The 267,103-nt window shown below is 40.5% G+C and overlaps 13 protein-coding genes across 27 annotated transcripts; 6 read left to right on the forward strand and 7 right to left on the reverse strand.

Moving 5' to 3' along the window:
* The first annotated feature begins 378 nt into the window (after positions 1-378).
* LOC120807227 (immunoglobulin-like and fibronectin type III domain-containing protein 1) lies at positions 379-15,746 on the forward strand. The gene is made up of 24 exons (XM_040158992.1): positions 379-396; positions 2,305-2,449; positions 2,560-2,699; positions 2,932-3,031; positions 3,156-3,182; positions 3,623-3,662; positions 3,739-3,931; positions 4,470-4,583; positions 4,666-4,828; positions 4,966-5,238; positions 5,436-5,669; positions 5,820-5,987; positions 7,168-7,292; positions 7,470-7,611; positions 7,717-8,010; positions 8,131-8,430; positions 9,792-9,968; positions 11,135-11,263; positions 11,409-11,717; positions 12,648-12,733; positions 12,861-13,053; positions 14,117-14,413; positions 15,159-15,485; positions 15,742-15,746. The coding sequence occupies exons 1-24, from the start codon at positions 379-381 to the stop codon at positions 15,744-15,746; spliced, it is 3,999 nt and encodes a 1,332-aa protein (XP_040014926.1).
* Positions 15,747-18,074: 2,328 nt separating this feature from the next.
* LOC120807418 lies at positions 18,075-21,318 on the forward strand. 2 transcript variants are annotated; one of them, XM_040159430.1, is made up of 5 exons: positions 18,075-18,379; positions 18,422-18,608; positions 19,638-20,116; positions 20,211-20,358; positions 20,509-21,318. In XM_040159430.1, exons 1-5 carry the CDS (start codon positions 18,303-18,305, stop codon positions 20,644-20,646), a joined length of 1,029 nt encoding a protein of 342 aa, XP_040015364.1. In that variant the 5' UTR covers positions 18,075-18,302; the 3' UTR covers positions 20,647-21,318. The 2 variants fall into 2 exon arrangements, with proteins under 2 accessions (XP_040015364.1, XP_040015362.1); XM_040159428.1 differs by having other exon boundaries at positions 18,075-18,608.
* A 2,269-nt stretch (positions 21,319-23,587) lies between these two features.
* On the forward strand, positions 23,588-32,746 carry LOC120806948 (protein phosphatase 1 regulatory subunit 12B-like). Its single transcript, XM_040158514.1, has 7 exons — positions 23,588-23,930; positions 27,556-27,572; positions 27,688-27,826; positions 28,961-29,062; positions 29,490-29,540; positions 29,673-29,723; positions 31,422-32,746. Exons 1-7 carry the CDS (start codon positions 23,829-23,831, stop codon positions 31,506-31,508), a joined length of 549 nt encoding a protein of 182 aa, XP_040014448.1. The 5' UTR covers positions 23,588-23,828; the 3' UTR covers positions 31,509-32,746.
* Positions 32,747-37,445: 4,699 nt separating this feature from the next.
* LOC120783036 (synaptotagmin-2-like) lies at positions 37,446-65,781 on the reverse strand. Of its 2 annotated transcripts, XM_040115707.1 has the most exons (9): positions 65,706-65,781; positions 45,172-45,400; positions 44,895-45,055; positions 42,642-42,773; positions 41,276-41,443; positions 39,766-39,933; positions 38,582-38,699; positions 37,921-38,054; positions 37,446-37,743 (listed from the first exon to the last, which is right to left on the reverse strand). In XM_040115707.1, the coding sequence occupies exons 2-9, from the start codon at positions 45,374-45,376 to the stop codon at positions 37,528-37,530; spliced, it is 1,302 nt and encodes a 433-aa protein (XP_039971641.1). In that variant the 5' UTR covers positions 45,377-45,400; positions 65,706-65,781; the 3' UTR covers positions 37,446-37,527. The 2 variants fall into 2 exon arrangements, with proteins under 2 accessions (XP_039971641.1, XP_039971642.1); XM_040115708.1 differs by lacking the exon at positions 65,706-65,781 and having other exon boundaries at positions 42,642-42,764; positions 45,172-45,304.
* A 5,771-nt stretch (positions 65,782-71,552) lies between these two features.
* Positions 71,553-81,799, reverse strand: mybphb (myosin binding protein Hb). The gene is made up of 14 exons (XM_040115759.1): positions 81,592-81,799; positions 80,395-80,457; positions 80,052-80,120; positions 79,770-79,904; positions 78,903-79,070; positions 75,613-75,701; positions 75,311-75,506; positions 75,088-75,227; positions 74,791-74,950; positions 74,110-74,246; positions 72,906-73,092; positions 72,719-72,772; positions 71,952-71,983; positions 71,553-71,856 (listed from the first exon to the last, which is right to left on the reverse strand). The coding sequence occupies exons 1-12, from the start codon at positions 81,797-81,799 to the stop codon at positions 72,741-72,743; spliced, it is 1,584 nt and encodes a 527-aa protein (XP_039971693.1). The 3' UTR covers positions 71,553-71,856; positions 71,952-71,983; positions 72,719-72,740.
* Positions 81,800-82,626: 827 nt separating this feature from the next.
* Positions 82,627-172,027, reverse strand: nav1b (neuron navigator 1b). 4 transcript variants are annotated; one of them, XM_040115695.1, is made up of 32 exons: positions 171,674-172,027; positions 137,054-137,864; positions 136,734-136,822; positions 129,942-130,679; positions 123,195-123,297; positions 120,517-120,876; positions 104,761-104,911; positions 103,551-103,845; positions 101,451-102,210; positions 100,443-100,859; positions 99,248-99,289; positions 98,991-99,151; positions 98,226-98,399; positions 97,533-97,585; positions 96,562-96,639; positions 95,803-95,811; positions 94,569-94,652; positions 94,024-94,135; positions 93,776-93,897; positions 92,198-92,376; positions 91,739-91,895; positions 91,112-91,310; positions 90,496-90,593; positions 90,297-90,392; positions 89,544-89,712; positions 87,979-88,214; positions 87,719-87,873; positions 87,562-87,633; positions 86,549-86,745; positions 86,285-86,403; positions 85,961-86,158; positions 82,627-85,837 (listed from the first exon to the last, which is right to left on the reverse strand). In XM_040115695.1, the coding sequence occupies exons 2-32, from the start codon at positions 137,836-137,838 to the stop codon at positions 85,754-85,756; spliced, it is 6,492 nt and encodes a 2,163-aa protein (XP_039971629.1). In that variant the 5' UTR covers positions 137,839-137,864; positions 171,674-172,027; the 3' UTR covers positions 82,627-85,753. The 4 variants fall into 4 exon arrangements, with proteins under 4 accessions (XP_039971629.1, XP_039971627.1, XP_039971631.1 ...); XM_040115693.1 differs by having other exon boundaries at positions 95,803-95,814; XM_040115697.1 differs by lacking the exon at positions 129,942-130,679.
* LOC120783033 (cysteine and glycine-rich protein 1-like) lies at positions 158,451-162,825 on the forward strand. Of its 2 annotated transcripts, XM_040115701.1 has the most exons (6): positions 158,451-158,581; positions 159,673-159,782; positions 160,260-160,428; positions 160,695-160,824; positions 160,934-161,027; positions 161,922-162,819. In XM_040115701.1, exons 2-6 carry the CDS (start codon positions 159,674-159,676, stop codon positions 161,996-161,998), a joined length of 579 nt encoding a protein of 192 aa, XP_039971635.1. In that variant the 5' UTR covers positions 158,451-158,581; position 159,673; the 3' UTR covers positions 161,999-162,819. The 2 variants fall into 2 exon arrangements, with proteins under 2 accessions (XP_039971635.1, XP_039971636.1); XM_040115702.1 differs by lacking the exon at positions 158,451-158,581 and having other exon boundaries at positions 159,657-159,782; positions 161,922-162,825.
* On the forward strand, positions 169,244-171,229 carry LOC120783034 (troponin I, slow skeletal muscle-like). Its single transcript, XM_040115703.1, has 7 exons — positions 169,244-169,273; positions 169,469-169,475; positions 169,596-169,637; positions 169,784-169,915; positions 170,068-170,157; positions 170,328-170,504; positions 170,977-171,229. The coding sequence occupies exons 1-7, from the start codon at positions 169,260-169,262 to the stop codon at positions 171,079-171,081; spliced, it is 567 nt and encodes a 188-aa protein (XP_039971637.1). The 5' UTR covers positions 169,244-169,259; the 3' UTR covers positions 171,082-171,229.
* A 3,583-nt stretch (positions 172,028-175,610) lies between the features above and the next one.
* On the forward strand, positions 175,611-183,031 carry tnnt2b (troponin T type 2b (cardiac)). 2 transcript variants are annotated; one of them, XM_040115698.1, is made up of 12 exons: positions 175,611-175,639; positions 176,542-176,549; positions 178,445-178,471; positions 178,604-178,625; positions 178,715-178,778; positions 178,885-179,001; positions 179,151-179,228; positions 179,432-179,533; positions 179,639-179,748; positions 179,917-180,007; positions 181,049-181,089; positions 182,963-183,031. In XM_040115698.1, the coding sequence occupies exons 1-12, from the start codon at positions 175,611-175,613 to the stop codon at positions 183,000-183,002; spliced, it is 729 nt and encodes a 242-aa protein (XP_039971632.1). In that variant the 3' UTR covers positions 183,003-183,031. The 2 variants fall into 2 exon arrangements, with proteins under 2 accessions (XP_039971632.1, XP_039971633.1); XM_040115699.1 differs by lacking the exon at positions 176,542-176,549 and adding an exon at positions 176,637-176,638 and having other exon boundaries at positions 178,448-178,474; positions 178,601-178,625.
* Positions 183,032-184,117: 1,086 nt separating this feature from the next.
* On the reverse strand, positions 184,118-195,601 carry pkp1b (plakophilin 1b). Its single transcript, XM_040158448.1, has 13 exons — positions 195,080-195,601; positions 193,742-193,836; positions 192,051-192,454; positions 191,785-191,926; positions 191,042-191,249; positions 190,448-190,613; positions 188,598-188,715; positions 187,544-187,720; positions 186,497-186,667; positions 186,143-186,296; positions 185,623-185,809; positions 185,380-185,464; positions 184,118-184,945 (listed from the first exon to the last, which is right to left on the reverse strand). Exons 1-13 carry the CDS (start codon positions 195,267-195,269, stop codon positions 184,871-184,873), a joined length of 2,172 nt encoding a protein of 723 aa, XP_040014382.1. The 5' UTR covers positions 195,270-195,601; the 3' UTR covers positions 184,118-184,870.
* A 1,368-nt stretch (positions 195,602-196,969) lies between these two features.
* smpd2b (sphingomyelin phosphodiesterase 2b) lies at positions 196,970-206,063 on the reverse strand. 3 transcript variants are annotated; one of them, XM_040116426.1, is made up of 12 exons: positions 205,648-206,063; positions 203,783-203,841; positions 203,546-203,665; positions 203,340-203,436; positions 203,057-203,133; positions 202,458-202,551; positions 201,208-201,297; positions 201,027-201,109; positions 200,677-200,809; positions 200,057-200,161; positions 199,750-199,927; positions 196,970-198,949 (listed from the first exon to the last, which is right to left on the reverse strand). In XM_040116426.1, exons 3-12 carry the CDS (start codon positions 203,593-203,595, stop codon positions 198,525-198,527), a joined length of 1,332 nt encoding a protein of 443 aa, XP_039972360.1. In that variant the 5' UTR covers positions 203,596-203,665; positions 203,783-203,841; positions 205,648-206,063; the 3' UTR covers positions 196,970-198,524. The 3 variants fall into 3 exon arrangements, with proteins under 3 accessions (XP_039972360.1, XP_039972361.1, XP_039972358.1); XM_040116427.1 differs by lacking the exon at positions 203,783-203,841 and having other exon boundaries at positions 205,652-206,063; XM_040116424.1 differs by lacking the exon at positions 203,783-203,841.
* A 3,797-nt stretch (positions 206,064-209,860) lies between these two features.
* tead3b (TEA domain family member 3 b) lies at positions 209,861-239,369 on the reverse strand. Of its 6 annotated transcripts, none has more exons than XM_040159769.1 (15): positions 239,210-239,369; positions 238,690-238,841; positions 225,189-225,443; positions 218,078-218,142; positions 217,051-217,113; positions 214,860-214,871; positions 213,657-213,782; positions 213,468-213,511; positions 213,217-213,273; positions 212,746-212,810; positions 212,450-212,586; positions 211,996-212,169; positions 211,313-211,456; positions 211,073-211,225; positions 209,861-210,584 (listed from the first exon to the last, which is right to left on the reverse strand). In XM_040159769.1, the coding sequence occupies exons 3-15, from the start codon at positions 225,310-225,312 to the stop codon at positions 210,471-210,473; spliced, it is 1,278 nt and encodes a 425-aa protein (XP_040015703.1). In that variant the 5' UTR covers positions 225,313-225,443; positions 238,690-238,841; positions 239,210-239,369; the 3' UTR covers positions 209,861-210,470. The 6 variants fall into 6 exon arrangements, with proteins under 6 accessions (XP_040015703.1, XP_040015704.1, XP_040015705.1 ...); XM_040159770.1 differs by lacking the exon at positions 217,051-217,113 and adding an exon at positions 217,256-217,318; XM_040159771.1 differs by lacking the exon at positions 214,860-214,871.
* Positions 239,370-241,683: 2,314 nt separating this feature from the next.
* Positions 241,684-249,675, reverse strand: LOC120783106 (tubby-related protein 1-like). The gene is made up of 10 exons (XM_040115841.1): positions 249,558-249,675; positions 246,243-246,362; positions 245,871-246,005; positions 245,714-245,796; positions 245,387-245,551; positions 245,008-245,120; positions 244,769-244,877; positions 244,540-244,638; positions 243,672-243,843; positions 241,684-242,738 (listed from the first exon to the last, which is right to left on the reverse strand). The coding sequence occupies exons 2-10, from the start codon at positions 246,286-246,288 to the stop codon at positions 242,605-242,607; spliced, it is 1,056 nt and encodes a 351-aa protein (XP_039971775.1). The 5' UTR covers positions 246,289-246,362; positions 249,558-249,675; the 3' UTR covers positions 241,684-242,604.
* Between the last annotated feature and the right edge of the window lie 17,428 nt (positions 249,676-267,103).

Consider the following 267,103-nt stretch of genomic DNA (forward strand, 5'->3'; position numbering starts at 1 on the left):
ATGATATAAGAGTGCAAACCAACCCCTTGAGAAATGACACATACAGTTTGATGAATATTCCATTCTGCTGCAAAGAAGTGATGAAGAAAGGGTAATCTAAAGTTACTCATATGTGAAATAATAAGCCAACACTTGAATTAACTGTACTGTATGTCTGTTTAAATGCTTTACTTCAGAGAGGGGGATCTGATTTCACTTTGAAGTTTGCTTTGTAGCTGCATTATAAATTCATTTCATGCTGTTGACTGGAAAAGAAAATTGTATTTCTCCTGTTTTTTCTATTGAATCTATGTTGTTTTTTTCCTGTAAACTGTCTGTATGTTTTGTGAACATTATCACTGGCCTTCTTACGTGTTTCCATGTGATTTTATTGCAACTATGGTAGATGATTTTGAGGTAAAGGAAAGACATGAGGGAGTAGAGGTTTGCTGGAAGAATATACACTTAGCTGCCTCTTTATTAGGTACACCTGTAAAATATAATGCAAACCAATGCAACTGCTCAGCCATAAATTCTACCCTTACAAAAATAATAATGTTAAGTTTTGATATACACTATCAGAAAGGAATCAATTTAACTGTATGTTTATTATTAAGGTTGTAGTTTGCAGTGGTCTTGTACTGGACTGCATCATGTTTAGGTGTACTACTCTTTTACTCAACTCATTTAAAAACAGGACGGGGGAAGAATATTAGAAACACATTCCAATATCACCCACTACAACAACAAAAACAAACACAGTTGAATTAACTCTTCTTGGAACATTTTAACAAAAACTCAACACAACAAATGTCATAAGTTGTGGATATAACATATAAAATATTACATGTGAAACACAAAATGATTGATGTGAAGACATAATTGATTTTAATGTCTAAAAAATTAAATCACTGTTAAAAAATTTAATGTTTTCATATTTAAAATTTAAACTTAGAATGCAAAATTAGCTGCATATGAATTATTGATTTAAGACCACCAATCAAATTTCGTACGTGCACAACTGTCAGGATGGACGCGCTTGAGGAGCAGTTGTATAAGGTTATTGAAGTTGTCATTGCCATGAAAAATGGCTCATTTGTGGCCACTGATTCAACAGATTCTGAGACATGCCTTTGGAAACCCATTTGTAGCCAGTGCTACTACCTAGGAGGTCAGTTGCAAGTGTTGTCCTATTAAATATTTTTGAATGTGATTTAAGTTTTGTTATCTACAAACTTAACTCACACGGTTTAGAAACATCCTAATAAATTCCATGACTGTAATACTACATATAGTTTAAATCTAAATTTACTATCATGATTGTGGTAATGGGGTATGATGCTTGTGCAGAAAAAGTAACAGAGTAACAGATGGTGATTTGGAGCTTGTGATTTCAACAGCTGTTTGACAAACTTAGTGTTGTGTAGTGAGTCATCCTACAGTTCAAATGTTAGATGGGACAAAGGCTGAAGAAAAGTGTCACCCATGTCTCTTTTCCTGTCTCCACAACCCCAGGAAAGAACTGTTAATGGCTCCAAAGTCTGGGCTAAGACTTAATGTACTAATATATGCATATACAGTGGGGTCCAAAGTCTGACAACACTTTCCCAGAATGGTAAACCTTTTGTAAACTTCCTTGTAACTATAAATGGGAAAGGTGTGAATAAAATTTACTTAATTTATAATCGAAAAAACTGTGTTTCCCAAATCCATCGGACTTTATAATAAAATAAATGACAAAATAAAATAACACCACATTAACTGGTTTTGACTGGTGTTTGCATGTATAAGACATGTCTTTAGACAAAAATACATATATAATTTAATCCAAAATACAGCCTTATCAGTACAGTTCACAAAATTAAAGGTCTTGTCATGATGTAGTGGCCGTGATGGTTGACAAAGAGAAAGGAGATATTGACCTCTTGTGAAATACTGTTGTAACTGCAACCAAAAGCAAAAGCACTGGGAGGATGTTTGTAATGCCGATCTTAAGTAACCGCAAATGCTTATAATGGTGTTTATTTCACAAATCTTGGATATAATGGATACTGATGATAATATTGGTGTTTTGATCAATTAAATAAATTGAGACTTGATTACTGGGATGATTTTTGAGACATCTGGCAAGAAAAACTCTGCAGTTCAACTTTTTCAGAAATTGTTAACCATATCCAATCCCACGGTTTTAACAGTGTGAATAATGTATATAACCTCCTGAAACACACACAACATTTATACCATTTGTGTTTTCTGTTTCTTGTAGGATTCTTGCCTATGTTTATTTTCACCACCTCACACAGCTGAGTTTTACCTCTATTACAGTATTCATTTCTGGTCTTAACAGTGGCTATCAACAAACTGTCCAGAGTTCCTGGGGTTGTGATCACGCAATGTGTTGAGCAACTGCCTGCAGGAAAGTCAACACCTGACTTCACCCGGAAGCCGATGCCTATGACTGTTCAAGAGGGTAAAAAAAAAAAAAAAAAAAAAAAGTCAAACTGTGATTAAAACAACATTATCAAACACTATTTACAACTCTATCACTGTTGTGTTGCTCTCTGTCTTTTTTTTTTTTAGGCAAAAAAGTGCTTTTCAAAGCTATGGTTAGTGGAAAGCCGGCACCAACTGTCACCTGGGTGCGTAACAGGGGCAAAGTTAATGACCCAGAAAAGTACAAGACTAGATATGATGAAAGATCTCGAGAGCACATTTTAGAGGTGAGAAAACAATATTTTAAAAAAGTGTTCAAAAAACACAAACTAATATATATAATACTAATATATGAAAATTGCTGCTCTGAATTTTAAAAGTATGAGGTATACTAAAAATAAGTACTTTGATTTGTTCACAATCAAAGTACTCAGTTATTTAGACAAGCTCATTATTCATGTCAGTGGGACACAGAAGCTTATATTCAGCACACTTCAAATGATAATATTGCTTTATCAGATACTCAATGTAAAACCAGACCAAGCTGACACCTACAAGTGCTTTGCCACCAATGAGTATGGAAAGGCTATCTGCAGTGCAACGCTCAATGTTACTGAAGGTAGGAGATAGATTTAATGTGCAAAATACTAATGGAAAATTAAATTAAACTAGACTATAATATACTGTAGTTTTGTCAGTCAACTTACATTTTGTTCTGTTGTTTTTTTCATGTTTTCTTCCAGTTGGCTACAAGAAGAAAGGCCAGGCAGGTATGACGTATACTACAGAACTATGAAGGATCTTATGTTTGCTCTTTTTTATCATCCAACAACCCATGAGTTTCTTTTCAGGATACCAGAGATTTCCAGATTGTTTATTTTTTTTAAATTGAATTTTGATCCCAGCAGCATCAAAAACATTGTGTTTTCAACAGACCAGCAGACTTATGCTGTGAAGAAGGAATCTCTGCATTTACTGAGAAGATCCTTGTGGTTTCAAAGAATTAGTAAAAATATACAAATCAGTTTCATCCAGTGCTTATTTTGTTTGTTTGTTTGTTTCTTACATTTTAGGGTTTAGACGGAACTGTACAGACACAGAGTTTAAACAAATATGATGGTGGAATTATTTATTATTTACTTATTCCCTTAAAGAAACCTGCATCCCATGAAATCTTTTCCAATTTATATTTTTTTTTCATTCACCACAGGACACAAGCCACAGGATTTCAGATCAATGCTTAGGAAAACGTAAGTTCAAGTCGAAGTTCTGCTGTGTTAAACGTGTACTGCTGCGAACTCCCTAAAACATATTATTCTGTTTCAGTATTGTTGTCAGAAAGAAACAAATGCCACCAAAGAAAGAGGGAGAAATTGATCCTAAGCTCTGGGAACTGCTTCTCAGTGCACCAAAGAAACACTATGAAAAAATCTGTTTGGAGTTTGGTGTTACTGACTTTCGCTGGATGCTGAAGAGACTCAACCAGATGAGAAAGGAAAGGGAAGATGAGCAGGCAAAGGTACAGTATCAGTTTATAACAAATGCACATGAATTCTCGACCATGTATTTCAGCATGCAAAATTTTGGTGAGGTTTAAACAATGATGAAAAACTGACCTACATTTTGACGAGTGACATTTTATAACATTTGTTGTGTTTTAAACCTGGAATAAAAACCTGGTGGCCTAAATATTAGTTGGAGTTCGTTTGTCTTTGGAAGACTTTAAAGACCATTCCATAAAGTAGTGTTTCACTGCCCTCACACCAATTAGCCAATGTCACAGGGTCCTGAAGAAAGTACAGTGTAGCAGGGTGAGAAATGAAACCACTGGAGGTCAGAAAAAACATTTTTAAGGGGATGTTAATTAAATCTTTAAAAGCAAAAAGTTTTTTCAAGTTTTGATTTTCTCCTTCCTGTGCATGGATGCTAGTTTTTCCTGTGGCTCAACTAGCCTAGTGTATTTAAAACAATTAAATATCCAATGCTCTAGTCAAGCCTACTTGCGTTCAGCAGTGAAGCTCATCTAGGGATACAGACTTTTTATTTTTATTTTGCAGGTTATAGAGAAGCTGGACAATGTGAAACAAATAGAAGTGAAACCAAATGGGAGAGCTGAATTTAGCCTCAACATGACACTACGAGATCCCAACAGTACAATTCACGTATACAAGGTGGGTTATAAATGTATCCCAAAGATAATTGATTTACAACAGCTCAAAAACAAAACAAACGTGACTACTTTTCTCTCAAAAGGATGGGATAATGGTGCCATATGGTGATGATGAAAATTCAAAGATTAGCCTTAAGAAAATTGGGTCAAAGTATGTTTTCAGCATTAAAGACCCTAAGCCAGATGATGCTGGACTTTACCAGGTTGATGTTGATGAGGCAAATGTTCTTACAACTGACTTTCAAGGTAAAGCATAACGATTGTACCTGTAATAAAACAGAATGATTGTATTAGCAAGTGGTAAGACAAAACAAAGTCCATTTAGGAATCAGAAGTCAGAAAAATTAATTGTAGGTTAACATCCACTTTCTCTCCTCTCTTAGTGCCTGCTGTGGAGTTCAAAGCCAAGATCAAGGATGTGAAGGCTGTTGAAAGTGAAGACCCCATCTTTCAGTGTGTCTTGTCAACACCACTCAACAGAATTACTTGGTCAAAACAAGACTCGTCACTTGAACATGGGGACAAATATGAGATCACTGTCTCAGAGGACAAACTTATCCACACATTAAGAGTTAAGGACTGTAAAATGGCAGATAATGGAGCATATTATGCCATTGCTGGGATAACTTCCAGCAGTGCCTCTCTTACAGTGGAAGGTGGGACATCTTTTCTTTTTTCATATTGGTATACTGTATACATTAGTAAATAAAACATTAATCTTCTTGATAGTCTGAGACCTGGATAAGCAATTCTTAAATACTTCCCAAAAAAGAACTTAAAAACTTAATTAAAAACTGTTTAAACAAGAGTAAATTATTTATTCTCCCTATTCTTTGTGTTTGTTGTAATTCAGCTGATCCAGATGGCCATAAAGGCCGTAAGGGCACCAAAACTGGGGATCAGGATGATTTGTCTAAACTAGCATTGGAACAGCAGGCCAAGCTACAAAAAGAGAAAGAGGACCTGGAGACAGCCAGACGAGAACAGGCTGAAAAGGACGCAGCAGATGCAGCAGCTAGAGCTTCTCTGGGGGATGGAAGAGATGGTTTTGGTGACAGGTCTGGTGCTAGATCTGGTGACGGGTCTGGTGCTAGATCTGGTGACGGGTCTAGTACTAGATCTGGTGACGGGTCTGGTGCTACATTTGGTGACGGTTCTGGTGATAGATCTGTTGACGGTTCTGGTGATAGATCTGGTGATGGATCTGGTGATGGATTTGGTGATGGATCTCGTGAAGGGTCTGGTGATGGATCTGGCGGAAAGACAGATGGGGATGAAGGCGATGGAGACGGCAAGAATAAGAATGTCCTGGGAGATGGAAATGATGAAAATAAAAAGGGTGATGCGGATGATGAAAAAAAGAGGCGATTACAAACTGGCCCTTTGGTTCCTGACACTGTTGTAGGTAAAGACCAAATAATCTCTACTTACGTTAGAGTGATGAATATAATGTGATAGTTTTAATTCCAGTGCTCCTTAAGGTGTCTTTGCTATGGCATATATTGTCAGCTTTGCTATTTGGGCCTGTTGTTATCAAGTGTCAAAGTGACAAATCTTCCGAGACGTATGACTAGAACCCAAAGTAAAATATGAGAGATAGTTGCAGTAGGAAGCTATAAATTGAAAATATAAATTGAATTTTTGTTTGCGGAGTGGGCACATGTGACAAAAATCACCTGCTGGAAAATTTTAAGACCCCTTTCAAAATGTCCCATATCCTGGCAAAACCTGCATTACTTTCCCAAATTGAGAAAGTAAAAAATGAAGCTGCATTCTGCTGCGCTGGCTTTATATCTACAGATATAACAGGATGACTCACTAGGTGGAATTTTAGTTCTGTAATATAATCCAAACAATTTAAGAGTAAATGGCTTTTGGAATTTCTAACAATTCACAACTTGCTATGACCTGAAGGTCAACTGCAGTAAATGCAGCTTTGGTGAAAAACATAGGTCATCAAAAACTCAAGTCATTTAAACCATTAACTATAGAAAAACAAATCAGTTCCCCTTATAGTAGATTTTGGTAGAAATTGAGATCCAATTTTGATGGTCTTTGTAAAATGAAAATTAATATTTGGAGCCAAAAGTTCAATTTAAATGTTGATGAGCCGTGATATATATATCTCCTGCAGTCCCGTATGTTGACCACTAGAGAGACACATACTGTAAACAAGTAAGAAAGCAGTGGTAAGGCAGGATATTGCTGTCCTTTACTTGCTTATGCTATATAACAGAAACTGCATGGCTGATGAGCTTTCTGCATTGTCTCTACCTTTGTTTGCTCTTGATGCATTAAAGCTGAAATGTGTAATACTTTTTAAACTAACACAGCACTATTTGATTTTATGGAAGTGAACAATAAAAATGGTACACTGACTGTGGATGAAGACAGGGCTTACTGACAATTCCCCAACCACCTATATTCACTTGAATAATAAAATATTTGGGTTTTTTTATGTTACCTGGTCATTCTACGAATGTAAATTTTAATATCTTATATTTATCCGAGGTTGCATATTACCATATAATGCACACAGTCATTTTTATTATTTCCAAATTTTAACTTTGATCTTACAATTGCAGATCGAGGTGTTCAGTTTGTAGTTGGGCTATCAGACACTAATGCTAATATTGGTGAGCGGGCAGAGCTGTCTTGCAAACTAAGCAGTGACACCTCAGAGGGACGCTGGTATAAAAACAGGAAGCTGGTAAGTCAACTATTCCAGGAGAATTTAACTATATAGAACTAGTGCCATGCATATCACTGTTTCTTATCTTGTAAATCCACAACGGTCCATTTTAGTCAATTATTTTGTATAGTACATTGCATACCTTAATTTAATAAAATGTCATCGTATGAATACTGAATCTTTTTACCTGACAAGCTAACCAAGGAGGATGGGGTAACAAGTATCAAAGATGGAGCCTGTCACAGGTTGATAATTGATTGCTGTAAAAAAGATGATGCAGCTGTGTACCGCTTTGAAGCTGAAGGACGTAAATCAGAAGCAACACTTAATATTGAAGGTCAGAACCAAAATTAGTGTCTTGGTTTGGTATCATTTGATTAATTTGCAATGGTTTACAGAGGTTTAGTTTTTTGACAAAAAATTTTTTTCCCTCCCTAACAAGACCCACCAAAAATTGACAGTGTTGCTCTAGGAAAATTCACAAAGCCAGTCATTATAAAGGCAGGGGAGAATGTCAAATGGAAGGTGCCATTCTCAGGTGGGGCTCCAATGAATATACAGTGGTACAAGGATGATGACGAGCTTTTACCTGCCCTCAATGTGAAGATTGAAACATCAGCTACTGAGAGCCAACTGTACCTTACTAAGTGCCAAAGGAAAGATAGTGGAGAGGTCCAAATCAAAATAAAAAATGAATTCGGTACAACAGAGGCAATTTCCAAACTTATTGTACTAGGTGAGTTGATAAAGAGAGACATAAAGTTTGCAATAACACAATGCGCTGTATACACAAAGATAAATACTTTTTGCCTTTAGCACAATATGACTACTACTTCTCATTTTTTCATTTACTTAGACAAACCCACAACACCACAGGGACCTGTGGACATTATGGAAAGCACCGTGACATCTATTGTGTTCAAATGGAAACTGCCAAAAGACAGTGGTGGGTGCCCAGTCACAAACTATATCATACAACGCCAACAAGTGGGTCGCAATAAATGGTCAGATCTCGGTGAGATCTCTGGAAGCAACCCAAGTTACAAAGATTCAGATGTTGACCCTGGAAGGAGATACTGCTACCGGATCAGAGCCAAGAATGCAGAAGGCATCAGTGATTACCTGCAGACAGAGAACATACCTGCTGGTGTACTACGTAAGTCTTTAGTTGGAGCCTAATTTAAGCCACTTTACAAGGGCTATTTTAGCTGCTCTCTGATGAAAACCTAGCAACTTGTTGGGAAGGGAAAAGGAAAGGAAACTTTTTATTTTTACACGCAACTTTTTATTTTTACACATTTACAACTTATGAGACCTATTATGCTTTCCTCATTTTCTGTAATATATATATATATATATATATATATATATATATACACACACACACACACACACACACACACACACACACACACACACACACACACACACACACACACATACATATATATACATACATAAAATTAAAATTTACGCATGTAAACGTAATTCCTGTGAGACAAGTGTCAGACTGCTCTGTACGCAAGGTTCCAACAGGTTTATTTTTACTTCCGCGATAAGCTAACGTCAACTCGTCACAGATTTCTTTATATGGCCATCTGCTCCAAGCACAGCTTGTTCTCCCAAAACAGTCTACTTGAGTAGTGTTATAGACATTTAATGTACTGAAGTATACAAATAATGATGGAACAGGTTTACTGTACAGTTGTTTTGCAACAGCAGAATAATGTTTTACAAGCTGCGTTAGCTTTTGTATTTCTTTACAGCAGACGTTTTCCACTTGAATCAACATGTTAGCCCATTTCCCACACATACAACTATTAATGGGCATAAAAATCCACCATTATGTGAATATCCTGCTGTAATCTTTGTTGCTGTGGATATTTGTGCTGTCCACTCTCATATTATGGATCCGAATCTGTCTTCGAACATGTACCGATGAATTTCAGAAGTTGCCATTTCCAATCAGTTATGTTCTGTTACTTATTTTTAGTTACTAGTTACTTAGTTTTACAGTTTGCTTTCAGAACCTCCAAACTGGTGGAGGATGAGGTGCTGCCTAAAAGCGAGCTGTTTGACCTAATATTGACTGTTTCAGTCTAAGGCTCAACTGAAGGGCTGCATAACAGGCAGTCTGACATAAATAAAGACTTTTTCTGAACTGTGGATCATGCAAAGCTACTCTAGTGGAGTGCCAGAATAAAAATATAGAGCTGGAAATGAGCGTAATAGGTCCCCTTTATGTTACTTCTATCTGGCCTGGTGACCACAATTTCTATATGTATCAAAGAACTATTTTTGTCTATAAATAACTTTTAAGATATATTGTTTATAGATAAAAAGAGATCAGACTAGGAAAAAACACATATCATCATTCACCTCCCTTGTTGGAAGTAACAAAAACTTTTTCTAACTTTGAGAACACACACACAGGGAGGCGCAGGAAGGTAATAAAAGTAATAGAGCAACATAACCCAACATCATAAACAGTGACAGAATTTCATCTTTCCCCCACAGGTTATCCAGGAACCCCAACAGCACCTAAACTGGTCAGTGCCTTTAAAGACTGCATCAACCTGTCATGGAGTCCTCCATGTGACACTGGAGGAACCAAAATAGTGGGATACAATTTGGAAAAGAACAAGAAAGGCACTAAGTACTGGAGTCTTGTAAACCAAGGAGGGCCAATTACAGGTATGTCCCTCATAGCAAGCTGCAGTGATGTGCGATCGCGAGAATGCATTTTCAGTAGGAGGGACTGCCCTGGATATGTGCATGTGTGGAAAAGCTTACATGCACGCATGCAACTAGTATTAATGTTCAGAATAAAAAAAACAGCAGATGTAAAAATCTGATTTTCTGTAATTAAATCTGAAACACGTGTGGAAATAATATTACAGCAGGATAAACAGTATGACCTTTATGATTAGGATATTTGAATAAGCAACAAGCTCAGCTACTCAAAACTGCAAAACTGAAAAGAAAAAAAATCTTTAGAATACAGGCTAAAAAAAACGTGCAGGCTTAATGATTCTTTGCTGTCTTTCATTCAACATGTTATTAATGATGTGTCAACATGTTTCAGATAAAATAGATGTCCATACTGTCTGTCCTCAGAATGAATCAGCAGCTGTCAGTACTTTTTCTGCACAGCAGTTTTGTTCTTATGTCCTGGCATCCACAGGTTGATAGTGGGGTAGTTGCTGCTCTGTGCACACAAGAGGACACCAAGATTCAACAGATCAGACAACTCTGGATTTACAGGAAAAAAGCCACCAGGCAGCACAAAAATTTAGTGGAAATTCTGCATAAATGCACCTGTGGATATACAGATAACAGGCAGCCTCGCTATCACTACGGGACACTGTGTCCTTTTATTTCCATAAAGCCTATTGTTTAGTTGGTTTTGGAGTATTTAAAGAAAAGAAATATGCTATGTTATGTTATTTTCTGCACCATTAATTTGCTATGGCCAGTTATACATAGCAGCTCCAGCTAAACTTAGGTTTTAGCTGACGTAAGGCGTCACACAGTCATGTCAGGTCACTGAGGAGGAAAACCAGGTATATGTTTATCCCTCAGATTTGACATATTTTTCATATCACAATCCACAACAGAATAACGCATCAACAAGCACTTGTACAGAAACTGTTCAAATTATTTTTTATAAGATAAGGTATAACAATATTTACACTGTGCTTCACTCTGTCCTGCAGCCCCCACAGCACCCTCCTTCCCGTGCTAGAGTGCAGGAATATACCGCAATTGGCTACAGTGCGAGAATGAATGCTTGCACTGAATCAGCATAAATCAATGAATATTTCTAGTGACATGATAACCACTTGTTCCTTTTTCCACAGATACAAAGTATGCAGTGAAAGATGTCTTTGAAGGGGCAGCATATGAATTTAGAGTCTCTGCTATCAACCTGTCTGGTGCTGGAGATCCTAGTATTCCATGTGACACAGTAATTGCAAGAGATCCAATGAGTAAGCCAATGACATTGTGTTCTTATATTTCGCTGCAGATGTCTTCAATGAAAACATCACGATCTAAAGTGAACCAGTGTGCTGTTCAATATGATACTGTCTGTAGCTCTTTGTGTCATATAAGCTAACATTACTGTTATTTCAGAACCCCCAGGCAAGGTCACAGACCTGAAATTAACATCCTCCAACTACACCACATTTTCGCTGGTTTGGACTAAACCTAAAGAAGTGAAAGGGTTAGAGGATGAAGCCCAGGGTTACTACGTGGAAATCAAATCAATAGAGAGCCTTGAATGGACCCGCTGTAATGCCAACCCAATTACTCTAACTTCCTACACCGTTCTTGGCTTGAAGGCAATGGCCACATACTGGGTGAGAGTAATTGCCACCAATTATGGAGGTGATGGAGAACCTCAGGGCTTTGATAAATACATCATTGCCATTCCGCCTCCTGGTAAGAGGATTTGAAATTTAAATTTATGAAATTTATTAATTTTAATTTTATTAAACTTTAACTAAATTAAAGTTTTCTCTATTATTTCTAGAAGCAGCCTGATCAAATTATATTCACTCTCTATGTAAAGTCACCGCAAACCTTTTTTTTCAAAATACATCTGCACAGTGCACCCTTTAAAATAGTCCTACAACTATCGAAAATACTTTTTAGCTCTGCACCAATAAAATATAGTCTGCATAACAGCTTTCCTTAAATTTTGTAGCACCATGTAAAATGTCCTAAGATTTTTGTTTAATATCCGTGGATGTTGGAGTTAAAGGGTGGAACTGTGACAAGATATGAAAAACTTTGGACAACCCAGCATGAACAAAATGCTGAAGTTTAAATTCAGCCTTTAACAACCGTAGAAAATTAAATGCATGGTACAACATAAAAACGCCACTGTAAAGGAGGCAAAACGACTTCTTTTTATTGTTGTTTTTAACCAAAGAATCTTCATGCACATCTCTGATACAGGCTGTTTGTGTGGATATGTACGTATTGAAACAAGTGGCTTCTGTTGATCTGGGCTTTGCCACCACGGGGTGGCATAGGTCACTCACTAGAAACGCTGTGGAATAGAAACTGGTTGCTGTAACAGAGACCAATGTGATATGTTTGACTGCTGGTGAACCTAGAGCACATTAGATTACAGTGAACAAAGGATCAGAAATTGATCTAGATTCATACAGCAAGAGAATATCCTGTGTACTAGATTTGTAAGGGTTTTGATTTCCTAATAATGTATACAGGTCAATAGAAAGTATTTAAAAATGATGAGAAAGAACATATCATTTTAATAACAGTGAAAAAGTACCAGACAATCTCCAAAATTGTATAAATACAAGAAGAATCTAAACATTTAATTCTAAATTTTTACCCCCATAGTAAGGCCAAAATTCAAAGACAGAAACATGAAGACCTTTGTGGTGGTGAGATCTGGAAACATGGTTCGTCTGAACATCAACTTTGAGGTACTATGCCAGAGCTTTCCCTCCTAACGAGTTCAGTGGAGAATATATTTTATTGTGTGTGTGTTTACACAACATTGTGTTAATTTTTATTAATATATTTATCTGATATCTACCTTAACAACTACAGGCCTCCCCACTGCCAGAAATCTCTTGGTTAAAAGATGGTATTCCAGTGCCTAAACATGTAACAATTACCAACTTTGATAAAGGCTCTCTAATGTTAATCCCCACATCTGAGCGGTCTGACACCGGCATCTACACCATTACTATCAAGAACCTGGTCGGCCAGGAGAGCTTCAATGTTGAAATCAGAGTTACAGGTGAATCTCGGGAAGCATTTTTACAATTCTGACTTCATTTCATTTATATATTTTTTCATTGCTAGTCATTTACAACCTCTGCTTGGAGAGGTAAGAGAGTCTTTATGCTTATTGGCAACATTACATGTCCCTATCCAGCAAGGTAAGCCCAATAAATTGTAGTCTGATTTACTGTATCCAAGTGTAAAACTGTGAAATGTATTCATACTGTTAAGAAAAACTGAGCTAGGGTTACATGGTAAGTATATTGTATAGTACTGAAAGATAGATTTGATTTTATAACTTTGATTCCACTATTTTTTTCCACAGTAGAAATGTATATTTATTTCAAGTAAGCAGATAGTGTAGGTATGGAATTACAGTGGGAAAGGAAACGGTAGGTTTAGCATACAGTAGGAATAAACTTAGCATTAACCATTATTTAGTATAGCAATACAATAAATACAGAGAATTGCCACAGTTCAATATGGACTGTAGTTCAGATGAGCCAGTTTCATTTGCTGAGGAAGACCAAGAGATGTGATGAAAGCTCGGAAAAAGCAAGATGTTGAACCTTGAGTTGAGATTTATTTTGTTATACATACTGATTTCACAAGTCAAAGTAAACTTCCATGCTCCAATAAAAATACTGCTTTCTGGGTTCGATATATTTCAGTTTTATACATATACTCAGCACTCAATTGTTGTCTAAACGGTATGAAACTGGCTATTTCAAATCCCCAGCTGAAAGTCTCCAGGTCTTTTTTTTCCCCACTCTGCACTCACTGCTCTAATTGACTGCACTCTGCTATCATTGTTACTGGGTTAAAGATAATCTGTAATAACCAAACCAATGCCAACATAAAGTAAAGACAGCAGTGTTCTGCCAAGTGAGTACTTCTCTTACCTAACAATATTTTTATCATCAACAATGCCATAAAATGTATTTTTCCATTATTATAATATAGTTAAAAGTAATTGCTGTATAATTGTTGGCAGCTGGTTGGGATTCAGATTTTAAATCGGCAAACTAAACCTGTAATGTTAGTAATCTGTATCTCTGTGTCTCTAAATCTGATTGTAGATGATCCCAAGCCTCCAGGACCAGTGGAGCTGGATCAGAACACCCCAGGAACAGTGACTCTGTCCTGGTCTGCCTCTCCAGATGAGAAGAGGGATGACAGGCTACACTACATGGTATCCAAACGGGACTCCTCCAAACACATTTGGAGGACAGTGGCTGACAACCTCTTCAACAACAAGTTCACAGTTATCAACATTTTGCCTGGACGGGAGTATTTCTTCAGGGTTTTTGCTAAAAATGATATCGGCCTTTCACCACCTTCTGAATCCCCTGTGTTTGGAATCAAAAAGGAAAAAGGTTTGTGCCTCCACTTCAGTCATTAAGACAATCAGAAACTCAGAATCAATTCTCACTTTCCTGTACACATCACAAAATCATGTTTTCTATGCTGATTACTTGTGAGTAGTACTGCTTTATTTACAAATTCACATACCTGAGTGAATTTAACCACCTAGCTAGGATAGTTTTCCTGTAATAATGTTTATAGAGAACCCAAGAAAAAGTGGAACTTGTTAGCTACTGCATGAACCAGAAGTAAGAAAACCTCAGTCATGATCACACTGACATTTTAAATAATACAAAAATTAAACCCTACAACATAATCTTGCTCAATAGTGTTATACATATCACGCTGTTTGTCTAGACAAGGCTGTTCAATTTTTAAGGCATACTCCAGCACTTCAGCATTAAACTTTCACGAAGATGGGGGACTCACCCTCTCAAAAGAGTGTTACAAAAAGGAATAAAAAAAGGAAGGGTCCATACTGAAGCAGCACAGGCCGAAATATCCCGACTTTTAGTCTCTAAGAAGAGGGTTAACGCTTTTTCAGAAAGACAAAAGAAGGAAACACTCAAGGATAGACTGCAGTGAATTCTAGAAGTTTGAGTAACTTCGACACAACCGGACGATATCAGGATCTGACTCTCAACAGAATCGTTATCTATCTAGTTTGGGAAAATTGTCTTACAAGGCCTCTGGTGCAAACTTTTTACTTAACTATCAGAATTTTGTAAACCCTTTATGCATTTCTTTGTGTTTCAGAAAAGTTCAAAGTGAACATGCCAAAGAGAAAATGCTTGGACTTCCAGTCAACTCCATCATTTATCGTTCCCCTGAGGAGGCGAACGGCTCCAAGGGGTTACGAGTGCTGCATGAGTTGTGCAGTTAAGGGTGATCCATCTCCGCATGTGACATGGTACCGCAACAACACCAGCCTGAACACAAACCCCAACTACCACATCATCAATGTATGTGGGGTCTGCTCGTTGCTCATACTAAGGGTGGGAGCCAAAGACAGCGGGGAATACAAAGTCGTTATTGACAACAAACTGGGGACTGCCGAGTGCTCAATGATGCTGAATGTCAGAGGTATTAACACCTGTACAAGGTTTAAGAATCATACGTTAATAAAAATTTAATTAAAATTAATTTTAATGAAACAATTGAATGTACAGTATGTGGATGAAACAACCTCAGAGTATATATACGTTTCTTTACAGAGTGAAGAAGACCTGCACCTGCTGGACAGAAGCCGAACCAAAAGATTGCTTACTGTGTTTTAAATCGCTTAGAATACATCTAAAAACAACATAGCTTAATTTTAGGTTACTCCATTTCCCACCAGTGTGATGCACCACTATTTAAACACTTTACAAGTTTAGAAAGCTCCAGTAAAATATGAATTGTATCTATGTTATATACTATACTATTACATTTTGCAGGTATTTCGTCATTCTGCCTGTTTACTAAAGATGTGGTCATAAAAAATCCAGTTTAAAACATTAGTATTCTTTTGCATAGCCATTAATTAAAGTAACAGTTATTTAATACTTAAAAGGTACCCTGGGAGTTAATGACCACTGGTGGCGCTATTGAGTAAAGGGTCAGTTCATGAGTTGGTCCCTGTTTTCGTTTATATTTCATGCATGCCAATGAGTAAGAACATGAACACAAACAAGCAGTTGTAATACTGTGATGTTTATGAGCTAGATTACAACTTTTACCAGACTTTTATTATGAAGGGTGCAGATTAACACTTAACACACACCTGTGTCATTTTGCTAAGGTTTTAATATGCTTCTATGAGAGTAAATGGGAGATAATGTTCCCATAAATGGACATGTTCTGTGGTTAAAATTGAGGTTTACTGATTTAGTGGTACGCATTGATTCTGGACTTTTCCTGGAGCGTTATGCAAGTGAGATTCTGTGAATGCTTTGTTTCTATACAAATAGAGAGCAGCTGCCATTGATGGTGCTTCGCAATAAATTGCTAAAAGACGGTTCTGGAGTAAGTGTCTGAGTGAATTACGAGCCAGGTATGAGAAGTGGCACCAGAAGTGGGAAGTAAATATGTCAATTTTTAGTGCTCGATATAAGTACAGTTTTCAGGTGCTTTGATTAGGCTTGAGTGTTTGCATTTTGTGAGAGCTTTTTTACTCGTACTCCACTGCAGTTCAGAGGGAAATATCATAGTGTTTAGTCCACAACATTTATCTCGCAGCTCTTCCACAGTGCCAGTTAGAGCTGCAATATTCAGTTGATTAGGCAATTTACAGAAAATGAATCAGCAACTATTTTCTTAACGGATTGTTTCAGGAATTTTTCAAGCAAAAATCCCAAATTTTCTGGTTCCAGCTTCTTAAAATGTGACAATTTGCCGTTTTCGACTGTAAATTAATTATATTAGGGTTTTGACTGTTAGCCAGACAAAATAAACAAATTGAAGAGATCACTGTGGCCTCTGAGAAACTGTGAATGCCATTCTCTCAATATTTATATTGAGAGAATGGCTTTCACATATATATATATTAACGATTAATCTAGAAAATAATCTGCAAATTAATTGTTAATCAAAATAACCATTGAAAGCAATCTTAATGCAGATAGAATATATACAGTACTGTGCAAAACTTTCAGGCACTTTAACTGTTTAGATTCTTATCATCTCGCAAGCATCTGTTTGGTCCTGCGGCGTGACACAGCCCCAAATATACAGCCAGAGTCATAAAGAACTATCATCAGTGACAAAAAGAACGAGGAATCCTGCAACGGATGGTCTGGCCCCCACAGAGCCCTGATCTCAACATCCTAATGGAGTCGGTCTAGGATTACATGAAAAGACAACAGACACTGAGACAGCCTAAATCCACAGACGAACTGTGGCTAGGTCTCCAAGATGCCTGGAACAACCTACCTTGACAAACTGTACTCAAGTGTACCGAGTAGAACTGGAACCATTTTAAAGGCAAAAGGGGATCACACCATATATTGATTTGATTTACGTTTTTTTTTCTGCTTACTGCACTTTGTCTGAAGTTAACTAATAAACAAAAACTATTCTTGGCATTAGTTTTTAAAGCATCCTCCCTTTACTTGTAGTGCCTAAAAACACCAACAACACACTAGCACATATAATGGTTAAACTTGGCCACACCAGGGCCACCTTCAACATGAAAAGACTGTTACCACACTCTGAAAGGAATTATTCACTGAGTACTTTTAGCACATTTGATACCTACGTATATTTTGCTGCTAATACCTAATGCACTTTAACTTAAAGTTATGAATGCAGGACTTTTAGTTTTAATGGAGAATTTTTTTTTAGACGTCGGTCAATCAATTGATAAATTGACTGACAGAAAATTAATCGGCAACTGTTTGGATAATCAATCATTTAAGTCAGTTTTCGAGCAAAACCCCCCCTCAAATGTGATGGTTCTAGCTTACCCAGTATGAAGAGTTGAGGCTTTTATTAACATTACATCATGGTGAGCTGAATATCTTTGAGTTTTTTGGGTTTTTTTTTTTAATGTTGGTCGACCAAAAAGAGCTATCTGAAGGCTTTGGGCTCTTTCACTGTTTTACAGACTTAACAACCAATCGGTTAATTGATAACGAAAACAATCGTCAGTTGCAGCCCTAATTATTTGACACAGTGGTTATTCCTCTTCAGTAGTGGATCTGAAGACTTAGTCCACCGCCGCAGTTACATAATGTGCTGTCACGCCCCCCATCCAACCCAGCAGTTGCTTTGACTATTACGGGGGTCCAATGAATGACCAGGACAGAGGGTCCAGCAATATGGACAACGTGATACCTTAGCTAATCCAAAGACACACTTTTAATGGCTCCATTTCACTGAAGACGCAGCTCTTCAGGTCCGTCCTGCCCCTCTGTTGCTGCCATGGCCAGGCGCAGGTCAAAGAAACCGCGACGAGAAGACGCTTCCATTCTGCTGGAGTCATCGGTGCCCCAGTCCAGGAGCCGGATGCCCCAGTCCAGGAGCCGGATGCCCCAGTCCAGGAGCCGGATGAGCGCCTACGTTTCTCCAGCTCTGTTGGTCGTTATCCTCTTGACACTCGGGGCCTCTATGATGTGGTGGTTTTGTGTGCAACAGCAGCACGGCCTCGACCAACTATCGGAGTCTTTGGCAACAATGCAGAAGAAAGTCACAAACCTCCAGCAGGTGATGGAGACGACGGACGCGCAGGTAAGCTGGCTAATTTTGTCAACCGTGTTTCCTGCTGAGCTGGTCACTGATAATTGTCAGATACTCGAAGTGTCTTCCTTTGTGTTGTGTCACCTTGCAACAACTTGAAATTAAACGAAAAACTACTTTCCTTGAACACGAGTTCGTCGTTGTTTACAAATCATGTGTGGAGGGAAGAAAAAAAAAAAACTCCCGCGAGTACGGACGTTATGTGATTTGCTTTCAAAATAAGAGTACTACCTTTGTAATTTCTTATGAATAAATACGGACGACCCGAATTTTTTTTTTTTTTTTTTAAAGCGAGAGGTGCCTGAGAAAATACTCCTTTCCGTCACCTGCAGTTTGTGCCCTTTATCACAAAAAATGAGTGCAAATGTGGGTCAGTATTTATTTTGAAAATTTAAGGCTGTATGACATTTTAAAGTAGCTAGCTTCATACTGCTAGCAACACCTGTTGTTATTTTTAGCATGTTCTTGCTGTGAGCAACTACATGGTCACGTTTCAGTGACATTCACAGCCCGAGCGGGTTATTGTGAAATTTTAATAATGCCAGATATCTTGGTATAATATCATGTTATAGTAATTTTTTTAGAAAATCAATTTAGAAACTGTTCATGGAAAAACTTACCAGACTTGGAAGTCTGCAATCGGCTAATGCAGCAATTTAAATACCTAACAAGTCAAGGTACTTAATAACATATAGCCAAAAAAATCATATAAAAGTCCAACATCGCCCAGGAGGAGTCCCGCTCAGTGATTTTTAACGTTTCCAACAATGGCCTAATACACCCGGATATAATAAAAGACCACTATCATATAGACAACTTACAATATAAATTGTACAAAAAAAAAAAATCTCTGACAGTTGATAAGTTTATATCATCTCATGGTATATATTTTCATGTGACCCACCCTAATCGCCACAGCAATATGAGAGCTCAGACTGACATGAATCGATGAAAAGGCCAGATTCCAAATGTTTAAGTTGAGTCAAGCCCCATAGCTAAATTATGTAAATCACTTTCTAGATTGATACAGGTTTGGGTGTGGAGGAGAGGATCTTCACCCTGGAGGAGGCTCAGAAACAGGCTCAGCAGAAAGCCGAGTTTGTCCTGGCCACATCAGAGAAGTTGAAGAACACTGACCTCTACTCATATCTTTGGGCTCTCCGCGAAGAGATGGAAATTCGGTGGGCCGAGATCAAGCAGGTCTCCCTGTCCATCGAAACTCTCCAGGCCATGTTCAAGAACCAGAGTGAGGAGTTTGAGGCCATGAAGGAGAGGGTAGTCACCACTTTGAGTTCCAGCTCAGCGCTGGCTGAAAATGTGGCTGGGTTGACCAGTGCTGTGGCCAGTGCATGCTCCAGAGTTGGTGAGCAGGTTGCATCAGTGGAGGCTCTTAATGCACCGTTAATGGGACAATCCTCTGAGCTGAATGAGCTGAAAGAGTTTCTCTATCTTCATAATGTTGCACTTTATACAAACAACCAGGAGATGACTGCAATAAAGTGAGCCCAGTTTGATTTTACAGAGTTTATCTGCATGCCTGAACAATGTTTTAATTTGCTGACTTGCCAAATTCCTGTCTTGTGTGTGTTTCAGGGAGCTTGTGGAGACTAAGCAGGCCATGCGTGCCCGGACATTAGAAGAGATGCTCAGTTCAGTGCAGACGACTCTGGATGAGCAGTTTTTCACTTCACAGAACCTCCACAGCAGCATCATGGCTCAGCTGCAGAGTTTTCACTCCCAGGTATACCTCCACAAGTTTAACTTTGACTGATCTTTCAAAAAAAAAACAACAAATATTATTACTTAGTTACAGTGTTTCACATGTATTTCAAATTTGCAAGTGCCAGACATTATTGAGATAGATAATCAATTACATATCTGTCTATCTCAGTTGGTGAATGGTCCTTCTTGGTCAATGAAACTTAAGTCAAATCAGGAGGACCGAGCTGTAGGAGAGTTAATCTCCAACACAGCACAGAATGCCACTGAGGTGCAGGAGAAGCTAGAAGATGTTGAGAAAGAGGCTTAGCAACAGGGTGCCCGAGATGGAGCGGAAGAGGAAGTAAAGGAGGAGGAGGAGGAGGAAGCCTTGCAGGAAGCACAGCCACGGGAACAGGAAGTGGAGGGGGATGTTACAGAGGAGCAAGAAATGACACCAGAAGATCAAGAGGAAGAGGATGCTGGCGAGACAGCAGAAGAGGAGGTTGCAGAAGAGACTACTGAGGGTCCTATTTTGGACAAGTCTTTGGAAGAGGAGTTATACGAAGACGTTGTTGAAAGTTGGGATTCTTCAGAAGGAGAGTCAGCTGAAGTAAATAGAGATCCTCATGGACAAAAAAGAGATGGATATGGACAATATGCTCCAGTAGATTGATCGGCTGTAAATTGCTGCAGTCCACCAGTATTGTCTATAATTCACATGACTGTGATTTTAAAGTCTTATATTGATGAAGAGGAACTGTTTTTACACACAAAAAATGATTTGTAACATTTGCTTTATTTTACATGGGTGGGGTTGACTGATTTATGTTTCAGAGCAGTTATACATCACTAAAAACATTTGATGATTTTATTAGTACTTGTATTGTTTTATGCCCTTAGTTTAATGTGAATTTCTATAGTCTGATTCGAACTATATGCAACCTTCTATACATGCTTTTTAACATGCACTATATTCTCATTAAAAACGAGTGAAATTCTATACATTTAAGTTATGACAACAAGTATCATGGTTGCTGTTGTTAGTGCAATATAAATAAAAAAATATGGGAAGTATTGAAACAATAAAACGTAAATATAAAGGGTTCCTTGGGTGTGACTTGAAAATTGCTCATCAGAGATGTATGTGTCTTTTAGAGCAACAGGTTACTGAAAGGAAAGTAGTGATGTAAATGACAATTTATGTATTTTCAACATTACATTTCAAAAAACTGGCTGTAAGAGTCTGTGGTAGAATTGGCCATGGCATTTAGATCATGTAAAAAAAAAACAGATTTTAATCAATGAAATTATGTATGAATTGAGATTAAACTGATTACTTTGAGCTATTTACAAATGACAAGAAGAACAGACTATAGTATGAAATGGCAGTTGTGAGAGGAAATGAGACTGCGCTTAAAGCTTGCAGTAACTGAGCAGAAGTACATGTGTAGTGCCTCTCACTCTATAGTTATTTATGGTAAAACTGTACAACCTGCACATGTGATTACATATGATTCCACTGCTACATACTCTTCCCCTGTCCTGAAGTTCTTTTGTGAAAAGGTTAGAGTACTATTTTCTGCCAGCAGGTGGTACCAGTTTACTACCATAATGATGAAGAATAAGCAACATACCTGATAAAGAGAGAAAGAGATCTGTGTCTGTTTCATGATTTTTGTCATCATAGTAAAATAACAAAAAAGGGGGACACTAGTCACAAGTAGGTACAACTAGACGTATAGCCTAGCGTTGTCATGTTGAGTGGACGACAGTCACCCCTCTGTGACATCCCGTCAAAACTGACACTGTTTTAAAAGGAATTATGAGTACATGTCTTTTACTTTTCATGAAATGACTGACTCTTGGGTGGCCAGCTTGCATTTAAAAGACAGTGTGGTGCATGAATAAAGTTAAAACAATTTAGTCTGGTAACTAACTTAATTTGAGGGTTGGGGTAATTACGGTACATTAAATGCTCAGGACAAAAACCAAAGCATGATGTGCCCACTGGAAACTGGCGGTCATGCCAGATAGAAATTACGGTTGAAACTCAGGGAAAATTGGGGGAGTTGACAGGTGTGGTTAGTTTATAAAAACTACAGTATTCAAGGGTCTTTCGGCATAGTAGCAACATGTTTATGTCAAAACATGACCAAAAAAAAAACCTAGGACATATATCTGTCAAACAGGAACTGTAAAAAATCTCTCTATGCAAAGATAAACATCACTGAAAAATTACGTACACAGCATGTATCACTGTAGGGATAGAAAGTGATGCAATTATTGATCCTATTTAAAAGGATAAATTAGGCTACAGCTGATCAGATGCAATACATGTGAGACTTGGTCTGACGGCAGCACTGATTCAGCCTGGAAATCAGTACAGACAAACTGAAAAGAGAGAAATAAAATGATGCACCTGAGACCACTGACACTTGTGAAGCTTCCCACATTCAGATTCTCCAGGATCTGTTTTACCCTTATCAGATATTTAGCGTCAAAACTTTCCAGTCTCAGCATTTATTACGAAATATATTTGTAACTTTCCATAAGCAACATGAGTAAAGCACAGAAAATGCACTCTTCTCATTAGATTCCCTTTTTATGTGAATAAATTGCAAACAAATGGCCTGTTCCAACTCGCAGTTGTGTCATGGAACATACTCAGAAAGGTATGTAAGCTCAGCGTAACTATCAACACACGCAGCCCCCCGCTTGATTAAGCTCAACAGATCTAAAACCAAAGATCTTATCCGAAGAGTTAGCTACAGTACATTTGTGCGCCTGACCAACCTGTTGTTTTTTATACACTCTTATCTCACCCTAACATAAACCCATGTGTGCCTGTTCATCTACTGTAGGTATTTTTAATTTTACCTCTACTTTCAGTTGCACTTGCTGCCACTTGTTTTAATTGAGGAGTTTGCCATTTCTTACAGCCTCGGCTCCCCTTTGTTAAAAAAAAAAAAAGACTACACAATACAAACAACACTCCTTTGTGCATTAGAATAATGCAGTGTACTTCCCTGTGCATTACATACAGAAAATTAAATATGCAGATAGGAGCTACCCTGAAAACTACATTAGTATGATTAATGATGCTTTACATTTTCCATTTTCGCCAATATAACCAAATCCCTCGAGAGCCCTTGTGAACAATACTGTTGTCAAATCCTTGTGTCAACACGCACACACACACACACGCACACACACACACACACGCCGTACAGCCCGCCTACTCCCCAGTCTCACCACTTCCTCCACAGCTCTCACACTTATGCTGTTCTTTCACTCTCATCAGATATGAAATGTCTCACCATCACATGAAGATCACACTTGAGCTTCTCATGTTAACTAAGGAAACAGCCAAATCTTAATTTTATATCAGTGGATGGTAATCAACATCTTATTAAGAGGGTTTTTTTTTTTTTAATTTAAAAAGTATTTAACTTTTCAGAAGTTCAGTAGTTCGGACCCCATTCATACAGTGGCTGTAGCAGCTGAGGAGCGATGTCATCTCTACTTTCTCACAACAAAGATCAGCCACGCATTAGAAAGTCGCTCTCTGACTCTTCTCCAACTTCATCCACCGCCACCACCAAGAGCCTGAGGGTAAGACCCGATTATCTTTAATCTTTTCAGTGCCTGTTTAGTGAGAGGAAATGCCATAGCTGATATAATACAAACACCAGCATCAGAGTTCCGTTACTCTCAAACAAATGTTTCTGTAACAAGCCACAGAGGAATTTCTGTGTGTTTGTACCGTGTACCTTGCTAGAGAATTTTAGGACATGCCATACTTAATTTTACTTTAATTTTTTTCTTACTTTGCACTTATGAGTTGCTTACATGATCAATGGAAAATTACTGTATGCTGAAGAAGTTATTAATGACCTCTTGCTGCCTCGTCTGAAATTGACTCTAATGTCCTCTTATAATCCACTTTACAATATTTTATGGTACAGAGTATGGAGATACTTTGGTTTTTAATTGACAATCGTATACAAAAATTTACATATGGTTTTGTTTTAACAGTGTATTATTTATCAAATCATGCACTATACATGCTGTTTTGAATGGCAGGTTTTTCTACAACTTTAAACTTTACAAACATGTTTATGGGTTAGATTACGAAGTCTTTTTTAAAAGATGTGGTACGTGGTTTAGACCCCTAGGTCACGGAGACATCAGCGGAATATGACGTTTTTTTTTTCTCTCTCCTAACATTTTCACACGCTTCTTAAAGCCTATGGTTACTCACATAAGATGAGCAACAAAACTGTATGTTGATGTGCATGAACAAGAAGGAACAAAACTTCAAAATGACACCAAGTCAAAGCTGTAATGAGCAGTTAGTCTTATCTTTTTATGTAAACTAAGAATCCACTTGGGAAAGATAGGGGAGACATGGAGGACATCAGTGTGTGAGAGAGAGGGAGACAGGAAGAGAGGAAGAAGAGCGAGTGAGAGAGAGAAAGCAGGGGGTGAAAGACAGGATGACATAGAACAGAGAGAAGGAGAGATAGAGTGCTTAGGACTGGCTTGTGGGAACTCAGAGGCAGTATTTATGGATGTTTATCTCTCTGCTAGTCCTGGGGGAAGCTCACATTTTCCACTTGGGAATAGCTGGTCAGCAGACAAGAAGTTCAACATGAGATCTAGAAAAAGCTGGAGGACAGCTTAGTGACAGAGACACTCACATACACTGGACAAAGTCACAAAAGCCCACTTCTCCATCAGCATCTGTTTATACGTGATGTCCCTTAATCTAAACCAGAGCTTTTTCCAAGTCTGCATACTGTATATCATTAATGATCATTTACCAAGCATATCCAAGTGTCCAGAGAGATCCTTAAAGGAACTGACACCAGAGTCTGGTGAAGATCCAGAGATCTTGTAAATGTCTGAGCCGAGGCATATCGCTGTGTTTACACATAGTGTCTGTAACTTAAAGCCCTGATTCTTTTTTACAGGAATAGACTTGCCGGCTCCATGATTTTGGTAGACTGCTTTTTGCTTCAGTTTATGTGACTGTCTCTGAAAAAAGTTTTGTCCATGTTTAAATACAATGCGAAATGAAATAGCATGAACTGAGTTAGAAGTTATATAGGCAGGAATAAGAAATTCGGTGCAACTAATTGCATTACTTGCTGCAGGCAAGATAATCACCTCTTTTAGGTTAATACATATTGATTGTAAGCAGTGGTGGATGTAATAAAACTGAAAGAGTTGGTCAGATTAGCTTTTCTTATGATTAATATAATGAAAACACATTCAAGGATATGGAGAGGATGGGCTCAGCAGGTTCAGATATGGCAATGCTGTGATTTCTGTCTAATGCGTGTATTGTTCTAATCTTGTGCTTAATGCCTTTCTTGTCTCTCTTATTTAAAGCACTTTGAATTGCCTTGTTGTTGAAAGGTCTACAGCCATGCTAGCAGCTCTGTTAGGCTGTTCTGAGACACAGCGGTGCTTTGATATAAATGCTAACACCACTTTGCTAGCATGCTCATAATGACAATAATAACATGTCGATGTTTAGCAGGTAAAAATGAGCATGTTCACCATCTTCGCTTGGCATGTTGCATTTGCTGATTAGCCCTAAACAACAAAGTACAGTCGACCGACAGACTGACATTTGCATCCTAAAGCCACTCTGCCAGCATGGCTAGAAACCTAAGCACTTGTGTTGTAGTACAGAATTTGCCTCTAGTTGTTTGTTTGAGAGGGATGCATTCACATCGCGACCAGACAGCCCGTCAAACAAATGACGAAGTCAAGCTCTATGATGTCAACATTTGTTCAGTAATGACCATCCACTGAAATAGATGAGAGTGTAATGACGGGGCTGAATGACGGGTTTGTCTCGTAATGTTTAAGTTAGTGTTCATTACAATCATTTTAACCTGAAATAAAGTGGTGGAGCAACTGGCTGACAGGCTGACATTTTCATCCTAGAACCACGACGCTATGTCTAAGAACCGAAGCACTTGTATTGTAGCTCTCAATATACTTACAGTTGTCTGTTTGAAGGGGGCACACTTCTAATTTTGATAACATCTGTTCTTCTAATCTACTCCAACAAGTATTCCAAATTAAACAATAAAATACGTTGTTTGCCAACACCCTCTACCAAGACACATAGAAACTTTTATTTGAGCTGATGCTCCAATCAGCAGGACATCATTTGTGTGGACCTTCCAAAACCGTTTCAAATCGCAATTGAAAAATAAATCAGTTTTATGATGTGACAATGCTATGGTTAAGTTTTGGTCAGGTTCAGGCACAAAAGATAGAGGAGTTTCGCTGTCATGGTGATTATAATAAACACGTAGTTAAGGTTTGGGAACGAACATCATGATCGTGCTTTAAATAGAGCTTGTCCTTTTGGAGCACTTGCTGAAACAACTGATGCTGTCGTTCTTCTTGGGAGGACAGTCCCTCTAATCAAATTTAAATGTGCTTTAAAGTCCTTTGGACAAAAGCACTAACCATTAGAGCTCAGAGACTTGAAATGATGCTTGAAAATCTGTCAGCATGCATTGTGTATAACTCCTCCAACTTTAATAGGCAATAATGAACATATTGTGAATGCCACTGCCGGAGCTATTACCTTTTTTGGATGTGTTTAGTTATCTGTGCTTGTCAGTTTATGTAAGGAATCATTTCCTCTCTCCTTTAAGGAGAGAGTGTTTCAGACGGCCATAAACCTTTTCTTGGAAAACTGAAAAACATCTTTTATGCGGAATTCCTGGTAGTTCTATTGCACAAGAGATTTTTTTCTCATAATACCGACTTTCAAGTTGATGATGAATGTACTTGCTGACATTGTACTTGTAATAAAATATGTCCCGTGTGCATAATGATTGTATGTTTATGCTATTATGCAGGGGAAATGTTCAACATGATACAAAATACAACCTCATGTGTAGATTTGATTCCACATTGTACTTAATAAGTCTCACATCACGACCAAACAGCCTGTCAAACAAATGATGAAGTCAAGCTGTGTGATGTCAACATTTATGCAGTAATGAGCATCTACTGAAACAGAGGATGGGGTCATGATGGAGCTGAATGACTTGTTTATTCCATGTAAGGTTTCAGTTGGGGTTAAATATAACTGAAACTTTGATTAAGATAACTGAGATTAAGATGTCCTTGCAAGACCTTACATTATCACTGTTTATTTGGATCAGATGATAGCCAGTTCTAAAACATGTCTCCTCTATTTCAGCATGAGAGACTGTCTAGGTAAGCTTCCTCTAATTTAATTCACACAATGAATACATACAAAACAGACATTATCGCAAACAGAGCTAAAACTGTGTGTTGAATGAATTATACTTCACCTCTTTTATGTTTTCAGATTGGGCTCATCTGGATCATCTGATGTTTCCAACGACAAAGCGACAAACCACGCTGAATCCTACTTCTTACGGAGGGAGAACAGACTATCTGCAAGGAAAAAGGCAGAAGAAGAGTCAGCAAAAAATGACTATGAAAAGGCAGGTGATGCGGCTTGAATGTTGATGTATAATATTCCTAGCGAGTATTGTTGATTTGCAGAAAGGGTGCGCTGTTGCTACTTTTCCGTCCAAGTAGCTGCTCATGTAACAAAATAACCAAACCAAAATAACTCAACAACTTACTGGAAGAGCTTTTACGATTTTCAGCACAGGGCCTTAACCACGGTGCCTTACAGAGGTGATACATTTTCTCAGTTTTATATAATTGTAAATTTAGTATCTTAGTTTTCTGACTGTTTGTTGGACAAGAAAAATCAGTTTGAAGGTTACAGCAAGAACGCTAGCAAATTAGGATGGTAATTTTCTCCTGTTTTCAGATATTTTGCTGTAAATCAAAACAAGACTAAGAGTCTATAGCCATGCCACTGTCTGTGATGCTACAGACTACTTAGCCACAGTGGTGCTTCGAGCTAAATGCTAACGCATGGTAATAAGCTCAAAATGGTAATGCTAACATAAGGATATTTAGCAGGTATCATGTTTAACCTGTCCATCGTGTAAGTTTAGCAGTTAGCATGCTAATATTTGCTAATTAGCACCAAACACAGATTACAACTGAGGCTGATGGGAATGTCAGTAGTTTTGCAGGTATGTGGTCATAAACCAAAGTACCGGACTAATACAAATGTTGAACTGACGACAGTGCAACAGAAAAAGTAAGGGGATCAACAAAGTTATTACAATTCAACCTGAGGAGGAAATTAATGTCTGTTCAAAATTTCATGGCGATCCATCCAAGAGTTGTCGGGACATTTCACTCAGAACCACAACTATGAACCCCGTAGTGGTGCTGGATGAAAAGGATCACCAAAGCCATTAGGATTCATCATCTGGGCACTGTGGATATAAAGCAGGCTATGTACCAAATTTAATGGCAATCCGTTGAATCCATTGATTATTGTTTAGATGGATTTCACTAGCAACCAGAAATGTCAACCTCATGATGAATAATGGAAATAATCATCACTTGCATCCCTAATGAACAGTTAAAAAACTAACACACAAACAGTCACAGTGGCCGTTGATGTCCACGTTTGTTAGTTTGTGTGTGGTAAAAAACAAAAACAAAACAATCAAACACTCCTAATCCTAACCAGTGCATTTTTTTTGTAGATGTATGAAAAGGCACTGGCCACCAATCACAGGCTCAAGTCCAGGCTGGAAACAAGTAAACAAGAACTCGCCATGATTCAGGACCAGCTACAGAGAGCTCAGGTACTGTACTACACATACTGTAGTCAACAGTTAATATGGCCAATCCAGATACATGGGTGTGGAGGAACTGAAGGGAATGTTCGCTGAAAAGGCAACTGAAAAAGTGACTAAAAGTTTCTCCAAGTCATTATTTAATCTTTATGATTATTCTTGTCATTACGCACAGAAATGTCTTCCATGTATTCTTATGAGATACCAGGTAATAATGTAATCTGAAAGAAATGTGACGCGAAAGATAGCAGGTATACAAGGAAGCTGGAGTGTTATTACTGTCAGGTGTGAATTTGGGAATAATGTCCCAAATAATAAGTGTCTGCGAGTTTGACTGTGGGTATATTGTATCAGACACATGTGAGACCCAAAATGACACAGCTTCAACACCTTATGCTATAATCCTTTTAAATAATAACCTTTCCTCTTGCTGCAGAAGGGAAGACCGGGAGGTTGTGGCTCCAACATGCTCGAGACAGAAAAAAAGGTATGAACTCAGCATTATTATAATACTAAAACTATACTAGTGTGGTCATGGCAAAATGTTTTCAGTTGAATTGCCTTCATTTGTCTTTATTTATTTGTCTTAATTATATTTATTAAATGTTCTTCCTCATAGGAAAGTTGGAGTCTTAAAAAGAGGATAACAGATATGGAAGAACAGTTGAAGGCAAGTGAGACATTTTAAAAAATGAATACTTTTTACCCTTTCACTTTAATTTAAAAATGGTAGTGGTTAAGAATATAGCAGGATCTCTTACCCAGGAGAAAATAAAGCTTATTTAACATGAGGAAAAACAACAATCAGATCCAAACAGTGCAAAGTGTCTGTGGGACTTGGTGCCACGGTGTTAGCCGCCCTGTCTACGGTGGTTTTAGGTGACATCATTTGTCACCATTATGCTCTGCTGGCTGTGGAATGTGTGAGCTCTTTGACACTGCAGCGAGTGAGCCATCGGTATTCAACCGCCGTCTAACGTTGACAAATGTCCGCTGTGTTATTCCCAAGAGGACGCAAACAAAAACCTCTTGTTATCCGTGAATGAGAGGTCTAAACAAACATGGTCTGAAAATAGATGTTCATAACAGAGAAGCACTGTTATGTGTATTCAAATGAGCAAGTCTGGTCCAATTGTGTCTGTGTTCCAGTGAAAGCGAGTGTACAAGATTTTGTACGTATACATCATTGTATTTGTTTTATTATAATAGATTAATCTGGAGCAGATGACCTTTTTTTTGTGAAGACAAAACAATTTCTGTTCTGGTCAGCGGCAGGAACAGATCTTGGAAAAGTAAATTAGTAAAAAAGGATGTAATGAGGTGCCTCTTTAATGTAAGACAGGGATTTAAATTTGACACCACATTGTCAAGTTGAAGCTTAAGAGCAGACTTGTTATTAAAAATGTGAAAATGTGTCTGGTATGTCTTTCTCTCAGCCCCTCTAACATAGACATATTGTAGCTGCACTATACTCTACAACAAAGCCACTCTCCTTTCTGGACAACTAAGCAGCAGGAACAGAAGTCAGAAAAGTAAAATAGCTGCAGTCTTTACTGCTGTACCTGTATTCAGGTTCACTTTGGACCACTTTGGACTGTGAGATTATGTGAATGAGGCCTCATAACCACTTTAATGAAAATGTAAGGAATTAATTTTTGAATGAGTAAACATTTTTATCATTTGTGTATGAACTACTTCTGGGACATAATACATATATCCGATTTAAAGAATCCTTCTAATACTAAGTGAAATGAAAATCGGGAATAAACAATGCAACCTTATTTTTTCGGAGTATAACGGGAAAGTCGGACTAAGCAGCTTCACATCTTGCTAGCTCCAAACAGAAGCAACTAAATTCATTAGTTCTTAAAAAGTCTTTCTCGGAGTATCTTAATATTACGAACAGGTCAGTTCGTGCAACCGCATACTGAATGCAAAAACAAGTGTTGTTTTGAAGCAGCAGCATAACACATTTGTCACGAGTGGTCTGTTGGGCCCCCACATCGTGTACTTGATGTTGACATGATGCGGGCTGAAAAGGTTGCTGGTATTGCCAGGAATCACAACCAGGACTTCGTGCATGGACTGAACCTTCTTTACCTGAACAACCCCAAAATATGAAGCCGTTCAAAATACGAGCAAGGGACATACCCACAACATTACTAGGATGGTTATCGTATGGCAAAAATGAACATGTTTCATATAAGCTAGGCCTGTGGCAAACGTCTAGTCGGTGTTTGAGTAATGTCTTACAATTATCTAGCATCATAAAAACATGTTCCACCCCGGACAATCAGCCCCCGAGGTTATGACCAAAATGTAATTTGACCTCTCTGCCCACTTTAGTTGTCGTGTGCTCTCTCTTCAGGTTAAAGCAGAGCTAAAGATGGAGAACCAGAGACTGAAGGATGAAAATGGTGCTTTAATCCGTGTCATCACTAAACTGTCCAAGTGAGACGGGGCACAGGAAGGAGAGAAGACAAGGGGAGGATAGCAGAGTCCATATTTATATCTACACTGTGTATGCATCTTGGTACATTCATCCTATCCTCAGGAAGAATGTATGTACATAGTTTTCAGTCATTTTGGAAACTTGAGTCCATTCTTGTGTTTTTGTTGATGACTGAGATGTGTTTAAAAGGCAGGCTGCTTTTCCATTGTCTGAAGACTGACTGACATCTGCCCGGCTAAGGACACATTTCACACCCTGTTTCAAAGTTGTATTTAAACAAGTCACACATTTACCAACAGAATTTATATTAAATTAAATTTTTTTTCTGTATATTCCTTAAATATTCCTACATAAATAGAAATGCCAAAATGACCAGTTCTTGTTTTTTAGTCCCCTGTGTTTACATGAACAACCAGCCAGGTGGAAACCAATTATAAAACTGCGCAATCTTATCAAGAATATCCCTGCATACATAAATGGAAAAATATTTCAGGTATGCCCGCAGAGGTATTGCCATGGTAACTGCAACATGTGGTCCGCTCCATATGCAGACCCTGAATCCCGGCTCTGAGCTATCGGGGACAGTGAATGATGGACGAGCTGCATTTCACAGAAATGTGGGAGCGTCATCAGTGATTTAAGAGCTTTACCTTGATGCACGATGTCACCAATGACGGGCTTTTCCTCTTAACCTGCAATTTAAAAACAATCAGCTGTGTAAAATGTGGTCTTAGAAAGAGAAAAGGCCTCTTGTTATGCCTCATATCTGACATCACTAGAGCAAAATAAGACTTCAATGTAAAATATCAATCAATCAGTTATCATTGTCATTGGCTTTTAGATTTTTGTCTCTTTTTTTTAAACAAGTAATGATAATTGACAAGACAATCTCACCTCAAGGTCAGTTTAGTAGCTGTTCTGGAGGTTTTGATCACATCACATGATCCTGATCACTAGATGATGGCGAGATGGTGAAAGCGAAATTGTTCTGTCAGCTGCTTTTTCCAAGTTCAAGAATGTGAGGCCCAACTCTGAAAGGTTAAACCAAGATGGATGAGAAGTACTTAAAGTTGTCAAAAAAGTAGAAGTTTGAACTTCTTCATTTCAACTGGGCAAACATCTGCTGATGAAGATCCAAGAATAAAGGTCAAGAATAAAGACTCAACCTAAAGCACTAGTAAGTGTTTATGTTCCATATTGAATTACAAAACATCCCAATTGAATAAAGGGAATTCACAGTATAAACACAGTATAATAATGACCGAGTGTTGTGTTGATTTATTTATGCATGCTTTAGATGTGCCACTCTGGAAATAATTTATCTTCTGTTTCACATTCAGAGGATTTAATGAGTCCAATTTATAATCTTCTGTTCATGGGATCCCTGCCAGGCAGATATTTCATTTTCAATTATGCTTACATTTGATTTGGATTAAGATTAATGAATTATTTGAAGAAAAAGGCCCTGAAATTAGTCTCAACTATGTGTTTGGACATTATCAAGATGCACAACACGGATGCATATTATTCGCCTGAACACAGAATAACACAAACTTCTTTGGAACATCTTAAGCTCATCACTCTGCAGATGTGCTGCATTCTAGTTCGGTTTGTCATCAACGTTTTGTCGTCACATTTATATTGCATCAGGGAAGTGGGTATAACGTGCTACTCAGCTCTGTTAGCTGGCATTTCTCTCGTGCTGCATATGATGCCACCTACTGGCCGAAGGTGGGAAAGCATCCTCTGATTCCATTTACACACCACACAGGACGCGGCTACTTAAAATGCCTTTATTTCCTATGATTACATTTTGACAACACAGAAATATGTCCTGACCACATCCCATATTTTGGTTCCCTTGAGTAACTCACTTCTACATAGAGTGATACATGAGTACAAGTTTTTTTGGTCTCTTTGTTTCCTCTTTTGCTGGAAAAACAAGGATTTTTGTAAAGAAATAAGTCATGCAGTTCACAAAAAGAAACAACTATTGACACGCCTCTGCAACAAGACAAGAACGAAAGTCAAGTTCAAGCAGTTCCCTTGTCGATGATGCCCCGTAAGTGAGTGGATGAAATGTGGGATGTCATCTCTTTGGATGTTCTGTATCATGGCTGTGTTCACATAGGAGGATTGTGACTAAAGAAGAAACCACCACTGGAGTATTGCATTGCGAATGTTTTTCTGCACTGAATGGGTCGGCCCTGTGCTCAGGGCGGCTTGCGTGACCCAGGAAGACAGGGATTTTGTTGCCTGCATTGCAGAAAATGACAAACTCATACAGTTCATGAGCTGAATACCAACAAACAAACACAGGCTCCATTGGTCCTATTTCAAATACACAAAATAGCAAATGGAGATTATTGATTAGACGTAGATAGAGGCAATATGTGTATCGAATGACCCCAAGAAATGGATGACCTGACACACACTGTAACAAAAGGATGTAATGAGGTCTAGCTTTACAGTAGGATCTGAACTTATATTTGACACCACACTGTGGAAATTAATCTTCTAGATATTAAAAATGTAAATATGTCTGGCATGTCTTCCTCTAACCCGCATGAAGATGGAGGCGTAGCTACCTTACACTCTAAAAGATGGACTGTCATGAAGAGTGGGATTGTCCGTCTTCATACACTGTATGTTGCAGACAAAGGTTTATCTAGTAGTAAATGACACCGACTCAAAATACCACATGGAGAAAACAAATCCCCACATTAGAGATGTCATGGTAGATACAGCATCAATATCTCAGAGCACGCACAGGTGACACAGCACCAGCTCACCCCATTGCAATTCATTTGTAAAACTGTGTGTTCACTCATAAAGGGACATTTGTAATGAAAAGATTATTGATTGCTTAATTATCAGACTGGAGCTACTGAAGAGGATTGCATCAATAATATGTAGTGATAATAATATTTCACACAACTAACTAAAAAAAAAAACTACTACTGTATAATAGAATTTAAAAAAAACTATGTTTGATTTATTTTATATGTAAATAACTGACTTCACTCATTTTTATGCATGACCAGACACGTGAGAGCAGATTTATTTGAAGGGCAGTATGATGAGGGGGTACAATTTAATGAAGTACGGAAGAAAAAAGGGGCTACAAGTCAATTTAAGTCGTCCACTGTATCTACATTTGATTGGCTAAGACTTGACACTCATCTGGCAGGAATAAATGATGGAAACACTTACGGTACACTGAGATAGAAAATCAAGGAGCTGGCAAATATTCTCCTCTTTTTTTAAAAATATATACAGTTTACTGGTCAGCGACCGAGACACACTGTATAACAAGTCCAAGCAGAAATGAACCATAATCACATGACTTGTAGCCCAAGCATACTGTTACACTGGATTTAGCACAGACGACACAAACAATGACAAAGTGGATTTTCAAATATGAACCATAAAGCAACCCTGCTTTAATTCCAGGGCCTCAAAGGAGCCTGTGAACCCTAACATGGATTATTCGGACATACATTCGGTCCCATTCAGCAAAAATACATACACTTTGCAGTCGGTGCACACTGTTTTTTTACTCTGTTTTATTATCAAAAATGACACAGAACACAAACACACATACACAATATAATTATGGTTCCTCTTTAAAACATGCTACTATTTACATCATCTTGTAAACACATGCTGTTGCCTATTCACAAATCTGCGTGATGCATAATGAAGAAGTACTGTGAATGGACCAATCAGTGTGCTCCTCTTTACTTTCCTTTAGAGTCATTTTTATATTTGATAATAAGGAGGCAAAGAAAGGCTGTGATAATTTCAATTTTGTAAGCAACTGAACACGCAATTCTGATATTTAACAACCACTAGATACTTAATGTTACCACTGAAATTGCAGAAATTAAATATTTTACTTTGAAAACAATCTCTCCGGATATTGTTGTTTGAATTCCTCGCTTCTTGACATTTCCAGGCAGTTTCAAGTTGTGCACTTTCAAAGGGTTTTCTTATTTTCGTTTCGAAAAAAAGTCAAAGAGAAAACTGAAGCATGCTTAGCCTCTCATCTCTCATCTGAACTTCTCTTTCATGGTTCACATGACAGACAAAACATAATATGTAGGACAGAGGACCTACTACTTCATCGACACCACCCATCATGGTCCAAACATGTTCCCTAAAATGAATCTTATTTAACACTATTAGTTATATAAAAGTAGATAGAGCTGTAATTCCTTTTTTTTCATACAATACACGCTGATTCTGGTCTCTTTTATTTCAGTAGGTATGGTCAAATTTGCAGTTGTAGTACGAACAGTTGGAATATCAAAAGCTGGACATTTCAACCCTTTCCGATGAAAACTGGTTTGCACAAGCTCTCAATTGCAGCTGATTTAAGTAAATAAAATAAATTACATTGATGCTATAAAGGCAGTGTTAAAATTTTTTTTTTTTTTTACATCACAACTAGGTGTTCAGTTGCTCATACGACTTCTGGCCTTTTTTGCCTCCATACCTCTGCACATCACACTAATATATTAAGTCTGTGATGAAGTTTTGACACCACCATGTTGCAGGACTTTGGCTCCAGGTTTACAAAGCTTGTGACTAATGAGTGAGCGATCCAAACAACATGAAATACTGCGAGGTATGATACATGCTCCATTCTGCAGCTCTATTTGGTTGAAGCAAATGGTCCTGGAGATGTACATTGTATTATGTGTTTGATGTAGCACTTGCCGTGTTGAGATTTTACAAACATGTATTTTGTACTTGAATTCACGTCCTCTTAAAAAGTGCAGTTACAGCTTACATTTCAAATTCAGTTCTCTATAAAAACATCTTGTCTTTAACAGAAATCCGAATGGTGTTTCATCAGAAACTACTGAAGTATTAAGGTGGGCAACAGAATGTGGGGTAAACTACAACATTCGTAAAAGAAATCTATAATCATTTTAATGGATATCGAAATAAAATGCGACATATGGCGATGTTTTTCAGAAGCAACAGCAGAATTCAAAAGCATACCCATAATTGTTTTGAACATCATTGGTAAGCCTTCTAGTATCCTTACTTTTTCCATGGGTAAGTAAGGTTTTACATCCAAGTGGTCAACACAGCTCAAGACAGATTTCAGATGGAACATTCATAGTGTCCCTGACTACTTTTGAATGATATTCACTCTGTAAAAAGTTGCCCTTCTAAAATAAAAAATGAAGCCTACTGTATTTCTAAAGTGTCATATCAGGAAAGGCACCCTTGTAATCCTGTCCTACATTAGATCTGTCTGAGGACACAGAAATGTGTGTTGAACCTAAATGCATAGATGGTGCCTTCATGGCAACACAAAACAAGCAACAAAGATCAGATAACCGTGTCATCCCTGTCATTCAGTATACTAATGTACTGTTCGTTTCTCCTTCTCAAATGTGAGCTGACAAAATGAAGACAGATTTTCTCTTGAAAACACGGTGCAACATGGATTGCCGCATTCAGTGACCTCGACCTCATTCATTCTCAGCTGAACCTTTTTGCATTAATGGACTCAAACAGACTCTGCGCAGGAAATAACCCAACACTACGATACTTTCTATTGCAAGTTATAACACACTTATTAGCAAGATACAATACTGGGCATGATTTATACAGAGCAGTGGGGAGGTAAGTAAAGCATGCTCTATTAACTAAACTAAAGCCTTATTTCCAGTATTGTCTTCACCAAGACTTTCATTCAGTGTCACGCCCCTAAGAATCCGTTTCTAAGTTTCCTCAAATGAAAGAAAGACCAAAAGTCGATCATTCATGAACCAGTCACTCAATAACTCAACCGCACTCCTCTCAGCATACACTAATGTGTGAAATGTGATGTTTAAAAAGAGTTTTTTCGACTTAACCATGAATGAGCAGATATTCTACGATGTCTCTTTTTGGCTGAGCAGGTTTCATGACGAGTTGTCATGTGTTAAGTCATGGGTTTCATGCAGAGTAGGTATGGGGGCTGGATTTCTGAGTTAGTGCATTAGCTGGTTGGTGGAGCATGTTACTTCTTTGCGGCCAAAGCTGCCAGCTGACCATCAATATCCTCCTCAGGTTGCAATGGATGCCACTGGGCAATGGGGCGGCGTGGATTAGCCAGCATGTCAGACCAGTGCTTCAGACCTAAACCAGTGGCCTTGCTGCCCACGAAGATCTTTCCGATGGCGTCGTTCTTACCGATCTTGTCATAATCAAACACTGTGACCGCCACCAAGATTTTCTAAGGAGGAAATGAGAGAGAATCTGTGATTTCTCTGTTATTAGGTCGGCACATTAATAAAATATGAGTGCAGAATGATTTAAAAGACATCTTTAAGGGAGAGAGGCACAGATCTTCTGTACTGTATCATTAACATATCCATCAAGTCCTAAAGATCAGGTTTGACTTGTACTGTACCTGCATCTGTTCTAGGGGGATTTCAAAGCTGAAGGATTCATTATAATATGGGTTTAGGGTGTTCTTCTTCACTGTAGTCTTCTTTTTCTTCAGACGCTTACCCCCCTGCAGCAGCTGGATCTTTACATAGGGATCTGCAAAGGGCAACAATATGATCAGCAATAGATACCATCAAGGCAAGATCTTATTATGTTGTTTATGGCTTTCCTCATGTTTCTGCAATATCTACTTCCTTTTTATTACTTCTGATGTGTATTTACATCCTCTTGATTTCCTGATTGCTTTCTGTATTCATTTTTCCTTATCTTCTGTGCATTTGGACCAGGAAAGTTACAATTGTGAACCGCATTTTCCAGGTGCATAAAGCACAGCTGTGTTTTATATGATGTTTGATCAAAAAATTCCCCTGACAAATGCCCGCAGTGCCCAAAAGCTTGTCTTGATCATTAAATACGTGCATTGAACCTAAGTGTGCAGTGCCTTGTTTTCTCAGTTTTTAGTATGACATTATGCATTTTGAAACATTGCTCAAAACCACAGCCATAGACAAACAAAAACTGAAAGCTAAACTGTTCTCAACAGCATCAAACCCAATAAAAATATAATAATGTGAATTCTGTTCACAGCATTCTAACTCGATTTGATTATGACATTTCTCTACCGGACAATCCACAGGCGTCCATCTTCTTCAGGTTCTTTGCCTCCAGGATACAGACGGTGAGTTTCCCGGCCGTGGGGACATAACGGAGGGAGATGCAGATGTCTCCCAGTTTCTCAGGCTGAGCAGTCAGCACAGAGAGAAGAGAGAGAAATGACAAGCACACGTGCTCATCAGACAACGCCAACACACTGCTTGTGTTATGACGGGCTGACGCAAAACGCTCTCAGCTACTGTCTGCTGTATATCTTGAAATATACTCTTATGTGCTGAAAATTTGGCCTTTTGCCTTGTGACAACATTGTCAATACACTTACTCAGAAGTGCACAGCCCTATAAGGGCTCAGAGTAGTTCTGAAATTTTCAGCATCCACTGAGTAGACTGGGATGAAGTTAACGAAAAATACCATAGACACCAGCAGAAAAACGTAACTAATCTGTTATATTCTGTATTACAAATACCTCAGCGTCATACTTTGTAGACACACAATGTCATCAAGGCAAATTTCTGAACTTTTATTTTACTACTGTAAGAAATACGTATATTGATTCAGATGATTGCCTCAATGTCTGTGCACTTTCATAAAATACTTATTTAAACAACTGTATATTGATCAGTTGACCGAATTATCCTAAAAGGTTAAGGCTGGTATTGCTCCATATATATATTTTTTATTATCACCAACAAATCCCATGAAAAGCACACATCCATCAACATGTAAGTCTGTTGCTTAATGAATACTTTCTGACTTTCCCAAGCCAATGGGTTCCTTCTGAAGATGTCCCGAAAATATATATTTTCATTTTGAGTAATTTCCTAAAACAGCCAGGCACTGTAGTTTTTAGCAAACATTGCTCAAACATACATAAACAGTGCATTCTATGGGGACTATCTGCAGAGGCTGATTAACACACATTTGGTGCTCCGGTGTGTATTTACATCAGCAGGACTTTGTGGCTCACTGATGAACTCTTTTTAATAGTTTCTGGACAACAGTGGAGATCTATGGCACAGGGGAATAAGCTAAATCAGGCTTTGGATGCATAGATAGTGTTTGTTGGGACTCTAGCATGTAGGCAAGCCAGTATTGTTCGTTTTCATCTTTTCATGGGGTTTGTCGACGGTGAAAAAGAGAATATCGCCAGACTTATTCCTTCATTTTAATCAGTGTGACTCTTAACAGCACCTCCTCTTGATCGGCGCTCTCCAGGTCCCGCCACTCCTCGATCGGCCGTCCAAGGTCGATGGTGTTCATGGGAAGCTTCACCTCTCCAATGACGTCGTGTTTGGAGAATCGGTCGTAATCATAAACAGACATCACCAGCGTCTTCCCACCGAGCTCCTCGTAGGGCACCTGATCAACCAACACACGGTTACGTTGTTTTAGAGCTTGATGCCTTATATTTTTTCCATTAGTGATTATACAGTATGACTAAAGACTGAAAGTCACCACGGTAAAAACCGACCTAGTTTTAATAAGGATAGCACTAACGCAATACTGGGTTAACTTTCCAGTACCAACAGGTTTTTTTTTAACCTACGGTGGGCGTTACTTTTTTTATATGACTGTTCGGTTACTTACCCGAACTGAAATATGGTCATTTTTGACTCAGTGTTAGACACAACAAGCTCAAGTTTTACCTTCAAACCGCTACAAATTTATTGTAAGTTGAACAAAAGGATGTGCATATTGTATGACATTCAGAACTGCAACGGAGATACATATTATTAACAAACAGTAACATGTAGGCTTAAAAAGACCTATAGTAAAGTAGATTATAACAGTCTGCAACAATATTATATATCAGGGGGTTAAATAACCCAAAGGTAACACAAAAAATAAACGCTTTGTCTGAGGTGGGTTTCTACCCATGAGTATTGGGTAAAGTTAACCCATTGTTGCACTAGTGTCATATTGAGCCACTGAAATTTATTGTGTGTTAAAGGGAATTAAATCCTCAAATATTATGTACGTGAAAAAGGCACAGTTAAAGAAAAACAAATTTGAAATTAAATACAGATTATCTGAAAAAAAAAAGTGTATTTAAGCACAAATGTAGTTTAAATAACTACCTTAATTTACATGATATTAGCTCTGATTTAATCATCTAAGAAAGATGTTAGAAAAGATAACTCCAGCTGACCCAAACTTTTTTAAGTAAAGATGAGGACAATTTTATATGCCCTGTCTGGACATGACATTAATAAAAACCTTTCAAGATCAAAAAATAACAACAATAACTGTGGCTATGAACATCTCCGTGGCTATGTCTGGGAGAGAACAGTCAGAGTTGTTTATGTAAAATAAGATTTGTTTCTTTTGCTGCTGCGAATTTGCAGACAGGCAGCGCTTCCAGCATGACCCAGAGCCACTCGTAAAGTCTCTGCGGGCCTTATTAGCCAGGACAGAGAAGAGCAGCATGTAGGTTGCACAGGGCAGTGCGGTACAAACAAATCAAGACAAACCTGACAAGATACAGTCAGTGCCCTTAGACTTACACAGCACGACAGACATGTAGGCAGGGGGTTAGGATGATTGCTCACCATCAAAAATGTTTGATCTATGTCTTTCTTTGTGTTTGCAGCTGCATGGGTTCATATAGAAGCAGGATTAACACCATTGCTGCACCAAATTCTGCAACTGTAGACAGACTGTCTTCTATCGCCGCGCACACACAAGGATGTGAGAAACTTACTTTGAATACAAATGTCTCATTGAAGACGGGGTTCAGCGTCTTCTTGTGCACTTTCGTGTCAAACTTCTTCTTCTTGTCAGGGAAGAGCAGGACTCTCACGTAGGGATCAGAGGTTCCACCTGAGTCCATGGACATGAGGTCAGCAGCTTGAAGGATGCCAACTGTGAGCTGTGTGCAGAGGAGATGTGGATGTATGGGAGACAGAGTTTTATCTGGCAAAAGATCCAAAGATTTTTCATTTGTGTCAGGGCCACTGCCCCAAACTGGTTATATAGTGCAACATCATCTGACAACTTAAGCCTCGCGATCCATCAATAACTTCTTGCCTGACTGGAGACATATTGAATGTCAGAATTTTTTACAATGTCACACAATTGTCACAGCGTGGTGACTTTTAAAAAAGGTTTTTCCGATTCTACGTTATAAAAACAAACTTCAAGTATGACTTTAATTCTAGTCTCTGCTCTGTTATGTTGACTTAATTTAAGGCATTTCCTCTTATTTTTAGTACCTTAAGCCTCATTAATCCATGTCATATACTACCACTGCGCCCATATGCTGCTGAGAGCATTATAGGTAGGATGATGAAGTTACTTAACATTTGACAGATGTCTTTCCCTTTTCTCTAAGCCAGAATTGCTGCAAAACGATTTATTTCATGGTTTAGCCTCTTGATTTCTTTCAGTCTTTCTGCAAAAAGGATCATTCTCTTGCTCTGCTTAGGTTTTACAAAGTGGCTGTGTACACATTTGCAAGGACCAGGACATAAAAGAATAGTTGGACATTGTGGGAAATATGCTCATGTGCATTCTTGCTGAGAGTTATCTCAAAGGATCAATACCACTCTCATGTGTGTGGCTACAGCCAGCAGCCGGTTAGCTTAGCTTAGCATGAAGACAGTAAACCGGGGAAAACAGCTAGCCTGACTCTGTCCAAAGGTAACACAATCTGCCAACCAGCTCTTCTAAAGCTCACTAGTTAACATTTTATATCATGTTTGCAGATTGTGTTACCTTTGGACACAGCCAGGCTAAGTGTTTCCTTCTCTTGCCAGTCTTTATGCTAAATTAAGCTTAGTGGCTGCTGGCAGGCTTTATATTCATCCTACAGACATGACAGTGAAAGCAATTCTTACTAACTCTTGGCAAGAAAGCGAAGAAGTGTTTCTCCCAGAATGTCAAACTATTTCTTAAAACAGTGGAGGATTTCATTCTGAAAAACATTGTTTTTTCGTAACGCTATACGAAGAACATATTTATATCTAATTTTACAGACCCCAAACTGTTCACTATGCTTCTAAAAATAACTGTGTTTCTTTTAAAGCTTGAAAACAGATGTAAAGCATTTACAAGTGACAACCACAAACCTTTGTATTCTCAAAGTCATAATCTATTGAGTATTGCAGCTTCCCCAGTTTCTCTTGCTCTTTCTCCTCTTCCTCTTTCTCTTCCTCCGTCAATCCGGTCTCTCCCTCGTCATCATCATCGTCCTGGTGTTTCTGTGGATCGAAAGTAACAAAACAAGACACAGTGTTCAAGGTCAGGGAATCAGGAATCATAATAGAGGGCTCCCTACAACGGCCAGCATGCCACAGACACTGGAGTTCCAGGAGTTTTTATGTCGGGGGTACATTTTTTGGTTACTGCTTACCTGCACAGACCTGATGGTAATAACCAGGGATTTACCATTTACAAAGGGAGAAATCTCTATTGGTAACACATAAATACATGTTTATACTTTTAAAGATCCTGCAGACCTTGTCTTCTGTGTGTTTTGATCACTGGACAATTCCTTCGACATGCTTGTGCAGTACAGTGACAGCCAGAGTCAGTGGAGGCATTGCATGCTAGTTCCACTAAGAGGGGTAGTAATTGCAACAATTTTTCAAGGAAATCAGATATGAGCATAGTTCCCTTGTTTGTCAAAGAGCTCATTTTCGAGGGCTTTGATTTTTCTCCAAATGAACAAGGAGATAAATGTTTATATAAAAACCCCTAAGGAACTAGCTCACAACAGCAAATGCCAGTGCATATTAAATGATAAAAGGCAAATAAGACATAATATTCAGGGCAAGGAGATGGCTTTCTAATAACCTTTTACTTTTAAGACTTTTAGCTGGATTGCAATTTGTTGTTTTATTAAACCCTACCCTCACAAGTTTCATATTTCAAGAGTAAAATCCAAAACTTTTTTCAACCTGCATGCCTTGTTTCACCTCGAAATTTATGTGGCACCAAATCTTTTTTCAGCTCACCGTTATTACAATAAATGGTTCAGGATTAAAGGGCACAGCCAGCTATTTGAATAATGTAAAGTCTTATTATGTCAATGTTATTACTGCGGTTAAATTCCAGCCTCATTGTCAAGGTGACCTTGACTTTGAAATGTTTTTAATCGTTTTTTTTCAGGCCATCCAGTGTCTCCACATTCTACCTCCTCCTTGAGTATTACAATCAAAAGGACAGATCTGCAAGTATTTGGCTCTTCATGCAGTTTTATCATCACCATTTCCATGTCTCCCAAACAACCAACCATGCCCTTTATCACATGCATATATTAATAGTGTTAAAAGTGCCTTGCATATCATCTCTTAGTCCAATACTTTCCATATTGGTGTGAGTTACAGTTACATTGTCCCAGGAACAATGCGTTAGATGGTTAGACTCTCCTCTTTGGGGTTTATGGAGCACATCATAGCTTTCCACTGTTACATTCTCAAGCTGTCATAACAAAAATTAAAAAAAGATTTTTTGGGGGGGGGTACTAAAAAAAGGAAAAGGAAGCTACGACTTTCATTCCATGAAACCCCCCTCCGCCCCGGGGGCCAGAGAGCGTCAACGTGAGCTATCCACCTACCGTAGAGCAGGAGTCCACCACAGTCAAGAAACACGAGGCACACACAAGACAGACACAAAGCGGAAAAAAAAGGAGGAGAGCAGAGAGAGGAAGAGATTCAACTCACAAGACACCAAACACACTACAAAAAGAGAGGCAGTCAACACCACCACCAACACAGTTATGATGAGAAATGACACGCTTGTTTTCACATCGTGGACACAAGCAATTGATTGCTTTAATTAACTACCACTGGAGCACAGGGCAATCTATGGTGATATCAGCTGGTTACCCCTCAGATGAATCACCGGCTTTTCTAATATTTATCCTCTGACTTCCTGTACTTTGCTTCTAAAATTTCCCAATATTTCTTGAGGCGTCACGCCTTCATCCATTGTCTTTTGGTGTAAAATGCAGCTTTTTGTGCTCGTGACTCGTCAAAAAAAACCTTTCCACTAATGGTGCCATTTTTCACCAGAGGTCACAATGGAATACGTCACACATTTGAACGACCACAAAAACAACATCAAGTAAATGGAGGGGAAGAGAGCTCTCCTTGTGTCCTCTACAGCCTGTCCTAAAAGAGCTGCTGGTAAAAGATCAAATTTGGTTAGCCAGAGACATATTTAAAAGCATTAAAAACTCAGCAATAAATTTCATAAATGTTAATAAAAACTTGAATAAATAATTGAAGGTAGCACAGTTGGAGAGAAGAGGCAAAACGTCACCCAAAACATCCTGGTAGCCTGACTTTTCAGCATGTAGGAAGCACGAGGCGTCATACCTCGCCACCCTGCATATTCTTCATGTTGAAGCCATCCTTGCCCTTCTTCCCTTTCTTGTTCTTCTTCTTCTTGCAGCAGCATTTTTTGATTATGCAGAAGCAGCAGGTGAGGAAGAGCAACGCGGCCACCACAGCGATGGCAATCAGAGCCCACTGAGGCACTGTCAGTGTGAAAACAACAGAAGGAAAATTGAGACTGAATGGTAACTATGGTATTTTGCACAAAAAAAATTGTAACTTTCAGCATGAATTGGGAATGCGCTGCGAGTTTGCTTACATGGGATTTTATCAATTTCATTCAACAAATTACTCTTGATTTCCTCAAACATGTCCTTCTTGTTGATCTCTGTGTTGTTGGAGCCGGAAGTTTCCGGTGCTGAAGTGGAGATGACGGCCGGGCTGGGAGCCATGGTCATGGTGGTGGCACCGGTGGGCTCAGCGGCCGCAACGGCCTGTGGCCTTCTGAACAAGTTAAACTTCATTGTCAAAGGCTAGGTGCAGCGTCCCTGAGACACGTAGAGATCAGACAGAAAAAGAGAATAAACATGACCAAACAACTGTAATGTCACAACCTCAATGATAGGTTAGTTTATGGAAGCACAAAGGTGAATGTAGCACGTTAATGACTTCCAGAATAAAGTTTTACAGAAATGTACTGAATTTGGCTGAAATTTAAACACGGTTTTTTAATGTATCCAACCAATATAAAACGAAAAGACTTTACTGATGTGTAAAAATTCTAAACCAGGACAATGGTGAAAGAATTAGTCACTTATTAGATTAGTATTGGACAGACACACAACAGGAACACAATTTTGATAACCGGTTAATTGTTTAAGTAATTTACTAAGCAAAGAAGTCAAACAGTTGCTGGTTCCAGCTTTTTAAACATGAGGATTTGTTTATGTCATGTTTTGTATTATTATACTGTAACTTGAATATCTTTGGGTTTTGGACTGAGCAAGACTGACACTTTAGACTAAATGATAAATCAATTAACTGAAGGAAGGAAAGAGATTGAGCATGAAGAAAATAATCACTGTTCCAGACCAACTTAAATCCTTAAATTGCTCAGAAAAATGGAAATCTGAGCATCTACAAGTCCATGAATGTGAAAACTCCAACTAACGACAAAGATCATATCAAGCTCCAGAACAGCTACTAAATGGCCCTTGTGGTGAGATTGTTTTCTCAGTTTTTCATGTTCATTCCTAATACATTGCAGCTCCTTCAGCAAGCGACAAATGGGTAAAGATGATCCCATTTTGTTGAGCGATGATGAGATCAAGAGGTGCAATGAAGCTAGTCAACCCCGTGAAACATGGAGGGATTATAAAACTGATGGGAGTCATCACAACCAGCTAGGGGCATTGTTAGCGAAGGATTAAACAGACATCAGTTACATGAATGAGCACAAATCCTCAGATGAGAAATCTTATAGGACATTAAAAGCCAGAAAAGTTGAGACTAAACACATCCATTATGCTGATGATGTGAGAATTTACTGTCTGTGTGAAGAATGAGCAGAAACTGAGGTGATTATCCCTCCCCCCTATGAACACAGTGATCCAGAGAGAGACTTGCATCTAAATAGAATCAAAGGAAAAAAAGGAAAAAAGGTATATTGTAGCTCAAACGTTAAGGGACTAGTTTGTCATTTTGGGAAACTGCTGTCTCTTGTTTGCGTGTCTCTGTCTGACGGATAACAAAATCCACCTACCAGCATTGATTCTCCGTTGGTTTCCTAACAACCTCATAGTGAAAGAAGGTTGTGAGTAAAATCACAGCTTGTTACCAGCCGGGGCTCCGTGGCTGGTGTTGTTTTCACCTTGTGTTTGTGGTTATGTCATCATGGCAAAACGTGTTCCTGGAGACACCTACTTTAGGGTGAACTACCCCACAGGCGGTTTTGGGGTACTTTGGCAGGTGTTCATATGTCTATCCACTATCTAAGTCTTGTCACCACGATAGTGTCAAAACCGTGCAGGATACATTCAAGAAACTTTACAGGTATGTAGTTGAGATCAAAATTAAGGCCGAGTTCGAAGATGAGCATGATCCCACCGATGAGTACTGAGTACTGAGTACTCTTGTAATAATGTAGTATTGACTACTGAGCACTCATGGGTCAGAATGTCAATATGTTGACGGGCGCTGCGGCTGGTGTGACCCCATCACAATTTGGTCTCTAACTGTTTTAACGCTCTTGTTTTTGTATGAATTAAACAAACAAGAATTAACTTCTTAACTAATTGCTGGTAGGCAGGAGCCAGGCTAGCTCTTATCAGTCTTTATGCTAAGGTAAGCTAAATGGCTCCTAGCCGTAGCTTCAGATTTAAGATGCAGACATGAGAGTGGTACGATCTTGTCATCTAACCCTCAGCGAGAAGAGAATGAGTTTCACAAAATGTCTTACTATTCCTTTAACGCTCTCACCACACAGCATGAATGCCCTCGGTTTGATCCTGTCTCCTGGCCCTGTCCTGTCTCCTGTCCACATTCTCCCTTGTGGGTTACCTGGATTTGAAGCTTCTTTTTTTTTCTTTTTTTTTTTTGTCTGTTTATGTGTTTGAGTTTTAGTCCCGTTCCCTGCCTTCAGTGAAATGTATGCGGGGATAGACAGTCTTCACCTCTTTGTGACAACAAGCTGGTATGGAGTCTGTGAATGAAACACGGATACTTAATATAATTCAATAAGAGAAACAGAGCTGAAATAATGAGCTGATTAATCGATTAGCTGACTGACAGAAAACGAATCAGAAATGATTTTTATAATCAGTTTATCTTTTAAGTAATTATTTCCAGTTTGTCAGTTTCAAGGATTTGCTGCTTTTCTTTGTTTTATGTGAATGAAAACTGAATTTTTGGGGGTTTTGGACAAAACAAGTATTTTAAAGATGTTACCTCGGGCTTTAGGAAACTGTGACGCTCATGATCATTCACAATTTTCTGTCATTTTAGAGACCAAACGATTAATTCATCAGTGGAGAAAACAAATGGCAGGTCAGTGAATAATAAAAATGCTCATTAGTTGAAGCTGCTGCCTAAATTAGTCTCACCACAAATCAGACACTAATAAAACGAGTGTTTCCTCACAATGGACCATCTTTTTCATCCGCTGGAAATTCAATCCACTGTGGACAGCCAACAAAATCAATTTACCTCCCAGCCTCAAGTGAGCATTATATTACTTATTTTCGATGGGCTCTTTGCATGACTATGAGTGACAGCAGCACTATTAGCATTTACTGCTGGGCGCAAAGGTGTCGGTGCTGTGGTGTAAATGAGGATTACTGTTTTGTTTTTTTCACAGAACAAAAAAAGCATATGCTGCGGATAATTAGAAGCACTTGACAACTGCAGGATCGATCCACCTAGAATTAAATTACAAATCAGTCCATTATTTTTTGTCGCAGAGAGAGAGAATTCTTCTGACTTTTAGTGCTCATTTATTCGATGACTTAAAACAGGCAGCAATGGGGATGTTGGGAGCACAGGTCAGTGGTTTAAGTTCTGTCAGCAGGAATGTTTTTACTGCACATTTCTGGGAACCGCTAGTCTGATTGGTATTATCTTCAGCGCTGAACATTGTGATTTGGACGCTGCCTTGATGCTTTCATGCCCCCACCACCTCAACATAATGCGAGTGAGTGGCAACTTGACAACCGTTCATTTTTTCCTGCAGCTATAATGTCTCCATTTTTGTTTGTTTTTGGAGAACGGTGTTTTGGCAGAAAAGGTCATGATATTAATACATTTTCAAGCAAGCAGGGAGAACATTATGGGGTTCACTCTTAATAGCTTAATATCGTTGCTATGACGGTTTAGCAAGTACTATGTGGAGGTAGATAGGCTTATAACATAAAAAAAGAAAATGAAACATAAAGTAAAAAAACTCAGCAAGAATTAAAGATAAAACACACTGTTTCTGAATGTGTGTGTGTGTATGTGTGTGTGTGTATATCATCGCATCTCTGAAATGTTCAGGCCTATCCACAGGATTTTCATTTTATCCTCCTCTGAAAGAACTAAAAGAAAATGATCTGTCTCAGTTTAAAAGTCAGACAATTTATGTCCACTGTTTAAATGAGCAATGACAACAACTGAGCGCTGGGTTTCACGGATGCAAGCCCAAAAATGTATGCGTAAAATTACACTGATATACAGTGAATCTTTTGCTGTAGAGTCATCTTTATCTGAACGCGCTCACAGTGCATGTGAGAATTTCTGTATCATAATATCAAAGTGAACCAGCAGACTTCAGACTTCACCATCAGCGACTGGCAAACACCGTCTGGCAAATGAAGATGTAACCTCATCTTCTTTGACTCACAGGCCCCAGATCAATAACTTTTTCCTTCAAACGTGTATTTTGGTGTTTCTCTCATTTTCAAGATGTGGGATTTGTGGTCCAACGCCTGCTGTTCACATACAGTGTAGTTGAGGCCCGTGTGCCATGGGCCAGCAGATCACTGTTGCTAAGCAATTCTGTTAGTGTCTATGAGAAATCCAGAATTGCCCAAAACCTGCCTATAGCCGAGGGTTACCAACCAATCAAATAATCAATGGCTCAAGGCCAGTGTCAAGTCATTGCCTGAGAATTGGGTATGGGCGCGATTTGAATGCCAACTGCTACCACTCTGCTGTGATGTATGATGATTATGATTAAAGTTTTAGCTGCAACAGGGGACCCTCCCAAAAAACGTAACAGTCACTTGATGTCTGTACAAGAAATCATCCCTCAAGACATCGTCACCTCTAATCACCATCGGCGACACATGTAAGCAGCTGTAATAAACATAAAATCCAAGGCAATTCCTGCTTTCCTCATCGCATGGATAACTCAACTCTCCAACTTCCATAGCTTAGCATATTCTCTCCGTGACGAGCAGTGATGAGGACAGCTGCTGAATGGAAATACACCAAAACACGTCCATGCCTCCCCCCTTATTGTTTTAGCTTAGTGTTTACCTCTATGCCATTAGCACTCAGTCCTTATCTGCCTTTGATTTTGGCAGCTCATCACTGGCCAGCATCACTCATCCACAAAAAAAAAAAAAAAAAAAAAAGAAAAAGGCTGAGACACATCCTGATTCACAAGGATATTCAGCTACGGAGAATACAATCACAGTGCAATAGTTTATTATCACTCACTATCACTCAAAGATCATCTCAGATATAGCCATGTTCTAGCTGTATGTTTTGATTACATTCAGGTCACAGAGCTGCACCTTGATTTAAGAGATCTCCAAAACAAAACTCACCAGTCAGATGTAGTATTCCCCTTCACGAGGTGGCCCATCCAATATCAATGGCTGTTTGGGTTTTACAGTTCCTCAGAGCTGTGGTAACATAGTCTGATCTCTCCCATAAGCAGAGACTGCAGTCTCCTCTCACTTCTCTCCACTGCAGCACTACACCCCTCCTCCTCCTCCTCCTCCTCCTCCTCCTCCTCCTCCAATGCACACCATCTCCCCCATTTTCCACCCTCCCGTCACACACCTCCCTACTCCCCCTCTGTCTCTCCCTCAATGTACTCATGCACGCAGCCTCTCTACCTCTTTCTCTCCATCTCTCCCCCCAACCTCATTTGTGATGCTGCTCACACAACTGATTGCAGCATGCCACTCTTTGGTCTAGCATCGGAGGGCAGTTGTAAAAGATCAATATGCAGAAGCTTTATGTTGGGAGGGCGTTTTAATAAAGACACAGTTTGCACAGATCAGAGATGCATTACAGCAGGTAGCTGAGGTTGTAGGACGGCTGACAAACTCTTAAGCGTTTGCTGACTTTACCATATCAGCTTCACAAATGGTATTACGCAGAGCTCCCACAGTTGATGGGATCCCAACAATTGATCTCCGGACTGTGATCTAACCCTCCGGAGGGATCCTTGCTTGTTAAACCCATTCGGAATGAAGAATTGAAACCACAAATGATTAGGTCAACTTGTCTGCCTTTCACTGATCCCTCAGGAGACGCGTCAGTGATGATTGGAAGTGAGCAGATTGCAAAGCATCTTCTCCACTTACAACACAAACAAAACCAAAAAAAATTGCAGCCCACGGTGTTTAGCTAAAACCATTACATCATGAAACAACTGATGTGTGACCAAGAAATCAATGCAAACGTGGAGATGTGTGTTCTAGGCCTGAATATAAAACTCTAAAATGTAAGTCCTCATGGCTTGGCCATACATTGATTCTTGATGATAAACTGGTCTCAAATCAACAAATGCACAAAAACGCCATGTAGTTACTTCTGCACATATCTGAGCCCTTTTCATCTCCAGCATTTAATCTTTTCCCCTGGCTTTCTCCTGAAACCCTCTGTTCCTTCCTACGCTCTTTGGGGAAATACCTTCCTGTGTGCTCATGCTCAGCTAGCACCTGTCAGGAGCTGGTGTGAGGTGGCTCCTTTCACTTCAGTTTAGTGCAATGAGCTGCTTCTGCCAGAGGGAGGCAGGGATCTCACACAAAATTGCTGCATCACAGAGCATCCTTTTTTTCCCCCTCTACCAGTGTACTGCAAAGTTATGCCCAGAGAAATTTGTCTCCCATATTTTCCCCAAATGTGTTTTCATCTACTGAAATGCATTTTGCAATAGTGAAAGTGACACACAGCACTTCTTTTAAATCGAACGTTTAGCTGCAACTTTGTACAAAACTGTTCAAAGTCACCAAGGTCTTCTGCTTTAATAGGACTGGATCTTTTCACTTCTTTCTCTTTATTTTTCTCGCAGTGTTAAATTATTTTCCCTTTCATCAAATTCGCTTAACAATTTCATTCTAAGACTGAATTAAGTGACCTCGCCATCAACTTGAAAACTAAATAACTCAAATTAAAAGTGAGTGGACTGGTAGACATAGGTGGGTGTGAGGGGACATCATAGGAGTGAAAAGGATGTGGCCTGGAAGAACTGTAGTAGCAAGGTGAGGTGATGTTGCTAATTCATGGTTTCAGAAGAAAGATACTTAAAGCTAAAGAGTCCTGAGAGATTAGTTAGGCTTTGTTATACCTGTAAAAGTAAACTTTAAAGTCATTTAAATCTCGCTGTGCTTTAAACCTAACCCTTGACCTTTTCTGAAATATGCTTTCTGGCGGAGAGTTAGACGAGAAAAATCATGCCACTCCCGTGTATGTTTGTTCAAAATTAGGCTGGAGCCAGGAAACGGTTATCATAGCTCAACATAAAGACTAGAAACAGGGGGAAACGGCTGGCCTGGTTCTCTACAAAGGTTATAAAATCTGTCAACAAAATATCGGTGACGACAAGATGGCCAAGAAATAGCCCAGCACATAACGCTCTGTAAAACTGTAGCCTGACACTTGGGTTTTTGTATGAACCAAACAAGATCTAAAATGTTAATTACTGTTCTTTTAGAGGAGCTGGAAGGCAGATCTTGCTACCTTTGGGCACAGATCAGATTAGCTGTTTACAGTCTTTATGCTAAACTAAGATAGCCATCTCTTTGCTGTAGTTTCATATCTACTGTACAGACATGAGAGTGGTATCAGTGTTTTTATCTAACTCAAGAAGAAAGCAAATATGTGTACTTCCCAAAATGTCAAACTATTCCTTAAAGATATACATTTGTAATTTCAACGCCAGTTTGTCTACTTATCTCTGTTCCAAGTTGTACGGTTCAGTTTCCTTGATGAATTTGCAGATTGGTATTATTGGAGATTTTCCAATGGAAATTTTTGCAGTGAGTGACTGTGAGACTGGAAAGCAAACTAAGGGACGACGTGGTAGGACAGATTCCAACTCAGGCAATTACACAAATCTTTACTGACCTCATTTACAGCTTAGGGTCAGCAGGGTGAGCTTTTTTTGGAGGCTTGGAGGACACACTCCCAGCTCACTGATCCATTCTACTGTCTCAATGGAAAGTCTATACAGTCAGCAATTATATAGTGGCATTTATTGCTAAGTATATGGTAACAATCACTGTAAATCTGCAATGTCAGACGAGCAAACTTGGCAATAACAATAATTTAATTCACTCAAAGGCAGATTGTAAAATAAATTGCAAACCGGAATAATGGAGAAAATGTAAACGTTAGTGAGCCAAACCAAGCAGCCCATTCTTCTATGGCTAGAGAAAATCAATACATATTGTCTAAGTTAATTTAAATTTACTTTGCTTTGTAGAAAACCATGTAAGGCTGCATTATGAAAAATCTGAATAACTTCTTTTTTGGCAAAATAAATTCAGAGATTTCAGACCGTTGAGCTCCAGTATTGTTAATGCATTTTAGACAAACCCTCTAGTGAGTCTCAACACTGAATTTGCAGGAGCCTTTGTGTTACTCTTAACTAACAATATAAAATATATCACTAAATAAAAAGCAACAGCATTTATTCAGGAAAAGAATTTTGCCATCACCTGATGTAATTGTCAGTTGTTTTTCTTCATATAACCCTTCATTTCAGTGTATTACATTTTATATTCTACCTACCTGTATTATATACAGTTACTATACTCTGTTGCAATCACCGAATTTTCTACAGGTTTACTTTGTCATACCTTAAAATTTGAGAGATGGCCTACATATATTTGGCATTTGTATCTTTAAAGTGTATCATTTGTGTCTTAGTGGAGGCAGCTTGGGGCGACTGTGGCTCAGGTAGAGCGGGTCCTCCACTAAATGTCGCTTGTCGAAGTGTCCCTTGGCAAGATACTGAGCCCCAAATTGCCCTTGATGTATCATCGGTGTGTGTGTGTGTTTGTGTGTGTGTGTGTGTGTGTGTGTGTGTGTGTGTGTGTGTGTGTGTGTGTGTGTGTGTGTGTGTGTGTGTGTAGAAAGCACTATATGTATAGAAAAGAAGGGTGCTGTATGAATGAATGTGTGTGTAAATGGGTGAATGTGGCAGTAGCGCAAAGCCCTTTGAGTGGTCGATAGGACTAAAAAAATGCTATATAAGAGCAGTCCATTTACTTCTGAAAGTAAAAAAAACACAGTCACAGTCAGAGACTAGCAAGTGAACACAGTGTAGCATTTAGCAGCTAAAGAGCCAGAAAATTCCCTCAGGAGGGGGTAGAGACCAAAAACAGAGCTAAAAGGGAGTGAATATTGGACTTAAATTCACCAGATGACCAGAAAACCAGAGTCTAAGTGAATGATATAGCTCCGTAACTGCTGGATGTGTAAATAAGCAACTGCCAACACTTTCACCATTATCGTAAAGGGTGATGACATGTCAATGTTGTACTAACAACTTGTTTCTGCTGCCTCCAAGTCGTCAAAAAAATCAGTTATTGCAAGGTTAATTCTTAATTTTGTGGTACATTGTGCACATACAAATGGCAAATAAAGTTGATTTGATTAAATAATTTCATTTTAATATGAGCATTCCTGAACTATACACTCATGAACAAGAAGATTGACACAAGAGGATAAAAAAAAGTAACATTAACAATGAAAAGAATAATCAATAGCAGCCAGATAACAAGTTTTTTAAAGTAATGTTACAGATTTCTGAACATGATACTTTTGCATTCTGTATGAGCTCACCAGACGTAATCCGTTTATGCACCTGACCTGGTTTGATAAATCCACACTCTGCTTCTTGACTCAGCAGCTTCGGTGTCTAAGAGTTTAGTGCAAGGTCACAATGCACCTGCAGCATCAACCTAAGCAGTAACTGTACAGTAGGCTTGGTTCACTTGGACTCCCGGTGCATTGTGGGATACTCCAGCTCATCCCCCGCTCTCTCATTCCCTCAGAATTTCTGTGAATGAATAAACCTTTCCCTCCCTCTCTACTAGTCACCCTCTCCACAAAGGATGAGTCGGGCCAGAGGACTGCGCTGCACTGGGACATCAATAAGAGCAACACAACCGCCATTGCAGCCCCAGATCACGAACACACGCAGAGTACAGCCGGTCCCAACGCGTGCCAGTGCCCAGATGTTCTGGGGACGTTTTGGTCAGGATGATTTGTCTCCTCCGAGGCAGCAGAGAGGATGTGGAAAAGACTGCACCCTCTGAGCTCCTGCAGGGACTGCTGCAATGCAGGGGTGTAACAGAGAAATACGAAGCTGGAAGGCAGTCTTTCCAACAGTCAGCTGCTCACACTCTTCCTCCATTTTCTGCCATGCCTCGCTTCTCCCTCTCCTCATTGCTTTCATCTTTTCTTTCTCTTCTATTATTTTACTCTCTCCATAATCCCATCCTTCTGCGTTCCTCTACCTCTCTCTCACGCACATGCACACAAACACTTACACACAATGACAACCACACACACACACACACACACACACATAAGGCACTGATTGTACCCTGACCCGTCATTACTGCAGTGTAGAGGGACAGAGAGAACCATATGGTCAGAGTTGGCTCTGTTCATCAGTTGTAGTGATCGCACTTCTTTGAAGTAGTAGTTGGTCAACAAGATGACATTGTGAGTGTGCACCTGTGCGTGTGTGTGCATGTGTGTCTGTAAACACTCTGTGGATTATCTTATGGTGTATGATGAGTGTGTGGATTGCTTTCAAAGAACTCTTGTGCTTTGACAGCAGCTTTTCCCTCTAACTGAGTTACTGTCATGATGTGTCTCAGTGTCAGTCTCCTAAGTGAAGGACAGGAGAGCTTTGACGACTCAATGTCAACATGATCACGTGAGCACACCCAGAACTGCTCAGAACTGCCTTCAATTGAAAGGATGTGTCCCAAAAGAATTGTGTATTAAGAAAGCAAACATAGCCAGTTATTAAGGCTGCTGAACCAAAATAACCCAAGAGATCTTAAAGTTGAATAGGAAGAGGATTTGGAGGATATAACTAGACCTCTTTTGTCTAAGAGCTAAACCATTAACCAGACTGAAAAAGTATACCACTACCTTTTACGTTAACAGGGAATGAGAGGAGAGAGTTGGATGTGAACTGGGGGTGTTGGGGTTCAGGGTAAGCAGCTTAAGCCCCCGAGCCACCAAGGCAGGCCTAAAAAGTTGCATGTTGATTTTTTTTCTGTTTTTCCTCATTTTATTCATTCATATTTCTAAACTCGAATAGAGCTTTTTCACAGCAGACATTTTGACGTTGACAGGAGAGCAGGAGAAGTACAAGTGGAACTAATAACCATTTTAAGGCCCCGTACAGCCGCACAGGTATTTAATCTCACTGATAAGACATATCCTCGGGTTGTAGCTGTGCTGGGAATTATGCGGGGTCACAACAAACTCCATGTTCTAATAACAATGATGAAGGTTTAATTTGTCCCACACCAGCAGGTGCAACAAACCTGACAGTAAAGTGATAGAGATGTAAATCAAGCCCTGTTTATACACGCTACCAGAGTTTAATCAGGCAAAACAGGTGACACGTGTGTGGGAATACCTTGGTTGGTAGAGAAAACCATACGAGTGAGCCATCATGCATTAGACCAGGTCCATGAAATTCACAAACCTAATGAAATGCGGCTATCATTAACCCTACTGACTGCACCCTGCTTCTCCTGCTATACCATGTCAAAGTGTCTGCCATGAATAAGGTCTATTATGGCCAGTGTGTTTTATTTATTCAAACTAAACTTGAAGGATAAAAGCTAATTCCTCTGTACCATAGAGCTGCATTGTTGTCCGAAAAATGATTAACAAGACTCGGTCAAAGCCTAGTATATGCTGGAACGTGTATGGTCAATGTGCGAAACAGAGGACGTAGTTGAAAACTGTTGTGGAACCGTTGTAAAGTAGCTAAAGCCTGCTCGAAAAGTTGCTAAATGTTACTAGACGACGTAATATGCGAAAGAGCATATTCAGAATTTGATTGCATCGTATTTGCGGTCTCAGCCATTTATCTGTTTGCTTCTCTCCTACTCTCTTTTCTCACATATACAGTAATTTAATACAGTCAAATTCCCAATAAAGCCGCTCTCATTTACACGTATTTCTGTTTCTGTTGTCAGATGAAGGAACATGTATGAAATTGGGACTGAAACGCGACCCATTAAGACTACATGTTAACCAGCAATAACTTCACAGCCACTTCCTAGCTGCTGCTCTGCTTTGCTAAAATCCTGACAAAATCACCATTCCAATCACCTTCTGCTATATTTACTTGTAAAATGATCTCTCAAAGAGAACGTAAGACGCTGATTCGTGTCTTTGTCAGCTGCCATGTGGTCAATTGAATGAGACGCATAAAGAGGTGTGCCTCCATAGGGAAAGCCCGACCTCGCACCAGCGGGGCAATACTGGTGACTCTCTTCTACAGAATGTAGCTAAAGTTTGTCCAAAAAGTCGCTAGATTTGTTGCTAGGTGCTTTTTTTTTTTTTTAAAGGGCACTAGGTTGGCAGCATTGCCTGTAAAAGACCCCCTGATGACACAATAGAAACTGTTTGCGCCAATTGATTTTGAAAGACCAATGGCCAATGGGAAAACTCCAACACTCGGCCGGCCGACCAATGGTTCAACTTCAGCACTCAGTCACGTGGCATTCGGCTGTCCAATTGTGTAACTTCATCACTCAGTCAGTCAGTCAGCCGCAGAAATTGGCATTTATAGGGCCCCACTGTTACGGTCCAGTCAAAAACACATAAATGATCCAGACCATTGAACTGAGTGATACGTTCCTTGACTAAAATGAACATGGGCACTGTAGGTTATGTTGAGTTTATCCCACACATACCGTCCCGGTGCCATAAATACTCACTAGAGCACCAAATGTGTGTCAATCCATGACTAAAAAAGTCCCTTAGAAAGCACTATTTTTAACATAAAAAAAAAAAGAAACTATACATTTGTGGACATTTGTGAAAAAAAACTATTTTGATTTTTTGTAAATACAAATTGGTTTTTGGGCCGACAGCCATAGAGAGAATGAGTAATGCGGGTTTGTGGGTACCGACAGACAGATTTGTCCTACTAAACAATATGGTATGGGAATTAGTAATGAAAATATTTATGTGCGAGAAAATACAGTGTGAGCTAATGGTCCACCCTCAGAACCAAGGCTGACCAGGTGAGCTACATCAGCTGACGAGCCAAAAGAGTCTGCCATTTGTCCCCATTTTCCATTTGCATAGCAGGAGGGATGTCACTGTAATCTCAATCTTTAATATTGACTGTGAGAATGTGAATATAAACACAGGCAACTAAATTGTCGCTCTTGTAGATGCAAGTTTAAAAAATCTGATCAATCTGTGACCTAAACCAGATGGCCTCCAGTGGCCATCAGGCATTAGCAGTAAACGTTTTCATGCTACAGTATGTTACCATCAACTTACATCATGAAAGAAGTGGAAAACAATTCTGATCACAGTGGTAAAACTGACAACAGTAATTAACTGCATAATGTGAGGTCGTCCGCATACATTCGCTTGAAGGCAAACTATTGCAGCTGTGACGCCCACAGCTATTTCCCTTTGGTGACGAAACTTTAACTGAGACAGCCACATCAAAAAGTGTTTGATCGGCCAGAGAGCTTGACATACTGAATAAAGGAAGAGGCAACAACGCATGACAACCTCACAAGCTTTCTTTGTGCTCGCCATGTTACAAAAACTTAAACAAAACACATACTACAGACCACAAATTTTTTCTTGTAGCTTAACTGATATATTTTACAACATAGATATTAATTGTAACCATTAGAGTCATACCAATTTAAGTCAAAACAAAAATGCAAAAATGCTAATTTGGCTCTGTGGAGTTGCCCTGCAAGTTTTTTTTTCTCTTCGAATGGACTCATTTTGACTGATGATTAACTCATTTGTGATAAGAAAAATTATTTTTACATTTTTTGGGTCTCATTGTTCCTGACCTTGAGCCAGTCTTAACAACTGGTTCGCAGTCATGGAAACTCCTAATTTTCTGCCTTTCCTTAAACAGCATAAAAACAAATAAAGCAAATTAAGACCATGAGGACTAAGACCATCGTGATAACCAACAAAGATACAGATATGTACATCTACATACATGCTTTTTTCTTCCTGCTAGGGCTGAAAATTGCCTGACTGACTAGCGCTGGATCTTGGTGCATTAAGGGTGTGAGCCGAAAGGAGGGAGAAAGCAACAGAAAAGGAGGAAAAGAAGGACTAGTGAAGGGTGCGTTGCCCAACTGCACATATCTGGGCCAACATGACGGAGTAGTACTTAGTAAAGAGAAGCCAGAGGGGACACAAGCTCAGTAAGTAATTATCTGATCCTTCTGTACTGACTTCCTACATTTTCTGTTCTTTTCCTCTGGCCTCACACTCATTTTACATCAGACTTCATCCTAGACTTTTGCAAATTAAGCAGCAAACAGTAATTTTCCTACTACTCTGTTTGCTTCGTTAAAACATACGAACAGTGACATGGTTACATTGGGAAGCAAGAACTTTGGATGAATTACTTAAGTCTATAGTCCAAAGACCCGCACTGAACACAAGAACCAGATGTGTCAATGCTGGCACCATCCATTTTCTGCTCCAGTAAATTTCGAGATTTGTCAAGGGTTTTTCGTGCTGGGAGAGTAGAAGACAAATTGGTATCATTAAGAAAGTCCTTCATCAGCAAATCCTCACAAACAGGTCTATATTCAACATCCACACACAGAAAAACAGAAAAAAAAGATCTTCTTTTTTTTGTTGTTATAAGTGATCAGGTACATTTTGTAAGATTGTCCATGAACTTCGTATATAAATAGAGATGCATAAATATTGCTTTAATGTTTTTATCATACCTGGTTATCAAGCCTCTGCATTCAGTCAGCTGAGAGCGCAGGACCAGTAGAGAGCCCTGTACAAACACTCTTTAATTTACAGAGGTTACTAATATCAGTAAAATGCTTCTCCATACCGCTGATAAAGAGTCAAGGAGACTTAATGTGCATTTCAGCGTGTATATGTGCTTAAGTACAGTTTAAAAGTACTTTACAAGTACTTTATTCAAGTATTTCCATTTTCTGATACTTTATACCTTCATCACTACATTTCAGATGGAAATTTCAAACTTTTTAGACTGCTATAGTTACAAGTCAACTTTCAGATTATGATTTTAGATAAAAGACACAATATAAACTTATAAAATACAGTACATTGTTATAGATTCAATCAGTTCTCCCCAACCTCCTGTTTTCTGTTGACCCTTCCCTCTAAACTCCTCAGATAATTTTATTTAAATAACAGTTCAAGGTTGAAAGAGGTAAATTTATCCGATAATTCCCAAAAAAGTAAATATTAGGGAAAAGTTGCAAAACTGAATACAAGTTTGTGTGGCAGAACTGTGTTTTTTTTCTTCTTTCCCCTCCCATTAATCATCTCACAACCCCTCAGATTTATCTTGTGATCCTTTGAAGGGGCCCGATCCGTGGGCTGAGAACCACTGAACTAAACTGCCTATCTATAAACTCCACTTCAACCACCTACAACACTGCTGATGTATCACTATCAACAATCTAATAATGTCATATATAATAATATATTGCTCACAGCGGCCATTATTCAGTGTAATGAGTACTTTTACTTTTGATATTTTTACTTAGGTAATATTTTGAACGTAGAACTTTACCTACTAATGTACTTTCACGTTATTGTATTGCTGTTACTTAAGCCTCAGCCTTTATAATATAAATGAAATAGACTGTCACTCAACCTTACGTTGATGTTATGCAGGCACACAGGCAAACACACACACACGCACGCACGCACGCACGCACGCACGCACGCACACACACACGCACACACACACACACACACACACACACACACACACACTAACAGCAGACAAACTAACCTACTGATTGTTGCTGCTCAGTCTGGTACTTAAAAAATATTAATTTGCGCCTGAGGCACTCAAAATTGATCTGCTGCTAAAAGTATTGATCTTCCTCCTCACGAGGCTGCAGAGGTTCGGCTGAAACAGTTACTAGAGTCATGTGCATAATCTTCACTGAGGCAACGAGAAACCTCTTAAGTAAATGAAGCAAGAGACGAACCTATGTACAAAGGTAATATGTCATATAATGTTGGATTTTTATCATGGTGGAAATATAATTAATCTATTTAACTAAAAATGTATCTATTGTGTGATATGATCAAAGGATTTGGCTTGTTACATCTTTTCTACCTTTTTCTCAGTGTGGGCCTCCAAAGATTTAGCTTAGACATCTGTTTTGTTCATTGTGTGCTTCAGAGTCTGAATGCAATTTAGACAAAAAGGGATAGAGGCTCAATACCTGGACTGTGTAACGATAGACTTCTCTTTTCTGGGAAGGTCGATTCTTAAAACGAATCAGTTTTGCTGTATCCTCAGGCAGAGAAGTGTTGCTCTGTTGGCATTCAGCTGATAGAAACTGCAATGCAGCACCAGCAAAGGCATCGGTTCGGCAACTTTCACAGGGAAGCTCACAAAGTCTACAGCACATCTCCGTCGACACCGCTGTCTGCGATAGCTGTCAAAAATTTCCCTCTACACAGAGACATCATCAAATGCCATTTTGTGAACTGATATAACAACTACTGTAGTTTTTCATTCACTACAGTAGTGAATGAAAAACATCATCACTGTGCTTCATGTAGACTGATGCACCAGACAGCCTGTGAAAGAGGATCTCAGTTTAGTTAGGACAGGATTATAGGCTGCAGTACAGAATCGCATTTCGTGAACCATCAAGCATCAGAAGTGCTCCGGGCACGCACACGTCTCCTCAGGAGGAGCTGCAATGTGAAAACCCAAAGGGGCTGAAGTGAGGCCTCCTGACTACTGCCACGACTGTCTACAACAAGAAAAAAACATTACTAATATTCAGATTTAGTCAACCGATTTTACTATTACCAAGGATGAATAGGCATTATCACTGCATACAGTGACATACTGTTCATATGGACCAGTAGGGGCCTACTAAACCTACTTGTAGGTTCAGGGGGCTGTTACAAAACATGATATGCAGCATAGGCTAAGAAGTTGGCGTGCTAACAACAAGAAACCTAAAGAAGAAAATGCATTTGACCGCATGCCAAACACAATAAAATAACATGACTAAGAGTCTACACTCATGCTAATGGTTCTATGAGGCTGTGTGTTCAGTGGCTTCAGAAAGTATTCAGACCCCTTCACTTTTTACACTCTTTATCATGTTGTAGATTTAATTTTAAATGGATAAAATTGCCATTTTAAAAATCAAAAACTGAAATCTCTCCTTATAAGTATTCAGACCCTTAATTCAGTACTTTGTAGAAGCCCCTTTGGCAGCAATTACAGCCTTGAATCTTCTTGGGAAAGTCTCAACATGCTTTGCACACCAGGATTTGGGGAGCTTATCCCATTATTCCTGGCAGATCCTCTCAACCTCCGTCAGATTGGATGGGAAGCCTCTGTGAACTGCCGTTTTTCAGGTCTCTCCACAGATGTTCTGTGGGGTTTAAGTCTGGGCTTTCGCTGAGCCACTCAAGGACAGTCAGAGACTTGTCCTGAAACCACTCCAGCATTGTCTTGGCTGTATGCTTCAGGTCATTGTTGTGCTGAAAGTTGAACCATAACTCTGTCACCCTGGAGCAGGATTTCTTCAAGGACCTCTCTGTATTTGGCTGCATTCATCCTTCCCTCAATTCTGACCCGTCTCCCTGTCCCTGCTGCTGAGAAGCACCCCCATGGCATGATACTGCCACCACCATGCTCAAACTGGCTTCGGTCTAGCTACAATACCATAATGGCCTGATTGATGGAGTACTGCTGAGATGACCGTCCTTCCAGCAGGTTCTCCCATCTCTGCAGAGAACTTCTGACGCTCTGTTAAAGAGACTGTTGGGTTCTTGGTCACCTCCCTGACCAATGCCATTCTGGCCTGGTTACTCAGTTTGGTCAGACGGCCAACTCTAGGAAGAGTCCCGGTGGTTCCAGACTTCTTCCATTTCCCAACTGAGGCCACTGTGCTCCTGGGAACACTCAAAGCTTTAAAAATGATTTTATACTCTTGCCCCGATCTATGCATCGCCACAATTTTATGATGGAGGTCTACAGAGAGTTCCTTGTTACTTCATGGCTTGATTTATGTCCTGATGTGCAGTGTGAATTGCGGGACTTTATACACATAGGTGTGTGCCTTTCTGAACTATGTCCAGTCAATTCAATTTGCCAAACGTGGTTCTAGACACATCTCAAGGAAAATTAAAGCAAACAGGATGCATCAGACCACAATTTAGAGTTCCAGAGCAAAGAGTCTGAATATTTTTGTAAATTATAGATTTCAGTTTTAAATTTTTAATAAATTTGCATTGAGTTAAATGCTATTGTCAACATGCTGATGCTAGCAGGTAATATTCACCAGGTTCAACGATAAAAACAATGGAGAGAAAACGCACACCATTCTAGTAGGGTGCTGGCTGGAACGCAGGCATCAAGAAAGAAAGGGAAAGCCACATACTCGTAACTTTAATGCATTTGTTTCAACTACTGAAGATCAGCAGTTTGCGGAATCACTGATTTTACCTGGTTAGCATGCTAACGTTTGATAATTAGCCTTAAACACAAAGTGAGACTGAGGCTGATGGGAATATCATTAGTTTAGAGAGTACTTGGTAATAAACCACGGAACTGGACAAACTGAAACTTTGACCTGATGATGATGCTAGATGAAAAGTCAGGGGATCTGCAAGTTATTACAACTAATACTAAGGGGGGTGCTATATGTGTATCAAATTTCATGGCAAGCCATCCAATAGTTGCTGAGACATTTCACTCAAAACCACTCATGTGAATTGCATTTGGCACTAGAGGAAGAGTCAGAGGATTACAAGCTTCGTTATGATACATCGTATGGGCACATTGAATGCCTCTACCAAAAGTCATGTCAATCCATCTAATATTTGGTAGGATATTTTAGTTTGGAGCAAAGTTTGGCCCGACAGACTGGCCTACGGACACCCCGACATCCCTGCAGGCACACCGCTAGCATGGTTAAAAAAAGATGTCCTCTTGCATATGTTTGTCAAGGAAGCTACATTAGTCTCTCGTAAGGGTACGCCCAATGATATAATCTTATCCTAGGGATGTAATACTGACTTCATCACCAGACTCCAAGCACAGGCTGCAAAACTGTATGACTAATCCTCTCTCAGTAAAATGCAAAATGCAAATTTGGCCGGAAAAAAACAACTTTAGATGCACAAAGATATTTTCTCTTTTTGTCATAGTCTAGCAAACTAACAGACAGCTTAAAATACTTCACCTGACTTTATTGTTTTTTCAAGGAAATGCTTCCTTTTCTTGTCAGTTTTTAAATGTACCGCTATACTGCTTTGTACTCTTGTGACTTATCTCATGCTTTGTCTAACCCTTTTTGATTAGTCACATCAGCAACTTAATTATGACTTATTAACAGTTAATAAAAGAGGTGATAACAACATAACAACATTTTAAGTGTATATTGATAAATACTTAGCCTAAGCCTGCTATCTTACTGCATTGTTAGGTCACACATTCACTTTAGGCAATGAGGCAAGTCAACGCACTATAGGACAGAAGCTGTGTCTGTCAGTATGAGTATATATGCGTGAGTACAGACACATTGCAGCTACACAGTCACCTCTGCTGATGCCAAAAGGAAGTCCTCATTTGGCACACACACTACTCTGGAGTATCCCAGTCATGTACTCATAACACCCCCAGGGAATGAAGACACCACCGCATCACCTGATCTGTTCAGCCCACTGCATCATAATCAGCCTGGGAACATAGAGCAGTCATCCAAATCTGTGGCTAAAAATAAAACATTTCTTAATCAATAGGAAAATCGGGGGAATATCCGCATGGGATTCGCCTGTGAGGGCAAACGAGGAGAATGTTCTACTTAAATGACAAGAAAAGGTAAAGAAGTTCGATCATGATGGTCTGTTTTGCAAGGTAATCAGTATCCATCAGAGGCCGTAATGCGCAAAATTTCAGTGTACATTAATGAGAGCTTTTCTTCAACCACCTTTCATCACACTGAATGAAGGAAATTTCTGCCAACGAAGCATTTAGAGAAAAGGTACCAACAGTATATGTATAAACCTGCTGATTAACTGCTGATAAGACGACAGGGATTCATCTGAACACAGTGAGCTCTGCAGACTCTTGCGTGGGCACTTCACTCTTGCTGGCTCAGCAGATTTGACCTTGCAAGCACTCCCTCACAGTTTTTACAATGTAACAGTGAGCTGACTTTCACCATCCATCTAAAGACTGACACACTGTAAAAAAAAAAAAACACAACAAAACAAAACAGTACAGAAAGGCAGATAAAAAGTAGTTACATGCCAACATAAAAACTCCTTTTCCATATATATATATATATATATGTGTGTGTGTGTTTGTGTATATACATACACATTTTTTTTTTTGTTCAGGAAAATCTTCCCCTCTGTATAATAGAAATAAAAAAAAACTCTTTCTTAATTGTTTACACATCTAGGTCATAATCAAGCACTGGAAAGTGTTTTCGGATTCTATCTCCAGTGCAAGAAATTCCCATCTCAAGTTCTACCCTCACACACACGTTTGTTTTATTATGTAACATTATACTGCAGCACTACACGCCGCTACGCACCAGGCATGAGGATTTACCGGCATGCTGCAAAAGTTCCACTCTGGCAGATTTGCAGTTATTCTAAGACTCCACGTTACAATGAGAGGCGACTGGCAAAACGCTAACACTGTCCGCTCTAATTACCCCTGAGCCATTTATTCTCTCTTTCTCTCACTGCAGAGCTTTTTTTTTTTTTTCCACACTCAGGCAGGATGTGTGTAATGAGGCTAGGTGCCTCTGTGACAACCTGGCACGTAGCAAAGCCTCAGTAACTGATGATCCTGCTCTGGAAAGAAAGGGAAGAAAAAATGCTGCTTACCTTGAAGAGAGATGTGCTGCGTCCTTAACAAGGAGTGGAAGCAGAGAGCAGGGTCAGATTTCCTGTCAGATATTCTTGACAGGAAGAAAAAAAAAAATCTTAACAGTCTGCACTTTGGTTCATCCCACTCTCAAAAGACATTGCAAAAATCCCCAGTGCTGGCAGGTCCCAGTTTCACCTGGGGGTGTTTCTGTTCGAGACGCCCCTGACACTCAGAAACAAGACCTATTGGAGCTCAGGGTGCTGCTGAGGTGAACTCAGATCAGGTAGACTTGAGAAAATAAGTTATACTGGCACAGATAAACATTGTACTGACACACTGAAATCAGCACAAGAATCAGGGCCGGTGCAGTTCCACTGCTGTATTTCCCGGCACTGTTCGCTCATTGGCTGAGGAGCACCTCAATAAAAACCCTCCTTGTCATCAATTGGGTAGGGGAGGGGTGGTTAGATTTTCTGTGGCGCACTAACAACTGTGCTCCTCCTCTTTTCTTTCTTGCTCTATCACCCCCCCCACCGCCCCCAACCCCCCCCAGGACAGGCAGACGGAATGCTGAGCTTTGAGAAATAGATGCAGGAGGAAAGGGAGGAAGAGAGAGAGGAGCTGGAGGGAAGTGCAAAAGCAGGGGAATCGATGAGCGTTGAAAGGAGAGGTGAAGATGGTAACCAGCAGCCTGCAGTGGCTCACAGAGCTTTATTTTAGGTCCTGTGTCTCCCTGCTGCAGGAACTCTGCAGGAACCCGAGTGCAGTGAGGTGTAAGGACCAGAGAGGATAAACGAGAGAGGAGAGGAGAGGGGTGGATGGGTGGGGGGCTGTTACCGGTCTGTTTGGGCTGGTTTTGCTGCAGTATAGAGGTAGGCAGAACACAGATGGGAAGTTGTTGGGGTTTTTTTTTTCTTTTTTTAGTCGAGCAGCAGTAGATGTGAAGCTCCGGCAGACTCAGCAGCAGCGGACGTTAAAAGGCAACTAGTTCCCCCCTTACTTGTTTGCAGGCATTTAAAAAAGTAACTGGTGAATAATTTAAAAGAGCAGAAGGTGGGACGAGCTGCAGGAGTGACACAGGTCACTGCAGCTCCTGATCAGGGAAACATGGATTATAGAGTCACCTAATTAAACAAAAAGTGTAAAAGTCAAGCAGGAGTCACTCTGTATGTTGTACTAGGGCATGCAAAGCATTTAATGTAGCTTGATGCTACCTGCAGACAAACCAATAAGTTCAACAACTTGACTTTTGAGATGTTTCAAGGCTATTTCTTTTTGGATTATTTATGTCAGATCATTTATATGAAGAAAAAAGATGTAATCAGTTCAGAAGTTGAACATAAACGTCGGAGCATTAGGTGGTTTCTGCTTATGTTTTTAATTTCCTTCCAACTCAGTAATTCAGAGCCTCAATTTTAATTAAATTGACTGAACGAAGTCTCATCCTGCCATCTGAAATCAATAGACTACCAGACGTCCTACGCTGGACGGCTGGGGAGAGCTGCATCACACTGACACTGCAGGTTTCTCCGGGGAAATCCATGCAATACATGCTGTTTGGTGAGAATCACGGAGTACTTCAGCCACTGTGAAGCGGCATGAAGTAAACAGAATTAAAGCTTGATTGAATTTTAAATATTTTCACAGTGCAGATGTGGGGCTAAGGAGATCTCAAGGACATTATATGGTCCACGCGCTCTTAAAGCAGCACCAAATGGTTAAAAAACATGAGAAAGGATGCCTTAGACTGTACAGTATCACCTCTTCATACCAACTTAACAGCCCAAGTCTTACGCAAATGAAAAGTGTGTTCAGACAGTCTATCCAACTGATTTAGCAGTGCAACATTTGTTAATGAATAGCAATGACAGGACAGCGGTGCGAGTGCCAGTTTCACCATTACACTTATTAAACCCTCTGGGAACGCTGCCAAAACCTCTGCAGCAAATAACAGCCAGGCTCCCTTCAAGAAGGACACATCGTTTCATTGCCTTTGGCGTTACCCTTCATATAGCAGCGACCAGGCGGTGCTCAGTGCATTACCAACGATTAGAGCAACACCACCGGATGAGTCAGAGAGGCTGCATCACTAAAGCGTCCTGCCTGTTTGTGAACTTTCCATCCTGCTGTTCCTCCTCCAGAGGGGAGTCATAGAGAGAAAACTTTTGCTAGGATCCATTTATTCAGCCAGAGGATATTTTGTGATTGCCTTGTGTTGGACTTCATGGCCATAAATCATAATAGATGAAACGGAGACCCAGAGGTAATTCAGCATGGGGATTAGAAGCGGAATATGTGCCTGAAGCAGCAAACCAGTGTAGGTCCGGTTTCATAAAGATGAACCCGTGACTCTATTGAGGCTCAAACATAAAATGAAGATGGAATAGTGAAATAAGACAAACTATCAGAATACAGCTATAGGCTGCCAGCTCTGTGAGGCACGGCCGTGCTTTGAGCACAATGTGAACGCTGCACGTCAACATGCTCACGATGGCAATTGTAACATTCAGATGTTTAGCAGGTAATGTTCACCAGGTCCACCATCTTAGTTTAGCATGTCGTCATGCTAACATCTACAAATTAGCAGTAAACACAAAGTACAGCTGAGGCCGATGGGACTGTAATTAGCTTTCAGGTATTTGGTCATAAAACAGAGTGTGAGACAAATTCTAATTTTGCTCTGGCAGTGGTACTTGTCAAAAAGTCAAGGGATAACCCAAGTGATTACAATTCCTCCCGAGGGGAGCGTAAACATATGCACCACATTTAATGGCAATCCATTCAGTAGCCGTGAGACATTTCACTCAAAACCACAAATGTCAACCTGGTGGTGGCACTAGAGGAAAAGTCAGGGGATCACCAAAGTCACTAGGCTTCATCCTCTGGGAAAACATGAATGTCTGTGCAAAATTTAGTGCCAGTAGTGCCAACAGACATTTCACTGAACAGGTGAAAACTCTGATCTGCTGGTGGCACAATAGGAAATGTAGGGGTATACTAATATGGTCCCCCGAGTGGGTATCTCTGCCAAATATCATGACAATCGATCCCAATAGTTGCCGAGACATTTCACGAAACAACCAAAGATCGCATTCTCGTTGTGCTGCTACAGGACAAGTCAGCGAGTTGCCATCCACAGAGCCAGAAAGCTAATTTTTGTTAAACCTGCAATAACTGATTTTTTTTGTCCACTTGGGGTCAGCAGAAATAAGTTGTGAATACAATATTGACATAGTATCACCTTTTAAGTTGATATGATAAACTTGTTAGCAGACAATTGCTGATTTACACATCCAGCAGTTAAGAAGCAACATTATTAATTTGGAGTTGTGTTTCTGGTCACCTGGCAAAATGTACGTTAATGACCAATGGTAAATGGACTGCACTTATATAGCGCTTTTCAAGTCTCAAAGCGCGTTACACTACTGCCACATTCACCCATTCACACACACATGCATACAGCGCTTTTCTGTACAAACAGCACTTTCTATACACACACACATCCACAGGCAATTTGGGGTTCAGTATCTTGCCCGAGGACACTTTGACATGCGGACTGGAGGAGCAGGGGATCAAACAACCGACCTTCCGGTTAGTGGATGACCTGCTCTACCTCCTGAGCCACAGCCGCCAATGTCCAACATTCACTCTGTTTTAGCTCTGTTTTTGGTCTCTACCAACTCCTGAGGGAAAAATCTTGCTCTTTAGCTGCTAAATACTCCACTATGTTGCTCCACTGGTCTCTAACTTTGACTGTGTGCTGTGTGACGCTGAGCACGTGGTGTACAGTGGGTTTTTGAGCTGCTTAAAGCCGAGTGGTGCTGCAGATTTGGTGATAATTCTCCAGATCTTGGCCCAAATGCAGCTCTGATGTTGGATATTTAGAACCATCTACTCACAAGAAGCAATTAATCAAAATATACAAAAAGAGAAAACACAAACTCCTACCTAAACAGTTTCACCCAGTTGACTAGTTAGTTACTTTTAATCAAGGTTACTCTAAGAATTGAATAGAATTATAGGACTCAAACATATGAGGTGCATTACTTTAACATATTAATATACATACTTACATTGTACATCAGGGATTTTATAATGGTTTTCATTGGGGGTTTGAAACCTTTTCATTGCAGGATCTAAATTAGACAGGAAGTCTCTTGCTCCATGACCCTATTGCAGCATGTTAGCATCCTGGGACCACCCAAAAGTAGGCCTGAGACCCATTATGGCTCCTAGCCCACGGGTTAAAGCTGCACTATGCAAAATGTGCAAGTAGCTCAAAATGGCAGAGAGACGTACAGTATATCTATTTAAAGGACTGTAAATGTAAGGGGCAGTTAACTGTGTTGACCTTTCATGCTGCAGCTTTTTCAATCTCTGAAGCGTAAAATCTTCATTTTTTGGGTTTAAAGGCAGCAATTTATGAATGTAGTTTACATGCTACATGGCTCTTTCTACCCTCCCATTTTTAGGGAGCCTGCAGAAGTCATTGCTTAATTGTAACACTAGAGGACGCCACACTCAAAGAGACAGATAATGTTTTATGTTTTTTTTTAGCTCAAACTGCAGAGATGAGTTACTCAATACACATTAAACTTTTAACACACTTTCTTTTTCTACAAAGTAATACTAAGGGTGTTTATTATTCTTGTACAAAATCTGTCACCAGAATCTCAGGTTAATGCACTCCGGGCATGGTCATGTGAGGGAGGGGAACTCTGCTGTTTTTAATTCTTTTGAATTTAAGTAATGACATTATCCCCCTTTCTATTTGCACCCCCCCCCCCCATTTTTTAGTTTTGATTTCCATTTCCCTCTTTCAGTTTTTCAAAGCAACACAAAAAAAGCACATTTTGCCAGTTGAACCACTTCCTAAAATAACCCTAGTAAGATGGAGCACCATAGCTAATTTTGTCAGCCGCTGTGTGAACCCTTGTGTCTCTGTAACCTGGATATCTCTGGCATCCTGCCCCATATCACTATGCCAGTAACTCCAAGACCAAATAGCTACAAGATCAGTATTATACACTGGTATTATTATTATGGGAGTCCTGGCATACTGTGATGTACTCTTGGGTCCGTATGAGCCAAATGAATAGTGCTGCTGTCTCCAGATTCTCACTGGTCTGCTGCCAAATGGGCTTCATGCATTCAGCGGCTGAGTGAAACTGTAGCAGAATGTAATCAAATTAATCTGCAGCTTTCAGGCCTGTCACTCCAATCAAAACTGAGTTTCGAAGACAGGGTTTTAGAAGTGTTTCTTTTTTTTTTATTCATGGTAACTTTTTGCTTTGAAAAGATCTCTGTAACATGGTACTAATTATAAGGAAAATGTATTTCCTTTAAATCAAGGCTAAATTTAAACCCAAGTAAATATTAATTTGCCACTCAGTTATTACTAGTAACTCTGTTCTTTATATATGTTTTAATGTGTAATTGTCTGTAGACACACATTTACACATTTTTGCATGTTCAGCTGACCTGCTCTACATTGACCAAAGACTCAATTACATAGATCTTTCTAGAAAAACCTATTAGAAATCATCAGGAAATAAATGAGAAATTCCAAACCTGTAAACTAAAGCATTACCAGATTCTTTAACTTTCAGGTTTTCAGTAGCTCCTTAAATATGTAAAGTCAGTATAAACCAAAACTATGAAATACAAAATCTATATAAACTCAAGGAGATTACATTCATAGTTGTCCTTGCCATACTGATCAAGTTGTTGAGAATAATGGTTAACCCTTTACAATACTTCTGCTAGCGATTTCAACTTATAGAAGATACTGTATTGAAAAAACAAAACCAGAAATTAGATTATTTATTGATACAAACACGTAGATGTTACATGTAGATCTCCTATGAGGAACAGTAAATTCATTCTGCGATACTCTTGGCATACACCCAGTCAGACTAACAAGATGATAAACATGGGTGGTACAGTATTTGAACATGTGATAATTTAGTCACCGTAGACAGTATCGTTGGGGAAAAAGCCGATTGTGGACATGGATGTGGACTTATTAATGTAGTGGAAAGGCATAAAGCGACAACAATTGTTCATCGTAACATAGGGTAACACTTGGCAAGAGGTCACAGGCAACGATCCTTGTGTAGTGCGGTCACCAGCCATATATACATGTTCTACCAGGAATCCAGCACCTTCCTGTAGAAAAATAAAGAAATAATTTAAACTTAAACTTTTACTCCTTATTCATGACTGTGGAGGACAGTTTTAGAAACGCTAAAAGTGGCACGCACCTTATGCTGCAAAGGCCTCATTCCTTCTGCTCCTAATTTGGGATCGCAACAGACGAACATACAACAGCAACAGGTGTTAAGAAACAGTCGGAACAACAGTTGCAGTAATGGCAGCAATTCAGAATCTCATAAGAGAAAAAAATGAAAACTACGCAAACATAAAACAATTTTTATTTAAATTATAGAAAATAATTAATTAACTTTATCCAGTAATTCAATTTTGTAGAAAACCGCAACATTGCACAGATTAAACCTCCAAAATGTTCAAATCGTTTTAGTGTTCGGAAAGTAACCAGCAAATAAAATGCTGTATCTCAGTGTCCTTCGGGAGGCTGCCGCTGCTGCTGCTGAGTCAAGGAAATGTGATTAAGTCTCCCAACCAAGTACATGAGTAGCCATTACAGATTTAATTTATGGGTGCTACCTCTTGAACTCTTTCAGTGGCAAAGGCCACCTTTTCCAAGTTTAGTGCCGTCCATGTATGGAAAGGAAGTCATGGAGAGAGCAGATGTCACCTCAGGACTCATATAGACCAACCATACATCCTGTTCAATTGTTGAACTCTTGTGACTTTAATTTCACAAATAATTTCACAGTTGCAAAGTGCACTGCAAGGAACATTCAACAATACAAGTAGAGCACAACTCAGCTATGCTTTATAAGGTTGATCAAGGATAACAAGGTCGATTTTTATTGTTTTTGACTTATAATCACATACAGCATAGTGATAAGGACAATGTTCATATAAGATCCTAATCATTTCTGACCTTTAATTATTAGAATGTTGACCTATTTCTTGTCCGCATCTGCAACTGCCGGCTCTGTTTAACAGACAGAAAAGTTATCAGAGGGTGAAAACTCAAACATTGGCCAAGGAAATGCTAAAACTTAATACGAGGTTTACACCCATTAATAGACTGAAGATCCAGACACAGATTTAAAATCTTGACTTACGTTTGACCTCCAGCTTGCAGCTGACAGTCGCTTCTCCGTGATCGTTCTTGGCTCTGCATGAGTATACACCTCCGTCAAAGTTGCCAGGCTTACGGATCTCCAGAGAGCAGATCCCTTGGGTGCAGATCTGCCGGTACTTGGGGTCGTCGCCAATAATCATCTGGTTCTTCATCCATTGAATCTTAGGCTGTAGAAAAACAAATTTTTTATTTATTTATTTATTTATTTTTTACATTATTCTGATTAAAATGTGATTTTTTGTGACACTTTCCCAAGACTACAGTGATTACATTAAAGCGTCTGACAGAAAAACAAGCACAAGTGTTGTTTCTATTTATGTTTGGTCCACTTGGCAAGAAACGCTCTGTTGATTGAAGTGGACACACAGCACACACCCAGTTTGGGAGTTTTAATGCCACTGACATGGTGAGGAGCTCCTGGGGCCCCACGGGGAATGTTACACATGTGACCCCGCTTCCTCGCTGACTTGTCACCCTTGTGGCCCCTTCTCCTCCTCCCCCTGCTTGGAAAGGGAAGAGTACCAATTCTAGCCCCCTCATCGAGACCATCGATGCCACCGTCCTGCTGGCGACCCGGTGGGACTGTGAGCCCAAAGAGGAGGTGAGAGGCTCAGACAGCAGGCTAACAGGGGCAGGTGAACACCTTCAACATTGTCAGCTCAGAGTAAAAACACTGAAAGCGATGGAGGAACGGTGTTTGTTAAAAACTCTTAATATGTCCAGTCGTCATCTAATACGACTACTAAGCTGTGAATATCCATTTGGAGAGACTTGACTCATATAAATCATCATATTCAACACGTAATTCAAATATTGGTGGCTTTTTTTTTTTTTTTTGGACCACTGAGCCTTGGTGGTGTGTTCGACGACAGTCAGTGAATTTTGAGATTTGGTAGCTGAAACACACCGAATTTATGAGCTACATTGTTGGGAAATAAAACTTTGAAAACAAACTATAACCGAGCAGAGATGCTCGCCAAGCCAAAAAGTTGATTTGAGCGCACCAACAAAGTTTTCGGAAAGTTATAACAACTCGAAGTAGCACTGGGAGCGGTTGCTGGGTTAGAACATGCAAAACCATCAGAGCGATCCTCCCTCACTGGAACTGCTGGTTAAATTGGACAAGGGCACGACGTTACATTGGTCAGGCAGGAAAAAAGAGGGCAAAAATCTCGTTACTGTACTTTTGGCTGTCCCCTGACAGAGCAGAGCAGCTTGGTGCTGTAGCCGACGGTAGTGGCTCTGTCACTCAGAGAGGTGGTGAACTTGGGAGGCTCGGTGAAGTCGTGCTCCTTGTAATCAGGAGGCTTGTATTCGATACCTGCAGGATGGAAGAGACACACAGTTACAGCTGATATGCTGTAACTCAATAGGTTCTGGTTGTCGGTCGACTGCATTTTTTTTAGCCCATCAGTTTGGTTGAATCGCATTTTGATACTTTATGAGGAATTTAATGAAAAGTTTGGAGCAACAGTTCTCAGAAATATATTTGATTGTTATTTCTTTTTAATGATCAATCTGAAGGTCAGTTGCATTGTTGCAATCTTGCACCATCCACTTACTAGCTTTCTGAGCTTTCAGCCATATATCACAGTCTTTCTGTTCACTGTTGTCAAGAGTGAACTTCCATGCTCAAATTTCAATCTGTTTAGTTGAGGGAAAGCAGATAACTGCCATGTTAATACAGGGTCAATAGTAAAGAAACTGAGTAAAATAAAATTAGGAAGTAAAGGAGGGACCAATGAGACATGAGCTTCAGATGGGATTCCCATAGATTACAACTGACCGAATGAAGTGATGAATGAATTCCTCCAGTGTCTGCTTCCCTGTTATTTGAGATTAATAAAATAAAATAAAAAAGGTACCTGTCTTCAGGATCTTGGCCTGCTCCTTTGTAACAGCGGGATCCTGGCTCATTCCACACTTGTTTTCAGAAAACACTCTGAAGCTGTAGGTGTTACCCATGATGAGGTCGGAGATGGTGGCATTCAGTCTATGGTAATGTTCCATTACAGTGAACCAGTCCTGTGAACAGGCGCACAGAGCGAGGACGTGACGTACAAGCCGAGGAAGTGCGGAGGATTTGGACTCGCTGTGTGTAATTCATCAGTGGAATCCTTCTATTAATACTCGACATACATTACAATACAAATACAACTTACTCCAGTCTTCTTGTCGGCCTTCTGCACCGTGTAACCTGTGATGTCTGTGTTTCCGTTGTCGTCGGGTGGAGTCCACTCCAGAGCGGCATTGAAGCCCCAGGTATCCACAATCTTTACACTGGCGGGGGGCCCTGGCAGCTCTGTGAACAAGCAGCCACTGATTATAGTATCAAAAAAGCACACTTTTAAAAGTTCATCTCACCGTATAAACATTTATCCTCACCAACAATTTGAAGGGTGAGTGAAGCCTTGTCCTCGAAGTCCTCCACCTTCACACACATCTCATACACTCCAGAGTCTTCTCTCTCAGATGAACGGATGAACAGGATGCTGTCTCTCTCGGTGCTGCGGATGTTCACCCTCTTCATGTCCAGGGGCTGTCCATTCTTTGTCCAGGTGACCAAAGGTTTGGGTTTACCCTTGGGGGTGGACGGTGGGGGACAAATGAGTTTTAAGGAGGTTGCGTACTTTTTTTTTTTTTCCTCATCGTGCATGCACAGGAAGATGCGGTCGTCTTCAGCTTACTGTGAAGGGGATGGTCAGGTTGATCTTGGCTCCGACGTGAGCGACGTACCTCTGCCTGAGGAAACGAGGCAGGCGAACTTTGGGACGGTCTAGAGAGAAGAACACAGGCTGAAGCAATCGGTGATTGTTATTATAGTTACTCAGCGTTTCTCCATCATTTATTGGGAGCCTTTTTGGAGGTCTTTCATCTGCTGCTTCCACAGCTTGCGTGTGAAGGACAGAAATAGCCTGAACGGGATTTTTGGGATCTGTTCAAAGATCTTTGGAGTGAAACAAAAGGATTTCAGATCCGCTTGGGACCAACGAATCTTGAGGGAAGCGATGAGCGTGCTGAGCTTATCTAAGCCCAATCTAAGCCCACCTGAGTCAGGGAATTTTCGCTGGAGCCATCAGGGTGTCTGCGTGCTCTAACTGGTTGTAAAACCAACTGTCACTCTAAGTCCCACTGTCTGTCTGCTACGTATCCGACTACTCGGTGTCGCATGAATGTTTTCAGTGTTACGGCAACAAATAGGACAAGTTGCACTTTGTATAGATTGTAATGAACGATATGTACTATATAATGTTGGAAGACAGGAATCTATGGAAAGCATAGTTAATGTGTGTGTGTATGCAGATATACTGCATGTGTATATATATTACTGTTAGTGTGTTGTCCTGTGTAATAGGGATGAATAAAGTTAAATCTACACATAGAATTAAAAATTTAAAATGATTAAAAAAAATAAAATTACTGCATGATTTGTCACTTATTTGTGTCTCACTACACATTTGTATGTAGTATTAGTACCTTTTACTTTTGTATTTCAGTGCTTCATGATGTACATAGAAAAAAAAGGCTTAAACCTGAGAGCAAGTCATCAATCGTGGCTATTAACTGTTACTATAATATCACAGGCAATGACCGGTCTTGGTGGCCTAGTTAGCAAATGTATGTTCCATGTAACCATAAAATCATCCTTAATCCTTGTTGGATTTCACAGACCCCCCCCCCCCAGCTTCCACCTCCACCTCCCGCCACTGCGTTTTAGCTTGTAAAAAGCCAAAAACAGCCCATAAATCATAAAAAGAAGATCAGCCACTGCGACGTCTGAGATGATCCCACAGCCTGGGGAGTATCTTGCCGAGGCTCATTTGTGCAAGTGATTCGGCGAGAAGGACCATCTGCTGAGTCAAGCGGAGCAACATTTGTCAGATCTCGAAATAACGCAGGCGCGCTGCTGCATGTCGCCTCGCCTCGTGACGCGTGACTCGGACCCTCAGTCACTACCACTCGCGTCGGAGTGCATCACAGTCACAGACAAATTAAGCAAGACGGAGAAGCTACTTCCCTGCTACTCAACAGCCACTGTTTTGGAGGCATAAACTGGAACATAAATGATGTGTTTAAAAAAAAAAAAAGGAAGAGGAAAAGAAAATCCGAAGAATATTAGAACATTAGAATAAATATACCGCATCTTAAGTGTCTTATCACTTCTTACTCATGTTCATTCATAGGAACAGCATTAGGCTTAGTGAACATGGGGAACATTGTGCCTGTAAAGTCTGTGGCATGTTTCAAAATAAACAGTGAATCTCTGGAAGTGTAATGAGATTTAGGTGTCACCTGATAAGTTGGATCCAAACCCACCCCACCCACCACCCACCACCATCACCCCCTCTCTACTCAGACAGGATGCACTGGAATTTACCCCCCCCCGATTCTCCACAGCCCCCACCTGCTTGTCACCATCGGTCTTGCGGAGAGGAGCCCGACACTCCCCTCGGCGTGAATGCCGGCAGGGATCACAATGCAATGCCGAACCCTCCGCAGAAAAAATCTGTGTTAATAGCAGGGACATCCCAGCTATTTTTTCCAGAGCTTTGTAGTCATTTTGTTGGAAACATTTCATAAGTTCTTTCTATATGTGGACCGTCGGCTGTGGGCGAACACGGCGTTGAGCATGGGCGTGACTTCTGAGGCGTCGCCAGGCGCGCGGGGATCAGGTTCCCTGTCCGACTCTCCATTACGCATAACGACTATTTGTGCGTGAGCCAGAGCAGTGCAGCTCCTCCTTTTAAAGCCCTCGGGGTCCAATCACCCTCCTACCGCAAGTCACTCTAGATATTCTGTCTATGATTAACACTGTGAGGTGTGCAGCATCAGTAAAACCATCTGCTCAACAAGCGCGTAATCATCGCGCCCGGGTGGATCGGGGTTTCGACTCCGAAACGAGCCAGGAGACCAGAGTTTTGTACCGTTTCGCACCGCAGGTGCATGTGCCGACGGGACACGGACAGCTGAGAAGAAAACATTGCTGAGCTGTTTTCTGTTTGACTCCTGCACTTTTCAACCCCCCCCCCCCCCATTTCCCGTAATAAACGGCTCTATAAAGTTCAAGCCAGACCTGTGTCAAATGGTGTGTCCCATATTTATTTTTTTTTTAGCATATTTTTACAGATGGACTACGCCGATCGTGAGAGAAAGTTCAATCAGATAATTAAACTTGGAAACTCGGTTTGTTATATATCCAGTTTTTTCTCCTGTGTGGTAGCAAAACAAAACGTTTACTTTCCATTACACTCAGACGTGTTTGGGATTTGATTATAACTTCTCTCGTGCGGGGGTTAGGAACAGACCCATGTTGTACCGGAGGCCAACATTTTGACTACTATATATAAGAGAATAGACAGAGAAAACGGCCAATTGTTGGCTCTCACGGCCAGATTGGTCACCTATTGGCGTCTCAGCACACATTTGTACGTAGTATCAGTACCTTTTACTTTTGTATTTCAGTGCTTCGTGATGTACATAGACAAAGAAAGGCTTTGAAAAGCCTTCTCTGCATTCTTCATGTCAGTGAGCGCTGTATTTGTGCACATTGAACGTTCTCACTTTTCTGCATTTGATGGCTCCCCCTCTTTTTGTATTACCCCTGACTCACTTCAGAAGCCTTTGTCCACTCATTCCTGCGGATTCCTGTTCTGTATATAGTGGATGCTCATACTGGATACAGCGTTCTGGTTTTCTTTTTCTGTTTTTTCTTTTTAAAAGGTTTCACATCTATATGATGCATCTGTTCAAATCATTCATTTCGCTGCTGCTACACTTCAGTTTCCTCGCGTGGGATCAAAGAAGTTATTTCTAATCTGACATTTTGGTTTCTCTTTTATCGTGATTAAGTGGTAAAATAACAGAGTGAGCGGTTCATTTCCTCTGCGGAAAATTCTGCAGTCTGTTACCACGATATGCTGGGTTACGTTCTGTGCCGAAATGTATCTCGCTCGCTGTCTCGGCGAGCACGTCTTACCGGCAACCTCCTTCACCAGGACAGCCTCGGGGAGGGCGACGGGGGGGCTGCGGCCGCCGGCGTTCACAGCCACCACGCGGATCTTCAGCCGGTCACCGGTGGTCAGGTTCTTGATGACGTAGCGGCAGGACTTCTGCAGCTCCTCGTTGACCGCTTTCCAGTCCTCAGCTGGTGGGGGGGTGGGGGGTGGGGGGGGGGTCAGAGTTTACAAAGCTGATGTTTATCTCTTTCATTAAAGGTCAAAGTGCGAAGAACGTGCACACTGCAGGCGGACTGAGAGGACCAGATTCTGATTCACACAGATTGTGAGAGATTGAGAATCAAGCAAATTGGGACACCAAGCGCTCCTTGCTTCGCAGCTTTGGCAGGAAAAAAGTGATTACATTTGACGCAAATGTCTCCTGTTAGGCATGAAACCGTCGTTTCCGCGGGCAAAGAGCGTTCCCCGGCTGCTAAATCCAGCCTGCATCGAACTGCTGCTGATATTAGCTTAGGGGCCGCAGGTCTAAAAGCAGGAGCCCCAGCAAGACCACGGCGGCTACTGACGCGCTTCTCTCCTTGTAGGGAGAAGTTAGGTAGCTCGTGATATAACCCCTGCGAAGTGACACCTCGGGGGACAGCTGCAGCTGACACGGACATGTTCCTGAGTATATTTAAAAATGCATTTCGACAGGTTTTAGCGACCAGATCGAACCCGCGTAATGACACTTGGTGTCAAAAACCGAAAAATCGACTTTTGAACTAAAAGCTTTCAGACTAATTCGAAGGTCAGCTGGCAATTTGTGTCACAGCGTATGAATGGTGTGACCCCTTTGGCGCACAAGCCCGTAGGCGGTGCGCCTGGTCAGAGGCGAAAGCGGCACCTACTTCCGTCCTTGCAGACTTCGACGGCGTAGCCGTCCAGACCGGACGGTCCGATGTTCTCCGGCTGGCTCCAAATGATGGTCACGGACGTGTCATTCTTGTCCTCGACAAACAGGTCCAGCGGAGCGCTCGTGGGCTCTGGGGGGGACAAAAAACTTTGGTCAGAGTCCACAAGAGGTGACTTTTTTATATTTAACACTGATAAAAAAAAAGAGAGAACAAATGATGAGAGGAGAATCCTACAGCTCTAAGATGAAGTTTTCTTTTTAAACAAAGGGGGGTTACCTTTGGGCGGAGGCGGTGGGGGTGTGGGTGCTTTAGGCTCCTCTGGTGCGGGCGCCTCGGCAGCTTCAGCTATTGTTGAAACGGTATTTGCATTATTATTGGCAGCGTGTAATGGGCCTGAGCGATGCCGTGGCATCGACTATAATCCAGGTATGCACTTCACGGCTCTCTGCCTCCGTTCCTGGGAGGTCAAGTGCCTCCCAGCACGATTACTCGGGGGGGGGGGCTTTTTTAGCCAATTTGTCTCAAGTGACAGAGGCAAAATCTTCACAGTTATCAAATGGAGAGAGACAGAGAGCGGAGGACAGGCACGTGTTTGTTTGTTTTTTGCAGGTTGTATTACCGTCAGCGGGCGCTCCGGAGTCAGCGGCGGGAGCGGCTTCCTCTGCGGCTGGAGCGGCAGCAGCTGTTATTGGACGTTAGACATTGATCATTAGCGCTTTGAGCAAGTGAGACATGTTCTTAGAGAGGACAATGCGTGCGTTGAGACTGCAGGCCGTGTTCAGAGCGGTCAGTTAGTGCTGTTAGCTTTACTGTGAGAGCTCGGAGGTTCACATTTTAATGGCACTCCAGTCCGAGACCCATTGCGGCTCATCTGACAGCCTTTTTTGACCATCAGCGGGGGGGGGCGCCCTCCCAGCGGCGGCAGCCGGCGGTTCCTCGGCAGCAGGTGCAACAGCTGGCGTTAGAGGTTAGAAGATGTCAGCGGGTGTGGAACATTTTTGAAAAGATGCCGCGGCATTTGCAAAAATGGTCTAACAGGGGTCAAATACGTTGGAATAAAAGGGAGAGGTTAGGGGGTAGAGAGGGACACCCCCCCCCCCCCCCGGCCCGGCCGCCACGGCAGCAGCAGCCTCGACGGTGGGAGCAGCTGATGCAGATGTTAGGTGTTAGACAGAGGCGACGCCAGGCACCCGAAATAGCAAGGACAGATGTCACGTACGAACAGGCGTCGTTCACATGCGCCAGTGCGTTAGTTTGCAAGGCTGAGCACGGCAAAACCAGTGGAGCTGTTTTTTTTGGGTTTTTTTTCTCAGCTCGTCTCGGCACGCAAGTTTGTTAGTGTTTGCATGCAAGGCTTCAGGATGGAGCTTCCGCCGAGGCGTAAAAGCGCGTGTTTGACACAACTTCGGGGCAGACACCGTCGCACAGTTTTGTTTTGTTTGGTTTTGTTTTTTGCCGGAGAAAGGCAGTGCGTCCCCGAGGCGCAGAAAAAGCGCGTCAGTGAGTTTAAGGGGACTTTTTTTTTTTTTTTTTTAGAAATGAGGCGATCGAAAACTACAAGAGTCCGTTTCCGTTTTACGTGGAGGGCCGAGGCACCTCCACGCTGAGCGCGCACAGGCGCGAGTGCGTAAAAGGGTAGCCCAGCGCGCGCTTACCGCTGAGCTGAAACCAGCTACTTGGGCTCAGGAAAAAAAGGTTTAAACGACGTATCCAACGCTCATCCACCGAGACTACACCGCGAAAATAAACGTGGCTCGAACGCATGTATGACCGACGGCAACTCGAGGCGCACACGCCGCTGCGCTCGGGGCATTACCATCTGCGGGTGGAGGGGTGGGGGGCTTGGGCTCCTCAGCGGGCGGGGCAGCAGGGGCCTCCTCGGCAGGTGCGGCGGCCGCCACAGCGGGGGCAGGGGCGGGCTCGGCGGGAGCGGGCTCGGCGGGAGCCGGCTCCGGAGCCTTCGCCACCTTCTTGGCTGGTTCTTTCTTGGCCGCCTTCTTGATCGGGGCAGGCTTGGACGGCATGTTGGAGGCTGCAGCTAATTCCCAACTCGGTTAAGTCCGTAAAACTGAATCCAATGCCATCATTCCTGCGGGGGCGGCAGGCTTATATAGAGCCCGGCAGGCTCGAGCACCGCCCCCCAGTAAACTACATGTAACAGATACCGGGCACCATGTATGACTCCGACCACCGTGTCCATTTGTCTTACTCATCAACAGTCACCGTACATCAGTAAGGCTCTTACCACATACACTATGGCCTAATTAAATAAAAATAGATTAAAATGAAAAAATAAATAAAATACAACAAATACAGTGAGTTATTGACTTTAAACTTTCTTTTTTTTTTGGAAACTTTAAAAAAAAAAGAAATGTAATAATTATGTCTTATTACATCACTACAGGCCCTAAATGATTATTTTTACCTATGGTCTTTTCATTTAAGTTTCCATTTAGCACTGAGTACTATAAATGAGTGAAAATCAATTAAAAAAAAAAAAAAGGATATGTTTAGTGGGTATTTAAAGCATATGTACTATTAGAGGAGTGTTATAGTTCCTATTAATAAGGTCAACACTGTCAAAGTGACACACAAGAGGCAGCAGAATAAATATACCATGTATTTTATTGATTCCAACAAACAGTGATAGGTGGATGAAAGCCCTCAGAAGCATGCCTTATCCATGTCCTGGACCCAACTCTGAAGAAATATACCTTTCAATTTTTTTTTTTTCTCCCCTCAATGATTGTTGCCGCATCCAGAATGCTGACCTATTTACAATCTTTACAATGACGTCCTGTACAAAATAGAGAAATTAAGTTTTACAAAGGGTTTTTTTTTTTTTTTTTAGAAAAAAAAGAAATATCAAATATCTGAGTATTAAAAAGGAAAACATTACCTAGAATGATTTTCCTAAACAATACATCAATGTTAACATTTTTTTTCCTCGTCACACAGCAAGTTTACATGCATTTACAACACTTAGGAACCCTTAACATTTGCACGCGAGTGACATTAGATACTGCATAACATTTTTTTTAAATCTTAGTTTAGTCCACAACAAGCTTTGCAAAAATATGACTATTCAGCAACCTGTATTGGCCTAAGATATCAGATTTATCCCGTTATCTGGTTCAATTCTACTTAAAATCCACCATGCAAAATGTTAAGAACTGACTCTTGCCAACTACTTCAGGCTCATAATTTGATTTTTAATCATCTTTAATTGTTTATCGTCACTTGACCATTTACAAGTCCAGTTGCCTTACTTTTGTTGCCAGTCATAAGGACAAAACACATGAAACAGCTTCCAAACAGCTGAATTTCTTTAACTACATCTATGAACCCTGTCTTCAATGCAACGCCAAACAAATCCTCCTTTCTTTAAGGCTCAGTGTCGCCTGCCCAGGCAGGCTTCCACTTTTATCCCCGGGTGCAGTTTGGTCCAAATTAAGAACTCAAAGACAGACCAGATGAAAACACACCGCATTTGCTTGTGAAGTTCAGACATTTGCTGATTGCCAACACCAGTAGAAGTTGCTGCATAGTCCTGATACACTAGTTAGCAGACACAAATTACAGCTACAGTACTACAGAGCAACAGCCACAACAACCAGTGAATGAGATGAGAAGCTCGAGCTGATGGCTTTTTGTTAACCTGCAGAAACAGATCAGGGTGGGGTTGATAATACTGTCTAATACCTGTAATATTTACAATAACGGAAAGGATTCTGAAATGGCATCTGGCCAGGGTGAGACTCACCGGCCATTTGGCATCTTTTCCTCTGTAATGTATTTCATTCATATTTTTTTTTTTTTTTTTTTTGCTTTACAGGCGACCAATCAGAGCTTAGCTTTAAGTTTTGTTATCAGCCTTATTGAAAGAGTGCAATGACGAATCAACAAGCAGCTAAGACACAATTTTAAAGGTTAGACTTTCTTATCAAGCTGTCATAAAAGTGGTGTGACATTCATTTACTGGGTTTAAGTACATGTGAAGTTTAGTCTGAGCACCTAAACAATGACACAGTTTGGGATGAACAGATGAATTATTTCGACACCACCTGCACAACTATATGCTTTATCGTTCATTTACTCCATTAGGGCTTCTTTACAAAAATCTACACAAAGTACCTTCTAAAGTCTTTAAATCTTTCTACTCTTTTTACTCTTTCCTTGGAAGAAGTACTCTTCATAATTTGTTTCTATGTCATGTACCCAAAATGTTCTCAACTATGAATACCGTACGACATCAACAAGGGGCGTACACACCGTACAATGTCTCACGTGACTTCTCTGCCTCTACGTAATGTCTTCAACACTTCGTCGACAAAATGTCCTGAAAAATGTCAGAAATAATCTTGCAGATCAATTGCTAAAGTACCCTGAACATCTACATAATCTTTATTCAACACTTAAACATTTCGGGACATTATTAAAGGAGCATCGTACGTACCAAAATGATGATAATTACCAAGAGTGACAAGAGAGATTTTTTTTAAAACTCTGTAAGTGCATGAACTGTTGCAAATGAAATGGGCATAGGTAGCTTTAAAGTCACTCTACTCAGCCATTGTTAAAAGTGTTTTGCAGTGGAACTTTGTGATAAGGCTTCCTTCAAAATTACCGACTTGATAATTGATACTGTTATATGGTCGTTTTATAAGTGTTTTCTATACAGTCATAGTTAAACCCTTTACTTGACAGTCAATATGCGTGATTAAAGTACAGTATTTGGTTCAGTATATTAGATATTTGCACCAACTAATGTAGATAAAATAATTGCAATGTAGCCTGATTGTATGTACATACTATATACAGTAACTACTCTGAAGATGGGGGGAAAGATCTGAGACAAACTCTTTCCTAGATAAATTTTATAGACAAAGAAATCTGAATTGGATTTAAATAGCATTGGCTTAATCTGTTTAGTCAGAGGGTGTTTGTTCATTATATTATCCCTGCGTAATAAGTATCTAATACCTGATAATTATGGCAACATTGGTGACACTACTTGTTTTACATAAAGCAGTAATTAAAACTAAATTACGTTCTCGGAAAAATGATATGACAAACTGATGAACTCAAATCACTAATAAAGAGATTTTGTTGTGAGCAAAAGAGTATGACAGCAGGTTGAATTTTCCAACTAATTAACGATAAAAGTGGATGTAAAAATATGTGAAAATGTTCACTGAAAATTGATCCAACATTGTTGTATAATTTTTGATCTGAAAAATAAATATGATTAATTGAAATAAATAACATAGAAAGTTGGAGAAATAACAGATTTCTGACTTTTTTAGCTAGGGTGATATTGATGAAAGCACCAGTGTAGTCTGCTGAAGTTGGTGTGGCTTTGACGTCTTTGTTCTTAAGGCATTTTATTTGTTTCACCTGCTCGGGTTGTAAAGTTCAGGATTGCATAAGTATAAGACTTGGCCTTTATAGACTTATACAGTAGATATGTACCAAAGAACTTTGCAATAAACAGTAGCAACTGTCATGCTGTCATACTCTTTTCCAAAATGAGTCACCATTAATTGAGAATAGCTCTTGTTGACAAGCACTCCATGTCCTGTGATACACTTGAGCACAAAACAGGAAGGACTATGTGTGCTGTTGCAGAAATCACCTGAAGTCTAAGTGCTGAGACGATGAGCTTCATAGTGATCCATTAGCACCAATCCAAGAGTACTGAGGGCTAACATGGCGGTAAAGGGTCAAATATATAGTAAAGTAATAGAATATAGCTTTTCGTTCAATACTTGTCAACATTTGTTGGAAAATACTGTGCGTATTAAAATGATTTGTAATAACCCAGTTACACTTTTAACCTACTGTGGGAATGACGGTTTAAATCACCCTACAACCATTTCTGAGGGTTGATTTGGTCCTGAATGTGCACTGCATCAGTACGTTGGAGAAAAGAAAAAAAAAGGAAAAAAATCTGAAGGGCTAAGTGTAAAGCTTTGTGTTCAAAGTTTAGGCAGGGTAGGGTCTTCTTTGTCTGGAGATTCAATGTAATTGGCAGCCTCTTGAAGTTTCAAAAGCATTGCCATCTACAACAAAGAAGAGAAGAATCAAGAAATCAGAAATCCTAAAAAGGATCATTTTCAGTTTTCAGTAAATAACAAAGCTTGTAATACTGACAAAAAATATCGTGAAATGCACAAAATGTTTACCAGAGGATCGGATTCCATGGAGCTGGGTGGAGTTTCCTTGTGAGGCCTCTCCTCGCAGGGCTGACCAGGGCTGCTAGAGCCAATGCTTGGGGGAGGAAGGTGGAATAGCTTTGCCTGGTCCTGCTGGGCAGACGGCCAAGGCAGAGTGCCTCTCACCCACTCTACTGGGTCCTCCCATACCGCCTTCTGGCCATGGACCTGAAGAGTCACAACATACCACGACAGTAAAATTAGAGCGTAATGTTTCCTGTGAAAGAGAAGCCATCAGCACCTCCTGAGGCGGAATCTAATGCAATCTGGTGACAGTTTTTCTGGATTTCTCACCTTGATGCCGTCCTTGGCCCCCTCTTGCAGGTACGGAATAATAGAGTGGTTCCAAAGATCAATGAACCATGATCGAAACTCATCCACTGTGACTGGGCATGACAGGAAAAAGCATGGGCCTGAGGGCACAAGGGAGGAAGACAAAAGTAATGTGAGGACATTCACACAAATAAAGTTGTCTGTATTCCTCACAAAATTAAAAAAAAAAAAAACAAGAGGCTTTCTTGAGCTCTAAAGTCAAACCCTGTCCTGAGTGTTTCATACCAATGAGGAAGTCCGATGTGCTGTGCTTCTCCAGGAAGGTGTGAAGGTGATACCAGAGTTTGGGCACCCAGTCTAACACCTTGATCAGGTCTTCATTTGTCAGGCTCCTCTCGTCCTCCGACTCCATCAGCTTCCTGTGCAAATATCGCACCAGGAAGCCGTTGGCTGGTTCCACATTGTTGGAGAAGGTCACCATCCTAAGAAGATGAAAGGTACATGCAACAAGTCATATCTCAACACAGAAAAATAAGTGTGTACATCAGTGGGCTAGTACATTAGCCACATATTGGATTAGGTATGCCATTATCCTTCTTATCTACATCAACATTAGATTCTCGAGTTTATCTAAATTATAGCCGTAGGGTACAAATGGTGCCTGCCATATTTTGACAGTGGCAACCCAATGAAACGATTCATATCAGAAATATTCGATAACAAGTTCTTGTTTAAATCTTGATTCATTCAACATAGCTATATCCTTTTCCTTCATCAATGTGACAGTGTCATTCAACCAAATATTGCTAATGCAATCTGGAATAATCTGTGTGATTAAACAAAATATTGTTACTTTGACAATTTCACTGTCAAATCTTTCATTAGGATGACAAAGGATTTCTCTTTTTAAAAGGAGGTAAAATGCTGCTTGAACAACCTCAAGTGTGAGTAGTAGTGAGGAAATTTATTTCTGCTCTTAAGTTATTGTATAGTTAAGTTATTAAATATTTTTGTTCACTGAGTCTCAAACATTAAGTCAAGTCATTATTAGTATTCACAGCACTGACAGAAATCAAACTTTATTAAATCAAACACTATCATTTCCTACATAAATACAATAACTCCAACTTTATTGCTCACTTGCTTACAGATGCTTTTATTGTATTGACTGGTTTATTCTACAGTGATCTTGGAATCTAATCTCCGTGTAAACAGGAGGAATTCATCCATAGACAATAACACATAAATACAACACCACAGGAGAAGAAAATACTCAAACAACTATTTCTTCAACCAACCTGAAGCTGAGATGCAGGCCATGGTTCGCAGTCATCCTCATTGGCTGATTGCTTGTTCCAATAATGTAAGGACTAAAATGAGGGACATTACACACTTAAGATCATATTAAACAATTCATATCTTATAAGTTTCCAGCTATTTGTTTGTGGAGATTACCATTTATGATATTTGCAGGTGAGAGCTCCATTGACAAGTTCACTGATGGAAGCAGGATCACTAATATCGTCCAGAATGACTACCAGCGGTATTTCTGACGTGCTGCTTTCCCGATCTATTTGATTGGCCAAGTTGGAAAGATAAAGCTGCAGATCCTGAGTAGAGAAAGAGAGAGACACGGGACAGAAGATGAGGAAAGGAACCTGATAACAAATAGCCCGCTGTTGTACAGATTCTTATTGGACATCAGTTTCTGTCACCTTGCATGACTGACGGTGCATGTTGAAAGTGACCACGATGCCGTCAGTGACTTCGCGGGCGCTGCGGTCCACCAGGTACTCAGCCAGCCGGGAAGCAAGGTAGGTCTTACCCGTCCCGCTCGGTCCAGACAGGATGAGACGGCGGTGTTTGAGTAGCAGACTGATGTAGTGTTGCATCATGGGTTTGGGAATGAGGGTTTCAAATACCAGGCTGTCCACACACTTCTCCTTCAAACCTGAACATAGAGAGGGAAAAGTCAGAATGAACTGTGCTGTAATAAACAATGAAGTTGATGACTATCTGCAAATTACCCAGGACATAATAGAATTGGTGATAAAGTGGAGTTTGATACTTGATATTCAGGTGCTTGTTAGGAATTATGCTAATATCTACACCAGATTTGTGGTGTTTTGATTTATGTCACATCCAATGTCCTTCATAAGCAACATGGAGCTTAAGCATTTTGTTCTGAAAATAACTTTGCGTGTTTTGAGTCTGTGCACCCTCCACCAGCGTGCAGAAGTGTAACGTTCCGCCTTAACATCTATGGGGCCCATGCTTCTGAGGCTGGCTGGCCAGCTGGGCCTGGCTGCACTGAGATCATGTTACCCAGAGCTCTGTCTGGGCGCTGCTTTCCCAGCTCTCCTAGCACTTCGCTCCCTACATTCCTGCATGCAAAAGTGCAGAAGGGTCGAATACCAAACCAGAACCTCAGCTCCCCTCACTGATCAAAGCTCTGGTTTAGAATCAATGATGGCTCCAAATATGTACTTCTCACAAACCAAAACACTGCTGTTATTGAAAAATATTGTATAAAAATTGTATTGACCTGTAAATTGTATAAAATCAACATATATCTGTACTTGTAGTGATAATGTTACAAATTAATACATAATATATCCAAATTAATATTATAGTATTATTATATAGTATTTTACCAGAAAAACATATTTCAATTTTGTTGAATTAATAAGTTCATCAGCTGCCACATGGTCATTTAAGTTTATATTTTGGTTGAGGATGTGGAGAGCTCACAGCTCAATGTAACCCAACACATGTTGGACGTAAACCAGAGTTGTAAAGCAAAAAAGCAAGACTGAATCTGACATACAGACAGACAAGCACAAATGCAGTTGATCTGATAGGCAGACAGACATAAGGATTTGCACTCAGTTGAGATTTGGATCTTCAAATTAACACTTCACAACGCAGCTGAAGCAGAAGTGACTGACTGTGTGGATGCAGCTTTTAATCAAAAGATTTGTGGTTTCATAATTGAAGAGCTGACACTGAAAATGTAAGCTGGACTGACTCCAACAGGCTCTGCCTTAGAAAGACGACAGACATTCAAGTGCTTGCAATACTAAGTGTATCTCAATAGCGCAAATTCTGATTGACTAGAAGTATGAGAAGCATTTTTTTTAATTCAACTGTGTGTTTCAAAAATATATTAATTTAATCTAATGAGATCATAAATGAATTTTCTATAAGATAATTTTCCTCTGGAATTAAAGCTTCAGTCTTAAATCCAGTAGGATTGTACATGTCGCAGTTCTTCACAGACCTTTCAGAGAGACGGTGATGCTGCTGGGGCCTCGGGACATGCAACGAGAGGGCTGGTTCTCAGGAGCCTCTCCTCCCAGCACTCTCTTAATGTGGCCCATACTGTAACTGTAGATGGAGTCAGTAGACAGTCCCAGACTGGAGGTGGGGTCCACTTTGGCTATGTAAACCTAGGGGGGGGAAAGGACAGAAAAAGAGAACTGAGTTAAACTGTCTTAACAGGATTTTGTGTTTGCAGACAGAAATAATTTACTCGAATGAATGTAAGCATACGTGACACAGAATGATAACCACTGCCCCTTGTGATGATTAAGAGCTAGCTTCAATATGTGTCATAGGCGAAAGTAAATATAATTTTTACATGGGGCTTACATGCTCCTGCTCATGAGCCCTTTGGTTTTATTGGGTAACATACACATTATGAAATGAACCAGCAGTTCCCTTCTAGAAAGACCTGGACAGCCTTGTTGAAATACCTTCTGAACTGTTACAGTAAATTTAAATACCTATTTAAATACCATTTAAATACTATGTTTGTCCATTTCAATAGAACCAGAAGTTCAACGGAAGGTTGCAGCACATGCTATTTCTGCATTTTGCATTCACCACTGTGCAGTAGCTAGTTGAACTCTCGTGCTAAATTTAATGTGACAGCTGAATCACAAATGTGAACATGCACATGCTTGATGCAAACTGTACATTCAGCTCCCGGACAGGTCACATTGAACCAAGTTGTCAGAAGAATGCGTCTCACCTTGAAAGCCTGGCTGACAGCTGAATCCAGCATGGTCCAGTCCATCCTGCCATTCACCCTGACAGTGCCCACAAAGAAATCCTGCTGTTTAACCTCCTGTTGATACAAAGTGCAACAAAGGGTGATACGGAGACTTACAATAATGTTTATTAGTCTGACGAAGCAGCAGAGGAATTACAAGACAAAAAAACATACTTACATCTTTGAAAATGTGTAAATCTGCAACACAAACCATCACCCTAACACGGTGATCATCTCTCTGGGAGGAAAGGCTGAGAGAATCTCCAGATTGGACATCTACCGAGGAGTAAACACAAAGGAGGATAGAAAAAGAACAAGAGAGCTCTTCAGGCATGTGAGACATAAGTTGGATCAAGATCTTTTCTGATGTTTTTTTTTTAAATAAAAAAATAGCCCTGAGCCTCTTGGAGGGTATCTGACCCTCCAAGAGGCTGATGGCTGATGATTTAAAAAAATAAAAAATAAATAAGTATGTTTTTTAAATACCATTAGTAACGTGATTTGGTATTTTATTGTCATACCCTAACTGAAAGTCGAGATTAATAATTGGTATTGGAAAAACAGGGAAAAGACTACATTATGACTGCTTTTGTGACTGTAGCTGGTGGCCTTCTTTACTCAAATGTATTACGAGCATACAGTATGAGTAAGATAGAAACTCTTAATATGTACATTACACGCGTTTGCCTGTTGTGCTGTGTTTGTAAATACCATTTAATGTAAGTGCTGTGCCTCTATGTCAACCACACTGGTAAAAACATTGCAGCTCTACATTTAAAGGGATTGAACTATACCTGTGCTGCTCCCGTCACTCAGCCCTCTGCTGTAGCTTTTGGGCACGTGCATGGCCACTGACTGTCGAGGTGATGAACTTCCCGGTGCGGTGAGACCTGAGGACTGGGAGACAGAGCTAGAGGGTCCAGGAGAGGAACAGGGGGACAGACCCCCTGTCTTTAGCTGGTCATTCTCTGCCTTCAGGTTCTCCACTGTCCTCTGCAGACAAAATCACAAGTGTTACTGCAATGTCCATAAGTCACAGTTTCATCTCCATAATATGACTGCAGGGGTGATTTTTTTGCCTACTGAAAACAATTATAGCACTGACGTAACATTGGTTGAGTTTAACACAAACTATCACAAGAGCAAATTTTTAAAAACAATAAAAAAGGACAACCCAGAACAAAGTAAATTACCGGCACATGTAACTGTAGTTGTAGAAAAGTGGCTGTCACACATTCAAGTCAGAAAATGTTTAAACTGTTAAAAATACAAGTGTGTTTTTTTAAAAAGAAAAAGAAAGGGCGTCTCCAAATATTTATACATAGTGGAGTATTCAAATTTTGGCATCCTTTATTTGTGAGAAAAGTAATACAACAATAAATAAAGTAATAAAATAATGAAAAGGAAAATATCACACATACCTGCATGCTGTTCATGGTCTCCTGCAGCTGCTCCAGCTGATGAGCAGAGCTTAGAGCCTCTAGGCGAATGTCCGTCAGTTTTCGCTCCTTCTCCCACAGCTCTGTACGCAGTTCTGTTACAACCTTATCGTCCACCACCTCACCTCCTTCACCGAGTCTGGAGACATTCAGTTCACATACGACAACATTTGAGAACTGTGAAGGTAGCAAGGATCAGCAGACTGACACCAAAAAAAACCTAACTTTCAGAAGTCTTTTTATCCTTGATCGTGTTCAAAAAAATAAACACAGAGGCGGTTACATATGTTTAGAGAAAGCACAGAGTTCTGTAATCTATTTTTACATCTGTTATTTACAATAACATCCAATTTATTGGTCTGTTATAATGAAATTCAAAATACGTACTGTGATAACTTATTGTTCTGTTAGTTTAAAAGATCATTGTAGGTAGAGGTTTACCCGGATGATGATGCAGAGGTTGAGGATTTCATCGTCAATGGAGGATTATCCCCATCATGGTGGACCTTGGGGGAGGAAGGTGCAGAGGATTCTGGGGTGGCAATCTCCTCGATGTCAGCGTATGGCCCTGACGGCTTGGAGCCCTTCTTACTAAAGGCCTTGTTGAAGGAGCTGCGTAGCTGTTCGGAGAAGAAATATGAGACCACAATAAGGAATACATCTGAAAACTACAACACATTAAAACAAGCAATTCTTTAAATCACGTGTTTAGCTGCTTCTATCAGATAAGCCTTGTTTGCGACAGAGCTGTCATCAAGATTTGTTTGCCGTTAACATGCTGGTATGCACTGTGTTGACATATTTCTCTATTCTTCATTTATGTAGTCACCTGCTTTTAAGATACAAGTATATTTTTGAGGAAGCCATCCGGCGTAAATCTACAACCCTAGCTTGGTATAATGTTGAACTTTCAGGAAATAAAATTGATAAAATTGTATAAAAACATATTAGTCGATAATGCTCATAGCATACATCCATGAGATGTGTGAATGAAAGCAGCTACAAAATACAGTTTCTGAAAACCATCTCCATGTTAAGTTTTTTACAACATTCTCACTCATTGAAACATTTGATGTCTACAGTATTTCACATCAGTTAAATGGCTTGCAGACTATATCAATACAAAAACCATGAAACCATGATCTATGATTTAATTTTACATTTTAATATGATCAGAACATGGTACAAAGTAATTTGCTGAATCAAGCTTAAAAAGACATGGGTGACAGAAAGTTTCCAAACGTTTCACAAGTATGACTCATAAAGTGCATGCAGGCTGGAGAAGGGGAGGGGGGTTTAAGGCTTACAGCTGCATTCGCTGTAGCAAAATCACTCACCTCAAAGACCTGAAATAAAAAGCAGGGCAGCATGAGGGAGAGACCAGAGTCATACTTTATAACAGATGTGGAGCAAGATAGGAGGACAATCATGCATATGCACATGCAAGAGCACACACTAGGACAGCAGTTGACTTGAATTTTTCAGATCAAATACAACTTAACAAAAGTTGATGATAGCTCACAGCTCATCTACATGCTCGTACAATATAAACTTATCATTTTAATAGTTAAATTACATACATTTATATTTTTTCAGTTTTGAATTTGTATCCTTTATCTTTTTTATAATACTTATTCTCATATCAAGAATAAGTAATATCAATTATTCAATCTCATTTTTTTGTTATTTCACTCTAGCCTTTTTAGCACAGACTCAAGAGTATGTCACCATGCATTGCACTGCACATATTGCATCATAAATAGATTTTGATTGATTTTGTAACTTTCATCCCTTTCTCTGATGATCTGAAGAAAAAACTGATTCACAAACCACTGGAAATTGTTCTTTGGAATTATTTGGGCTAGCACATGTATGGAATTTTTCCACAAAAAACAGTTTGCTGAGTACTGATGTGGTAAACCCAATCCTCTCATGATTCAAATAACTAACTGCAAATGTCTGACCAATCTCTGCTACACCTAACAGTTAATCAGTTTGCATCTTCCTGTGAGTCCTAACCCAGCTCTTCTTCTTCTTCTTCTTGGCCTCCTGATCCTTAAGACTACCCATACTTGAGTGGCTGGTGGTGCTGGTGAGGCTGGAGATGCTTTCTGAGGAGTTCTGGCGATTGATCAGCAGCTCTGAAAACCAGGAGAGAAGAAAGCAAATTGAATATTGGGAGGGAAATTCCTGTATCTTAATCTTTCCATGTGTTTGTTTTGTTCAACAGCCCTAGTCATATTCCTCATCCCTTGTCTATCATGTACCTTTAGGTGTGATATCTGGATTACTGAGAGCCCCCTGAATGATCTCTTGGGCCTCTGTATTTTTGGACTTCAGAATCTCGATGGTCTCCTTCAGCTCAGTCAGCTCAGAGTCCTGAGGAGTGGAAACATCAATATGTACAGCGTTCATGTTTGCTTGCAGACTGGTAACTGAACCAAGATTCATCTGATCCAAAGATTGTGGAATGTCTATCTGCTTTCAGCGAGGATGACAGGTTGTGTTGAGTGGCTGATGACAACATGGATATCCCACCATGCAAACCTTTGACCCACATCTCATTTCCAGAACAACTATGTCACCTGGTAACTTCTGTTTCACATACAGGATCTAATATACAGTAAAGCAGTTGAACGATGACCAGACTAATACTTTGTCATCATCATCATGTATTTACCGAGTATGTCTTCAAGTGTTAGGAATTTTTTTTTTTTTTTTTTTTTTAATTTCCTTATATATGTAAAAGGAAACTGTCACAGATGTCACAGGTGGTACAACATTTAATACCAGCATGATATCACCAAGATACCTTTTGATCCGAGGAGACCGACAGGGTCTGCAGGCGTGCTGTCATCAGCGCCAGGCTCTGCTCAAATGCTGCTACCAGATTAGCCTTTAAGAGAAGGACACAGTGGTAGAAGGAAGCAGAGAAACAAAGATAGAGAGAGTGGGGGAGTTGAGAGAGCAGACAGGTATGAGTCACCGGCTGAATCAAATTGGTCTGCAGTCTCACAAGCTCACAGCACATCAAGCAAATGGCCCTCTCCATCTGCTGGGAAAAGAGGGAGAGGACGGAGGGGTGGAAAGCTGTGGATGATGTCAGAGATGAAAGAGGAGGTTAGGGTAATGGTGGTGATGGAGGGCAGCAGCGTGGCACTGGGGGACAAACCTCTTCAACCTCGTGTAGCATGTTTGCCCTGTACGCTAGTGTGTCTCACACCATTGCTGCTGATAATGGAGTGTTACATTGTATTTTCGTAACAATTAGAAAATCTAAGGTCCATGGCTGACACCATCATATTGAATATGTCAAGAAATGATGATTAGCCTTCTTTTTGTGGCTTAATTTCTGTCTAGTGTCTTCTTTTGGTTTGGTAGCTTAGGGAAAGCGCTCGGGTCCACAAACCCCTTGTGTGGCTTGAGTGTCTTCCCTTCACTTTGTTAAACTTGCCCTGTCATTCTTTCTTCATTCCTTTATGTTGATACCTTGCATTGGTATTTCTTTAGGGTCACGTTTATTTAAAAATAGAAAAAATAGAATAAAAATGGTTGGTCTGCCACTTTTTGATTCTATTTGAATGACATTATTGACTGCCTTCGTGGTGGTTGTAACAGTAATAACTACTCAATAAAAATGCCATCACCTGTTCATTTTTTTACCAAGAGCAGTAGACCTCTTTTGGTTGCTTTAAAGCATATTACATCACCAGTAAGTCCTTATCTTAGAGTTTGTATCATGACTGCATTTCTGTCTTATCTCTATAAACTGTATCTCAAAAGTTATCCTTCAAGTCTAAAGCAAATTATTCAGGAATAGTTAATATTAGTGCTGAAACAATTAGTTGACTAATCAATTAGTCGATCAGCAGAAAATTATACAACAATTTTGATAATCGTTTAATCATTCACATAAGGTAGGCGTTGAGGGTTGCCTGTGCCACACTGTAAGCCCAACAGAGAAGTGTGCAACTGGTCAGCTTGACGTCCACTCAGAATCATGTGGAAGCGACAGAGAGCGCTCTGGAAGCAACAGTCCAACAAACCTGGCCTAGCTGCTACACCCAGCATTCAGAGGTGTGGGTCAGCGGGAGGCACGCAGGGGGCAGCGGCGAGTCCAGCAGCCAATACAGCCACGAGTGTAAGAGAGAGGGACAGGAGCGTTAGGGGGGTGATAAAACTTCTCATAAAAACATATACAGAAATACAAACACACACATGCGCGCTAGATCTCATTTAATATGTTCAAAACACCCAGGTTAGTTGGTAGTTTAGCAAAGCAAGTGAGTAAAATGTGTTGCACAGTGAGAAAATTAGGAAAAGCAGCGGTGGGAAATTTGTTAGGTAAAGCTGATAGAAATAAAGATTTAAAAGCGAGTATTAAGGGTTAAGGTTAAATAGGTCTCCATCAAGATAACAGGGCTGAAAGATTTTAGTAAAAGTGGACAGATGCGAGTGGCAGCGAGAGAACTGGAAAAATAGCAAGTTTGCTGTGATACCCATGTGTTAGGTACGGTGGTGAATCCTCAATATTTTGTGAGAGGTTGCCTTTACTGCTGAGTTACACATCAGTATCTAGAGTCAAATAATGCGATCCTCATTTTGGTAGGTCAGCAAGGATTTACACCATTTTCCCTCACATCTCACCCTCACAAAAATGAAGGTCAGGTACTAGATACACCCATTAAATGCTCGCTTTCAGGAAATTCATTTACATTTTGAAATGATAACACTGATAAAAGATCAGTCATGCATCTGAGCCATTAAAAAAATAGCTTATGAAAAGAAAACAAAATCATACATACATTGGCAGAAAGCTGCATGGTCAAATTGGCAACCTTTTCCTGGGAGGATTCCAGCTCACGCCTCAACTTGCGGATTTGCTGTGGACAAATTGCAAAGTAAGTCTGAGCAGTATGGGCATCGTATTAAACAGGACCTTGGACAAAAAGCTAGAAGAGCTGGATATGTTAATACAGGCTTTGATTATGACAATGCAACAGTTTTATGTGTTAAATGTGTTGTTTTGTTCGGTTGACTAAAAAAAAAAAAAATGTGCAAACAACAAAATATGAAAGGTATTGCTCCAAGACAGAAACTGAAATTATTCACAAACAAGGTAAATACATTCTAAACCAATAGGAAATGTTATAATAATGGGATGACAGTGGATTTTTGCCACTCTTCTCATGCAATGAGATTTTTATTAGGTCTGCAAATGTCTTCATTAAATGTTAGCAGGTGGTGCTAAAGGACAACGAATATTAAGAGATAAAACAGAGTGAACGAAGTTATGAGCTCCAGATAAAGATCCAAGGTCCCAGTCTCATTCAGCACTGATAACACCATCTGATGAATGGACCCGTTTCAACAGGAAATGACTGACAGATGACGCAGAGGAAAGGCACAGTGTGAACTGAAGAGTAATGGCACGTTGGCCTTACCTCCCCTTGTATCCTCTCCTCATTCTAATGAAGGCATGGTAAAAATAAACAATAAAGAGGTATAGGGCAGAGGATTAACTTTAGGAGTAGTCATGAAAACTATTTATCCACAGTAAAAGGGACATTAATGAATAATTATGACTAAGGCAATTTGCCTGTACTGGCTGTAATGGAGAAACCTAATGATATTATATTGTGTCACAGTTTTTCGAAATGATCACTTTTGAAGACAACAGCAAATGTAAATTGAAGACACAATGCACTAAACTACAGCAAAAGTAACAGTATATTAAAAAGTATTTACTATACATAAAATGGCTGTATCTACTCACCGAGGAATAGTTGGATGAAGCATTGGATGCCAAAGACAGTACAGAGCCATGCACTGCAAGAAAGGCAAATTGGAGAACCGACTTAATATCATGAAAGATTGAAGAATGACATGTTGGTAATCAATAATTTAGCTTTGCCCGCAATTACTGCTATCCATTGTCACAAATAAATGACTAAAGAGGTGAATATATTAAATAGTTTTTAAAACTGATAACCCTCAAGACAATGGAATATCTCTATCTCAGTCAGCTAATTAAGAACATATTAGTAAGAGGCATATTCGGTTATTATTTAGGAGTTTGACATTTTTAATAACAATACAATTAAATATAAATGTAAACAAAAGTTTGGTATATTATCAAAATACATTAAGAACTTGGAGTTTGTACTAGAATGTGTAATAAAGGGCCTATCAATTATCTGACAGTGATAGCAGGTTTAGGTTACTGGTGGGTGGTTTCTTGTTTTGTTTACATTTGGATCACAGATAGTGCTTTTAAATCCTTGAGTAAATCTCTATTGATCTAAAATGGAGGCAAAAAGACTCCTCTCCACTTTCCCTTTTCATAAAAACAAATAACATTTTTGACATTTTGCTTAACACATTGCATGCAGCAAGAGCGCACAGCTTTGTTTCATTTGAGGCCATGTTGGGTGACTCCCCTGCGGGAAGGCCAACTGAGGAGGCTCACCATCGTCCCCTGGTTCACGGAAAGACCCAGACCGCATCATGCTTTTTGGCCGGTCAGCCAGGGACATGCTGCTGCCCAAGGGGGAGGATCCATAGAGATCGCAGGCTGCGTCACTAGGGGGGCCTATACTGTTGGAGCGTGATATCCTTGGAGTGCCACTGGAAATTGGGGTAACTATCACAAAAGAGAGACATTTGGTAAGACAAGTGACTGGCACAGATAAAACTGTAGGATGTACTGAAGAGAGAGAAAAACACACACACACACACACACACACACACACACACACACACACACACACACACACACACACACACACACACACACACACACACACACACACACACACAGAGTAGGCCTAGACCTGAGTCTGATGACTCAGTGAAAGGCAACACTATGGTTCTACAACAGTCAAAGAGATAAATTTAGCCTGACTTGACCCCCAATCATCTCCATCTCCTGCATATTTCAGTCTAAATTAGTAAAGATATAGGATAATCATATTCACAGGGTTCAATCTGATACTATACTATTTGGCCACCACTTACATATGACAGAATCTTTTATTGACAAGTTGGATCAACTTTTCTTAACTGTAAGAACTTAACTGGACTTTCCTCTCAGTGTGAACTCAATATCCCTGTCCTCAATAATAACCAACGATAAGATGGATGGCTTATCAAAGATCTCAAGTCTCATTAGTTTCAAAGCTCATATAGTGAGTGTTTTTAGAACTTGGCAGCCAAATAGAACAAGCAGACTCACCCACGTTGGTGAGAGGAGCCTTGCCGAAGGAGGTTTGGGGCAGGCGAGTGGGAGAGGGCAGCTGAGGGGGGCTATCACTCTCTGTCATGCTGACTATGGTGTGGGAGTGGCGCCTTCCCGGTTTGCTTCCTTCACTCTCTGACAGGCTTGAGCCATAGCGTCTGAGAGAAGACAGGTCATTTTAACTTCAAACAATGAAGATACATCACAGTGTGAGATTTCAAATAGATGCTTGGACAATAATTGTTTTGACATACTCTAAGCCTTTCTTCGGCAAGGTATTTCTGTCTGTTTGCAAGCTGTAAAGAGGAGAATAAAAACAATATTAATAGAGAACAAACAGCCATTGCTAGTAATTATAATAAAAATATAACAAAAATAGTATGTTCCTCAGTGCTTTACACAAACACTATCATTAATTAGTTCATTTTAAGTTTTGTCATTGGACAGGTAAGACTTCTCGTGGGTTTATCTTCCAATCCTTTTTGTACATGTAGTCCATATGGTACACTGGGCACTTTCATACACATGGCGCGGTATTGCCTCAAATTACCTTTGGCAAGAAATAATTCTGGCCATCTCCAACTTGACAAACAGAAATTTTCCAATGGATCCAACCCTTCATCTCCTAAATAACAGCTCAGACTTTCCGTTCCCAGAAAAGCCAAATAAAACATGGGTGGATGGTATGTCAGCTGCCAAGAAACTTATAGCCCAATGTTGAAACACTGGCTCACCTGGACATTACGTTTCATACGCTAGAATAAATTCAGCTACTTCTACTAATATTGGTTGGTTCATGAGAAGATAAAAGAGTAGCTGTTAAAGAATATTTCGTAAATAACTGGTTTTTATAAACCTTTGATCCATTGATGTAAGGATGACAGATCCAGGGTGTTTTTTTCCCTTTTTTCCCCTTTTTTTTTATTGTAGTTTTTCTTTTCTGTCCCATGAAGATTGGGGGATTTAGAGTCCCTGGGAAATCCGGATTTCTTGTTATGTTTCCTGAGTTGTTTGACTTTGCAACAAAATTCATGATGATTCCCTGTTTAAGGGTCTTTGTCTCACTTTCACATTGGAGAAGGAAGTTAGATTAAATTTGTCAGTTGATTTCCCTGTGACACTTATTCAAGTTAAAAATGTTTTTTTTTGTTTGTTTGTTTGTTTTTTACAAATTTTCATATGATTATAACAAATAAAATTAAACTACCACCGCAAAAGTGGCCTAATTAGTTATCAAGAGACAATGTGCTTATTTGTGATCTCACCTCGTAAGACAAGGGCCCTTTAGCCTTTTTTTTAGGCTAAAAAAAGTAATTCCATCACAATCAATTTCTTTTTCAGAGGTAAACAACAACATAGACCAATGACAAAGAAAATAACAGAATCACATTTTGTAACAAACTGACAAAAACTTTGACACAATGGACATTAGGCACTTGTGAGACTTGCCTATCTGAGAGGTTGAGAGATGTTCTGCTCCCGGCTCCCCAGGTTCCTGTACCCCTCTCCCCCTTGTCATGCGTTTCAGTTGTGACAAACCTCGCACTGGAGGGTACGCTCATCTGGAGGGGCAAGGACTCCATGCTGCGATGCATGCCAGACAGTTTTGGATAAAGCAGTGGTGATCCACTAAGACTCAGGCTTTCACTGGTGTAGGAGCTGGGGGAATCAATGTGGAGGACAGGCGCTGGGCTTGGGGTGAGGCGAGCAGCTGTGTGGGAACCAGCCAAGTCCTGAAGCTTGGAGTATGGGGGTACTTTGGGTGGGAGGTCGTGGATGGTCACACAGGAGTCAAGACTGTTAGAGTTGACCTTGTCCAGGTGAGCCAGGCTGGGTGGACGACCCAAAGACTTTGTGTTCAGCATCCTAGGAATCAGGCAAAAGAAAGAAGATGTTAAAAAAAAATAACTAGGGTGATGTCCTGAGTAATTATGTTCAAAACAAAGTCATAACAGGACCCATGCATGTGTCCGATGCTTATTACTCATTTTCTGTTCATTTTAAAGTGTCTTTCACCCAAATTAGAAAAAAATAATTCTCTAACTCATATCTACTTCTGTATACCCAGGCAGATAGTTACAGGTGTATTTGACAAGGTTTTGAGACAGCTATCTCAAGGATGTCTGCCTCCAAAATTCAACAGCAACATAGATCCAAACAAACAAAGTTCCCATTACTCTGGGCCATTTCTTTGCTAACAAGTAGTTCCAGGAAAAACTACTAACAGTGAGCTCTCTGGATTATTTAGAGTATCTGGGAGACAGATTCTGGAAAGAGATATAGCTTTTGAATTGTTTCAGATTTCCCTTTTCAGTCCTGTGGGTACCACAAATGAAATTACATTCTATTCCATTGTACTGGGATGGCAGCAGAAATCCTATGGATATACATTAAAACTAAAAACTATCCACATGGAAAGGTGAAATTCCCCTTTATAGAACCATTTAAATGAGAGACCTTGGTGTGGTGGGTGATGACAGTTCAGGGTATTTGCTGCTGCTGGTCCGTCTCAGTCCATGCAGTTTCAAAGCAGACTCTCCTGTTGACTCAGACTGGGTCTCATCTCCTTTCAGAGAGCCACAGTCTATGTCAGCACCCACAGCCTTGGCCTTGGCTCTCTCCTTCTCCTTCTCTCTGTCTGTCTGATTCACTGGGCCTGTGCTGGTTCGATTAGCCATTTTACTGCTGCAGGTACCAGGCTCTTTAACCCTGGGGCCTGTGGAGGCCATGGGCACAGGCTTCAAACTCAAGAGACTGGGGTCAATGCTACCGCTGACAGGTCGAGCTGCTGGGCGACCAATCACGCTGAGCGTGCTTGATTTGGCTGGTCGAGGCAGGCTGCGGTACTGAATGCTGTTTCGGGCGTTTGGCCCCAGGAAGCTCTGCTCACTGCTAGCATCAAAACTGTTCTTTCGACCCGAGGGTATTCCTCCTCCCACAGGCTTCACAGGGATGCCAGATGACTTGGGGGTTTTCCCAACAGTGGCAGAGCCACTGGTGATGGTGGCGCCCCCTGCTGTCATAACAGTGGCGGTACCAGTGGCTGTTGGTGGTTTCTTGTACCCAAAGGAGGCTCCAGCAGTGGGTTTAACTAAACCTGATGGGGGCTTGCGATGCTCTCCATGATGATCCCTGCCAGCATCAGAACGAGACCGTTGTAGACCAGCAGTTTTAATGGAAATCTTGGATTTGTCCAGTGGCTTTTCGCTTTTATGTGCTGCATAAAGAAAAAAGAACAACACTGCATAGTTGAATAACAACACTATGGCAATTCAATTCACAATTGAAAGCATTTCAATGATGATAAGGAGCAGCAAGAATGTTTGGTCTGCTTGGTTTGCCCTATAGTCACATGACCCTGAAGAGAGTAAGCTACTCAAAAAAAGATGAATGGATTGGATGCGTTGATAGGCCAGTAAACTCAGTAAACTTGGGCTAACAAAAATTGCAGCAACCCCACAAACTGAAATAGTTAATTAGCATTGTTACACATTATTTCCCTCTAAGTAGACAGCTTCTCATAAAAGCAACTGTACATATCATTCCAGCCATTATAGCTTAGATAAAATATGGGCAAGAAACATCTGTATTTACTTAGAGTGTTTTTATGTGCCCACAACATCAAGTGTGACTCACCAACAGACTGACTTAAAAGGGCCTTATGCAAAATTAAACTTTTTAAACCATACTATAAGATATAGCCAAGTGATAAAATCAAACCCCCGATCTGTATGGATCATTAAACTAATGCTTAGAGTTGCTAACCATGTAAAGATTGAAGGATTAAAAAAAAAAAAAAGGATAAAGGGGTAAATTGTGTTTTTTTTTTCTTTTACTTAAGTTTAAAAGTAGAGTTATCATTATAGTACATTCATAAAAGCAAATGCAACACATATTACCTCTTAGTTAGTTATTCTGTAAACCTAGCACAAGCCTTAAAAATGCATCAGCTAAGAGAATGTTTTTGCCTTTAACCTGCAGCCAAAATACATGCAATCAGAACTAATTTTGATCACTTAGATTTAAAGATGAAATTAAGTTGAGCAAATTAACTCAAAAGCCAAGAAATGTTGGTATTGGAACTCCATTTTAATCTATTAGTTATTCATGGCATGTTTTGTTGGGGATTAAAAGACATAGAAATAAATGTAGTTGCTGCAGATGGCAGACACAGTGTCTCTGCAGACATGTACAGTAATAAGTTTTTCTCTGAGATAATAGAGAAAACATGGCTTTGGGCTTTAACCGAGATTTTTTTTCTCAATGAAATGGATTTCATGGTGCATTTTTTCATCAGTATACTATGTTTTGCTATACATCAAAACCTGGCTTATGCTAAGGGGTACATTTCTGTATTCATCTTGACACCAAGCAGATATCTGACTTGGCTGGTCTATAAACAGACTCTGTTTTACATTTGGATTAAGTATACAAAGGGATAATGGATGACACAGATTTCTTAGTTAAAACAAGTTAAAAAGGGCAGCGATCCATTTAGGAATAGCAGAGAAAAAGAGACATATGGACGAAAAGTAAAAATATGCTGTCAGATCTCACCTGCAACTTTGAGCACGCTCTGAGAGGTATGGGTGATGGGGGAGGTCACGCCCACAGGAGGATTACGGCCCTTCTTGAAACTCCCGGGTTGACCCAAACTTTGTGGCTTCTTCAGTTCACCTTTACCCCCTGAATCTTCACTGAGGCTCGGAGGCTTCTTTCTCCACTTGCTCGGGGCCTCTGTCTTGAGACTTCCTGTATCATAGCTGTCGAGCTTGAGGCTGGCTTTTCCATCCTCGCTATACCAAGACAGTCCGCTTTCCACCAGGGAGCGCTTCTCTGCATCAGTGCGTAGCTGCAGAGAGAGGAAGGGAAGGGGCACAGCGTGGGTAACCATCAGACATGGTCTGTGTTATCTGTGGAATTGCCTGTTCTCTGTAATCTTTGTTTCATCTAAGCTGCATTCCAGTGGGAAGGAATGAGAGATAGACTGATATACCCTGAGTGGATTAAAGAAAACCGCAGAGGAAGAAAAAGGAAGGAAAACAAAAAAATGGAAAAGGAAATTGTTTATGGATTTATCACTTTCAGGGATATATCAATATGTTATAGAATAAAAGAGAAAACTTAACGGAGTAAAACTTATATTTTCTAATGTGTCACTGTGCAGCTTCACTATAATAGAAAAATCATGTGGTGCACTGGGGAGGTAGCACTGAGACATAAGTGGACATGCTGCTTCTTGGCACACTATGAATGTGATACAGAGGGACAGATGGCTCAGTGAGTAACACTAATGTTAATTTCTTGCCAGTGAGTATTCTGCAAGTTAGTACTACTCCGATAATTAAGTTTAAAAAAAATGTTAACCTGTGAGAAAGGTAAGAACCACTACCACTATTCCATTGTTGTTTTTTTATTAAGTGAAACAACTGGACACAATATATCTCGTACTTCACTGAAAAGTCAATTTTCAGTGTATGAGCACTGGAGGTTTTGCACTGTGACGGATTGTGTTCCTCTTTAGTTTCATTTTAATGACAGAGGTGAGGTCTGTGGTGTCTTTTGTGGCCTCTGTCAAAGCAAAAAGACTCGCATTAAACACTCAATACAATGTAAATCACAGAATGAAGCACTGAAAATGCTTCAAGTAGAAGCCTCAGCTGCAATCTTTAGCACTGCTTTTAAAAACCTAACATGGTAAAGAAAAGCAAAACTTTATCACGTTATCACTGTATTACAGACTGTTAATTACAGTATTTCAGCTCACCATAACAGAAGAGTTGCGTCTGGATCCCAGCGGTGTGTTCGGTAGAGAGTTAAGAGAAGAGCTGGCGTTGAACTCCTCTGAACTGAGGTTATCCGAGCCATCACCGTCACCGTCGCTGAGCCCACTGCTAATGGAGCTGCTCTCATCCCAACTGAAACAATACATGGATGACAGGTCAGCAAAAATATGCTCTTCAAATAAATGACAAACATATGGATGTACAGTAGGTAAAGCTGCAGAAATCTCTGAAGGGAGAAAAAACTGGTTGCAACAGTGATATATCCATCGGTCTGCAATAAGTTGTCTCTGGAGGTGGCCACACGCTCAAACAAGCAGGTAATTCCAACATTGCTACAACTGCTTTGATGTGATTCAACTAATACATCATAGCTTCAGGCCATATGGTGAACAAACCCTCAGGAGTCGATATTTAAGTTTTAATGATATAAAGTATGAGTTTTTCATTTATTAGCTCAAGATGATAAAAAAGTAACTTATTTTTAACTTATAACCAGTTGTCTTGACATCCTGTTTCAACCATTAATGTTCTGCATTATTGAGATAAAGACATCATTAAAATGTTGTTTCCTTGCGTTTATTCGCTTTAACATTAAATCAATGTTTGTCAGAACATTCTTCCTCAACCTTAATTTTAAAATATAAAAATATAAGCTTAATTATAATTTAATAAAGCCCCATGACAGCAAAGCTAGCAGATTTTAACCCGAGGCCAACTCACTGCAATCTTTAACTGTAGCTTCAACAGATAGTTTACAGGATATGCTGATAAATTAAACTGAATAAAAAGTACATCAACTGACAGCTCAGGGTTTAGAAAGCAGTCTGGTATGCTCTAAAGAAACAGAGAAATCAGAGTGACGGGCTCCTAAACCCTCCCTGACCCTTCCCTCCACCCCACAATGAAGTCACGCGTCGCCCTAAAACAGATGCTGCCAGAGTGGCCCCTTACGTGAGGCAGGCAGGGATGTGCAGTCTCAGCACAGCTGTGAGAAACTGCTCGCTGGGCATCCGATCTCTGTATGCATTCATATTTGAATATATTTTAAATGCAGATCACTGTGTGAAGTTTAACAAGCGGTGTAGCCTCTCAGTCAACCAAAACATCATAGGGGAATAAAACAGCTCAGAGTCCAAGGGGAGTTTAAAACTGAAGAGTAAAATATTTTTCTGTGCTTTAGAGGAGCAATAATTCCCTGTGAATTTAAAAATTGTATATCCAGAGAGCTAAATGCAAGTCCATCTTGGATTTTGTATAATTACGTTCCCCATCATTTGTTCTGGCAACCACAGGTTGTAATCAAATTTGCTTTGGCGGACAAAAATGTGGCACAGTGGAAAAGGTAAATTAATAAGACCCTTTATAAGCTGAGTCACTGTTTGAGCTGAATCAGTTCTTTTCCTTTCCTTTTGCTTTCCCCACTGAGCTGAAAATGCTCTTTGTGGGTCTGCAGCCTGCAATTAACAGAGGCATGGAACATGGAATTGCATAGAAAAATACAGGGAGACAAAAATGGACTGTACACTTTGAGAATTGGATTTAATCACATGGCTGCAGTGGAGCTGTAGTCACAATTGTAAAACAGGGATGAAATTTACCCCGACACTTTGTACTGGTTTTCAGGATTCGGATACATTAAAAAAAAATAAATTTTTTTTACATTTTAGTCAAGATTTGTGGCCACAGGTACGTGACCTCAGGTACGTGACCTCAGAGGCAAAGTTTGACAGGAGAATGGAAAAAACCTAAGATAAATGTTTGATTTGAGAATTTTAAAATGGTTTTTTTTAAATTTTTTATGTTTTCACATACCAGATACCGATAAGGAGAATAATTTTGATTTGCATTGAGCGCAGATGTTCTTGGTATGTTTGAACAATATGACCTCTGAGGGGGGGCAGAGGGGCCATGAATAACCCCGCAGGGATGTCAGCCTAAGAAGAGGCAGGAGGGCCTGTGGGCTGTTGATATTACAAGCCAAACTCTCTGCTCTCACGGGTGAAATCCAGACAGTGAGAGAGTGGGATTACACCAGCAAAATGCATACTTCATAAATAAGGTGGCGATTAACTTTTTGTTTTCTGTGGCACAACTCCAACATCTCTCTGATTTGTGTGTCCATGCTATTATTCGAGTTGGTTTGCTATGAAAACATTTTGATTTAAGAAGACTCGGGGATGATAGGTGGGGTTTAGCAGGTTTGGGACATTGCAATCACTGTCCAGACTTGGACAAAGATCTAACAGCATCTTTTAAAACAAACACACACACACACTCACACACACACACACACACACACACACACACACACACACACACACACGCACAAACATAAGTGCTGGTTGCCACTATGGCAAGATTTGCAACATTGGTGGAAGCCACTGCAAATATAGATAGATAACATTTTACATGGAAACAAGAAAGAGTAAGTGTCTTACACATGCTCTTTTTTTAAGAACCATTTATAAGCTTTATCATATCGTAACTATAAAACCAGATGAAATAGCACACATGGCAGACAAGAAGAATGCATCCTGCAGTTCAGTTCTGGCACTGCCTATATTTTCTGCGTAAAGGACAGTAAAGACAGGGCTCCTAGAACCGCATGCCTATTATACAGATAGCTGTGGTAGCAGAACCACAGTGTCCAAGAATAAAATGTGATACCACGGATGTTATAATTTCTACTGCCAAATCATTAACAGATAAATATCCTGCACTTTTCTTCATGTCTATATTCGATTTCATGTCAACATAATTCACGTGTAAAATTGTTTAACAGTAAGTGGGTCAAAAAAAAGAAATATTTACTGAACTCCATTGTATCATGGAGTTATTATGGTGTAATGTCATTTTTCAAGCACCAAAAATTCAGTGAAACCAGCCCAATTCATCTTCTACTCGTGAGTAGCCTATCGGCTAATGCTGCTATACTGTAACGTTGGTCAAAAGCCGGTTCATCTTTTCAGTAATTTAAGGCCGGCGAGTAGATATTAGTCCAGTCCCCATAAAAGAAACAGCCATTAACGTTAGATGAATTAACGTTAGAGGGCAAATAAAGAAAGCCACGGCATTGTCTCAACAAAGTTCAAAGCCATAAAAATGTCGAAAAAGTTGGCCAATGCGTCTAGGGGAAAGCAGAGATGAAATATCATTATTACCTTGGCGTAAAAAGTAAAGTCCTTTTAGCCCGTGGCGCCGGTGGCAGAGAAGGCACCTTCCCGACGAGAACACGACCGCTCATTTGTGACCGTTTTACAGTTTTTGTTGAGCACAGCTTCCCCGAACCATCCGTGTGCCGAGATTTAAATTCATATCTTCCGCAAGCCGAGACCCCCTTTTTCTCCCCCTCAGCGAGCAGAGAGAAGCAGTCGGCCACTGGTCAGGCAACACCTCCCCCCCACAAAAAAAAAAAAAAAAAAAAAGAAGCAAAAAGATAGAGAGAGAGAGAGAGAGAGAGAGGGAGAGACAGAGCGAGAGAGAGGGAGAGAGCGAGAGAAGAAGAAGAAGAAGAAGAAGAAGAAGAAGGAGAAGGAGAAGGAGGAGGAGGAGGATGACGAGACCGGTGAGACCCCCATATCCCTCAGTGACACGATGGCCGACGGCGGCCGAGCCGCGTGGTAGCCATGGTAACCGCCAAGTAATCTGATTACAACGGTTGTAACGGTTAATAAAGCAGATTTACGTTTTAAGTTGACTTCGCATAGATACTTGGCTCTCAACTTTAATTGGCTCACAACGTGCATAAAGTACACAAATACGTTTTTTTTTGTTTTTTTTAAAAGGAACCGTTTACTTATCAAATCTGAGATCAGATATTATGTTAGCTAACCGAAAACCTTATAGACTAGCATTAGCCCCTCGTGTATTGGCATACATTCGGATCACAGAGGGACCCATGAGCTTTTTTTGAAAGATCATTTTACCGGCCATGTTTGGAAAATCCAGAAGGTGGTTTTAAACACTCGCTGTTGTTCTGAAGGTATCTCTAGAATCCCTAAAGACTCTTTCAAGCATCTGAATTAAAAACAATATTCCTACAACTGAATGATACAGGTGAAAAACTTTTTTTAAATCGTGCAAAGGACAAAATGTTTTTGAATCCAGATATTTAGAAGAGTCTTTGGGGATTCTGGGGATTTCTACATGATGGGCAAAACAATGGGGCTAACACTAGCATGCAGTTTTTTCCCCTAGTTACCTATGAAGAAAGGCCTAAAATCAACTTGTTTAGACTGGGGTATAGTTAGTTGTAGGACTGCAATTAATGATTATTTTCATGATTGATTAAATCTGCCAGTTCATCATTTGTCTGGTATGTAAAACATCAGAGAGTAGTAAAAAAAAAAATGAACATAATTTCCCAGAGCCTAAAGTTATGTCTTCAGATAGCTTTCTGCATTTGACCAAACCCAAAGATATTTAGTTTGCTACAATTTAAGACTGGAAAAATAGCAAAGCCTCACACTGGATGTTTGGCATTTTTGCCTTAAAATGGACATAGATGATTAATTGATTATCAAAATAGTTTAAGCTTATTTTTCTGCTTATTTTTACATTGAAGAAGAGAAGGACTGTGTTTGTAAAACATATTACGTATAATTGGCTAGTGTTTTGCATTTTATCCTACAGTATACACTGTAGAGTGTAGCATTAATGCCTATTAGCTTAGCTACAGTACCTGTCTTTGGGCCTGTTACAGGCGGGGGATCGGTGTGAAGCTAGACTTAGAGAGACGGGCTCCTATGACTTTGCCAAACTGGATTAAGCAACTTTTGAAAAATATTAAGTACCATAATTACAAAAAAATGATTAATGACAACTGCTTCTAAATGAATTAGTTTAATTTACAAGGCAGTATTCCAATGGGATGCCATGTTGCTAAATGTCTGTTCAGTAGGAAACTTTTCCGGTTTAGCCATAATAATTGGCCAGATATTAAATGATATTAAGGCTCTCTTGCTAGGAGGTAGTTTCGCAGTCTGTCTGTTCCCTAGTGTTCAAATATAGCTGAGTGGTGCTTGTTGTTTGTATGTATCAGAGTCACTTATATTCACTGAATCCAGTGTAAACAGTGTTAGGTCCAACTCAAACCGAACAAATGCTGTGAAATAAATCTTAGTGATTGGTCGTAGCCATTTCTCAAGTGAGTCTTAAGAGTGAGCACTTTTTTTTTTGTCATCGTCAGGGTTTTAAACTTACCTCTAACAAGACAAACAATTTTAAAAGCCTGTATAAATAGACCTTTCTAACATTAGACTTCCTTTTACATTTAAGAAATGATTACCATGATTTATGTCCCTAAAAATAAAATGTGTTCCATCTTCATTCACTACCTTCTGGGGCCAAGCTGGAAAAACTCAGTTTAAGGTAAGGTCTGAATCACTGCGAGTGCAACCACAAACCCAGATGACATGAGGACCTCCAGTCAGGCATGAGAAGCCTTGGAAAACCTCCCTCCCCCTCTCATTAGCAGTGGAACAGTCTCACGGTGATGATCTCACCAGGTCTCTGCTCTGTAAACTAACCACTCCAGGAGGTAAAGCCGCTGTGGGCAAAAGAGGTCCCACGCTCAGTCCACATCTTCAGTCAAAATTGGTTCAGTCTGAGTCTAGCTGGAATTATTTTGATTGAAAATGTAGTAACAAAAGGATCGTACATAACCAAACAGCATGGACCTATCAACATTTCATCTTACACAAGATCGATTACAAAGCAGAAAAAGCAAAGATGCTGAAAATAGCAAACACACTTTAGTATTTTCAACAGTTAATATTTCAAACAAAAAGAACTTATTGACCCCTATAATCTATTACCATTATGAGGCTCTCTCTGTTTTTCCACATCAAGCCACATTTTGTAATATAAATACAGAGTCAGCTTAACTGGAATTTTAAATGACTGTGGTTTTACTTTTTGTTAAAATTAAACAACACAACACACATTCTTCGAAATCTCTTTAACAGATTGAGACGCTAGTTTGATACAAGCTTGTTGTGTCTGCCTCTATTTTCTGAAATCATCACTCTGATCAACATCTGAAAAGGAGCTCCACTTCTCTGCCTGTTACTCATTTCGTTTTGCTTTCAAACATCATAAGACATTTTGTTGAACTACCTGTTGTTTGCTTCAAAACTTTATTTTCTAATAGCAAAACCTAAACTTGGATGCTCATTTCTTTGCTTGGAATGATGACTGAAATAAATTGTTTACAGTACAAAAAAAGAACTGTGTTGCTCATGTCTCCTGTTTATCTCAGCCAGGCCACAGGTCTGCTAAACATGCTGTCATCTGAAAAGGCTTGAAGTCATGTTTGCATTACATAGTAACAACTGTCCTACGCTTATAACCAAATGGCTTGTCAGAAACATCCTTTGTATGTTTGCTTAGGTAATTCAGTAATGTTGCCACCAACAGGCTTGGGTATTTACAAACTGTTAAAACAGAGATTCAGCCCATCTCTGAGAAACTAGCACCTTCGGGACCTTTACTTGTTTTCATTGAGGTTACCAGAAGGGAAACCATTTTCATGATCTGACTTTTACTGTTACAATACACCATGAGCCCAAAGGTATGTAGAATGAGGTCCATGTTTGATTGTTGAAAGTCTCCTTCAAAGCCATAGATATTTATATGCAGCTATATAACAACCGCCACTCTTTTCGGAGGGCTTTCCACTGGATTTTGGAAGCCGGCTGCGGGGATTTGCTCTCATTCAGCCATAAGATCCTTAGTGAGGTCAGGCACTGATGTTGGACAATAAGGTCTGGCTCTGTCAAACGTCATTGCTGCTATTCATCCCTAAGGTGTCGGATGAGATTGAGGTCAGGAATCTGTGCATATCAGTCAAGTCTTCCACAACAAACTGGGATCTGGCTTTGTGCATGTATGGGCGGCACTGTCATGTTGAAAAAGAAAAGAGCCTTCCCCAAACTGTTGCCACCAATTTGTAGGTTTTCTGAAATGTACTGTAGCATCAAGACTTCCCTTGATAGGAACTGAGGGGCCTTGCCAACATTATGCAAAACAGCCCAAGGTCAGAGGTTCGCAAAAGTATATGGATAAGGGGGTCTACATACCTTTGGCTAAGTAGTGTATCTTCTAGCCACATGTTTTTTAGATGCCAATGTTCCATGATCCATCATAAAACATGCATTCTGGGCAGGTAAAACTATCCAAACACAAAACCAATGTAAATTTTAAAAAGGAAATTAAAATTATACAGTAAATCTGGATCTGAACCGTGTTGCTGTTTCTATGTGGTGTCATGACATTAGATTTCCAGCAGGAGGCACACTATAGCTGGGCTTCCTATGGCTACAGTTCTGTGCACACGGTCCCTAACTGTATAACGGGAGGCACCACTAGGCATTTAGTAAAAAGACTTCACTGGATTTTCAACTCTTGGATGCTCAGAAAAAAAGCAGACATTCCTCTACTGAGTACATTCGATTCAGAGGTACGGTGTGGGAAATTGTTTCTGAAAGCCAGTATCACAGGATAACACTGTGTTCAGTGATTTATGTCTGCTTAAGTATCATTCGCTCAAAAAGGACTACGGATGAAAAATCCAGCAGAGCTTTGTGCCAGCACAACTCTGATCATCCTGGCGCCTAATTTTGCTGTACTGAGCATGACCATAGCTAGACAAATAGGATTGGGCTGCCTTCATCACAGAGCAGCGTTAAATCAGTGTAGCAAATGGGTCTGAGATGCATCAGTGACCGTGTCTGGGACTGTAGCTGGCCATCCCATCTCCGCAAAGCCCAAGAAAATGGACTTGTCGTCCGATTATTGGACTGGAAAATGAATGTACAGTCTCCATCGACCTCAGACAGGAAACTTTTCCCCCCCACAGATGTAGCCTACAATACAGCTGATGCACAATTCATCCTGGGACCAAGAGTCTCATGTGGTGACGTATTTACAGCCTGACAGTCTGGAATATAGTGCTGTTCATGTATTATGGTGGTGGTGTTTTTTTTTTTTCTTTTTTTAAATGGTGCTGCCCTGTGCTCTGTTTTTATCTCAGCTCCCCTAAGACAAATTCATATCCACTTGATTGATATGGCACCTAAATGTTGAACTTGAGCTGCTTGCTGAGTAATGCTGCTTCAGTATCAACACAGAGTTGAAGCAGAGCCACATTTAACATAAAGCAATATATTATGAACTAATCTGAGAAAAACCAGACCTCATAGCCCATACTTTAAGCAGATAATCTGACATTTCAGTACCAACTCTGACAAACAGTGATGAATGGGGAATGTTGGATTGCCAGGTACGATAGGATTTACATTTTTAAACATAATATTGTGAAAAACAGTAGATGTATCATATTTTCCACCTGGGGCTGAGTATTATACACCGCTGGAATCCAAACTGCACACCCGGACGTCCACACGCAAACACGATACAGGGATGATTCATACACCCTGGGGGGGCTGCTGTAATGGTCCATTATTCACGTGGCTGAGGATGTTAGTGAAGGTGGAGGCAGGTTTAGTGGGTGGTGGTGAGGGCCCTGTAGACCCAATATTTTACTGACCCTTGTTGGGGAATGAGAGCTCCATATTGACCCCAGATGTGTTTGAGCTGCTGTCTTTGGTGGTCTGTGCGCACTTTGTGCCTGGGTAACAGTAACTCATCAGTGGGTCTAGTGGAGAAGCCTTTTATCGTTGCTCTTCCTCCAACCACATTTTGAAACATATGCAAATTACAAATGAACTCAGCTTGAAAAAACATTTCAAGATTGTGTGTCCCTTCCTGTGGGTGTGTGTAGTATTCACAGGCAAGAGAACAACATCCCTTCTTACTGAGCCGTGGCCCATAAAAACGACTGACCCTAAGCGGTGGTCTCACTAAACCATCAGCCCGGCAGCGCCTGCGGAAAGACCAGACCAGAGAGACCAAGACCCATTTTTTGTGCAGCTGGGTTTAAGTGGGTCAGAAAACGTGTGAGGCTTCAATAGTCAGGGAAGAACTCAGTGACTATAGAGAGGTCTAACCTGGACAGGAAAGGGAAATTGAATGCAGGCTGCTCGGGGCACAGATCCAGGATCAGATGACTGCAGCAAACCCTTTGTGCATTACAGAATGTGTGTCGATAGACATAGTTTCCATGAGTGGGGCCCTAAAGTATTCCAATATTTAGAAAATGACACTCCCTTTCATACTGTACATGCCAAGCCTTTAACAGATCCACTCACCAGCATGGGCTAAGCTTTATTATGGTTACCATAGAAATGACATTGCCAGAGGAGCAAACTAAGCCAAGGTCTTATCTTCAGTATACAGTAATGTAGGAAAAGAGACCAATGAAATGCATTCATTGCTTGTGAGGGGAAAACCGTGTGTATTTTTTTTCCTGTAACATGCAACTGTACGCTGTCACTAAAGGAGTTCAACATATCTGTTCTTTTTGGGTCAGTTATACAGTATTCCATACCGGATTTCTGGAAAAATTCCTAGAATGAAATAATTTTCCACAACCAGTGCTACTGTAAATCCTGGAAATACCAAGATGCAAATGGAAATCAAAACAATTGCTTTATAGGCATATAGCTTTCCCCGACAACGTCAATTACAAAACAGTCTAAGTAGTTAGTATGCTGTCTTCACACCATACTCAGTTTCTCTGTTTTTCTCTCTCTCTTTTTTTCCATCTCACACAAACCAACAGCAAGCAATGCATGCACACACACACACACACACACACATTCAGAAGCTATCACACTGACACACAAGGCAACCCATCACTGGGTCAGTGGAAGACGGTTGCCATGGCAGCACATCCTGAGCCATGTTGCCGCATGATCAGAGGTGTGATGCTGCTGAACCAGTCCCCTTTCTCTGCTCTGCATTGCTGCTGGTATACTGCTGTATGGAAACACAAGCCGGTACAGTCCAGTTCCCCAGAGGTCCACGTACTCGCCCCAAACCCTCTTCCTGTATGTCTTTTTCCACAATATTTAATCTGTATGCATCAGCTATGTTGAATCCGTGCTTTGTTCTGTGTCATGTGTGAGACTGTGAACAGCATATGGTGCCTTTGTGAGATCTAATAAAATTTGCCAGATGAATAACACATGAACAATAAATCCATCTAATTCATCTGTGATGTTTATCGAAAACAGATTTGTGTCTCGGAAAATATATTCTATATCATATCTATAGTATATTCTATATTCAAATCTTATATTCCAATAAAATATCATGTTACAACAGCAATATGATATTTGATTGGAATATAAGATTTGAATATATTCCAATCAAATATCATGTTACAACAGCAACATATACATTGGAAAGAAGACACAGGGGCCTGGCATTGACAGATTAGATAAATGTATACTTCCCCGTCTATTCTTCTCTAAAATTCCTGTTTTCTACTGCTCTTTTGCAAAATTTTTATAGAAACATGTTATGTTATTAGTATTACGGTTAACAGTGATAATGTCCCTCTCTAGTTTTCATATCAAGCCACTGTAATCATTATTTTATCAAGGAGGGATTAAATAATTATGTGTTATTTGAAAGGGGCTGCTTGTAGTGACAAACTCACCAAGAATTATCCCCCAACTCTGAACTTCCCCACAGCTCTATAAAGCTTTTTAGCTTCTTTCAGCCAATTGTTTTGGTCTAAAAGTCCATGACTTTACTGTTTTGGCTCAGCAGCTGTTTTCAGGGATAAAAAGCTCTGATGAACTCACTCTATGAAGACAAAGTTGTTGACTAGCTGGTGAAAAATAGTGCATTTAAAAACTAAATGAGCAAGTTATTTCCTTAGGAGTTAGTGGAAACCAGACCTGAGCTGAAAGGAGAGTGAATATTATACTTCCTATATTCATCAGGTTGCCTGCAACAGCACTCCAAATGAATTCTGATGTGTCTCTGTGTGTTTGCCATATCAGTTTTATTAAGTGATAAAACTGTTTGTCAATGTTATTACAGCTTGCTGTGCTAGCCCCAAGTGGTCCAAAAAAAAAAAAAGGTTTAAGTCGAGGAATAACTGTAGGTGTAACAGCAGCAGTAGCAGGAGTAGTAGTAGCAGTAGGTCTAAGCTCGGCTAGTACAAATACCATGACTGGCACTGAAGCTATAATGAGGGGAATTAAGGTAATTGAGCAATTTTATAAATCTAGCGATTTAAATTACAAGTGAACTTCAAAAATAATATTAGTCAAACCCAATTGCCGACCAGTTTGGATTTATCAAATGATGACATATGATGGATTACTCCGGTATTCAGGTACATTATGGAGTCTTAGTGTTCCAGTGTTTCAGGTTTTAAGACAGACTGATGAAAGAAGAAAAAAAACCTTTTGTGGAACAAAAGCTAGACCGAATTTAAGGTAGGACTAGCTTTTTATGTGGCACTGCACTAATCAATAGCTGTTTATTGGAGCTAAGCGACTTTCGCTGCTTTCATCCTCAGTCAGCCAAAGAGTTTGGAGCCAAACAAAATGCTGAAAGATATTCGCCTCTTTCATTAAGCTCTTCCAATTTAAGGTTTTCTAACTCTACCAAGATAACACATAAAACAGTCAATAATCATGTTGAGGTAGATGGGCCTCATGTGAAATTCTTGTGTTCTGTTACAAACAATGGGCTTGCATTCATGCCATCAACTAAATGACATTATGGAAAAGACAAGTAATTTTCCCGGTGAACATCTGGATTAGAGATGAAAATTTAACCTGAAACAAACTGCTTACATGTACTACAGCTGAGTGCCTATATAACATCAACCACAATTGACTGAGCGACACTGAACTGATACTGAATGCTGAATGGTAGTCATAATTTATATGCCAGATATGGAAAAACCTGCCATACATCAACAATATAACGTGATTACTGCTCTACTCATAAACCACCGTTTTAAATACGGCTTGCTGTAGGATCATAACATATGCGTGATGGTTAAACCTTGCCAATGTTGTGTAAAGAATGTAACCACAGGAAACAGTTATAATTCTTGATTTGGTCAGACGTGGTCAAGGCTAAATAAGAAGCCATCTCAACATTCCTCTGAGATCTGAAGAGACACTGCCACTGATTCACAGAGTGATGGTACTCAGTCTCATTAAATTTATTGAAATGAGCGAAAACGCTTGTTCTATTAAACCCCAATAGTCAGCCAGCCAATATTTCAAGTGCACACAGAGTCTACTGAGGGAGATGGGAAATTATGAATAACTGTAATATTAAACTGTACATCAGTATGGCATTTTCAGTTGTGACTAAAAATAAACAGCAGTTGCTGATGCAGAAATATAGATAACTAACATTTGGAAGATGTGTACTGATTGCATTATATACAGTGGTTGCTATTTTTAAGGTCAATCTAATGTAACTGTCCTGTAATGATAAATACTTGCACTGTGGTTTTTGTGTTATTGACATAGTGTCACAGACGCAGCGATTTAACTCTATGGTAATATTTGAGAATGTACTCTGTAATGTTGTTGTACTGGATTGCATTATATTGTATGCTATATCAGTGAGGTGGACAAAATAATAGTAACATCTTTGCTTGATGATGCACCGTCACAAAGAAAATGCTCAGACTTAAAACAGCTGAAGTAAAAATCCAAGCAATTTTGAGGCTAGATCAACGAAATGATTTATGCATTAACATCAAATCAAAATGCATATTGTGAAAGGAGTTGCTTGCAGTGACACACCCGGAAAAAGCCACACGACTCTGCAGCTCTTCAGAGTTTTTGAGCCTCTTCTAGCTCACTGGTTATGGCCAGCTTGACCTGCTCTAATCCACAGAAATTTCCCCTGCAGGCAGCAGATTTTGGCAACACGAGCTCTTATAAACTAATACCTCCTCAACACCAAACCGAAGTTAGTGACCACGTGGTAAACAAACTTAAATATCTGCCAAGCTAAAGACCCAGATATTTTCACAGTTGCTGGAGAACAACTCACGGGTAAAAATAGGAAAACAAGGTAAAACAAGAGCAAATATTCCACTCCAAGCAAATTTTCTTAGGTACACCCATACAATCTAACGCAATCCAGTACACAGTTTTATTTATCATTGTGGGTCTCTATAATTTATTGTGGAATGAAACACAGTAATATTTGCAGAGATAAAAAGTGGTAACAGACGAATGGTTCCAGTCTCCCCAGAACAAGCAGGAAGGCTATATTAATGATTAATAAAACAGCCGTGGAGATGTGACTATTCCTCTCTGATGGAAAGATGTAGCTCATGAGGAGACTGGGATGTATGTGGTATCAGATTGTTGATGATGCGGACACACAGTAGCAGTGATTACTGTCAGTGTGTATACATTTAGCCTTAGGTAGCCAGTGCTGTCTGGTATGGGTTAATCAATATCCATTAGACATCCAGTGATGCGCTGCAGCTCCATTTTGCTCCGGTCCAGTCCCTTTCCAGATGGTTTGAAAAATTATACAGTACACTGGTTGTACATTATCCAAACATTAGAAATTCCGGACAACCCCACTCTACTATTAAGATATAGTACATTAAATTAGGGGGAATTTCAATTCAATGAAATGTATGAAAATGTAAAAGTGGGGCTTTAGGAAAAGGGAGCACATATTGCACCTCTCCGTACAGTCTATTTCCAACTGGTTTCCATGGTTACACGGGAGGTGCCTGATCTATTTTCGAGAGCTGGTAGCTAATGGTTCTCAATGAGCCGAACTCTGAGCGTGTGACGGGGGATGTACAGTAGAAATACAAATGTATCACAGAATTTGTAAGAGGATATTATAAGAAGAAAATCAGAGCATGTGCTGTTGTGTCTGCTTCAAAAACCAGATTAGCCAGTCATCTACACCAAAGGCTTTTGGTATATTTATCAGGCAGGATTAACTCTTGATATAGAGTATTCCTGTAGTTCAGTAGTCCTGCAGGAGAATGAGGGATATTTTCCACTGAAACTTATGCAAATACTGACCAGTAAAGCATGGAAATCAGTCGTATCTTCCAAGCACAAGCATGCAACCTACTCAAGGTCAGAGAGAAAACAGCTGTTTATCCATGTCTTGGTGCATTTTGGCAGCCACAATAGCCTATTATTACTCTCGTGATCACACGCAGAGAGAGATATTTCCACAGCATGTAGGCATCCAAACACACCCGTAATCCCCTCGGTGTAAATGGTAATAATCTACTGCAGGGTTCAGTTGCAGCCATCAAGGTGTCACACAGTCACCTTGAAACCATGTCAGGGCACTGCTGACATTGGTGGCCAAACACTGAGAACGATGAGGCATTTCTAAAAAAGCAGTTACGTAAAATGATTAGCATCTCTGGGGCCTGTGGCGTTTTAAAGCAGGGGTGGGTGCCCGAGTTCACCTCTCACATGAATTTGAATCAGAACAGCGGAGCGGATGCAGCAAGGGACAAGACAAAATACAGGTCTGATTTAAGTGGATTTCGAGTGCATGGATGTAACTGTGAGGAATGGACCCATATGGCATAATCCCACGTTTAATCCTAACCTTATCAGAGTTCTGCTGTTTGATCATTTTCACCTCTCTCCTCCAGAAATGCTAACCATTTACGAATGGAGCTAGTTGTCCAATTTTATTTGATAAAATTTGATAAATTTTTTTATCATATCATTCTTAGTATCATTCTTATCTTGCCGTCCTGATTCAACTCAGCTCCAAATTTTACAGCCCTTCACTCAAACCGACCCACTTAAATTTAACGCTCTTTTTTTTTTTCCGCTCTAATTTCTTCTCATCTAAAATGTGTCATCTCTTTTTTCTCCTTAATGCCCTCTGTAGTAAGAACGTGACCTGGCTTGCAGGGCCTAATGAGCGCTCCAGAGGCTGAGCTTAAATCCCACTGCATGTGCTACAGCGATAAAGCTGCTAAACCACACTGGAGAACTGTCCTGGTTTCTCTCCCTCTTTCTCCCTTTCTTTCTCTCCCTGACGCTCACTGTCAGTTGTCAACTTGAGGGAAGGAATTAGATAAAGACACACAAAGGATTTAAGATAAGTTAACAAGGGGGGAGGCATATAGCTGGGAAAAAAGGAGCAAAAGGGTAATTGTAAAATGTGGGATTCCTGTTAAAAAGGAAAGCACCGTCACACGTGTGATCTTAACTAAATTGTACGATTGTACTATTTTGCTTCTGTACCCGTTGACAAAGTCTTCAAAGGATTCAGGCATTGTCTAGTTTATACCAGTCAGAGGTGAGGGAGCATTTATTGTGTAACCAAGACAACACCTGATAAGTTTTCTCCTCGGTAAAAAAAAAAACCTTCTGAAAACGGTCTCTCAGAGTCAGCAAGAACGGCCTCTGACAACGTTGTGAGCCCTTTGAGAAATCCTTAAAGAGTAAGGAAGAAAGTGTGTCGGCAGAGACCGCTGATGAAAGCTCATTGATAGGCCTGCCAAGTGCAAAATGTCAGAGCACAAAGCAGAAAACCATCATGTCGGCATGAAAAGTTGAATGCAGTTGAATGATAAAATGTATATGATCTATGCATCCTAATTATTTAGTGAAATGTGGCATGGGACAATGTCCAGCAATTACAGCAGGAGACCTATCAGCTTATTGACTCCTGTGAGTTAAATGCAATTTGACACCAACTCCTAGCTGACCTTTTCATAGTCACAAGGTAGAGGCCGAAAGGACAAACCAGCATCCAGCCATCTGCATTCACTAATTTGGTCATGTTGTCGTGGTAACAGGGGGTTGAAATCCATGGATATCTTCAGATACTCTTACCCGTTAGCCAGATTGTCATCGTCGTCATCTGGCAGGCTCTTTCCTAGAAGGTCACTGTCACTCAGGTAACCAGACTTGAGATCCCCGTCATCCACATCCAACCCTTCGATGAGCTCGATGCGAGATGTGCTGCTGAGGCGGCTGGAGCAGCGCGCTGGCATCGTATGGGCGGTATACTGGGAGCCGGTCTTACTCCCGTGGTATCCTCCACCGGTGGCGGATGGGGCATCACCTGCCTGAAGGCGGGGGCTGGACTGGCCGTGGCGCCAGGAGAGAGGCGAAGAGCGGTTGGACAGGCTAGATATGCTGCGAGCGTTGGTATCATCGCTGTCATAGCCCACAGTACTGCTTTCCAGACAGCTGGAGAAACACATTGGGGAAGGGTCCAGAATGACAAACAAAATCATTATATCGACAATAGCGCAAAGGATGAGACAAGAGAACCAAGCAAAACATTTTTCTTTCTCTGTTAAAAGTCCTTCAATGAAACCCACAACGGCATTGAGTTGCTTATGACCCAGATACAGCGGCTGTGCCGTATTGTCTTCAGGGACTAAAGCTTCAAATGTGGCATCTCAGAACCCAAAGACAAGGACGACCTGATATCCATTTCTTACCACGGCATCTGTCTCTCTGAGCAACATATGCACACTCACCAGCAGACAATATCGTTCTCCTACCAATTGTTTACGTGACAACACCCGAGAAATGCTTCTGCAAATAGCCATACACCTCTTACCATTAGTTGGTACAGTGCATAGCAGTTTCCCTGTTCCCTCCTGTAAGTGGGACAGAGTTAGAAATGTCCTCCAAATGGCTGGGAGCTTCTTCTGTGTCTGCCGATTACATAACTGGATGTACCAGCTCACCCAAATAAATATTGCAATGGCCACGACCATGGGAGTATTTTTATCCATTGTTGATGGATAATTCATCAATATGGAGGCTAAGTGGTGCCACACCAGTTCTGAAAGTGACAGACTGAGAATTTTTACTTGTCAATGAACGATATAGTATATTGTATATAGACATCCGAATCATTAAAAAATACGATCAAATAACATCTATCAGGATAACTACTATACTGCTGAGAATTACAAGAAGTCTTCACAATCATGCGTAGTCTGGCCAATGTCAAGTATGTATAATCACAAGATTTCACAGTTAAGATAATGGACAGAGTTGACTGAGGGATGACAAGCGTATATTGTTACTGATATTATACATTAATTTTAAGAGTTTTCATTTGGTTTTTCATTGATATATAAGTTATTTAATGTATCACTTGAAATGAATTTGCCGGAATTTCCATTTGATAGAAGACTGTTCGGTCAAAGAACGGCTTTATATCATAAGACATGATCAGGTAATGAAGCAATCGCCCTACAGCTGGATATTTGGAGGCAAATACCAGAATAAAAATCCCTTATATTTGGTTAAGTGACCAATATATGCAGGACAGCAGGGCATAGCTGTACACCAGTCCTCTCTGGTGAACAAATTATATAACGGTGACACTTTTTCTGAATGAACTTAAAAATATTTTTTGGCATCTCTATATTGCAATTTCTTGTTGACCATTTTTTGACATAAATGCTGACCCAGAATTTACATTAAAAACAGAAGAATTTCAAGCTGCTTTAATAATTTTTTCAGACCACTAGGTGGCAGAAAAACCACTAAACAGACTGACACATACACAACGTCCATCATATCAGTATCTCATAAAGATTTTATGATTCACATTTTAGCAAACAACTGTCTACATATACATCCAGTAAACAGAGAATTACATTTGCATTTATTTGAGGTAATGTTTCTGGGCACCTGAAAAATATTAGTTTAGTATTTTACTGGCATTTAGGCTATGGTTTAAGAAAAACTTCTGGCCTGCTGATGTTTTTTTTCAGCAGCTAGTCGCAACTTTGTCTGTTAGCTATTTGATGATGAGTAGGTAGCTTATAATTGTTTTAATAAAGTGCTTTCTCACTGGAAACAGCTGCCTAAAGGGGTGGATGAGAGCAGCCCTGACTCAACCACACTTTAAATGTGAGGGTGTATAATCAAAATGGTGAGGTAAAAAAGGGGCTGAAAAGCTTCAGAGAGCTTCAGAAACGGGCTATAAATTCCATGATACTGGCACTACAAGTGACTATTTCAAATTAGACTTATTACACATAAGCAGATCATTGTTCCTTTGTTTGGGTTTTTGTTACACAGGATATTACATCCCAAGTTTGACGTCCAAATGAAATAAAGACCTGTTCTCCACCAGTGTCCTGTTATGTTGTGGTTGTTGCAACAAATTAATGCCTGAGCCTTTTAGCTGTGAGCCAAACAGAGAGATGCCTAGAATGAAGTCATAACCAAGAAAAAGAGACGGGCTATTTAAGAAGGATGGAAGCCAGATGTTCACCAGGTGGCAACTATCCAAGTGGCCACAGCACAACTGTTTACACGTGATTGTGTTATGTATCGATCCAACAAGTTAGTTCACATAGGAGTGTGTTTCCTTTCTGTTTAAACCACAGACAGAATTTGGCTTATGGGTTTTTTTCTAGGATTTTATTAATAGAACATGCAAGGTCTTGGGCTTATATGTGATATTAGCCAGTAGCGTAGGAGAAACCATTATGAAGACTATACAAAATTCCAAAATGCAGATATAGTGCGCTTACCCATGGCTGAGCTGGGAGCCCCGCAGACTTGACATGGTGTCCTCCAAATTCTGGCGGAGGTCAAGGACATTCTGCACGGTCCGTTTCCTCTGAGACTCGGGGTCTGTGGGTCGGTCATGCAGAACAAAAGTTTATAAAACATTCAAGTGTCAAAATGTAACTCAGATAAGAGCTCCTGTTTTACGGTTGTGTGTGTGTGTGTGTGTGTGAGTGCTTATGTGTGTTTTAAGAGAGGTCATGTGCACGCACGCACACACACGCACACACACAGACTTATTGCCTCCACATGCATGTGTTCTTGTTTGTATTATTTGTGTCTAGACTGATGTGACAGGTGTCTTCCTAAGAAACACACAGTCAGTGTATGTTCACATCAGTGGGCAGACACATGTCACTCCATGGGCCCCTTGACATTGTAACTCCAGCTCCACCCCCTCTGCACTGACATGGTACATCCTGAAAATGTAATACTGAAAGGTTGCCTGTAACTTAGTTTGCCCACCAGGGGGATTTATTCTTTTTTTTCTATCGAGAGCCCCTTTTTTCGGAGTATTATCTGAGAGTCATTCAGCTGAAGTTGTAAAGCTAACAATAAGCTGAACTGCGTCCAGAACGATTTCACCACAGCTCAGCTTACCGAGGCCAAGCTATGTGCAATGTAAAGTGTCCAGTCAGTGGGTCATGTCCATGTCAAATCAATATCGCAGAACAATTTGGAGTGTTGTGTTGGCTGTACCAAGTGAGAGAAACCTCCCTGTCTCAAAAACACGAGGAGAAGAGACAGGGTTTTCCACTGTAGTGTGTAGAGGAAAAAGCCCTCCGGGAGAGAAATGAACATTGGATGCATTCAGTGGAAAGGCGGGAGAAGAGGCGAGGAAATCAGGGGAGAATATGTCACACAATGTGTCGTTATCATGAGTGAATGTTGAACTAATTCATCTGGGTGTGGATCTTTAAGCATCCACACACACACACACACACACACACACACACACACACACACACAAAATATACACATTCAAACATGCCTTTCCTCCTTCTGCAAACCAGCACTGGAGGCGTCCAAATCTGCGAAGAAACTGGGTGCTAGTTTATTATAGAACTTTTGATTCATTAACTGGTTTCAATAGCATAGACCCCAAAGAAATTAAATTGATCGGTTCAGAGAAAAACCTATCAATCAAGTCTTCTGGAAAATTGTGTACCTCAGTATATTGGTGTATATCATACATGTACAATATTGAAAAGCACTGTGATTTATGATTTATGTGTGTGTGAGCTGGACAGAATTAGATTTTGAGTTGATCTTGAATATTATCTTGATTGAAAATTGTCTGGGCCCAGGTATAATTAGCTTTTTGAGGATAGATTCTATAACGCAACCTGACTGATGCAGTTGAAACATGGAGTACCAATGTACTTATCGGTTTAAGTCAAAGGCTGTGTCCAAAGTCACTCCCTCATTCACTCATTCACTACTCCCCATAATAGACACACAATAGTTTACAGCATAGCCAGCAGAGAGATTTAAGATCACTTATAAATCACCATCATTTTGTATCATAACTGACAAATATACTTTAATTTTCATGCAACTGTTATTTTTAGCCTCTACAAAGTGTTAAGTATTGCATTGTGGGGTTATTAGCAGAAAGTAGCTATCACATGAAATCAAAGAAAATGGCAGATAGCGAATATAGTGCACTGTTTAGTAAATAGGGATTGATTCTGGACACAGCTAACAAGATTTGGCTGTCATTCCATGATGAGCATCATCCACAATATTTGTCAGCACTCTCTTACGCTCAAAGCAATAAAAACATTTAGCTCACTGCTCTTTCACAAGGTGGTTTGATCCTAAGTGAGTACACAATAAACAATGAATAGATGAGATAGATATGCCATAAATAGTCATCAAAGTTGGTGAATCTGGTTCTGCCGTTAGATTCTTATTGATATCTTTCCTTTTCTTGAATTCTGAATCTGCACAGTCAGTTTATAGACTGGTGACCTCCCCAGGCAACCCGGTCTCCTAGAACTTGTGTTTATACAGTAAATATATCTTTTGCAATTATGTCTTGGTGGCTAACATAATCACTGCCTGCGATGTGCAATCCTATGTTCACAGACAAGTTAAAGGCTGCGTTTCAGTTTAAATGGAAATCAAATGCACACATTCTGCATGGTGCTTTAAGTCACCGTGGACTTTTTTTCTTTGTATTAAACCAAATCTATGATCTTTTCCCTAACCAACCTAGTTGGCAAGACCATCATTAGCATTCCAAGATCGGATATTTGGCGAACACTTTTTCCACTGTGATCCTTGATGTTAAAAGTAAGGATGAGTGAGTCTTGGAATAAAGCTTTCAGTCACATCCCATCCACTAAATAACATTCTTCTTCTGCTAATCTACTTTGTGATGAATCTCTGGGAATGGACTCAACCAGACATCCTGGACACGAGCACTCAGGTGAATCATATCCATTTTGATTATATACTGTATTTGATATGCACTGTGTTCCTGTGCAGTCAATGCCGGTCCTCTAGCACCCTGCATTGCAGTGATGCCTACAATACAGAGAGGGAGAACTACTCTCAGAATACTGAAGCAGATCTGAATCGTAAAAGTCCTATGAACGATGCAACACCACAGGAAGTGCTCTATATTGACACAGTGCAGAGGCAGACAGCATGGCAAAAAGTAACTCTAAAATAGTGTTAGAGGACCTCAGTAATCAACCATAGAAACACTACCAAATCCCCATTAAAAAAGGTCCTTGACAATTAAATTAAAACATTAGCATATTTTATTAAACAAACAAGTCGATCAGGGAAAGAGCGATAGTCTTCATCAACAGTTCATTTTAAAGCCAGTTTCACCGAGTCAGATCTCCCAAGAAATCTGTAGGATTTGACAGAAAAAAAATATTTGTTGCTTCATGGCACAAAACAAGAAGAGGATGCTTTTCTTGAAGCTTAATTGGACCGAGAGCTTTTCAGAGTTTCTCACAACGGCACGTGATACAGATGGAAAAATAACTTGTGAGCTTCAATACAAAGACACACTCAGAGTGGTCCGGAAGAGGGAGACGTGAGTGATCACTTTTCCCACTTCTCATAAAATCCTTACTGTGAATAGCTATCACTTACTATTTAAAATGATCAGCTTTCAAATTAATTGGAATGTCTCAGCTCTTTAGGTTCCCCTTCAGACACATTTTAAATTATGTACAAATACACTGCTATAATTTTTTTTTTTTTTAAACACAGTTTTCCCACATGAAAAGTAACATAAATAAATAAACAATAACAAAGAAAAACTCTGGAAGAGCACACCACTGCTTGCCCCAGGTTGACCGGGGAAAGAGCAGTGCACATCAAGATGGCTAGAGTTAGAGGAAACATCGGAGAGATTCGGCTATAACACGTTTTAGCCTCAGTCAGACCCAGACTCAGTTGAGGAGTCCGTTGTGCATCAAATTCGGCAACTACAGATGTATCAAAATGGTAAGTGTAGTTAGAATCTTTTATTTGTTTATGTTGTTTGTTGGCTTGTTAGCTTGAAACTGTCAGTGGCTGACACAGCGTTATTGGTCGTGCTACAGCAAACGCTCGCTCTCTGTACTGACAAGTCCGTTCTGCTCTGGAGGTTTCAGGTTTCTTTTGCCCCACCCCGCAAGTTGACGAGATTTGGTTCCTTGGGTATGTGACGTATGAGACCTAGACTGTCTGAATCCGTGTTTTTGAGATTGTCAATGGTACACTGCAGTTCCAGGGTGGAAATACTCAGCCATGGCATTGACTGCTCAAGGCTAAAAACTGGATTTTCACTGGAGGGCGTCTTTTAATGGACAGAGGAGAAATAGGTCTCTGGCCCAAGAATCACATGACAGTCTTGTTACAGCTTTAGTTGTAGATTTGTTAAAACTGGCAGCACCAAATACTTTGTGATTAGAAATTGTTACCACCCCGAGATAAAGATCAGTGAGTTTTCAACAAAGATAAACTCTTCCGTTCAATCTTGCCCCAACTCCTCTTTCTTACATAAAAATTGTGTAAGACGCAGAGAGAGAGCGAGAGAGAGAAATAATTCAAAACTGAGGCTGCCTGCCATTTTGTCTGTGGTATTCAAAGAAAACATAACAAAAATTACTTGACAATGATATTTTTGGTCACCTTTACCTTTAAGAGTTAACATTCTGTGACCCTTGCATGCCTGCATAGCTCCTCTGACAATTGCTTCCCCCGTTCAGAGTACCTTTTCCACTATGATCCTCCATAGCTGCGGGCCACTGCTACGGTTGTGGACATCTTGCATGACAAATCACATACAATTATGATGAAATGAGGTTTGCTTATTTCCTTGTTGTCTAGAAAAAGAGCTGCTCCATGAGAACTGCTGTCTGTACTACTCGAATCTTCTGCTTTCTCTGTAGATATGAATCTATCACCCTAATGACCTGGAATATTTTTGTCATAGTACATTCATCATCTACCGCATAATAAAGCATGAGAATTCTGTTTGATTGACATCTCAAAAGGAAGTTTTATACTGTGTTGTGCATCCACAGTCCAGTCTTGTGATGAGACAGTTGTATGCAATGTTCCAGTGTTGTACGAGAGCCGTGGTGCACAAACTTACATGGCGGGTTTAATAAATGAGCCTTTTAACAAAGCTGACCATTCTTGATGTCATATTGGTAAACAAAGAGAACATCTATGTTCAGAAATAAAAGCATTCTCTCAGTGAGCTCGTAATGAGATATACTGCAGAAGCAGAGCACAGCATTAAGCATTAAAAAAAGGCCTTAACTATACTGCAGACTATGAATAAAAAGATCTATTTAAAGTAACAAGCATGCCCATTGTACATGTGCAGTACAGACATTGGGTACAAAGGTCCAGTCTAATATGCAGAAAAGAGTGTATAGATAATTCTGTCCTGAATACATAACATCGTAATTACTGTAATTAAAAAATATTTTTCTCCATCTCCCCCTGATTATTGCAAGTCAATAATCAGTGCTTCGATTGTTTCCTGGCTTTCCATCACCGTGTTCTGTTTCCATTTTGGTGGCTGTTTTTCCCTTTCATGCACACAAAGCTCTTGACCTGTGTCAAAGGCCCACGCGGGATTATCATCTGAACTGATGCTAAATAATTCATTTAGATGATAAATTCCCTTTTTGATAAATAATGACTTTCAATTGATTCGGAAACTTCATGGAAGTCAATGCAATACATCGAGCAGAAAACGATGTATCAGCCTGAGGCATTCTGCTGCAGATTTTATGCAATTTGGTTAATAAAGCAGGCATGGGTGTGGTGCAGAAATTTGCAGGGCTCGAAAAAATTTTGGCTGTGGTTCCACACTCAGTCACACAAAAAAAAAGCACCCAGTGATGCCATGCTGCTATCCACGGTATCCTGTATTGTTTACAGTTCGTACTTGGCCCGGAGTGCGACTAACATGAGCGATTGACATCCATATACGCTAATGAGGCATGGGTAACAGATTAAATCACCACGGATGTGTTCATTAAGATGCAACAGGGAACATGCACTCCTGATGATCCTGAAGAAATGGAATAACGAATTACTGAATTGTACATGAAATGCTTGTTGGTATTTGACATGCTGGAACCATATTCATTAATAGTGGGATTTTAGGAGTATGAATTAATGCAAATGTCAGTGACTGAGCTTATTACTCACATGTTATTGTACTAATATTCCAGTTCTTTAAATTAAAAAAATGTCAAAAGTGTCAGGGCCCTAATGTTTATAATTTAACGCCTTTGCAGTTTTGTGTTAAAAAGAGTAAGTCTCCCACCCAGTTGTTATTTAAAAAAGGACTGAAGGATAAAAATAACAAAACAAAAAAATAATGCAGTCATCAGAATTACAATCATATCATTTTGATCAATACCCTGATTATTCAATCAAGTCTTTCCTATTGATATCTCTGACCTACACCTCCACAGAGAAAGCCATTTTCTCTGCCATTTGCACCGATGTAGTACACGGGGTGTAAACCATCTGTCAGTGCTCTACAGATGAATGGAGCTGGGAGGAGGCTAAATATGTGACTGTGTGCCTGAAATGAATTCAATATGGCATGCCGTCTTTCCCATCTCTGGATTTTAGAAGCATGCATGGAGCAGTGGATAGACCCTCGAGTGCATCGGCACATGTTGCAGCAAACGAGAGCTTTAGATCAGTCTGCTGGTCATAATCCCCAACCCCTCCGTTTTGTTTTGTTTTTTTTCTTCATGCAATGAGATGGCAATGTTATGATAGGAAGCAAGCACATTTAACAATAATCAATGCCACCAAGCCTCCGACACCTGAGTGACATGCTGGAGGAAAAAGAACAATAGAGCATCAGTGTAGCTTTGGTATTCAACAAACCACTGAGTTTCCTGTGAAAATACCGAGCTGAGGAAGCATTCAATGAAATAATAAGAGGAAGAGCATGCTTTGCAAGCACAATGAGGATGTCTTCCTGTTTTTTTTTTCCACCCCTCAGTCGGTGAGCTGCATGAAATCCATTCCAGGGAAATGTGGGTCTTGCAGCAGCAAGCAGGTGCCGTGTAGTGGCTGTATCAAAGGGGGCGTGATGCCGACATTCAGAAGCACTGAGAATTCGTACAAGCAGGACATTTGGTTTGTAGCACATGGCGGCCACACGTACTGTAGGCGGCCTTGGGGTGATAGAGGCATCGAGACTGCTGTGCTGTACTCACCTAACATCTGACTGAAGAGCAGCTGCTCCAGGTCACCCAGCACTGTCACCACCAGCTCTGGGTCCACCTTCAGGAATGGCTTGTCTCCCCCTTCCTCCACCTGGCCTTTGGAACAAGACTCCCCTCCGGGCCCAGCTCCCTGTTTCTTAGCGTTGGCCTTTGCCTTGCTGGAGAGGATCTCGTCATCTGACTTTCCATCCTCAGGTGCTTTGCTCAGGGGCTTCACCTCTGCATAAGGACCACGAGGTATGCGGCTTTGCTTGCTCAGGGCAGAGGGAGCAGCCAGAGGGCTGAAGGGCTTGGGTTTGCCCTGGAACAGTGAATGCTCAGATTTGGACAGGTTTCGAGATAGAGGGGCACCCCCTCCGGCACCAGTGCCACCCCCTGCTGTCTTTGGCTTGCCCATCTTGGTCTGCCCTGCTCCAGGCTTGGCCATGTCATCACACCACTTGGGCTCATAAAGATGCAACTTCTTCTCAGCATCAGTGAGTACAGCCAGGTTTGTCATAGACCTCTGCTTGCGGAGACTGGATGACACGGGTAGCCTGCCCTCAGAGCTACCCGCCCGGTAAACCTTCAGTTCACCCCGCTGCGTGCTCTGGGGCACTCCAGACTTTGCCCTCTTAGCTGCCATACCAACTCCTTTGCCATCTGCTTGGCCGTATGCCTTTGTGCTATCCGTCCTTTCCATTTTCAAATCTCCTCCCCTGCCTTTCACACTATTTCCAAGCATGCCCCCTGCATGAGACCATACAGAAAAGCATCAGCAGGGAGAAATCAGGCTTCCTTACTCAAACCCTTCTCCCTGTGCAGAAAAAAGAAGCACACATAAAATTCTTCCTTTAAGGCAATCCTGCAGCCTTCTCTTTCTTCTCTCTGTTTCCGTTCCCTTCTTCCTCCTGACAGGCTGCTGCATTTGCAGCTGTTGCAGTGCTGCCCAGGCGCTCCCTTTCTCTCCTTTCCTCCCGTCCTCCTTTCCTCCGTTTTTTCCACACTCCTCCTTTCAGCACACCCTCCTGCCGCTGAACCGCGCAGCAGCAGAATGACAGTGGCGGCAGACGCAGCAACGCTCCCTCCTCCCCCTGCTCGCTGCTGCCTCTCCCTCGCCTCCAACTCCCCTCCCATCCTCCCTCCTCCTTCCCTCATTTTTCCTTCTTTTAGAGATGCTTTGCTGCGTCTCAGCAGAATATGTAAAAGGCAAGAGACCGATGAGAAACGATCATCTGTGGCTTTTAAAACCAGGCACCATTCTCCTCTAACACACCATGTTTTCCCACCATCTCCTCTGATTCCTTTGTTCTTCCCCTCCCCCTCCCTCACCTCCATTTTTCTCTGTTCAATACGCTCAATATGATGCATGATTTGTGATGTTAGTAGAAGAGTTAATGGGTGAATGGATATACATTTAGATATGTATTTACAGACCATTGCATAAATTATTGTCACTGTCACTGCAACTACTGGAGCATCCAGATTATCTCTTGATCCTGTCTGAGCTTCCTTACAATATCAATTCCAGACTTACAGCTGGATAAATCATACACTAAAACATCAGCAGTGTGTTGTCCTACTATAAATGGATAACTGTATTCTTGTCATATATTGGCTATGATGACATAAAGGGTTATGTGTATAATGTGATGTTAATGAAAAGTGATCGAATAATGAAAATGGTTGGGGAGTTTTTGTCCAATTCTTTGAAGAAAAAAAAAAAAAAAGAAAGAAAGAAAACTTGGCTTAAGATCCAGAAAGTATGGGCCAAATGTGTGACCTCACTCCAGCAGATTGAGCGAGCGACAAAATGTGCCAGTGTAAGCAAGTAACACACCCAAAACCACACTTCGGAAATATCTTCAAGTCAGTGTAAGACACATGTACATACACACAGAGACACACGTGTGACTGTGTTGAACTGAGAATCCAGTCACACTGTTTTGTGCAGGGTCTTTTGCTGACATGTGTGTAATCATCTTTTTAAGATATTCCACGCAGCCAGCCGTCTCTCAGGAGGATTGAGGAGGCTCTGCAGCGATTGCATGCAGCGCTGCTCCATGGAAACCACCCCCGCTCGTCGGCTGCATGTCATCTGAACCAGACGTCGCTGCTCTGCACAAACACAGTGCCTGCCGAAACATTGACCTTTTCCCATAAACTACTGTGATACAGCCCACGTGTTCGTGTATTCAATAAAAGGATTTTTTTTTTTTTTTTTTTTTTTTTTAAATATACCCACTCCAGTGTTTTTTCATATATTTTTTTCCCCTATTCTTCTTAATTGTATGACTGAGTTGCTCTTTTTCACCAAACAGCATGACTGAATAAGAGCATGCTAGATGATGCAAATCCAGTGGATACGATTGACCTGTTAGCCACAATGCCCAGAAGGTACCACTAACTCGCACAATGGGTTTGCAACACACTCCACTGCCTTTTTTATCTGGGTTTCAAGGCACCTGGGGTGGCTCATGGACCAGTGAGGCTGTTTGATCTGCCAATTAGTTTCTGGTAACAATGTCATGTCTTGTTCGTCCTGATCACGAGGTCTGTGGTTCCCCTGCTGACTCCAGATCACGGACCTTACTCCCATGATGTGGTGAATAGCGTATTTGTTTTGGGGAGTGGGAATTTCTTAATAAGTCATAGGGTAACAAATTCCGACACGCCAAATTTTCTGCAAGCCTTCGATGTTTTTATAAGGACATCTATGCATTAAGTTTGCGTCATACACAAAACAAAAAGAACACCTCTTACCAGGAGGAAAGTTCATATTATATCATCTAGATTTTAGGGGCTCTAGTGATGGGAACGTTGGTCTGTCTGTCAGTCGATTGATCAACCCCCCTTTAGTCCAGACTGAAATGTTTAATATATCTACTGGATGGATTGAAATATTGTACAGACATTCAGGAGAGGATGAAGGCTGGTGTTTTTTGTGATCCCCTGACTCTTCCTCTTGTGCCACCAGCAGGTCAATTAGTAAAATGTCTCGACAACAATTGGCTGGAATGCCATTAACCGCGGTACAGACATTCATGTCCCCTTGAGATGAATTGAAAAACTTTTGTGATCCCATGACTTTTCATTTGGTGCCATAGGGTAATCATTTTTTTTTTTTTTTTTTTTTCTAACGTACTTTGGTTTTATGAACAAATACCTGCAGAACCGATTTCAATCAGACTGAACTGTACTTTGTACATTAGCAAATGTTAGCATGCTAACACCTCAAACTAAGATGCTGAGCATACCTGCTAAAGATCAGCACTTTAGCATTGGCATGTTAGCTTGCAGATGTTAGTATTTAGCTCAAAACGCTAACCTGCCCAATTCTTTTGCCAGTTGTGCTGAGCTTCATCAGAAACTGCCCCCATGATGCTGAAATGTGTCTTTTACTCTAAATACTGAAATCTTTCAAAAATGTTGTGTTCCTTCTGTAAATATAGAAACGTTCAGTCACCACCAGTTCTCAGGAGAGACAAGGGTGGAGCTGCATCTTTCATTTTTTTTTCTTTCACATCTGGGTCCGATTCTCCCTCTCCCACCGGTCAACTGAGTAATTGCATGTGTGTGTGTACACATGTCTTTCTATGTTTGTGTGGACAAATTTTAATTTGAGACCGTGGCTGTGAGGACATTTTGGCCGGACATCATAACTTCAAAGGGCTGTTTGAGGGTCAAGACTTGGTAAGGGGCTAGGAAATGCAGTATGTCAATGAGTGTCCTCACAACTAAAGACGAAAGACCTGTGTGTGTGTGTGTTTTCGTGTGTGCATGGTATGACATGACAGTTACACAGCTGTCTGTTCTGCATTTTCCTCGGACAGCACATGTGATCATTTTGGGGCTGCTCAGCTGCTATGATGCAGTGGATTCAAGAACATCAGTGAGACTTCCACATGTGCTCAAAGCAGTAAACCGCAGTGAAGAACCATGTAAATGTGCACATAGCCACATGTACAGAAGGGCAAAGTGTGGTGTTAAAGGCACATGTAAAGATTGTGTCTGTGCATACTGTTCAAGACATGTGGTATTTTATGCTATACAAAAGCCTCTGAATCCAGATCTAATGGGATCATTGTGCGGGCTGGAATGTGAGCAGCTTGAGGGATGAAGACTTATGAGGGTTTTTTCACGCAAATTCCCTTCATGTGCCGAGCAATAGTCTGTTCTTGATGAACTCAAGCTGCAGGAAACTACAGCAAAGGTAAAACCATCTTCTCTGAGTTTAAACGCTTCCCAGGATGATTAATTTGCTGTCTTCTACTAATCCTAGAGCAAAGATTTCCCTATTTGCGCAACTTGAGTCAGTTTAAAGTAGGATAACTCACCAGAGATCCTAACTGAGCTGTTGTTTCTGCAGATGTTTCTACTGAATGGAACTGCCATTAAAAAAAAAAAAAAAACAACAACCATATTTCATTTTCCAGCTAACTTCTTTTTGAAGCAGGATTTTGGCTTACAAAGATACATCACTCTGCTCTATGGTCAAAAACAAAATATAAGCGCCCCTCAGGTCCATCCAGCGGGAACGAGAGGAACTCCCAGACAGGAGGCGAAAGCTGATCCTCCCATCAAACCACTCAATCTCTCAGCCCTGCATCTGTCCACCCTCAGCCGAGGACCACTCAGTCTCTGGTCTCGTCTCTCTCCGAGGAGGCTGGCTGGAGGCTCTCGCCCCTCAAAGTCATTAAGACAATTAAGAATCCAGTCAGAGGGTTTTATAATAGCCCAGTGCAATTATATGAGGGGATTTTCTAAATTCAGCACACGTTGGGTGTTTAGGAACAATAAATACTTCAGACATGTTAGCCAAAATGAAACACCAAATATGGTGTTAAGTAATTAAACCTGGAAATCTAGGTTTTGAACACAATGCTGCTAATTCAGAACTCAGAAAAAGGCTCATTTCTAAGAGGTAGCATTTTAGAGCTGCCGAGAGATTCATTGTGAAAGAATATCAAGCAGTTGAGTATAATGTCAATTAAGTTCCTCATTTCTGGTCACACCGGAAATTTTTAAAGTTGTTTTTAATATACTCCTTGTATGCTAGTAGCTCTAGTGGTGACCATCTGAAATATCTCATCAACACAAACTTGTTGTTCCTCCAACAGTGAGCGAGTTTAAACTTCAAATAATGCTAAAAATATCTACCAACCGCTTGATGTGAACTCAACACAACAAAGCTGTTTAAATATTAATTCGGTTGTGTGGCCACAGCTATTACCACTGAGTCGTTAGTGTCTGCTTACTTACTTAAATCATTATCACTTATTTACAGTAGATCTTTAAATATATTATCTCTCTCTAATTGGACTTAATTGATTTAGATGCTGCGGTTGTATCTGCTAATGGTGAATTACCTACCCTTAGATATTCAAAGTTCCTTAAAATGATGAAATACTGACCAGACAAATACAGTGTGTGTGTTTGTGTGTACATGTCATGTTTGTATTACAGTCTCTAAGCAACAAGATGTCTGAGGCACAGGATTGTTGCAGGCATCAGAACAAAAACAACTTTCAACTGTTAATGTTTTACACTGACATAAATGACGTAAATCTAAATCACGATGGCACACCAGAGACACAAAAACATTTAAGAAGCAGACCTGTGTTAGCAGTGCTGTGTGATTTGAGAGACATGCGCTCGGTGCCAAGATATCTGTGTTTTCCCACATGCACATAAAGAACGCAGTGAAGTAGTTCAGGAAATCCTGATGCACATAACAGGTGGTATATACAGTGTGAAGCTATCATTGTGAGCTGGCAGCCACTCTGGTGAGAACAACTGCCACGCTGAACACAGTCCAGTGTCAACATCCAGCCATATTGCAGCCTGGGTGTTACAGGATGCAATATAATACAAATGGAAAAGCAGTATTCTGCATGTCCAACTGGCTGAACTCTGTGAACTGTGTGAAAAGGGTTTTTTTTTTCCAAGATTTGAGTAAGTTGTTCTGGCCTAATTACACTACAGAAGGAGGACAAATACCTTTAAATGACTTGAAAGGGTCAATTCAATTGTACGTACACAAAGTGATTAAACTTTATGGCCAGCCTGCCCTTTAATTTTAAGATCCCGGGCGATCACCTTCAGATATCCCCCCTAAACTAGCATGAGTTACTGCTCGTGCTAGTTTTACAGCCGTCGTTCTCAACGTTTCTGGCTAGTGACCCCTGAAAATGAAGCCACGTATGTGTGTGACCCTTCATCACAGGTTGCATATGTCTGAGCTGTGAACACCTCAACACAAGGGGTGAGAGGGATGAAGATCGACAAACAATAAATGTCCCAGCCCGGATGCCCACCGAGGACATTGCAGTTCATGGTTGGCTACTGAAAACCAGCTGAAAACTTGTCTATAACTAACTGAGCAACATCAGTTAAAAAACATTTTTATTACTGAAATCTTTAGTGTTCATGTAGGATGCCATCACTCATAGAAACAAGTTGTCTGAGAAAATAAGGCTTCAGGGCCTTTAACCACTAGGGGCCCCGACCCATGAGACCTTCAACCAAGGAGTGATTTTTCTTCTCAGACTTTTATTTGAATGATTTCATTTCGTTTGAATCACTTCACTAGCCTGAAAAAGAACAATTCTCAGTATTTCACAAGAAATGGGCAAAGACTACAGAAAAGTCTCAACTATGAACGTCTAGAAACATGATTTTTTTCTTTCCTACATCAATCATCTTGTAACTCCTTGAGAGTTGGTTGGGAACCACTGGTTTACAGCAACAGGTGTGTCTGTAGTCCCAAGATGAAAAATGGAGTGGTACAAAATTCAGACTCACCCAGATCATCACAGCAGACCTCCATGGAGTCGGAGGAGCAGTCACTTAGATCATCTAGGGAGGCATCTGTGTCCTCTTGGACCTGAAACCTACAGGATAAGATACGAACACAAACATTTTAATGGACAAAGAAACAAAAAAAGGCAGACTACATGTTGATCAAGTGCTACTAAAAGTGGAAAATAAACAGATGGTGACTGAAAAGAGAAATCAAGAGATGACCTGAGGCTGCATCATATCCAATGTGTTCTAAAAATAAACCGCATCTATGTGCACTAGAGCTTCTGTTTCCATCTTAAAAGGTGAAACACTGCCCTCACCTGAACCTGAAGGGAGCAACAGCAGCCATGTTGACTGTCCCCGGCTCACTCCCTCTGCGTGGCATGCTGAATGTCTGATAAGAAGACTTTGATTTATCACTGGACACCTCTCCCTCAGAAGCTCCCAGCCCCTGGTCGGAAACGTTTCCCATCTCTTTCTGGAAGTTCCCCATTCCACCTGGAGACACCCCTGATATCTCATTCCCATTTGCACCTTTAGTAAGAAGGTGACGTCCTCTTCCCTGGCCGTGCTGGACATTAGCTGAGAGCCGGCACAGGGCATTGTCCTCATCTCCATTGTCCACACCCCTCAGACGATATTTCCCAAAGGTCCAGTTCTTGTTGGCATTTCGTCTCAACTGGAGGTCGCGCAAAGCTTTCTGGGTCAGCGTGCTGGTGCGAAGGTCCAGGGTATCTTTAGAGCGTGGGACTTCCCTCTTTGTTACCTGAGGGCTGCTGTATGCCGAGCACGTTCCATCAGTTCGCTCTGTAGCTGCTGGGCTTCTATGAGAATACATGCTGCTCTTTTGCTGCAGCAGGTGGCTCTTTAAAGCTGCGCCTCTCAGCAGCTGTGCGGGACCTGAGGATACCGAAGATGAAGAATAGGAAGACCGTTTTTTGCCAGCATGCCGATAGTGCACTGTAGGATTGGCGAGGCCGCTGTATTGCTGTTTGGGATCCATCTTGGAGAGTGGCATCATGCTTCGAGGTAAAGGAAGACTAGAGCTGACAGCTGCGTCATTCTGGCTTTGAGATATGACTTTGATATTCACTCCACCGCTCATGGTTGGTGAGTGCACTGGACCGAGATCTGGAAAAGAGAGCAGGAAGAATATATATTTAAAGTACACATTTCTCATGCTCCAAATATTAAGTATAACTATGATAGCAGGTTACACTTCAAAGAAAAGTAACAATAACAATAACAGTAACAATATAACAGTAAATTTAGCAGACTACAGCTACACTGTTAGTAAAGATTCACAATAGGTTTTCTATGTGCAGATGTGACACATTTCTGCAAAGTTATTGACAGAGGCATCTTTCTTTTTCAAGGTTTTGGTTTTGCTGAAAGAAAATCATCAGAAACAGGCACAAGTGTTAGGAACAGAAGAAGCAGTAAATATTTTTGCACACTAGACTGACGCAAATGGCTAAGATGACAAATGGCAGGGTACAATACAGTATATATGGTGGGCAAGTGACAACCAAATGGCCAAGATCATGATAAACCAATCAAGCAAAACAATTTAGATAAACAAAAGGACTGGAAAATAAATGGTTACCAAAAAAGTTATAGTAGAGATCGCAAAAAAAAAGTCATTTAAATATCTTTTAAAGGGGGTTCATGTTAGTAAAACAATATTGCATAAGTTTCCATATACCCCACTGACTACAAAACGATAGCGTTAAGGATATGAGGTGTTAATGGGTGTTAGGAAGAGTTAGAAACATGAATCATGGTCACTGATTGGTTATTTGTAGGACAGACAGAATGACACATGTACACTTACTGAAACATTCCCAGCAAACAACTTAAGTTCTTTAGAAGCTTTCAAACTGCTACTCAAGAAGTTATATACTGGACTATTTCTGGTCGCAACCAGTAACTTCTGGTAGTCTCCACTGGTTTGTATGAAGCTACGCTAACCGGCTTGCCGGCTGCTAGCTTCATATTTAGTGTACAGACACGAGAGTGGCATCAGTCTTCTCATTTAACTTTTGGCAAGAAAGCGAAAAAGGGGACATTTCTAAAAATGTCCTTCAAGTCAAAACACTGAAATAGCCAACACGTGTTCATTATTGGTTACAGTTATCTGTTAAATATAAATTGACCTTCCAGTTGCCTATTCAAAAAAATCTAATTAACCCATCTGGCATAAAGAACACAAAAGGATTATTTAAAAGAAAAAAAAAAAAACATTATCAGAACAGCTTTTGAAAATTCATCTATAAGTCAAAAATGCAAATGTGTGTGGAGGTTAAATGGAAATTGTGGTACGCAGGTCTATATATAAAGCATTTGTTACTGGGAGGCTGTTGACATCTAGCCATGTTTTGTACTGCATGATGGATAACAAGCTTTCATTTAAGATTTATATTGTACAAATACTGTAAAACAGCTGTGCACCCCAGGGTGTCTGCCTCACAGAGAGTAGGTTTTCCAACCACATGACCTACTGACTGAATGTGAGCATGAGCGAGTGGGAAAGAAGAAAGAGGAGAAGATGGTTTGAGGGGGAAGGACTATTATACCATTTTGTATCAATTACAACATCAAAGTAGCCTTAAAGTCTGAGAACAAGACTAGTCCCCATTTCAAATTCCTCAACTGGTAGACACATTGAGATCAAGAAAGTGAGTGAAACTTTACCGTCAAATGTTTTTTTAAGTGACTTTTAGTTGCACTTGAGTGAGGCAGTAAAGCAGCTGATCTAAGGCAATAAGGAGAAGAAAAATAAGCAATCAAAAAAACCTTTTCACGGGTTTCATAAGGATTAAAAGAAACAAAACTGTGTCTCAAGAGCAGGGGAAATTTAATCTTGTTGTGTTTAAAGTAAGATTAGAAATCAAACAGCACTGCACAAAATCAATCAAAGCATCAGCAGCATCTAAAAACACGGCATATGTTTCAACAGCCTTGCCTAATGTATTCCTCGTCCTTTAGCCGCAACCTCCAGTGTGAAACACGCTGTGAAAGCCAGTGGCAGACTGACACCACTTGGCACGTGCAGCAAGAGAATGGCTCCTTTCAGGCCATGCCAGCACCGGCTGTCACCGCCACGGCCCGGCAGGCGGCACCTCTCCTCCAAAGACATAAATCGTGGGGGCTTCAAGAGTCCCACAACTCCCACAACTCCCCCAACTCCCTCCTGTCATTCCATCCTATACAGATAGCTAATAAACAAAATACTACAAGCTGACCATGACCTGAAGTATTTCCTCGTGTTTACAAAGGTAGCCTAGGGCTATGCTTTGGGATTAGGGGAAAACCAGTTTACCACCAATTGAAACCACGCTACAACATGAAACTGAAAAATGTGTAGCGCTTGAACAAACCCACTTTTACCCTGAAAGTATTTTGTAATAGGAATCTCAGAAATATCATTTTAAAACTTTCTTCGCTCCTTACCCATTTACTTGCTGTTTGGACATTTGAAGACATCATTCTGAGTAATTTAGGTGGCCATTTTTTTTCTTTATTATCTTCTTTTATGCACAAATAGAAAATCAGTTCAATAAACCATGAAACGCCTTGAATGGTTCTCATTCTTCTCATTTCAGATCAGTTTATACTAATTATTTTTAGAGTATCTCTGAATGACGAAAAAAAACAAGCCAAACAAAAACAACGTTACTTAAGCCGACAGTTACATATTTTTTGATTGCAAAAATCAATGTAAGCCCTTGATAAAACAATAATATTTTTGCCTCTCCTGCCTTCTCTGTTCACATGACACCTATATTGTGTCTGTTTTTCCTGAGAGTAGAATCACTCCTCTGTTGTTTTTCCTGTAGTTTTTTCCCCCATTTCCTTTTTCCTCACAGTGTTTTTTTCTCTCTCATCGAAACCCAAGTATAGAAAGTTGTAAAGCCTTCTGGAAAAGGCTGAAGACTATTCACTTTTAGTAGTAGTTTTAGTAAAAGTTTTTAAAAGTGTATGTGGTTAGTGGAACTGAAATTTACAACAATTAAATTTTGTGTCCTTTGTTGTCCCTAAACATCTATCCTCCCCGTGCCTCATCTATGAAGAGAACTTAGGTTTGAAAGGCCGCTTACCTTAAACAACCTGAAACACATGCTCATACACACACACACACACACACACACACACACACTCACACTCACAGGTACATACATGTAAATAAACACATGACAGTTCATGTAAGTTAACAATTAATGCATTTTGTTTGTTTTTAATTTGGTCTCATTACCTTTATCTATATCTCTAGTATAAAAAGCAGCAGGACAATCATCATGTCATGATACGATTTCACTGAAAGTCGATGCACGGTAATCATTGACTCGCCCTACTTACTTTAGTGACAAGCTCAGATAAAACTTAAAACCGCATGTTTCTGTAAATAGGTACCGACAGGGTGAAAATGAGTTACGATGTTTTTTTGTCTTACCGGAGTGAAGAAATGTCCGACATTGGTCAATCTTCAGCACGGTAAGGAGATAAGGAGACAGCAGTATCCCCCCACAGAGATGAGCTACGCTTAACAGTAGGATGCAGTTTTACAATAATACTACTCAGAACCACGTGCTGCTTTGAAGTGAGTCGGGGCAAATCGATGCTGGACGACAACAAGCCGACGAGGAAGTCTTCGAAACTCCTGCAGCGCCGCGCTCTCCTATTTTTGCTTTTTTTTCCCCCCAAGTTCACTCTCACACACACACACACAGAAACACGCAATTCACCTAATATGAGCAGACTTATTAGTGACTCACGTTTCAGTCTCTCTCTGGTGACATCATGCTTTGTTTTTTCCCCTGGGGCTCATGTTTCTGTGACAGTTTGAATGTGGCTTTGAGCTCCTTCTCAAACATGCCAGCCTTTCACCATGCCTTCATCGAAGCATCCAGTCAGCAGTACGAGGAGCTATAACTGCCGCAGCCCTCCAACCCTGTAATCAGCCAGAAGGCCCGACCAAAGATACCCGCACAGACCAGTGGCATGTCAGTGCAGGATCGCTTTGCTCTGGTGAAGCCTCTAAACTGCACAGCCAAACGGTCTTATAGTGCACTCAGAAGACGTCAGAGGAGTTAAATTCATAAGGTTTATAAAACCATTTTGGAATTAAAAACAAAAAAACATGACTGTCTAAATCTGGGAAGAATCACCATCAAGTCAATAATTCGAGGATACCCTCTGTGATTGTTTTGTTTTGTGCCAAATGTCATCTTGTGAGGTGTCACCTTATGAAAAACGGTAAAAGTTTCATTTCACCTGCTGATATTTTCCAAAGCTCGGTTTTAGGCCCTGCTATAGTACTGACAGGCTCTTTGTGCTCCAGTTTCTCCCCAGTCTAGTTGAGAACCACAAGATAATAGAGTTGAACGAGTCCGTCATCTACATGATTCAGTTTTTTCACGTCTGTTGTACTATCTAGTTTTACAAGAGGCCTGATCTATTTTTTATATATAGCACCAAGTCCCAGATTCCTGATTTTCACTGCTTCCTCCTGAGTCCTAGCTTTGTTGGAGAGGACTTCTGTTGAAGGCAAATATTAACTTAGGTCGCCTTACACTGTATCAAAGATACACGCACACATGCACTAACGCACACACACACACCCACACACAGATGTACAGATTAACATGCGAGTGGACAGAAGAAGCACTGTTCCTCTTACATTTGGCTGAAGGCACACTTACTGTTAGGTGACACCAGTCCAGACTTTGTGTTGCCATTGTTTGCGACAGCTAAAAGCTACACTGTGTGTTTCAGTCCCCCCCAGCATCGCTATTTTTCACATATTTGGGATACTCTGATGATAGAACGGTTGGGTACTCAAAGCTACTGTTTCTTTGGCATATATCTGACTCAGTTCGCTTCGATCCATCTGTCGTTTTATCACAGAATGCGTGAAATTTGTTACTTCATTTGATCCAGTTAGTTACCATGAGGGTTTGCGGACAACGCTGCAAATGAACAAACTGGAGCTAGAATAGCATTAGATTAATCTGGTTATTTGGTTGCTCTTTAAAACATGAAAATGATCATTTTAGCATACTAGCAGCTTGGCTCTATGACGGCGGTGGCCCGTCCGTCAGTCCACTTTGGTCCAGACGGAAATATCTCTGCAACCGTTTGTAGAAAACTGAATGACAATCCACCAGACATCCATGCTCCCCAGAGGATGAATCCTAATGACTTTGTTGATCCCCTGACAATTCCCACCAGCCTCAGCTGCACTGTGGGTTCAGAGCTAATTAGCAAATGTTAGCTAAACACAAAACAATTACAGTGAAGATGGCAAACACCCAACCTGCTCAACATCAGCATGTTAGCGCGTTAGTCTTTTTTTAGTCTTTTTCAATTGTTTCAGGCTTACTCTGCTAGCGGTGAAATCGACTGGAGCAGTTTGATTAAAAGGAAATACAGCAAAAAAATTTTAAAAGAAGGCATCACGGCAAACTCAGCGAGCAGCTCAATTTGTAGCCAGGAAGGCACAAAATTCTGTTGACAATCTGGACACATTACAGTTTTAGGCGCATGTGTATATGTGAATAAACAGAACATATATGCGGTGTACAATAAATAAAAACGAAACTAGTTTTACTAATCATCATTCGCTGTATAAAGAGTCTTCTAAGCGCGAATATTGTTAACTAGATTAGGCTAAAAAAATGCTGTGGTACTTTTTGTGGCCTTGGTCCATGCTATGTATTTGTCCCTATAGGAAAACAATTTTAAATAAAGAAATCTACAACCATCATTTAAACATTTTCTTCAAAATGACTTTGTAGATATTTAAAAACAACATTTTTTTTAATAAAAGCGGTAATGTGTATCACCATCTCGAAGTTTTTTTTTTGTTGTTGTTTTTTTTTTAAATCTTATTACTGTAATGTTTTTATTCTCCTGCCAGTGTGGCAGCAGACTACATTATGGCCAAATTAAAATGAATCACTGTGTCACACACAAGAGCTTCATCCTTGTGATTTCCTGAGACACAAACAGTGAGAGATGTTTTTTTAAATAAGATAATCGAAGGCTGAAACATCTCAGCAGATTAAATTCGGACAGCAACATGTTTTTAAGGGTGCGTTTCCTGGTATAGAATTAAATTTAATCGCATTGTCTCTCTGACATCGATAATAGTCAAGCAGTCTCTGCTCAATCCATCAGACATCATAATAAAATTTCAGCACTGTGCAGCAGCACTCCTCTGTAGCGTGTGTGTGTGTGTGTGTGTGTGTGTGTGTGTGTCTTTGTTCATGAAGGCATGTGCATTCTTTGAATAAAAAATGTTTATCTGTCCTGTCATCACCTACAATTACGCCCCTTCATACATTTGTGTGCTAAACAACAGCTGGTGAGAGATTACCATAAAACCATCAAATACCGACATATTGTGTATTTTCATTAAAGCCTACTGTACTTATGTGGACCCGGGATTAGGGTGGGCATTTAGAGGGGTGAGTTAATCTGTCGGCCCATTACATGGGCTTATCCCTTATAAGTCACTTTGAGTGATTAACCGTGGTCAGTAATGCTGCGACAGGAGACACCCCGAATCATGCTTCAGCTTGAGGCACCTGTGTCCCGCTGGCACTGTTGGAAAACGCTGTAGGTTAGAAATAATTCAGCCTAAGTGATATTATCCTAGAGGGTCGGGTCCATATTGGATCAGGTTATGGATCAGGGCTGAAGTGCTTTGATACGTGCACAGCATGTAATTCATATCTACACGTGAAACACCTTTGGCCTGGTCTTCTTATGTGTGTGCCTGAGTTAGCCGGACTCAGTGGGTCTTTTTGTACAGCAGACGTTTAGACCCGTCGTAGTAGGAAAAGCAAAGGTTTTACAAATAACATCAACGATGTCTCCAATATATACGAGTGTCCCAGTAAGTCTTGACAGAGTGACAGCAAGTCAACATGAACAATCCCAAGACCCTGAAACTGAAGCAGCTAAACAGAATTCTGCCATCATTACTTTTATAATTAACATACTTATTAAATGCATAACTTTGACCATATTTCATTTTTCTATAAACATAATGAGGAAATGTTGTTTTTTAACGTATTTCTTTCTCGCCAAAATATCCACTTGTAGCGACCACAGCATTGTTTACCTTTTTTATGATTCTGTTTGGTTGAGGTTGGGGAAAGTTTGTGGTCTGGTGTGATACAGAAGAAAAACAACAATCTTACCCAAACTTTAACCACAGTGCTTTTGTTGCCTAAACCTAACCACAGACGGGGAGTTAGCATGAAAACTCCCAGCTCGCCATCCGCCCCAGCAAGTCCGCTGCCGTTAATTAATATAGCACTTCATTCATTCATTCATTCATTCATTCATTCATTCAAAAAACACCTTATGATTGTCACCACAACATAATGGGGAAAACAATTCGGCAATATATAAACCGAATTTCTTGGTGACTGCGTTGCCTTTAGGTGTCATTTCCTGAATTGATGACAAGCTAAGATGCATCAGGATCCACCTCTGGATAAATAAAACAGGTTGAAACCCTGAATGTGATTTCAGGGTTTGAACCCAGAAATCGTCTTGCTGTGAGGCAACAGTGCTAACAACTGCAACACCGTACTTATGATACATTTATCATAAAAGATGCTTTGATTTCAGTCCTTTGGAGCCGCACTAAAAAAGGTACAATCTCTGCAAAACATGTAGCCACGCTGCAAGCTCTCCACTCTCTCCCTTTCCCCTTTCTCAAAAAAAGAGCTCTGTAATCCAGGATAATTTGATAGAGATTAGCAAAATCAGCCCTCCACTAATGGAAGAACTGAGTTAGCCGGATGAGGAGTAAAACTTTGATAGTTAAGATTTTCTTTGTCTTAAAAATTGATTATAATAATACTGGATTAGCTAAATGACGTACAAACATGTGGCCCTGATGGGGTGCAACATCCTTTAAAGCTCCGAACCAGAAGGGAACAATACCACGGTAATTTTATCTTGTTTTTCAGTTCGGTGTCGATTCACCACTTCAGAAGTGATTTTCCACCCTTTGGACTTGGACCTGGTGGTTTTCATTCCAATATTTAATGAACCAGCTGCAGCCTGGGGACCAGGTCTGACAACCACAGCCTATATAAACATGCACACAGTGGACTACAGGTTTGAGGCACATACAACGTGCTTTCTGCAGCTTGAAGTGTCATCACGACATCCTTTTTAGTGGCAACATCAAATCGATAAATAGGGAACTGTACATGGTTTTTTAAAGCCGTTCAATGTCATTGTTTTTTGGGAACTTTTGTCAGTTTGGTGCAAGCTCATGCATCAAAACATTTCAATCGTGCAGTGACCTGATTTTCTTCTTAAAGAAACATAAACCTAGAAGTGACAGATTGCTTATTTTTCAAAAATCTTATCAAAAGGCAAACCTCTCTGTCTCATTAATGTCAGTTCGCAGTTCAATTAAACTGAACCATTTAAAACTTGCAGTGTCGGCAGGTTTACAGCCAAACGGGGTCAATGAGGCCTTTTCGCATATAACATCCCAGGTAACGCTGCTGCTCTGACATTAATTATTTCTTTTGACCTTAAACAAAAGTAGACATTGCCGCAGAAGGACCAGAGAAAGGACCAGAAGCAGTGCAGGATGTTGTGTTGTAAAATCCCATATTTACACTGAAACAACCTGCCACTGCAGTCATGCTGCTGTTATGCAACTGACATAGTTCTCTGAAGTGATGTGAAGCTTGTGTAGGAAAAAGGAAGGCATTTGAGACGGCATACTGCATCGCTATGATGAGTCAAAGTGTGGGCAGTTGTCTGTGGAGGACCATCAGTATTTATGTGGACTGCGAACTGGGTTATTAGAACATGTAGGAGAAGAAAAGTGCATTGGAAATACACTTGAAAACCCTCTAAACTGCAGCAAAACAGTACAAGTGATTCAGTTCATCCATAAGAAAATAAAACACGCTTTTTCACTTTCACCCTGGAGGCTTAAAAGAAAAGACGGCAAAAATGTGTATAGCTTCCCGATCTTTGTCCAGAGCTTTATCATAATTATGAACAATGGCATAGGGGAGAAGGTCAAATAACTCAACTCTGACGTAATCGTTAAGGCAAATATTTAGGTGAATCATATTTACTGTAAATTCACAGGTTGTGTAAGCAAAGGCTTGACAAAGTTAAAAAGTGCTGCAGGCGTATTGATCATAAAAAAGGACTTAAGTCGGCACCTTTTTTTAAAATTTTTAAGTAGCATCATGAAACAGGGTTTGTTTTTTTTTGGAGTATCTTTTTAAAAGTATAAAACTGGGAGGTACTCGAGAACCTAAATGTCCTCACAAACTACACAGCTCTGTGCAAACCCACAAAAACAGACACACCAACGTTTCGTACGGTATCAGAGCCAGAATGACAGAAGCCCTTCCTTCAGTTGCCACAGTCAAAGTCACAATTTATATAACCGACTGAGCATCTGCTCTTCTTATTCCTGCAAGCTGAAACCACTGTCAGCTTGTCTCCAGAGCCAGCAGTGAGGTGGGTGAATAAAAAAAATAAAAAAAATAAAAAAAATAAAAACAGGGCTGCCCCCCCGTACAAAAAAGGAAAATAATATTGTATATTAGGGTCCTGCAGTATTTGAAGAGATCTGCAACAGTGTTGCAGACACGTGCAGTTGGTGGTAATATTTACAGACACACACCTTTAGCCAGAAGGGGAGGAACTAATTAGCGAAAACAGCTTAAATGATTGGAGTGAAAACCTGCATACATATGGCTCACAGTGGCACCACTGAGCTCGGTCTTTAGCGCTGCAGAACCCACCCTGACCAACTGAAATACTGACCCTTTCCATCTGTCAGTATTATCCACAGCAGACTACAGGCTGAGCAGCCCTTTTAGGAAGCACATGTATCCTCGTGGAGTCATGTTAAATCAGCCTCTCTTCAGGTGCAATAACTTGGAACAGCCTCCCCGACGATCTATCGTCCTCAGCATTGTCCAAATCTGACCATGTTTAAATCTAGACAAAAAACAAACCGAAAAACTGCTGCCTATAATTCATCTTTTGTCCATTTGAACTGCCACTGTGTATGAAGTGAGTTAAATAAAAACATTCTCCCTTTATAAAAACGTAACTAACTGAAATGGCAGGCCATAAACGAGTTGTTTTCGTTCCTTTACCGTAACCAAACTTAAATTCCTGATTAACCCTGATCTTTAAGGGTCAACCTTATAAATATAAACTTAGCATAATCCACCTATACTTGCTTTTATTCTGTCTGCTAGAATGCAACGTGTCATAGTTTATGAATAGGAATAAAACATCAGGTCGATAATGGACCAGGCTGACATTTAACTTTGGATAAGAATCACCTGCCATGATTTTAATCTTCAAAGAAACCCTCAATCAGCATTTTCCCTGCCTCCTGCACTTGGACTGAGCACATTGGGTTTTCACAAAAAAAAAAAAAAAAAAAGTTGGATTTAATACGATAGAACATGAGTCAAAACCAAGACAGATTTCAGACTAAGTGGCCTAGGAACGTGGAACATGGTAAAACAGCCACTAAAGTGAGTAAAATATTGTAAGTGGTTGGTATCATGTCCTAAACTACAAAAACAAGACTTCAGTAGCAAACAAAATGGACTTTTTCTGTTGGCGACTAAACGTTTCACATCAAACACAGCAAAATGAAATAGTTGTGCTATTGTCAGATTTATATTTTCAAGGTCAAGCTTTCATGTAGTCTGTCATCTAGGCGCTATTGTCCACACCTGGGTTTCAGACTGTGTGTTCATCTCCTGGAAACTGGTGGGATTGTTTAACTTAAAACAAAGTCAGTTGTTTCAGCCACGGGACCGACAGCAGAGGACCTCCACTATGACCGCCAGAGGCGGAACTAAAGTTCACACCATCTGCAGAGTGAGATCTATAAAGTTCCTAAATCTCTGACGCAACCTATTGTCAATCAGAAGCAACTGTATTTACAGGATTCAAATACAGCCACTGTCTCCTAGTTCTTCTATACTTTTTTTTTCCCACCAACAGCCTCCTGTGTTCTTCCATCAGTATCTGGTTCAGCTCGGGTTCTGTACACCGGGGGGCAAGCTGCACTGAAATGTCAGGTCTCTAGGGAGACACGGGGGCCACAACATGTCACTAAACAACTGACAAGATGTTCACAGTGACAGAGTGTAACCTGAAGACTTAAGACTGTAGATGCACTTCATTAGGTTTCTGAGTTTAAGTCAAATGATTACTCTGCATTTTTATCTGACTACACTCTGAGCAAAAGCAGACTCAAAACCTTACACCAAACCTAATTTAATATCTAAATTGGACAACTGGACCAGAAACAAAACATAGAGTATAAATCACCCCTGACATTCTCACCCAAAACCGTTCACGTTTAACATCCTTGCCTCTGGCAACCATCAGAGACTCTGCATCAAAGTCAGAGTCGGATCTGCACCCTCGCACAACGTGGGAAGACTCATCCTCACCTCACGTCGCTAGTGTACAAATTTTTCATTCTCGACACTCGCTAGTGTACTACCGCTTTATATGGAATACATAAAATATGTATCAGAATTTCCGAGGCAGGCACATGTCATTTTGGGTTAGCCAAGGCGGAACATGTCTGCTAGTGGAGCGTGTCTACGGACTAGAGTTTCCAAAACCAGACAAACCACACACGCACACGGACAGTTGGATTAAGGACACGCTGAGACGTGGCATTTATGGAGAAACAAAAGTCAGCCTTTGAACATGATGCTCTCCAGTATTTGAAACATCCTTTCTTATGTTTATATAATAATATAAATCAGCGTAATTGTTTTTGATATGTGCAATTTGAGAACAGCTATGGGTTTACTGTGCAGTAGCTCCATGTCACCACGATGCTTTCACTGCATTGATGAAAATGAAGCAACAACGAATCTGCTGCACAAATGCAGCAGCTCTGAAAGTGTCTTGGACACGGTGCAGGCTGTTGGGAAGAGACAAAATTATGATCCTCCGAAGCATTATTCACCACCATAATAGTTGTCTGGCCACAGGACGCTATTTCAGCATTGTTATACCATAATCCAGACTGACAATCAAATTAGTTAAGTTCAAAAGTGCAGAAAGTTCCACACACACAATAGATCCATTTTACTGGGAACACCACCCATCATTTGTGGTATTCCCAGCGCCATACATTGACTCCTTATTTAGTGTTGTGTGCATTATCGCAAGTTAGGGTTGGATATGGAGCTTCAGTATTTTTTGGTACTAACCAGAACGTGTCAGGAGCAAAGCACCGAGTAAATGAACGCCTGGTACGATTCCTACCCTTCTTTAATTATTAATCCTGTGAAATGTCCGTTGGAATATCTCGGCATCTATTAGATGGATTGGCAGACATGCATGATTCAATCCTGCTGATATTTGGTGATCCCTTGACTCTTCACCTCGTGCCATCATCGGGTCAAAACTTATGCGTTATGCAGTACTTGGGTTTATAACCAAATACCTGTAAAAGTAATGACATTCCAATGTGAACATAGTAAACATTACTTCTGAAACATAGGCATGTGTCCATCGTCATTGCAACTATGTGACAATGTTGGTGTTAGAATTTAGCACAATCCACCGATGTGCCTAAGTACAACCTTATAAAGCCACCACACCAGGGCTGCAGACTCTTTGTCTTTGATCAAACAGTCTCTGATTTTAATCATAATTTTGCTGATTTCAGACTGTATTTTTCGTTACAAAGTCTTTCCATGGCTGCATGTATTAGGACAACATTAAACATTTGAAAGCATTTGTCTTCCTTTATTAAAGCTGAAGTAATGGATTTTTCTTGGCTTCTTGGGGGCATTCATACATCCAGCAACATCAGCATGGATTTGGAGTCATTTTTCTAGCCATGAACGATTGTCTGCTATGTCTCTCTCATTTCAGCTCGGTTTTTGGTCTCCACCAACTCCTGAGGGAAGCATTTGGCTCCTTATCTGCTAAATGCTCCACTGTGTTCACCAGATAGTCACTATGTAGGGCAGGTAGTAAACAGTTTATCACAGCTTTAATAGCTTAAAAAAAATGCTGCCTGCTGCTGGAAAAAAAACTGAGTCAGAGCAGTAAGAGTGAACCAAAACAATAAAAGATGTGGGCTATAAAACTAAAACAAGGAGATGAGAGACACTAAAATGTTCTGTCGAGCTGGTTGATCTAAAAATAACTAAGTGCAACTTTAAATTGGGGAAAAAAAGATTTAAAAAATTTGCAGAAAAATTGGTCTAAATCCCTTAAAGGTAGTTATCAAAAAAAAGCATTTGTTTTGTATCGGTACTGAAACTCAGGTATCATATTTGCATTTGCATTGAAGCATGTCAAATGGTACCTACCCCTGTTGCACGCATTAGTTTGATAAACACAGACTGTGCGATTATACAATGGGTTTATCCAAACATTTTTTAAAAACAAACATCACTGAAACTAAATATTTCAGTGCTTCGGGCACTGAAAAAACAACTCGTGTTCATTCAGTCCTTGATGAGGACATCAAACACCAGTGCATGAATGATCCCAGACTACTGTATCTCGGTCTAAATGTCAATGAGTAGTGTGTGTGTGTGTGTGTGTGTGTGTGTGTGTGTGTGTGTGTGTGTGTGTGTGAGCCTGATGCAGTGGTAGCCTGTAGCACACATTGGTATGAGTCAGCAGCACATCCCAGACAATTAGTGGGCACATGACTCCTCTTCCCAGGCAGGACAATAAAAGTCCAGCGTGGGACCACAAAGTCTTTGCAGGAATTATTTCAGCAGCCTGACTGTGTCCTGTTCCCTTTAGGCCTTTTCTTTCAGCCTGCAGTCATTCACATGATAGAAATGCCTTAGTCACCCACAAGACACACTGTTTTTGTACTGGACTGCGTCTGCCAGCTTCTCACATGCTCAACAAATACTACAGCGTGATGGACTTGTGGTGGTATGGATGTTTATCTGAGTTGTTTGGGAAAACAAGGTCACTGGGGAGAAAGGAAACTTAAGTTCAATAAAATGATTTAAAATAAAGTTCAGTTAAAAAACAAAAAATGCAGCTGGCTTGCCTCTCACTACTGTCAAATTTTGGAATGACAGACTCCTACATAAACATTATTTTTCCAGAGTAGTCACAGGAACTCAAACTTACCTAGAGGAAGGCTGAAGAGAAGAGAAAAAAAAAAAAAACTTAGTGAGGTGGTAACAAGTGCAAGGGAAGCTGAGGCCACTTAGTGATGAGTGCCAAGCTGAGTGATGAGCATTATCTTCATGTGTTCTTCAGTCCATCCCTCCTGTGATCTGACTCTGCAGAGTGGCTGCTTCGAGCCCTGTGCTATTCTACTGTCCAGCATGCAAAACACCCAGAGGGGACAGCAAACAGCAGCCTCCAGCTCCAACAGCATTGAGGACCAACGCATCCCTGCCTCTGTCCGATGTCTGGATCAAAGTGGGACTGCTCCCCTCCGGCTTGCATAATACCAGAGACAGATCCTCTGCTGCAGTTGGTGCCTGTGGATCAGACTACTTAGCCGGCAGGAGCTCTCTCTGACTTGCAAATGGACCTGGCACCGTTCCAGCCAACGTCTCTTTGAACAAAAGTGCTGAGCTAAAACTGGGCCATATAGCTGGTGAAATACTCATAAACTGCCTCACACTCCCCGATTTTCTTGTCTCTCTCTCTCTTTATCTGTCAAAGCCCAGCTTGGCAGGTTGCGTATGCATCTTTTCCGCCTGGTGCTCGATGTCCTGAGTCACAGCCAGAGCCAGTGAACTGGACTGATTTGAATTGTCACTGCATGCTTGTAGTCGGCTGCCTACGGGGCACAGGCTCCCTCAGCACAACCCTCAGTGGGAAATCTGGGCCAAAGGAAGCCTACTCAGAGGTGTCAGCTCAGCGACAGGAGCGATGACATGGGGACAGCATGGGCTCACATACACTTTTTCTCACGTAATCTCTGAGGTTGGGGATTACAAACTTCATCCGAGACAACCCCCCTTTGTGATGAAATATTTGAAAATGACTCACACAAATCAACGTACAAGGCAGAATTATATGCAGGTCAAGGACACGTGGTGGATCGTGACCAACTTCAGCGTGTGCCAAGAGCAATGAAACGGCACATACTGGATACAAGTGAGCAAACTGCCTTCTCTTGAAGTTAAAGCTCTCTGCAGGATGACTGAAGTTCATGAGGAGAGATTATAGACCGAGGCAGTTGGGAAATTACAGCCCTACATCCTCTGTGTTGAGTCACAGGCAGGAGATAAATGAGGATTACAGTCAAAGATTTGGACTGGCTGGACACAGAAATACTCAGAAATGTGTAATTAATCTGCATACACACAGAGAGACACTGTAGGCATACACCGTCTGACCTTGAGAGATAAAAAGGGCTATCTACATTATTAGATCCCTTGCATGGGACTGAACATAATCGCAGCTTAATTAAAAAGGTGCCAAGATACGGAATCAGTGGGTTCACATGCAGGTACAAACAGCCCGGGTGAAATGAACTGATAGCGAAGTCCTTCATCCTCCACCGTGCTCTCACAGCTTATTAGCCGTGCACTTCACACTCCGATGCTTGCACATTCTGCTTCAGTTAATAAACCTAGTCACGTTTTGGCATCGGCGCGGCCTGCAGCAAGTGGTGCACACCTCAAGACAGCGAGGGAGAAATCAGGGTGTGTCGCAGCCTCACTCGTATCTCATCTTTGCCTATATGTGACCCCTACTGACTAATTTATGAAACTGCATCTCTTCACCTCTCATTATGGCCACAGTGCGTGCTGCAGAGCGGGAGTGAGCAGAGAGCACATTAAACTCAGTCAAACTGCTGCTTGCTGAATCAGACAGAGAGGGTCCTCCGACTCATAAAATCCGGCCAAACTCCTTCTGCCCTTTAACACAATTATTACATTTTCCCCTGAAATGTACCTAATCGTGTTTATTGAATGAATGAAGGTCATATTTTTAGATCCTAAATCACTCTAATTACATTATATGAAATATTCCAAACATTTTTGGCTAGTTGTGTGAGAACAGCTTGCTTTTAATTCCTCATACAGGCTTGGGAAGGACTCTAGAAAGAACAAGTGCTTTATTGCTAAAACATTAATTTTAGAGGGATTGGTCACTTGATTACTGACATTCCTGAACACTGGAGGAAAAAAAAAAGTAGTTTAATTTAGTTTAATTCAAATTTAATTTGGGTCACTGTTGACCAAATAATGTAATATTCAAATTAATAAATCAGATGGGCTGCAACTAACAACTTATTTTGAATGCAGATGAGTCTGTAGATTATTTTCCCGATTAATTGGTTAATCATTTGGTCCATAAAATGTCAGAAAAAAAGTAAAAAAGTACCCATCACTGTTTCTCAAAACCCAGGCGGACATATGAAAACGTTTTGTTTTGTCTGACCATGAGTCTAAAGCCCAAATATGTGATTTAATATAAGAATAGACCAAGAAAACCAACCAATATTCCCATTAGAGCAGCTTGAACCTGTAAATTTTTGTCATTTTTTGCTATAAAAAAATTAAACAATTAAACAGTTAACGAAATGGCTGTCAAGTAATTTTCTATGGGTCAGCTACTCAATTAATAGACTGATCATTTCGGCTCCGCAGTAAAGTTAAAACAGATACATGCACTTGGAAACTGCAAAATGAGGCTACATGAGGCTATTTTTGCTGGAATAGCACACAACAAAAATGCATCAAGGCATGGACATCAGCCACAGTGGATTTAAACCCACAAAACCAAATACACTAAAACCACTGACAGCTAGCTGCTAGGCAAACACATTCTCAGTGTGAAGTCGTCTCACCTCTTCCAGATCTTCCTCCTCACCTGACAGCTTGGCAGAGCATCTGTGGAGAACGCTGCCAAAACGAGAACATCACCATGGGAGGAGTCCTGGCTTCAAGTCAGGTCAAATGCAAAAAGAGATTGAGCTGAATTCCTCCATGAGACTCCAATGAGCAATCACCACTCCTCCGTACACCGATTGATGGACTACAGCCCACAGCCGCGTCCCTGCCTCTTATCCGCTCCTCTTCCTCTGGATTAAATCCATTGAGTCTCTGTCACTCCAGTCCTCTCTTCCTCTCGTCTCCCTCTCTCTCATGAGCATAGTCACATGTACACATATACTACACAACTAGCCGAGGCGGATGTCCACAGAGCAGAGACAGAGGGCTAGTGTTGGTCAGTCGCGGGCTATAAATAGGATTCTTGAGTTGATCATTGTCTCTTCCTATGATGGTGAAGAGCCTAGAGGGCTTGGAGAGAGGGAGGAAGGCAGACCAAGCAGCATCACTCTCTGCTGGCGTTTACTTCCCTCCTTGCATTGACTACAGTCTCCCCATCAGTTTCACCTTTCCTGATCCTCCTCTTTTGTAGGGAGATATCCGAGCCATGCGGGAAACGCTAACGTCCATGTTTTTTTTTGTTGGTTTTCTTTTTTTTTTGTACTGAATGATGAAACACAATGAGGAATAAAAGGTCACATGTGTGATGTGCTCTAAATAAAGTGTGAAAGACAGGAAGCCGGTACCTGCACAGTGGTTAAATGTCACAGGGCACAAGATCACCAGAGAAATGCCAACAACGCTCTTAGTAGCAGTAGAAGTATCAGTATTCTTACATATAACATCACATTGCAAGCAACAATAATAAAATGTATTTATATAGCACCTTTCAAAAACAAGTGCTATATAAGTGAAGTGTCGAATTTAAGTCAACCATTGAGAACAAAATGGGGGAAAAAGGACCAATAAAATACCACTATGCACATACTCATACATAATGTACACATACCGTATAAATGCACACAAAAGGATTTGTATATTCCGGGTTAAAAATATCTGCAATATACTATAGCATTGTGCAGTACATGAAAACCTCTTACCAATCAACTATTGAAATGTTGACTTGAATGTTGCCTATTCAATTGTTTACCTGACTGTTCTGATCGACCTGTTGCCCTGTGAGTCACGCAGCTCACTTAAACCCACCAGGAAGGTCTCCGGGGGACAGTAACTCACTGAGTCAGAAACGACATCCTATTCTTCCAGAAGGAAAAGACCTTGTAAGGCAGCAGTCACATAGCATCTTCCTTGATTGGACAGATTTATAGGCAGTCAACTTTACATATCGCTGCTCATGCTTTCTCCTTTATTTATGGTTATGGCTGAGACGGAAGACCATCTGCAGGGAGTGCATGCATCTAACGTACAAAGTCGCGGAGTAATTTCATGAGGACATACTGAACATATTACCCCGCAGACAAATAGAAAATACACTGCAGGAAATGTCACGAGAGCAGAAATCACTTACAAATACTGTTATCAAGCTGACTGGCTTCTAGCTTAACAAAACACGGTGCTTAATGTGTCTATAGTCTCGCATTCAGTTACAGCCAAGCCCTCTAGATTTGAATTGAAACAAGAACTATGGAGGTCCAAGTCTCACATTTCAGCTTTAACAGTGTTTGAGGTTGTTTTCATCTCTATTTGTTGAACATTGTAGGACCTGTATTCATTTTTTTTTCTCAACATAGTCCCCCAATTTTAAGACAAAGCAGCAAGAAAATGACACTAAAAATACAAAGTAATGGCTGCAGTAAAGGTCTGGCAGAGCATCCTCAGGGTGCCTGTTGATACCTGTGGGTAGTAGACTGCAAAGGATTTGCAAATTCAAAGCTGCAAGAACGGATTTTTGGCCACATGCATGCAGCACAAAATAGCTTTAAACATAACACTGAAATTTTTTCACTTTTTAAGTTGATATGGTGAGATTCGTCACAACAGTTACTCATTTCTACATCAAGCAGACATGGGACAACATTAGCATTCATTTGGAGTTGTGTTTCTGGCCAATTGATGAACATATGTCCAATATTTATTCTCATTTTTGCTCTGATTTGATCTCCACCAACTCCTGAGGGAAATATCTAGCTCTTTAGCTGCTTAATGTACCACATGAATGTTACTAAAACTCTGTAGAACTGGCCTTATATTTATAAAAATTATAAATATAAGGATTGTTTTTGATACTTGGATGAAAATCCTTTGCAGTCAATGACTGCCTGAGGTCTGGAACCGATGGACATCACCGAATGCTGAGTTTCCTCCCTTGAGATGCTTCAGCTGCGGCTTGTTTTTGGGCCTTTGGGCCCCTCAGTTTTGACTTCAGTAAGTGAAAAGCATGCTCAAATGGGTTCAGGTCAGGTGACTGACTTGGCCATTGAAGAATATTCCATTTCTTCGCCTTGAGAAGCTCTCGGGTTGCTTTCGCAGTATGTTTTGGGTCATCATCAAACTTTACTGTACACTTCAGAATTCATCCTGCTACTTCTATCAGCAATCACATTATCAGGAAACACCAGTGACCCAATTCCACTGGCAGCCATACTTGCTCATCCCATAAAACTGCCTCCACCATGTTTGACATATGATGTGGTGATTTGGATCATGAGCCGTTCCTTTCCTTCTCCATACTCTTCTCTTCCCATCATTCTAGTTCAAGTTCATCTTGGTGTCATCTGTCCAAAGAATCTTGTTCCCGACCTGGGCAGGTTTTTTAGATGTTTTCTGGCAAAGTCTAATCTGGCCTTTCGGTTCTTCAGTGTTACCAGTGGTTTGCACCTTGTGGTAAACCCTCTGTATTTACATTCATGAAGGCGTCTCTTGATTATAGACTTTGACAACAATACGCCTACCTCCTGGAGAGTGTTGTTGACTTGGCCAGATGTTGTGAAGGTGTTTTTCTTCACCAAGGACAGAATTCTGCGATCATCCACTTTAGTTGTCTTCCAGGTGTTCCAGGCCTTTTGGTGTTGCTGAGCTCGCCAATGCATGTCTTCTTTTTAAGAATTTAATAAATTGTTGATTTGTCCACACCTATAGTTTCTGGTATCTGACTGAGGCCGGTATATGACAGGCTCCTTCATCTGCATCGACAGCTCTTTGGAATGTATATTGAGTTTTTACATGAACAGCGACAAAATGCAAATTCAACATTTGAAATCAACTCGAGACCTTTTATCTGCTTAATTTGGGTATATGATATAATGAAGGAACAGGCCACATCTTGCCATGAAACTGACTGTGAGTCAATTGCACAATTACTTTTGAGCCGCTGAAAATTAGGGACTATGTAGAGCAAGACTGTTGCATTGTTTTTTCTAGAACAAAGTGATTGTGGCAATGCACAAGTGACAATCTGAGCTTTCCGAATGAAATCTAAAACTTTGAAAACACAATAGAAGACTCAGACCTCAACGGAGAGAAAATTGAATGAATCAGCCTTTGATTTACTGATGTCGTGCTAGATTATTCTTGGTACTGAAGTCCTCAAAACTCAAACATGTACCTCTTGTTACCATTCAGGGTCACCAGCCTGCATAATTACCTTGAACTTTTACAGTGTGGGCTCCTCTGTAGAATTGACAAGTAACTATTGATCTGCTGCTTACATTCAATTCTGGGTTGTTTTTTCTTTTTTCTTTTTTTTTGCAGGTGGTTTTGTGATTTCGCCAAGTAGGACAGTTTTGGACACATGAAGATGGTGAATATCTCTTTCAGTCTCCTACAGTCCCTGTCCATCAATAACCACTCTCACTATCTTTCTCCTCTTTTTCCTCCCTATATTTCGCTCCCTCTTTCTGTCTCTGTGTCCTGACTCCTCCCTCAGTTCGGTGTAGTGTCCACTCAGCCTCCCTCACGTCTCTTCATCAGACAAGTGTATCTTCTCAACTCACTTGTCTCTTGTTATCACTGAACAACCACAGAGAGGAGCAGCCTTTCACCTCATTTAAAAAGGTAAGAGGCAAGTTTAAATTGTAATCTGTAAGGATACAGAAAAACGACTCTCACCACACTTAGCCACAGGATTTGATAGTAGACTGCAAATATGTTTATAAGTTTGTGTGTTGTTCTTTCATTTATATGTGCATTTAAAAAGAGTAAAATGAACTTTTTTGGCTATATTTCAGAAGAAATCATATCGGTCTTTTCAAGAATGAAAAGAATTTTGTGCTAATGTTCTGTATTTGACCACTGGAAACAAAGTTCTAATCAAGGGCTTGTACAATGGTGCTGGTTGAAACGCAGTTCAGAAGCCCAACTGTAAAGCTGAAAAATATCCTGTTATTGTCTTGGATCACAGGGGTTTATGCCGCAAACTTCTTTTTCCAGAGCATAAGCAGGAAAATGATTCAGATAGGAAACAACCATGAAAAACGTGCCCACTGCTCTGCAAAGAGGAGTTTTGTAGATAAAATACCTCAGAACAAACTTTTGTCACCATATTCAGTCCTGAAAAGAAGGCTTATACCAGTTTTTAAAAAGGATTGTTTAATTAACTAGACTCATGAAACTCATCAGACCTGTCTCATAGCCTGTTGGTTTGTCTGAGGTCAGGATTGTTAACATGTGTGATTACAAAATAAAATGTTGGGAATTTCCTGTTTATCCACAGCGATCTAGTAGATTACTGACTTTCTGTGTGGATGACGCATCTCGAGCATTACATGACGTTTGTCGCCATAAAAAGACATTTAACTTTTGAAACCCAGACCCGACATGAGTGTTGTGTCCATGTAGAGTGGACTCTGAAACAATCTCTCTCTGTGTGAGGTCGTTTAGTGATATCCAAGCCACCCCAGCAGGTAATTTACATTTTATAATCGGACATGAATAGTCCTTCAGATATCCACTAATGCATGCACACCGGAACAGGACGAGGGAAAGAATGGGCAGTGTATCCTTGCAAACGGGTGCTTCTCCTTTTATAGGTATTGTTGTATGTAGCCTCAAGTGTTACAGATGGCCTCTGTCTGCTGAGCAACACTGAACTTTATATGTACAGTGAATGAGAAACGTACACAAGCCACTCTTCTGTGTGGTCACAGAATGCCTTTCGGAGGAGGAAACAAATGCGGCTTCTGCCAGAAAACCGTCTACTTCGCTGAGGAAGTGCAGTGCGAGGGGAAGAGCTGGCATAAATCCTGTTTTCTGTGCAGTAAGTATAGAGGTTCTCAGGTAATCTGCTTTATTCGTCCACTGACTCCTTTAACAACTCTGGAATCACACAGTGCCAGGAAGAAATGCAGAGTATTTGGCATCAGGGTAGGAAAATGAGCATCTGCAGATTTTTGCTCAGACATCTCAGTCCTTATTTGGACCCAGTTGAAACGTGACTAAGGCTTGGTCTTCCTTATATGGCAGAGGAAGGTAGACATACTCCCCCCTCCATCACAGACGAGTACTTAGTGAGCCAGCTAAGCACGTAGTGGGTATGTCATTTTCTTCTTAGAAATGTCATGCATAGTTTGTGGTAAAGTCACAACTAAACATCTGTGAAGAAATTGCAAGGACTGTTTTTGAGAGTTCAGTTTGTTTTCTGTGCTGCAGTATAGATACTTGGACTAAAATAGGCCAATGAATAACCGTAGATTTGAACGTGTCATTTGTTTTATCTCCCTTTTCTTCTTGTAAGTGGTCTGTAAGAAGAACTTGGACAGCACAACAGTGGCTGTTCACGTGGATGAGATCTACTGCAAATCATGCTACGGCAAGAAGTATGGGCCAAAAGGCTATGGCTTCGGCGGCGGAGCCGGCGTTCTGAGTATGGACACAGGAGAGGGCCTTGGAATCAAGCCTGAAGTGTGAGCAAAATATCACTTCCTCCTGTTAGTTTAACTATTGAGAATAGTATAAAGCTATATACTATATAAGCAGACCAAAGTACAAGAAAACAGCTTTTACAGGTGCTGGATCAAAAGTTTCAAATGAGGATCCACATATCTGCATTTGTAGTTCTTAATAAATGTAATAAAGCAGTGTGTGAGAGATTTTGTGCAGCTGTTCCGTTTCCTCCCTCAGTCGACTTTACCTTACTTCCATAGTAAAAGCTCTGTTTTCTTTTGGACAGACAAGCTGCTCATCGCCCTACAAATAACCCCAACACCTCCAAGTTTGCCCAGAAAGCAGGGGGCTCAGATGCCTGTCCGCGGTGTAGCAAAACAGTATACGCAGCAGAGAAGGTTATCGGAGGAGGCAACGTAAGGAAGACTTAATACCTTTCCCTCTAAATTAAGAATAAAAGCGGTGGATCTGTCAGTTCTCTGTATAATTTTTGGAACTTAATCTAGTTCTTTGCTCTCTCCTCAGGCCTGGCATAAGGGATGCTTTCGTTGTGCCAATTGTGGCAAAGGACTGGAGTCCACAACCCTCGCCGATCGCGACGGGGAGATCTACTGTAAAGGTCTGTGTGGATCAACCAGAGCTGAAACGATTTGTGGATAACTCGATTAGATGATGGACAGAAAATTTAAAATCGGCAAATATTTTGTTAATCCATTTATTCTTCTTTCCCGGCAAAAATACCAAACCTTCCCTAAGATCCAACTTCTAAACTCTGAGGATGTGTCGCTTTTCTTTGTCTTACGCGACGGTAAATTTAACATCTTTGGGTTTTGGACTGTTGACTCGCAGAAAAAAAAAAAAAAAAAAAAAAAGACAGCAATTTGAATCTGTCGCCGTGGGCTTTAAGAAACTGGAATGAGCATATTTCCCTATTATCTGATTTTTCATAGTTCAGCCATACATTCAATCATTAACTGCAAAGCTCATATCAAAACTAGATAAAAACAGGTTCTTCATAAAACATATGCAAACTGGGAAAAATCTCTTGAATGAACTGCAGTTATTGCAGTTTAATACTTAGTAGTGCAGTACCCACAGTTGTTTGGTGACAATCCGCATTATTTACTTGTATGATACATTTCAGAATTCACCGGTTGAGTTTAACCCGTTTGCAGAGCAGAAACAGTTGTCCTAAATTACTTGAGACAGACGCCCAATAGGTCAGTAGTCCCTCTTACCTTTTGCCATTTAGTATATTTTATTTGTATTTGAACAACAGAGTAGAAGTACACGTCAAAGTAAACCCAAAAGTCTTCTATAGTTAAAATTTCATGTTTGTCAGTTACCTAGTTTCAATCAGGCAACTGTCAGCAACAAAAACTCTGTCTTCTGATTCTGTTGATCCGCAAATCGAGGTTTACTTCTGAATAAACCATTAATTTTGCACTCCGAAGTGTGTATAATTGAAACGTCAGACTGTCGGTGTATAATCCACAGTGTTTCACATTCACAGGTTGCTATGCAAAGAACTTTGGTCCCAAGGGGTTTGGCTTCGGGCAGGGTGCAGGAGCTCTGGCTCATTCCCAGTAAAGCCTGAAGCCTCGGCCCGCCTTGGTCTGACATCCGGTGAGCTCCCATATCATCGCTTCCAGGATCCTTCAGTCACCATCTTTATTCTACTCTGCCCTTTCACTCCAGCTACAGGCAATGATGAACGAGAGAAGCCCACAACACACAGCTTTTTGTACGTCTTCACCAAGTAGAATCTGCTCCTTACCATATGCGCATTAAAATCTAATGTATGATTTTCCAGGCTGAAAAAGGTTTCATGCTAAACATGTAAAACACACCGAAATCTTACTCTGGATGTTCATGTTGTGTATCTTCAAACTGAGTAGTTAACAGCAACCAAGCCGGCTCCTTTTAAGGAAAGTAAAACAAATTAAACTGTGGTTGCGATACAAAGAGACGCTCACTTTGTAATAACAGAAGGGAGCAAATGTTGAGTTTGAATAACGTCTGAAACGGTCGGCGTCTATGAGTGGGAACAAAATGAGATCAACATGTTTCAAGATAGCTAGGAGAAATTAGCCTTACATCATGCTTCACTTACAGTCAAGATAAAGTTGTCCTCACTGCATTACATCTCAAATGGTGTACATACGGTCTTAAAATATGCATTACTGCTGATAGACAAAATAAATAAATCAGGCAACAAAAATCAACAGAATTTTGTTTTTTCCATTCCCTCTGGCGTGCTTTACACAACTGTCGTTGTTCTTACTGTTGCTCTGATCTGATGAATTCAATTTGTGTGTGTTCATGTGGTCTTGGGTGTGTTTGTTATTGCTTCTAATCATCAGCACTCAGAGCAAAATGCCAGCTGTTGTGGTGAACAACGGAGTCGCAGTGCTCAGCCCCGTCTCTGCCTGAGCCGAGGAGCTGGCACACCGACCAGAGTGCCAGGCAGCTGTGGGGGTTGGTGGGGGTGGTGGTGGTGGTGGTGGTGGTGGTGGAGGCAGCTGTTTGCTTTGGCACCGACTATAACATGTCTGAGTCACAATCAGCAAAACTAGGTCTGAAATCTGCGCAAAGATGAAAAGTAGTACACTCAAGACCTCAGATCTGTTCCAGAGCTTTCAAGTGGTTAGATTGATCATAAATAAGTGGGAAAAAAAATGTGTTTCATCTCCGACCTTGTAGACATCCTCAAATGGATATAATGTTTGCACTAAATGTCCTGCTATGTCTATGAAAATACTTTCGATAGATTACTGTAAGTCCTTTGAGGCCTTTACCCACCAGAGGGCAATAGGAAGGTCTAATTTTAGAGTACACGATCATTTCTTGTTTTTCCCCTTTCCAAAAACAATCCAAAATACTGGATTAAACAGTGTTTCTGTCTGATCTAACATAAGCTGCAGATGTTGGCATGCCCAGCTAACTGGCTTACTCCCCACAGTATTAACCCAGCGTTACTTCCAATAAGCATTCAAACAAAAACCAAAAAAACAAAAACAAAAAAAAAAGCTCGACTAGAACACCCAGTTTTCACTACAGCAGCCTCAAAACAAACTTTTAACAAAGTTGTTATAGCTTCATTATCTTGGGCTATAACGCTACAGCCAATACAATAGGCGCTTGGATAACCCAATGTCCCGCCATGATCTCCATGACAGAAGAACATGTATGCTGACAGTACGAGTAGTTTCCAAAAAAACTTTGTGAATATGCAAATTAATGCAGTAAGACACAAAAAAAATAAAAAATAAATAAATAAATCAGACCATGTACTCCATATGGGGTACCAGTGGTGTAAGTATGAAGTTTCTGCTATGTATTTTTCTTGAATTATCATGCTTTTGTCGACCTCCGGCTGAATTCAAGGACACATTGCTTCTAAAAACTGTTACAAATTCCAAGCGATGAATTCGCCCCCGGCGTCACCGTAAAGAATGGAAAGCTCGACATGTGTAGCGACGGTTACTTAAGGGGGGGTGGGTTTTAGCCAACGGTCAGTTCCATTTGATATCAAACTTTCACATTTTAAATGAGAAATTAAATTAATTACTTCTGTTACTGGACATCACACGTTACGCATATGAGTAAACCCTGCCTGATACAACTGAAGTACATGTTTTAAATTCTTCTTCCGGACACAGACTTATATAATACTCTTTACAGCAAAGAATCGCATGTGAAAGCTACTGAACTGCAAACTTCTATATAATCCCTTGGCATCTGTATATATGAGTCAGTGCCCAGTTTCCTAGAGACAGTCTAGCAAACACTCAGCACTTTGTTAATCCTGCTGCCATATATACTGTGGAATTACAATCAGCTGCCCCGGGCCAACAGCCTGGATCTCAGTGTCATAAATCGAATCAGCATCGGGGAGTTCCGAGTCCTGACTCAGCGAGAGCAAAGGAACAGTCCGGCAAATTTTAGCAATCTTAGCTCCACTTAAAAAAAAAAAAAAAAAAAGGATACGGTAAGATTCAATTATCTCAGACACCCACAGACTCATTTCACTATAGAGACTGGTCCTTCACCAGCAGTGTTTCCTCATTGGCGGTGCCCCATTCTTGACGTGAACTTGAACAATGCACAGCGACTCTATAAATATGAAGCTGTCATAAATAGCAGGGTTGGCGGCCCAGCAGGTCCTGACACCAGCGCACCTCTCAGTCACCGTGGTCTCACGAGGCCGACCGCGCGCTAGTTATCCCGCTGAACTGCTCACCGGGTCTGCTGTCAGCAGGGCGCGCCACGGCATCCGCTGGCCGGCACATGTTACCAATGTAATGCATGTGTTTACGATTTAAAAAAAAAAAAAAAAAAAAAAAGGCACAAGAGTACTGAAATGCTGTTTTAATAATACTGTAGTTTTCGCTGAGTGTGCAACATACAGATGGTTGACAAATTAGAGTAAGACCACACAACTAACTAACTGGATGAATTGCCCTCTCAGCCACCAGGTTTCAACCCAGTCAAACATCTTAGAGCTTGGACCGACGTGTTTGTCAGATAGCACTCTCCACCATTATCAAAACAACACGAGGGAATATCTTTCACAGGCTTGTATAATCAATGTCAAGGAGCAGTTAAGCTGTTCTGCTCTCGCTATGCAAATAGCTGAAGCGCTATGCAGCGAGCTTAACGCTTCCAACAAAAGGTTCAGGAGCGGGAAGTTGGTCTGTTTTAGTTTTTTTTACAGGGAGCAGTTGTGAGAGTGAAAAAAAACAAAACAGTATTCGGTAAAACAGCAGGATCATTGATAGTGATTACAAAAGAGCCGATAGAAAACCCTAAACCTTAAAGTCGATCGAAATATGATGTAACAATGAATTACTAGTGCGCAGAATGGATTTGCATAAACAAAATGCCGAAATATAAAAACAAATTTAAAACTGTCACACTGATTCAAGTGTCCCTCTGTAACAGAACATGTCAGGAAGAGACAAAGTATCGTCACAGTGAAAGAGCAACAAGGCCCCAACATCAACACAAAGCCAAAAGTAGATTACTACTGAATTCAAAGAGCTTGTGTCAAATTCTAATTTAGTTACACTTTTACTGCCAACTATGTCATTTAGAAATTACATTTATACACAACTGATTTGCAAAAGCAGTTATGTTTTGACGGGAACACTTGCAACCGGATTACATAATAAGGATATGCTTTTGATTTATGTATTTGGCAAGTCGCAAATACGCTGATGAAAGTGTCAGGAAAGTGCTCAGACCCCCCCCAATCAAATGATCCATTCCTGCAGTACAATATCCACTTGTAGTGACTACAGCATTATTAAACTCTTTTATGGTTATGTTTAGACTCTCACTGCACTTGGTTAAGGTTAGGGAAAGTTCGTGGTCTGGTTTAATAACAAAAAGGAGTTCAGTGACTTCAGGCGGCTGCCGCCATTAATAAGTGTAGTGCTTCATTCATCCATTCATTCATAAAAACACGCTGCCTCTGAACATAGTCCAGCCAGTGATTACACTGTCAGTAGCAGTTTAGTATTGTATCAACATAAATATCCAGGAGACGGGGTTGCTCGCTGCCTAGCACAGCTGCCCAAGATACCGCAGTCTCTTTCTCCGCTGAAGATGATGACCTTGCCTCGGTGGGAAAAGCCCTGTCAGAAAGCTGGCAACGATGGCTAGCTTTAGCACTAAGCAGATCACAGAAAAACAAAAATTCCACATCTCCAATTACATAGAGAAAATTACAGAAAGTAACAAACAAAAAAAAAAGACCTATGGCGTTTGTGGAAACATAGTTCACTTGTTTCGTTCACATGGTACCAACATGTGGCACTTCTAGTCCGGCAAAAGTGGCCCTTGTTCATTTATATTGAGACTGAAGTGAGGTTAATGGGTAAAAGTAGCAGGGATCCACAGCGCTCCGCTTTTCACCCCTGCCTGCGGCGGGGCTCTATGGATGGTACGGAGGGCAGTGTCAGTCTGTCCGCCGGTCAGTCGGTCAGGCAGCCGCTTTGGCTGCACTGAGATCAGAGCTGAGAGGCGCTGCCACGTACATGACCGACTTTGAAACGCAGCCTCTAAGTTCACGCCACTGCTGTAAGAACTGAAGACAGTTAAATCTAACTCAAACACAAGCGATTTCATGGATTAAATTTAAAAAGGACTCATTGTCCTTGCATGAGTGAACTGAGCACTCGGACGCGTGTTCACACAAACAGACCCATGCACGTGTTTACATTTTACTCTGCACACACAGACGCAAACGAACCCCAACACAAAGCGCGCACACATATTTCGGGCCATTATCAATAGAGTGGCAGCATCACATGTTGCTGCAATTTGTCTATGTTTAGTTGGGAGGCCTTAGCCAAATGTACACTGGAAACTGCATTCCTGCCTTAAAACCACAGCTTAGCATTGTCTGCAGCTATTATCCTAATCAGACCGAGGGGGCCCTGCAGTGTCAGAGGGGACGGTGCACGTCTCCAACATTGCTCTCAGTAGCCACAGAAAATCTCAGAAAATCATCTACAGTGACAAGACAAATTGTTTGACAATGGCTGCTTGAAGTTCGCTTGACTTGAAGAAAGAAAAGAAAAGAAAAGAAAAAAAAAAGGGGGGGGGGGTGGTTAACTTGAACTTTCTGTATACAAAGCAGGAGTCTGTTAGCATGAACAAAGCAAAGAGTAGGGGAGAACCGACTTAGAGCTTTAAATAGTTCGCCCACGTAAAAGAGGAAAAACAGATTGAAAAGTGGTGAAGTGAAAGTTGACGAGGATGATGTTTATCCCGTCCTGCCACACGCAAAAGCTCACAGACATTATTATAAAGAAGCAGAGAGCAGTGATCTGTCAACGCAACACAAGCATCACAATCACAGCTATCCTGGGACCAACCCCTCTCGTGGGGGGGGGTTGTGTGTGTGTTTGTGTTTCTATTTAAGTCTCCTTGTGATAGAGAGGAGGGACAAAGGGGAACAGGAGATAAATATTTTGCCGTGTTCTTCTCTCCATCACTTTGTGTCTGTCTGCATCCACAGCGTCATCACAGAAAGGTAAGGCCAAGCATCTCTGCTGCACTTAAACCTATGAAACTTTAGTGATTACTTCTGATATACGACGCCAAGTCACCTGTGTACTTTAGTGTTTGAGGTTTTGCTCGTTTGATGTGAAAAATGGATTTTTACTTTGTATTAGATCAATTTGTTTAGACTTTAAATAAAATGTTGGTGTTTGGGATCAAAGAAAGAGCAATCTGACCAACATTACATTTAGTTCTGCGACTAACAATTACTTCCATTATTGATTAATCTAAAGATTATTTTCTAGATTAAAATCGATTAATCATATGGTTTAAAAAAGAGGCCACACGTTCCCAGAGCCCATGGTGACGTCTTAAAAAGGTCTTGTTTTGTCTGACCAAGTCTAAAACCCAGAGATATTCAGTTTTATGATGAAAAACACCAAATAGTCACATTTGAGAAGATGCAACCAGCGCACCCACTCCCCCACTACTTTTGCTTAAAAAATTACTTAAACTATTGATCAATTATCATAATAGTTGCAAGTTAATTTTCTACCAATTAACCAATTAGTCTTTTCAGTTCTAATTACATTTTAAAAAAGAAAAACAATAAAGAAAATCAAATTTCTACAACTATGATGACTCGCTAAATCACTGTTACCTCGATTTAATATCGTATGATCACAAGTTATTTAACTGCAGAAAAATCAATGGGCAATATTGGTAAAATCTTCTATCACAGTATATGTAGTTTGCTACTGCAGTTTTGTAACAGCAAAATTTCTGGAAGATTACCACAGTATTAAAGGCATGGTAAAATCTGGATCGTCAATTTTTTTTCCAATCAAAAGAAAAATAAAATCGATTCGATTCATCATTAACAGTAATTTTTAAAGCATAAATGCCAGTGCCAGCTTCAATATTGTTCGGATTTGCTGCTTTCCTTTGTCTTATGTGGTATTAAATAAAAACGAATATGTTTATGTTAGAAAATGTTGGTCAGACAAAACTAGCAATCTGGGGTCTTATAGACCAAACGATGAACCAAGAAAATAATCAGAAGGTTGATCGGTAATGACAATGATTGTTAGTTGGGGCAAATTTATATAGTGTTAAAGTATATATCACCCAAAGCTTTGTAGAAAATACAATTTTTTTTTCTTCTAAACTTCTTTATATAAATCTTCTTTCTGAGCCAGTTTCTTTGGTTAAGTCAGCTAGGCATCCTTAAAAACAAATGTTAGGTCAGCTCTGCTCCGAGAATCGGGGACCCTGCCTATATTCGTGTCTTTATCCGTTGGAAAAGTGGGGCTGAAAGTGGGAAACGTCATCTGTCTGGAATAGCTGCCACGTTGGGGGCTTCGCGTTGCGTCTCCCTGTCTGCCATCGATTTGATCTATGGCAGGGCAGAGTGCTGTCAGCACTGGGAGGTGACTGGTCAATTCTGTCCAGCGGGCTCTATGAGTGAGATGCAACGATGACTTATAAACAAAACAAAAAACAAAACATGTGAAAAGTCACATCCAGTTATTTAATTAAAAAAAAAAAAAAAACTGAAATCATTACTAATTCTAAAGAATAAAAGTAGCTGATCTAAAATTAACCCAAGATGACAGTCCTCAAAAAGATCAACTTATCTCTATATACAGTATACTGTATATTTCCATTCAGGTAACACTATACGGTCGACTGCGTAGTGGCATGTATGTATAGTGGAGCTAAAATGGAAACAGTAGTGAAGACCCATTGGGGACTCTAGACCCAAGTGGTCCCCACTGTCGAGCACTTCAGAGGCACAAGGTTTTATTTTTGTCTTCCAGGGGGAATTCGAATAGCCAAGATGCCTGAGAAAGCGTAAGTGTATTGTATTTCTGTTTGTTTTTTTCCCCATTTCCAAATGAGTGGATCAGTTTCATACAGCAAATTTATCCATGGAAACAAATAATTGAAGCAAACACGGCAATTATCAACTTTTTTTCTTACTACTACTGAATGCTAATGCTTCATTTCTGTGTCTATTATGTTCCTCTCTTTATTCGCTACCCGCAGACCGGAGGTAAGATGTCAAAGAAACTGCTGACTAAGAAATCTAATACTTTAATACGGGCATTAATATCAAGATTATCACTGTGGCCGACAAAATGTCACACTAAAAATAAAATCATTCTTTTTGCAGAGGAAATCTAAAATCTCAGCCTCGCGCAAGCTCATGCTGAAGGTGAGTGGGCAGTCACGTTTGCGCAGACAGAATCCAAAGTCACAATAACAGGAAGTCAGACAGTCAAATTTACTTTGTGTGTGTGTGTGTGTGTGTGTGTGTGTGTGTGTGTGTGTGTGTGTGTGTGTGTGTGTGTGGTGTTTCAGAGCCTGATGGTAGCCAAGGCTAAGGAGGACCTGGAGCAGGAAATGGTCGAAAAGGAGGAACAAAAGGCAAAGTACCTGGAAGAAAAAGCTCCTCCAATACAGACCAGCAGAATGTCCTTAGCAGAGCTGAGGGTATAGATTTTTACATTTAACACCATTCTGTTCGTGTTTGCAAATTAAAACTCTGTAAATTATTTATGTTTACCAAAATAATGTTGCCAAAGGGATCTCAGCAGATGACATTGGTGCAGATTTACATCCAATACCTCCTACTTTCTACACAGACATTATGTGAAGAGCTGCATGCCAAAATAGATGTGGTGGACGAGGAGCGGTATGATATCGAAGCCAAAGTCTTGCACAACACCAGAGAGGTATCGGAACACTAACATGTCTTAAAGCTGCAGCAGTACACCGATCTAGTCAAACAAAAGTACCTAATGTTGTTACATCTAGTAGGCTCAGCCTCAGACCGACTCTGGAAAGGCCGTCACTGTCTGCGGCCGATAATCTACATTAATTTCACGCTCGACGTTCTCCACAGATCAAAGACCTAAACATCAAGGTACTGGACCTGCGAGGGAAGTTTAAGAGACCCAACCTCAGGAGAGTGAGGGTTTCTGCTGACGCCATCCTGCGCTCACTCCTGGGCTCAAAACACAAGGTCTCCTTGGATCTGCGAGCTAACCTCAAATCGGTCAAGAAGGACGACACAGAAAAGGTGGGTTTGGGAAAAGGGACTAGATGTATTCCCACGGCATATGAACCGCAGCTGTGGCAGCTGCATGGTGACAATTTAAGGAGCACGTTTTCACATTAGGCCCTTTTTGCTGACGTTCCTACTGAGGGTGATGACAAGGTGTGAAAGAAATTAATTCGCTTTCTTAAACTGCCGAAACAAAAAGAAACCACTGGTGCAAGGGTCAAATTATGTCAGATTATGTTTAACAAGTAAAGTCAAGCTACAGTGTTTCTGGTTATATAAGAGATGATCCGCTGCACCAAACATCTGACGGAATGAATGTAGACCAAATCCATTAACTGATAAATGTAAATTACCATATCTTTAAGTGTGCAGAGGATCCTTTTCTCTTTTCCAAGTACTTTGGCATATGCTCTCCAGGTGGGCTAGCAATGCTACACTGTGAAAAAAAAAAAAAAACTCTCTCTAATGTCTGTCCTGTGAGCTGCAGGAGAAGACTGTGGAGGTGAGTGACTGGAGGAAGAATGTGGAGGCCATGTCGGGCATGGAGGGCCGCAAGAAGATGTTTGATGCAGCGAAGGGCCCCAACCAGTAGATGACAGTGCGGCCTTTCATCTCACGTCAGATACCATCACTTGCCATCCGAAGAGAGCCGAATACAACACACAAAACAAAAAACACTAACACTTCACCAGGTCACGCAGAGAATTTCTTGCTACTTCATGTTCAGTATCTTTTCCCTGTAACACTCACATTTTTCTTTCTGAAATAAACGCAGCAAACGAAGACTCTCCCTTTTTTTTTTTTTGACTGTTGCCAGAAGGAAAAGCTTTGCATCAATCAGCTCTTCTGATGTGACTTCGGTGGATTTTTCTGACACTGTTTACGTGCCTACGTGCAGTAACACGCACTGCTCGCCCCTGCGGCACAGACATTTTAACCTGAAGATGCAGAAACACACGCCTTTTAAAAAGACAACACGGTCCAAATGTTATCAAGGTCAGAGTACTGTCCGTGGAATAACATACTGTACCAAAATGCATAGTTGGGGCCCCAAATTTTCACAAAAAAGGCCAGATGTAGCTGGAACAACTCAAACCCCAATTCACTACAGATAGACAGATAGACAGATACCAAACGACAATCACACAAAAACCACTTCATGGGACTTAGTTCATTGTTATTACCCAATATGCCAATATGGACAGCAGCCTAAAAGCAGAAATTTGCAACGAGCAGATGCCAAGACGTCAGCAGCAGCAGCAACAGGTCACCACAAGCAGCACAACCCCTCCTGCAGCCTGGCGAGGAGAAGCAACGGTACCTGGCAAACCCTCCGGGCGGAGACAGCGGCCAATGGACACGGGACAGGAGAGATACTGCCATGATCCCCACAAATCCAAGTCCAAGTCCAAGTCCAAGTCCAAATCCAAGTCCAAATCCAAATCCAAATCCGTCCCGAAACAACACGGCTGCGCCGCCGGTAGGTCGGCTTCACCGTGAACGGCTCAACGAGCGGCAGAGCTAGACGGCGGCCAGAGGAAGCTATCCACGGCTCAAAAAGCCCGCCTCACCGCGGAGGGTGCGTTTGATATGCGCTGCAACAGGTACAGGTGCGTCGTGCGTGAGTGTAGCGGGGAAACCGGCCGTCTGCCTGCACTAAAATACGGAAGCCCCCAAGGTTCTTATAATTAGCTGCTGCATTTAAGCGAATAATAAAATGTACCGAAAAAAACCAACATACAAAAAAAAAAAAATGGGTGAATGAATGTATGTAAACTGATGTTTTACTGAGTGTTTTTGACTTTTTTTTTTTTTTCAAGGTGTCCCTTCAGAAGCCAGCTGGGCCGGGGCTGGGATTGAACATTGAATTCGAACTCACCCCCAGCATTTCTTTGGTCCTGGCTACCACCTTGTCCGCTGACCACGCATTTCTATCCGTGTTAATACAATATTCACAATACAGTGTGGGGCATGTTTCCACGACGCGATATTTCCAATATAAATCATGTTTGTATCCATAACAGGTCTGCAGCTAAGAGCAATTTCCAATGTTGATTAATCTAACGATCATTTTCTCAACTAGATGATTAATCAGTCTTTAAAATGTCAAAAGGAAAATGAAAATGTGGAAAAAGTCCCACATAATTTTCCCAGAGCTTGAGGGGACGTCTTCCAAACGCTCGTTTTGTCCTCTCAACAGGTCAAAACCCCCAAAATATTACATGTAAAAAAAAAACTACTAATCTATTTGATAGTAAATCTATTTGAGAAAAGCTTGAACCAGCAAATGTTCAGCAATTTGTCTTGAAAAATTACCAAAACGATTAATCAGTCATTCCTTTCTGTTGACCTGACATTAAGAATTTTTTTTTTTTTTTTAGTCCGATTATTCCAATACTTCCGCGTCTGTCACTCTCGCGACGCCGGTCGAGGAAAGCTCCCCGACGGCGACCGTCCAGGCCGGTAAAAGCGGGACACGGCGCGGGCGGACGCCTTTGCTGCATCCCCGCTGCGGTTTTCACTTTCCGCCACGAGGCGACAGTGTCAGCCCGCAGTCGGTCTGCGGAGCCCGGGACATGAGATGTCCCCGGCCGCCGGGTCTCAGCCTGGCGGTCTGAGAGCGAAGAAGGACCCGGGGGTTAGGTGTGGCTAGATACGTTGCCCGTTGAAAATCTGAATATATATTGATGTTATAGAAAGTTTAAGCCGAGGATTCTTATCGGGACCACTGGCGTGTCAGGGTCCAACAGTGCCAGGGGGGGCCCGAGTACTTTCCGCTGTTTGTTTCAGTTGACTCATGTGCCAGACGGGTGGGGCTTGCAACAATACAATCAGGAGCCTGAACTCCATTTAATCAGAGTCAAGTTCTTTGGCACCGAGGCCCGTGATTGTCTGATTTCCTAATGCTGCATCACAGCTTTGTTGCACCCCACTCAACGGATATTAGAAAGACTAACATGAACTCTAAAACAATGAAACACGTAATTATTTTATTCAGGTGTTTTATCCAGTGTCTGAGAACCTACAAGAAGTAGGAATCTGTGCATTACATACCGATGAACGATTGTCCTCTGAGCTCTCCGATTGGAATCATATGTCCTGTACGCTACTGTATATGTCTATGTCAGTCAGACGATTACAAGCTTTTTATTCTGTAGGAGTCGAGATATGCCAAAATGTTGATTAAAAGAACTCAAACGGTTTCCGCCTGGGTTATGACTGTGTGATTTTTTTTTTCCCCCTCCATTCTTACATGTAAACGTGTTGGAGCACAGAACACAGGCGGGCTGACTGTTTGTGTTCAAACAGCCCGGTCCTCATGGCGCAAAACAAACATTTCGCTTTCCTCTTACGTGTAAATAACCACAGCACACAACATTTGACACAACCCAGGGATTACCGGGATATTGATGTCTCAGGTACACACACAGATATTTTCCCCTGAGTCGTGGAAGAGAAAGAATTGGTGACATAGCGTCCATCTTTTACTCTGCAAAACACATGGATCACTTCCTTCATATCGATGTACGAAACTAATGGTGTCGACAGGCACTAACCTCTCGCATCCAAATGTCCCACGAGAGATTTGATCTTGAAACCAGAGACTTCAGACTTGAGTCAGACTAAAATTATAGAAAGGAGGGGTTTTTTTTGGGGGGGGGGGGGTCCTATTAGCATCATTGAGCCTATTACATCAATTACATCCTCATTAAACCCTGCCAACAAAGCACACATAACATGGACTACAATGTACTGGCTCTGACAAGAGGAATGCACTAGATAGCACAAAACACACACACACATACAGAAATGCTGAGGCTTCTTTTTTGATGTTATATTTTGCCTCGTCAAGCATCAAAGCGAAGGAGCTCGCAATGTTGTAGATCTGCAGTGAACAAGGGCAAATTCTCATTTACTAGCTGCCAGCATTGCTATTCATATTTTATCGTGTGAACTGGGCTCGTCTAGGAGTATCTAATAAAAACAAAACTCAAGGACACATGGATAAAATATCAACAGCATATTTCTGAGGACTTGACTGGAAAAAAAATAAATTCCCAAAGACTTGATTTAAAAAAAAAAAAAAAAAATTGTGAGTCTCAAGATTCGATTTATTTAATTTATCGTGAAATCCTAGAATAATGAAAAAATTAAATAAGACAGCAATGATAGTGTACCCATGATAGGCCTACCTATCACCGAACTTGCCCCAGAAGACCCCCAAAAAAAAGCCTGAGTTTAGGCGGGTGCAGGGGGAACCCTGTTCAACCACCCCCCAAACAGAGTTAGATTCTTGTTTCAGCTCAAAGGAGAGTAACAATCCTGACCATGGCATCAGTATTAACAACCAACACTGCGAGTATCTGAAGACTTGGCAGGTCATAAAGGGCGTTGTTGATAAGACGTTACTGCATGTGAGGACAGAGGGTTACTTCACCTCTTCCCTTGGCAAACTGCTACACGAATTATGCCAAATAGTTTGATTGTGTAACACGTCCAGTCTAGGGAATTATTTTTCTGCTGTTTATGTAATGCCGGAAAGTTTAAAGCTTGCGTGATAGATATGTTGCCGATCAGCAGAATCATAATACGGTGAATTACAGTGAATTATATGTTTCTTTGCTTGGAAATCAGGGGAGCTCGAGGTGTGCATTTGTGTATTTGTGTGCACACAGGAGCAGGTTCACGAGGATTATTTCTAACCTTCCCAACTACTGCCAGACCTGAGATACTGAAACCTTTTGAGAGCGATAGTCCTGTGAAGTTCGGTCTAGGTTTTGCCGTGTAAAAATAGACTATGCCAGTCCATGGAGAATACATGTTTTCCCATTCTAGTTAATGCCATCTGCCATCTGTTTGCAGGTATTCGCCCGACCCGTTGTGGCCACTGGCAGCTTGCCGCCATGTGATCCACTACCGGGTTTAAAAGCTTATGGCCAACTAGGACGGGCACAGTATACAATTCCCCATTGAGCCACATCTGAAGCGCAGATCGCACTATCTGGGTAAGGTCTGAGTGCTTTTTCATTATGTTGATAAACAGTAAATGGAGAATTTTTATGATAATGTCAGCATGATGCAGTGAACTGCACGTATTTGTACAGGTGCTGCTTCCTAAACATGTCTGACACAGAGGATGCCACATATGAGTGAGTAAATGCGACATTTCTGTAGAACAGAGATTGAGATTAAAAAAGTGATGCCAGCGCAGATGGAGTCAGTTGTAACCAAAAATGTTTCCGGTGTGTTTTCTCTCCTTTCAGGGGACAGCGTAAGTCAATTTATCTGTTCACCGAAACCCACACAAACGCGGCTAAGATGACTCTCCACAGCTTGTGCTTACATTGTAGTGTCTAGGCTGCAGATTCTAACAGTTGCATGTTGTCAGGGAGGAATTTTGACTGGCTGGACTGCTACACAGCGGCTTCACCTACACCGTGGAAAAATATGAAAAATGCATGAATACTGTGATTTTGCTGCATGAATATATTTATGCCGATGTGTAATAGTACTTGTGAAGTAGATTGCAATAGCTGACCTCTGCTCTTTACCTCTCTATGTGCGTACTTTGTGAAGGAGAGGAGGATATTGTTGGTATGTACTTTAATACGAACAATATCTATGAAAACAATGTAAAACTTTGCTTCTGAATGAGTCAACCTTAAAAGGCTGTTTGTATATTATCTGCCACTCTGTTACCTGCTTTAGACACTTGAGCATCGTTGGTTACTTAACATGCTAAGCTGCCGGCTTCACCAAACGGCATCCTGTATTTTTGGCATGTTGGTGCCACTGTAGAGGCAGCTGCTGTCCTTCAGCTTTTCTGCCAGATTGACCTTTGTCCTTTAAGTCAGTTCACTTTACTCAGGCTTGAATTAACATCCCAGTGGATCTGCCCTTTCAATTCAGATGGTGCAATGGGTTGCCATCGAGGAGATAAAGGGCCGTACCTCTATTTCTGTCTCCTTTGTGAGGCTGTCCATGTGGGCCATGCTGTCGCTGAAACTAAGCAGCACCTGTCCCCCCCTGTGTTGAGTAGAGTCACTGTTAGAGAGCAATGTAGGTCAGCTTCTGTTCTCAGTACCTCTACCTTGAGGCAGACAGCGTTGCAAGCACAATGCCCACTTTCATATTAATGCCTGTTAGAGGTCTTCTGAATGCAGGTCGGCTTCTTTGCAGCGGAAAGAGATTGAGTTTCCCTCTGTAGCCAGAGGGACTAAAGGCTTGGCGTCGCTTTTTCCCATAGAGGCCCAGTGAAGAAAGAAATGTTGGGAACAAAAAGCACGGCACTAAAAAAATACTTTGCAAAGCTAAATGCAAAAAAGCTGGTGGCAAAATGGCAAAAGTCACTTCCCTACTTCTGTGAAGTTGTATCTGTAATAATGTATTTCATTTCTGGTCAGCCTCTTTTTAGAAGCCGATAACTGGAAAGACTTTAGACGCACAGATTCATTAAAAAATATCAAAATGCATTAACGCCACGTAAAAGAATCTACATCCAGAATCCTCCATTGCCGATAATTATTTGCATAGAGGAAAATGTAGATAACAAATTTACTGATAAAACGTTAAAATGCAACAGCAGGACGCTGAGCGGGGCAACGCAGACTAGAATATAAGAACATCTGAACAGTACAAATCGGAATATAAGAAAACGCCATGAAAATGAAATCTCTTGGTTAAAGATTGTCTTGTTTTTGAAGCGGTCGTCAAAAATATGTGTTGATAGCAGAAGTAATGATTGTCACATTGTTTTCTTGCTAACTACATACTTGCTTTGCACAGAAGAGGAGGAGGAGTTGGAAGAGGTAGCAGAGGAGGATGAGGAGGAGGTAGAAGGTAGTACTGCTTATGCTAATGTATGTATGTTTGCATGCCAGCTATAAATTGATATGATTTATTTTTAACATACTGTTTAATGCAACATTACTGGTGTACGTAGAACAGGCGTGTATTATCGCTGTCCTGTGAAAACCACGTTTTCAGCTTCACGACAATGCATTTTCAGATGATTTTAAATGGTTTATTTTGGCTGGAGAGGTACCCTGTAAAGGTACACTTCGGTTCAAATGAAACGTTCACAATAAGGAAATTGGGAGGTACATGGTTTTTCCTGGCACCGTGACAACAGACATGCCTGGGAGGATAATGCGATTGTATCTCAAAAACCGCCAATGTACCTGTATAACTGCTGACAGTGCAGTTACTGCTGGAATTTCCATATCATTGTGGTTTGTAAAGGTAGATTTTACACCTAAACATAGAGCCAGAATTGTGCATGTGTAAAAACTTAAGTTATAGTTAGAGTAAAGTTTTAGAAACTAAGTTACAGTGAAAAAAAACATTTACTATGACAGACTGATGCACGAGGTCATTTTTTGTTTATTTGTTACTGGCAGGGCAGAGAAAACATTACGAGTTAGCTGCGATGATAATCTAAAGCAGCTTTCTCTGACTCTCGGAGAGAATCACACCCTCATACCTTTCGGGCCAAGTCCATCAGCACTGACAGACCATCTCGGTCAACTATGTTGCCTCAGTCAACTGCTATTTGTCTGAGGTCATTCTCCCATTTCAGCTCTTCCTTCCTTTGAATTAGAGACGAACATGAGGGTAACGTCATGCAAATCACACCATTGATATCTGTCAACAGTAAGATACTGGTCAACATTAATCATTAATAAATTTAGAACCATATGTGCCTTTTTAAAACCTTTATCTCACTGGGAATCACCCCGCAAACCTGTTTTGAAACATACTCTTCAGACGAAGCTTACATTTGCAGGAATGTCTGCAGGGCGATTGGGAAGGCCATTGCCTTGGGTCAACCCTGCTTTAAGTCTTGTCATTCAGGGCTGTCAACAGTGTCTCATTTTCTACATGTCAGCGTGGGCTCTCTGCACCTTGTCTACCTTCCTAAATGTTGACTCTGCACTGACACTCTCATCTTTCAGCAGATGGTGGAGAGGAAGATGGAGGAGGTAGGGACGGGTTATCTAAGAGATACAGAGATTATGTGTGTGACACAGGATTGTTTCTTTGTTAGTTTTCTCATGCATGTTGCTTCATAAACTAAGAATTTTACTTTGCTTTTTCTTTTTATTGATACGCAGACGAGACAAAGCCTAAGTTAAAGTAAGAACATGATTTAAATTTAATACAAACTGATTCACCGTGAGAGACACACTCAAAAGAAAAGAACTCAACTTTCCCATCCGCCTCAGGCCTAGTTTCATGCCCGGCCTAGCAGCCCCAAAGATCCCAGATGGAGAAAAAGTGGACTTTGATGTGAGTTCATCTCAGGACAGATCAAAGATACAGCTGCAAGCTGTTCTTCAGGCAGAACGTTGGATAACTTTTCAGCTCACATGTCGATCTCTTGCTATAATTTCAGGACATTCATCGAAAACGAATGGAAAAGGACTTGACTGAGCTCCAGACTCTGATTGAAGCTCACTTTGAGAAGCGCAAGAAGGAGGAAGAAGAGCTTGTTGACCTCACAGATCGAATCGTATGTTAATATCTCACTTCTGTGCTGCAAAGTCACAGGTTTAGTCTCCAACATTACCGAATTCTACACTAAAGTGATGTCTTTAAGTCACATTTTGAGTTTACGGGATTTGTTTTGGTCCGTAAAATTGCCTCTGTTTCCCGCCTCAGGAGAAACGCAGGTCGGAGAGAGCAGAGCAGATGAAGATCAGAGCAGAGAGAGAGAGAGAACGGCAGAACAAATTAGCTGTGAGTAAAGTTCTTAGTCAACTTACGTTTAAAGGTCATAAATGGAAGACAGATGTTTCCTGGATACAAGCCGTCATTTGGCTGTCCTGCATTTGGCCAGTACACCTGCGAATTATAATTACATTCAGCTTAACCAAGTTAAGACAATGTCACTGAGCAACTGTAAACGACAGATCAATGGTTCTGTATTTTTTTTCCACCAGGAAGAGAAAACGAGGAAAGAAGACGAAGAGGCCAAGAAGAAAGCAGACGATGATGCGAGGAAGAAGCTGATTCTGTCCAACTTGAGTTTCACTGGATACAAGGTGGTGATTTTGTTGATGATTAAATAGACTGATAGACTCGTAAACTGAGAGAAGAATACAGCATGCTGTATAGCATGTCACCACATGTGCCCTTTTCCTGTTCAGCAAACACAGACCGGGCCAAAAAGACAAACGGAGAGAGAAAAGAAGAGGAAGATCCTAAATGATCGACGCAAAGAGTTAAACATTGATCACATGAAAGAAGACAAACTCAGGTAAAAGGGGGACACAATAAGTTGGCCAATTTCTGTCTCAGTTGGCTGAAAATACTCTCAGCTCTATTCAGAGAGTATTTGGAGTGAATTCGATCAGTTGGTGTTATTCACCATCTGAACTCTATGAACCACTTTATCTTTAACTTCTTCTTGTCTGTACTGATACAGGGAAAAAGCTAAGGAGATGTGGGACTGGATGCGCCAGCTGGAGGCAGAGAAATTTGACCTTCAGAATAAGTACATGAAGCAGAAGTATGAGGTAAGATATCATATGTAACCTACTTCATGTTTATATCAGAAACATGGTTTGAATTGACAAATTCTAGGATGCAGGCCAAAATACAAACACGACTGACAGTAAGATCTACGAGTAACTGCGCACAAACAGAACATTTAATTATAGTTGACAGTGAAGGTGAGAAAAAAGGGTTTGTTTTGAAGCAAGTTAGCCAAACTGTTTAATAGATAAGTTATAATACATCAGTTTTCAGGCTATTTATTTTGCAGCATCTAAAAATAAAACGTGTTTTTTATGGCTCCATTTGAACTAATGAACGAGTACAATAAATACATTTATAATCTAAGACATTTAAGTATGTGATTTAAAGGTAGTCACATGCAAAGGTAATAACAAGTGACAGGCTGAAGCAACAGCTATTGTTACTCTCTAAAGCTAGGCTAGTTGCCATCTAGCAGCTAGTTTAGCAAGTGTTAGCCTACGTCTTTTCTCCAACATGATGGGGTGTAGCTACCCTCTCATGGATGTGGGATGCCAAACTGAATTACATGTAAAATAAATACAAAAAAAAATACATTTCTCAATACAGGGAACAGGCTGGAAATATTAGATACATTTAGCTTCAGCTAAGGCTAGCTGTGTCTATCACAGCAGCTAGCTTTAACTTAACAGAACTCTTGCTTGGAACTCTTGCTTAGAGCTTTAAAATCTTTTCTTTTTTTTACTGGTTTTATTCTCACCTTTTCACCATTTTTATTTCTCCTGTGAATTAGTCTCAAATTGTTTAACTGTTTACCACAGAACTGTCTCATTTTCAGCGTGTCAGTCATCTGTAAAGCACTAGGAATTGTAGCTACAAAACCTGTTCAAAGGTTTGAATTATTGACTGAAAGTTCAGTAACTGCTGCTTCGTCGGAAACTGCACATGCCTAAGGCATAATAATTGTATGTAGTATAACAATGTCAAAAAGTCAGATTTGACCAAATACAGTATTGCATTTCGGCTATGTATGGCATTACAAATATCAATACGCTTTAAAAAAAACACATCTTTTTGCACAGATCACCGTGCTGAGAAACCGGGTCAGTGATCATCAGAAAATGTAAGTCTGCTGTGTCATGGATCCTCACATCATGGTGCACGTGTTATGATTTTAGTCAGTGCTTTCTAACACATAAAACTGCATGAAAACAAGTAGTGGCAGCTGTGATATTTTTCTTGTCTTAATTGTTACATCATGTCTTTCATCAAGATGAGTAGATATGCAAACTCATAACAAAGCAGATACAAAAAGGCAGAAAGCAAAATTCAAGTAAGCAAAGATCATTAGTTCCACGCTTAGTGCCATACTGTAATTCCGCCCTGATGGAAATGGTCACCTAGTGACCTCATAAAGTTTCCACCTCCAGCCATTTCAACTTCCTCTCAGCTTCTCTCCCTACTCTGGTCTCCATTTATTTGAAGCCGCACCAGTAACAGCTGTTTGTGCCAGCTGCCCGACAGCAGGACTGAAGCCTAATGAGTACACCCAGTCGAGCAGGACTGGGAAAACAAAACAAAACAAACAAAAAAAAAAAAGGCGAGCACATGAGAGGTGTTTTAACAAAAGGCAGGCCGGGGTATCTGAACTACATACATGCACTCAGTCTCGAAGGAGAGATGGGGCTGTAATGGAGGCACAACAGCTGAGAGATCTCATAACTGCTATGTGATGTCATCTGTGTTGATGTGGCTCACAACAAAACAGTGACTGGCCATGCTGCCATCCGAATCATGTGAATCCTTTCATCCTGATCTCATGTGGGCTGTGTTACAACAGGGACTCAGGCTCTGAGCAAAGCTTTACCAAGCTCAGACACTGGTTTTCCTGCAGAATCTGGCACTGGCTTTATAAATCCGGAATATTGTAAGAGTGACTGATTATTTCAAACAAGTTTCCCATTGAAATAGAGCCGTGGTTTATATTTGATTTACTGTTTTCAGGTCATATAACTATTATTATTTTTATCTTGAGACACACATAAAACCGTAATTTATCATAGCTTAAACGTTAATTGATTAATATTTGCATTCATAGATAAGCTGCAGGTGTCAGGTACCTCGGTAGCAACAGTAGGTAAAGATAGCAGTCAACTATTTGATAGCAAATCCCCTTCCACTAGCAGACAGCTATGAAAAGCTTTCAGTAGCAGCCGCAGCTTTCTGTGGAGCAGCGGTTCCCAACCCCTGTGGAAGGAGTCACAAGACGATTATTTGGGTAGAATAGTAAGAAAAAACTGAATTATAAAACACAGAATCATGGTTCTTTTTCTCTAATCTTTCCTTTTTTTTTCTTTGTGAAATCCTGTAAAAAAAATGTTACTTCTTTGTGCCTATAAAATCATTCTCATCTGAGAACAAATATTCTCTCTGTAAACTCACAAGCAAAAAAGATTTGGGTCCGCCGCTGTAGAGAGATCAACTGCACTGGGACCAGACTTTACATCGATCGGATGAGCGTGGAAAAAAAAAATAGTTTCAGCATTCCTGATCAATCAGGTGCTGGTCTGCAGATGCTCCATGCAAGTGCAAGAAAAACATCTGCTGGCCACGTTCTGAACCATGAGCATAAAATTGCTTAACATAAGAGAGACACGGACACTAAATCCAAATGTTAAGAACGATAAGCGAAAGCTCATTTGTGCTCTCATGGCAATTTTATGTGTTGTCCAGTTTCCTTTCTGGGACAGGAATTTCCCTAAAATTCGAGAGTGACTTATTTGCATCAGGAGAGTAAATTACATTCCTGAATTGCAAACACTGAAAGCAAGGATAGGTAAGATCACAGGGATTGCAGCCACGTAGCTCAGAGAATAGGATTCGACACACGAAAGCGTTTTCAGTGGAGGGTAATGTACAAGGTTCGGCATGCATTACAGGTTAGCGTGGTTGTGTGCTGGCCGGTATGTCTGAGCTATCTTTCACTTTATTCTCAGTTCAAAGGGTACTAGGAGCAAGCGTGGACTGAGGAAGTAACATCTGACATCAACTGGAGGAAAACCGGCCACATCTGACATCAATGAAATCACTGAGTGACAGAAACTGAATTATAATGTTTTATAAAAACTTGGACACGCTCTTCAATAAGTTATCTGTAAAATGAAGTGTAAGCTGAGTCCATCTGACGAAATGCAGCAGTATAATAGAGTTTCTGATTGCAGACCGATCCGGCGATGTGGTGCAGCTTATTTTTGTTTAACAGGGATTTGAAGTGTGTAACCGTTTACAATGGCTTTAGTGTGTGAAAGGATAACACTATGATAAGATTTTCAATTTAACCCTAAATTCTTTGTCCAACCACTAAATGTGTCACTAAAAATACTCAAAGTGGAGACTAATTAATTGAATATTGTGTGTAGGATATTGTGATTGCAAAGAATTAAAAAAAAAATGTATTTAACAAACTAGAAATAGTGTGTTTCTTTCTCCTAAGTCTCTGGTCCATTCACTTGTGGGAACCTTATGTTGAGCACCAACTCCATGCTAAAAATGCAAGCCTCATCACGTAAAGTCATACTGTATTTGCCGAAAGTGTTGGTGTGTAGTTTACTTTGGGTGAGCCAGTTATTATAATTGGCAGTTTGGAGTCAGTTCACTTTGGCAGTTTTCTCTCTATGCTGCCATTTGGACACGCTGGAGATGTACCCGCGGTATTACCAGTCTTCTATAAATGAAAACAATATGAGCACATAAATCTATCAGTGCAAAATGACATGATTATGAAAAAAAGATCAGCCCTGCCAGAAGCCCCATAGAAGGAAACATCACCCATGACCCCAGGATTCCCTCGGGGCTGTTGGATGGATTATGCGGTTTGAGCTGTGGAAGACCAAAGTTCAAATCTGATCAACAATAATCCACCGAGCGCCACAGCAGCCGCAGTGTCTGGCTCTAATAGCTTGTTCTTGAACTGCAGAAAATAAATCATAAGGGTGGGGTAAACAGAATTTTAAAGATGTGTTGCTTAATCTGCCCAGAAACATTTCAAGCGTGGCAGCAAAACCTAGAGGGGTGTGAGAAGATGTGAGTGAGGTGACAAATCTCTTTATGCAACATCGCTGACTATGACAAATGACTATAATGAACTCAAATTCCCAGATATAGTGTTTATTCATCAAGTATTTCTCACCTTTGCAGCTCAAACAGTAGATTTCTGTCAGCTTTATTGCCACTTTTTTTGGGACAATACAAACAGATCGTTTCAAGATCTCAGACACACACACACACACACACACATGAAAAAAGATGGATACACCACAAACAAAAGTTGTCTTTACTAAATATAAACACACACCGATGCTTAAGACAATAACCTAGCTCCTATATCAAGCCCCAAAACTCTAACAACAGAAAATATGCTCTCTTATCTATGGTCATTCTACATAGTCAAATTCATTTTACAATCTTTTGTCATGATATTAAAAACAGCAATTTCAGTGCAGAATAAAGTCCTATAATCTAATAAAGCAAGCTAATGGTACCATAGTGCAGAACGCAGGCACAGACACAAAATTAACTTTAAAAATACATTTGAGAGTAGTTAAAACTAAAAAATAAAAACTTGCAGCAAAAAAAGTCGGGTGCTCACTTGCTATATTTCAACCTTCACCTTTTTTCCCATAAAGAAACTCACCTTGCAGCATATACAGGCCTGTATGTAATCATTTGTTGATGGATGCATTATACGGATACATAGATTTAAAAAAAAAAAATCTGTGGGTGTTTGTGAAAAGCGGAAGGATGGTGCTCAGCCTCAGCGCGTTTGCATCCCGTGGCTGTGCAGAGAAGCCTGCAGGTGAGCTGCTTCAGTAGAGGACGTTCGGAGATCAGCTCAAGCCGGAGTGTTAATTGACAACTTGAACCGACTTCAGTGCGGTCGTGGTGATGTCATTTACGAATGAGGACTTACTCATCCCTTGCTGCAAGACAAACAGTTAAACACAAATCAGTGTTCCACCTGGGCAATTACAGTAAGCCCATGAATTAAACTGTGCTGTGCTCAAATTACATGTGGCAAATTCACAAAAGTCCTCGAGCTGGAGCTGAAATTAGTATGTGCCCGCAGAAGCGTTATAATGCGTCATGCCAACCTGCTTCTGAACATGTGCAAACAAAATCCTCTGAGTGTCTCCTCGAAACCTGAGCTACGAGATTCCTCGGCCGTTTCATTTTAGGGTCCGATTCACACTCGCCGGGTTATTTTCTGAGAACACTACCTAGTCCTTCATCTTTTCACCCTCTGTTTCTCACAAATACCTGAGAAAGGTGTGGACTCGGAGTTGAATGTAAGAAACAGAGGGGACACACCCAAACCGTGGCAAATCGTGGTACTCAAGTTTAAGCCTCAACTCACCTTTTTCAGGAAGCTTTGGAATTCTTTTTCTGACCATAGGTTGTAGAGAACCAGGGACGCAGCTTTGCTGGATTTGGGGAAATAGCTAGGAAGGACGGAAAAGAATTGTTGTGCATCAGTTTGGACTTGTGGAAATTGAACAGGCGTGCAAAAAGGTACTCCCCATATCTTGAGTAATCCTGCTCTTTTCTTGTAAAAATACAAATTCAGGCACATTCCCTCACTGCACACATGCAACCTTACTTGTTTTGGCTGAGATTGATCAGGGAGTTTATCAGGGTGTTGTTTAACAGGCGTTTGCCCATCTCACGCTCCTTCATAAGCAGGCAGTTGGCGGCCTGACAGGCCATGGCCACAGTGTCGTCGGACTCAACCCCATCCTTGGTGCCTGCGCTGATGATTCCCAGCAGCTCTGGGAGGGCTTTACGGGCTTCAGTAACAAGGTAAACAAAAACCCACTGGCTGTTTAACAAAAAGCAGGCACTTGTAGAACTGCAAACAATTGTTTAAGATAATGGATTTTAGGGTAATGACCCAAATCTGACATCTACTCCGAAGCAAAAACAATTGTAGATTGTTGGATGGATTTTCATACTTCATATATGGTCTCTTAGTATTTTAGTGATTAATCATGTTTGCAAGCAGTTGACATGTTTTGTTTTTTGTTTTTTTTTTAATCAGTGAAGGGGAAACATTTAAGAATCAGTCAAAACAGTTTGATAAAGCAGCACACTACGAGTTTTGTCTTACACCTACTTCTTACCTAAGGCACTGTGCAGGTTTGGGTTCTTGGTCAAGTTTCCTACCAAAGCCACTGTGTTCCTCTGTATATTGACTTTGTTTGACTTTAAACAGGGGCTGATAACCTGCAGGCCATTCAGTTTCTGCACAATGGTCTGGCTCATTACACTGGAGACCTGTGAATATAGAAAAAACAGACTAGCCGCTCAAATCAGGAAACAACATGGCGAGCCTTTGAATATTTCCATTACAAAGAAAATAGTCTAGACTAACCCAAACCAGTCTCTGTATCCTGCATAGAAAATGTAGGTTTTGGTTTTTTTTGGTTTTTTTCAGCCCTGCTCAGTGTGTAACAACACAACCTATCTTTTCTTACAATGCTGTCGTGGGCTGTGAGGTTCCGCAGCGCTCCACAACAGGCCTCCTGTGTTTCTTCTCGCTGGCTAGAGCCGAGCAAATTCAGGTAAATCTGCAGAGTTTTGGAGTGGAACAGCCATCCTGCTCCGTTAGGGTGTGGGTCCTCAATGACTGGGAAGTCAAAGTGACGCTGGATGAGAAAGGGAACAGATCATCATCAACGTGTAGCTGTCTTCCGATCTCTGTATATCCTTGGCCTTGTCTAGCACATTGTCCTCTGTGAATCCTCTCTGAATCCTTTGCACTGTATTTTTGCACTCAAGCATGTGGAAATTTTCAATCTACAGTTTGCCTATGGCTGTGACATGTTTACATTTTAAATGTTATGTACATAAAAATTGCACAGCTCATGTACACACGAAGCCAATATACACTAATCACATATCACAATATACTCTTTATCTTTGAATTTTTAAATCTTCATAATGCTTAATTTTTTTTTTTTTATTGCACAGTCGCTTTCATAGCATAGCCTCAATACTATGCCACTCTGAATTTCAAAGCACATTTTGTATGAGCAGTGAAACCTTTGAATTTTTGAATGTAGCTGATTCTTTTTAAGAAATGCAGAATTACACTGTAACATAAAATGAATCTGAATGATTTATTAAAGTCAGTGTGTGTTGATGCTAAATGAAAACATGCTGCAAACTGAAGCCCTTCCTGTTTCTTTAATTTCCATTTCAGTATTGAATTGTCTTGTTTTATGTTCGGGAACCAGGTGGCAAAAGTCAAATCAAAAAACCACTGCACACATTCAGGAATCAAAACCCTGGGTTTCACAAGCCCTTGAAAGGCTGAAATGGAATTACACTGGAATCACACTACGTCGGTACACTGGCAGTTATAATTACGGTGAAAAGAACTGATGACAGGACACACAAACAGGTACTGTCTAGACAAACTGACGGGTGTGATGAGCTGTCATAACTAAAAGTATTATTTGGTCCCTGGTCTACATCAGTCGATGTGTTTTGGCTTTGGCTGAACACCTTCCTCGTCTCACCTCGTGTTCTGCCGATTTGCTCTGCGGACTGAAGCAGCCGATGGGGCCGGTGTCGTCCTGGCTGTGCCTCCTGTTGACAGTCTTGGCCAAAGCTGTGAACCTGCTGAACAGAGTCGGAGCCTCGGCCTCCAGCTGGAACGTCAGGTTGTGCAGGATGCACACACAGTTTTCGACAGACTGTTTCAACGGGAGGAACGACCGCATGTCACACTCAGAGTCGTGTGTGTTTTGTGTCTTGACTTGATGCGTCGTGACAAATACATACAATAAAATAATGACTTGATAAAAACACACAGAAGGAGTGGACACAGAAAGAGCAACATCTGTACAATGTACGATGCAATCCAATAAAAAAAAAATCTGCAATAAATACTACAAGTGTGAAACTTTTAAAGCTCAATTTCTGGTAATGTGTTTGCACTTGTATTGTCTTGTACTGCATTGTGTTCTGTTGGATTGCATTACAGTAATTGTGCAAGTGTTGCTGTTACTTTGTCCCATCCCTGTAAATTAAATTCATTTTAGGCTGAAAATAGAAAAAAGAAAACAAAAACAAAAAAACACTGCCAATAATGAAGCTAGATATTTAGCTAATAATTAAGTTGTAACACAGAAATGAATTAGATAAATCGTGACTTGATCTTTTTAACTGAGCAAAGTGTGTTTCTGACTGAAGCACATAACATACAGCACAGCACTGACCATAGTGTGCATTGCTATAATCGTTACACAATACAGGACGTAGTTTTCTGTGCAGCAGATGACGGAACATGACCACCTTAATACCCGGATGTGCACTTATTTGCTGTAGAGCTACTCTCTGCGAGCTACAAAAGTCATCTTCATAACAGCAAAGGCTGGTTAACCTCAAGCTGAAGCTCCTCTCTATAAGGACGAATGTTCTGGGTTTTTTTTTCCACGTTCCACATGAAGGTGGGATGCGTGAGTGGCAGAGAAAATGAGAGTGAAAAGAGGAAACCACGGACAGAAAGAACTGGGTGCAGGCTTAATAAGACAGAGTAAATAAACTTTTTTGTTTGTTTGTCTGTTTCACCTTGTCATCTGGTTTTCCTGCTTCCACACAGTCTTTAACATAACTGACCAAAGAGTCGACCAGGCCTCGACATTTTCTCATCGCCTGCCTGTTGTTTTGCTTTGCGCTGCTGAGGTTTCTGTTGAAAACAAAAATACAAGATATCTGTTAAACGCTGTTTTGATTACGTTAGAGAATAGGCAGCTATACTATTGGAGAACACACAGAGTGCATTTTTATTAAGATTTGAATCATTGCTACTAGTGGAAAATACAAAGTTCTATAACTATAATTATTATTATTAGTCTTCAGAGTAGCTGCCAATAAAAGGGTCCTTTCAGGCTCTGTGTTGGGTTTATTTATAGTTCAGTAAATAATAATTATGGCCAAGCCTTGTAGCAACAGCTTGAAGAAGTGATTTAACAGAAATTTTTGACCTTGTATGGGATTAATTACACCTTGCCTTAAACGTGAACAACACTGGTCTTGTAAAGTTGAGGTAGTGAATAAACCAACTGTCAAATCAAACAATTAGAGCTTTCTCAGAATGATGACGGAAGTCAGTCAGACGTTTTACATAACAGCCGTGTGTTTGCTGGTATGTCAGATAAGATAACTGCTTACCACCTGTAACTGCGGTTTTGTCGATGGTGGCGCTGTACTTTGACATTCACAATTACAATGTATGAGCCCCAAAAAGGCCCACACACACTCCCGCGGGGACCCTTTCAAAAGCAGCGACCTTGGAAGGAAAACCTTCTATACAGTGATGCGGCCAGGCTATTATTTAAAAATTTGGAAAGAGAGTGAAAGCTCAAGCTCTAAACGGCCAGAAAATAATTCACAGTCAACAAAATACTAGAAACACCTCTCATCTCAAAATACAGCCTCCAAAATGACCATAAAGTTCAATCAACACCTCTCTAAGAGTTTCAACTAAAACTTTTACAACATAATTAACCTCAATGAATGTAGGCTTAACTGCAGGGCTGCTATTTTATACTCCAGCAGTTTTATTTAGGTAATAAACTGGCAACTGGGTGTATGTCCTTTCTCTGGTGATATTTAATCGACTTATAACTTTGTGTATGTGTCTATGACAGCTTACAAATTAATACAATTTTATGACGTCGCTCAAAGTGGAGGGCTGGATCAAATAGATCCACGATTTTGAGTCAATAAATTCGCCTACATGTTCTGGCACAATATACATGCTTGATAATGTTCTTTGCAGTGTTAGTTATTTGCATTTTCCGAGGAGAAAATCACGTGATGCTGCCAAACAAAAATACAGACGTATGAAAACAGCAATCGGCCACTTGTAGTATTCAGAGTTTGGTGTTGTAATTTCCAAAGGCATCAAGAGACGAACAGTGTGTGACTCAGGGTAAGGAGCAAAACCTCAACTACTCGTAATAAGCTAGTGGACCGTATTGGTGAGTCTGATAGTGTTTGAGGCACATTTACGGCATCCCTACCACTCATTCACTTCCCTTATGATTAATGCAGGCTGTTCAAGCATGTTAATGGAGCAAAGCGACTCCTAACCAGTTTTGTACTGGTACCTTGGCTTATCACAAATATTTTCTCATGCACAACATCATATTCAATCATAATAAATCTCCAGAGGAAAACGTTCCTAAAAGAAAGCCAAGTAACACTCGATTCTCATTGAGTGTTACTTGGCTTTTTTGCATTTTTGATATTTACAGTTGCTGTAATGCACGGATGTGTTGTATAAATATAAAACGATGTATTTACTGCTTGGTCTACAGTTGGGCAAAACATAGGCAATGAGATCTTAACCCTTATGAGATCTAAAGCAAAGACAGTGAAATTTTATCTAGTGCTCAGCTGTATTATTTGCTTACCTTAGACATCCGGTGGCGTGAAAGAAGACCTCGGCGTCTTGGCATTTGCTGGTCTGGTCCGGACCTGTTGTGTAAGGCAGGATCACACAGTCCCTTAAGACAGGCAAAGCACTGTTCAGGAGTTCTGGCTTCGGGCTCTCTGCAGAGGACAAATTCCACAGGAGACCTGGAAAAAAAGAAAAAAAAGAAAAAGGAAATACATTTGATTGTTCTGTCAAATATGTTAATCACGGGTGAACCTCAGTGTTCAATACTCTTGATAACAGAAGTACAGTTGGATTTCCAGAATGTTTGTGATGTTCAGATGCAATCACAGCGTTAACTGTTCCTAGTCTTATAACAATAGTTTAAACATTTAAGAAATTTTAACATTTAGCCTCATCACTAGAATAGCATCAAGTGGGTTTTGGCGACATGCTCCAAATGCTAATAACACTTTGTAGCACATAAGCACTCAAAAACAGCTTTGTAATTGACAGCAAGATCGAAACAGGATTATGTTAAACACCACTCAAGTGGCTCCCGGCCTGACTTTTTTGGCATGGTTAGGTGTGTGTACCGTACATGTGCGCGTATAGGTTTGCTGACTTGTACCTGTCAGCTGTTTCTGAATCTCTGCAGAATCTGTATCTCTGAGAAGAGCCACAGCCTCCGTGACGCCACCGCTGCGATGAATCGCCTCCTTGCTATTGTTGCTTTTAAAGGACAGGTTCCGAAGGGCAGCCGCGGCGGTCTGGTGGACCTGTGAATTGGAGCTGCGCAGGAGGCCCACCAGAGGAGGAATCCCATTCAGCTTCAACACCTGTGAGACAAGAAGGCCTCAGGACTTCGCACAGCTGGCAAACACAATAATTTACCACAACCCAGACGACAGAGACTAATTTTAAACAATGATTTAAAATGACTGGCTCCAGACAAAGCCTCCATTTTTTATAATGGATTAGAATGAGGTAAATCATACCACACTTTGATAAATGGCAGGTAAAAAACATGTCCGATACACAAACTACAAACGGGGAAAGGTGAGTGGAGCCTACAGGGGATCCAATACGAATTTTTTGCCCCAGGGCCCCCTAAACAGGGTGGTCCGGCCATGGTCAGCGGGACCAAATTAGAGGAAATTTAATTTAACAAATTAAGGAATTTTTTTTCAATGAGGTAAGTAGCTAATGACTGAATTTTCATCTTGGAAGGAAAATCATATTCAATTATTATTATATTTCCTCCACCTTTGCCACCTCCAAGATTTCTCAAACTTTCCACACTGAATCCAAGGTTACATCTGTTGGAAATTATTAGGAGTCTGACAATATGGTAAAGATAGCAAGATAAACCACCTCCTCTTTGGCCCTGTCGTCAATGAAAGTGTTGTGCTGAATGTAGGAAGCGCCACAGTGCTGGTATGTCTCATCGTTGCTGGAAAGGTACTCCACAGCCTCCCTCATGGTGATATCTGCGACTCCACTGGTCCCGTTTGACCTGTAAGAGAATTAAAAATTCAAAAAAAATCACAATCTAAATGCTATTTATACGCATCGTATGCAAGCTCAATTTGTTCGGTCGAAAAACACTGTGAAAATGAAGCTAGTTTGATCCCACTCACCCAGAATCTCCTTTGCCCTTGAGTGTACTCAAGAACAAAGGTGTTTTGGAAGCTTCGATTTGGCTGCATATGAACTGGTTGTTTGCTTTGGACTGACTTGTTCCGTTCAAAGTGTACACACGCTGGCCTGTGGTGGTCGTTCTGAACTGACTGGTGGTCCTTTCGGTCCTGGAGGTGCCCCTGCTGGAGAGGAATCTCTGCGGAGGAGCGGAGCGTTTTGGCATGGAGCGCTGCCAGGCCATGTCAGGCTCGCTGCGGCTGGTGTCGGTTCGGCCGACGGGCAAGGGGCCGACGGGGGCGTGTATCTTCTCATGCTGATAGGTAGAGCCTGATGTGTTCCTCTTGAAAGTCGATCCCATGGAGTTGTTGACTACTTGGTGATTCATGTTCGTCTCCAGGCTGAGCTGCAAGAGCCAGAGAACACATGTGTTTGTAATGAAAGATGATTTTTGTCTCATGAAGGCTTTCACCAGCAATGAAGCAAGAAGACGGAGTGACTAACATCGGAGCTGTCAAGGGCTAATCAATTGTGAAAGATCTTTTTGGCGTGTCACCCTGCAGGTGGTTATATGAACGTCTGGCAGCTTCTATAGGAGAGGCTGCTAAACAGATTTTTGTGTAAGGAGAAAGACTCAGGTTTTTGAGAGGGTAATGGTAGAAAAGTCAGCTTGGGACAGCTAATTTCTGAGCCCCTCTTTCTTATTATCGCATTTAGGCCCCCACTATATGGTGTAGTATACAGTGCTGTGCTGAACTGCACAAGAAAATCCACGAGATCATGGTTGTTTCTTGTGTTATTTCAAGTGATGAATCAAATAGTGGTGAAATGCAACACTTTCAATTTTTATTTACCGGGAGTCACAAGTTAGTTCTCAGTGCTCCCCTCGCACAAGGGCTGTAGGCAGGATTTTATAAATACTGACATCTGGAGTAAAACCCCCTCCCACATAACCCACCCCTCTAATTAGTTTTTGACTGACTAACCAAAAAAATGTATTTATTTATTTCATTTTTTCACATTTCAATGATTCGTTTTACTTTTCCAACATTTAGTTGATTTATTGACTACTCATTTAGGGGATCAAAAGAAAATGAATCGGAAACTATTTTCAAATCATTTTTCAAGTAAAATTGCCAAATATTTGCTTCTTTCAGCTTTTCAAATGTGAGGATAAGCTACTTTTCATTGTCATATATGATAGTAAATGAAATCTTATGCAGTTTTGGACACTTAATCAGGCAAAACATGCATTTGAGGACACCACCTTGGGCTGCTGGACACTATAATGGGCATTTTTGGCAATTTTCTGACACTTTTATAGATAAAACAATTAGTCGATTGAGAAAAAATTCAGAAGACTAATCAACAATGAAAATAATCATTATTTGCAGGCCTAATTTAAATGAGGTTTAAGTGCTATGTGCTAGTTTAAAGATAATACGTTCTAAATAAGACCAAAATCAGCTTCACAAAACGCCGTGTGTAATTTGTGCAGAGTTGTAGAATATAAACTACTCCTCAGGTTTTCAAAACCCCCCAAATCCCAGGAACAATCTTCAGTTGTGGCTACGGCTCTGCCTCAGGGTCACATAGCTGTCTCTATGACAACACTGTGATGATAATACAACAAGAACAGCCATTATTACAGTCAGTGCTGCGGAAAAAAAAAAAAAAAAACTCCATAACTTACAGTTTTAGAGAAGCCATTTCCAAAGAAAACAGTTCCACTGGATGCGCTCAACTGTGACTTCAAAGCATCCCCGAACACGGAGTCGTACAAAGGGCCTTAAGGAGAAAAGTGCACGGTTACCAGCTATGATCATATGTACAGTACATACGTGAGATCATTGCCACTAATTTATTGCCTCTGTCTAAAAAGGAACAACTGTTATGTGCTCAGCTACCTGGTGGCAAGCCTGATCTAAATCTAATACAGCATAATCTGAAAGCAGGCTAACGCCTCAGAAAGAAGATGATAGCAGGAAAAAAAATGAATTTAAAAAACATCAGAATGAAATAAGAATAATCCACACGTTATTCTGAATGTAAAATGTACCATACTAGATTTTAAGTATAGACAGGTCTCGAGTTTTAATAGTGTCTACTTTTTGTTTTCTTTGTTTAGTGTAAGTCAGCCTAAATCAGCACCTTTTGGAGTGTTTAAGAGCCAGAGATTCAGAGACACATAGGCCACGACTGCAGAAATACCGAGGCCACATTTGCCCCAAATGACCCCTTTCACCACTCTCAGAAAAATACTGACCGCAAACCAACACGGTCTCTCAACTGTTTAAAAATGTTATTCCGAAACATGGAAGTCTAAATGGTGTTCGAAAGCCTCCTCCGCACTCCCACATGTTGGGGAGAGAAATGCAATTTATTAATTATTGTGACGGATTAAAAGTACTCAAATTATTCTAAGAAATAATGGAATCAGCTCACAAAGTACCCATGTGTAAGTTTAGGTTCAATAATAATAGTAGAATAGGATTAAATTCTGCTACAGGTTGCTAAAAATAAATGAATAAACATAAATTCACCAAAGAATAAAAATTAAATTAAAAAATCCTAAGGACATGTCCTCAGTGTTTGCCAGGATTTTAGCTGTTTTTGATGATACATTTTTCTGCAGTTTTCAAAAAAAAACACCACCACTGCTTGCAGCTCAACACAACCAACTCTAAACCCCAACTAACACAACCAGAAGCGAGTTTGTCCTTTCGCTTTGGCCTTGTTCAGACCAGAAACCTCCCTGTGAGATCGTGCAGTTCTGGACCAGTTGTACAAAAGCATTGCGGGGTTTCGTTCCCCAACATAAAGGTGTGCAGTGTGTGTCAGAGCCCCCTTTAGCTGCCCGGGGCTCTGGCAGCAGAAGACCTGGATCCTGGAGCAAAAAATCCTGGACTAAGCCTGAATAGTTTTTTTTTCTCTAAAAACTCTCTTCACGTTGCTGAAAACCCCCCAAACCAACGCCGGCTGCTCCTCCGTGTCCTGGGCCTGTTTTTCTCGGTGTAGCGGCGGCCCTTACTTGTTGGCGATAGAGACTGAGACGCGCTCCTGCTGCTGGACTGCCGCGACTTGGTCCTCCGGATACTCTGCACTTGTTCCAGGACGCGCTGCTGCCCCGACCGGCACCGGTTGGCGGAGGGCACGGCCAGGGAAGTGTCGTCCACGTTCCCGATGGCGATGGCCGACTTCAGCGGATCCAGACTCGTCATTTTCGTGCGCGTTGGGTCCTCGCCCGGCTGCTCCGACCAACACCCAACGCAGGCTCGTACGGGGTGAGCCAGTCAGCCGCGGAGCGCCGGCGTTGTCTCAGGTAACAAAAGCGCACCTTGCCCTGCCCTTCGCTGCCCAGAGACCGCGCCCTTTCAGGCAGGATAGATTTTTGCACTTGGTCTCGCTTGTCCCGACGAATACCACTCGGTTTTTTTTGTGTTGGACGTGAAGGCAAAGGCGATGAGTTTGCGCGATTTGCGCAACTGTTCGCTCAGGTACCTGGACGCTGCATTTCGGACGATAAAAATTCACGCGCGATAAGCTTGTAAAACATTAAGCTCATCCAGGGCGAGCTGGCAGGTCGGTTATATAACGACCGACCAGTTTTTTTTTTCTTTTAAAACAAGTTAGCTCCATCGCCAACCTGCTACAACAGAAGTGGCTGCCTAAACATGATCATGTGTCAGTGATGATAAGTTGAATGCGATATCGATGAAGTAAGAAATAATCAAATCGTTTCACTGAAGTACAAGTACAAACACAAATAAAACAAAACCAAAACCAAAAACAAGAAAAAAGTCCTGAACTCAAAATCCTACGTAAGTAAATGTACAAAAGCATTATCAGCTGAATGCACTTAAATTAGGAATAATATAAGTGACAGCTGTGCAGAGTAACACATATATGACACTTTTAGACTTTTGACCCAGATGCATCGGTGCTAAATATTATTATAGAGGAATGAAATGATTAATGTTGTAGGAAAGAAGAAAAAAAGTTTCGCTAAACAAATATGTATTTATTTTAATGACTATTCTAACTTGACTAATCTTTGATTTTTCTTTTTTTTTCTTTTAGTAAAATACTGGATAATTTTTCAGTTATTCAAACGAAACATTCTGAGAAGTTTAGAGGGTAAATGTCTCTTTGGTAAAACTGCAAACAAACTAACAGACATCTAAAACATGACAGCCCCAAGTAGACTCTGCTTTTATTCATTTTATATTGTTTTACTGGATCTAGGTATACTTCACTGGTGTAGGGCAACATCTGGTGCAGCAGTGGCTCACAAGGTCTGGGAACCACCAAAGACTGCATTTGTCCCGTTTTCAAGTCATTACATGTACTATTGTCTACAACCATTCATCCTCACCTGCCACCACTGTACGAGTGGGAAAATGATGCCATCACTACTACATCATTACAGAACTGTTCAAGACAACAACAAAAAAATAATGTTTTAGGGGTAGGGACTTAGTTTCAGTTATTTATTCATTTTTGCAACAATGCTAAAACAGGATAGCAGAATAGAATAAGACAGGCCGTGACTAACAATATTGGAAATGAGCTTTCTGGTAATACCCAGCTTGTCATTGTGGATGAGCTCCTTTCAACTTGACCTAGATATCAAACTAATAAAACAAACGTGACTTGAGTTAAAAAAAAATGCACTGGTAAAAATACAAAAGCAGCTTTACTTGGAGGGAGAGAACAAAACGTCTTTACTGAAACTCTCACTATGAAAGCTAGGCTTACACAATGTGTTGCATATACCGAACGTATTTCAACTGGCCCTGCCAAAAGCAATCTTTCTCAAAACTGTAGATCATATCGCTTTTCTAAGAAAATTCCTTTATGAGCTTTGGAGCAAATTTAAATCTTGCTTTTTCACACAGCCACATCTTTTTTTTTTTTTTTCATAAATGAGAGTATTACTGAATGCGACGACTCCTGAAACTTCTACTTGGTGTGAAGTACACGTAGACCTTTTAATTGCACTGTGAAAAAAAATAGAACTCTTAACTGTACCACACCCATGGCTGTGCTTGCCCTGAGGGTGTAATGCGCCGGTTGTAAAGTGAGATCTGGAGAATCTTTCATCTCCTCCTTCATGCTCTGTCACATTATGTGATCATTTCTGCTAAGGAGCCAGTTTGGTGATTTGTTACCAGAAACCGTTTTCATTTGGAAAAACCACCTGTCGACATGTATTGAGGTTACCCTCTAGTGGTGCATGCGTGGCCCTGTTGTGTATCAGTGAGTATTGTCTGCAGTTTAAATGGTCAGAAGCCAGCATCTGCTGACCTGTCACCTTTATCCAGAGCCACAGCTGTCAAGAAGCATGAGTATAATGTCTTTATTACTGCTTTCATAATCATACCCATCACAGTTTTCAATTGGAATGATCATCAGGTATCATCTCAAATTCTACGAACCTTCATAAAATTAAGAACTACAGAGTCATTTTCTAACACTGAGGTGACAGTCAAGAATTACATTCAAAAGTAATCAGTCATTGTGAGGCCCAGCTGACTAATAAAACTGTTTTACTGGGATATGGAACGTAGAGTAATTTCCCAGCATACATAAAAGGAAGTGGTTTATCTGGTTAGTCAACAAAGTGCACTGCACACTACAGATATAGAGATATATATAGAGATGTGATTTTCTAAAGGTATGAGATGCTGTGATCAAATTATATCAAAGTTGAGAATATACAGTGTATGATTATGAATATCTTCAGTGCATTCCTAATGCTATAGTTTGGGAAAGAGGAGTGCAGGTTGCCTCTTAACATAACGATAGTTCCCAGGGCAAGACAGTGAACATGAGACCTGAGACATGCAGAGAAAATTTGATCCCTTTCTCTACTGTATACTATGCTGAGACGTCTAAACCAGTGCCTGGGGATCCTTGTATTTAAGTGCTACTGGGAGTTCTCAGTGAGCCGCCGTGCAGAGAAAAAAAAATGCTTCTGACCTAAATGTAAACCTACAAGCTTTTCGTAGTGTCCGTGTCTTGTGTGCAGCGGGGACCACAGTCTGGACTCACTATGATTGTGTGCTGGACTCTTCAAATCACAAAAGGGATGCATGTAATTAAAAACAGAAACAACTGGTCCCGATGAAACTACTGGTGGGTGGAATGCAAGTCAGACGCGAGGCTTAAAAACTGCAAATGGTCACAGCAGTATCTTACTGTGTAACAGGAAGCATATTTGTGGAGGTGCATAGAGGGAAATCTAGAGATAATAAAAGGCTAAAGACAAGCACTGTATATAAAAAGTATAAAAATGTCAAAGCATGATTGTGTCCGGCACTACCATCAGAAACTTGCTTCAATTATAGTTTAACTCCTTCATTCTGCAGTACAAATCTACATCTCTAGAGCATAAAACACATTCAGAGGAGCAATGACTCCCTCAAACATCCATCTTAAAGCTCACTTCAAAGGCTTCATTTCACTGAGCCCACTTATTCCTCTGGGTCAAAGGCGCTGGGCTCCTGACCCTCCGGGGGCTTCTGCTGGACGTTGGGAGGCTGAGCCACAGGAAACCCCCTGAGCTTCTCCTGCAGACTTCCCACAGCCAGTCTCATCTGGTCTTCAGCCCCCTGAAGAGATTTCAGCTCCATGGTATAGAAAACGTACAGCAGAGAGGTGGTCAGCAGGATGGCGCAGCACAGCGCAGCCAGCAGGTAGAAGGAGGTACGAGGGAAAGGCTGTTCGGCTCCCAGAGCCAACCAGGGTACAGCGGCGATGGCCAGCTCCAGGAACAGCAGAGCCAACCCCATCGCTCCGGTGCGTGTTGCTGTGTAGCGCATGCTCTCTGCACAGTGCAAGCCGACCTTGACTTCAGTACGGGCCTCCGTCACAATGTCCACCAACTCAGCCACCTTCCCTGAGGGCATGAAAGAGAGTAGAGAGAAAGAGCAAGTCAAAAATCTGAGAAGAGGATGATGGCTGACTTCAACACAGGCCGCATGGGCGCGTTTAATACAGTGGAGCCTGCAGCCACGCTAGCGGCTCTGTGAGGTTGCACTTCAGACCCAATCGGATGGGATTAACTTTACAACATAACATTAAATATTCACTTTCTTGCTCGTTAATTTATCTCATTGTTCCCGAAGGCATTTTAACCAAGATGAAATTACAGAATGTAGTCTGTAACTGACATGGAAATTCTGCAGCACTGGCCAGAATACCAGTAATGACCTGTAGCTGACGTTACAACAGCCCGTTTAATGAGCTTTTATGGGGTCCTGATGTCCTGATGACAATCGGATTAGCAAAAACATCTCTGATTTCCTCCATTTTCAGAAGTCAAAATTTCATAATGAGTTGATTAAAAAAAGTAAAGTCGCCCTCCAACAGTAGTTTAACAGAAGGTGTAATTGTTACTGGAGTGGGTTGGAAAATTACCCACATACGCGTTCCGGACAGGATTAAAATCACTGGCCAGCACAGGTAATGTTAAAATCAACCCAACCTCACAGAGATATAAATCCAGTCCAAAATGGGCTGGCATGAAAAGTGCAGGGATCATAGAAATCATTAGGATTCATCTAGAGGGGGGCAATGAATGTCTGTACTAAATTTTATTGGACATCCATCAAATAACTGTTGAGATATTTAGAGCAAACCTTTCAAGAGATGCTGGCCTTACTAGAGCCACCTTGCTAGCATGGCTAGTTAAAATACCTGCAGCAGAGTCCTGATTTTTTGACAGCTTGTCTCTTCCAGTCTCAGGCGGAGTGTGTGACTCCAGCCTCAGTTCAGCAGTCAGAGCCTCATGGTCGGAGTATGGGAACAGCTGGTCAGGGACGGAACCTTTGGTGGTGGACATGGAATCACAGAAAATGTCTATTTGGGGACAACCCTGCGAATGACACAAGGGAAACGTGCAGCAGGAGTTACATTACAAAGTCGTCTGCGGACTGTGACATCGTGCCATGAACACGAAGCAATGAAAACGCAGCCGGTTTGACGACACAGAGCTTTCACCCACCTTGAACAGGATGTAGTCAATTCGGATTCCCTTCTCAAAGGGAACGAGCTCCTTTTTACTGATAAAAGGGTTGTCAGCTATTAGAGTCAACCCATCCTCACACCCCTGCAACAGAAAATACAAGGAAGATCATTTTTTTATCTTTACAACCCCGGCACCTATTTTCGTAGTATTGACCATTACTTCTGTCAGTTATGGTGACATTTTTCCTAAGATATAGAGCCACAATGACACTGCTGGATACAGCTTTACACTTATGCAGAAATAGTGTACTGTCTGATTGAAATTGTGCATGCAAAAAGTTTTAAAGTGCCTTGGGTGGTAAACCTTGCTTTTGCATCCAAATGAGTGGTTTAAAGAACGTGGTTAAATTGGGGTCTTGTTTAAAACCTGTGCGACTGCTTGCATGGTTGCCCAGTTACAGTGCTGTCTACACCTGTCATTGTGTCACATATTTCGTCATTAAACTGTTGATATGTAAAAATTAAAATACGGTCATAATCAATACGAATTACGGCCATCACCACAAGCAAAAAATTCACGTTAAAAAAAGTTTTTTTTCTTTAATTACTTTTGTTTAGCAGACATATTAATCCTAATAGTGTGTTGCCACTACCTACATCAAATGTATCAGTTTCTAAATAAGAGTCTCGGAGTCCAGTGTAAGACCTCAGCAGTCTGTTGCCGAGGTCCTGAGGGTGCATGTTGAGGTCGCCACCTAAAATCACCACATCTGCTCCAGCAGAGGTGTGCCTGATAGACACAGAAAAACACATTATTACCAACGAAACAAAACAAGACGAAACCGAATTAAGAAGTAATTACTTATTAGGAATACTGTCAGGCACTGTAGTGTTGCTTCAAACACTAAGGTGGTGGGGTTCAGCTGAGAAAAATATGTAAATACACACCGGAGTAAACAAATAAATTCAAATTTTATGTAAAGAATTAAAAAGCAAAGACACACTACCGAACAAACTGCTGCAGCTCCCAGGCCTGAACCACTCTGTGAGGTAGATAAGAGTCCTTCTCTCTGCAGTACTCTGCATGCAGCTAAAAATAAAAATACACGGACAGACTCAATTGCTCGTTGATCATTAACAGTATATGATATACAGGTAGGGCTGAGAACTGATGTTATGAAACCTTACATGAGTAACATAGACTTTTGCAGTCAGGCTGCCAATGCTTAAGACGGCCATCCCAACGGCTTTCCCCCCAAACCAGTCTCCATGGTGGGCCTAAATATTAGGAAAAATATTTAAAAAGTTAATTAAGGGAAGGGAAAAGGAGACATATGATGCTACATGATGCTGCAAAGAGATGTTTTATGCTAAGGCATTGCTGGGAAAAAAAGAAAATAACGATTTCATGTTTATCTATCTTTTGATGTTAAAGCGATGCATTGTGATCAGGAAAAGGAAGACATGCTGCGTGAATTACGCTCATCTCGTGACCAAACCTGAGGGGCAGCAGACTGGCATGTACATTGGCAGATACTAGCAGCAAAGTTCACTATGGGAGTATTCTGTTGGCTCAGTAATGAGATAATTTTATAAATGTCAACTTCATCAAGTCGTATTCAGATAACATAACTATGTACATTTACTCAAGTAGTGCACATACGGCTTTGAGGTACATGTAGAGTTTTTTTCCCATTTCATGTTACTCTATACCTTCACTACTACACATTTCAGAGTTATATATTGTACTTTTCACTCCACAATGTTTATTTGACATCTGCATTTACTAGATCTTTGGCAAATTTTGCTTCTAAAATATGATGCATCATTTAGTGATTACAATCTCTCTTTTATCAGGTAATATTAGTCTGGAATTGAATCCATAAGGTTTTATTTTCTCATAAAAACTGAAAAAAAAATCTGCCAGTGAAGTAAGAATATTTCAAGAATTTTTCTAAAATCTACTTTTTCATAATTCTAGTGAGGCAACAGTGACTTATTCTTTCTTGTTTCAGGATAAAGACACACAGGTTGAATGGGCTGAAATATTCTCACGGCACAAAGGTAAGGTTTTTAGGACTCTTTCTTTTAAATATCTTTATCAGATTGAGGTTTTGCAGATTAAACTCCTCAGCACTTTACTAAGAAGTAGAAATCAACTCGTGCTCACACATTAATGAATCAGTGATAATAATCTTATTATATATTTATAGAGTACTATGAAAGGGACCATTTGGAATACAAAAGAGTTTTGCCTTTGTTCAAGTACATTTTGCTGATAATACTTCTGTACTCTTACTTAAGGAAAGTTTTGAATGCAGGAGTTTTACTTATAAAGTGGTGCTTTTACGCTATGGTATTACTATTACCATGGTAAAGCATCAGATTACTTCCTCCATCTGTGTACAAAATCCTACTCTCAGCCTCTCCAGACTTACCATGTATGGATAACCATTCAGTGAGTAGCGATATAGAAATGTGTCATGGATTCTGTGTTTGGAGAAAATGGCCAGTCCGCTTCCTATGACTCCGCTGCAGAATGAGAGTAAAAACAACATGTGAGCGGAAGTTGTATGTTCCACACCAGACACCAGCTTCAGCTGCATTTGGTTATTTTAATAAAAATAACAAATCACGTCCAGCCTCCATGTAGATCTATTGATACATTACGCTATAAAAAGTAGTTCTTATCTGTAAGAGATGTGAGAACTTATCTAGTAGAGTTGACATTTTTTGTGAGCTGCAGAAGGGATTAGGAAGGAAGGGCCTTTGATTAATCTCAGTCTTGTGCCTTGGTATGGAGGTCAAGAAAGAATTAAGCTGCAAAAGTTAATCCTTCAGGTAACGCCTAAGCTTCAGTTAAGTTTTGCAGATGGATCAATGCCATGCAAGTAGATTTTTCTGACAGTGTTTCAGGACCCTTTTGAAGATATGACAACTTATTCATGAATTTTAATCACAGACTGAAAGCTGTTCAAAGGTAACGAGTTGAGAAAACGATTGCGCGGCAACCTTGGGATGAGAATAAAAACATTACCTTTTGAAGTAATGAGAGTAAAGATGACTACTGGCAAGTTTCTTTTTCAAGGACAGGTAGTCTTTCTCACTCCACACCTTTATAAAAAAAACAAACAAACAAACAAACAAAAAAAACAGGCATATTAGCATATTAATATTGTTCATATGCATCTACAAGTGGATTTGTGACTTAAGGTTGGTCTTTACTGCAGAATACATCGTAGTTAACACAATTAGGTGCATGAGCTAAGATTCACTTCAGTGAATCTGCACCTTTATAACTTTGCAAAGCTTCCACCAACCTCTTGCAGTAAGACAATATCATGCTCTTCCTTGCACAACATATCTCCAATCATTGCGTAGCGTTGATGACAGTGTTTGCTAAGGTAGCGGATCCCCCTGAAAGAAAAGAAACAGAGAGTGTGAACAATGTGTTTTTGCATGCATGTATGAAAACAGAAAACATTGCAAAATGCATTAAGTGTCACTACAAACAACGGCCACTGACCAGCAGTTCAGAGAGAAGACCCGGACCCTCACAGAGTCTGTGGTTGCCATGCTGGCAGGTCAGTGGATCAGTAGATGTGATGATGGAGTCTCAGATCAGGTGAGATGACTGGGACAGCACCTGATGAGACACATAACAGTGACTGTTAGAGGTTGATTTTTGGTATCTTATCCCAAACGGACACATTAGGTGGCATGTCACGGTGCACAAAAACATCCAACATATAAACATACGCACTGTAATAAAAGGGTAGTGATCCAGCAAGGGAGAGCAATTTGAGAGTTGGTCAACTGTAACTAGTAGTTAAAGGGAGAAAACACACAGGGGGGAAACACACAAAAATGCACATTAAAAATTGCACAGTAAGCGCCAAAAGTGCAAACAAAGCAGACAGCAGCCTGACTATACTTCCAGTTCTTGGACTACAATGGTTTTATGGATTCAGCAAGCTTCCTTTTTTTAACTGATAAACCGTAAACAAATCGAAGCCGTTCATCTTGAACACTCAATTAAATATTAAAAGACTGTGCAAATTTCTGTAAGAGGCTGTAACTGTAAGTGAGTTTAAGTTGTGTGTAAATTTAGAATATGTGCACATTTTCTATATTGTAAAATAAAGAACTGGCATCTGAAAATTACCGACAAGTGTAAAAGTAATCAAGTATGTTTTTTCAATAAAGTTTTATAACTGAGCTGACCCAGGCAGGACTCACTGTGTCACACAGTGGCAAAATGTTGCTGATTTTTATAAAGGAGACAAACTCAGAGGGTGTGAATACAGAGAAAGCAAACGGCATAAATACAATACACAATTCCCTCACAATTGTGTCTTGTGTAAAGTTTTACAGCGCATTTGTGCATGTATCCAAAATACTAAGGGTTGCTGCATCAATCACAAAGGAGTGTACAGACAATAAATGTCGTAGCCAGGTAACAGTGGATAGCCCAGACACCGGACTTCAACCCAAAACCAAGATGAACTCACTGACTTAGCTTTAAAAGGGTGGTGAAATTTAGTTGCCTCCATAGACTCTGTGTGTCCGAATCTTGCACAGTCGAATTATTAATTTAGATCTGTAAGAGGTAATATAATTATGCAGAGCTATTCAGGTTTTGATTGCGTTGTTTCGTCTCAGTGTTTGTCGTTAGTATTGCTGAGTCTTATGGTGTGCATGGATGTCAGATGTTATTTGTTTTTTGTTTTTTATTTTTTTCACATTCAAGCATTCTAGTACATTCCAACTTCTCAAATGAGAGGATTTGATGTTTATCCTTTGTCGCACACGACAGTGAACGACTTCTGGACGGATGGTTGGACAAAGTAAGACATTTGAAGACATCCGCTTGGGTTGTGGGAAATTCTAATGGGCATTTTTTTTATCATTATCTGCCATTTTAGAGAGGATTATATAAACCAATGCATCGAGAAATTAATCGCTAGATTAATATGTAATGAAATTAGTCGCTAGTTGTGGAGAACTTAATTGATTAGACCATAAATCGATTAGTTGATCAACAAAAATAATTGAGAATTGTTTTGATCATTTGAATCATTTGTCATTCTTAGCCATATATGATTGGGGTTTTTACACTTTGGGACGCACAAGACATTCGAAGAAATCACCTTTAGCTCAACGATTTTTTTTTTTTTAAGCTTTCCCCCCCCCATAGACTAAACAATACACCGATTTATCCGTAATGAAAAATAATCGTTACTCGTAGCCCTACAAAACATGTGACCCAAAATACCAGTTGTCTGATGGGTTTGGGGCAACAAATGCAGGAGTAGAGTAACGTTAGCTTGTGGATAAAGCAGATGAAGTTTTAGCTATCGCAGATGCATGGACAGCTGTTACAGCAGCCTTCTGGACAACCTCTTTGCTCGGGGGAAAGTCGACGAAGCCACTGGACAACAGTCGGCTTCGTTATTATGCAGTTAGCTGTGATATTAACCCCTTTATCCCTAGCATGTCGTTATAACGTCACCAGCTGCTAGACAACTCTAGCTAGCCACTTGGCTAGTCTCAGTAACCTTGCCGACTGGCTCTGTTTCCGTTGGCCTGTATTTATTTATTGTTTATATGTGAACCAGTTTAACTCACCTACTGAATCTTGCCGACGTCGGCTGAAGTTACGGACCGTTTGATGATGTACAGAGTCGTAACGTCAAATTGTGGCTTTGGACCCGAAACACTTCCTCTTAGCGTGCTGGCCAACTATTACTGTAATCCTAGTTAATTATTATGAGGAATATACATGGTGGGTTTAGTCAGCATCTCAGATAACGAACACTAACTTAACGGTGTTTAGCCACTTTCATTGCTACGTGCTTTTCCTGCCGGCGTACAGTCGGTTGGGATAAAAATAATTGTTATGACCTCCGGTTGTATTTTTCCACTCAAAATAAAACAAACTTGAGCTGTGTCTGTATTTCAATGATAGAAATCATTTAGTACATGTGTAGTTCTCATTTAATTGGTTTATAGTAACAGAGACTGCTTTATAGGGGAAAAAAGTCGATTTCAAATAGCCTCAACAATCACTTCTTTTTATGGAAAAACTTTATTTTGAAGACCTCGTTTCCGACTCGAGTCGGCCCTGAGCCGCGATTAATTCTGGGAGGTGGAGTTCTTTTAGCCAAACGCCTGCTGCAGGCAGAGGACCTCAGATTCGTTACTCAAGTAAGATCGGTGGTGGAAGTTAAGTAAGTACATTCATTCAAGCGCTATTCTTGAGTGTAATTTTGAGGCACTTGTACTTTACTTGAGTATTTCGATTTCATGCTACTTTATAGTTAGACTCCATTACATTTCATACATAAATACTGTACTTTTAACTACATTTATCGACAGCTTTAGTTACTATTTACTTTCTAGATTTCACATTTAAAAAAAATATGTTAAGATTATAAATTTCAGTGCACTGTTAGAGATCAAACCAGGGGTTCCCAATCTTGGTGACCCCTTACGAAGAGGCAGTTTCTTGTTGGGGGCCCTTGTTCAAATGTCTATGAGTTGTTAGTGAGTGATTTCCCCTCTAAACGTTTCCGATGGTTCCACTTAAATAATTGTTCAAGGCTTGAAGAGGTCAAATTAACCAATATCCCACCAAAAAAGAAAAAGTCCAAAAAATAAGTCCAAATTTGTGTATCAGAACTTGGCATTTTCTTCTTTCCTCTCCCAAAAATCCTCTCAGGACTCCTCAGATTTATCCGGTGACCCCTTCGGATGGGCCTGACCTCCAGTTTGGGAGCCACTGGACAAAACGAACCAACTGTATATAAAGTAGTTAAAACTAGCTCCACCTGGAGCAGCTGCAACATTAAAATGCTGCTTATACGTCAGTGTTAACAATCTAATGTAATATATGATAATATATCACTCACAGGGGACATTTTTTTGCATAATGATTACTTTTACTTCTGATACTTTAAGTGCATCCTGATGATAATTCTTTTGTAGTTTTACTTAAGATTTTGAATTCAGACCTTTACTTGTAATTGAGCATTTTTACATTCTTGTATCGCTATTTTAACTTAAAGATGTGAATACTTCTTCCAGCAGTGAATAAAAGCACCTGTGAAACAATGTAAAAATACTCCATCATAAGTAAAGTCCTGCATTCAAAATCTTGCCTAAGTAAAAGATCACAAGTATCATCATCATTTGCAGAAAAATTGAATAATATTATGACATAATGAGATTGTTAATACTGATGCATCAGCCTGTAAATAGCATTTTAGAACTTAAATAGTTTAGTCCAGTGGTTCCCAGCCCTGGTGTCATAGAGGGCACTGGGTCACAAAATAAAAATTGGGGATTGTGAAAAGATTACTGGGGTAAGAAAGAAGAAAAAAAACAATGTTTATATTTGTTTTTCCTTTTACTTTTCTACAATCTTTGCTTTTCTGTGAAATATTGGATAATTTCTTTGGGCCTCAAACTGTTATTTATATGAAACCATCTAAGAATATTATAGAGGAAGTGTGGAAACATGACGAGGGGGCCGCAACTAGACACTGCTTTTTTGTAAGGGGTCACATACCAAAACAGGCTGGATATTTCAAAACTGTACGCACATTTACTCATGTACTTAGTTACTTTCTACCAATGGCTAGAGGTGTCCCCATGGCTTTCCAGGTGTTACACCAAGTGCTGTAACCCTTTAGATTCTTCAACCCGATTTGGAGGTTCACCTGTATTCCCACTTCAAACATTTTCCCATATTTTTTCACAAAGGCCAAGTTGTTTTGAATTCAGTCTGCTGAAAATCTGTGGCCCTGCAGAACCTGTGATGCTAGAGGATCAACTACATGAAAAAGACCAGTAGACCAGATTATTGACAGGTGAGATGTTGGCGACTTATTGTACACACAGTACACAATACACAAAACTTTCCTCTATCACAGCTATCCATCTGTATATCTATGGGGTCAATGGGTTTTTTTTGTTTTTATTTACAGTTATTCAACCCAACGTGACCATTTTGAAATACTTTGCAGGCACAGCTTTGGTAACAACTGATAAAGTTCGATAAAACATTTGCAGTGGTACAGCTGAAATTCCAAAGTGAGTAACAGAATCTGATTGCTTACAGAATTTGGTGTAGCACCTGGAGGCCCATGGGAACCCCGACATGAATGCAAAGTTGCACTTTGAGGTCAACCTAGATCCCACAGCTAACCTGTGGAAGACAACACGAACACAATATTTGGTGTCATATGCCTCCGTTATATCGGTACAAAAAGAAACGTCGTGGACAAAACAAATTTACAAACATGTTTAATAAGTTTTCTGGGGTAAAATGGCCCCAAAGGCACCATGCGTCTTTTATTGTTAGATACATTTGTTTGATTATATAGTCCAACCTCTACTTTGAAGTATAAAATTGCAATGCACAATGGTAACAAAGACAATAGTAAACCACCTTAAACCAAAAAAGAAAAAAAAAAACCAAAACAACAAAAAACAAAACAAAAAAAACCTGCCCACACCATTCAGAATATGATACATATATCTCATTATTAATTATCAATATCAGCACAGTCACACATTATTTTCAGTGAAGCATATGGCAGACACTGAAAGTCAAAAGACAACAGAGTCAAAACAAAATATTAATCTTGATAAAGGCAAAAAAAATGTCTGTATAAAAGATAAATTGAGAAACCTGCTAGAGGAGGAGCGTTATTGTATCTGGCTTGTGAAATATGACATTCAAAGCCAGGTGCAATTATTCCACCGTACAATATCTTAAATTGGAACCTTTATAGCAAAATTGTCCAGTGAACCACACAGAGTAGACACCTGTCTAGCAGGACCCATGGGATGACAGTTAATCCTGTCTCTAGTTTGAGTCCTGCAATACTTTTAACTTCTCCATCACAATGGAAAATGATCAATACATCTCCAGTACCCCACCCTGCCCTCCCACTATTTGTTCACCAACCCTATAAATAACAATCAATGGTCATACTCCACAGCACAGAGACAATAGCTCTCATTCAAGATAATTATTAAGTTTGATTTTAAAATTATTTAATGTGTAATGTCAGTAAACAAAATTGTCTTAAATATCAAAACTGAACTTGTATCAACGAATGCAGCTTCTCCACACATTACACAGAGAAGGGTGAAGCAAATGAGCCGACTTCACAGCATACAATCTCTTTTTTAAACAAAAGAAACAGTGATTTACTTCTCTTAACTTTAGCCACGGTCTGAGTTGAGTGCTGAGTTAATTGATCACAAATATGAACATAAAGGTCCCCCCCTCCCCCACAACCCAAAACAAAAAACACATGAAAAATCCTATGTAACACATATTCCTTTAGCATCCACTGACTCACAGTACAGAAACAATTCATTTTTCAATTAGGCTACATAACTCAAGGCAGAAAATGAGCACTTCTGTTGCTTCACCCCCCTTCTTGATCTTTTAAGTGCAACCAAGCACACGTCTTCAAACAGAGAAATAACAGGGGATCTCCTAAGGATGGTGAATCCTTGGCGCTGTGTCAGGCTAGTAATGGTACAAGGCATCCTTAGCGTCAAAAGTCAGTTATAGATAGATGCTTGTAAGACCTGATTTTTTTTTTTTAAAAACTGTGTAATAAAACATAAAAAAGCAGAACCTTAATAATACGTTAACACAATAAACCTTCTCCCTGTACACTTGGACTGTAGAACTTGGGACGATTTTTTTTTGTCAAACAAAAGGGCTACATGAAAATTAGTTATCCCATCCCATTCCTCTTTGTGCCCAAATACAAAAACTGCTCAAAAGATGTGAATCTGAGAGGTTTCGTTCCAATTTTTTTTTTTTTTTTTTGACAAAATACACCTGTCTGACTATTTTCTGTTCATTCTGTTCATTTAAAAACAAGAGGTAGTAAACAAAAGGCAATCCAAAGTGGCAGACAATGATATAATCTTTGGAGAAAAGGCACTTGCTTTCCTAACAAACCTACTGCAACAACGCTACCAGGTTTTCCCCTCCGTGGCCCCGTTCTCTCTACTTATTCAATCTTATATACACACCTCTTATTGCTCAGAGTGTGTTCCCTTGGATACCATAAGAGTCTTTTCAACCCCAAACACATTCTCGTTCCCTCAATAAAACATATCAAGCTCCATCAATTACCTTGGCAAAAGTGACCCACTTCATCTAAAGCATGTTTAAAACACATGGAAAATAGTTAGTTGTTTGAAAAATCGGTAATTCTTCAAAATTTCTCTGCATGTTGGCACGTTGAGACTCACTCTTTTCTTTCCTTGTGTACAAGACTTTTTTTTTAAAGCATAAAATCTGTCCTTGTTAGTTCGGTCTAGCAATGTTTGAATGTTTTTTCTAGTTTTTCCTGGATGGTTGAGCTGGTCGAAGAGAGATTGTGTCACGCTTTTGTCTGGCTTTTCCTGAAGAGCTGTTAGTCCTTAACAAGTCTGTAGACGTGATACTGAGCTCCGTGTTCACTTGTGGAAACCTCAAAAACAAACGCTATACAGAGCAAGGTCTCCTGGGTGTCGCGGTTTGTCACAACCTGAGGGGCAGAAAGAAAAGGTCAAGGGGGGAAACGGGACGCAGCACAGTCTGTTTTGAAATCCTGCAGTGACAATCAGTTGATAATTTCTTAATTTGTTAAAGGAATAGTTTTACATTTTGGGAAAAACGCTTATTGGCTTTCAGGCTGAGAGTTAGATGAGAGGATTGGTACCACTCTAATGTCACGGTTTAGCAAAATCCCCCTACCACCACCTCTAAAGGTCACAAATTAACCAATTATACATTGTTAGCGCAATCTGTACGAAAACAACACACTATGGTTTTATAGGGGACGCAGGGCTAGCTGTTTGCAGTCTTCATGCTAAGCTAAGCTAACTGGCTGCCGACTCCTGCTTCATGTTTACTCTACAGAAATCCGAGCCGCTCATCGATCCTCTCATCTACCTCATGGCAAGAAAGTGAATATGTGTTCCCAAAATGTTAAACTATTCCTTTAACAATCCCGCACAATCGACTGCATGTTACCTGTAGGATAGTGAAGTTTTCAAGAACACTGTTCATCATGTACTTTTCAGGCAAGTGTTTGAGTTTGTGGATAAAGTTGATCATGTACTCGCACATAGGAGAGCGGTGGATCCTGTAAACACACTTTCCTCCCTCCAGGCGGGCGTACTCTGTCTGCAACACACACAGGACAGTCAAACACATCCAGTAGTGGGTTGAAATTGAAGTTTTAGTGAGGACAGCCATCGGTGCACATATTACCTCTACTTTCTCGACAACCTGCTTGCCAAACGAGCAGACTTTGGTTGAAACGGTGATCGTCATGTTCTCAATGCTGCTGTACTGGCTGCTGACACCGTAGAAAGAACCAGGGCCATCCTGCATGCCGCTGCTGTTCAGGTCCGCCTGCAGAGGGCACAGATTTCATCATATTAGTGATCACCAGTACGTTTTGACACATACTATCAAAAAGTTCCTCACAGCACACGAACCGTCAAGTCACAAGAAAATTTTAAGGTATTCTGTGAAACAACAAAACTCTTGAGACTAGATGTTTGGAGACGGCATAGTGTGTGCAGACTCAGATTAAGAACAGAAAGAGAAATACAACGTACGCGGTGAAGCAATGCATTGTGAAACACCTTGGCTTTAATCTTCAGATAATGTCTTTCAGTAATAAGATCCCGGTGGTGTCATAGGAAAGGGAAAAAGTTTGCATAAGATCTAATTTGCTGCCACGTGTCGCTCTGAAACTGTGGAGTAGTATGTGAAGTCTGTGATTTTAAAGTGTTTGAACTGATTCAAAACTTGGCACTGTTACTGCCTCCCATTGAACTAATAGGCTGTACATAAATAAGATTTAATGACAATCTTAAGCCAGACAAAAACTGGGAAACAAATGCAAAATAACAACTAAAAACTGGCAGATGATGACGACGACCCACCCAGAATTTAACCAGGAAGAAAGCGTTCTGAGGGCCTTTCTCATAAAGCTCTTTGAGCCCGCCCTTCTTCTCGGGGAACTTGTCGTAGATCTGCCGGATGTCCACAGCCTCCAGGAGCGGGTCACTGTAGGAGGGGTTGGTCTGTCCAATGTGGACAAACAGATGTTTGCTGTACTGCAGTGGACAGAGACAAAAGAGACAAGGGGAGACATGGTTAACCTCAAGACCCTCATCTGCAAAACGGTTTGGACATTCTGCTGCACATGAGAACAAGGCGAGTATTAAGTTGTCTCCTGTCAACAGCTTTCTGAAATCAGATCCATACCATCGCCACTTACAGATTCTGTTGTTCTTAGCATTTGTTAAACATCAGGCACCGGATAGTTTTACCAAATCAGGATGATCCAGATTTACAACATTGTTTGGCTCCCATATACAGGACACTTGAACTCACGTTGTCTGGGTCTCTCTGAACCTCCATGAAGGCTGAGTACTCCAGCATCCGCAGCTTTGAGGAGGCGATGGTCCGGTCCTGCCACACTGGCACGGCAGTAGCAGTTGGTGCAGGAGGGGGCGCCAAAGGCTCATAACCTGGACAGAGCGCACGCACGCGCACACACACACACACACACACACACACACACACATTTACAACAACAGTCACAGTGACAGTGAGCTGCCATTTCCGGGTCATTCACTAGTTTGGTTTTGTTTTCAAAAAATTGTCAGAGATTTTTACTTCTTACTCACTTGGTATGGATTGTGGTACAGGACCTGAAAGGCTTGGGTATGGTGGCTGTGCAAAAGGTTTGATACTGAAAGACAATGAGTGGTGTGATGAGACAATGACATAACAAAAAAGAAGTCTTTCTGTTAATGCCATGTAAGCATGTGTTGCTGCACCAGCTAGGCGTGAGTCCACCTGCTTTATTGCTTCTTAATGATGCAAAATAGCATCAATTAATTATGATTTTACTGAAAAAATAAAATAAAATTCAATAACACATTTATAGATTTTGTTACTTTTTCAGTGAAATCAGGTTATCAAACACTGTGGATTTTTCTACCCTATTCATTTTTTAATCTCCATCAAATTTGAAGCAGTTAATTTGCCCGGTGGTGGTTTACATCAGTGCAGGAAACATACAGTACAATGTAGTGTAGAGGAAGAGTTAGTGCTGCTTTGTGCTCATTGTTGGACCTCGGCTAGGGGGAACTTACGCATGGCTGGTGCGGCCAAGCCCAGGAGTCCTTCCCGGGTTGAGATCTAGAACCAGCCTGGTGTGCAAAAATGTGATCTGTTAATCATGCCTTGCAATACCCACCTGACATTAAACCTGACCCCCTCACTGACTCTCTCATTTAAGCATTTACTCATCCTCTAGCGACAGTCTCTCTCTTTACAAACTACACACACCATGGTGTCTCCCAACAGCTATCTTGTGGGATCAGCAGAGGGGTTTATTACTTACTCCTGAGAGGGTCCAGGCTGTCCTGGGATTGGAGCAGGCCAGAACTGGAGAGTAAACAAAAACTGTCAGTCGCTGCTTCAAATTAAACGTTGCGAAATCCAATGTAATATTTCATTACTGAAAAACAAGCGACAACCACAAAATGTGGTTATGTGCTGTAACTGCACAGGAAATAAATGGAGGTCTCACTCTGGCTGGTTGGTAGGGAGCAGGAGGCAGTGGTGGAAGATGATTCTTTATCATACTTGGTGAGACGATCTGTGCAGACGACAGTGCTGCCATGTTCTGCAGGGCTTTGTCTTTAGACGCCTGATCCTACAGATTCACACAGAAATGAGGGGAGTCAACCACAAGGTGGCACAGTAACCTAATCATCTGTCTACTGCTGTATGTGATCCTAAATGATCACAATTAACACAGTGGCAGTGCTTGTGTAGTGTTTTCTTTGTACGACTTCCACAGGGCACTGTATTTATTTGCAGCTGTTAAGCAACAGCTGAATTCTACAATGTATTTTACAATGTTGTGGAAAATTAGTAAGCTTGACAGGAGTTTAGCTTAACAGTCAATAAAAACAATTCTAGTATGGTAACAATGTTGTTCTATTAATCTTCAAAACTGTGTGAAAAAATTTTTTTTTTGAAAGAACAGCTGGACAGAAGAAGCAAAGAAGAACAGAGAAAAGGAAGCAACACTGGTTTTTAAGCTTGGGTCACAAGACAAATTGAAGGTCTGTTAGGTCTGAGGGTGCGTTATCAGGATCAGCACAGGAAAAAGAGAATAAAAAGAGTGATGTGGCTTGGAAAGCAGTTTTGTATTCATGTTGCATCTGAGAGTAAACATCAACAAATTACATTTTTACTATGCGGATGAAAGTCATTCTATGTACATGAAATAAGCAGCACGAAAGATATAAAAAAAAAAGCCGAACCAATTCATGTCCATGGTGCATGACACATAGTTTATGATTTACAAACACATTTACAAAAGCAGTTTACTTGCATTCGAATATTTCAAAGTTTATAAAAAAGAATGCATCCTCTCATTCTCTGTCTTTTTTCAAAAGAATGCATTTCAGCTAATTTAGCTGTAACTTTGCGATTGAAGGAAAGATGCCTAAGAGGCGAGACCCCAAATCAAAGAGTGACACCTTGTGCAAAGCAAGCCAGACTTTGGCTTTTTGGCAGAGGCTGAGGGGATTAAACTACACCAGGCAGGATGCGCAGCAGTGCTGTGTTCAAAGCGTGGCTGTTTCCTAAGCATTGCTTCATTATGGGATAGCAATGGGGTGGGATGCCATGCCAGCAGAGGGCCATAGCAAGGGGACAGTGCACTGGTGCTGCCAAACAAAGGGGAGGAGGGAAGCATATTGCACAAGTCAGGTTCACTTACCAAATTCATCGCCTGAATCAAAAAAGAGAGAAACCATTAGTGCTGTGCAGTTCTACATGATGTCTTAAGATTATTTAAGAGTTTCGTTTGAGATAAAGAACGAAACTGTTTTTAATCCAAGTTTCTCTTTTTTTTTTTCCTCCATACTGTAGACATGGTTTTCAAAAACTCAAAATTCACACCGTGAATGACAGTGTGCTGTGGTTTAGCAGTTACAAAGTTCAGTGGGGATTGGGGAAAATGCAACACAGTTTTCAATCCAAAATAATCTCAAATGTTGAACTTTTTAATAAAGCCATTTTTACGTTATATTTAATAAAGTAACCATAGTTGGGATAATGACGTTCATATATATATATTTTTTAAAAATTCTTTACTTCATTGGTCAACAGGAAAATATTGAAATAATAGCCAACATTTCATTAAATCTTTGCACAATATAAAGCAAAGGATAACAACATAATTTTAGTGACTTTCTAATAAAAAACAGTGTACAATCGGGGAACACCTCAGTAGTATTTCAACTGAAGGAAAACATGATACAAATAGTAAAAAGTCAAATCCTTGGAGGTTTATTACTGCAGAGCCTTCATTATACTCTTCACAAGTTCAAGAAGTACACATCAGCATGAAGTAGGATAATATTTTTTCATATTCATTTTGTTGCAAAAATGTGTCCAATCAAGTCTGTCATTTTATGTGAAGGAGTAAAAATAAGGATGGATGTTTGTGCAAAAAAGTAAGAAAGAATAGAAAGAATAGAATAAAACATGATTAACCCCTTCGAGCAGAGAGGATAAAAATCAGCAAAGAGTATATTTTAAGCCTTGAAAGTTGAAGAACCTGAAACCTGTCTTTAGAACATAATGCTGCTACCCACTGGTTCATTTTTCAGAGCTTTCCTTTCCACGAAATATGTAAGATGAAGGGTGCTGATCAAACTTCAGTCTAGATTTGATGAGCCCAAGAAATGAGAACACGAAGAAAATGTTTTTGGAAGATGATGCAAATTTTAAGATCTGCAAACACTTTTGATACCATGATGTGAATGTAAAAAAGAGCAGGATGGAGCATAATGCAGCAGCCTCTATATGATACGGGGACAAAAGAAAAGTTATGGCTCACTATGAACATTCCTCCACTGTTTATTCAAGATTAAGTTGGCATTTGTGGAAAAAAGCTCAAAAACTGGTATCACTGGATGAATGAGCTGATTCTGCTGACTTGTATGTCATACATTAACTTGTATGTGATGTAAGGAAGTAAGGAGGTGGAAGCATCCATTTCCTTATGCCATTCTCCTACATATGTTATCACAGTAGCTACAACTGGGTGGACTGAACTACATATGACACCACTGAAGGGATGGTTAAATTATCTCTGTGTGACAAACGGTGTGGTGGTGACGTCCACTAGGACATTAGTCTGCGTGTAGGGGTTAATTTAAGTTGAAGTTAGCACTGCAGACTGCCACAATGTCTTCAGTATATACTTTTGTCTGTATTATGGACTGCATATACAGTATGTGAATATGCAAAAACAATAAAAAGCATGAAAAGACCAGAGGGATTGGAAGAAATACAAGACAAGTCAAAAGGAGTAATATGATGACAACAATCAAAGATTAATCTTCATTTATGTTCAGTTCTACTAAAGACATTAAAAACAGACACATTAGAGGAACTCAAGGTAGCAACTAAAGAAAAGTAGAGAGTTTTAGGGAAAGAAGAAGTCTCAGAGAAGAACAGTATGCGGCAGGAGCATGGCTGGCACAGAGGACAGATACAGAGCTGGAGCATCATGCAGCTAAATAACCTTTCTCTGGGCTCATCATAACAGCTTTTGTGTAGCATTCCTTAAAAGCAGAAGCTTTACAATCAGATATTACACTTTGATTTTAAGGATGAGATTAGGGCCATACTTAATGCAGCTCAGACCTACAGTAGAAGCTCAAAAACTTTGACTGTTTGTGCACTGCATGCATGATTCACACCACAGGACTGTGGTTATTTTTTCCAGAGAATTAACTCCTAATGGTTAAACAATGAATTTTGCTTGCCAAGCTTGCGTCCACTGATCTAGCAGGAGTTGGCCTCGCATCAAAGCAAGGACTGATAATATGCACAAATTAACCGGTTAGTGCAAAGCCAAGCTTTTACCAGCCCCGCCGAGCCCGCAGTGAAGCGCATACCTTTAGCTTTGACTGGATCTCGCGAGATTTTCTCCGGGCGAGAACCTGCAAGTGGCTAGAAACCTGCACAGAAGAATAGCCAAGAGGAGGGAAGAGGAAAAGGAGACAGGAAGAGAGAAGACAAGGGAAGAAAGGGAGAAGCCGTAACCAAAGAGGAAAGAGATGCTCAGTCAGTGTTGCCGCAAGGCAGGTTGGCGGCACCTACCTTTATACCCGCCTGGTATTCGCGAACTTTCTTCCGTGCTAACACCTGTATGTGACTAGACACCTAAAGGAGTGTGAAACAGTTTTTGAGCATAAAAACAACATTCACTCAGATACATGCACACCCACACACACACACACACACACACACACACAAACACACATACTTATAGTAATAACACACAAGGCACGAGTTCTAAATAGTACATGCAAACTAATAAAGTCAATTTAAAGGATAAGCTGGTGATATTCAATATTTTTCTTAGTATCAGATCCCATGAAAAGACCAAAGCCACCAATGACTTGATACTACTCAGATGTCTGACATATCTGATCTGTCTTATCTGTCCCATAGGCCTTCATTGTTGTCCGAAAACCACTGAAAACACAGATGGCATGATTTCTCATTAAAGTGCCCTCAGGACCTGTCGTTTATTGTGAGCCAACCCCACCGCCCCCTACTCACTAGAGAGTAGTAGATTTTGAAAAAATCAAACAATATATTTTTAATGTTTTTTTGTTTTTCTTTTAAGAGAGATTTAAGCATTCATTAGGAAGCAGTGGACTTGGTGTTGAGTGCCACAGACATTGTAGGTAACTCAGAAAATGATGAGAGACACATTATCACATTGTTGGTTTTGGCCTTTAAAGAGATTTGTTGACAATAGGAACTATAGGCTGATAATGAAGCCAGACATATCCTATGAATAATTTATAATCCTCTAAATTTTGTCTTTGTTATGACTTGGCCGATCAGTAACTTCAACCCAACCCATTCACGATTATTCGAATTCAATCACCAAAGTCAGTAAAACTTGTTTACCTGTTTTCTTGTACGGGTTTTGCCTGTCCTCAGCTTGATGTACCTTGCTATCAATTCATTGCGACCTGCAGCCAAAAACAGGAGGCGAGGTCACAGACAAAACAAGAATACACAAAATACGTGACAGAAAATGTAACATTTGTAGATCACTGATAATACCCTAAACTGGACAGAAGGTGGCACTCTAGTTATACTTTGAATGCACTTCTCATGTCAAAAGAACAGCAGTGTGACCTTTCCCAGAGCTCCACAGACCCAGGGCAAACACACTTTTGTCATGGGTCAGAGGCCACAATAACCCCTCTGTTTCCTATAGGAGATGTGCATATTAAAGTTTCGTTACTCATCTAAAATGAGCCGGGTATTAAATGGTTGATTTTCTGGTTTTACCCATAAGTTTTCATTATCTCGTTTCACACCTCCCCATTGTCTGCTCACATGGCCCTGTAGCCTAATTAAAGAGAGCGCTTGGAAAACAGAACCAGGTTTTTCATGACATAACATCTCCTCTCGACATTCTGCACAAACAGGTTGTGCAGAGAACAGGCTTCTATTCTGGGCTTCCCTGGTCCTCTTTACATTCAGTGCTGAGCTCGTGCTGTAACAAGCGCTGCCATTTTAGCAAAGTGCAGCTGGGATCAAGCAAAAATCATCCTTAGTGTATGAGAAGTGCAAAAAGCATTATAATGTTGTCTCAAGGGAAAATCAGTCCATCAGTCTTTTTCATTTCTTTTCATTGCCAAGTCATGCTTACTGACTTTCTGCGGCTGAAAATTGGGCCAACGGGAGAGGTTGAACCGCTGTATCATTATGAATAATGACCTAAACTCTTTTAAACTTGCTGACAGAAATTTTTACCAACGAAAACTGGTCAAGATGTGCTTTCTTAAACACACACAGACACACTCAATAGACTGTGTGTCTAGGAAGTCCACAGTTAACAGCTTTCAGAGTATCCAGACACATAATGACAGGAGAAACAAGTCCTGTTTTTTCACACACTCTTTAGCATTTGGCCTCCAGAAGGCCCTGGTTAGTGCAATTACCATAAAAGTACTGCAGGCCATCTCCAGCAGGCTTGCAGCACTCGCCGTACTCTCCAACCAGTCAGCCCGGCGGTCGGCCAGCAGAGCAGAGCTGAACTGTCTGCCGATACTGAGGTAGCCCCTCCCCTCCTGCCCCGGGCCAAGGATGGCCACGCCCGCTCCAGCGCCTCCGCATTCCTAGCATTCCTCTAAGCCTGTCACATCTGTGCTAGCCAGTCTGATTGGCCTGGGCCTGCGAACCCAGCCAGAGCTCGGGCCAACACACACATGCTCATATTCGCTTCCAGCTCTGGGAGAAGCAGGGGTTAGAGCAGGGCTGAGGGCCATTAGGCTGGAGCAGGGGGTCGTCCGTTAGAGGGGCAAAAGGGGCAGCTGATGCAGTAACTCTTGGAAGAAACACAAAGCCATAACTGTCTCTGCCAACAACTGCCACCTGGCAGCGGAGCAGCCCCTTTTCCCAAAACAACACCACTGTGTGACCCCGCATTCAACGGACAGCAGCACCTGCTGCCGACCATCCCAGCAGAGGATGGCAGAGAAAGAACAATGCCAGTCCGACCCCCACCCAACTGTCACTCTCAATCTCTTCAACTGAGGGGCAAAGAGGGAAAAAAAAAGAAAATCACATTGTCCAAACCACAGAGCTCTGCCATGAATTTCACAGATATCTCATTGCAAAGCACTGTATACTGAGATACGGTATGAACTAGGTGCTACAGGCTCGACGAAGAAAGATAAATACTTCTCTTGAGGATGATGAGGTGGACTCAGTATTGTACAGCGCTGGTCAAACTGTAAATTCACAGCAGACTTTCCGGCTGAGGCTGAGTATAAGCAAGCTAAATCCGTTTTTTCCAATTAAAGCGATTATGTGAATCATTTTAAATAACAGACCATATACTGACCATATACTTTTTCTGTAACATGTATTATAACAGTGTGGAGCACAGTAATGACTTGGTGGTGCGTGGTAAATCAAAAATGTGTTTTGTTCATCTGTTGAATAGTGAAGTTCTGTGGTTGTGAGCTGAGATGACATCTCCAGTTTTACCACAACATCTGGTTGCTTTTGTGATATTTTAAATCACTGCTTTTGTTTTATGTGATATACAGTTTGCTGCTGAGACGGGAAAATAACTCTGGTGTTTGATTTCAAAGTTTCAAATAAACTTTTATAAATGACTTGGAAGTTGAACCGTAAGTTGCATTCGTACGCGCTACTTTTTATGCTCTGAGGAAAAAGACAGACTGGATCATGATACTGTACCACCGTAACATGCTGAACAGAATAATGATTTGTATCATCTGTTACATTCCTATATATAGATATATACAGTACAACTTCATGGTAGGAAAACAGAAAAAATAACCAAGGACGCCTGTGTTTAACCCAAAGCACAAAATGCTCTGGATCACTAAAATCAGGAGGGCGGGTTGATGCCTACAAAAAAAACAAAAACCTGCAGCTGGACATCATTCGCTTCAGGTAAAAGATTAAAATAACAACCTGACATCAAATATTTAAAAAAAAAAAAAAAAAATCCCAGGACTCCAAAGCAGCAGCTACATGGTATGCACATGCAGATTTTTATGGATAATTGGTACCTCTTCCTGGTTTTCTTAGGACAGTGACCCAGTAGGACTGGTTATTTTAGTTGATCATATTTTAGACACACTGCTCTCTCACAACCCAACAGATAAAATATCGAGAATATGATCTCTGTGTCGTCACTCTGCAGGCGTGGTAGCTAAGATCTGCTCAGACTTGACATGGTGGGGGGTCAGAGAGACGGTAAAAAAGCCCGCCCCATGCAGCAGGGGATCATGGCAGGTGCATAAATTTAAAAAAAAAAAGACCCACTCGTGCAATCGCATGCACAACCTCAATTGTCCTCTGCCTCTAATTTCCCCACACTCGCTGTCTTTCCATCTCTCTGCCCTCTTTTTGAGCTGTTTATGATTCCCTTGATGATTGCTCAACACCCACTCAGATCGCTGCAGGCTGCCATTCTTAACCTCTTCCCCGACAGGACACGCCTATCTTTTTTCTTTTACTATATGACCACTGGAATTTTCCACTTCCACGCTAAGATAGTGAGCAAAAAGGTAATCTCTCTTCACTCTCAGGAGGACCCCCCCCACCCGGTCTCTCCTGCTCTGCCTCCCTCCTGAACCCTTTCTCCACCCATATTCTCTCCCCTCCTCCCTTCTCATAACATTGAGGTAATCCTAAATTGCTAACATACTGCTCAGCCATGACTGGAAACATTCCTAACATCTCAGTGAGGGGGCTGACAGGGAAGCACAAGGCCTGCTCAGTCATCATTATAGGCCTCTCAGCCCCTTCTCTTGAGCTCTTACACACATGTTTTCTCACAACTTTGCGCATGCACTGAGCCTGCTGTTAATTCTTAATGTGGCTTTCAAAGGTCAGAACAGACCATTGGCCTACCTCTAGCACTCAAATCTTTCTGTTTTTTGTGCCCAGAATGCTTTGCGGCCTTGACAGCTGCAGGGCTAAGAGAGAGAAAGAGAGAGGTGTGTGCATGGGGTTTGACACACCTGTCGAGGCCAGAAAACGCAGATGAACAACATGTCAGCACAGCCCCGAAGCAAAACAAGACAGGCCACATTTTCTTTTGACAGACGCATCTTCTAAAGATACGTCCTCTGAACTTGGGCTGTAAAATATTTGATCCTTCTATCTAATTCTACCAGGAAGGAGCGCTTCTGAGCTGCAGCTATTCTTTGTATGTTTTGCATTCGGTTTGTTAAACTAGTCACCTACTATATACCAGTCAATTTTAACTGGGACAGTGAGTGTTCATTACTTTCTGAATGAAGTGGAAAACAAAAAAAAAACAAAAAAAAAAGATTTCATATTTTTGGAAGTAGGTAAATTTATTTTCTTGCCAAGAGTTAGATGAGGGGATCAACACCACTCTCATAACCATCTGTTAACTATATAGCTACGGCAAGCAGCCGGTTAGCTTAGCTTAGCACAGACTGGAAGTAGAAGGAAACAGCTAGCCTGGGTATGTTGGTATATTCAAAGGTAGCAAAATCTGCCTGCCAGCAGCTCTTAAGATCAATAATTATTGTGTTATATCTTGCTTGTCTAATTTGTACATAAGCTGAAGAGGCGCTGGTGGATTTTGCTACCTTTGGACAGAGCCAGGCTCGTTGTTTCCCTCTGTTTCAGGTCTTTCCGCTAAGCTAAGCTAACTGGCTTCTGGATGTGGCCTTATGTTTATTCTACAGCAGGAGAGCCTCATAAAAAAAAAAAAAAAAAAGGATTGGAAAAGGTGATCATGCTACCAACTAGGCTGAATTCCTGAGAGCTGCGGTACGCAGATACATAACAGACACACATGTATTTTAACTGTTGTGATTACATCACAAACTAGAATTTAGCTTCTTCAAGTGTTCTTCATGTTCAGCAACAGCTAGAGTGATTAATAACATGTGTGATTTATTAAAACGGAGTGTTATTCTCCTTTGAACTCTTTGTCACCCCTGAGCTGCATAAATGACTGGCAATGCTACTGGGAAGTCTAGACAGGTTTGTAGAGCAAAGAATACACATGTATAAAGCAGTCCACTTGCTGATGGAAATTTGCAAAGGTTTTCCCACTAACTGAAAAAGAAAAAAAAAGAATCCTGGCAGAAAAAGTGGAATTCCCAAAGGGAGGGATGACTTGCCTACTTTTGAAGGCCAACGGGAGTCTGTGACTGCAAGGTAGACAGTATTACATACAGTGCAATCGTTTACATTCCCCTTACCTCACGTCAGGGCAGCTTTTAGATGTCTGAGGTAATCACCTTGTGAGAGGGCTTCTTCTGGGGCATGCCTTGGCTCTGCCAGCAGAGTCTCAGATGACTTATTGTAAATGGAGAGGGTGTTTAGTGCTCTAGAAAAAAACAGGCCTCTAAAAGGGGTTCGGAGAGTTTGTTGCTAAGAGGGCACGTTTGTACACGGCCTGCCTCTTTGTTGACATTCTCGTGACAAATGTATGGAGCCTGGAACACAGCGCTGCTCTGCTACACAGGACTGAAGAGTTATTTAGGTTTAAATCAAAAGATGGCTGCTGTGGTTTATGTTTAATGGTCTTTAAATGAAACTCAAATTGAATTAATAAGTTCTACTGTTACATGTAAGTCTATGTCCTTCAAGTCTGTCTAAAATGAAAAAAATGATTGTTTTGATTAAATCTAAATAAAACTGATTGCATTCATTATTGAATAACATCAGAAATGCTAACTGTAAACTGACTAAACATGTTATCAATAGTCCAACAGTTTTCACCCTTTTTCTTTTCTTTATTTATTTACATCTGCAAATAATAACATCTTTTCACATCTGTTTCTCTGGGTTGCAACTAATTATTTTCACTGCTGATTAATCTGTCAATCCTTCTCACAATCAATTGTTTGTTTAATCCAAATGCCAAAAACAGTCCAAGTCCTAAGAATATTCAGTTTACAAATGATGTAAAAAGAGATAAGCATGAATTAATTACATTTGAGAAGCTGCAACCAGCAAATGTTTTGCATTTCTACTTGACAAATTGCTTAAATGTTTAGTGGACCAGAAAAAAAATATGCTAGTAGTAGTATGCTAGAATAATATTCTGTGGATTAAATGATCAATCCACCTCTTGTTTGCTCACTACTATTCTCCTTGAGACAGGTTCAGCAGAAGCCGCAACAGTGGCTAAGTTATCTCAGGTATGTGTTTGTCCTTGAATATCAAAATTTGCCTGACATTTATGAGGTCGAAATTCCATCTTGGGTGAATCACATCAAAAGAATCCCATCTGACGTCAAGTGCAGAAAAGCCACCCAAAAAAAGGGCACTTTAAAAACGAACTCTAATGCTTCGAAAATACACAGTCTGTCTGAGACTTTGGTGGCAATGATTGATGGTTTTTATGGTTGCATTGAAGAAGGAATCAATTTCAAGTTTTTGGGACATGATGGACAATAATTAAAGGGCAGGGAAGTCTTACAAAGCATTGCTTGAGGGAGTTGAATTACAATGGTGAAAAAAACATAATTTCACAAAACCAAAAAGAGGTTTATTGAGGACAAGGCCAAGTAAAACATTGAAGAACACAATTCCTGTCAATCAACATTTACTGCTGTTCAGCAAAATTTCCAATTTCAAATGCTAAATCTAATTAGGAAAGCATGCACTGTCTCAACAATAGGAATGGGAAAGTGGGATCAAAATAATGAAAGACAAATGTGTTCAATTTCCTACACCTGGATGTCAGTGATTCCACCAACAGACTTGCCAATAAATCCATCTGGAGTTTTTCAGGACATTAAGGGCTCAACACCTGCAATTTAATGAACACGCTGCAGGAAACAGCGTAACTATTCTGAAACCATATGGATGTTCAAAATCTTCGAACAGAACAGCATGCCAATGTGATGTTTTTGTTCCTGCGTCTTGATTCACGCTGTGCTAATTATTGCTAATTTAACTGAGCCATCCTGCATCAAACGCAACATTTCTCCAGGAAACCAGCTCCAACCAGTCCCAGCGATAGCAGTGTGGGGAGAAACAAGCGCGTGACGTTCAGTGATAAAAACAAAGAGCAGGTTTTGCGAGTGAAAACTTAGTGAGGAAGAGAAAAAGCCATAAAACAGTAGGCATAGAAAAGAGGCTGTAAAGAAAAACACTCTGAGGAAAGAGACAGGTGTAAATCAAGGGGAGAGGAGCTGAGATGCTCTCAAGACAGCAATAACCGGCTCGGAGAGTGCTGGTGCAACTGGAAGAACCTGCCCCTGGGTCACAGCACAACAGGTACAGACTTGTTAAAGAGATTTCTGTGTGGAAAGAAAACATTCACCTCTGTGTTGAAGATGTGAAATGAGAGCACAAGAGGAAGAAAAGTATTTTTCTCATTTCTCTTTGGGGCACTATGGTGGATGTTTTTTTTTCTTTCAGCCACAAATCTCTGAGGAATGAATGGTTTTCTCATTTTTGTGCATTCATTACAGAGCCGATTTCCATGTAATTGTTGTTCTTTTGTTTCTCTGGCTGTCAGTGTACTCACCATACATCTTTCCCTCATCTGACAGGATGATTTTCCTCCTGCCACAGGGAGGGTAGATGGCAAGGGCCTCCTGGAAGCTCTGCTCGATATCCGGGCTCCACACGCCCTCGGCATCCCCGTCCATGGTCTTGTCCTCGTTTTCCCCGTCCAGCCCATCTTCTGGGCTACCGTTGGCGCTCCACTCGTTGGACGCAATGGTGGCGGCTCCCCCTGGGCCCGACCCCGAGCCCGAATATCAAAGGATCTGTAGGAGATCTGTGGAAAACAATATACAATTTAATTAGGATCAATAAATATTTTATTCAGTAATGATTAGACTTTAGTGAGTCTTCATCATAACAGTTTTAAACACAAGAAGGTCAGCCTTATTTACCCAGACAGCAAGTTAAAGAATATCTGGGGGTATTTTTATATTTATTTATTTATTTGCCTGACCTCTTCCTCCATTGTGTCCAAAAACTATTAAATACACATCAATGAGCCACAAACTTCATGGTGATGAACATGGGCACTGCAGTTACTTTGAGTCACTCACTGCCACAAACATCATCCTGATGCTGTTAACGCCAAACAGCACTAAACTCACATCTGTATATAGTCCCCAACAAATTCATTATTTACTCCCGTTTGAGTAACTTTTTCTAAAAACTAGTGCCCAGCTGTTTTAGGAAATAACTTATATATTTTTGACCCCTATTTAGGGATATATGTCTTCAGCAGGAACCAATGGGCTTGGGCCTGAGAGCCACAGACAGGGCGTGAAAATCAGAAAAGTACTGAGAGGCGGCTTTTGGTCTTTTCATGAAATTTGTTGACTAACAAAAAAAAGAATATCACCAGCCTTATCCTTAAAAGCATATATTGCTTATCCAATGGGAAAATAATAACCATCGGGCAGATTATTTTTAGCAGGAACCATTCTTGATGCACTGAATTCCATATATGTTTTGTTTCCACATTATCCAAAATACCAGCTTATACTGCTTGTATCAATTTTGTCCATGTGGCCACAGCTGGAACTGCAGGTCATATGATTCCATCTTGCAGATAAATCAATTACAACTAACAGTAAACTATGAACAAAATACGTCATACACAGTGAAAAATGACTCTTTGATTGGCCTAACGTTTAATTACAAGCCCATTGTTTGTTTTATCAACATTATAACTTTTTTGAACTTCATTTTAGGTGGCAAAAGGCCAGTTGGGAAAGAACGAGGAAGCTTGAAAACCCTTTTGATGTTCGTGCTGTTTGAGCAAGTTTCATGAATCCTTGACCAGTGTTCTCAGAATACATCCATGGCTGCGTTGCAGACATCTTAACACACTGAACTGCGCTAACCTGCAGGCAACGAGGTCAGCACGGTTTACGGGTTTACGATATAGTGCAAGATCAATAAAATACAACAGAACATAGAGCAGGGACTTGATAAAATTCAATTTAATTATCTCTACAATCTAATTAACAGCTAAATACAGTGTTAACTTCATCCCTGCCAAGTTTATCTGCTGTTTTTTATTCGGAAAACTACATAAATTGAATTATTTGGGTAGCTGCAAAGAAGGACAAGAACTGTCTGAGTTCATGTAAAGCATAATGAATATTCAAGTTGAATAAGGAAGGTCATTCATCTATAGGTCACAGTTTTGGCTTCCTTTGACAAGTTCTTCATTGCAGCGATTAAATTAGTATGAATAAACAATGTTAACTGTAATTATTACTATAATTTCCCCAATTTCATCTCTCTGAAATGGCCAAATGAATTCAAGATATTCCATAAAACGAAGTTTAAAGACCTCACTAATCAGCACTGGCCTCAAAGAATTCTTGTGGTCTGGGAACTGTGTCCCAATGTGGTTGGCTTATGGCTGACTGCAAGCAAAGATGTTAAGTATTTTTCAAGCTGCCTTTTCAGCAATGTATTGTTTCTGAAATGGAAGTCTATGAGGTAACCATGATCCTCCAAGGATGCTTGTGTTTCTGCTTTAGCTTTTCTGCAGATGCTGACAAAAATAACATTTAAGGGATAAATACAGACAGTGCCAAAATAAGTGTTCCTGTGGGAAAAATGCAATGATCAAATCATACGAACATTTAGAGGTTATTTGATAAAGTGCTAAAAAGTATTATAGATGATTTGTTTTCAGATGTTTCTTTTTTTTTTCCATTAGGAAATCATATATGATCCCTTTCAGGAGGTTTTTGCACAGGTAGAGAGTCAGAAAATATTAACACTGTGGTTCTTACAACATAAAAATCAACCAAGAAATTAAGTTTCAATCCTCACTTGTGTGATGCTTCATAGTGTAATTACACCGAAACTGTGTGGCCATGAAGTTATGTTATTTTGTCTGGATATATTTCATGATTGGAAAGAAAGTGTACTGTAATATAAAATACAAAATTTAAATAAAATAAAATATGGCAATTCATAACAGCCCAGAAATCTCCTTTAGTGTCTTCTTCTCTGTTTTTGTCTCAGTATTTAGAAAGGTACATGTTTTACAATTGCTGCAGTTACACCAAAGCCTCCAAGGTTAAAAAGCAGAGGTGGAGTATCAATGACGTTTCCTTTCCCTCCCCACCCGAGACGAGTAAAACCAGTTATACTGTTCCTGCAGTGATATTCTACCACACCTAACATCCAACATGACATTTATCGAGGTCACAGCATCCAAAACCAGAGTTTGACAAATATCCATAAGTCAAGTTGCTAATTTTAGCTGAGATGATATTGGTTTTGGGGGACCCTTTGGAAGACGGTCACAATGTTAAAACTCAACACTGAAACTGAGCACACATCAGCAGCCCAAGTGATCCATCGCAGTCCCCACAGATCACACGGCTGGATCCCCACCAATGACCGCTAACTACATATGACCAGAGTTTGGGTTAGTTTAATCATATTCTTTCCTGCCAGTCTGTGAATAAATGCATGATATTTTATAAAAGTCAGCATCCAAAAGACAATGGCAAAAACCACAAAGAAATGGGTTCTCTGGTTCCAGCGTCTAAAATGTTAGGATTTTCTGATTTTCTTTGTCTTGTATTATAGTAAACTGAATATCTTTGTGATTTGGACTGGACTGTTAAACAGAGAAGTTGTCTAAAGTAGGTCCGTCTCTAGCGATTATTTGAATCTTCGAGTAATCTGCCAATTTCTTTTATCGATTAATCTTTTTGTCTATAAAATGTGAGAGCATTGTGAAAAATGCTGTCTACAGCCCAAGATGATGTCTTCAAAAGTCGTGTTTTATTCAACCCCCAGTCAAAGACCCAAAGATACTCAGTTTACTGTCATGCATGACAAAGAAAAGCAACAAATGTTCACATTTGAGAAACTGGAAACAGCAAACATTGTCATTGTCATTGTCAATAGTCATTTCTGCTTGACAAATGACTAAAACGATTATTCGATCATCAAAATAGCTTGAAATTAATTTTCTGTCGATCAACTGATTAATAGCAAAATTTAAATATGTACCTAATATGTTGATTAAGGAAAACTGTGATGGGCATTATTGAGTAACCTCAGACAATTTACCGGCATAACAATTAATCAAGGAAAATAATTCTGTCATAATGAAAATAATCATTAGTTGCTGCCCTATATGGAATTTAATTAAATTTAAAAACTGCCAAAGAATTTAAACAGAAGCCACATATTATACATTGCCAAATAGCTATCTATCCATTTATGGCATCCTGTCATGACATTAGCTGTAATGATTTCGTTTATTTCATTGTCTTGCTGTCAGCAGCCTGTGCGTCGGTACAAATTGAAACCAGACATCACTGTAGGCACAAAGAGCCATTGACATCAACACCATTGACATGTAACCTTTAAAAACTCATTTCTGTCTCAGCCTTAAGATGCTGTTTGTGTGGTCTGATGTGAGAATCTCTTTAAGGCAGCCCAAAGTATTTCATTAATGAATGCACAGGTGCTGTGGGGCAACGGCCTCGGTAAAGCGGGGGTAATAATCAAAGACCGGTGCTACAGTGAGACAGTGAGGGAAGTGCAGCCACTCGATTGTTTATTTCCAATTATAGTAGAGGAAACACTGCAAACCTCCTTCGCACTGCGAACTGTGAAGAGCAGGACACGGTGCTCAGTGTAACACGCAGATCTGACGACCTCGATGGAGCTCGGAGTGCTCCCAAGAGTGTGTTCAAGTGAGGTGCTACGAAAGAGAGGCTCTTCACCGAGAGAGGGGCCTGAATTCCAGACATGTCCTTATTAAGAAAGGGCTGCGAGTGCTCACTGTTTCTCCTCCTGCCTCCCTTGTGTCAACCCAACGCCCCCCCCCCCCTCCGCCCAGCGCTCAGAACGTCTCTACCCAAATAAGGACAGGAGACCAGGGGATGTGTGTATGGGAGGAGTGGGTGGTGGGTGGGTTGGTTGGTTGGCCGGAGAGCAGAGGGGGAAAGTGGGTGTGTATGGGGGAGGAGGGTTGGGGGGTATTGGGGTGGGGGGGTGTTGTCCAATTTAGGCGTCCACTTTGGGGTCTGGAAAACAGTGGGATTGTTCCAGCTGGAATGCAACATCAGCAGTGAACACGCTCGCGCTTCGTGACGCTCAGAGCTCAGACTAGAGGGAGGGCATTGTCAGTGGAGCCTTTTTTCAATACATCCTCTGGTCGAGTCACAGGATTTAAATCAAGACAACAGTCATGACTTCATGATAAAAGTGAGTTGTACATAAAGTCACAGCGACAGTTTTATAGCTAGTTTGACAGTCGTAGAAAGTTCCAATAAATGGATTCAAGAGGAAGACTTTTGGGATTCAGTTTCCAACATTATCTACTGCCAGCGAGTGATTTGAAAAGAAAGGCTGTAGTCATTAACATATTGATTATATTAAGCCAGCTGCTAACAATCTGCTTTGGAACGTGGGTGCACTGTAATGTCCCTTTGAGCCAGGTGTGGGCAAGAAACTCCATAACATAGTAATGAGTCACACAACAAAATAAACTGTAGGTACAAGAAGTTGCACACATGAACACATACAATACATGAAAACAGTTACAGATAACTTAAAGGACAAACACTCCCATGTAGGCTGTGACAATTATTCAATTAACTGACTAGACAATCAACAGAAAATTAATCTGAAACTATTTTGATTATTGATTGATCATTTAAGTCATATTCCAAGCAATCCCCAGTTCCAGCTTCTGTTAGGATCTGTTGTTTTATGTCATAATAAATTGAATATCTTTAGGTTTTAGGCTGCTGGTCAAACAAAAGAGGACATTTGATGACAAAGCTTGGCCTTTAGGAAACTTTGATAATCATTTTTCAGTATTTTCTGATATTTTACAAACCAAACAAGTAATCATTAGTGAAAAAATAATATGCTGATTCATGGATAATGACATTAATCATTAGCTGCTGCCATGGTCTCACGCACAAACCTGTGCGTGGGACCCGTTCAGGCCAGATGGCAGGGTTTATTACAGATGTTGATAGAATGACCGATGCTCTCACATTTAACACAAAAATCAAGGATACACCTCTCCTCCCACCTACTGGGATTCGGGCCATTGGGCTCTGAGACCAACATGCTACAGAATTCCAATGTGCAGCAGGAATGTAAATAACGCCACGAAGCTATGCACCCGCATGTTCATTCAAACGGCACCATTCATGCACTAAAATCCCTCTTCCCATTTTCCCAGCCCTGAATGGAGCGATCACATTGCAGTCTGTTTTCAGCAATCGGCTTATCTCTGCTCCGGCTCCATCTATGAAACCGACCAGAGTTTATTGGCACCCACACTGCGTTTCCCTTTTTTTCCTCTAGACTGTATTGTGTGCGGTGAAATGTCCCGATGAATTCCAGTAATTCTACTGAGTCACTCTCAGGATGCTGGGTCGCACAGAGGAAAGCTTTCGGTATAGCTTAAATCGGGAAAGGGGATCCGTCGCAGACGTTTTTATCACGGACATTTGTTTAAGTGTGCCACAGAAAGTATGAAACCCCTTACAAACACCTACAGGCAGGAAAACAAACGGAGTCTGTGTGTTTCAGTAATAAATGGATGCCCTGACATTCAGCAGTTCGCACAATAACATTCAGAAAAGGCAGAAATAACAACTTTTTTTTTTTTACATTGTGACTTTTTATTCCTCAATTTTATCTTCCACTTAACATGAGATCATCTTGGTGCTCTCAGATGGACCAACCAGATGGATTTGTACTTACGCAGTGGAATTCAAAGGCTACAGTGAGGCAAGACCTTGAGTCAAAATGACTCTGTCATGTCTCTGATTTTTATGGCCTGATGGCAACATCTCCTCTCCAGTCGACTGGTGGGAAAGAGACACTTGTGGAACCTACCAACATTTAAGACCAAACAGGATGGATCACAGAAATAGATTGAAACGGCCCACCATGAGAGCCATGCGAGCCCATTGAGCTAGGACAATAGTATCATTACCAAAAACAGCAGTTAGGTACATTGTGTGTACAGTAGCTGACTTGTAAGTTCAAAGTTTTGTTTTGTTTTTTTTGCTTTTGCTGTGGCTGTTAATTTTACATACACGCTCATTATTTGTATGATTATAAAGACCCTTAAGTGTTTGTGTTTCCCAACTTCAGCAGTTTCTCAAAGCAACTGAATTTCAACACAAACTGGATCCTCCTCGTAAGTAATACAACAGTCAGGGAAACTTTTATTTCAATGATGTCTGGACAGCCTGAGCTAGATGCATAAAAACACAACCTTTTTGATGTTCCCCAATAAAACTGCTGTAAATACCAGACAACAACAAAACAAACGAATATGTGCATTTTCTCAGGCCAGTTCAGACACAAAAGGTCGGTGCAGAAATCATCCAGTTTCGATTTGCACTGCGGGACCAGAATCATCAAATGGAAACAACTAAAGAGTCCGCCATCTTAATGGACCTGGTCCGTTGGATTCAGGATGAACAGAGATACACTTTGAGCTCAGCCATAAACCAAACAGTGATATAAAAATTAGGTATATTTACGACATATTTCCTCCAGGTACTTTCAAAAACAGTCCACCCGGTTGTAATCTAGCATCTTCTCCTAGTTCTACATCACTTCAAAACAAAGCAGCATGCAACCCCCCGGAAATATGATATATATATATAATATTTTATGGAGGGGTCATTTAATGTAGACTTGTATGTGTCTTGGAGCCCCGGTGGTACCTTTCAAACTGGTACCCTTTTTTAATACATCAGAATCAGACGTATCTAACAAATTTTATTCACTAAGTAAATACATACGGAGAATTTGTTTTGGTTCCAGTGTCAGTACAATAAAAGAAAATAGAAAAACTGAAGAAAAATAAGCGTTAATAGTTTTTTTGGCCACTTGAGGACAGTGCAACAAGCTGTAAACACAGCACTGACATATTATCACCTCATCAAGTAGATACGACAAACATGTCAGCAAACAGTGGCTTTACACGTCCACCAGACATGGCACAATATTAGTTTTCATTTTGAGTCATGTTTTTGGCAAACCAATGAATGTAAGACTATCATTCACTCTCCTTTCAGCTCAGTTTTGGTCCCTCAGAACTTCAGAGGGAAATATCTGGCCCTTTAGCCGCTAGATGCTCCACTATGCTCCACTATGCCAGTCGCCAACTTCGTCTGTCTTCCGTTTGGTGCTGAGCAGGTGGCGCACGGTGGGTTTACGGGAGCTTTTTGCTGAAAACAATGCTGACGAGAAGATTCAGACTGACAACCAAACAGGGAAGTTGCAGGCTTTAAAACCAAAGCGATGATCTGAAAGAAGCTAAAACAGCTGAGGGGTGATTAGTCAGGAGATTATTCTCTGAGTTCATCGCTGCAAGCACCCCCTTTAACATTATACATAGTGATCTCCTAAGTCGTTAACATAAGCATACTGATTACAGCAGCTTTAGGATAAAGATTAAAAGGTTTCGTAAAAACAAGACATTTCTGTTACTGACTTTGATTTAGACTTTTTAAAAAAAATATATTATTTCTTGTTATCAAGGTAAATGTTAATTTTTGGTCATACCACACACAAACACTATATGCAAATCATCTTCCCTCTTCTATCCACAGCTCTGTACACCCCCATCACCATGACTCAATGCCACTGATTCATGTCCCAAAGCAGATTGTTAACAGATTTCCATTAAATCTGTCTCTTCTACTGCGGATCCATCAAGCCTGTTGTGTTTGCATGTGTCATGAATACCCACTGGCAGAATGTATATGCCTCCATCTGTTTGCTAACCAATACACTACAAATTTATTCCGGTCTTTAAAAATGCAGCCCTTTGTTAAGTTGCTGCTAGAGTTGGGACACTTGTTGGCCACAGGACAGACCCCCGCTGGCAGCCAAAAGCCCCCCTGCTCAGCTCAGAGTTAAACACACCTCCACCCAACTTAACATTTATACACAGTAACAAATCCGCAGCCTAAAAGTCCGCCGCACGAAAACCACACGTCTTGATAAGGTTGAAGGGCGCTCACAGATGTCGAGTAAGCGTTCACTGTCACACTGAGACCCCCTCCACACACACACACACCAACAGCCACACAAACACACACTTGACAGGGGAAACAACAGGACTTGGCGGCAGAAGGAGCAGCTGCTCTCTAAGGTCGGATTACAGATAAAGAAAACATTTCAGGTTCCAGGCCAGGAAAGCTGCTCTCTGACAAGAATTGGAAACGTTGCTTGATTCCTCCTGACACACAGAAACGCTTACAGTTGCATTTACAGCAAATGCACAAGTTAAACACTGGTATTGTTCCTTAATTTAGGGGGTAAATTGAAGGTGACGAGTTGGCTTGAGTGTCCGCCTGTCTGCCCCATGTTTGCTGCCGACACCACTGCTTTCCTCAGATTCACGAAAGCAACGAGCCCCATCTCCAAAAAATCTGAGTCACAACCCTCCCCTCTCCCTCCTGTGTCTGTGTTTGGCCCTAATAAATTCTCTCCAGCTCCTCCAATAACTTCCTCCTACTTCCTATCTGGCACGGAGCTCAGGAAACAATCAGAGCTGAGAGTGAGAGGAGGGCTGGACAGCCAGCAGCTCACACGGCAAGAGGCAGAAAGAGAGGCAGAGGGAAAAGTTGAGACAAACACACACACCCACACACACACACGCACACACACACACGCACACACATGCCACATGCACCCCTCGTCAAGCCAAACATTTGCAGTTTGATACCAGCTGCCCAAGAAAAATAATAATGCTCAGAGTAATGTCTTGCATGCAACAAATGAACAGCCGCACTTTCTTTGTAGAAATGATCTGATCTGGAAGACTCTGACAAACATTGTTCAAACATTTACACAATAAAAAAATCACCACAAGCTGCTCATATTTGTTGTTTTTAAGTAGACAAATCACACAGTGTGGAAACAGGCAAAAGCTCACTCTGAGGTAAGAAGAGGTTACTGGTTTCCTAGATGAGTCACTGTGAGACTCAGGCAGATAAATGAGTATCACACGTCGAGCCAGAGCATGAACATAAGGCCAGATTCATTCATTCATTGTTCTATTTTAACACTGGAGGCCAAGGGCTATGTGGTCCACCTTCAATTGTCACACTTTCAGAGAATTAAGACTTAATCCAGTTGAAGAGGGAAAGACTGACACAAAGCGGGACGAATGCGCCAGAGTGCTTGCCTGAATCAGCATTTTAATCGGAAATTTTCCAGGGAACGTAGCAGAGAAGCCATTCTAGCCTGAATTGGTCATTTTGTGGTGAGGGGAGCGGTTTGAAGCCATAATCTGTGAAACCTTTAAGACATGCATTACTTTGCAGCAGAATGTACCAGCCAATAACCCATCTGCCCGTATAAATTGTGGAACATGGCATTAAAAGCAGCCATGGCTTTGATCAGGGCCATATATAGGGGATTTTCACAAGGAAAAACTATGATTAGACATAAGAAACTGAGCCAGAAACATAACTAGTTGCACTGTTGCACATTTAAAGCATGTACATATACTCATAAAGGTCTGGTCTTGCTCAAAATCACTCAGACACCTGTGTTGTTTTATATTACGAACAACTAAAGCAAATAACTCTGTGCTGGAGAAGGAGATCATCCCCCAACCCAAAACACTCTGAGCAGAGGGATTAAGGGGGTTTCACATGAGTGCCCTTGGGTCACCGGAGCTCCAGTGCGACACACAGGCCACACGCGCACGCGTCTCTGAAACACCAGACGGGCCCGGTGCAGGAGTGCGTCTCCTGCTATCCACGATGGAGGCCGAAGGTGCCGGAGACACTGGCACACATGCGGCACCCTCGCAGACATTTCTTTAGAGTACATCTATGTGGCACATCACTCGTAACAGTTGGTTGCCAGAGAAAGAACAACTGAAACGTTTAGCAACTTGGGGACAAATGACACAAAGACTACACTGTTCTAGGCCACTCCCCGGCTCCTCCCCTGAGTGGTCTGAACAGGAGGCCAGAAAGCTTATCTGTTAAAACCTCATGGTTTGGAGGATATGTAAACATGTGCAGTGCATTAACGTGAATACAGTGTTGATAAATTGTGTTGCTGGGGACTTTGAGAATGAAGTAACTGGTGTATATTTAAAAAACACATTTGACTACTTTCAGTCGATGTTGGAGCATGCAACTCTTGAAATTATGCCTTTGCTTCACTGGTTGGTTCACCGTAATAAATAGCTCAAAGCCCAATATGCTCTTCATCAACACAACTACACTCTTTAACCCAACCACTGCTAGTTAGGGTCAAACTGCATATTGTATGCCAGACTGTCATTAATGCCCTGCTGCTGCTGAGAGCTGCAGGCTTTTCCCTGAGGCCTTCTGTGTGCTCACCATGCAGACATAAGAGGTATTTGTTCAGATCTGGGTTGACAGAGGGGTAAGTGTCCACCATTTGGACGAGCACTTCTGGGGATGGTGCTAAAAAGCGACCAGGGTCTGCACAAATGGGCAAAAGCTCATTAGCCTTTCTTCTGTGGGTTTAACACAAACAGGCGAAGCTGCCGGTGACAAACACTCAACAGACATGCATCCAAAGTAAACACTCTGAGGCGCAAAGAAAGGATGCACCTCAGCTCTGGAATCAGCAGAACACCGCAAGTTATCTGAAATACCTACAGTCTCTCTACAGTTTCTGATTAAACATATGCTTTACAAAAACATCGGAGGATTACAGTTTTATTTCACCCTCATGAAGAGAAAACATGCTCATTAACTCTTCCCTCTGATAAATGGCCTGAAGGAACACAGCTGGGGAGTCAAAAGACAGAAAATGATCACTTTAAGGAGATACTACCCCAAGTAATCTCATCGACCTCCACGACATGGGTGAAGCTGAAAAACGTTCCCCTCGCAGTAAACTTTCACACGAGTACAGAGTGTACATGTTAAATCCACAACGGCTGAGAAACATAAAATACGTTCAAGGGGGAAAAAAAAGAAGACCACATTGTACATTGGGAGGCCTGATGCATTCATGCTGCATAAAAACAATGAAGGGGAATCTGTCGGAGCAACAGAATGCTTAATCCTTTCCAGATTTACCCATCAGCATTGAAATCTATTATTAGGCTTCTTGGCGTGTCTCATTTACCAAGGACACATTGTTTGGTTGTACTTGTTGGTTGTTTCATTTCAGAACATCATTTCCACATGTTAATATAAATTAGCTCTTAAGAGGGGCTCAAACTGTAGACTTTAACCTCTCAACTATGACCTAATATGACCAATTGGGATAAATACCTGCCCGAAGATATCTGTTCATCCTCTTTACCCTGGTTGCGTCAACAGATTGTGGCTCAAACGGGCTTTAAAGACCTCCCCAAAAAACCCTGCCGTATTTAAATTACAGCCCTACGGATAAAAGAAGGCGCAGTAAAATCTGCTCCCCTGCTGTAAAGCTTTGTTTGCCTACAAAACTCGGTGAAAACATTTAAAAATATGTCAAGTATATATCGAGGAAATATTAACATTATAAAACTTCAGGGAATGTTGCTGCAGGAAAAACACACGGCAACAGGCAGACAGCAAAGTTAACATCTTATTCTGCTTGCTGCTACTAACCTGACAGACTGCATTCTGTTGTTTTGTCAAGCCTGTTGACTGGCAGTGGTTTTGACTTGGCAAGCTAACATGACTGCAAACGTATAGGATGAAGGAGGTGCCAACATGTTCGTTTTTTAATTATATAATCAGCTCAAAGATTTGGCTCTGTCAAAATTTAAAAAAAAAATAAATAAATAAAAAAGTGTTGCCCGAGTCTGGGCTAACAGCACAGACTGAGAACAGGTGGAGCCTTAGGTGGAGCCTTAGGTGGCACTCACATAATTACACAATTAGCTCTCATACATATCCATGCATCTCAAATCCTCACCTATGAATTATGTACTTAGTGGGACTTTGCAGAGTATCATCACATGCCCTGTCTGTTGGCACGAAAGAAGGAAAAACAGAGAGAGAGAGAGAAAAAAGAAACTATAGCTTATTAAATCATGAATATTTATTTAAATTTAAATAATGACAAGGTATTATCCAGTAATGAATTGTTATGTCAATGAAATGCCAAGTTAAAGTTATTAGAAAGGAAAAAAAATTGGATATTATAAATCAACACATAGGAAATGATGTCACTATTCCCTGGAGCGATAGTTTTGCGGCGGGCTCTCATACAAGCACCCTTCTATTCACATAAATTGAGTTTTTCTGTCGGGCCTTAAGTCTCTCCCGTATTTCATATAGGACCAGAATTTCATCTAAACTGACCAAAGGTAGTAGGTTTTGCATTTTTCCATTTCCATTTTGATCAGCCAGTAAACTAATGCAGGGGGGCTGGTATTTCTAAATAAAACCTCCTGGCTTAATAGCTATGATGTAACAAATAGTTTTTAGTGTGCAAAAGTGTAGCTGCAGGTTGGTAAAATCCCGTGAAGCCTGCACCCTGGCTTTATCTCATATCTGTCATTTGTTTGTATAATTGCAAATCTGCTGGTATTCTATGGTCTAACCTTTTTTTTTTTTTTTCACTGTATGTTGTTCTACACCTCTGCTTGTGTATTCATAAATAAAGTCTGTTTAAAAATAACGGTGTAGTTCCAGATGGGTGAAAAAGTTCTAATCCAAAACTGCAACTCAATTAGTGATAAAATTAGGATTTGGGTTTTTTTTTTTTATGCATCTTGATAAACATTGTTTAAACGTTTGACCCGTGTCTGCCTTTAAACGAAAACTAAAGGATGTGACAATGGTAGTTTACCATTCACTTGTTCATTTAAATCTCAACGTTGCCAGACAAAAGCTAAAGAGAAAAGTGGCTGCAACTCTCTGTCTCCGCTTAAACCGATTATTTCAAAGGTTTTGGGTTGTTGTTTTTTTTACTTTCTTGTTTTAAACGAGTGAACCACTTTGTGTTTCGATGCCTAATATTCCCGTCTGCTGGCGGACGAGCACGGGGGGGCTCCTGCCTTCATTCGACTGTGCTGACAAATCAAGAACTCGTCTTACCTTTGGGATGCCGAGATCCAGACCAGACTGAAGTTGTGTATTCCTCCAAAGCGTTTGGTTTCTCTCTCTCTCTCTCTCTCTGCCTGTAGGTATAGAACTGTTGGGTTCCTCTTGAGGAACGAGGCTGGAAGTGTTGGCTCCAGGAATACGAACTGTGCGAGACAGAAAACACACATTTTGGCCCACTTCTCGGCTGTCAAAAGAGGAGCTCTTTTTTTTTGTTTGTTTTGTTTTGTTTTGGTTTGGTTTTTCCTGCAATAAGTATGTTTCAATGAGCAGGGCTACCGGTCGAAAATGTGATTGTACAGAGCCTGTCAAAAGATATCCCCGCACACTGGGAAAGTCAAACACAATAGACTATCAATCTGGAAATGTTTTCTTCCCTCCCAACGCAGGGAGCTCCACGGAAAAATGTAAAAAATGACAATGATCTGAAAACTTCACCGAGACAAGCGGCGTGAAAAAACTCCCCAGAAAAAAGGCTCTAAACAGATAGAGGGAACATTTGCGGAGAACTTACCTTTTTATTTTGGCAGTCACCTTCCTCTGGTCAATGGAAGCAGCTGGTCAATTCAGTAACTTTGTTATATTTTGGCGCCTTGTTGTTTTCCGTAATATTTCTCAGAGGTTTGACAGTATAAGAGGAATGTTAAGTATGACTTTGGTATGAAATCAACGCACTACACTGGAAAACGAAGGGGGAGGAAAAAAAAAAAAAAAAAAAAAAAAGGACTTTCAAGGAGGAGCCATTGTTGCGCGTCAATCAACAAGCTTGGGGGGCAGTGACTTCACTGCAGGCTCCGCCCCCCCCCACCCCCCCACCCCCAAAAGCCTCAACCGAGACTGCAGATTCCTGCTCTAAAAAGAAGCAGTCTCTGGCGACGTGCGCAAACACCAATGTGCCCCCCCCCCCCATAAAGTCTAATGGGGGGGGGGACAGAATAGGCCACGGCTAATACCTTAGAGCGGCGTCGAAACGCCGACGCTTGACTCGAGGTGCGTTTTACTTGACTGCCACTGACGTTTCCACGTGGTACACGAGGCGAGGTATCTCGAGAGAGAGAGTGGCACGCTTCACTTCCAACACCACAGAGAGACACCGCATGGCAGCAGAGATCATATAGAGCATATGGAAAAGTTCTGGGGGGGTTTTTTTTTCCCAAAAAATATATAATAACTACGTTTTATTTATTTATAAATAAAAGATAGTTATTATAGGATGACATGGGCCAGATAGTCCATAAGAAATAAATGGGATGCAAATCTAACATTAACGTCCATATCTGTGCTCCCTCTCCTCTAATCCTCCACCTACGGACTTGGCCCAACTGTAAAGCAAAACATCAAACCCAGTTATCCAATCGGTGGCTACCATATGCGTGCAAACCTTTCAATCTGGTCATTCTGTAGGTACTGTATTCTCCGTGGGGATCTACAAGCCACGTAGGTTCCTCCCTACTCTTCCCAACTTTATTTATTTGATTATTTTTTTGGCAGAAATATGACAAAGCAATATGTAAAATATCTATGTCTGTGGACTGGGCTAAGATAATCTTTGGTATAGTAACTCCTGGTTGGCCTGACATGTTATCAAAGATGCTACTTCTTAGAGCAGAGCAGGGAACTATGAGTAAGAGAGGTCTCTTCTGCCTGGCACTTATTACAAATCGAAGGTATTGTGGGAAAACGTGATGTAGCGTGGATTTTGAACAATGCAATATGTGGGTAATTTAAGATTGTATAAAACAATGCCTGGTGTTCATGCAGCCAACTTTGTTCAAGCCCACGGAGCTTTATTTTAAATCCAAAAGCTCCCAAAGTTTACAAAAAACCCCAAATAGTTCAACCTAATCCTGCGTTTTTCATTCTTAGGGGGGGTAATTTATTGTCCAAAAGAAAAAAAAAAAAAATCTTTTCAGCTATTGAAAATGTGTGCATCTCTGTAAAGTAAACTTAGGCTGTGAACACACTACCCTCCAGCAACAGCTCCTTCTGTTGGTCAGCAACATGGTTGCAACATTTCAACAATTTGGATTTATCCAGCACTGACACACACAAAAGCAGGGCTACTGTATACACAGAAAATGTGTGAAAAATAAATAACACTACTTGTATTAGCATTTAAGAATGACAACAGTATTCTTGGCAGTTGCTTAGCTGGAAATCACGTAACAGAGAAAGTCAATGGGGGAAGAAGAACCGACTTTACAGCATCTGTCCAGAAGAGCTGCCAGCTTCGGGCTTCATTTAATCTACGAGTTTGGACAACTGCCTGAGCAGGTTCAGGCAGAATACACACCTCTCACTTGCTCTCAATGCCCTCGGCTCAAACTGGTTTTTCATCCCGAGTGAGGCTTCTCTCGACGGAAAAAGGCAGCCACTTGGAGAAAAGTGCGGGTGTCTCTCAAAACCTGCGCGTGGCAGGAGTCTTTCTGATTGTCTGCCAGCTGCCTGTTTATTGCGGATGATAATGTCAAAAACATATTCTATAAAAATCACCAGTGAGGTACTTTAAAGAGGGATCGGGGGGGGGACCGTGTGACTGTCTGCAAAATCCATGAATTTCATTTTCTTGAGGTTATTTTTTGGCTTTTTTTGTCTTTATTTGACAGTGATAGCTGATATACAAGCAGAACTCGCAGGGGGAGAGATGGAGACAGAGAGAGGACGGTGACATATAACAAATGTCCCCGGCTGGAATCAAACGTTGTGGTTATATGGTATGCGTCTTAACCACTTGGATGCCAAAATCCATTCAATTCTATTATGATATTGTAGTATTTAAGCATTTTGTGCCACAGACACTGAACAGTTAATAAGTGAGAAACGATGAAAGGTTTTGCAGATAAATGCATTTATACAATAAATGCTGATTTAAAGGAAATTTAATTCACATGCTTTATTAAATAACATTATTACAATAAGCCTTGAAATGCAACAAAGGCAGTGTTCAGAAAAATAAATGAATTTTACAAAATACTGGAACCAAAAAACACATAAATATAAAAACCTAAGTTAGCTCAAATCAGACCAAATCATCAGAAATGGACAGAGAAACCTCCAGAGTGGTGAACTACATTTGGTTGAATATTTTGTCAAAACATGGTACGTTAACACTAAATGGCAAGAACTACATACACTCCTATTCCAAAGTGCGACACTTCTACGTAGTACCTGACACCTGGAATCGATGTTTCGAAGTCACTAAAATATGGACAGTCTGTTGTGTAAGACCGCTGTTATGACATTTAATAGGATTCAAATAAAAGTGATTTTATTCTTTTAATGCTATCAGTGTAACCTGATAGATACACAAGTGTCACTTGAGCAGATAGTTGATATCTCACAAAGTGTAACTCTTTGAATTAAAATTGGATTTTTGCCTTAAAGAAACTAGATATTCTCATCATGACTAATACAGCAATACAATACAATACAATACAATACTGCACAATAAAGCCAAAACATGACACAGTTTAACATCTTTCAATGATGTTAGTGATCTTTAAACACCTTCATCATCGAGGTGTACCATCATCCCCTCAAAAAAAAGTCATAACCCTCCGGTCACTGGGGTTCTTTGAAGCGGTGTCAGTCTTTGTTTAATTCACAGAAATCCAGATGTTTCCAATGAATTACCAAGACAGAAATCAGGACTTTCGAGTGCCATCCCCTTGCATGATCAGACGACAATACGAGACTAGTTTTGCTTCTTCCTCCTGTGGGGAATCACACGCCCATGAAGGCGACAGCGCAGCAGCAGGCATTGCCACGTTCAGGGATTCAACATTCGTTATTGGCGCCTATTGCAGGAAGTGTTGAAGGCAAGTCCAAAGACATGGGTTGGTCTGATGTTAGCGTGGGCGTGTTCCATACTGATCTCAGCGTACGTAGGCTACCCGGGGCATCTGTCTGTTATTCACAGGCAATTTTGCCGTCGAAGCTGGAGAGCGCGATGGCAAAGGCCTGCACGGCACACAGGGGGTAGTTGAAGTCCAGTGTGAAAATGTCATCCGCTATCCGTCCAAACTGCATCACAATGTAGTCCACTGGAAAAGGCAAGGAACTGTTAGATGGACCGAAAGCCCTGGTATATACAACTTACACTTTATATCACATGGTGGGCTTCATCATCTGTTTGAGTGATGACTTTTTGGCATCCAGACATGTCCCAGGTGACTTTTACAGAAATGATTTTATTCAGACGTGACAGGACATCTACCGACAGAGCTAAGTGCTCCTGCGATACGGTTTGAGAGAGGCACTGATATCGCTGCTGGAAAATAGTGGTGATTTGAAAAGTAAAATGATAAGAGAGAAGAAGAGTTTTCTGTTCTCTCATAGGCTGGATCCCTGATGGATTAAAAAAAAAAAGTTTTACCATATGAATTGTAAATTAAAGACCATCATTCATAGAATTCTGCTGCTTATTTTATAATGTCCATACGGTGCACAAGCACACCGTAGAATGATAAGACGTGATGTTGGCATGGATGAATGTTGAAAATATAAGGAGGGAGAGACAGCCGGTCTAATTATTATTGTGGCTGTATTTTGGTTGCCCCACACCAGAAGGTGGAAATTGATTTTTACAGACTGATGTGATGAGAGGAATCGGCCTAACAACATAAAATGAGCTCATTCGCAGTATTTCATAGTTTACTAAACTTATTATAACTTTATTATAACTTTATAATTTATAACTTCTCTGAAGTTATTTTGTATTCTTTGAGCATATCTTACCTTGTGCCGCTGTGGCAGTTACATTAATTTGACAGCATTTGATTCGGACTTGTATCGTGTCAGGAAAGTGGAAATCTTACCACTAGATCTGAACTAGTAAGACTGCTGTATTGACTTTTACATTGTTCACACATACAGTAAGACCAACATGTAAAATTAACATCACATTTACACAACAAGGTGCATATGTGAAACGGGCTGTAGATAGACAGACACACAGACAGATAAGCCGTACTCACAGTCTTTGTTATGGACTATCTGGAAGTTCTTGATGGAGGCCTGGGTGACCCTGCCGTTGAAGTTGAGCACATGAGACGCTGTTTCTTCGTTCCACACTGGCGTCTTGTTGTGAAGCTCGATCAGATTTTCCATCCTTCTATTCTGGTGTCTTATCAACAAGCCGTCACATTCCTGTGAAGAATTGGCAAAACACAAGTCGCTGAACACCAGCAAAGAGTAACATGATTTTACACATTGGCCTTGTGTTGCTCTCATAATAAACGCACAGCATTCCTTAAATAAAGCTGTGGGCTGTATGCATATTATTTGTTGACGCTGTGAAAAGCAGGGGATTCTGGGAGTCCTGATCTTGCTACTGAGTCATCTGATGGTCTCACACGCAGGAATCAACAACTCACAATATCCTCAGTTGGAGGTGCCTTTGTGAAACTCCCCGATGAAATGCACTTTCTCAGCTAAAAAGGGTTTGTTCTCTTCATTCTATTTCACTTTACTCCATTTTATTCCTCTCTTTGTTAACTATATAGTGTGACCAAGGTGGGTCTTGTAATTTCATGTTTTGATTATCAGGTATATCTGAGAAAAGAGGAAGACAGACTTTTGGAATTATGTTCTGGATGCTTGTGTGTGTATTTATATACTTGTTTTCCCTGTAAAAGAAACCCTTAACATACAGTAAACCAAAGCCTTATTATGTAAGAACATATATATTGCCCCTGGTGTCCTGGTCTCTTCTATTACTCGACATTTATTTTGTCTTAATGTTCTACTAAAGGCAATGCAAATAAAACAATACAATAAAAGTAAATACAAATACAAGTGAAATGAAACAACAGAAACAAAAACAAAACAAAAAAATGATCTTACATTTCTTGGTCGGAGTGGTAGTCGCTCGTTGTCCTTGTTCATCCCTGGAATGATGACTGTCATCCTTCTGGGCCCTTTCATTCCTAAGACATTTGTTTCCTGATGACAGAAATAAGTCAAATCTGAATTTTCACATTTTCCGCTTTTATTTTAAAAACCAAACGTACCCGAAAACGGCACTCATGAAAAGCACTGTAGACAATGAACAGCGAGCTGTAAAACAACTTACATAGATGATGCCTGCTAACTCCTGCCGTGCATTTGACATGTCTGGAAGAGCTCTTTCTGGATTCAGAGCATTGTCAAATACGGTGAACTTAGTCCCCATTAAATTTGACCTGGGCGATGTATAAAAGAATTTTTTGAATTAAAAACTGACAGCAAACGAATGAGGAAAAATAGAGCTGGTATTACATATGTTCTGTGCTGCTTTTGAATGAATGAATTGATTTTTGAAGTGCAGTGTACCTCAGCTTTCCAACAAAATTCTCTCCACCTCTTGATAAATCTGTGGCATCAATTGAGATGAGGTAATTTGAAGTTGTGCTTTTCTTTCTTTTCCTCCCAGCCAACAGGAATGTCTACAAAGAAAAAACAAGACAAAGGCAAGCAGTCCTTTTAGAATAAAAGAAAGAGAGCAATCTAACATACACACATCCCTAAACCCGCACTAAATCAAATAATTAAGTTATTATAACTACTGACATGAATGCTGTTGTATCTTGTTTAGTGGTTTGGAACTTGTTTTGGTGTAAATCTGGCTACGTGTTCTTACATGAGAACTGCTCATTATACATATCTATTAACATTATAAACTGTCAAATTCCGGTAGAGATAAATCCCCGACCTTTTTTTCATTGTCTAGATGAAGGTAATACAGAGGGTAGAGGCTCTTATCCATCCCTCTCTGGTCCCGAGTCACTCTGCATTTGATGGTCACTCCCTGCGTGGCCGGCTGCATCACAAACTTCTCCAAGTTGTCGAACTCAATCTCAGGTGATGGAGATCTCTCCTGATCAAGAAGCATAAATAGGTACGCTCTGATTAAAACCCCTAATGTTTGCTGCATGGTTCATTTGCAATAGAATTAAAATTAGTTCGCTTGGCTGTATAACATGGCGTGAAGTGACTAAATGGTTTTGTTTTGTGGGTGTACTGTGTGATTTTGACATACCTTTTTCTTCTTCCCTTTGCCCTTTTTCTTCTTTGACTTTTCTTCTTTTTCAGAGTCAGAATTGTCACTCTCTTCTGCCTTTCCTGGAACACAACAGATGACATGTTATATGCCCGCCAGTGACTCTAGCAGAGGAATAAGGTACTGGTGAACTTGCCTTTCTTCTTTGTCTTCTTGTCTTTGTCCTTGTCTCCTGATGCTTGGAACATGGACGCAGAGCCAGCGGTGGATTTCTTCTTCGATTTGGTCGACTTTGTCTCTTCTTCACTTTCGTCACTCTCTGATTTGGCAGCTGCTCAAGGAACAGGTATAAAGATTTTCAAGTAAAGCTCACACGTTTGTATGAATTGTAACTAGGGTACTTGGGCTGTTGTTGAAATAAAGTCCACATTTTATCATTTCAGCATCAAGGTTCAAGCTGTACTGTAAAAGTCAGCTATGATGCATGGTCTCAAATTCAGTAAAGGGGGCTTACAAAAGGCCAAACCATAAAGTTTTGAGTTGTGACGGTTTATCAAGATGTAATCACCTTTCTTCTTGCTTTTTGAGTCTTTTTCTCCATTTATCTGGAACATTGAAGCTGGCTCCTTTTTCTTCTCCTTCTCCTTTGACTTGGACTTTTTTTCTTTTCCATCAGAATTTTTGTCTTCTGAGAAATGAGAAACAAGTAAAATCTGAAAAGTGTTATCCATTCTTGAAACGATACCAAACTGCAGAATCAAGTGATAATGTAAATCTCCCTCCTTCAGGCACTAAATTAGTCAGTGGACTTGGGGAGAAGTGGAGTGAGAGCCAAACCAATTTAAACTGTAATTAATCAGCAAGCAAAGATTTGAGACCGTGACAGATTGTAAAGAGCGCAACAAATTCGTATCATGCAATCCTGATTTTATGTGTGCTCGGTTTGAAATCTGCTCTCACTGTTTCTCCCAGCAGTTTCGTCAGATTCTGAGCACTTGAGATTGTGAGAGGGATTTGGGCTTCACCGGGACTCGCCCGTATCCGGCTATTAGGTTAGGGTCATATCTTTTACAGTTAAAGTGTTGTAGTTCAAGGCAAAAGCTAATGAAGCACACTGGGAGGAAGACTGACATTTCTTATATTTTCTCTGCTCTCAGTTGGACGTCATATGTAAGGCATCCATGCCAAAACTGAAAGTGCCTAACTTGGAAGATGTCAAGGAGCAGGATGCCAAGTTCCCCACTCAGATCAAGTGGCACAAGTCTTGTGCCCTCAAAACCTCGATTACTGTCAACTCTCTCTCTTAAAACTTGTTCCATGATATTGAATCTGTCCCAATATGCTCTCACATCTCTACATGATGGCTAATTACTCCTCAAGCAGTCCGTGCTGCCTGTATATTTTTGGCATTGACGAACTTAAGATATTGCAAGAGTGTGGTTAAATTCTCCTGAGGTAAGCACTTTAGCATGTAATACTTCCTCAAAATAGGTCTAGTGCTGGTAAATATTTGACTGGTGAGGCAAACTCCCAACTAGTTATAGCGTGTGCCATTCTCTCACCATACCCTTTGTCATCAAACTGCTGCCTCTTTAAACAGTCAGCAGTTGTCTTTGATTTGTAGTTGTGTTTCTGTCCTTCGGATGAACCTAAGTCCAATATTCACTCTCCTTTAAGCTCTGTTATAGTCTCCACCACATCCTGAGGGAAATATCTGGCTCTTTAGCTGCCAAATGCTCTGCCATTTGGTGATGGACAAGTAGTGTACAGTGAGATTTTTTTTTTTTTTGGTTTAGTTTTTTTTTTTTAAGGCTTATTATCTTTAAACAGCAGTTTGCTGCGTCCAAAAACGAGTTGGATGATAATTTTCTGTCAGTTTTTCACTATAAGTGACTCTATTTCACACACAAGTGAAAGTAGTTCATTGTTATTATAAAAATATTGATTATATCTATTTCAGAAAGGATTTTGTGCTTTATCATATCAGTTCGATGGGGCCAAAGGTGCAATCCTTTATGCATAATTTGCACACAAAAAAAAGTTTTAAAAAAATCTTAAACTGCAAACTATAAGTGTGAAATGTTCATGAATTAAAGAGTTAACCCTTTCATGATGGTGGTTCTGGAGCAACATTGCAATGTGATATACTTTCGACTGCCTGATGAAAGTAGTGGGGGATGTCCAAATCCAAACACACTTGCAATCCCTTCGCCTATTGTGTTTGTTTGTTCTTGGTCATACACAGTTAGAGCTGAACATTGGACTCAAACTTTTACAATCAAGCTTTTATAGATGAAGAGAGAACTGGAGTCTTCCTGAAACCGAATCTTACTGTATAATGTATGATTCTACATCTGAATTGAAATAAAAATAAAGTTGTTAATTCAGAAATATATAAACACTGATATTTTTCTGATATAGTACAGCATGGAAAGCTTTCCACAGTAGTTATATAAGTATATTGCCATAGCTCAGAGCATAAAGTAGGCTACTGACATAATTTATTCTATTTCCATGGTTACCACAAACAGAGCACCTGGCTTCCCCTCAGGGAGCCACAAGCACACGTTTGTGCAGATATTTCTGAAATGACTGACGGCTGATCAGAGGCGGAGGGAGGTTAAGTTAAGCTCAGAGGCAAGAGCTCTGGAGATGATCCAACCAACAGTCTGGGCTATATCTCACAGAAAATCAGTAGTGAGGAGATAAATAGCTCAGATTCAAGTGTCTATCTCTGTACCGGGACTCACTTGACTTTAGCTCATGTCAAAGTTGTAACTGCACACTGTAAAAGTCTTGAGCGGCAGCTGTTTCAGAATCTTATTGTTATTCCCAAAGAAACAAGTTGTCCATCTGGTAGAATGTTTACCATCTTCGCCGTCTTATTTTAGTGTGCTAGCATGCTGACATTTGCTAATTATTTGGCTATAAACCAAAGTATTGCAGAAATCAAATTTTTGGCCTGAGAATGGCTCGAGATGAAAAGTTAAGGGATCACCAGAGTGATATCAGTTCATCCTGAGGGGGGCACGACTGTACCAAATTTCACGGTGATCCATTCAATACCACAAATGCCAACATGAGGTTGGCGTCGGAGGAAAAGCCAGGGAATCACCAGAGTCAATAGGTGTTGAGATATTTCAGTCTGGACCAAAGCGGTGGAGCAACAGACCGACAGCCCACCACTGCAGTTCTTACAGACATGATGCTACGATGGCTAAAAAGTTAAGGTCTCAAAAAATGTACTGGGACCTAAGAAACAGTATTTGTACCAAAACTTCCAGTCATCTTTTAAAATCCTCTCCAAGTGAAACTAAAGTGGTGGATGCCATAGCCTGGAAAGATGCCCTCTTATCTCTCTTTAATTTCAGTTTTTCAAGCTGGAAATTTACTCAAGGCTTCATGTGTCATCATTCAATCTTTTTGTTACTATGGCTAATTAGTTAGCAGGCTTGTTGGCTAATCGGTGTTTTCTATTTAGAGTTATTCCAATAGAAAACTTGCTCTATTGTTTGGAAAAAGAAAAACAGTGTTTCCAGACCTCCTGCAAAGTAAAACTTACAGCCTCAGAGGAATGAGGCCAAACAGTCCTGGGTTGACGACTTCCATTTTTTAATTGTAAGTGTTAAGTGGCATTAAACAAGAACATTGTCAGGATTGCACCAGTTTTAATTACATTTTCCACAGTAATCCCTTACGGGCAAGTTACTCACATAACTGTTGTGCTTTGTTGCCTCTCCTACCAAGTCAGTGTTTCCACTCACTCACCATTACACAATAAAATCATCTAATCCTCTTAACAACGTTAGTCTGGTTTTATAACCCTTGTTTTGATCACACTGCTAATGCCTTTGGAAAACTGTTTTCCTGCTTCTTGCCATACCTTTAGATTTGGATGTCTTGTCTTTGGCAGAACTTGCAGATTGAGAGCTGTCCTTTGTTGTCTTTTTCTTTGTTTTCTTCTTTGGGGTGTCCTCATCATCGTCGTCATCATCATCGTCATCTGTGCCTGAACCTAAAGTGTTGGCAAACATTTTCATCAAACTAATTTTGGCCTTTTCTGGGATGATTGCCAAAATATATTAATATTTAGTGTTTATTTGTATGATTTATTTGTATATATCAGGAATTAATTAAATTCTCAGAGGTCTTTACACACCCCAGTTTCAACACAATTCCTATATTTCCTTTGAAAGAAAAGCCATTAATGACTCACCTTTCTTCTTTTTTGGAGCACTTTTGGCTTTCTTTTTTGGTTCTTTCTCTTTTCCTTTTTCCTTTTCTGGTTCCTCCTTATCTTTTTCAGGTTTCTTTTTCTTCACCTTCTTTCCATCTATAATGTTGATAATGAAACAGCAATTTAACCAATGTGGTTTGATAACATTAATAGAAAAACACTGCACTCTTCGAAGGAAATGCTTAAAATATCACAGGCTCTTCCTTCAAAGTTTCTCACTCTGGATGGCTGGGCTGTCCTCTTCTGAAGCATCATCGGTTTTCTTTGTCTTTGATTTTTTGGGCTTGGCTTCAGTTCCATTCAGCTTGGCTTCTGCTGTGCCATTTGCCTCTTCTTTCTTCTTTTTTGGCTTCTATGAAGGTTCTTTAAAGATACAAAACTGATTCAAATGAAAATTTGGGAAAAAAACATATCTTGGAAGACTAACTAAAAATAGCAGAATTTAAAGATCTTAATTAAAAATAGTAATAATAATAATAATAATAATAATGATAACTCACCATGAAAGGGTCAGATGTGAAGGGAGGCGAGGGGAAGAAAGGAAACAGTAGATTAACAAGAAATATATTGTTACTACTTCTACAGCTATTAATATTGTGGTTCCGTAATAAAACATAATCTATTAATTTTATGTTCAATCACTCCTCACACTAACTCCTCACATTATAGCGCAGTAACGAAGTCACTCAGTAATAGCAAATGCTACATGTGGCTTCTGGCAGAGCTGTACTGTAAGCTGCTGAGTTCAGCTTTTATTTACGACAAGTAAACATTAAGAGCTCATGTTTAGTTACAGCGAGTCAATGAAGTAACTGGGCATGAGGTGACTACAGTGATTCTGTGCACGTAAACCTGAATTTTGGGGAACTGAATAATCTATTACTATTTTTGATGGTACAGTTCTGTAACACAAAGAAAAAAACAAGAAAAAAAAACAATTTTTGTAACAATTTTATATAACTTTTTCAGGCCATCACACATGTGAGTGAACAACAAACAAGCCTGCTGGTATGCCCAAGGAAAATATAGGGAGAGCCAGGGGTATTAAACTGCAGTATTTGAAAGTCAGTTTACATCTGTTAACTCTCTCTTGTCTGATGTGCTTTATTTAAAATGAACTTTATTTCCTGCATATTTTGTATGAATGTAATTCTAACCCTTTCCCGTTCGCGGTTCTTTCTCCACCGCCTGCAATACTGGTTTCTCTCAGGGCCGTCCAGACACAAGCTTAAGGTAAAGCCCCGCCCAATGTCCAACCACTAATGCATTCATCTATGTGATGATTTTTGTATACCATAACTGCTACATAAAATAGACAAATATATCCATGTTATAATGAACAAAATGGAGCCATGTCTTTCTTAAGTGTGAGGAGTCAGAAAACTAAAGCCAGGAACAAAGTGGCAGGGAAAGCGTGTCACTGTCCAAAGTCACAGAGAAAGAGGTCAGTGTGATTGCAGCCAGCGGAGACAGTAAAGGTAATCCTATTAGATGTAGATCTTGCATCGATGGAGGTCTATTTGTGTCCACAGACAATCCACAACTCAGTGTAATGGCAGATTTGTCATAATGTAATCAGCTGTTGTATAGAAGTTTGGAAGGCCATTATATTTAACTGGTTATCAGTTGTAATAATACTTCAATTTATGACAAGGGCTAGTCTTTTTGTAGAATTACACTTATTTGACAACAAATTATTAAAAACAAGAGATATACAGGAACTGCCACACTGTGTTTTCAAATGTTTGGTTATTACTCTGATCTCAGCATATGTTTTTAAAATAATGTGTCTGAAACTCTACCAGTGACCTTTTTTGTTGCTTTGTAAATACTGGAGGAGCTGACACATATACTGGTTAAATATAGTGATTAACTAAGAGGATCTAGCTATAATGAACCAAATCATGAAATTATGATCCAATAATCAATACTGCGTAAAACAAACAGAGATTTTTAACCACGTTGCTGCATTGGTGATGTAAGATTTGCTTGACTAGCTAAAAAAGGAGTTGGTTAATTGTTCATACATATGGTTTACAAAAAAAAAGAAAGACAAAACAAAGATTGTCAGAGGCCTTAAAGACGGAAACAGCATAAAGACGGAAATGCCGTTGCAGACGTCACCACAGTAGCGCTGTAAGTGGTTTGGGCGGCCAGATTACCGACTGCCTTCAATCCCTCATGCCTGCTTTTACACATGCATTGCTCAGCAGATGAGCCCCATGAAATTGGGCATCATCAACCTGAGATGCAAGTAACTGCTAGATATACAGGCAGACCGTACTCTGCAGCTGCCTACGAGGATTATTTCCAGTATTGAAGTCATGTCTGAATATTGTCTCAGTTGGATAACCGGTTTCACTCTGATGTTACATTTCCCATGCTGGCATTCAAACCAATTACCTTACATGTGGGTCAGAGATTATTTTCTACGTAATCAATCTTCCAAATGTCTTTGATTTAAATTTAAATACATAAAGTATTCTACATCACAAACAGAAATTTGAGATTGAAAAAAAAGACTTAATGTGTGTCTCGTGAACCCACTGCGCCCCAATTCTAAATATTGTTATATGACAACAGCAAAAGTGTTAATTGACTCTTATCAAAATACCTTTTGTTATCCCTCAAGTCTCACTCTCAAGATATCATTACATGTCATGACTAGGCAGCTGAATGAACACCGAGGAGTAATCTCATTTGAAAGTCAATAAAAACATCCATAAAACCACAACCCCACCCTTTTACCTTCTCTGCAGACATGGCGTGGCCTTTCTTCAGGTCTACCACTGCTGCTTTTTGGAGGTGAGAAAATAAAAAAGCAGGCGTCTCAGCTGAGGTAATGAAAGAGTGAGAAAGCCCTGTACTCACTGTGTCTCCATCAGCAGAAAGTTGTTAATAGGATTTATGTGTAAAGCCATCTGCTCTGTAGAAACACGTCAACGGGAGAAACCAACAAAGGCCCCAGGAGGAGGGAGAAGTCTTGTTTGTTACGTGTGTTCACTCTCCAGAAACCTAAAACTCAATGTGACTTTTTACGTCCAGGATATTTATGCCAGCTGTAGCACAGTTGTCACAAGATGCTTGTCCTTATGTGCTTCCTTCACACCTATTGCACTTTACAGGCCAGGCTGGAGGAAGCATCTGTGAATACAGTATAACATTTTTGCTCCCCATTTCTGGTGTCAACTGAGGGGATGGGATTTCAGATTTCCTAAAACTTAGATTTACCTGAACCTGCTGCTGCAGGGCTGAAGCAGAATCTTCATCCTCTTGAATCCTGGGGCAAAAATAATGAGAAATACATGGTATTACCTAAATGCAACAATATTACAATAATAATACAACTTACTGGTTACAGTTTATTACAGCTGTAATAAATAAATATTTAATATACCTACGAGAAAGTTTTTTATTTTTCTATATATATTCTAAAACGCTTGCTTTTACATATGTGGTCTGCAATTATAATTTTCATTATCATGTTACCATTAATCTTCTCAACAGATCATTCAATCGTTTGGTCCATAAAATATCAGAAAACCTTTATAAAAAATGTGAATTTCAATTTCCTAAAGCCTTGTTGGCATATTCATGTTGCTTGTTTTGTTTGACCAACCCAAGAATATTAAGTTTAATATTATAAAAGACATTTTATCATATCATCATACCATAAAAGGCATTAATTATTATGAGTTAACTGACAGACATTCATCATCAATAGCTTATCTTTGTTTCATCTGCACATTCAGTTATGTTGCCTTCCACTTGCATATTCTACTTTTTATGATCAGCTTTTTGGTGATTATACACATACACATATAGCAACAGATGGGCAACAAACTAAAGGAAAACCATGAAAAATTAGTTAAGAAATACAATGACAATGCCCCCATCCATAGAGCATGAGGGGTCATTGAATGGTTTGATGAGTATTACAATGATCTATCTATCTATCTATCTATCTATCTATCTATCTAAATATCTATCTATCTATCTATCTATCAAAACAAACATAGTGCCCTTTCGTTGGTAACCAGCAGCCATGCCTGTATCAAAAGCTTCTCATCTTAGCCCTCTCTGGGAGCCAGCCAGAGAGCTCTGTGGTACAGGTGTCATTTTCTACATTAACAGGTCACACAGGGTATGGGAACTAGGCCTAAGCAGGTCTGTCTGACAGCAACAAGTAAAGCGTTCCCTTGCCACTTATTGGTTAAGCAACACTTGGCTAGTACCAGCGGAAAGTGGGTGTGGCAAAGCAGGAATAACCATTCAGAAAGCCATAAGGCCTCGGTTAGGGCTAATGGAAGGCACGACAAGGACAGCTTAGACCTACGAAAAAATGCTTGCATGACAAATACATTTGCGGATATGTGTATTGTTGTTTGGTAATGCTGACACACCTGTCCTTTGTCCAGGCCTCTTTCACGATGTGATTGTGGAGAGGCATGGTTGATGTGGAAAAAGGTTACATCCAGATTTTGGTCTTAATGAACAAACATGGAAAAGGGAGTGTACTTACTGAAGGAAATCTAATACATCCTTTATATAAAGATGTGTCAGTATGAATATGTAAAACATGCATTAATACAATCTGTCACCCGACAGTGGTTTTGCCAGGCGGCACCGTAACTGACTCCATCCAGCTTGTGAATACCCATAAGTTTCCATACACATCCTGCAGCCCACAGAGGGGGTCACATGACCCGACTTCTAAGAGGATTTTTAACAAAGCAACAGGTCCCCCGATCGACTACCACACAACCAGGATGCCCTGATCCTTCATGTGGGATTACTCTAATTAGCCATTCACCATCTGTGAGCATTTCTAGGGTATTCCATTGAAAAGCTCTGGAGGTTTCCACGAAAAAAGAAATATGGCTTGGGTGTAAATTTACTTTACAGGAGAGTAAAACGGATTCAGGTCAAACAAAAATGTGTAGATTTATTTCCGGTATGTAGAACTCAATCAGGATACAAGTTTAAAATGAACAAGAGTTTAAACATTGGGGAGAACAGTTTATGAGAAGAAGAGCTCTTGTATGACTTATAGACAAGCTGGGAAAACCCAGGTATAAAGGTAGAAACAACGAAAAAAGAAAGGTTCTCTTCACTTTAACAGCTACAGGTAAGATGCTTTTTCATATAGTCTCCATTTGCTCCCAGTGTGCAACAGTGTGAGTGAGTGTGAAGCAGGACGACGCTGAAAACATGTGAACCTCCCTAAATCATAAGAGATCAAAAAAGTAGTGACAATAAACTGTTCTAAAAACATAGTGTGATTGTCTCAGTCAACCACCAGATGCTGCTGTTCCCCAAGAGACAAAAACATAATGCAAGAAGCAGCTGTGAGGCACCAGGGGGCACATGGAGGTATAGTTATTTAATTACATACATATTTCAAAAAATGACTGACTAGACCTCCGTAGAAATGTTTCAAATGTATAATTATCCATCGGAAAGGTTTTTTTCTACAGCCTCAAAGCTATCTCAGTCCTGTCTGGCTCTAGTCTCAGGGTTCACACGAGGAGATGGGAGGAGCGAAGTCACAGCTGAAGTGAACAATAACACATGTGATAGGAAATAAAGAAGGAAAAGTAACGAGTTTTGTAGTTTTATAAGGCTAGACCCTTTGTCTCTCTGCATCACCGCAGTGCTCACACTGTCCAGTCTGCTGACTGTTGAAAAGGGTCTAGACTAATGGCTTTGCTGGCATCTCTGCAAACTCTTGACAGTAACATGGCAGTTGGCAGGCGGCCTAAGGAGGGCCAGTGACCTCAAGGGAGCAGCGGAGAAGCCATCAAGACCTTAAAGAGACAGAAACTACAGTGTGCTTCTCACCATACACTGTGTTTCCAAATTTTTACTACTGTGTTTTATTACTGCTAGCAAGATGGTAAACACTGCTGAAGCAATGACAAGCAGCACAAGAGAGTATAACAGAGAGGCTGTAAAACCAGCTCTTACTACACTAACAACTGTGACAACAAGCCTGAATGAAATGTAAACACATTAATCAAAATTATGGTGAAACAGGGACCATTCAAAGCAGTTGTGCAAACAGTAAGCCAGGAAAAATTATGTTAAATACATAAAGGTAGAGCTTCCAGTGGCGGTGACCTGTGTTTGAGGAGGGAGTGTGATGATGATATTTTAGTTCACCCATGGGTTTAGGCCGAAACAGCACGTTGGTGAGGACGTGAACTCGGTGGCACTGTACAGCCGGGTGAATCATCAACTCGGAGAGGACCTGTATCTCAGGAAGGACAAACAATGAAGATGTGGCAGGGAGATCTCGGTTAAATCCCCAAAGGAGAGATTGGTCAAGGAATGTGGAGGAGTAGAAAAGAAGACAATGGCAGGAGATCCCATTCGTTCATCATGCATGGAAATATGCTATTCAGGAGCAAAAATAGTCTCTTGGTTTTTAGATGGAATGAAACTCATGGTTTAAACACTGATTCAACAAGTCATACCCTGTTTCATATACCAAATTTGGAATGCTATCTGAGATGAGAGGTTATAAAAGGTCAAATAAATTATTGTTTATCAAGACAGTAAGTTTTCATAGTGCCTCTTTGAGAAATGCTCTGAAATGATCACAATGCAACAGAAAATAAAACTTATGCATGGATGAAAAATGGAGAGATAGGGCTGCCCCCTCAGAGTTGTGGAATCAAATTGTTGGTCCAAAGAACCACGATTCGACTCTCAGTTTCTAAGTTGACTGGCTAGAGCTGGTTGGGCAAATTAACAAGGCCCAGTAAATATTTAACACAGTCGTTGTCTGGCACTGTAGAACGCTAACTTATTATTATTATGGCTGGCTAGTTGCATCCTTCCCATTCTGTGGAAGAGGAGGACTTGCCGTGTCCCAGGTTCACCCAGAGAGCTCTGGACCTGAGGCCCCCACTCACAGAGAAAAAGAAAAAAAGCCATTACGGACAGCATCGCCGAATGTGTTGCATAGGATCTGAGGCCAGTAAACAATGTTCAAAAACGACTGGCCCGCTAGAGCCAAGGGACACAGTAGCTAAGAGACTAAGAGACTGGTTGTGTGGTAGAGACAATCTCGCGAGCGCTGGAGTCAAAATATGACACAGCTAAAAGAGGAGGTCAAGCAAGTTTTACCGCTCACAACTGGACTTCACAGCAAATGGAAACACACAGTACATGACTGTGCCGGCCTACTTCACTGATGATAACTGCAGACTGGAGACACTTGTTATAGAAACTACACAAAACGATGAAACCCACACCACCACAAATGTTGCACAAAGGCCAACAGAGGCAAATCATGGGTAAAAAGTATTGATAGAAGAGCATCACTAATGATCCAAAAGACTTTTCGAAACAAAAACAAAAAAAAGGAAATTTATGACAAAACAACCATGAACCAGGCTACATTAAGCATGAACTGCTAGCATGTAAAAACACATTTTGTTAGCAGACCAGTGTTAGCACGGTAGCATGTGTAGCAGCACTCCTTTCTGCTGCCGAAAACTTTCCACCACTGAGTTAAAGTCTGTGTAGATGCAATGAGTTTGACTTGAAATAAATCCTCGACAGCCAGTAACTAAACTTCAGAGGTTTATAATGAAAACATGAAAAGTTACAAGACCTTTTTCATCAGGACTCGCCTCCATCCACAAAAACATTTGCTCCCTTACGCTAATTAACGCCGACTGAGAGTGACTGGCCATGCCAGCATTAATAGAAGTAAGGATGCATCTTCAACATTTTAAGCACTAAAAGAATCAACATGAGCAAAAATAACTCTTCACTTACCAAAGACGCACAAATTTCAAAATGTTATACTGTTTACTGATCCAACTCATCCAATTAAATTTAAGACTTTTTAAGGCCTTTTTAATACCACAGAGAAAATACAGTTCAGTACCTTTTTCATGGTCATACCAGTCAAAGAATGGCAGAAAACCACTAGGGACAAGAAGGCATGCAATTCATTGTTAAGTACATTAATTTATTGACATTTATATCACTTTTTTCAGTACTTCCAAGGTGAATATAATAATAATTCCTAGTAATAAAACTGATCAGTTAATGTGACCGGGACCCAGATGTGGCAGAAAACTGGTGGATGGATTAACTACTTACAAAATCATTATTAAATGATTATCAAAGTCATTTTAAGATTTAAACTCCGCACAAAAAAGGACTGAAACTCCTCCTGCATCCGCTGTCGCACTCGCAGTTTATAGCTGTAACATGTAACATTTGGTTTGGTGAGAAGATAAGAGACAATGCTCCAAAAGTTCCCCATGAAGGCTCAAGCGGCAATGTGCCAAATCTAATAAAGGGGAAACCGAGAACACACCATCGCTCACAAGCCTCTCTGGTATCTCTTCCTTGTTAATAAAATCCTCCTAGCTAGATAATGGGGGGTTATATTATGGCTACTCAATAACACATGGTGCATGACTTGCCCTTATTGACCCATAGAGAGAAAAGAAAAAGGTTGGAGGTGAGGCAATTGAAATACACAATGATATGTACAACGTACAGTCTGTCACTGCTGTATTGTAAGCACACTCCCAAACAGACGTCCCAGTGGAGAGAGGGGGGGGACGTCCTCCGACACTGGCGCTGTAGTGTCCTCAAAAATTCAAAAAACCTAGAGGCGGAGGCATGCAGATGTTTAGGTGAACGCACTTGCACGTATGCCTCTCACAGAGACGCGTGACATTAAGTATAATTGTAGCTAATGGAAATGTGTGTCACACTGGGAGAGCTGCATAAGAGTACTGCTTATTTTGAGTATGTTTGCGTCATACTATGGACATCTTTCAAGTTTTGACAATTATGTAAATGTTAAGACGCAGTTTGTTGTATCAAACAACTGGAGGAACATGCTTTGGCATAACACTGTGTTTTTTGCCAGCTGCCTTTATGTACAGTATGCTGCATACTGTAAATTCCAAAGACAACTGTGTGTTTAAAACCGCTGAGAAGAAGCAGTTGTTTCTCGTCATTTTTACAGCTGACAGTAGATTGCGTGATCTTTGAAGTGCTTCCCATTGCACCGATAGCCGTGTTAAGGGGTCAGTGTGTTTCTGGAGCACAGACAACAGTAGTTTACAACTTTGCACGGATGGATCCAGTATGGGAAGAGTTGAGAATGTTAATATAATTCCTTCTCGCATGCCCCCGGCAGTACACAGTGCTCAGAGAACTGTGTCCCCCATCTGACACCTGCACAGAGGGTCTTTACAATAACGAAAGTACACCATGAGAGGGAGAGATTACCCCTGGAAAATTAGAATAACACTAGAGAAAGTTAAATCGCTGTGTGTTGGCAAAACCATTGTTTTATTTGACTAAGCGTGAACTTAAGCCTACTTTTGTGCACTTTCTATCATTAAGCGGAATGCCATTTAAAACTATTCAGTGTAAAAGTTGCATTGAAAAACACGGCAAAGGAAAAGTACTACATTTGAACCACTGAAGTGTCTAGAAAGAAGCGATGTGGAGGGTTAGATGAGAATCCCTGAGCCACTCAGAGCGAAAATAAAGGCGAAGCAGCCAGAACCTTGTGTGAACTGTAACACAAGCAGCGCTGAGCCTCGTGAGAGCTTGACACACATCTGAAATGGAGGACAAAGTATCCAGGAAATAGTGCTGCATTTACAGCTTCCATTTCCTAGTCTCTGGGTGTCTGTGATATAGACCAGCCTCCCCGGAGTGATCCAGACGACCGTGAATCCCTAACAGACGAACAGATGCCGTAACAACTGAGCTGGCACGAGCTGGCATTAGCCTGAGAGCAGAGAGTGAAAGTCCTGAGAGTGGTCACTGCCCTGAGTCCCCGACAGAGAGAGAGGGTGGCGGGGGAGAGTGCAAAGAGCCAGCACTCCCCCTAACAGACTTGTCCCCTCCGTTTTTCTGAAACATGCAGTGCTCTTTTGAAACGGTGCCAGTGGAGGCTGGCCCAAGCCCTTGCAGCCGAAACTTTTACAAGCTCAGTGTTTGCGAGCAGGAAGAGAAGGACACAAAGTGAGATTTGTAAAGGAAGCTCGCAGCCCCTCTCCTCTGCTCTCCTCTGCTCTCCTCTTCTCTCCTCTTCTTCAACCCGCCTGAGATGTCAGCCCAATTATTCATGTTTGATTTCATTGTTCAGTCAAACTCCAAATTCTTCAAGAATATGCACAACATGTTTTAGAAAGAAGACTGGATGAGGAGAGAAGCGACTTAAAGTATATGTAAGGACATAATTGCTTAAAAAAATGAAGAGTCAGTGACGTCACACAGGAAGCTGTCTTGGATATTGCCTGAGGAAAGATACTGATGAGTGTCCATGGCACTCGGTGGTGTGGAGATACTTACGTTGTGCCCTTTTCAGGACTTGTACATTGGATTATTTCAGTGATTTTCATTTCCTGGTGATGATTCACACAAAACACTATCTTTGGATCAGATAGTTCCTGGAGGCTGACTCCTCCCTCGCCCTTATTTTCACTTCAGATCTCAATGACACATTTTGTAACTTGAGTGACTGTATCGAGGTAAACATCTCAGACCGCTTGTTTGTTATATTGACAGCAAACACTGGTTGCCATTCACTGCTACAGTCAAATTAAATCAGAACCCCGGTGGTTACCATTTTCTTCTATCTGCTGTGCAACAAATCTGAATAAAAACACAGGCAGGTGCAGAACAACTAAAGACGTCCGGAATGACTACCGAAAATGGGAACTGTGAGGCATGTACTACCTGGGAATGATGCCAACTGCTGACAAAAGGCTTTACTGCACGGCTCTGAGAGAAGCCTTTAACTCATTTGCTCTGAAATGCCTCGGGAATTTCTGACACTGAATTGTTTAGCCAACTGTAGATAAATCTCTCAGACCTTTTGGCTTTGATACAAGAAAGCATGTAAGTAACCACTTCTGATTCCTTCACTCGAGGTTATTTCTCTGTCTGCCTCTCTCTATTTCTGTCTTCCCTCCCAGCCTCTAATACTACAGTCAATTGAGTGTCTATTTGATGGCACATATTCTACAGTTCATGTGACTGCTCCCCTTTATTCGGCGAGAATACTCTGTCAGCTCTGAGACTCTGTCTACTTTGATGCATATTCCGCATGGATTTTGAGTCTTCAGCAGGAGCGTGTAAGCAAAATTTTGTGACTTCATGATTTCTTTTCCTGTTTCCCTTTCTCCTTGCTGTCTCTCCTTCTTGGCAGCAGGGCAAAAGTGGGCAGGAAGAGAGGAGGGCATGGCCCAGAAACTGCTCTTGAGCCCCAGCCCCTGTTCGAGTGGGGTTGCTTGCTGGTATACTACTCAGCCTTTCCCTCGTCTTTCAGGCGAAAGAGAGGGATAAGTCTGCCTTTTTGTCTCCTTTCTAACCCGCCTTTTTTTTTTTTTTTTTTTTTTTTTTTGTCGCCACCATGGCCCTCTTTGCGGGTGAACACTAGCCTGACCTGTACAAAAAAGTCACCTCCAGGTATTTCTGAATTTTTGATTCTGCTTCTGTTTGGGCCTTGATACTCCTCTTTGTACTGAAGTCTCCCTTTACTGGTGTCTGTTGCACTTTTACACTTCTTTTACCGTCACCTTCCACACTGCACACGTGTCTGCTTTGCTTGCACCGAACACAATGCCTAAATCTCCACCGTTTTTTGCTCGAATGAGACAAAACAGGATTTTTGCTTTTAATGTTGTTTCTGGGGTTAAAAGCATTAACAAATAATTACCAAAACATTTGTACATAGTTACTGTAACAAGCAGTCAGATTACATAGCGGAGAAAAAAAGAAATTTCAGTGGTTATATTACTGCCTCTTAAAGTACAGAATTGTAGTAAAAAGAACCATTTAGGTATAATTTACGGGTCGGGGCCTAAAGACACCACAACTCCAGTGGCTTGAACAAATAAATTTCACCACATCAAAAGAGATTATTACCTCTAATTTTCAAATGGAAAACTCTCTGAGATCAACGGCGTTTAGCCCTTTTTACTAAACATTATGGTTTCCGTGTTGCAGGATCTCCCTCAGCTGTAGTGAGGCTACCGTTGTTTATCTATTTTACCACAAAAATGAGAACCTATACCACATAGGTTGAATAAGCACCTCGAAAAATATGTGGTTTCTACATCATAACGGGAAACTCTATCATTTCTGAATTGTTATTGACTGCTGCTGTTTGATAGACCTGTTCAAAAAACCAGTATGAACCAGATCCCTCTGTTGCAAGCATTGTTCTATACATGAAGGGGCTTGTACTGTAAGATTGCAGGGTCTCGGTTTCTGATTGAGTCTTTTCGGTTCATTTGGGGTTTTTTAACCACAAGAAGTACAGAAGCTATGAAAATTTTAATATTAAATTAGTAACATATGTAAAAACAACAGCTCTTTTGCTGAACTGATTCATGTTCTTATATGAAACAGATTTAAACTGATTGCCTACACTTTTGGGTACATGCTACTTGGTGTGCAGTTATTTGTGGTTTTTGTGCATATTGAGTCAGCCGTTGGGTTTGAGTGTGTGAAAACGACAAATTAAGGCATACTGTACTGTACAGAAAGGGTGAATGAAGAAAAAAAAAGGGGGAGGGATTAGTGAGGATGGGCAGAGAGAGAGAAAATGAACTTATTTCCTCCTCCCCCCAAGTTCTCCTCAGATGAACTTGCTATGCTGCTTGATGACATGTTGTTTGGAAAGCCATATCCTCTGCTATTTGCATTTCTCTCCTCCCCATGGTTAGAGTGACTCTGTTGTTAACAGGATCAAAGTCTCTTCTTCTTTTGATTGTTGGTTTTATCAGGTCGTAATGCATACATGCATTAAGCTCTTCCTGTTTGTTAGCAAAAATGATTAATGGGCTATAAATAGCTTTTGATCTGATACTTTTGTCAATGCCATATCATGTAGAAAACCACTTAAAAGTATTCTAGCTCTGAGCAACCAATCGGTAGACGTCAAAAAATGCACACTCTGTAAACGCCATGAGAAAGCCATCTTGAGAATAACATCTGGATAGTCCAGATGTTCCACCAGTGTCTTAGCATTTGTCTTAACCTCTGTGGAATTGGCAGCTTTCCCGTGACGGGACAGAGCCACGTACGACAATAGTTCACTGAGTAAACTTTTAAACACTCTCCTGTGATCATTGAAACTTTCAGGCTCTCATTTTATTGCCATCAGGCAGCTAAGTTTGACTAAAACAAACCATAAAAAAGTACTTGTAAAGACTTTTTTTTTAGGTAGGTCTCTTGAGAATGTTACGGTGTGTATAGAAAGATCCATCTGTCATACTTCACTCAGTGATAAGTACAGCAGTATATAGATATGACATACAAGCCCAGAGAAAGGAAACTTACACAGCCCATAACAAAAAATCCTCCAAAATCAACAGTCTTGTAGCCTCATCACTCTAATAAAACATCATATATAAATGTCTGTGAAGATTCTCAGTCATCCAGATCGTGGTTATCCAAGAAGAGTAGAATCGAGGGCAACTGGAGTTCATGACACAAACAAACCCACAACAGACCACTTAAAAGCACTTCAAACAAAATGAAAATATCTAAGTAAGTAAGCGCTGTCAGCACCAGCCTTAGCATACCAGCAATGGCGGAAAATGTTGTTAGTCCAGAATCTGCCATTAAATAACAGTCATCCCCATCAATTTAATAATTCACAGTTACATTGGGAGCAGTTTAGATATTATAATGCTGCATGTATCAAAACCACGCTGTGACAGACACAGTGCAACTATTGATCATAAACAACTAGAGCAGAGAACATATGCAGTCAACTCGTAGCAGTAGCATTTTCAATAAACCTGGCTGTTGGCTTTAACGGTTTCTGTCTTACCATGTCCAATGATACAGGCAGTACCAAAAAATGTAAATCGGGAAATGAAAATCAGTTTAGTATTTTATTTTGTCAACCTGCGTAATGTAGAGAGTGCCCACCACCTTTGGTGTAGGGGTATTTTATGTTGGCCCATTGCCCTTCATGTTAAAGCACTTCTAATCAGTCACAAGCAGTGGCAAGCAGTCAAATAAACTGTATACTGGTTTGTGTTAAGAGGTCACAAACAAAAAATACTGGGACCCACTGGTGTAGACTAGACAGCAGTTGCTAACATGAGAGACATTACGATATTTTCCTCAATTACAGATGGGTTTTTAATTTTTAGTATTTGTATTTTTTTTCTTAAACTCCTAATATTTAAGATTAGTGATAAGGTTGTATAAGTGATAAGATTTAAGACAAATGATTATCTGACACTCAAAATGGTTTTAGAGATGAAAAAAAAAGGCCAAAAGAAGAACAGAGAGTAAGCACCAAACAGGAAAACAGCAAAAACAAAGAAGGAAGGCTTACAACTGAAGAAATTACTCTGTGGGGCTCAGTGTGGTTTAATTCTAACTTCCCTGCATATAAGGTGTCTCCAAAAATTGAAAAATATAAAATTTAAATAAGAATTAACAAACGCCAACTTATTCAAAAGTTTAAACACACATCTTTCCATGGGGATAACAATGTGACAGCAAAAAAAATTCAACAGTCCTCTCTAGACTGAAGGTATGCTTATTGGCCTCACACATGAAACGTATATAACTTTCATGTACTCACTGTCAGTCAGTGTGAAAACATACAATACAGGCAGATTGGACAGAGGTTCTCTTCTGGATTCAATTTGCAAGTACTTTTCGTAAGAAAATATAGAGGACAGCTCAGTTGTTTGATGCTTCACTGAAATTACAAATAATTGGAAAGATTATGTTCTTAATAAAGCCGTCAAAACCGTTACTGCCAGCGAAGATGTATGGCAGACTGAGCTGGCGTGGCGGACAAACGTAAACCCCTGCTGACCTGAGATGATTAAACAATATGCATCAGAGACGAGGAGATTCAACTGATACCTCCAACTCATACAAAACATAAACCACTTGTCCAACATATGGACAAAGTCTGCTTAGGGAACAATGGACCTTTCACTAGCTGTGTGAACACCTAACTCACATAGCCTGAACACTGCACTGAGCATCTGGTAGCAAGCTATGCCACCATACCTTATTGTGTAGTGTCATACCCCCTTTCTGACATGGCATCCTTTCATTGCTTGGCTCCCAAATCTCTCCTCCCCCCTCAGTGGTGGGTTCTGCCATGCTGCATCCACGACATCACCCCCTTTTTGTCTCATTGAGATTCAGCTTGGCACACAGACAATGCCCATTTCTTGGCACCAAATATTGGAGAGAGCCGCATAAGAGAACCAACCTCAGTCTTTTCCCTCACAGTCGTCCCCCGAATTCCGCCGACCATCATGGACCAACGCCAACTTGTAATGGGAATTTTTTTTTGTGCCTTCGTCTGCTAAATTCTCAGTTTGTCGGCACCTGGGCATATGAAATCACGGATATCTTTAATAATGTTTACCACTGTAAGATGAGGAGAGCTGCTCTTGGCATTTCTATCACACTGAATGTTCGATATGTTCCTTGGCATGCTTACCGTACCGGTACCTGTTATGGATTCATAACAGTTTTCCTTCGTTATACTCTGCAACAGAGCAGCCATTTTCCTATCATCACCAGCTTGGGGATATATTGTGAAAGTCGAACCACTACTTCCGGGTGTAAAAAAAGAGAGAGAAAAAAAAGAACCATTTGCTTTAGCTCTTGGTTGCAAGCTTAACCACGCATCCATATGGAGTCTCAATGGAGGTGCTAATTAGTGCTTATCTTTAGCATAGCGTCTGTTAAAAAGGTTGATGCACAATCACTCACAGGATATTTGGAGACAATCAAGGTAAGAATGAATAAAAAACATCAAAGCGTACCTGTTTGCATGCCTGACTGGCCTGTGGTTGAGAGATGTATTCAGCTACTGAATCACACTAGTAACTCTAAAGTTGTAGTAGCAGTTTAGCTCATTTTTAAAACAGCTGAGGCAGTGGAACGGATGTTTGAATCAGATTGGCTGCTGATAATTTAATGAAAGAATGTCAACACTTCATTTTAAGATGCGAATATTGTGAGAAAGAGAGATGCAAGTCAGATCATGTTAGATAATGCAATGTGGTGTTGTGTGCTGACTCAGTAGACCAGAAATTAAAAGAGGACGTCCGTACTGTGGTGTAAGCTTTAAGTAGTCGTACTTTTAATCGTTACAGATGGATGAGCAGGTGTCAATCCTACCAATAGATTGGTAGGATTGACACCAGAGGTTATTAATTCTTCACCAGGGAACCACGCACTAATGGCTACAAATTTTGTTTGTAGCTCACACAACTTTTCCTGTATAAACAGCTGAATGCAGTCCGGCTTTCACTCCATCCCCTCTGCATTGGCCAGCCAGTTAGAGGAGTTTGATACCATTTACCATCTAATTAATTCAACATCTCAATTAAGGCCTCCCGCTCTCTGATGCCCTTGTGCCTCTTCATTCTGCCCCAGTGAGCATGGCCTGGCACCACAGCCGCACAGCCTTCCAAAACATTTCAATCACTGTCAGCATTAATTAGACCAAAGAGGAATTCAGAATGTTAATGAACTGCCCAGCCGCTTTTCAGCGACCATGGTTCACATGCTAATTTATGCAAAGTGTCCAAGTCTTTGCATGGGTTGACCATCGTTGTCTACCATAACAGTGTCTGGGCCCAGACAGATCTGCCCAGCTTGTGTTCCAGACTCTAGCTGGCACAGTAAACAGACTCCTTTCTCAATGGACTTGAAGTGGCTTTCACACTGAGCAAAAATGGCAATTTTCTGAAGTCAAACCTTCAACTTTTTTAAAGCAAAAACAAAAATCACTTGCAAGATTTCTTGGCATACAACTTGTGATTCAGCAACAATCAACTCTCTGAAATAAGTTATGAACAAGCAATTCCTTTAAGTCAAGGTCAACATCTGCCATACCATTATTTGCGGAAAAATAAACAGTCTATCTTATGGATAGGGATCTGAAGGAGGAAGTACAAGTTAACAGGGTGCACCACAGATGTTGGGTATGGGTGCCAAACGACTCCCTAAAATGGCTGAGGTACTGCCATTTTCCATTTTTCTTCCTTTGCTTTGGATTAGTTTCTGGTTGTAGAGACGAAAGGGACCAAACCGGGGAAAGACATGCTCTAACTGAGCTATTTTCTCTGCCTGCTGGGAAGTAGACCTGGAAAGACCTAAGCCAAGTTTTAGAGAAACATAGGCACTAATTCTTG

Source organism: Xiphias gladius, chromosome 21 (genome assembly GCF_016859285.1).
Source record: "Xiphias gladius isolate SHS-SW01 ecotype Sanya breed wild chromosome 21, ASM1685928v1, whole genome shotgun sequence".
NCBI classification, from domain to species: domain Eukaryota; kingdom Metazoa; phylum Chordata; class Actinopteri; order Istiophoriformes; family Xiphiidae; genus Xiphias; species Xiphias gladius.

What these genes read in the sequence shown, in the direction of transcription:
- LOC120807227 (XM_040158992.1), top strand. An exon ending in GGTATAAAAACAGGAAGCTG is followed by an intron (nt 7,293 to 7,469) that starts GTAAGTCAACTA and finishes TTACCTGACAAG; the next exon opens with CTAACCAAGGAGGATGGGGT. An exon ending in TTCCAAACTTATTGTACTAG is followed by an intron (nt 8,011 to 8,130) that starts GTGAGTTGATAA and finishes TCATTTACTTAG; the next exon opens with ACAAACCCACAACACCACAG.
- LOC120783036 (XM_040115707.1), bottom strand. Translation starts at nt 45,376, where the DNA reads ATGAAGTTTAACTTGTTCAGAAGGCCACAGGCCGTTGCGGCCGCTGAG. An exon ending in ATGAGACATTTGTATTCAAA is followed by an intron (nt 39,934 to 41,275) that starts GTAAGTTTCTCA and finishes TTGGTTGATCAG; the next exon opens with GTGCCCTACGAGGAGCTCGG. An exon ending in AGAGCGCCGATCAAGAGGAG is followed by an intron (nt 38,700 to 39,765) that starts GTGCTGTTAAGA and finishes CTGACTGCTCAG; the next exon opens with CCTGAGAAACTGGGAGACAT.
- LOC120807418 (XM_040159428.1), top strand. Translation starts at nt 18,303, where the DNA reads ATGGCCAGGCGCAGGTCAAAGAAACCGCGACGAGAAGACGCTTCCATT. An exon ending in CAGGAGATGACTGCAATAAA is followed by an intron (nt 20,117 to 20,210) that starts GTGAGCCCAGTT and finishes TGTGTGTTTCAG; the next exon opens with GGAGCTTGTGGAGACTAAGC. An exon ending in TGCAGAGTTTTCACTCCCAG is followed by an intron (nt 20,359 to 20,508) that starts GTATACCTCCAC and finishes TGTCTATCTCAG; the next exon opens with TTGGTGAATGGTCCTTCTTG.
- tead3b (XM_040159769.1), bottom strand. Translation starts at nt 225,312, where the DNA reads ATGGACGGGGATGCCGAGGGCGTGTGGAGCCCGGATATCGAGCAGAGC. An exon ending in CTTGGCCGCACCAGCCATGC is followed by an intron (nt 212,811 to 213,216) that starts GTAAGTTCCCCC and finishes ATTGTCTTTCAG; the next exon opens with TATCAAACCTTTTGCACAGC. An exon ending in AGGTTGTCGAGAAAGTAGAG is followed by an intron (nt 211,226 to 211,312) that starts GTAATATGTGCA and finishes TGTGTGTTGCAG; the next exon opens with ACAGAGTACGCCCGCCTGGA.
- LOC120806948 (XM_040158514.1), top strand. Translation starts at nt 23,829, where the DNA reads ATGTCATCTCTACTTTCTCACAACAAAGATCAGCCACGCATTAGAAAG. An exon ending in ACCAGCTACAGAGAGCTCAG is followed by an intron (nt 29,063 to 29,489) that starts GTACTGTACTAC and finishes CTCTTGCTGCAG; the next exon opens with AAGGGAAGACCGGGAGGTTG. An exon ending in TGCTCGAGACAGAAAAAAAG is followed by an intron (nt 29,541 to 29,672) that starts GTATGAACTCAG and finishes TCTTCCTCATAG; the next exon opens with GAAAGTTGGAGTCTTAAAAA.
- LOC120783106 (XM_040115841.1), bottom strand. Translation starts at nt 246,288, where the DNA reads ATGTTCCAGATAAATGGAGAAAAAGACTCAAAAAGCAAGAAGAAAG. An exon ending in CTCAAAAAGCAAGAAGAAAG is followed by an intron (nt 246,006 to 246,242) that starts GTGATTACATCT and finishes TTCCTTGAGCAG; the next exon opens with CTGCCAAATCAGAGAGTGAC. An exon ending in GCAAAGGGAAGAAGAAAAAG is followed by an intron (nt 245,552 to 245,713) that starts GTATGTCAAAAT and finishes CTTCTTGATCAG; the next exon opens with GAGAGATCTCCATCACCTGA.
- mybphb (XM_040115759.1), bottom strand. Translation starts at nt 81,799, where the DNA reads ATGCCGTCCAAGCCTGCCCCGATCAAGAAGGCGGCCAAGAAAGAACCA. An exon ending in CCCACCGCCTCCGCCCAAAG is followed by an intron (nt 79,905 to 80,051) that starts GTAACCCCCCTT and finishes TGTCCCCCCCAG; the next exon opens with AGCCCACGAGCGCTCCGCTG. An exon ending in AGGCCGACAAGAAGACTGGA is followed by an intron (nt 74,951 to 75,087) that starts GTAAGTTGTATT and finishes GCCTGTTCACAG; the next exon opens with GACTGGTTCACTGTAATGGA.
- nav1b (XM_040115693.1), bottom strand. Translation starts at nt 137,838, where the DNA reads ATGAGCGGTGGAGTGAATATCAAAGTCATATCTCAAAGCCAGAATGAC. An exon ending in GTTGCTCCCTTCAGGTTCAG is followed by an intron (nt 136,823 to 137,053) that starts GTGAGGGCAGTG and finishes CTTATCCTGTAG; the next exon opens with GTTTCAGGTCCAAGAGGACA. An exon ending in ACCTCTGCATCATCATCCGG is followed by an intron (nt 91,896 to 92,197) that starts GTAAACCTCTAC and finishes GAATGTCTCCAG; the next exon opens with ACTCGGTGAAGGAGGTGAGG.
- LOC120783034 (XM_040115703.1), top strand. An exon ending in TGTCCTTAGCAGAGCTGAGG is followed by an intron (nt 169,916 to 170,067) that starts GTATAGATTTTT and finishes CTTTCTACACAG; the next exon opens with ACATTATGTGAAGAGCTGCA. An exon ending in AGAAGGACGACACAGAAAAG is followed by an intron (nt 170,505 to 170,976) that starts GTGGGTTTGGGA and finishes TGTGAGCTGCAG; the next exon opens with GAGAAGACTGTGGAGGTGAG.
- smpd2b (XM_040116427.1), bottom strand. Translation starts at nt 203,595, where the DNA reads ATGGCAACCACAGACTCTGTGAGGGTCCGGGTCTTCTCTCTGAACTGC. An exon ending in GTCTTCTCTCTGAACTGCTG is followed by an intron (nt 203,437 to 203,545) that starts GTCAGTGGCCGT and finishes CTTTTCTTTCAG; the next exon opens with GGGGATCCGCTACCTTAGCA. An exon ending in CAAAAGTCTATGTTACTCAT is followed by an intron (nt 201,110 to 201,207) that starts GTAAGGTTTCAT and finishes TTTTATTTTTAG; the next exon opens with CTGCATGCAGAGTACTGCAG.
- pkp1b (XM_040158448.1), bottom strand. Translation starts at nt 195,269, where the DNA reads ATGACGAGTCTGGATCCGCTGAAGTCGGCCATCGCCATCGGGAACGTG. An exon ending in TCAGTCTCTATCGCCAACAA is followed by an intron (nt 193,837 to 195,079) that starts GTAAGGGCCGCC and finishes TTTCTCCTTAAG; the next exon opens with GCCCTTTGTACGACTCCGTG. An exon ending in TCCAAAGCTTCCTGAAAAAG is followed by an intron (nt 184,946 to 185,379) that starts GTGAGTTGAGGC and finishes TTTGTCTTGCAG; the next exon opens with CAAGGGATGAGTAAGTCCTC.
- tnnt2b (XM_040115698.1), top strand. Translation starts at nt 175,611, where the DNA reads ATGTCTGACACAGAGGATGCCACATATGA. An exon ending in TTGACCTCACAGATCGAATC is followed by an intron (nt 179,002 to 179,150) that starts GTATGTTAATAT and finishes TTCCCGCCTCAG; the next exon opens with GAGAAACGCAGGTCGGAGAG. An exon ending in ACATGAAGCAGAAGTATGAG is followed by an intron (nt 180,008 to 181,048) that starts GTAAGATATCAT and finishes CTTTTTGCACAG; the next exon opens with ATCACCGTGCTGAGAAACCG.
- LOC120783033 (XM_040115701.1), top strand. Translation starts at nt 159,674, where the DNA reads ATGCCTTTCGGAGGAGGAAACAAATGCGGCTTCTGCCAGAAAACCGTC. An exon ending in TAAATCCTGTTTTCTGTGCA is followed by an intron (nt 159,783 to 160,259) that starts GTAAGTATAGAG and finishes TCTTCTTGTAAG; the next exon opens with TGGTCTGTAAGAAGAACTTG. An exon ending in CGGGGAGATCTACTGTAAAG is followed by an intron (nt 161,028 to 161,921) that starts GTCTGTGTGGAT and finishes TCACATTCACAG; the next exon opens with GTTGCTATGCAAAGAACTTT.